We start from the raw sequence: 284427 nt of genomic DNA, 5'->3' as shown, positions 1-284427 counted from the left end.
TTAATCGAGATTAATCGCATTTTAATCGCATATAAATATTTGACCTGAGAACAGTGAGAAGTAATTTTTTTCACATGGATTTTTAGTATACCATTGAATAATGACTGAATACATAAGCTTAAGCAACAAAAATATTGTTTATTTTTGTTCAAGTCCAACAGACCAGTGCAATTATTGCCATTAAGTGTAGCAATAGCATATTTATAAATATAGTACATTTCATAAATCCAGGTAGCCTATAGGTAGGTAGACCTTCTGTAAACTAGAATACTTTGGTTTTTGAAGTAAAACACAATCCACGCTAGCTAGCACACTAGCCGCTAGCTGCTATATGTTTAGCATTGAGGTGATACTTGAGGCTGGATGTGCTGCTATGGTGATATGTGAATTCCTTGTTGCCTAGCAACACAACCAATGCTCTTATGGACGCTTCCATCCGTTGGTTTTTAGTAACTAAATGTCCCATCATCCACGGGGCCAACCAAAGGTCTCATCAGCTTCTTCCTTCATGTTCACTGTGGTTTGTTGTTGTCTCAACTCATCAACGCTAGTTGGTGCTCCAGTATAATCGGTCCTCCTGAAACTCATCCAGTGAGAAACGTTCCGCGGTGCAAAAATAAGTGCGATTAAAATGCGTCAATTTTTTTAACGCATTCATTTTTGTGTAATTAATTTATCTTAATTAACGCGTGAAAGTCCTGGCTCTAGTTTGTAAGTCTCATTGTTTCAATCAATGTAGTTCTTCCAAATATGAGACTTTTAGCTAAAATAAAGGTTTTGAATGCTGAAATATCATTTTTGACGATTTTTAATGTGCCCCTCTGATTAAACACTGGCCCCCACAGTTAAACTGGTCTAGAACCGCCACTGTTCACAGACTTCATGTCACCTGCATCAAGTGTTGCATTAACATAGTAAAAACTCTGAAACTTCAGCAAGAACTACAATAATTTCCCCACTGGGCTGCTAGACATTGTGTATATACAAATTAATATCACAAAAAGTAACTAAGAGAGATACTTTCAGAGATAACAAACTTTTTTGAAATCTCTTTAAGTCTTTATCAGGCGAAGAACCATATTTGGTAACTTCAGTGGATATATATATATATATATATATATATATATATATATATATATATATATAATATTAACTTTATTCACCTGAACCTCCAATGTAAAAATGAAAAATTTAGAAAAAAAATCTGCAAGAAACAGTCGTACAAACAGAGTTATTCTTCAATAACTTATACCAGGAGAACTTGACTATGTATATGTATGTATATGTATATTAGGGCCAAGTATGGATAAAAAAATTAATAATACAAACCTGGGGGGAGGTAATATTTTGAGAAAAAAATTGCAAATTTACTAGATTAAAGTGGCAAATCTACAGGAAAAAAAGTTGCAGATTGGGCGTTCCCGGTGGCACACCTGGTAGAGCGCGTACCACAGAGGCCCAGTCCTCGTGAGCGGGCGGCCCGGGTTCGAGTCCGGCTCGGAGCCCTTTCCCGCGTGTCTTCCCCTCTGTCTCCCCCTTTCACTCTCAATATCTCCCTCTCTCTCAATAAAGCTACAAAATGCCCAAAAAAATATCTTTAAAAAAAAAAAAAAAAAAAGTTGCAGATTTAAGAGATTTAAAGTGGCAAATCTGCGAGAAAAACGTTTTTTTCCACTTTTTTCTCATAAATCTGCACATTTTTTTTCTCCTATTTGCTATTTGCCACTTTAATCTTGTAAACTTTTTTCTCTAAATATGACCCCCCTTCCCCAGGTCAGTATGTTTTTTTTATACACATTCTGGCTGTATGTAATATCCTCCAACATTCTCTAGGGTTGAAATTTGGAATTTGCAAGTATTTCAATGAGTGCCCTATTAAGGGTTAAAGTGGCAAATCTATGAGAAAAAAATGTGCAGATTTATGAGATTTAAAGTGGTGAATCTGCAAGAAAAAAGTAGTTTTTTCCCATAAAATTTTGACTTTTTTTGCGCAGATTTGCCACTTTAAATCTCATAACCCTTAATAGGGCACTCATTGAAATACTTGCAAATTCCAAATTTCAACCCTAGAGAATATTCGAGGATATTACATACGGCCAGAATGTGTAAAAAAAAAAAACACATAGGGACCCGGGGGAGGGGGGTAATATTTTGAGAAAAACTTTATAAGATTAAAGTGGCAAATCTATGCGAAAAAAATTTGCAGATTTATGAGATTTAAAGTGGTGAATCTGGGAGAAAAAAGTTGCTTTTTTCCCACTTTTTTCCTCGTAAATCTGCGACTTTTTTCGCGCAGATTTGCCACTTCAAATCTAGTAAATTTGCAGCTGTTTTCTCGAAATATTACCTGAAGTTACCACATATAGTTCTTTGCCTAATAAAGGGTTAAACACTGGCCCCCACAGTAAAACTGGTCTAGAACCGCCACTGTTGGCTCCATGAGAATCACCCAGTAGAACCACTGTTTGTTAGAGTTTGAGGAGGTGGTGCAGTACGAAACGCCCACTTTTCTCTCTGGCAGCATCTTTTTTTTTCCAGCCCGAGTGGAGAAGTTGTGTGTGCATGCTTCCCGGTGCGCGTGCACGTGTGAGCACTTGTGTGAATCCATATTTCATGCTGAGGGGGAGTTGACTGGGCAGGAGCTGAAACAGAGAGAGGAGAACCTGGCCGCTGCCCCAGAGAGCTGCCCACTCCTCCACCTCCCCTTCTTCTCCTCGTTCTTCCTCCTCCCGGGAACATCGACGACTCACTCTTTCCCCTCTGACTCAGTTCTTCTCTCCGTCTCCCCGAGCCAAAGCCTCACTATGGTTTTTCTTAATAAGGCACCAGGCAGTGTAATAATAATAATACGTTACAAGCATTAGTTGTGGTAACCTCCGTGATGTCAGAACCTTCAATGGCTCTTTTGTGCTTTTCAGAGCTGAATGAACAGTGAAGAAAAGAACAGTACAGAAAACATGGAATAACTGACATATTGGGGTCTGCCTCATAGACTCTAATAGGAAAAATAACTGTATCCTCACATGCCTTACTGTGCTGGATACCATTTGCTCTCATTAACCCTTAATAGGACACTCATTGAAATACTTGCAAATTCTAAATTTCAACCCTAGAAAATATTGGAGGATATAACATACAGCCAGAATGTGTAAAAAAACATACGGACCTGGGGGAGGGGGGTAATATTTTGAGAAAAAAGTTTATAAGATTAAAGTGGCAAATCTACAGGAAAAAAATTCGCAGATTTATGAGATTTAGAGTGGTTAGTCCCCATTTTTTTCTCATAAATTTGTGTCTTTTTAATCTCGTAAACTTTTTTCTCAAAATATTACCCCCCTCCCCCGGTTCCGTATGTTTTTTTTTTTACACATTCTGGCTGTATGTAATATCCTCCAATATTCTCTAGGGTTGAAATTTAGAATTTGCAAGTATTTCAATGAGTGTCCTATTAAGGGTTAAAAAAAAGAAGAAAAAAATGTCAGATTTATGAGATTTAAAGTGGTGAATCTGTGAGAAAAAAGTAGCTTTTTCCAACTTTTTTCTCGTAAATCTCCAACTTTTTTCTTGTAGATTTGCCACTTTAATCTAGTAAATTTGCAATAAATATTTTAATTTTTATTCATACTTAATATGTCCTAATATGCCGTCATAGTCAAGTTCTCCTCGTACAAGCTATTGAAGAATAACTCTGTTTGTACGACTGTTTCTTGCTGATTTTTTTTCAAAATTTTTCATTTTTACATTGGAGGTTCAGGTGAATAAAGTGAATATTATTATATTTTTATCATACTAATTGGTCAGATGTCATGGTGTCACTGTCTGTGACGTAGCCTGATCTTTGCTGATTAGCTGGAAGAAATCCATGTGGTTCTACGACCAAACAGAGGAGAAGTTACCAAATATAGTTCTTTGCCCGATAAAGGGTTAATAGCATACTCTATTGCATGTAAACAGAACTTAATGGGAACACATTAACATTGTTTTTGTAGTGAATATTTGGTCAGAGTCAGCTTATACAAATATTCTCATCTTCAATCTGAATTTGAGTCGTAAAAAGTGACGAACACTTCTCTCAACTCTGTGCACACAGAACATAATGAGGTCTGGTTTTGATTTAGCTACATTTTAACTTTCCATACGCATCAATACGTTGAAGCATTATTTTAATGTGAGCAGTGTGACCTCTCTATAAGGACAGGGCTGAGTAATCACGCAGCAGCTGGATCCAGCTGTTGTTTGCCAGGAAATGGCACCAATTCAACATCTAACTGCTTTTATTAACAACAGCTACAGCATAACCTTGTTCTCCATTTCTATAAATTCTGTGTCAAAAGCACAAGATTCACTGTGTAAATCAACCAGCTTTGGAGGTTTGGAAGCAGCTTACTTTAACATTTAACTGTGTCCCCGTGTGTCCAGTTGTTTAACTACAATCTGGTTTTAATCTTTTCATCTGAATCGCATCAAGTGTTGCGTTAACATAGTAAAAACTCTGAAACTTCAGCAAGAACTACAATAATTTCCCCACTGGGATGCTAGACATTGTGTATATCCAAATTAATATCACAAAAAGTAACTTAGAGAGATACTTTCAGAGATAACATGAACAACTTATGGAAATCTCCTGTTGGTCTTGGTTATGTAGCTTTAGGCTAACTCCTTTAGCCTTTAGCTTTATATTGTCTACCTAATTAACAAGTCTTTTGCTAACATTAGCTAATATAAGAAGTGACTACGGTATATACAATGCAAATTATCAGTGGCACAATAGAGAGCAAACCAAATTATGCATTTTTGTAGGCTAACCCAGAAGTAGCATCTCCATGGGGTCTATTTAGAATTCGTCTATGGGATTTTTGCATTAGATTTTGGATCATTGCAGAAAATAAGCTCACGTTTCTAATGCTTACGTGTTCTATTCAGCAGAATAATCTTCACAAATGAACACCACTTTTATTATGTTTGAAGCGCTAATGTAGCCGACAGAAGTAAAAAGCTAACGTTTCGCTATAGAGGACTACACCGCGGTTGCAAGACCAACAAGCTAGCCAACGGTTTTGACAAGCTAGTGAATTCGTAGCCTAATAAATTGTTTATTAACATTGCAAGAGTTCTGAAAATCATAACTAGAGGCTGGTGGGCGACTTGTGGGAGAGCTCCCGTCCGTGTCCGGCGTGAAGATGTTTCATTTTCCCGACAACCACTGGAGTCTCATTTAGCCACTTGTTAGCAACCATGTAAAAAATAAAAAATAAATCAATATTGGCGTCTAAAACCATGTTAAATGTCTAGATATCAGCTATTAAATTAAACTCGTATGGGCTATTTTTGTTGTTAGCATTATATTTGTCCAAACAAATGTACCTTTAGTTGTACCAGGCATTGAAATGAACAAGAAATTGAGGAAAACAAGGTGGTCTAATCATTTTTTCCATGACTGTATATATATAAGTAATTTTTTAGGTTCAGACACTTTCAGGCTAACATCAAGTATTATGTTTGGCATGGACTCATGGGAGCTTCAGTTGTTTAACACTGATAAAAACATATATCTTTCTTTAAGAAACATAGTGTTAAAAGGTTATTATGGAATACAGCAGTGGAGATCCATTTATTTCAGAGTACGAACAAAACACAAGTAATGAGAAAAAACAAATGTTCCAACGTTCTATGGGATTATGTGTCCGTGTTGTGGGTCTTGTTTGGTGAAATGGTGTCAGAGCCTGTTACAGTGTTCTTTATGTGTTTGTTTTTAATGGAAAGAGTTTTAATGGCGTCTCATTAACGGTCCTGTTGTTTTCCAGGGCGAGGCTGGCAGGGCCGGGGCTCCTGGCTACAGAGGAGACGAAGGACCACCTGGACCAGAGGTGAGTCCAACACACACACACACACACACACACACACACGGATTATTCATTATTGTACATATACCTAAAGGCCTACAGGCTGTCTGAGCTCCTGCAGTGATACAGAGTTTAAATAGCAGATATCACTCGTAGAGGGACGGGTCAAACACATTTTTTAAAGGTTTTTTTTACATTTTCTATGGGTTTTTCACGTTTTTATGTTTTCTACACGTTTTTTACTGTTTTTTTTTAGTTTTTAAAGGTTTTTTTTTTAACGTTTTCTATGGGTTTTTTATGTTTTCTACACATTTTTCACAGTTTTTTATTTTTAAAGGTTTTTTTTTTTTCGTTTTCTATGGGTTTTTCACGTTTTTATGTTTTCTACATGTTTTTTACAGTTTTTTTGTAGTTTTTAAAAAAAAATTTACGTTTCCTATGGGTTTTTCACGTTTTTATGTTTTCTACACTTTTTTACTGGGGTTTTTTTTAGTTTTTAAAGGGTTTTTTTTACGTTTTCTACAGATTTTTCTTTATTCTTTTTTTTACGTTTTTCACATTTTCTATGGGGTTTTCACGTTTTTATGTTTTCTACACGTTTTTTACTGTGTTTTTTTAGTTTTTAAAGGGTTTTTTTTTACATTTTCTATGGTTTTTTTATGTTTTCTACAGATTTTTTAAAATTATTTTTTCATTTTTTACGTTTTTCACGTTTTCTATGGGTTTTCACGTTTTTATGTTTTTTACACATTTTTTACAGGGTTTTTTTTTAGTTTCTAAAGGTTTTTTATGTTTTCTACAGATTTTTTTTTTAGTTTTTTTTTTTAAACCTTTTTATTAACGTTTTTTATGTGTTTTTTTTTTACTTCTGCGGCTCACGTCACCCTCCTTCACCTACTACTTCACCTCCTCAACACATATTTACTCAACCATGGTCTAATAGGATCCTGCTTGAATCTGCCAAAGTTGGAGCAGTTCTGGTGTTTTATTTTCACATGGGACGTCTTTGTACTAGTGTTTTTACACGACCTCTCCTTGCATGTTGCAAGCGGGCGGGGCCGAGTTGGTAAAAGGTGACGTCACACACTGTGGTGAACCAATCAGGATAATAACGTATGAATCAGAACGTGATGACAGTTGTTGGTTGTTTGGTCTCTGGTCATTAAATGGGATCAAACATCGGCCACTCCTCTGAAGCAGATTGGCTTTTTGGAAGCGTGGCAGCAATAAACACTCAATAAAAATATCATTTAATTCATTATTCATGAGTAAAGATTTTTTAATGTTACAGAGTGTTACGGCATACCCACACTCTAAAAAAGGTGTTTAGTCTAAAAACCAGATAAAAACAGTAAATCTGAGGGAAATGATCTTGCTGCATGGACAGATAATTTACCTCGACAGTATTTCTTGAATTAAGATTATTAAATCTAGAAATAAGCATGTTGAACACTTAAAATAAAGAAATAAGAAATTAACTCAAGATTTGTTATCAACAAGATAAATTAAAGCTGCAATCAGCGATGAACTGGCCCAAGCAGAGTTATTTGTTTCTTAGCATGATTTAAAAAAAAAAAAAAATTGTGTCTTTTTTAGGTGATTTTATATCTTTTGTGTGTTTTTTTAATGTCTTTTTTGGTCATTTTGTATCTTTAGTTTCTTTTTTGGTCATTGCATGTCTTTTTGTGTCTTTTTTTGGTCATTTTGTGTCTTTTTTGGTCATTTTGTGTCTTTTTTTGGTAATTTTGTGTCTTTTTTTGGTCATTTTGTGTCTTTTTTTGTGTCTTTTTACATCTTCTTTTGGTCACAAAATGACCAAAAAAGACAAAAAAAAAATGTACAAAAGAGATAAAAAATTAAGCAGCAATGAACCTTTAGATTTAGAAGCGTTAGATAACTTATCTTGTTTTAAGAGTTAATTTCTTATTTTAAGTGTTCAACATGCTTATTTCTAGATTCAACAATCTTAATTTAAGAAATCTTGTCAAGGTAAATTATCTGTCCATGCAGCAAGATCATTTCCCTCAGATTTACTGTTTTATCTGGTTTTTAGACTAAACACCTTTTTTTACAGTGTAAAGATGTGTTTTTAAATGCTGTTGGTGCATATTAGAGCATTAACATCTGATATTACAGAGATATAACGAAGAGTTGAAGCTATATTTAACATTTGAACGGCTGCAGCAGAAGAGCTCCAGCTCCAACTTTACAGCTCCAACTGTAACTGATTTCACTCCAAAGTCCATAAAAATGTGCAGTTTACTGTATCAGCTGCAATCAAAAGACCCTTTATGACCACTAAACATGTATATTACACACATTATCACACAATCCAAGCAATCAGATAACAATAATCTGTAACAGATTGCAATAAATCACTGTTGTGTAAAACGTTTAAGGAAAAAAAAGTAATTCTGCTGACTGTTTTTGTTCACACACTCACACAACATCCAAATGTTTTCAACACACACACACACACACATGGCATGTTACATTTCATATGTTTCTGATCGTATCATTCCTTTCATCTCCAAGGGACCCAAAGGACCGAGAGGAATCAAAGGAGCTCCAGGAGACCGAGGCCAGATGGGGGAGAGGGTGAGAGAGAGACACATGTGTGCCATCCATCATTTCTGCAGGCGTATGTGTGTGTGTGTGTGTGTGTGTGTGTGTGTGTGTGTGTGGAGGATCTTTAACTGTACTTCTTTTCATTCTTTTCTTTCAGGGAGAAGATGGTGCACCAGGAAATGGGACTGCAGGTTGTCCTGGTTTCCAGGTGAGTTATTATAGTAGTTGTATTTAAAACATTGTGCTCCATTTAAATGTGTATATTCTGAACTTTTTTGTCTCTTTTAGGGTTATCCTGGGCCCCGCGGAGACTCTGGTGAGCCTGTAAGTTATCTTTGATATTTCTATTTTAACTTTAATTAGAAATCAAAAGAAAAAAAAACTTCTTTAAACCTCTGAAGTCCAGGAGGTTTTGGTTCAAATTTGTCAGCTTCCTCTGGATTAATTTCTGTCTCTGTTCAGCATCTTTCAGTCTGTCCTTACATCACATGCATGGCTCCTTTTTCTCCACACAAACTTGGCTATCAGTCAGATTTTTATTTAATTTTAATTAACAAAGTATAAAGCTGCCAGGAACCCAAAATACAAACAAAAGACACAGGTTTCTATGGAAATGTACCTTTTTTTTAACCATTCATATACACAAAAACAGCAGAAAAAATAATAAATAATAAAACTACAAAACAGTCTATTTGCATGTAAATTAAAAATGGTAATAGTTTTCATTGTAGAAAGAAAATTCTCATTTTAAAAATGGTCTAGAAACATAAATGTCACACTGTGAAAGCTCCTATGATTGAACTTTAACTGGCTTTCTCAGCTTGTCTACATAAAATACATAAATAAAGTTATTACTGTAAATAAACATGTATTTTCAATAAATAGATGGACTCCAGAGGGTTAAAGGTATAGCACTCCTGTAGCAATTACAACGACATATAATGTAATGTAAAAATCAGATTATGGAAAAATTGTTATTAGAGTTATTTTGTTATCAATAGGAAGCTTTAAACTACTTTACATTTTCTCATCAATGTAAAAACCACTTGTCCTGCTCCTGCGCCTCCTTCTCCTCTCTGATGTTTGCTGTGTGGCCTTCAGGGTGGCAAGGGAACCCCTGGACCCAAAGGAGACGACGGAGACGCCGGAGATCCAGGACCTGATGTGAGTCTGGCTCCGATTCCTTTTCTTGATCTCATTTTATCTTTGCTCCATCCCTTCTTGGCAGCGAGCGCTGACAGGATGTGAGTCACATGTCTGCTTCTATGGGTTTACATTTACATATTTCTTTTTGTTTGTCTCTTTTCAACACTTAGATTACAAAGTATTACATTACTTTTTTTATTTGCATTTCTGTCTTTCATTTAGGTTTTCTGCATTAGAACCCTCACATACTTTACTCCTCTTTTTCTGAGTCAATCCATCTCGATCTTACACTCTCCTTCTGTTCTGCAGCTGGAAAGGCTTTCTCAACTAGATCTGAACATGTGTGTGTGTGTGTGTGTGTGTGTGTGTGTGTGTGTGTGTGTGTGTGTGTGTCTTTGGGGAGGAGAGTTTTGAGCTGATGCAGCTGTGTATATGTCGTTGTCAAGGATACCAGGAAATGAGCAGGAACGATGAAGGGACTGCATCACTCTTTTGGTGTGTGTGTGTGTTCTTGTTCTTCCTACATAGTGAGGACCGGAACACGTTTTTAACCAACAGAGTGAGGACATTTTTGCAAAGTGAGGACATTTCGGCCGGTCCTCACTTCTTTGAAGGCTTTTTTTTTTAGATTTCAGACTTTGTTTTAAGGGTTAAAGGTTACATGATAATGGTAATTAACTGAAAACAGTATTGTGTGGTTACAAAACTAACTACAATTATAGTAAAAATTAAACTAAAACTAAAGCATTTCAAAAAAATAAATACTAAACTAAAACTAGCAAACTCACCCTAAAAACTCATTAGAATTAACTGGATTTGAAAACAAAAATTCACAACAAAATTAAAAGTAAAACTAATGAAAAATCCAAAACTATTATAACCTTGGCAGGGCTTTCACTGTTCCAATGAAGGTCCTCACAAAGATAGAAGTACAAGAATGTGTGTGTGTGTGTGTGTGTGTGTGCGTGCCTGTTTTAACACTTTAACCCCCAGTTTAACTTGGTGGTGTTTACATTGAAATGACTACATTTCCGTGGCCGTGTTTCATGTTTCATGTTTGACGGCATAAACATTTCTCCACATGTTTGTACTTTCTCTCGTCATCCGTGTGTCGGTGACCCTGACCTCTGTTGTTAAGAGGAGTCACACTTTATAAGCTGTGGATTTACAGTGTCAGATCAGTTTACCACTCATCAGGACCCTGTGGAGCAGGATTAGATGCAGTATAAGTCACCGGGTCGCCCCACTCTTTACCTTCTGCAGTGACAGCAGCAGACAGGAAACATTTCATAGCCTCGTAACTGATTCTACAGCTAAAGAACCGTGAAATTACATTTTACCAACTAACTTGTGTAATCAAGTCTATAGTTTATACCAGGGGTCTCAAACTCAAATTACCTGGGGGCCACTGGAGGCAGTATCAAAATGACCAAAAGAAGACACAAAATGACTAAATGGCGGATATCACACTCGTAGGTGGACGCGTTGAACAAATGGTCGACTGTCACCCCGGCGAACAGGCCTCGTGTCCTGTGTGACAACAAAAGTTAATGTAACTTTGTTTTTGTTTTTCACCTTTTTTTAACTTTTTAAATTTTCTGTTTTTATACATCTTTAAAGTTTTTTATGTTTTTCAATTTTTTTTTAATGTTTTTTACGTAACTTCCGCGGCTCATGTCACCCTCGTAACTACTTCACTTCAAGCATTTATGTACATTTATTTACTGTTAAAGCTGTCTTTTATAACGCCTTACTGAGAAGTTTTTTTACGTTTCTGTTTTTTAAATTTTTTTTACGTTTTTTTTATGTTTTTTACATAACTTCCACATCGCAAAACACCCTCTCACCCTCCCACCCTAATTACTTCACTTCCAGAATTTACATACATTTATTTACTATTTAATCATTACGCTTACCAAGAAGGTTTTTTATTTTATTTTAAGTTTTCTATGTATTTTTACATTTTTTACGCTTTTTAGGTTTTCTTACTTTTTTAAAACGTTTTTTTACGGGTTGTTTTACGTTTTTTACGTTTTTTACGTTGTCTTTCATAACGCCTTACCATGAAGTTTTTTGAGCTGAACATAGGTCAGTGGTTTTGTCTCCTAAATTCACAGAAACTGCAGCCTTTTCTACAACCGCGACCTGAACCTGTATGTTTAATGACGTGTGCGCGAGCCAAACCACCATATGTGTCATTATTGATGGTATTGACAAACGGTCTATTCTGACGTTTAGGTTGGAGATCTTGTTGGACTAAAATATGCAGTATATGCAATATGAGGAGCTGAAGTTGTTTTTTATGCTCTCATCAAAGCCACCAGACTCCTTGTACATGGGAGTTGCAGGTCTATAACTGCCTCGGTCAGTTAGTTTGTTTGTTTTACTGTGTGACTTGTTTCAAAGACTTACATTACACATTACATTCATTACATCATATCTTGTTTAATTCATGCAAAAAGTGCCCAGATGAAGAAAAAACAACTTTTTTTTCTTGCTTGGAGCAGTAATCTCTAGATCCAGATTAGCTGTTTCCGCCTGTTGTCAGTATTTATGTTAAATTAAGATAACCTGGCTTGACATGAGATTCATATCAATCCTCTCATCTCACTCTGAGCATAAAAGTGAATTAGCATACGTCCCAAAAATGCCTTTCAGAAATTATTCCTAATCTTCCCCCTGCTGCTGTCCCACTGGTCACTCCATGTCCTTTATAAAAAGAAAAAAAATACATAATCAGATCATCTCATTGGAAAAAATGAATCCACGACATTCCACTTATCCCCAGCAGCATTCATGCAACTCTTTTTTTCTCTTTTCAATAGTCCGTTATATCCGTTTCTCTGAACAGTCACTTGTTTGTTTCCACTCGTTTTACACTCACTGTGTTGGACAGTACAGCAGGAAAAAAAACCATGAGACATCCAACTGGCAAACAAGATTTTTTTTTAGACAATCTGATGCCACTGGATTGCATTGTGAGCAGGATTTCTAATTTAAGTAGTTTGAATATTTTCACACTGTGCAGGCTTGCACATTGTTGTAATTGGCCTTCACTGGCCAGAGGGCACAGCAAGGTGCAGACGGGGGTGTGCCAGAGAAGATAAAGGTGGAGACAGACCTTTTGACTTTTTAACTTTTTAGCGATCACACTTTGGAATGATAATATACACGTATTCGGTCATGACAGACAGTCACATCTGGCTATGTGCTCAGATAAATATGACTCAGGGTCAAGACGTATGTGTGTGTATAATGTAACTGTGGATGATACGGTCCATGTTCTCTACGTAAGAGTGTTTGAAGTTGAGAATGTGAAGTAATTGGATCCGCGTGTGTGTGTACCCACTCAATCCTGACACCAACTACGCATTTATGTGTGTGTGTGTGTGTGTGTGTGTGTGTGTAATAGCCAGGTGGTTGACATTACCTTCTCTCTCTGCCTCTCTTTCTCTTTATATCTGTCCACTGTAAGTAGATGGTTGTATAGCAGCAGTGCAGATCAGCTGGTTTTGAGTCAGCCAACTCAGATCAAAGAGCAAAAATTGATTTATTGGGATGATTTGTGCACACATTGCTTCTCATTTCTGGTCTGGCATGTTGAGCTTCAAATAACTGATACGTCAGTACTTGTAGATGCAATTAGAGTGGTACATATGTGTTGTCACTGTCACCACAATTTGCTACTGTATCTATATATCTATAGACACACTTTTTTCTGCTCAGGGTACCTCAAGGCTCCTTACCAGGACCTTTACTTTTCTCACTGTTTATGTTCCAGTTTTGGTAAAAATCCTCAAAGGATTTCATGTTAATGTCTGTTTGTATACTGATGACACCCAGATTTACATTTCTATTGCACCAGCGGTTCACATTATCTGAGAGAACTCTCTTTCTCTTTATATCTGTCCACTGTAAGGAGATGGTTGTTTAGCTGCAGTGCAGATCAGCTGGTTTTGAGTCAGCCAACTCAGATCAAAGAGCAAAAATTAATTTATTGGGATGATTTGTGCACACATCGCATCTCATTTCTGGTCTGGCATGTTGAGCTTCAAATAAGTATTCATGTGACTGCTGATCAAAATGTATTTGGAGAAGAGAAGAGATAAATTAATTAATTAATAGGGTACCTCAAAGCTCCGTATCAGGACCTTTACTTTTCTCACTGTTTATGTCCCAGTTTTGGTAAAAATCCTCAAAGAGTTTCATCTTAATGTCTGTTTGTATGCTGATGACACCCAGATTTACATTTCTATTGCACCAGTGGTCCATATTGATTATTCATGTTTCAGAATCAGAATCAGAAGCCTTCATTGTCATTGCACAGGGTAGTACAACGAAATTTGGCATCAAGAGATGAAGAGAAAGAAATACAGCACAATGTGAGGGGAGGAAAAGAGGAAAAAACTAAAATAACCTCAGCAACATAAGCATAATACACAATACACAACACATTTCCCAACATGAACAGGCTAATGACATGTCACAGGGGGGGGGGGGAGCATAGTCAGGCAGCCAACCATTTCTAAACAAAATTCTGGCCATATCTTACACAATGAACCTTTGAATCAGCTACTCCCCTTAAATCTCCAAGTGTTTTGGAAGCCATTTTGAAAGCTGTTTAATGACTTCATTATGCATGCCACCCACTCTCAATTTGCAATTTTGCATCAGTTTGAACTCCTCTGCAGCTGTCCCCAGTCCTCCTCAAACAAGATGCCCACATTTCTTTAAAGTGTGCAACAGTATCTGTGGGAACCTAAAGATGGGATGATTTTCCCTTAATTGATTTACAATGTTTACGCTCTTTATTCTCCACACTTCCACAGTGTAATCTCCCAGCGATCAGCAGCAGGTCAGAGTGCAGCAGCTGCAGGGCTTTGGCTGCTCTCTCTGCCTGCAGCTGGGCTGGTGTGGTAGATAGAGAGCCAGACAGGACCGGACCTGGCCTCAATTAAGACTTGAAATGGATTCAGAGACTTTATCTCTGACTGACTCGACCCTTTGAAAGTGTTTTGACATATCGATTCCACTGCTAAAAAGGGATATGTTTTAAGACATGACATATGCTTAAAGATTTTCCAGTTAGGCCCTTATATAGTCGAATATTCACTGAACACTTTTCAAGGCCCTTGAATGCAGTTAATTTGAAATTTTGCAACACTGTATCTCACTCAGAAATGTAGTATATTAGTACCAGTGGTGGGAAAAGTATTCAGATCCTTTACTTTAGTAAAAGTGCAAATATCAAACTGTAAAATTACTCCACTGCAAGTAAAAAGTCCTGCATACAAAACTTACTGAAGTAAAAGTACAAAAGCATCAGCATCAAAATGTACTTAAAGCATCAAAAGTAAAAGTACTCATTATGCAGAATGGACCCATTCAGATATATCGTCTAAATATATTATTAGATTATTTGTCATAATGTATTTATGTAAGCAGCATTTTAATTTTGTAAAGGTATGGCTCCTTAACTATACTGTTATGAGGTTTAATTTATAAAAATGCATATTCATCTTAAATTGATCATGTTTTTTTATGTTAAATCTCGGCCTGAAAAGTAACTAAAGCTGTCAGCTAAATGTAGTGGAGTAAAAAGTCCAATATTTGCCTCAAATTGTAGTGAAATAGAAGTATAAAGTTACATAAAATGGAAATACTCAAGTAAAGTATACCTCAAAAGTACAGTACTTGAGTAAATGTACTTAGTTACATCCCACCACTGATTAGTACCACTGCATATAAGTAACATCAGTTGAATGAGGAGAAAAACTGATAAATTACAAGATTAAAAGTCGTACATTTATTAGAAAAAGAACACATGTTCTCTGAAGAATCAGAAAATATACAATGTCCCTAACGCCGTTGTAGTATGAGGATAAACTTGTGTAAAGTTTCCCAAAAGGGAAGTACTGATGTATCAGTAGTTGTAGTTGGCAATCAGCATGTTACGTCTGTGTTGTCACTGTCATCAGAATTTGCTACTGTATCTATATATCTATAGAAACACCTTTTTCTGGTCGGGGTACCTCAAGGCTCCGTATCAGGACCTTTACTTTTCTCACTGTTTATGTTACAGTTTTGGTAAAAATCCCCAAAGAATTTCATGTAAATGTCTGTTTCTATGCTGATGACACCCAGATTTACATTTATATTGCACCACATTATCTGAGAGAACCATTTGTACTCGGTTTTTATTCAGACTGTACTACTGTGCTGTTTTCTTCTCAGGGCAAGTTTAAAAGATCAATATATGTATGGACCTCTTTTTCAATCTTATTTGTCTCTCTCTCTTTTACTGTTTCTTTTTTAAAGTTTTTAAAGGGTTTTTTTTTGTTTCCCATGGTTTTTAAAAAAAGTTTTTTGTATTTTTTTACGCTTTTAAAGTAACTTCCACGGCTCACGTCACCATCATAACTACTTCACGTCTGACATTAACATACATTTATTTACTGTTTAAACTGTTTTTTATAACGCCTTACCAAGGTTTTTTTAAGTTTTCAGGTTTTCCTTTTACTGTTTTATTTTAATTTTTTTTTACATTTTTTACCTTTTTATACCTATTATAACTATAACTATATATAAGAGTTGCCGTCCTCCCAAAAAGTACATTTCTGAAAAAAGCATGATATATATTCAAAATTATTGTAAAAAAATATTGTTTAATATAAACAATCAGTATATGTATGGACCTCTTTCTCAATCTTATTTGTGTCTCTTTACAGAACAACCAACCAGGACCTGCAGGAGCTAAAGGGGCCAAAGGTCACCGAGGACCCGAGGGCAACCCGGTAAGAATACCGTGTGTGTGTGTGTGTGTGTGTGTGTGTGTGTGTGTGTGTGTGTGTGTGTGTGTGTTGTAGGTGTGTGTGTAAGCAAGTTGAGACAGTGGAGGTCTGCTGTCCACGCGTCTAAAGCAGACCCTCCCTCCTAATCACTCTCCTACTCTCACTTTCAGACATAGTTTTGGGGTCGTTTCACTGTTTTCTGTAAACAGTGAAGAGTTCTAGTGAAACCTAAGATTAGACCAGCTATTTAACTTCTAATTAACATATTTACCAAGACACTGATTTCAAAGTCAGTGAGATTAAAGAAAAAAGTTCAAGAAAAACAACTATGTAATTGTTTTCGAAATTGCATTAATTAAAAGAATAATTCTGGTCATATTCAAAACTTGTGTGAATAAATCTCTTGAAAACATCAAAACCAATCATTTCCGGAACAAACCCAGCGTTGTCTGTGGTTGTTAACCTCAAGGCCATTTGTTCTTGATGAACTCTTGAAAAAGCGTTTGTGAAAGTATGCTTTGATTTCAAAAAGAAAAAGAAAAGAAAAAAGGAAAAAAAAGCAGCCAGACACTTTCATGTTCGGAAATAAACTGTTTCTTACTCTTTCTTAGCCTGATACACACATTACATGATGCACTGTTTTCCCAAGAAGTTTTCAGATCCTTTACTTCAGTAAAAGTACTAATACCACACTGTGAAATTACTCCACTACAGTAAAAGTCCTGCATTCAAAACTGAAGTAAAAGTACAAAAGTATCAGCATCAAAATGTACTTAAAGTATCAAAAGTAAAAGTACTTGTTATGCAGAACAGCCACACTCAGATTGTTTTATATATTAAATATATTATCAGATTATTTGTATTGATGCAGCAAGTTGGGGCTCATTTTAATTACTTAATATACTGTTATGATGTTTATTTAAAAATAAAGATAAAGAAGTCTAATCACTTTATATTGATCATGTTTTTTACGTTAAATCTCGACCTGTAAAGTAACTAAAGCTGTTAGCTAAATGTAGTGGAGTAAAAAGAACAATATTTGCCTCAAAATGTAGTGAAGTAGAAGTATAAATATATATATAAATATAATAAATATGCCTTTTTTATTTTAAATATAGAAATACACAATATCATCAGACCTTTAGTGGAATTATGCAAATAAGACCAAAGCGACGCCCTGTGTATTGCTGTGTGTTTCCCTCTCTGTGGGCAACAGTTGCTACTTCTCCCAAACACACCCAGTAACTGACTCAGGTTCACTAATCTACATGAAACTCTACACAACACCAAACCGCATGCAAAGACGTAAAAGAATGCATCGTTTGGCTCTCAGCGTGTTGGAAAGACTGAGAGAGAGATTTCCTTTTCAACCACTGGATCTAAATATAACACTGTGTGTGAAGACATGTTCTCCAAACTCTAACCTTTCACACTTTCCTTACACTCCTCCCTTTTTTTACTCTTTCTCCTTTCAACCTCTCCTCTGCTTTCTGTCTCTGCTGCATATTTCTGTCCCAGCAGTTTGCGTCATGTATTCACGGGACAGTTTCTCTTGTCTACAATTAAAAACCGTCTCTTCTTTCTTTCTTTCTTTCTTTCCTTCTTTCCTTTTTTCTTTCTCTCTCTTGTGTGTCTGTGGCTGGCGTCTTTGTCACAGAGAAGAATGCTCTTAAACAGAGTTTAATGTCTGTTAAAACAAACCAGATGGTTTTTTCCTGCAGCCGAGTGTAAAAAACAAACTGCTGTGGCAGTGAGCTGTGAGCAGGATTCGCATGTTGTTGCAGAAAGATAGCAGCGCACACAAATGTGTGGGTGTGGATGTGGCTTCGGTGACTGAGAGATTCTGGTTTGCAGTCCAAGGAGTGACGTTTTTTCCAAAGAAACACTGTTTTTTTTTTTTGTTTTGTTTTAATTCCAGTGAAAATAAAAAGAGTCTTACAGAACTTGCTCTGTCATCTTGAAGTCAGACCAGATCGACTCCGTCTGGCCAGTTTTTTTTTTTTTTAATCTGATAAACAAATCTATCAGTGGGATGAATCCTTCAGTCCTCCTGTCTTCCTTTCTCACTCCTTCTCTCTTTTCTCTGCAGGGACCTTCTGGGCCTCCAGGACCACCAGGAACTGATGTGAGTATTAAAAAAAAGAACTTAATGGGAAACCCTCGCCCTCGTTTTGGCCCCAGGACAGGTCGGCTAAGCACCACAGACTTAATTCCCCCTCGAGGCTGAGCTAGTTTTCACTCTCCAACTGATACTGTATGTTCAGTCCAAAGCCACACATTCAATTTCCTGAACACAACCACCCGCTGCCTTACACCGACTGGGGGACAAAGCTCACCAATGAGCTGATTTCTACTCAATTAGTTATTACAATACAATACAATAAATCTTTATTATCCACCATGGTGGAAATTTGCCTTCGGCTCACCGTAAAGATACAGAATTTCATTAAAAACATCCAGCAGTTGAGAATGCAGTTAAAACATAGAATAAAAGAAGAAAAAGACAATAAAGAGCAGTTAAAATGTATTTTTCTACTCATGCCTTAACTCAGGGATGGGCAACTTAAATGCTGCAGGGGGCCACAATGTTTCATGTTCACTACCACAGGGCCACATATAGGAGCGTGCACTTCACCAGATATGATGAAACTGCAATTTTAAATATGTTTACAGTGCAGTAACTTAACATATTTCATGCTCAAATGCATGTTTAACAGTATAAATAGGAATACAAAAGGTTTGAAGCAAATAAAAAATAACCACTTACTGGGATTTCTTTTTTTTTTCAGTGCAAGAACAGCAGACCAACATTAATTACAAGAAGTAATTTTGTGCATTTTTACACTGCACTTTTAAGATTTCATGCTCAAATGCATGTAGTTGTACTGAGGGCCACTTCAAGAGAGGGTGAGGGCCGTATGTGGCCCCCGGGCCTCCAGTTGCCCATCCCTGCCTTAACCCAAATATGTTTTATTTAAGCATTTTGTTTAAATGAACTGTAGTGTAAACAACAACCAACATATTAACATAAAAGAAGTTTGTACATGAAATTCCCAGTGCAGCGAGACAAATTGACTGACTTGAAGATGACTCAATGAAGGACCCAAAAACATCTCTCCTCCTTTCATCACCCTCAATATCCTGCTGGGAAATTTGTAGTCCGTCAGGATTTTCTGAGACTATGATGGGGGACCAAACAAAGTCCAGGGTCCAGGGGCATGCTCCCCCGGAGAACATTTTTGCCCTAAAAGCCAAAATGTGGTGCCTGTCACACATTCTAATGCCACTATTCCATCTTAATCATTGCATATTTTAATGAATTATTGTAAAGGATAATAAGGGTTCTTATATGTTTTATTTAAGGCGTCATATTTTGACAGTCTTTTTGCAAATTATGTGGTGGATTCTGCTAACACATCCATGTGCTCTTATTTTGAAAGCTACATGTGTTTTCTTTTATTTTGAAAGCGGGTCTAACACGTTCTTACTGTTACACCTTATGGTGCGTTATATTAACACTGAAAATTGGAACTTGGAGCTCGGAACAACGTTGAAAATTCTGACATTCGTGTGGACCTTGAACGCACCATTAGCAGCCAGACTCTCTATGTGCTGCAATGTAAATAATCTAACTAACGGAACATTAATCTCTGTTTTACTGGCAATGTTTGCCGTTGAAAATGGGGGGGACGGATCGGGATCACTAGTGCCATCTGTGCGCATGCTTTAAGTAAAATATCACCATTGTCATGTTTTTATTTTTTGTTCTGGAGCAGCTTGAAACAGTCTTCTCAGCGTTATGTAATGTGATTTAACTGTAACATGTTCTCCTCCTCTCTCTTCAGGAATGTGAGATTCTGGATATCATCATGAAGCTCTGCTGTAAGTAACAATCCTGCACACTTCAACTCACAGAACTGGAGCCACATGTACTCCACGTTAAACACTTTGCCCTTTTCAACTCACAGCCTGATTGCCTACGTATGTAATTGAAACCTGAAGGCTGTGAGGGTTACAGGTTAGGGTTTTGTTTTTCCCTGTGCAGTTAATTAACTTTGAGTTGTTTTTTTCTCCCCATCCTCTCCTAATTTGCACCACTGCACAGCTTGTTGTGGTAAGTTTGTGCTCAGTATAAAAGGCATCGTGATAATTGGTTCTCATGCTCCGTGGCTGTTGTGATAAATGTGGTTTTTGCTTGTTTGTGTCTCCAGAGTGTAAGTGTGCAGCTCTGGACCTGGCCTTCATCGTGGACAGCTCAGAGAGTATCGGCATCACCAACTTTGATCTTAGCAAAGACTTTATCATCACAGTCATAGACAGACTCATCAAAGACCAGCAGCTCAAGGTAACATCCTATAAATGTGTCTTATACCTGCCAACCCGACCATCTAGAACAGGGGTGGTCAACCTGTGGCTCCAGAGCCTCATGTGGCTCTTTAGGCGGCCTGCAGGGGCTCCCCGTGGCTGAGACAAAAATAATTAAAAATTTAATTTATCAATGGTGTAGACCAAAACTGATTGTATTCTTCAATTGTAAAATTGTATAGCCTTTTTACAGCATATTTAAAAAATGTTGACATTTAAGTCAACTAAAATGTGCTTCATAGCTTACGAAAGTCTCCGGCCCGGCGCCTTATCCTTTAAGTTTTGCCAACTTTGAGTTTAGTTTTGAGTTCCCCGAGATAGACTAGTTTTCAAAATCATATTAATAAATGCTCAGTATGACTATTAATAATGTTGGTAGGCTAATTTAGACTTATTAGGCTGTTTAATTTTCATTTTAGGCTCAATATAAGGTTTGCGGCTCCATTCCGCAATTTTCTCTTTTTTTTTGGCCAACAGTGGCTCTTTAGTTAGTAAAGGTTGCCCACCCATGATCTATAACATTAACGATCAATTAATCGATCCATTGCTATGGATAAAAACATGCATACATGGGCAAAATAATAGATATACAGTCATGGAAAAATTATCAGACCACCTTGTTTTCTTCAATTTCTTGTTCATTTTAATGCCTGGTACAACTAAAGGTTCATTTGTTTGGACAAATATAATGATAACAACAAAAATAGCTGATAAGAGTTTAATTTAAGAGCTGATATCTAGACATTTTACATGTTTTTTTGAGAATGATGTTGGTTATTATCAATAAACTTGTGTAAAGTTTCCCAAAAGGGAAGTACTGACGTATCAGTACTTGTAGTTGGAAATTAGCATGTTAAGTCTGTGTTATCACTGTCACCACAATTTGCTACTGTATCTATATATCTATAGACACACTTTTTTCTTGTCGGGGTACCTCAAGGCTCCGTATCAGGACCTTTACTTTTCTCACTGTTTATGTTCCAGTTTTGGTAAAATACCCAAATAATTCCATGTTAATGTCTGTTTCTATGCTGATGACACCCGGATTTACATTTCTATTGCACCAGGGGTCCACATTGGACAGAAATGTCTAGATATCAGCTCTTAAATTAAACTCTTATCATCTATTTTTGTTGTTATCATTATATTTGTCCAAACAAATGTAGCTTTAGTTGTACCAGGCATTAAAATGAACAAGAAATTGAGGAAAACAAGGGTGATCTATACGTTTTTTCCATGACTGCATATACAGTACTATGCAAAACGGCTATTTTGATAACACACGCTTTTATTTTGAAAGGATGGAAATAGACTTCCTGTCGATCGTAAAACTAAATCAGTGAGATTAAACTGTAAAGATAACGTGAAGGAGTTCAATGTTTTATGCTTTAATCCCGAAGAGGCATTAGGTTAGTTTTCACAGTAATCTTCATATTTAAATGTGTTTTGTGTTTAAATAAGTTTTGGATCAAATTAAACTCAGTAATTCCTGCTAGCAAGGTTTGACACAGTAAGCTAGTTTTACTCAAATTAATCCTCTTGTATTTCTGTGTGTTTTATAATTGTTATTGCAACTTTCAGTTTGTAAACTGTAGCTTTATCCAACTTAATTCTCAGCTTATTGGCTTATTGACGTACTGACACACAGTCAGAGATAAAATTAAAATTAAAAAATACACAGATCGATTAAAAATTCCACGTGATCGACCAAATTCTTAACGACCATTAATCCATCACCAATCTTTTTTTCCCCATCCCCAGTTTTGACGTTATAATCCACTTTGTTTCAGACTCCTGTAGGATCAACCTGCATTTGACCTTTGTGGCTTGTGTTGTTTATTCAAAATGACCCCAAAAATGTTGTGAAAACTGTTTTGTTGTGAAATTCAGCCTTGAGAACAGCCCTCGAAATAGAAAGTGTGAATGAAAAAGAGATTGTCTTGGGGTTTTGGAACTTACTTTTATGTGTCTCCAATGACTCTCCTCTTCCAGTTTGGATATAATTAGTCAGGATGGGTGGGACGCAGAAATGTTGACAGAGGAAAACACATGCCTGCAGACATAACACACACACACACACACACACACACACACACACACACACACACACACACACACACACACACACAGTCCCAAACACACGGTCACTATGCAATGCTTTTCTTTCCAGTTTGCAACCAATGACTCCGGCCTGAGTGTGGTCCAGTACAGTGGATCCAAAGCCCAAGAAGTTGTCCGACTAGGCAGCGGCAACATTGGTAGCCTCACCGAGTTTAAACAGTGAGTTTCCTCTCTGTGACTGTGTTCAGTATGGTGATGATTCATTGTCACCATTGCTGCTCAGGTTTGATTTTATTGGCTCAGATTCTGGTTACATACTCATACTGGAATGTAGCTAAGTACATTTACTCAAGTACTGTATTTAAATACAATTTTGAGGTAATTTTATGTAACTTTATACTTCTACTTGAGGCAATTATTGTACTTTTTACTCCACTACATTTAACTGAAAGCTTTAGTTACTTTTCAGGTCGAGATTTAACATAAAACGCATGATTAATCTAACATGAATAGACATTTTTTGTTTGATTTAACCTGATAACAGAATATTAAGTAGTTAGAATCAGTCCTACCTTTACAGAATTAGAATGCTGTTTATATAAAGGCATCAATACAAATAATCTAATAATATATTGAGAGTACATAAAACAATCTAAGTGGGTTCATTCTGCATAACAAGTACTTTTACTTTTGATACTTTATAAGTACATTTTGATGCTGATACTTTTGTACTTTAACTTCAGTAAGTTTTGAATGCAGGACTTTTACTTGTAGTGGAGTAATTTCACAGTGTGGTATAAGTACATTTACTTACTTGCTCAAATTTCAAATTACAATTCAGATTCAGTTTTTCAATGCAATGATTCAAATTGAACAATACAAAATCAAAATATGTGATTAAAATTCTGTTTTTTTAATGCAATTATTCAAGTTAAGCAATTCAAATTCAAATATAAATAATTCAAATTCAGTTTCTGGTGCCACATATTTCAGCCCATAAACGTGTTGCTTTTCTAATGTGGCTGTTTCCTGTGGACGTATACTGGTTATATTTCTTGGCCAACAACTGCTTCACACTCTGTTTAAACACTAAATAATATCCAGCTACTTCTTGGACAGATAGATTACAAGCTTGCTGTCTTACTCCAGCATGGATTTATCTCTGCCATGCTCCAGTCTCTGTTGTTAGAATACATATCAGTCCTTCCCTGTACTGTAATCTAGTCTGATTGGTTCTCTGTGTGCTCGTTCAGGGCGGTGAGAGACCTGAGGTGGCTGGCTGAAGCCACGTACACCGGAGAGGCTCTAGAGTTTGCTCTGGACAAGTCAATCAAACTGATGACACACGAGAACAAAGTGGTGATCGTTCTCACAGACGGACGCTCCGACATCGACAGGGACAAGGTTCCCCTCAACGTTCTCTGTGGTAAAGGCCTCCGGGTGAGTCCAGTTAACACCTGTAGACCCTTTAAATGAAATAGTGCTCTGCAAAAAAACAGATAAAACAGTAAATCTGAGGGAAATGATCTTGCTGCATGGACAGATAATTTACCTTGACAAGATTCCTTAAATTTATATTGTTAAATCTAGAAATAAGCATGTTGAACGCTTAAAATAAAGAAATAAGAAATTAACTCAAGACTTGTTATCTTGATCTCTTGTTAGCAAGATAAATTGAAGCTGCCAGCAGTGATGAACTGGCCCGAGCAGAGTGACCTGATGATTATTAGTTTCTTACCAAGATAAAAAAAAGAACCTTTTGTCTTTTTTAGTTTTTTGTGTTTTTTTGTCTTTTTGTGGTTTTTTGTGTCTTTTTTTGGTCTTTTTGTGTCTTTTTTTTTGGTGATTTTACATCTTTTTTGTCTTCTTTTGTATCTTCTTTTGGTCACAAAATGACTAAAAAAGACAAAAAAGACACAAAAGAGATTTAAAAAAATTAAAGCTGCAAGCAGCGATGAACTGGCCCGACAATTATTTGTTTCTTACAAAGATTTTAAAAAAACTTTTTGTGTCTTTTTTAGGTGTTTTTTTTTGTCTTTTTGTGTCTTTTTTTGGGTGATTTTACATCTTTTGTGTCTTTTTTTTTTTTTGGTGATTTTTTGAATTTTTATGTCTTTTTTGGTCATTTTGCATCTTTTGTTTCTTTTTTGGTCATTTCATATCTTTTTGTGTCTTTTTTTTGGTCTTTTTGTTTCTTTTTTTGTGTCTTTTTACATCTTCTTTTGGTCACAAAATGACCAAAAAAGACAAAAAAATGTACAAAAGAGAGAAAAATTAAAGCGATGAACTGGCCCGAGCAGAGTGCACTGCAAATGATTTGTTTCTTACCAAGATAAAAAAAAACTTTAGAAGAACTTTTAGAAGCGTTGGATAATTTATCTTGTTTTAAGAGTTAATTTCTTATTTTAAGCGTTCAACATGCTTATTTCTAGATTTAATCATCTTAATTTAAGAAATCTTGTCAAGGTAAATTATTTGTCCATGCAGCAAGATCATTTCCCTCAGATTTACTGTTTTATCTGGTTTTAGACTAAACACCTTTTTTACAGTGTGTAGAAACGTCTAGACTAAAACCCTCTCTTCCCGTCTGCAGGTGGGCGGTCTGGGAGTGAAGGACTACTCGGGCCGTGTTCCCAACCAGGAGCAGCTCGGTGAACTGGTTTGTAAGAGTGACCCTAAACCAGGCTTTTCTTTCATCCTGGACAATGCTGCCGAGCTGCTGGATGACACTTTCCTGCAGAACCTCACGTCCAGAATCTGTCTCGGTAAACATGCACACATAAGTACAAACGTTGCTTAATTTCCCTCCAGTGAATCATTAGTATGAGCTCCAGATAAACTGACTCCTAACTCTCCTAACTGTCATTTTCTCTTTCAGAAAAGAGGTGCCCAGACTACAAATGTGCCAGTAAGTCTGTTTTTCTTTCTTAAATAATAGTAGTTTTACATGTAGTTTTACATGTAGGTTTACAGAATAGTAAAGAATACTAACTACTATGTAATACACTCAGCTATATAGTATTATATTATATATAAGATCTAGCTTTAAGTAATGGATATTAAATGTAAAGATGAAATAATCCTAAATGGATATATGTGGAAATTATTACTGTTAATTTACTATTAAAAATATAGAATAATATGTTAGTAAGGTGTATTAACTACTACGTAATGAATATAGCTATAATGTGTTAAACTATGTAGGAAATCTATCTTTAATTAATGGATATTAAACATAAAGTTGTAGAATAAAATTCTAAAATAGAATCATGTAGAATGTATTAAAGATCCTGATTTTGAAGCTTCACTATCTTTTATATTCTTGGTTTTATTTTTGATTTTCTTTTGGGTTTTTTGCTTCACTATTCCCATTGTTAATTCTTTAAGTTTGTTTTAATTTAAGTTGTATATTATGTGTTGAACCCCAGGAAGAATATCTGCAGCTAATGGGGATACAAATAAATCAATAAACAATAAACATGTAGTCAGACCACCGTTTGCTGTTTTACATGTTTACATTATTATACTGCAAGTTTAAAATATTTTTGAAATAATCTGATATGATTAAGATATAAATGAAATGAAAAGTAAATGAGAAGTGAAACAATCTTGGAACTGGATTGTTTTTCTCAATATGAAGGCAGATAAACTTAAAGAAAACTAAGTTGTCATCAAGGTTATTAGAGTTAACGAAGACTAACGAAATAACGAAAACTAGAATTGAAAAAACATTTTTCTTGACTGAAATAAAAATAAAAACGAGAGTCACGGGACATTTACATTTAGTCATTTAGCAGACGCTTTTATCCAAAGCGACTTACAGGAAGAGTAAAAGCAAACAATCAAGGTAAAGTGCAGTAAGAGCTATTAGTGCATCAATAAGTGGTAGAGAGGATTCTTTAAGGAGGAGAATTATGGTGTGGTGCTAGGAAAGAAGATGCTCTCTGAAGAGTTTTTTAAAGGTAGAGAAAAAATAAAAATAAAAAATCAACTCCTGAAGACCCAGCTCTTCAGGAAACAGGAAGCAGTTATTGATCAGATGTTTTCTGTGTGTTTCAGTCTCTTTCACTGAAAGCGCCGATGTCCTGATGATGATGGACAGCTCGGCCAGCGTCGGCCAGAAGAACTTCGACACCAGCAAAACCTTCGTCCGCAACGTGGCCGAGCGTTTGCTGACCGGCGAGAGGAAGCGTGGCGTCAACGTGCGGGTGGGTCTGGCCCAGTACAGCCGCAGCGCCCGCATGGAGCAGGCGCTCACCAACAACCTGACGCTGCTGCTGCACCACACGGAGGAGGCCGCCTTCCAGAACGACGGCACCAACGTGCTGGAGGCCATGGACTTCGCCATCAAGAACCTACGAGGCCGCGGAGACGCGTCGGGAGGCAAGAGGAAGCTGGTTCTGTTCTCCGACGGCCGCTCCCAGGCCGTCACCAGGGCGCTGCTGGAGACGCGCGTCCGCGAGGTGGCGGACGCCGGCATCGAGCTCTTCGTCATCTCCGTCGGCAGCCAAGTCAACGAGGCCAACCTGCGCACGCTGGTGAGCCGGGGCCGGCCCGACGACATCACCTACGGCCAGCGCCACCTCTTCCGTCTCCCGGACTACGCCTCGCTGCTCCGCGGCGTCTTCCACCAAACCGTCTCCCGCAGGGTGTCCCTGTCCACGCCCTGAGGGACGCCAACAGGACCAACACGCTTTAGATTTTTAGTCCCAATATGAATATTCACTCTTTTACCATACACTGTGTTAAAAAAAATGTCACCAAATGACAAATGACTGTCTGGCAGAAAAAAATGTAAATGTCTTGATGAAATCGCCCCGAGACATTTTTACCCTGAATCACGCCTGTAGAACCTGATTTTGAAATTCCCGATAATTTAATAAAAATCTGCACTTGAGTCCATTGAAAATGTGATAAAACCTGATAATGTAATAACTTCCCGATAATGTAATAAAGTATAACATTAATGGAAGGTTTTTGATCAAATCAAAGATGGCGGAAAATCCAATATGGCCGAAAAAACCCATTGAGGATGCATTGAGCTGGGATTGGCCCAAGGGTTCCAGTGATACGGGTCAAAAGTTAATAAACATTCAACTTTGACCTGTTGGTTAATGTTACACTTTATTACATTATCAGGTTTTATTACATTTTCAATGGACTCAAGTGCAGATTTTTATTACATTATCGGGAATTTTTTACATTATCAGGTTCTACAACGCCTCCGAGGCAGATTATCTCAGGCTGTGTACATTTTCCACCTCTGGAAATAATCCGTCTAATGATCCTCTTATGCTGGGATCATTAAGAGAACCCTAGTGATGGTGCTAACTAAACAATATCAGAGTCTGAGAGCTCTTTGTGACAGTACGCAACTGGAAGCAACTGCTGCCTGGAGGCAAAGTTCAGGGTAAAAAAGTCCCACATGGAGCGAGGTAGCTCCGGTCCTGGAGAGCCATCAGCAACGGCCACAACTAAATAAATCTCTAGCTTTTAAATGCATCGAGCTGATCTGAACTCAGGTATCCTGCATCACTTTCAGCTAGTCTGGACCCCAAAACTCTGCTGTGTGTCTCTCCAGGACCGGAGCTCCCGACATTAGAAGGACTTGTGTGTGTAGAGTTTAATGTGGACTAATTCTTGTAGCTCTTACCACTCTTTCAAGTGGTGTCGGATTTGTGGTGTCACGATTTTTACAATGTAAGCGAACCGACCAACCAACCGCAGCCGTTGATTGAAAACATACAAATTCTTTGCTGAATGTTTGTTGAACCTAAATGATTGTTAACCTGAAAGGCTGTTGCATGATTGGCCAGTCAACTTTATTTACGGTTTTGCCCAAATAAAGCACATTTAAAAGGTCAGTCGGAATAATTATTACCTGACTCTGTGAAAACTCACACCCGACATTACTTGAAAGCTCTTTTAGATCACCAGACGGACAGAGAAACAGGACATGACATCAGGCAGAGTCCCAAACAATCCACCATCCCTTCACCTGGTAGTAATGAGGACGCCACAGCTGGACCCCACATGTGTGTGTGTACGTGTGTGTGTGTGTGTGTGTGTGTGTGTCCATCAATCACATGTATGTGTATGGAGGTGATTTTTTATGTGTAGCCTTGGGTGATTGTTCCATAAACAGTTGTGCTGGGGTCACTGGTTCAAATGACAGAATGACAGAAACCTGTTCTGCCTCTGTCAAACACACACACACACACACACACACACACACACACACATTCTTGTACTTCTATCTTTGTGAGGACCCTCCAAATCTCAAAGGACCGGCTGAAATGTCCTCACTTTGCAAAAATGTCCTCACTCTGTTGGTTAAAAACGTGTTCCGGTCCTCACTATGTAGGAAGTACAAGAATACACACACACACACACACACACATTCTTGTACTTCTATCGTTGTGAGGACCCTCATTGGAATGGTGAATTCCCTTGCAAAGGTTATAATCATTTTGGATTTTTCATTAGTTTTAGCCTTAATTTTTACTAGTTTTAGTTTTTTATGGGGTATTTGTTGGGTGAGAGATTAAAAGAGGACACAGGAAAATTTGCCTTTATTTCCTTTGTCTTATCCATCTTCATTATGTATGAAAAAAGTTGACAAAGACGAAAACGAAGGACATTTTCACTGTAATTTTAGTTAGTTTTGTAACCACACTATACAGTTTCAGTGAGTTAATTATCTTTTTTTAAACATAAACCTAATTGTAACGTGAACCTTTAAAACAAAGTCTGAAATCTCAAAGGACCGGCCGAAATGTCCTCACTTTGCAAAAATGTCCTCACTCTGTTGGTTCAAAAACGTGTTCCGGTCCTCACTATGTGGGAAGAACAAGAACATACATACACACACACCTCCGTGCTTCAGTGAGGTAGGAAAACATCTGTCATGGTTGAAGACTGGAAAAGAAACTTAATGGGACTCTTGCTGTAAAAACCCCTCACACCCACAGAACGCAGCCTGTTTGTTGCCTCATCTGTCCTTTTTCACACTTTCAGTTTGTTGTCCTCAGTGGCCCAGAGTCACTGTGCTGTTGTTGTTATTATCTGTGGTGCTATTAGTCTCAGTGTATCAGCCTCTACCCATGTTGTTAAAGAAGATAATTTTACCTGAGGATACAAGACCTCAGTCGTGTTGTAAGAGCTCCTTCAATAAAAGAAGCTACACCGAAACGTCTCTGCTCTCTTTTGTACTTTTCTCCGCAAAAACACAAGTAGTACAGTACACAACGACCAAAGAAATGGATGATTTAATTTGTTAATAGATCAAATCTCAATGGAAAAAATGTCAGCACCAATTACTCACAACATATTAACAAAACTTGGTCTACATTTATTTAGAAATTCACCTCTACAAACGCCTGATCCCAAGTCCACAGAACTTTACAATACACCTGTTTTTCTCCCTGAATAATATAGCACTTATATATATATATATATATATATATATATATATATATATATATATATATATATATATATATATATATATATATATATATACAAAGTACATGCACACTTACACACTCACACACACACAAACCATCAGAAATCAATGTTAACAACACCTGGTGTTGTAAATATCTACTTTTTATTTTGATTATTTTTTACCTTATTTTCTGTTTAAGTTGTTTGACCTTTTCTTGTTCTGTAAATAAAAATAAAATTGTCCTCCAAAAGTTGGGGGTGGGCGGCCAAAAAAAAGAAAAAGAAAAAAAGAAATGGATAATTAAGCATGACTTTAATGTGATTTTAGCCCAATAGCATCTTTTTCTGTAGTACCACTTGTGGCTGGAGAGGCTTTATTTAGTGAGTCACTGCAACGTCCAGTCTTTTCTATAATATAATTTTCTATAACAGAGGAAAAAGAAGAAGACGCAGCTACACCGTTAACAGTTCAGCAGTCGGCAGTAGTTTAGGCTGTTTACACGACAACTCTCTAAACGACTAAATATTTGATTTTTATTTTATCAACACTTGTGAGTGCTTTGGGATGCGGGAGGGGCCGCCGGCAGCACCCGCTGCTTGTTAAGAAGAATAAGAACAAGTGTCAAAAAGTCTCCAATAACACCAGATAAAGGTGCTGGACATGTCGCTAGTTGCTTTTATGAAAAAGAGTCTCTAGAGCAGGGGTCTCAAACTCAAATTACCTGGGGGTCGCTGGAGGCAGTATCAGAATGACCAAAAAAAGACACAAAATTACAAAAAAAAAAAAAAGCCACAAAATGATTTTAAAAAAGACACAAAATTACCAAAAAAGACACAAAATTATTCAAAAAAACACAAAATTATTTAAAAAAGACACAAAATTACCAAAAAAAGACACAAAATTACAAAAAAGACACAAAATTACAAAAAAAGACACAAAATTACAAAAAAGACACAAAATTACAAAAAAGACACAAAATTATTTAAAAAAGACACAAAATTACAAAAAAGACACAGAATTACTAAAAAAAGACACAAAATTATTTTTTATGAAAAGACACAAAATTACCAAAAAAGACACAAAATTATTCAACAAAACACAAAATTATTTTTTTAAAAGACACAAAATTACTAAAAGAGACACAAAATTACAAAAAAAGACACAAAATTACAAAAAAGACACAAAATTATTTAAAAAAGACACAAAATTACTAAAAAAGACACAAATTATTTTTTACGAAAAGACACAAAATTACCCAAAAAGACACAAAATGATTTAAAAAACACACAAAATTACCAAAAAACAGTAAATAAAGGGACCTTCCACACACAACACGGTAAAGTGTCATTCATATAAAACTCACATTAAACTTTCATATCAAGGTGGGGGCCACAAAATATCGTCATGAGGGCCACAATTGGCCCGCGGGCCACAAGTTTGAGACCCATGATCTATAGGGTCTGAATAGTCGCTAAATATAGTGAAAAAGTCTCTAAGTTCTCACATTCGGACTCTGTTGGTTAGCCGCTACAGAAGAACCTGTATGGGAACAGAGACAGAGGGGAACTAACTGGTGGGCGGAGCCAAAACACTCAGCTGCTTCCCAACAGGTACTCAGTGGAAACACCTTTAGTGATGTTGGAGAGGCAGCCTGATAACATTCCCGACCTAGCTTAACAGGTCGCATCGCACAAACCCCACAGCCAGTTGTTGGATCACACTGAGATCTGAACAACTGATCAGCTGGACTAAAGCTATGCAAGAAAGTTCTGCAGCAGGCTCTGACATGCAGGACAGTTTGAATGTAGGTCTTAATCTTAGTTTGAAAGGTTCACTGTACATTTTTGAAGACATTACAAGTTATTTGCATCTCTAACTGTAAACAATCTTAAACTGTGTCATCGCTCCATTTAGTGAATCCTCCATTACTTGCGCTAAGTAAAATACTGCCACCTTTATTTGAAGAATGTGGTCAGTAAATACGAATTGCACCTTTAATCCAGAAATATATTATTTCTAAGGTACTCAGTACTATGGGAGCACATTGCATTCACTGGATATAAAAAAATTAGACACCTCGCTATTACGAGAAAAGATCTTGTAATTACGAGATCCTGATCTTATAATAACAAGATCAGGTGTCTATTTAATTTTTATCCAGTGAATGCAATGTGCTCCCATTTGCAAAACCTCATTTTACTTGCCTCAAGTGATCGTTACTGTTAGTGTGGCTCCGTCTAGTTTTACTTAAAACGCACACTTCAATTATAGAGCGTGAGGATGTAGTTGACGCGTGTCTTAAGCCGAAAAAATCCCACAGTTTCTTTCTTATGGTTTATTGAAAACCTTTCGTTTGAGCATTACAAACAATAAACTGCAGCAATCCAAAATAATAATAATTATGAGCACGGTCAAAAACTAGTGTGCTCTCCTCGTCTCCATAATCCTAATTAAAAACAAAGTAAGCAATTATGACGTGACACACGTCTCAGCCAATAAGAAGAGTGCAATTCCTACGAACCAATAGGCATTCCTACAACCTTAATAAAGAACTATGAACTATGAACTACTAATCTGAATTATTTATCAGCTTTTCCACAATATACAAAATGGCTCTAACAGTTACCTCTACTGCTCAACATCAGCATGTAAGCACTAACATCACTAGCATGCAAGTTGCTTCCCCGTGCTTAAGTACAAAGGAGCAAAACAAAAAAAAACAGCAGTGTAATTGATATGGCATATAATATTTGGGGGTGTGTTTACAACCTGTCATACAACGCTGTCATCTAGTGATGTCATCATGTCCCCTTAGCAATTAGCTCAGTGAGTAAAAATATGATAATGACCACTAATAAAGACCTAGGCTGTCAAATAAACCTGATTTATTCTTTAATTACTAGATGAAGTATAGTGACAGTTTACGCAGCAGACTCCTTTAAATACAAGTCCAGAGTCAAACCTACTGTATCAACAAGTATCTGCCTGCTAACGTGCCCCTGAGCAACACAGCCTGACCTCTGACCTCCCTGTTGAAGTGGGGCATGAGAAGTTAGAATTCCTCCTTCAGGGGCCAGTTATGAGTCAGTATAAACATCTTTTTTGCTGCATCGTTCACTTCAGATGTAAAAAATAATAATAAACAGTACATGGAAATGCTACATTTTCTTCTCCTCCATTTGTATTTGTATTTATTTATTTGCACCATAGGAAAGGACAAATACAAAAAACAGAAATGAAACAAGAATAGTAAATGCGGGAGAGGTTAAAAAACACTATATGGGTTTATATAAAGCACCTTCCCAAGAAATATACAAAAAAGTCCAAGAGAAAGCAACAACAAATAACAACAAAAAAGAAAGCAATAAAAACATGGGTGTGTATAATGGTAAAATAATAGTATTTGAGTGTATGAGCATGAATAAGAGATAATGATCCAATGACAACTAGACTGGAAAAGAAACTATTAGGAGTTTTGATTTAACAGGTAAGCTTTCAGTCTTAAAAAAAGACACAAAATGACTAAAAAAAAGACACAATATGAGAAGACAGAATAACAAAAAAACCCACAGAAGACATAAAAATGACAAAAAATGACACAAAATTACCAAGAAAAAGACACAAAATAACTGAAAAAGACACAACAGACACAAAATGACCAAAGAAGACACATAAAAGACGCAAATGAACAAAAAAGACAAAATGACAAAAAAAAAGACACAAAATAACCAAAAAAGACACAACAACAGACACCAAGGACCAAAAAAGACATGAAAAGGATTCAAAGATGGACAAAATAGCCCTTTAAGACTCCATAGAGTTAAAATGATTGAGGGATGAAGATAATTAAACTAGATGAATATGATCATTCCTGCTGTATGGAACCTCTGTAAGCAAAATAAAACTGAATGTGTAGCAGATGAAGTTTATCAGTGTGTCTTGTGTTGTAAGAACGGACCTGAGCGTTAACTGTAACGTCTCAATGACACACATGTTTCATATTAAACCTTCACACTCAGTCTGCAGCAGGATTTCACTGGAACTGTCTCTGTTTGAATTACTTTTTTTCCTCCGGTCCTGATCTGGAGCCATTGAACCGTTTTTGATCTTTTTCGCTGTGTGCATTCTTCTCAGTCTGCATTGCACTAAACGTGTTTGCACGATTTGCTACATCTCTTCCTGTATCTTAGTAATTTATGAAGATCTGGAGCCAGAACTGAACCTATCAGAGCATTCCACAGTCCCTGCTTGTGTGTGTTTGTGTGTTTGTTTGTGCATGTGCATGGGTGTGCCCTCTTGCACCGTGATGCATATTTCTGCATGATTTACAGCAGGAGTGCATGTATATGGATGTGATTTTTGCATATGTGGCTCTGTGTTTATGCATGTGTGTGTGTGTGTGTGTGTGTGTGTGTGTGTGTGTGAGTGTGTGGGGACTGTTCCTCAGAAATGTATCTTGGCTCCTCTGAAGTTTTCCTGAGACCTAATTTCCTCCCTCCTGTTTTCTGAAGCCCGAGCGATTGAAGGTCTCACTCCCATCTTACTCTCAGACCTCAGCACAACCTTTTTCCACCGAAATTCACTGCTAGTGACATAACTTTTGCACATGGACTTGACCATACGTGTTCATGAAATGTGTGTGTGTGTGTGTGTGTGATGCACTGGGGTAACGAGTCCCAGCTGCCTTGTCTGAACAGAAATCACATCTGGAGGAAAGAACGACAAGAGAGAGAAAGAAGCAAAGGGAAAAAGGGGGAGTACATGTTAGCTTATCATACTAAATGCAATATCCTGTTTGTTTTATGCTTAAATATAGCATTTCAGATTCAGGAGCTGCACTGGAAAACATCTGTCTGAGCTGTCTCCCTCCCATAAATACACAATAGACAGTCATATGAGTGCATGCTGCAGATAGAAAGAGCATGCATCAGATCTGTGCAAATGCATGCATGTGCTTTGCTTTTATGTTTTTATTGTCGTCTTGTCTTTTGTTTTTGTGCACATCTGCATGTGACGTTAATCGTTCTTTGTGTCTTTTCCGTGGAACATTGAGAGAAAAGTTGTAGCGAGAATCGAGCTGTTTGTGATTCTGGAAGTGATTATACAGAAATCCCCTCAGACTGAATTACTCTTTCAGTCCATGTGAAAGAAATGAAGAAAAAAATTAAAGAGTGAAAGAGAGAGAGAGAGTGTGTGTGTGAGAAAGAGAAAAGGGGGAACAGTGAGAGGCAGAGAGTGGTTTACTCTTATTTGGGAGGGAGGTCATTCCTATTCTATGAGTCACACTTTTAAGAGAGACCAGAACCCCCCCTCTCCATCACACACACACACACACACACAGCTTCACTCTTCTCTTTTTAAGGAAAAACTCTTCCCGGGCCAAGAAGACAGAGAGAACAGCTTCAGAGAGTAATAACTCTGGTCAGCAGCTGCCCTTCTCCTCCTCCCTCTCTCTCTCTCTCTCTCTCTCTTTCTCTCTTTCTCTTTTTCTCTGCTGTCTCACCTCCAGCCACCTCCTCACTGATCACAGCCCACTGTACCTTCAGGTGCCCGTAGGAAAAATGAGTTGCTCTTGTGCTGTTGAATCTCGCCTCTTGAGATCAGTTTGAGCTTCTCATATTCGTTTCATTCTGTGATCGTTTGTTTCTGAATTACATCTCTTAAAGGACCCTTAGGAGCAAGAGATCAGCTAAAAAAAGAGACAAGAATGTCCAAACAAAGGAGAATTCTCCATCAAAATAACCAAAATGGTTTTCTCAACTCAACCTCCTTTGTCCTAGTGATGTCTTGTCTCTTTTTAGCTTATTTCTTGCTCCTAAAGGTCCCTTAGGGGAAGTAATTCAGAAACAAATGATCACAGAATGAAACGAATATGAGAAGCTCAAACTGATCTCAAGAGAATGTGGTGTGTATACAAATACATTATGTTTCTATTAAGCTCCTCCCTAGAACATCCACCGTCCAATTCTACGTTAGCGATCCTAATTAGCCCTGTACAGCATTCAGGTCTTTTTCTAGCGCTTAGACCAGGGATGGGCAACTTAAATGCTGCAGGGGGCCACAATTTTCCAAAGAGAAAAAATGTCGTAATGGAGCCACAGACCTTATTTTCAACCTTAAAATGAAATTACTAACTAAATTAGCCTACTAACATTACTAATAGTGATGAGCATTTATTAATATGATTTTGTCAGAATGCAGCAACGCAAAACTCAACTTGAAATTGGCAAAATTTTTTAGTTTAAGGCGCCAGGCCGTAGACTTGTTGAATAAAATGCTGAAACATTTTTATTTCCAAAACACTATCATGCTCAATAAAGAATTGTAAATGTTTCAAATGTGAACAAAGGTGTCAAATCTAACATATAAGAGGGTTCCATCCAGTTCTATCATTTGATACTAAATCTATTTGAGCTTGTCTCCAGTTTTACTTGGTATATCATCATCAAACTGAAACTGGCCTCATGGAGTTTACAGCCAGAACTTTAGAGGTAAATTTACAGTAGGGCTCCACGCTGCTTTGTTTTCTAGTCTGGATGGAGGCAACAAGTCTGGATTATTTTGTGTCTTTTTTGGTCCTTTTGAGTCTTTTTTTTAGTCATTTTGTGTATTTTTGTGTCTTTGGTATTTTTTTTTGTCATTCTGTCTTCTCATTTAGTCTTTTTTTGTCATTTTGTGTCTTTTTTGGTCTTTTTGTTTCATTTTTTAGTCATTTTGTGTCTTTTTTTAGTAATTATGTGTCTTTTTTAGTCTTTTTTGTGTATCTTTTGTTTTGTCTTTTTTTAGTTATTTTGTGTCTTTCTGTGTGGGTTTTTTGTGTGTGGTCATTCTCTCTTCTCATTTTGTGTCTATTTTGGTCTTTTTGTGTCTTTTTTTGGTCATTTTGTGTCTTTTTTTGGTCATTTTAGAGGTAAATTTACAGTAGGGCTCCACGCTGCTTTGTTTTCTAGTCTGGATGGAGTCAACAAGTCTGGATTATTTGGAGCTTTTGGAGACTACACGGGGTTAAAAGGACGTCTGCTGACCATATTGTGTTTTACTAAACACGATTGTTATGAAGTGTTGAATCTGTTTGGAACAAAGAAACCTCTTGTTGTAGTTCTGTTCTGGTAGGTAGGGCTGAGTAGCTTTTTGTTTGGGAACCTTTCTCCTGTTTTGTGTTAGGGAGCCAGATCCTTGTGTTTCCTTTGATCCTTTTTATTAGTGGTTAGGTAAGTTAAAAGTTATTTTGTTTGTTGTTTTGGCCGTGCTCACCCTGACGAGAAACTACCTGTTGTGTTAAAAATAAATTTGTGTTGGACTGCAACTCTGGTCACATTCTTCTCTGGGAGTTGGAAAACAGGAGAGCATTTTATGTTGCGTTCAGGTTACCACCTAGGCCAGGACGTCACATAAACAATATATTCACTTACCCTGCTGGACAAGAACATTTTTGCCCCTGCATAAGTTTTCCATCAATTTTAATGTCCTCTTCCTTCACAATTATCTGTCCATGCAGCAAGATAATTTCCCTCAGATTTAATGTTTTTATCTTGTTTTTAGACTCCCTTTTTTTGCAGTGAAGAAGCAATTTGTCTGAAATCAAACAATGATATTAGCAGCTATTCAAGGACACATTGTAAACGGTAAACCATCAATTGAAAGGCAATTGAAGACTTTCAAATGCAAATTATATTCATTTCTGTCTCCTTCGCTCTTATATTTCAGAACTTTTATTCCAGATATTTTGCTGTTAATTCCTTAGAAATATCTGACTGACCTTGTTTATGTAAGTTCATGAAGCTGGCTTTTGAACGTAACTTAAGTTTTTTATGTAACTTGCGGTCACGTTTGCCAGATTTCCATTCAAATGTATCACAAATTTTAACCAAATTTAGAACCAATCGCAAATGAAAATGCTAATGAATGCTAATGTTTTTTTTAATCTGCTACTATTACGCAACCATTAGGAGTTGGCTCACAAAAAACAATTGTGTTTGTTTCATCATTCCTCGCCCTTGCACTCTCTTGTTAAAAAATGTTATCAGGCCTGAAATGAGGCCACTAAAGACCTCACCAGAAGGACAGCGGCCAGCTAACCCTTCAGTTAGCGGCTAAAGGCTAATACATAGTCCGCAAGAACAGAGATCTGTTTTCTCTCCCAGGGCTGCAAGAACAGATGACGTTATTTTGTTCTTGCAAATTCTGCAAGTTCTTGACACATCATCTGGGCAGAACTTTGTTCTTGTGTGGTGTCCAAGAATGATTCTTCAGAAATTTGAATTTAAATGAGACATGTGTTGCAGTGGGAGGATCCTGCGACGACTTCCCAGGAACTCTGCTGTGGAGTTTCTGGTGAAGTATGAAATATCCTGGCCAGAAAGAACCTTTTTTCTTGTTGTTGCACCTCAAGAACAAGCAAAAACAAACTCCAGGCGACAGGCCGTTGGCCAGCAGCAGCTCTGGGTCAAACTAGTAACAAGTTGTGTGAGGTTGGGGGGGTTCAGCATTAACATTAGCCGTGTTTCCTTTAGGGGGAAGAGTGGCTGCTGGGAAAGTCTCAGGCCACGCCCTCTCTAATGTCCGCTCACTCTGCGTGTCTCCACTACAAAAAGGCCTCCAGAGGGATTGAGAGACTCTGGAGGTGACGTTTGGTTTTCAATCGTCGAGACGGATTAAACACGGGAGACTCAACTATGGCTGCTAACTGTGCACAACTTCAGCAGTTGATCATAAACAAAGCAGCATGGCTAATTATGCACAGCGTCTTCACTGATCATAAACATCGTGATGGTGAATTAACCAGCATCACTAACTGTGCACAGAGTGTCTGGTGCTTGTTGTAAACAAACAGAGATCGCTAAGTGAGCACCTCCTGCAGCAGCAGCACATACACACTGTACTGCTACAGAGCTAACTGTTAGCCTGTTAGCAACTTGCAGACTGGACGCTAAGGGGATAACATCCCCTCTGGCTCTGCAGCTGGGAGAGACTGCTGCAGGAGGACTGGGCCGCTTCATCCTGTTCTTACTCTTCTTAACGAGCCGCCGGCCCCCTCAGCTCATTAAGAAGAGCCGAAAAGCTGACAATTATAGCAAAAAGTGGCTAAGTTGGCAACACTGCTTTGCCGGCTTTTACAAATGGCGCCTGTTGTTGTGGCGTCGAGTACTACGTCACATCCTGCTTAGCGTTCTATCCAATCAGCAACCAGGATTTTTTCAGGGGAGAAAAAAGACCCTGCTCTTCTACAGGGACGAAAAAAGTCCAGACAAAAGTCCGCTCCGGACGGCTCGTATTCAAATTAGGGGCGTTGCGGCGAGTTTACTTAAGTAAAGGATCTGAATACTTCTTCCACCACTGTTGGAAACACACTTTCTGTTTCCAATGGCAACCGTAAAAAACATTTTTGCAGTCGTCTTTGAAATTACTGCACTGTTTTAGGCGCATAAATAGATGGATGAAAACACACCAAGACATGATGGCTGCAAAATCATGCCAGTAGTCGAACAGTTACCAAAAGGGGACAGGACTTAGCGAAGGGTCAAGTCCGATCAAAAAAATGCCCTTTAGCGGAAATCTGGATCAGGCGGCAACCTCCGGGTCAGAGCAGGGAGGCAAACCAGGAAGTGCCTTAAGCTGCATTCTACCGAAAATTCCAGCAGGGGGTGCTAAGTTTGGCTGCAAAAAAATCTGTCCATTAATTTCAATGCAAAATTTGAAAACTTCTCACTTGATTTATTACCTCAGAATGTTTTTTAAGCAACACTATGGTCTCAATCACTCGTAAAAATCTTCTTCAAGACAATCTGATGTTAATAGTGTAAATAATGGCCCCATTTAGAAGAAAATAGAAGATAAAGAATCGTATGATTTGGGGCGGGGCTACCTTTGATTGACAGGTGGCTAACAAGGCGAGCCGTCATCAGGAGAGAAGCAGAGCGTATCCACGGCAACGTGTCAATAAAGTTATATATAACGTTATATAGATATAAAAAAAGGACATTTAGCGGTTTGGTCTCATAACTTTGACCCTTTCACTGTATTTTCACTTAATTACAGTTTATTTGAACGTTTTGTTCATTAAATGTTTTGTTCAGTGTTTGGTTGGACTAACAGACACTCCAAGGAGTCGCTGCTCAGTTTTCTGAGGTCAGTAACCAACATTTAAACTAACATCCCAGTTAATGCTCCAGTTAATGCTAACATGAGTCAGTCAGGTTGAGGTGTAGAGAGGCTGTAGTCAGTGATCAGATCCCTCTCCTCCTCCACAGTCCAGATATTAGTCTGCTCCCCGTATCGGAAACAAGATGGAGATGAGTGTAACGCTGAACTGATGCTTCCAACGGGCCACGAACCAACTGGTGACGTCACCGTGACTACGTCTATTATTTATATACAGTCTGTGTTTCCATCCTCCGGTCGTCCACATCAGCACCTGCCGTACTCAGCTGAACCTTCATCTCCGTCTCCCAGTCGATTGCCTCTCTTGTAGCGGATGTGGACTTGGATGTAAAAGCGTGTTCCCTGACATCGCCTCCCGTGTCCTGATCTGGATAACACATTAGTGGCAGTGATGCTGCTTAATGCATTGGCAGCTCTGCAGGCCACATTAGAGAAATCGAGCAAATTGAACACTCATTGTGTGTCGTACACAAGTGTTTCTGTGAACGCATGTGATGATCAGCAAGCAGCAATGAAATGACAAAACATGCTTTACAATCAGAGTGTAAAGTGTGTGTGCAGATGTGTACATACATGGTAAATCCTGTCTAACAGAGAGACCTCCCACCTCGTCCGCCAGCACTAACACGTTCAAATAGGCCAACAGGCGGCTGAAGCACCTACATGCATATAAACATGGAGAGCAGACTCATGGACAGTCTGTTAGTGTTTATATCGAGTATAAACTCCACTCACTCGGCCTACTAATTGCAAGCAGACCACCAGACACAAGTGAGGTCCATGTGTGTGTGTGTGTGTGTGTGTGTGTGTGTGCGTGTGTTCTTGTACTTCCTACAAAGTGAGGACCGGAACACGTTTTTAACCAACAGAGTGAGGACATTTTTGCAAAGTGAGGACATTTCGGCCGGTCCTCACTTCTTTAAAGGCTTTTTTGAGATTTCAGACTTTATTTTAAGGGTTAAAGGTTACATGATAATGATAATTACCTGAAACTGTATTGTGTGGTTACAAAACTAACTAAAATTGTAGTGAAAATGTCCTTCGTTTTGGTCTTTGTCAACTTTTTTCATACATAATGAAGATGGATCAGACAAAGGAAATAAAGGCAAAATTTACTGTGACCTCTTTTAATCTCCCACCCAACAAATACCCCATTACAAAAAACTACAACTAGTAAAAACTAAACTAAAACTAAAGCATTTCAAAAAAATAAAGACTAAAATAAAACTAGCAAACTCACTCTAAAAACTCATTAGAATTAACTGAATTTGAAAAAAAAAAAATTCACAACAAAATTAATACTAAAACTAATTAAAAATCCAAAACTATTAGAACCTTGCAAGGGAATTCACTCTTACAATGAGGGCCCTCACAAATATAGAAGTACAAGAATGTGTGTGTGTGTGTGTTAAGTCTACCCTTTATCCTGCTCTATTTCAAACTGACTCACCACATGTATGAGATTAACTGTGAAGAACCTTAAATGCTCTCAGGGACATGAAAGCTCAGAGTCCCCGGGGGCCCCCATGTGTTCCGCTGAGGGCCACAGATAAAAACAAATCTTTTAAAAAATTGTTATATCTTCTGATACTGAACTGGCACTACAATGTTTGAGGACTTTAAGGGGGGGTTAAGAACTCCAGCTGCGCTTTGGCGTCCTTTCTCACTGGTTCATGGCAGTAATAGCCCCACTATTATGGATAACTGTACACGCGTGCGCGCTCACACGGGTTCCTGCGGAGCCATGGCGCCTCCAAGCGGACAGCGGCGGGCACTGGGGCGCGTCGTGCGCGCCCTGGGAGGAGGGATCAGAGCTGGTGGCTGGGGCTGGACCGGGACAGGAGAGCGAACGGACGGCTCTTCTGCGGGAAGTAAACGCGCATCCAGGGGCTTTATTTCCCATTTTCTACCTCCCGTATCTTCCTTTTCTTTCTCGGTTTTCCCTCGTGCTGAGATGAGGAGCTAATCAACAGAGGAACAGCTACTCGAGAAGTTTTCAAGTTGGTGGAAAGAGTTCGGGTAAGAGGCGCTTTTACGCACAACAATGTGCCAAATCTCTCTCTCTCTCTCCCTCTCTGTCTCCTTCTTTCCCTTGTGTGTTTTCCCTCTCGGTCTCTTTGCAATTCTTCCAACTTGTTCTCATCAACAGGAATTTTTCTCTCCCAGTCAAACCAAAGTGCTGCGCGAACAAACTTTTAGTAAACGCAACTCCTTCAAAATGCAAAAATTACTCTCCCAAGACAGAAACAAAAGTAGAACATGGACTCTATCAGTCGTGTTTTATGCTCTGCATGTTTTTGCATGACATGTACCTGTGCAGTCAGTGGTGAAAGGTGAAGCGGACTCCCACTCACTCCCCTGGCCTGGACAGTGGGAGAGGAGTGGGAACATCTGCAGGAGCGACTCCTCCGCAGCTGTCAGTCCGCCAGAGGGAGCCACAGCGGCGGGCACTCTGCTGCCTGGGGGCCTACAACCACCTGCATGGAAATATTATATTTTCTTAGTGCAAATTGAGTTTAAAAAGCTGCAGGATTGGGATGATTGTTCTGCAAAATGCATACTTTTTTATTGTCTTGTAGGTAATTATTCAGAGGCAAATTGTTCTGTTTGTGATTCAGCATTTACTGACTTTTTTTTTTTAGATGTTTCTCTTTTTTGTCACTTGTGATGGTGCAGATTTGACAGTGTAAATATGCTGCATCAGCTGGCTGATAGTTTTAGTTAGTGGTCAACTCTTTCTGTCTGAGATCTGAAGAGTTGATGTGAAGGACACCAGCGGCCTGTTTCATAAAGTGAATTTAACAAATAAGCAAGACTTTATCAGGTTTATTTGACTCATTTTCTGTCTAATTGGTTGAAAAAAGCACATGGTTAAAGTTAAGTTACTATGGCAACTAAACCAGCAGGCCCTAGTCCAACTGTTGCTACCAGCAGCTGGGTGTTAACTGGATTTGAGAGAATCTTTTGCATCAGCTGTCCAGAGGCCTTCCCTCATTATTAATCATGCAAAGTGTCCTGGTCCCAGACTCTCAGGGCCCCTCGGGGCCTCAGACCAACTGTTACCAGTTACCTCATTAATAATATGTTCTTCTGGAATATGATCACCTGATATAATAAGGTCCTTAAGGCAGGTCATGCATGATGATATGATTGATCTAAATGTTCCTGTATAAATGTGAGAATCAGCCGTCCAGGCCCCCTGTTGGTTCATCCAGACATGACATCCAGGGGAAACCTCTGGCGGGCAGCAGACTGAGGCCTTGAGAAATCTGGTGGTTTAAAACCAAAATGTGAGTCTTATGTTCATTTTATGCAGCGGTGGAAGAAGAATTCAGATATCTTACTTGAGTACTAATACCACTTCACAGTAAAAGTCATTAAAAACCAACTTAAGTAAAAGTACAAAAGTATCAACATCAAAATGTTCTTAACCCTCTGTGGGCCCACTGTGGACATTATCAGCCATATTTGTCATTTTTCACTTTGGTTTTGGCCGTGATACTACAAATGGCATGATTTTTGGAAGAAGGTTTTTTTTCTTGATATATTTTGTAATTCAAATTTAATTTTTTCTAATGGGTCTATAATAATACACTGTGTACAAATGTACAACCCTTTCAGGCCCTTAGGGCTGAAAATGTCCACTGTAAAAAAAAAAAATGACATAGAAACAGATTAATATTTTTTTCCACTTTTTCCCATATAAACCTCTTCTGCCCTAATCAAAATAACCAAACGTTTAAATATTTTGAGGATTTTAACCCTTTAAATGCCAGTTTAATTATATGATTTCACTGTTTTTCAAAGAAAGGGGTTTAACATTTTAAATCTGACACTTCACAAAATCTAAAAATGCATCAAAAACCATTTTGTTCTTAATCTTTGACATATCCATTAGTGTGATAAAAAACCAATGCCCGAGCCAAAAATCATTTATCATATGGAAAATAACTAGAATTTTGTGTTTTTCCCCCCCATAAATAAACACCAGTGACATCATGCAATCAAACTGGCATTTAAAGGGTTGAAATGGCAAAAATGTTTAAACATTTGGTAGTTTTGAGCAGGATGGAAGTTTTTTAAGAGGTTTATGCAGAAAAAAATATTAATCTGTAAAGTTTAGTGGGCCCAGAGCGTTAAAGCATCAAAAGCAAAAGTACTCATTATGAATAATGGACCCACTCAGATTGTTTTATATATTCTAAATATATTCTAAGATTATTATTTTTGATGCATTTATGTACGCAGTGTTTTAATTTTCTCAAGGTAAGGCTCATTTTAACTACTTAATATACTTTATGAGGTTTCATTTATAAAAATGTCTCATCACTTTAAATGTATCATGTTTTTTATGTTAAATGTTTATGAAGTATAAACATAAAATTTGAATACTCAAGTAAAGTACAAGTACCTCGGAATTGTACTTAAGTAGAGTACTTGAATAAATGTACTTAGTTATTCCATGTTATCACCCCAATCATATTCAGGTTTTTTTGTATGTTTGTCTTTACTTGAAAGGATGTTTGGATGAGACAGTTAGTTCCATTTTTGCCTTGGATTTGGACCTGCACTTATATAGACCAACACTTATGTAGCTTTATGTAGCTTTGCGACCACTCAAAGTGCTTTACACTACAGACTGACTCATTCACCCTTTCACACACACATTCATACCGGTGGCAGAGGTTACCACCTGCCACCATTGGGAATTCATTCACAGACCGATGAACGCACCAATTTGGGGTTCAGTATCTTGCTCAAGGATACTTCGACATGTAGGCTGCGACGGTCAGGGATCGAACCACCAACCCTTCGGTTGGGGGCAACCCGCCCCCCGAATTGCTTGTTTCATTTGGTGAAACTGTGAGTCCTTCAAGTACTCAGATATATATCTATATATATCTATATTAGTGATGTCCAAATGAAGCTTCATGGACCATTTTATATATTTTCTGAGCAACATGGTCTCACAGAAATCCGTGAAATAGCCACGGATTTCGCTTAACTCAAAATCCGTGGAATAGCCACGGAATCACTCAAATTTCTGTGAAACTGACACGGATTTCGTTACAATGCAAGTTAATGACAGTCATATCCCGTGGCTATTCCAACATACAAAGTGATTATGTACATTCACTGAGTGAATATTTAGAAAATAAAACATATATTTCTCGCTACAAATGTGATCAAAATCCATTTTTATGCAGAAACTAAGTCAAAATATTGATTTTTCACTAAAAATGAGAGAACTGTCCGCCATGTTTTTTGTTCTGACCGCCGGGACCTTGAAAGTCACGTGACTTGGAACAAACCAAATTGTAGCGAAATCCGTGTCAGTTTCACGGAAATTTGAGCGATTCCGTGGCTATTCCACGGATTTTGAGGTAAGCGAAATCCATGGCTATTTCACGGATTTCTGTGAGACCAGGTTGTTTCTGAGCCCGATAGATGGCGCTCTCTTTCCCAACAAAGGGTTGAAAGCAAACTAAATCAGCCTTTCTTGAGCCTTTTCTTTAAACCAAGAACGCCATCTAGTGGGGTCAACAGATACAACTAATGGTTCATGAAGCTTCATTTGGACATCACTACTCTCTCTATATAGATATCGATATATTTGTATATATGTATATTTGGTGGATCTGACTGAACTTCCACTGGTTACAGCTGAACTCTGGCAGCATGTTAAGACTTGTGTCCAGATTTCTGCATGAATAATCCATAAATAATGAGGCAAACGTCTGTGTTCAGATCAGTCACTTCCAGATTCTGTCATTTCCATTTCTACTGCTAAACACAAGAAAACAAGAGCCATCAACTCAAAGTTATTAGTAGTTAACGAAAACTATAACTACTATAACTATAATTGAAAAAACATTTTCGTAAACTGAAATGAAATAAAAACGATAACTAACTGAAACTGTATTGTGTGGTTACAAAACAAACTAAAACTAACTAAAATTATAGTGAAAATGTCCTTCGTTTTTGTCTTACTAAACTAAAACTAATAAAAACTAAACTAAAACTAAGCATTTCCAAAAAAATAAAAACTAATTAAAACTATCAAACTCACTCTAAAAACTAACTGAATTTGAAAACAAAATCACAACAAAATTAAAACTAAAACTAATGAAAAATCCCAAACTATTATAACCTTGCTTCAACTAATGAGATGAGATTATATAACTCTGGCGGCCATCTTGCTCCCAGAGCAGCAGCCAGCAGACTGCAGCTCCTCGTGAATCACACTAAACTGATACCAGCTGCAGGAAAGATTCAGAAGTTATTTTGCAAAATGACTTCGGCAATCAAGAAACTTGCAGCACAACAAACGATAAGAGGAATGATTTTTTCTAATAATTATGTGTCTTTTTGGTCATTTTGTGTCTTTTTTCAGTCATTTTGTGTCTTGTTTGGTCATTTTGTGTCTTTTTCTAATAATTTTGTGTCTTATTTGGTCATTTTGTGTCTTTTTAAAGTAATTTTCTGTCTTTTTTTGGCCATTTTGTGTCGTTTTTAAATAATTTTGCGTCTTTTTAAAATAATTTTGTGTGTTTTTCTTATAATTTTGTGTCTTTTTTAAGCCATTTTGTGTTTTTTCAGTCATTTTGTGTCTTTTTTTAGTAATTTTGTGTCTTTTTTAAGCCATTTTGTGTTTTTTCTGTAATTTAGTATCTTTTTTTTTGTAATTTTGTGTCTTTTTTTGGTCATTTTGATACTGCCTCCAGCGGCCCCCAGGTAATTTGAGTTTGAGACCCCTGATTCAGGCTGTAAATATGCACTTTCCATAGTTTTTCCTCTATTTTATGTCTTTTCCTTCTCTTTTCAGATTTGATTGAGAGCTAAGATGAGAAATAAAGCAGCAGGTTGTGTGTTTTGTGTGTCAGACAGGAGCAGAGGAAGATGCTGAGGTTAAAGGTCGCCGCGCTCTGTCTTCTCTTCGGAGTCCTGACTCACGGCCAGAAGCAGTGCAACAGTGAGTAACTAGTACAGTCATGGAAGCGATTATTACACCATTTATTCAATTTCTTGTTTATTTTAATACCTGGTACAACTAAAGGTACATTAGTTTAGACAAATATAATGATAACAACAAAAAAAGCTGATAAGAGTTTAATTTAAGAGCTGATATCCACACTGTAAAAAAATCGCTGTGAAATCTACAGTTATTTACTGTATTATTCACAGTTCATCACTGTGTTTGATTTCTACATTATAGTTCTGTATAATTTACAATAAAAATCAGTCATTGTGACAAAATCACAGTATTTAAAACATTACTGTGGAAAAAAACTCAGTAGACAGTATGAAAAGTAAAGTAGACGACTGTATTTTTCCATTATTATCATAATTTTGATCAGAATCAGTCCTATACAAATGCTGTTTAAATAATTAACTTAAAGTAAGGTTTTTCATACAAAACACAGTATGGAAATCAATTGTAAAACAGTAAATATATTAATATTATTTCCTTTAATGTATAGAGTAATTACTTGCAATTACTAGTTATTTCTATAAAAAAAATAATGAAATAATTATCAAATTAACAGGATTGTTTACTGTGCCGTATTGCCAGATACAGTACCATTAAAAATCACAATGTTTAACTGTTTTTATTATTATTACAGTAAACTAATCAGTAATGTAAACACAACTAAAAAATCAGTGTTTAATTGTTTTTTATTTTACAGTAAAGAAAACAGTACTGTAAATAAAACTAAAATCACAGTATTTAATTGTTTTTATTTTACAGTATAAAAACAGTACTGTAAATAAAAATACAGTAGTTCTACTGTAAATAATAATTACAGTAAGTTACTTTGCCAATAAGTTACTGTAAAAAAATCACAGATAATTCTTTACAGTGAAGCCATTTTCCATGGTTTTCGTGATAATAACCAAAATTATGATCAATAAAACCATGTTAAATGTCTAGATATCAGCTCTTAAATTAAACTCTTATCCGCTTTTTTTTGTTGTTATCATTATATTTGTCCAAACAAATGAACCTTTAGTTGTACCAGGCATTAAAATGAACAAGGAACCAGAAGAAAACAAGGTGGCCTAATCATTTTTTTCCATGGCTTTGTGAAAAATTGTGATCTTGCTGATTGAAATGCATTGTAATTGACATGTGTTTCTTTGTGTTTCCTTCCAGAGAAGAATGAATGTCCCATAGACTTGTACTTCACCATCGACACATCAGAGACCATCGCCCTGCAGGAGCCTCCCCTCGGAGCGCTGGTGGAGAGCATCAAGGTCCATTATCTGCACTATTTTCACCTCAATACAGAATAATTGCCTTTTTTTAACAACTTTTTTATTGCTTTTAAAGAAAAATAAATACAGCAGTCCAATAAAAGTGAAAGGTACATTGCAATCCAATTTAAATAAAATAAAATAAAGTAAAGTAAAGTAAAGTAAAGTAAAGTAAAGTAAAGTAAAATAATTTTAAGTAAAGTAAAGTAAAGTAAAGTAAAATAAAATAAAATAACATAAAATAAAATAAAATAAAATAAAGTAAAGTAAAGTAAAGTAAAGTAACGTAAAGTAAAGTAACGTAATGTAACGTAACGTAACGTAACGTAACGTAAAATAAAATAAAATAAAACAAAATAACATAAAATAAAATAAAATAAAATAAAGTAAAGTAAAGTAAAGTAAAATAACGTTAAGTTAAGTAAAGTAAAGTAACGTAACGTAACGTAAAGTAAAGTAAAGTAAAGTAAAGTAAAATAAAATAAAATAAAATAAAATAACGTAAAGTAAAGTAAAGTAAAATAAAATAAAATAAAATAACGTAAAGTAAAGTAAAGTAACGTAATGTAACGTAACGTAACGTAAAGTAACGTAACGTAACGTAACGTAACGTAAAGTAAAGTAAAGTAAAATAAAATAAAATAAAATAACGTAAAGTAAAGTAAAGTAAAATAACGTAAAGTGAAGTAACGTAACGTAACGTAACGTAACGTAACGTAACGTAACATAACGTAACGTAAAGTAAAATAAAATAAAATAAAATAAAATAAAATAAAATAAAATAAAATAAAATACAAATAAGGGACCAGGAGGTGAATCCCAACACCCCCAACTTGGATCTCTATAAAACTCCTACAGGACATGAGAGACCATGTTTTAACAAGAAAGGCAAATAAAAATATTGATTACAGCAATTCCTTGATCTTATCTGCCATTGTTTGCCTGCTACAATAGAATCAGCTGCAGCGCCGTGCATCTCACCACTGAAAGCTCCACATTTATTATGTTAATTTATGTGTTAATCCAATGGGGCTTGGTAACTGTATGTGAAGGTACCAGCATCTTTTTGGCAGCAGTGATGCCTGTTAGGAGAATAATAAGTCTTTTCCAGCATGTTATACACTGAGCTAAAACAAGTACAAGGGCGTGCAATGTAATAAATAATATTTAAAAAAAAATAAATGACCACTGAAAATGGTACAAAGTTATTGATGAGTTAGTTAGTTTGTCTTGCACATATTAATTGTTTTGCACGTGTCCGTTTTATTGCACATTTGAATTCATTTATCCTGTGTGGGTGTTGAGAGTTCTAACATGAAGAAATATATCAGTTTTAAAATGATTGCATGTTTATAAATTAAACCACAGAACAGTGTATTCAGTAGTTAAATGAGTCCGACCATGACATCATTAATAAATGCATCAATATTAATAATCTAAAAATATATTTGGAAAATATAAAGAATCTGAGATGGGCCATTCTGCATAATGAATACTTTTACTTTTGATACTTTAAGTCAGTAACTTTAAGTTACTTTTGACAGAAAAAAAAATTAATTACTTAAAAAAGACACAAAATGACCAAAAAAAGACACAAAATGACAAAAAAAAAGACAAAAAAGGCCAAAAAAGACATAAAATAACAGAAAAAACTAAATTACTTAAAAAAGACACAAAATGACAGAAAAAACACTAAATCACTTAAAAAAGACACAAAATTACCACAAAAAAAAGACACAAAATTACCTAAAAAAGTAATTAAAGGGACCTTCCACACACAACACGGTAAAGTGCCATTCATATAAAACTCACATTAAACTTTCATATCAAGGTGGGGGCCACAAAATATCGTCATGAGGGCCACAATTGGCCCGCAGGCCGCGAGTTTGAGACCCCTGGTTTAAGTACATTTTGATGCTGATATGTTTGTACTTTTACTTCAGTATTTTGAATGCAGGACTTTTACTGTAGTGGAGTAATTTCACAGTGTGGTATTAGTACTTTTACTGCAGTAAAGGATCTGAATGCTTGTTGTTATATAAGGTGTTGTGTGTCTTGTTGTAGTATAAGGTGTTGTGTGTCTTGTTGTAGTATAAGGTGTTGTGTGTCTTGTTGTCGTAGAGATTCGTTGAGTTGTTTGCGAACCGTCTGGAAGACGCTGAGATCAACGGAGTGGTTCGGGTCAACTGGAACCTCGGAGGACTTCACTTCTCCCAGAGACAGGAAGTGTTCAGCCGCATCGGACCCAAGAATGACTTCATCACTGTGAGTAACACACATACACACTAAAGACACAAACAGGCCACAAACAATCAAATTAAAGATACATACAGAACTAGAGGAAATGCATAACTTTTAGCCTACAGATGCTGGTTAAAGCTGCAGCCAGTTAGCTTAGCTTAGCTTAACTTAGCACTGGATATGGAAACAGCTGAATCTCAACTAACCACTCAACTCTATTCTCACTCAACTCTCATTTGTACAATTGACAATTAGCCGTTTTTATGGGTGGTTACGTGCCAGACTATTTCCTGGTATCTCTGCTGGTCACCTGGCAACTGGTCCCAAGTAATAGTCCGGCAGGTAACCCCCATAAAGCAAGGAACTGCTGTTTTTATACACAGCCAGGCTAGTTTTTGTGTTAGCTAAGCCAGCCATGTCCAAACTATTCCAGAAAGGGCCCTGTGGCTGCAGGTTTTCCTTCCAACCAGACAGAAACACAACAGACACGAGTCATTTAATCAGCTGATCTCAGGGATCAAACAGCTGATCAGTAGAGTCAGGTGTGTCCTTGATTGGCAGCATGGATCTTTCTGGAATAGTTTGGACATGCCGATGCTAAGCTAACTGACAGTATATCAGTTCTCATCTGACTCTCCACCAGTGGAACGAATAAACAGGCGTTTTGTCCGGTTTTGTCACTGAGTACTTGTTGGAAAGCGACTGAGTGTTTTGGCTCCGCCCACTAGTTAGTTCCCCTCTGTTCCCATACAGCTACTTCTGTAGCGGCTAACCAACGGAGTTAATGTGACAACAGACAACACGACACGGCTAGCAGTGTTGCCAACTTATGGACTTTGTCTCTATTCAGACCCCCATAGCGACTCTTTTAAAAAAAAACGACTAACGACAAATCTATCGACTTTTCCTGGTGTTTTTACTTCTTAATGAGCAGCAGGCGCCGTCCCAAAGCACTCACAAGCGGCCCAGTCCTCCTGCAGCAGTCTCTCACAGCTGCAGTCAGAGCAGGAGATGTTAACCGAGACGTTTATTTTGGCTAGCAACAAACAAAAACAAAATGTTGGTTACTGAGCTCAGAAAACTGAGCAGCGACTCCTTGGAGTGTCTGTTAGTCCAACCAAATGCTGAACAAGACATTTAATGAACCAAACGTTCAAACAAACTGTCATTAAGTGAAAATACAGTGAAAGGGTCAAAGTTATGAGACCAAACCGCTAAACATCCTTTTTTATATCTATATAACGTGATATATAACTTTATTGACACGTTGTCGTGGATACGCATTGTTCTGGTTCTCTCCTGATGACGGCTCGCCTTGTCAGTGACCTGTCAATCAAAGGTAGCCCCGCCCCAAATCATATGATTCTTTATCTTCTATTTTCTTCTAAATGGGGCCATTATTTACACTATTAACATCAAATTGTCTTGAAGAAGATTTTTTTACCAGTGATTGAGACCATAGTGTTGTCCTGAAAAACATTCTGAGGTAATAAATCAAGTGAGAAGTTTTCTCATTTTGCATTGAAATTAATGGACAAAAATGCTAATGCAGCCAAACTTAGCGCCCCCCGCTGGAATTTTCAGTAGAATGCAGCTTAAGGCACTTCCTGGTTTGCCTCCCTGCTCAGACTAGGAAGTTGCCGCCTAGTTTTGGGTCCTGGCGGTTGCCTACTTCTCTGATTGGTCATCCAGCCTAAACAAGTCCCGCCCCTTTTGTTTCCAGGGCCTCAGGGCGATCCGTTACCTGGGTAAGGGCACCTACATCGACTGCGCCCTCACCAACATGACGCACGAGATGAGGGCGCAACACTCCTCGCCAGACGCTCTCCGATTCGCCGTGGTCATCACCGATGGACACGTGACCGGGAACCCTTGCGGGGGCATCAAAGTGGCGGCGGAGAGAGCTCGCGATGAGGGCATCAGGATGTTCGTGGTGGCGGCGTCCAGGAACCTGGAGGAGACGGGGCTGAGGGAGATCGCCAACTCTCCGGCGTCCGTCTACCGCAGGGAGTTCATGGCGGTGGACCTGAGCTCAGGAAGAGCCGTGATACACGAGGCCACCATCGACCGCATCATCAGTACCATGGTAACACACACACACACACACACACACACACACACAGATAAATGATCAAAGCCTCGTCTCCTAACTCACTGTTCCTTTTGTCTTTACAGAAACATTTGGCCTTCGTAGAGGTAAGAACACACACACACACACACACACACACACACACACACACACACAGGTGATGGTTGTAAAGTTTTATGTTTCACACTTTCCCGCTCTGACTGTTTTTGTTTGGTTTCTCTGTGATTCAGTGTTATAAAGTGGCCTGTCTGGAGACGCCAGGACCACCCGGTCCCAAAGGACACAGAGGACAGAAAGTAGGCTACACAAACACACACACACACACACACGCACGCACGCACTCACACACTCATACATACACATACACAAACACACTCACTCCCACACACTCTCTATCACACACACACAAACAAATTCACACACACTCACTCTCTTATACACACTCACACACTCTCACACACACACTCACACACACTTAGTCTCTCTCTCACACACACACACACACACACACACACACACACACTCTCTCATACTTACTCTCACACACTCACATACACACATAAATATATATACAGATGCATCTCGTTTATTGTTTATTTATGTCAGTAATTCAACATCAAAAAGGTGAAATAACACATTATATAGATCCATTACACATAGACTAATTATAATGATTATGGCTTACATTTAATGAAGACCTAAAAGTCAGCGTCTCAAAAAATTGTAATATTACAAAAGATTAATTTTAAAAAGTATGTTTAATATGTAAATGTTGGCCTCTGAACAGTCTGTCATCTATATGACTCAATACTTGGTTGACTTGAACTACTGGAAATGGACTTTACATCATATTCTGATTTATTGAGATGAATCTGTATCTAGTATTTGTGCTCTCGTCACTTTCATCCTCACTAATTTTTGTTCTCTGCAGGGAGCTAAAGGAGACAACGGAGACCCGGGCTCTAAGGGAGAGAGAGGTCGCCCCGGAGACCCCGGTATCGAGGGTCCCATCGGTCAGCCCGGTACCAAAGTAAGACGGATTCATCACCAAACAATACACTATGACACAAAATGTTTTTGTCTATTTTGTAATAAACTATTTTTCTTTTCCATTGTTTCCTCTCTGTAGGGAGATCCAGGTTTTAAAGGCGAGAAGGTGAGTCGGCTCAAGTTTATCAATTCAAGTCTTTGAATTAATTCCTAGGTTATTAGATAAAAAATGTATTCATAATCTGTAAATGAACACTGAAGCACAGATTGATTGTACATGAAATGACTGCTGCTCTTCTGTCTGCCCACAGGGAGAGATTGGAACTCAGGGGAAAAAGGTAGGACTTTTTTTTTATCCCCGTTTATGATTTATTACCTAACCAACCTATTAATCAGAATTAATTTAGTAAAGGTATTGTTCTTTCTCCTCTAATTGTCTCTTCTCTTTGTTACCAGGGCGTCGGTGGCCTCGCAGGACGCAACGGAAAAGACGGACAGAAGGTCGGTGCAAAGACTTTTCAAACTCTTCTTCGGAGCATTACTAAAATACTGGATGTCTGATTCTGACGTGGTGCTTTGTTTTCTTCTTCTCAGGGTAAAATTGGACGGATTGGTGCTCCTGGCTGCAAAGGAGACCCAGGAGACAGAGTAAGAGCTCAACATGATTTAAAATGATCAGTAATCCATGTTGTGTTGTGTTATGGCCTGTTGATGGTGTGTCTGATGCTCTGCAGGGTCCTGATGGTCACCCCGGAGACGTTGGTGAACGTGGTTTTCCTGGAACTAACGGAGAAAAGGTACGTGGTGTTCACTCAAAACAAAATCCGTAAACCATCCAACCTGAGGTTAAACTCTGTACCTGACTCTCTGTGTGCTTGTATTCTATCTTCAGGGGGACCCCGGTCGCCCTGGGAGACCTGGTCCATCTGGCCCGTCCGGAGACGGTGGACCCAAGGTAAACCGGAGAAAGCTGCTTTGTGCTGCAACATGAAGTCTGATATGTTAAATGGTTTGAGGATTGTTGGAGTTGAAAGAATAAACTCTGGTGCTTCTTCCACAGGGAGAGAGAGGAAGTCCTGGATCTCCTGGAGTCCCTGGATTGAAAGGAAGCCCAGTAAGACTCACTGCCACAGACATATGACTATTTATTATCATCCATTCATCTACCTGCACTGCTGCTTTACTGTACATTCTTTACTGTATATATTTATATAACATATTCATTCACTATACATATCCTTTAGCAGATTCAATTCATACCTGCACCTATATTTAACACTCTGTTTATATATAAATACCTTGCACTTTACTACTCTGCACTTCTGGTTAGATGCTAAACTGCATTTCGTTGTCCTAGTACTTGTTTAATGACAATAAAGTTGAATCTAAGAAATACAATTACACCCACTTTTATTATGTGCATCGTGTATCTAAAACCTCTCCTAAACTGGACACAGAATATGTCGACATTAAGCTCTTTAATTTTTCGACAGCAAGTCTTGTGTTTTATGATATACACAATGAGAAAAGGTTTTAGAAGAGTTAGCTTTTGGGTGAGAAAAGGGCTATTTCAGTCTGGACAGAGGGCTGAAACACAGAGAAAAATAAAATAAAAATAAGTGTGTCTGCTCTTATATCTCATCTTTTTGTTGTAGTTTTACATCTCTTAGTAGTCATTTTGTCTCACAGTAGTCATTTTATATCATTTCTTAGTTATTTTGTAGGTCTTACTAGTCAATTTTTTCTCTCCGTAGTCCTTTTGTAGGTCTTCCTCATGTATTTAGTATCACTTTGTAGTCATTTTCTCTCTTAGCAGTCATTTTATAGGTCTTCATAGTCATTTTGTTGGTCTTAGTAGTCATTTTGTCTCTCAGTAGTCACTAAGCCATTTTGTATCAATTAGTAGTCTTTTTTTCTCTTAGTTTTGTTTCAATAAGAGGTCATTTTGTAGGTCTTACTTGTCATTTTGTCATCAGCCTGTTTGGTAATACTTCCTGTGTTTTTTAGGGAACTGCTGGACTTGGAGGACCAAGAGGAGAGCCGGTGAGAACATCTGATTCAAACATAATGTTCCTCTCCATCGTCCACCTGCTTTAACTCTGTGGTGATGGTCTAAGTGTTGTTGTGTTGTAGGGGAGAAGAGGAGACTACGGGCCAAAGGGAGGCCAAGGGCCAGACGGAGTCAAGGGAGACAAGGTACCAGATTAAATGTGAAATATAACCTCTGACCTCGGCTCAGACGATGTGTTACATTGAGATAAATCCTTCCACCACCAGGAGACTCAACTCTGGTTTTATTTCAGGGTGAAATGGGGCCCGAGGGCTTGAGAGGACTTCCAGGTGAATCAGGAAACAAAGGAACAAAGGTGAGAAGAGCAGAATAATCTTTGTCATCTGTATAGGTTCCTATGAACACCAACTCTTTCATCTGTCCTCTATTGCTGCACCTGTCGTCACCTTTCTCTCCTCTGGACAGGGAGACAACGGGCTGCCGGGCCCCAGGGGCCCCCCGGGGCTATCAGGAGAGGCTGGGAAGAATGTAGGTTCAGGCTCTCATTTATCTGCATCATGTGAAAAAGATTCATTACCTTATCTAGTTTACATCAGCATTGTTTCCATCATAGGGAACCAGAGGAGATCCAGGTGATGCTGGACCAAGAGGAGAACCTGGAACAGCCGGACCAAAGGTACACGTCTCTACATGGGTCTAGTCTTCAGAGGAGGCTCCAGTCACATGACTTGGACTCGAGTCAGACTCGAGTCATGAATTTGAAGACTTTTGACTCGACTTGACAATGTGTAAAGAGACTTGCAACTCAACTTGGACTTAATAACTTGAAAAGACTTGTTACTTACCCCAAAGATTAAAATGTATGTGAATGTTTCATGTGTGTGTGCGTGTGTGTGTGTGTGTGTGTGTGTGTGTCTGTCTGTCTCTGTCTGTGTGTGTCTGACGTGTGCTGTCGGGACAACATCCAATCAAATTCAATCCATGTTAATTTGATCCAACAGCATCCATCCAATCAAATTGCAGGTCAACCAATGAAGAAGAACTTTATCTTAAAACCAGATAAATTAAAGCTGCCAGCAGTGATGAACTGGCCCGAGCAGAGTGACCTGATGATTATTTGTTTCTTACCAAGATAAAATAAAAACTTTAGATTTAGAAGTGTTAGATAATTTACCTTGTTTTAAGAGTTAATTTCTTATTTTAAGTGTTCAACATGCTTATTTCTAGATTTAATAATCTTAATTTAAGAAATCTTGTCAAGGTAAATTATCTGTCCATGCAACAAGATCATTTCCCTCAGATTTACTGTTTTATCTGGTTTTTAGACACTTTTTTGCAGTGCGTCTTGACTCGGGACTTGAGGGCAAAGATTTTAGACTGACTTGTGACTTGCAAAACAATGACTCAGTCCCACCTCTGGTGATCTTTGGACTGTTTTCAGGTGTCCAGCGTCAGTTTGTCTTCACTGTTTCTATGTTTCTCTCTGCAGGGAGACCATGGGAGACCTGGCTTCACCTATCCTGGTCCCAGAGGATCATCGGTACGTACACATGCTCTCAGTCTCTTCGTCTCTTCCGTTTGCTTCCTGCAGTGACGCACTCAGCTCATAAAACTTTCCTCCGCTGCTCTGCAGGGAGATCGAGGAGAGAAGGGGAACCGAGGGCCTCGAGGCAGCAGAGGAGACTGTGGTCAGAAGGGAGATCCAGGAGACAAAGGAACTCCAGGAGACGCAGTGAGTAACTTAAACCTCTGAAGTCCAGGAGATTTTGGTTCAAATTTGTCGACTTCCTATTCCTATTCATTTCTGTCTCTGTTTAGCATCTTCCAGTCTGTCTTTACATCACATGCATGGCTCCTTTTTCTCCACACAAACTGGGCTATCAGTCAGATTTTTCATTTTATTTTAATTAACAAAGTATAAAGCTGCCAGGAACCCAAAATACAAACAAAAGACACAGGTTTCTATGCAAATGTACTTTTTTTTAATACCATTTATACACACAGTCTATTTGCATGTAAATTAAAAATAGTAATAGTTTTCATTGTACAAAGAAAATTCACATTTTAAGAATGATCTAGAAACAACTTGTGTACATATCATATATAAGTAAAGTTATTACTGTAAATAAAGTAAGTAAGTAAATAAAGTAAGTAAGTAAGTAAGTAAGTATACAAACTTATGATAGTTGGATGTTTGCTGTTACTGCAGAAGACAGACTCTAGTGTTGGTACATTATGCACATTTTTCTGCTTCCACCAGGGTGAGCCAGGGTCTCAGGGCGAGCCGGGTCTGAGAGGACCAAGAGGAGACGGGGGACGTGATGTAAGTATACAAAAACACACGGAAGATGATGTTTTTATATGATTACTTGTTAGCGATTAGCTGCTAACTATCCTGAACTGGTGAAAAGCTGAGAGTCAGGATGTGATTTTCTGTGTTCTGTTCCTCCACAGGGAGATCCTGGTCCTGAGGGAGACCCCGGCCTCACCGTAAGAACATTTATCTAACCACTGCTTTATCACTGGCACATATAAGAGATAAGAGGCTTAATGGAGGTAATGATATGATGTGTTTTTCCTGCAGGAATGTGATGTCATGAACTACATCAGGGAGACATGTGGCTGCTGTGGTGAGTTTACCACTTGGTGTTATCTGTTATATTTCTCTATTGAGACAAGTTGGAATGAAAATAGGGTTGTGTTGAAATGGTTGACCTAGATTAGTGCCCCCGCGACCCGGCCCCGGATAATTGGGGGGAAATGGATGGATGAATGGATAGATTAGTGAAAACTCCCGCGGAACTTGCTGCCAGATCGCCTAAAATGAAGTCAACCAACTCACAAGAATTTTGCAGATTAAGGTTACCATCGAGCCTTGAAACTGGTTTAGTTAATACATGAAACAAACCGAAATGTCATATTTCCATTGAGTTTCTAAATCTTTACTTGAGATTAAACTGGCACTCTTTTAAATGTTATTCTTAGGTTTCTTTTTTTCGACAAAGGAAAGTAGGAGATGTTTTTTACCTTACATGTTTCGACTGACAACTTCAGACGCCATGGTCGCTGTGACGTGTCTTTAGCGGAGTTCCTCATAGGGCGTGGTCAATCTGACAGACCTGTCAGTTCTGTCAGATTGACCACGCCCCCCGCCGCCCGCTGGTCCTTGCAGGAGAGACACGTCACAGCAACCAGCTGACGCCTCTGACGAAGACCTTGCTAGAAGTAAAACTCTTTGAAATGTTTTTTCTTGTTGCGCCCTCTTCTTCTGCAATGGTATAATGTTTCCTGAATTGGTGCGTATTGCTTATCTCAATAAACACACATAATAACTGCATATTGGTAGTGGATGGGAACAATCACTCATTGGCATTTTCTTTATTGTAATACGGTTAATATTTGTGATACATTTGGATGCATACCTGGCTGTTTTGTTTCCATTCGTGATCTGAAGAAGCTCTGATAGGTTGTCAGATTCTTACTAATACATTGTGCATCAAATGGTGGCAGTGTCACTTTTGTAGCCATCTCACCCACATGTGTCCTTGTCAAAGGAGGACACAGGGCTTCAGGAGTAGTTTCTTATGGCTTTACTCAAAGATTTAAGGCAGCATAGACGTATCCACATATCTGAATATACCTTTCCTGGCAGCTAACTTCCTGCCAGGTAACACACACTTTGATTCCCAAGAGCTCCCTCTACGGTATTACCAAATGTTAACAATCTGAGGATCTACGATGTGTGTTTTGTCCACAGACTGTGAGAAACGCTGCGGCCCCGTGGACATCGTGTTTGTGATTGACAGCTCAGAGTCAGTGGGTCTGTCTAACTTCACTCTGGAGAAGAACTTCGTCATCAACACCATCAACAGACTGGGTTCCCTCGCCAAAGACCCCAAATCAGACACAGGTAGGCACGCAAATGTTCATGCACATGTTCTCTTCTTAAATGACAGCAGAATTAGTCTGTGCAGTGTCAACAACTTCACAAAATGGAAACTGCAAACTCGGCATAAACAGGATTGTTTGTGTTCCCAGGCACCAGAGTGGGCGTGGTCCAGTACAGTCACAGTGGAACCTTCCAGGCCATCAAGCTGGACGACCCCAAGATCGACTCCCTGACTGCTTTCAAGGTTCAAACATAAACACATGTGCTTTGAAGTGTATTTTAGGGCATACACAGCATTTTTCTTGTGTCTGTGTTGTCCAGATGATTATAATTAATCAGATCAGATGTGCTGTCTGCACATGTGAGGCAGATGGGAGAAAACACATCAATGAGTCAATCCATTCTGGACACTGTAGTCAATCCAACAACACGCTGTCCTGCTGCCTTACATGTCCATTAGATTGCCAAATCTGTATTAATCCACAGCTGAAAATAGTCCCCAGCAAATGCATTATTCACCTCTGTGGAGGTGGACAATTTTAACATTCAAAAATAGGAACTCTTCCATTGACTTAATGTTGGAGATAGTGTGTAAACACTTATCCTTTTTATAGATTTGTAACTGGTGTGTGAGGACCTAATTGCAGTAACCCAAACCACAGGATCGTTTAGAAAAGAGTCTTTAATCTCTTCTTGAATGGTCTTTACAGCAAACAAGCAACAAGCTCGTATAATGTCTGCAAGTTGATTCAATCCAGCAGTACAGCAGCAGGACGCCACACCGGCGGGCAAACACCAGGAAGAGTTAAGACGGAGATTGTGGTCGGAGACAGAAAGCTGAATAGTTTACCGGGAGAATGACGGGGCAGGTTAGTCAGTGGCAGGCAGGGTCGGCAACAGGAGATCAGTCCAAAGGAAAATGCTGGAGAGTCTTGCATGGAGGCTAAGAACAATCTGCAATCTTTATTCACAAAACCTGCTCAAGTCTTCAAAATGAAGAACTTTGTAAAAATAATAGAAGTGTTGCAGTACTGATCACGTGTCATGTAGTACCTCACTGTGCTTACACTTACTCACATTCTGACTTCACTATTCAGGATGCAGTGAAACGTTTGGAGTGGATTGCCGGAGGAACATGGACTCCATCCGCTCTGCAGTACGCCTACGAGAACCTGATCCGAGACAGCCGCCGAGCCAAAGCCAACGTCACTGTAGTCGTCATCACCGACGGACGCTTCGACCCCAGAGATAACGACGCGCTGCTCACCTCCCTCTGCGGGTACCTGCCACCGGGGCTCTATTTTCAGATTTAGAGCTTTTGGAGAAGAAAAATTGTCCATCTCATTGATTGTGTTTGTTTGTGTGAACAGGCATGAAGGCGTGGACGTGAGCGCCATCGGTATCGGAGACATGTTCGACCAGCTGGAGGAGAACGAGAGTCTGAAGAGCATCGCCTGCCAGAAGGACGGACGAGTGATGGGCATGAGGCGCTTTGCAGACCTGGTGGCCGAGGAGTTCATCGACAAGATTGAAACCGTGCTCTGCCCAGGTACGCGCCTTACAGAAGCACACATTACTTGAGGAACAATTAATTTGTTAATGATATGTAGCTATTTAATTGTTGTTTTTCCCTGTCCTTATATTGTAATCATTTTTACATTCATCTAGTGAATTTTAACCTTTTTTTGTTTAGTCCTTTTTCTCTAACATATGTCTTTATCTTTATTTTAGATCCTATCATCATTTGCCCTGATCTGCCCTGTAAAACAGGTACGATTTTAAAATATTATGTGTCACTTAATGCCGCCTTTCGTACGTTTTTCAGCAATTAGGCTTGGATGACCAGCACTATCAAGGCGTCAATATGCTTCAAATTAAATGACAAATTGTCTTAACATGATCTGGAAAAAATTATTTCAGGGGGTCATTGTGGAGCAATTTTCGTATCTTTCTAGACCAATGATTCTTCTGTTTACATTCTAAACAAACTCTCCTGTCACTTTCTGTGTCTTCAATGCAGGCCTGAAAAGTGAAGCCTGTACAAAAGTGCCTTAAACTTTCATTCTTTCTAATGACCACCTTTTCTGCAAAAAGAAGTCAGATTGTATAGAATTAATTAGAAAACCACCCTACTTCTCACCTGGTTTACTATCTCAGTAAACATTTTCCTGAATTCTAAATCATCCTAAATCATCCTAAAAGTCCTCAATCCTCTTCAGCACAGCCTGATGTTCATTTGTTCATCAAACTATGGTCCCATTCAAAGTAAAATAGACAATGAAACAGAATATGCTGAGAATGACAAGTCGCGCTGACTTTTTGGGGGGCCTTGCTGCCTTTTTTCATCATTTTTGTGTGTTTATGGTTCATGAAAGTTAATTCTAACATTTTGGGTGCTTAAAACATTTTGTTCAGCGTTCGGTTGTACTAAAAAAACCTCAAAGGAGCCACCTGTTCATTTTGAATTAGAGATACACCATGCTAACTAAGCTAGCTAGCTGGTGCTAGCGTTAGCTGGTGCTAGCATTAGCTGGTAACTAAGTGTCCTTCCCCTCAGCTTCACCTTCTTGTTCAAATATGGTCACTTCAGGCTCAAAAACACCAAGCTGGCGACCGAAAAAATGCCAAACTGAAGGCTTGACAGCGACAGTCCACAAGCTAAAGAGTGGCTTCACAGTGACTATGTCCACTTCTTTTGTACATGGTTCCACCAAGTGTTAGTGAGACTGACCTGCAACTCTCATATATCTATAACAGCAGGCTTTTTGACTTCCAGTGTGGCCAATCAGAACAAGTATGATCAGTTTGGCCTTCAGACGAGTCTGGACAGAGCTTGGTACCTCCTAGTTTATTTGAAGCATACTGACGCCCTCAAGCTATGTTAGAGATTAGACATGTTGTGGCTTAAATTTAGGTCAATTTGTTTTTCACACTGTGGTATCATTTCACCTCCCTTGCGATGATGCAATTTGTTTATGTTGCTGTAAAACCAGCACACAAGACCAGTGGTGGAATGTAACTAAAGTACTGTACTTAAGTATAATTTTGAGGTACTTTTAGTTTACTTTAGTATTTCCACATTTGTAACGTTATACTTCTACTTTACTTCTACGTTTTAGAGGCAAATATTGTACCTCTTACTCCAATACATTGAGCTGACAGCTTTAGTTACTTTACAGGTCAAGATTTTACATAAAAACATGAACAGTTTGAAATGATTATGCATGTTTTTAAATGAAACCACATAAAAGTATGTTAAATAATTCCACTGCTTACATAAATGCATCAATAAAAATAATCCAATAACATATTTAGAATATATAAAACAAACTGAGTGGGTCCATTCGGCATAACGAGTACATGACAATTTAATAATTTCCAGTACGTTTTACCTTTTTTCCCCCATTTTCCATATATATATATATATATATATATATATATGTATATGGAGTGGTGAAAAGTAACTAAATACATTTACTCAAGTACTGTACTTAAGTACAATTTTGAGGTACTTGTACTTTACTTGAGTATTTCCATTTTATGTAACTTTATACTTCATTACATTTAGCTGATAGTTACTTTTCAGGTCAATAGTTAACAAGAAAATCATGATACATTTTAAATGATTACACATGTTTATAAATTAAACCACATAAAAGTATATTAAGTAGTTAAAATGAGCCCTATCTTAAAAACAGTACTTCCATAAATTCATCAAAAATAATAATCTAAAAATACATATAGAGTACTTTTACTTTTGATACTTTAAGTACATTTTGATGCTGATACTTTTGTACTTTTACTTCAGTAAGTTCTGAATGCAGGACTTTAACTTGTAGTGGAGTAATTTCACAGTGTGGTAGTAGTACTTTAGCTTCAGTGGGGGATCTGAATACTTCTTCCACCACTGCACAAGACTTGAAAACTTGAATTGGAAGTTTGAAGCAGTTAGCGCAGCTCGTTGTAGCTCCGTCATCTTTGTTGGCTGTGTTGATGCGTCGTGTCTGTGGGACTCCGCCCACAATGTTATTCCGCCCGCTTGTTTCAGGAGGGGGCGTCGCTGCGGGGCAAGCCCCTCCCCCTTGGAAGCCACTGTCCGAGGAAGGCAGCCCCTCATTGGTCCCCACCTCTTTGGAGGGTGTGTCCAACCTGCTGACCGGCCTGAGCGAGCAGCAGTACGGGGTTGGCGTGGCAACCATGGCGTACACCGCCCAGAGAGCCAAACTCGCCCATGGAGACGACAGGCAGCAGTGGACCCAGCTGTTCATCGACTCCTTCAAATATGTCTACGGAGACATTATGGGAGACCCAGAGAAAGCCTTAGGACTCTGCTAATGCTAATATGCTAACCATGCTACCTCGCCATTATGGACGCCAATAACTCATAAGCTTACTGCTGGACATAGAATAGATTTTATTAAAACTGTGGGCATTTTTATATAACTATGGGTGCAATATACACCTGGGCTGATGCAAAAGGATTGCATGATATGAAGCTGGCCCTGTTCTTACATTTCAGAGCAGTCTTATGTCTGTATATGATGGGTCAAAATTGAAAATGTGATGCTTCGTCTATTCATAGAATATATCTGAGTTATTTTATACATACGTGGAGCTTTGTCTCAGAAAAGTACGTCTGTTAGGAATATGATACATATCATTTCTTCCGCCTGAGTGGAGGAGTGTTTTCCATTAATGGAAATGGAAACCGGATGTCGTTCATTTGTTGGAGGCAGATTGGTTCAGTAGAGCCATTCATGCTGCTCCTGTATAATAAACAGTGGCTCTTTGATGAAGCCTCATTTCCACTGTGAATCACGAGCCTCGCTGAATCACCAATTACATTTTTTTTTTGCTGTTTTGCACATATCCATGGTTACGGCCTTTACTTTTTTTTATTGTGCTCTGTGAATGAGTCATGTTGGTGAAAAGGCCGTGACATGTTGGAAATATCTGGTTTTATACATGTTACTGTATATGAGTCAGACGTTGTTGGTGTATGTAGATGTTTGATTACGTGACTTGGCACTGACAAAGAAGGAACCATTGTATGTTTTGCCCTTGATTGGTGCATGTTTTTTCTGCATGTGGCTTGGCTTGTAGGATGACTAGAGGAAAACGACCACAGAGCAGCTTTTACCAAATGTTTTGGTATCATGTTAGCTTTGTCACTGAAACTTGCTGATGTAAGCTATGTTTTATTGTTTATAAATGTATTTTTATGCCATCTCAAGAGAATAAAATCATAGAGCAAACAAAAAAAAAGTGCTTTCTTGATGAGATCACTGTGAGAGCTAGACTACAAACCGGCATGTATGGAAAGTACACTATGTTTCAGTAAAATTCTGCTCTTTTTCCAGCTGCAGCTCACTGAGCACCATCTCTGATTTAACCCTTTATAGGGCACTCATTGAAATACTTGCAAATTCCAAATTTCAACCCTAGAGGATATTAGAGGATATTACATACAGCCAGAATGTGTAAAAAAAAAACAAACATACAGACCTGGGGGAGGGGGGTAATATTTTGAGAAAAAAGTTTACTAGATTAAAGTGGCAAATCTACGAGAAAAAAATGTGCAGATTTATGAGATTTAAAGTGGTGAATCTGTGAGAAAACAGTTGATTTTTTCCCCACTTTTTTCTCGTAAATCTGCGACTTTTTTTGCGCAGATTTGCCACTTTAAATCTCTTAAATCTGCAACTTTTTTTTCTTGTCTATTTGCCACTCATTTTTACATTGGAGGTCCAGTTCAATAAAGTTAATATTATTATATTATTATCATACTGATTGGTAGCCTGATCTTTGCTGATTAGCTGGAAGAAATCCATTTGGTTCTACGACCAAACAGAGAGACATGTGGACCTCATTTAGATATCCACTGAAGTTACCAAATATAGTTCTTCGCCTGATAAAGGGTTAAAGCTTTTTCTATGTGTGTGTGTGTGTTCCAGAGCCTGCAGTGGCTAGCTGTGTCCAGCGGCCAGTGGACGTGGTGTTCATGCTGGACGGTTCTGAGAGGATGGGGCTGGAGGACCACCGCAGGGCCAAAGAGTTCATCGAGAACGTGGCCCGCCGCCTCACGCTGGCCAACGGGCCCAACGACGAGAGGAACGCCCGCCTGGCTCTGCTGCAGTACGGCAGCCCCACAGAACAGACGGTGGAGTTCGCGCTCACACACAACCTGACGGTGATCTCTGATTCGTTGGCGAGGGTGAAGTACATGGACTCCTCCTCTGCTCTGGGCAGCGCTATCATCCATGCTGTCAACAATGTGGTGATGCCAAAGGTATTAACACAAACACAAACACTTGAAGATTCAGATTCAGATTCCCTTTATTGTCATTGCACAGATTAGCAAGTACTAGGACAACGAAATTAGCCATCCACCCGTCCAAAGCGTATAAAACACACATACAATATGAAAGGACAGGAAGATAGAGATGGAACCGGTTGCGCTCATGTTTTTTGGAGGCCTTGCTCCCTGTTTCTTATTGTTTTTGTGTGCTCATGTTCCATAACAATTTGGACGGCTAAAAATGTTTTGAGATTTCAGTTGTCCAAAAAAACACTCAAAGGTGCCAGCTGTTTATTTTGAATTGTAGATACGCCATGCTAACTAAGCTAGCTAGCGGGTGCTAGCGTTAGCCCTCAGCTTTAGCTTCTCGTTCAAATATGAAAAAGGCTCAAAAACACCATGCTGGCGACCGAAAAAATGCCAAACTGAAGGCTTCTGACATTCCTGGTCAGCCACAGACACCGCACACCGCACACCCCCAGTCATCCACGGGCACGCTCCTCGTGCACTGACACGGCTTAGTCACGTACTTTGTACAGTTACAATCACAATTTTCAATAAAAATAGAACATATGCAAACAAAAACACAATATGTACCTGGTAACACAAAGGGGACATTCCTGGTCAGCCACAGACACCGCACAGCGCACACACCCAGTCATCCTATTCACATATTGACAACAGCTAATTAGCGACCTAGCATGCTAAGCTAACTAGCATGATCTAAGCACTTTCTGCACATTGGATTGAATAAGCATTTATGACATGAGTGTAAATAGTGTCACTACATTACACGGGAGCATATATGCATTATCACATCAACATTTTATGAAAATTTAATATAATTACAATAAATAATAAAAATATGTTTATGACTGGGTGCGATTCAACCCACCACGGGCACGCTCCTCGTGGTGGTATTGGTTGATTAAATCATGGCAAGTGGAATCACCCAATAACTCTGTTACATTGGCAAGAAAGCAAAAAAAAAGAGTGTATTGTTTTAACGTTCCATGTTGTGTTTGTAGCAGGGAGCCCGCACGGCTCGTCGCAACGCTGAGCTGGCCTTCGTGTTCATCACCGACGGCATCACCTCCAGCGAGCAGCTGGAGGAGGGCGTGTCCGCCATGAGGCGGGCGGAGGGCGTTCCCACGGTGCTCGCCGTGGGGACGGACACAGACGAAGACGTCCTGCGGAAGGTGTCGCTAGGGGACATGTCGGCCATCTTCAGAGGAGCCGACTACGCCATGTTGAACAAACCCGCTTTCTTTGAGCGCTTCATCCGCTGGATATGCTAGTGAGGAACTGTAACGCTCTGCACCATAGAATTAGACCCCAGAGAGTGAAAGAAGGGCCTTCAGCGCACACGTAAAAACACACAGAGTCGTCAAAAACAAACCTCTGTGTGATCATTATCATTACTGGATGTAAGGCACTGAGGCGGCTACATATCCTGTTGTTTTTTCTTGTTGTTTTGGGTGGAAATTGAATTACAAAAGCCAAAACAATCCACGTAGGACAAGATGACACACTCACACAAACACGTAGGCATGCAATATAATTAGTAAATTGACTGTTTATTCATTCTAAATCTATGGGCAGCACTTCCAACCAAAGACACTCATAAGTATCCCAGAAGAGAGGTGTATGATTATTGAATGTGTACGAAATTAATTGTACGCTTTTTTGTTTTTATTTCGTCTTGATTTTTAGTTTTCAGTCTCTCTCTCTCTCTCTCTCTCTCTCTCTCTCTCTCTCTCTCTCTCTCTTACACACACACTCTTTTCTCACAAAGTCAGTATTTACATTAAAGGTGCTAAAATAGAAATAAAGGACAAAGCCATCTGAATGATTCTGATACTTTTTTTTTTTTTTTTTTTACATAATGTTATGCTGTAATTCCTGTAGTTTGTCCAGGGGATAAAAAACATGTCGACATATCTTCTCCAGGGAAAACCTCACCATACGTTCCCCACACACAGCCCCTGTGAATAACACACACACACAGACACACACACACACACACACACACACATATGCTGTAGTTAATTACACACATTGACAGACAAACATGGAAGAACCAAATCTGTAAACATGAAGTCCAAATAAAGCCTAATGTGGTGACCCCAACACTGTCTTTTGTGTTTGCAAGATACATAAATGTTTGATGTGTTGATATATGATATATATATATATTTTTGTTCATGCACAATGTCTCATTAAATCACTGCAACCTCAGCATGAAAGAAGTGTATACACTCAACATACACAAAACATTTCAAACTTTTGGAATGTAATATTTATCCCCTGATAATAATGAAAACAATGTGCTCCCACATTCATAACATCCAATGTAAAAGTGAATCTGGCTCCCTCTGCTGTACAAACAAACAAAAGACAGCTAATTTAGTTTAGTTATTAGTTATTTCACAGATTCAGGTCGACACAATTTAATACATCATGTCAACTAATAAATTATCATATAATATCATAGGCAAAGCTAGTATTATGCCAGTAGTATGTGGTAACGAAATAGAAATTAAAATTTCCATAATTCCATAAAATAATCCATATATTATATTATGTATATTATTCTGAAATGAAGCATTCTGTTTAATAATTTTCTATACATATTTGTATGTTGCAACCAAGAAACAATTTGAGAGTAAGTAAATATAACAATAATAATAATAATACATGTTTATACAGTGATTTTCATTGTAACCAAAGACACTAGAAAAACAAATTTTTGTTTTATTTTTACAAGTTTTTTCATTCATTTTTGCATTTTTTGTTGTGTTTGCATATAATAAGTAATAATAATAACAAATATAATAATAATAATAATAATAATAGTAATAATAATAATACATGTTTATGTAGTGATTTTCATTGTAACCAAAGACGATAGAAAAACACATTTTTATTTTACTTTTACAAGTTTTTCATTCGTTTTTGCATTTTGTTGTTGCGTATAATGTTGGTTGTACAGGAGTTTTGAGCGACACAATACGTCATTACGTTGCGTGCAGGCAGTTCTATTGACACTGTGGTAGTGTCAGTATATTATCAGTCTATGGGGACTGTTTTATCAGGTTTACTTCATATTCAATAATATTTAATATTCTATCAGTGAACATCCAAACCCGGCGGTCCGGAGGTTTGGCCGCTCGAGGACACCGTAGTTTGAACTCACTAGTAACGTGACTGAAACATCCATAGAGATCTATGAAAACATCTCCAAACCTGCTCCAAACCAGCCAGAAACTACAATCACTGACAAACGGTAAGTTCTCTACTTCAAGATAAATGCAAGCTCCATGCAGACTCTACCATGGAAATGCGTTAAGATAGAAGCAAGAATACGTAAATGATACGTATTAAGTGGAAAATGGAGGTTGTTTAAACAAAAATAGGAAAATTGCTCAAAGTTCAAAGTTCTCCTTATGTAACCCTGTAACACTGGGCTGCTGCAGCCTTTAATGACTAAAGAGACATTGTTGGCCAAAAAAAGAGAAAAATATCATAATGCATAATTTGAGCCTTACTATGAAGATGAAACAGCCTACTAAGTCTAAATGAACCGACCCATAATACTAATAAGTCATAATGTACTGAATATATTTAAGCTGAATAGCAAAATATCTTTCAATTACCATTTGAGAATGCACTATTTAAATCTGTGAGTAGGGAATGGACTGTATGAATGTAATAATGAATGCAATACTTGTGAATTTAATAACTTATTTGAATAATTTCTGATCATTTTTAAATGATGTCTACAATGTTTCATTGTTTCTACATTATCATTGTGAAGTGATTTATTTTTGGACCCCAGGAAGACTAGCTCGTCCCATTTTGGTGACAGCTAATGGGGATCATTTTAACAATAAAAAATAAACAATAATGAGCATTTATTAGTATGGTTTTGTCAGGCTGGACACCAAAAATATCTCAGGAGATTTGAAATTGAAGGAAAAACTCAAAACTAGGCTTGATGTTTGCAAAAATGTAAAGGTTAAGATGCCGAGCCGTAGACTTTATTACTCTATGGTGCACATTTTAGTTGATTAAAATATAAGAATAACATCAAATGTAATGCTGTATATAAGCAACACATTTTTTAATTCAAATAGCTTTGGGCCTACACCAACAATCAATGAAAATTAAAATGTAAAGAGAATAGAAAATAAATTTCATTTGGTATATATTTTTTTTCTACCCCTGTGATAGGCATATGTTTCTCTCTATTTGAAAAAATATATATGTAAGATACTATTTCATGTTTGTTGTCATTAGGACAGGCTCACTGTCAGTATTGTGTGAGTCGAATCATGCAGGAGAATTTAATTGCACCCAGTCAGTAACCCAGTTTAGTTTTCATCAGATCGCCTCATGCAAACTGTTATTTGTGATGCTTTTATTTTGCCTCTTCTACTCATAGACTGTATAAAATATATGTATATGTATGTATATGTATATAAGATGTTCTACTGCCACAAGCCTCGGTCAGCCTCCACTTGTTGTCGTGGTGCAGGTATTTACCATAGGTATCTATGGTAAATACCATAAACCAGCCATAGACCATACAGTCTCTGGTATTTACGAGGCGTTAAGATAAGAACGTGTTAAACGGCCCTTCAGAATAAAAGCACCCAAAAAGGGTGAGTCATTTATGAAAACACACACACACACACACACACATATGTATATGTATATATATATATATATATATAGATCAATGTTCAAAGATCAAGCCTGACATCGTTCCCCCTGAAACTCTTCTTTTTACCTCTATTTCCATGTTGTTTTCAAAGATCCACACATTGCATAAAAAACATTATTTATATTAAATGGTATGACTCTGTAAAACAGAGAAAAGAGCCATTTGAATTCAATCAGTCTCATAAAGTTACTAAACTATCGATGTGGAACTCTGACATAATAATTAAGTTAATAATTATCACCAAATTACCATATTAATATTGAGCAATGGTTGAAGGAATTTGGAATTCTTTTCATAGAAGTGGTTGGCATATCACTCGTAGATGTACAACATTAAATGGACAGCATGTATATTCCAAAAAGTTATTCCTAAAAATTAAAGCAAAACAACAAAATGTCTAATCTAACAAAATAATTACATAATGTGTGTGTGTGTGTGTGTGTGTGTCCCAGTGTGCCAGTATGGAGGGAGAGCCCCTCTCCTCCCTGTGTTCTCCTGCTCTGGTGGTGGATGTGGACGTTGTGAAGAGAAACGCCCAGAGGATGATCCAACGCTGTCACAGTTTAGGAGTCCAGCTAAGACCACACATGAAGACCCATAAAACCATGTATGAAGACACACACACACACACACTCTCATACTATTCATTCATACAGATGTGTCCTATAGTGATACGGTGTGTGTGTGTGTGTGTCCAGTGAGTGTGCTGACATCATGACAGCTGGATCACGGAGGTGCATCGTAGTTTCCACCCTGGCGGAGGCCCGTTTCTATGCCGACCACGGGTTTGATGACATCCTGTATGCGTACTCTCTTCCCTTTGATAAGGTCCTCTCAACACACACACACACACACACACACACACACACACACAAACACACAAATACACACACACACAAATACACACACACACACACACACACACACACAAATACACACACACACACACACACACACACACAAATATACACACACACACAAATACACACACACACACACACACACACACAAAAGACTACTTCTGTATACGCACGATTTAATTCAGTTATACTTGAAAAGTAATACAATTAATAACTCCTAACGATGCTCTAAACACTAACACACTACCTTGTGTGTGTGTGTGTGTGTGTGTGTGTTGGTAGGTGGAGCGTTGTGCAGCTCTCTCTGAGCGTCTGGATCTCTTCCAGGTCTTACTGGACCATCCTGATGCTCTGGATCAGCTCAAAAACAGACCGCTGAGAGACGGCCGGCTGTGGCACGTCTGGCTCAAACTGGACTGTGGCAACGGGAGAGGTAACCACCCCACGACCAGAGACTGTATATTAATAATAGACACCGAGACAAACCTAGTTGGTTTGTGTCTCGTTGGAAGCATCTCAGCGTTACACTTGTCGCCATTTTGTTTCCGATATGGGGAGCAGACCATATCTGGACCAGGCGGCAACCTCCGGGTCTGAGCAGGGAGGGAAACCAGGTGCCTTAAGCTGCATTCTACCGAAAATTCCACCAGGGGGCGCTAAATCTCCTTTTTTATATCTATATAACATTATATATAACTTTATTGACACGTTGCCGTGGATACGCATTGTTCTGCTTCTCTCCTGATGACGGCTCGCCTTGTTAGTGACCTGTCAATCAAAGGTAGCCCCGCCCCAAATCATACGATTCTTTATCTTCTATTTTCTTCTAAATGGGGCCATTATTTACACTATTAACATCAGATTGTCTTGAAGAAGATTTTTTACTAGTGATTGAGACCATAATGTTGTCCTGAAAAACATTCTGAGGTAATAAATCAAGTGACAAGTTTTCTCATTTTGCATTGAAATGAATGGACAAAAATGTTTTTGCAGCCAAACTTAGCGCCCCCTGCTGGAGTTTTCGGTAGAATGCAGCTTAAGGCACCTGGTTTCCCTCCCTGCTCAGACCACTGATGTTCTGTTTTCTCTTTCTGCAGCTGGCGTCCTGCACTCAGAGCCTGAGGCGCTCCGATTGGCTCAGGCCATCAGCGGGTCGGAGGGCGTGGAGCTGACGGGAGTGTACGCTCACTGTGGGAACAGCTACAACTGCAGAGGAGTGGAGCAAATCCAGGCTGTCGCTACGGAAACCACTCAGCTGACTCTGCAGTTTATGGAGAAGTACGGCAACACAACTAGAGGCCAGTCAGAGTTTAATCAGTGCAGATTTAAGTTGTATTATCTAGAAATTTAAATGACACGATTTAAGCTTCAGTGTTATCACTCTGTAAACGTCTCTGTGTGTTGCTGGGCAGACTGAAGGCTGTTGGTATCAGCTGTAAGTCCAGCATCGGCTCCACTCCGTCCTGCAGTCACCCAGTCAGAGACATGGCCCAGCTCAGTGAGGTGCATCCTGGGAACTACGGCTTCTACGGTGTGTTGGAATTGCATCACTGCTCCACTTCGTTTGTGGTGATTTTTAATTCAATCAATGAATCAATCACATTTTATTCAAAATGCTTTACAGATTGCAAAAACAGCAATTTAGAATATTTAAGAAAAGGACATGGAGACAAATGCACACTGAGTAATAAAATGAGTAGGTAAAAAAAAAAAAAAAAAAAAAAAGTGGGGTAAGAAGTATTCAGATCCTTTACTTAAGTAAAAGTACTAATACACACTGTGAAATTACTCCACTTCAAGTAAAAGTCCTGCATTCAAAACTTACTGAAGTAAAAGTACAAAAGTATCAGCATCAAAATGTACTTAAAGTATCAAAAGTAAAAGTACTCTATGTGACATGATAACTTGTCTCTGTAGCAGCTGAAAATGTCCTGGAGAATAATTCCAGGTTAGGAGAGGAACCCTGGTAGTGCTTCATAAACTAATAGAAGAATCAATACGAAAACTAACTGAAATTAGCGTATTAAAAATAAGAGATTAGACATTGAGCAGTGATGCTGCTGTGTGTGTTGTAGACGTGCAGCAGTCTGTGATTGGTTCCTGCAGCGTGGAGGACGTGGCTGTGAGGGTTTTGACCAGAGTCATCGGTCATTGTCCTCACAGGAACCAGCTGCTGGTGGACTGTGGCTGGGCCGCTCTCAGGTACACTCACCACTGTGTTCACCATCATTAGTGGTTTCATAATGTACCTACATGTCATTCTTATTGACCTATGATGCTCTCATTAACCATGTTTTACTACCCACTACAGTACTGATTATTTTATATCATTATTGCAGCTGTTTACTATTTTCATATTTTCTTTGAACCCATTTTTTTGCCTACTGTTTTCAGTCTGGATGGAGCTGGGAAACTTCCCACTGGATATGCTGTGATTGAAGGACACCCAAACCTCAAGTAAAGCTTTCTACTAGTCAACTTCATCAACCAGTAGCTTTATTTTTTGACTCCACTAGATGGCGGCCTTGGCTTTAAAAGAAAAAGGCTCTAGCAATGGTTATTGAGATATGTATGTGTATATATATTACATTACATTACATGTAATATATATACACATACATATCTCAATATACATATATATATGTGTGTGTGTGTATATATATACATACACACACACACATATATATATGTATATATATATACATATATATATATGTATGTATGTTTGCCTTACTTTGGAAATTAGCCAGCATTAAATAAAAAGGATCAAGTTATGCAATTAAAGTTATTAAGAACAGATATTAGGTAAATGTAATAATCAACAGTGATTGCTTTGGGTATAAATTATTTACATACAATTCATTTTACACAGTTGTAATTTTAGAAACAATTTAGATGTCATGATAAAGAATCAGAATCAGAAAGGTTTTTATTGGCATTGCATAGAAGTACAGTGAAATTTAAAAAGAGCAGCTCTTGTTTAAGTGCAAACAGATAACAATAGTTTATTATTATTATAGAATAGAATAGAATATCTTCATTTGTCATTATGCAATGCATAACGATATTATATACTCAGTGCAGGAGTATACAAATATGTACTATGTAAAAACACATAGTATAAAACATATATAGAACAGATAAAAGGGATAAAAAAACATTGAGAATTAAAAACAAACAATAAATAGTGCATACATCAAGTCCACATACATACACAATTATACAATTATTGGTTTAGGTACCTTAAAAACTGCTTGAATGTTTAACTCTTATAAAGCTGTATAGACCTGCTAGTGACGACACTAAACTAAAGTGAGACTAAAGTCCTGATGATGTTTTTTTCCTCCTCAGGTTGTTGTCGATGACCCAGGAGCACGGCAGAGTGGAGCCCATCTCCGGACCGCTGGACTACAGCAGATATCCTCTGGGCTCACTGCTCAAACTCATCCCCTACCACGTGAGTACGGATTAGTGTGGAGGGAAGTGATTCTCGCCCATAAATTATTAGATTACAATTTGAACTGTTTTCAAAATGGAAAAGAGGAGGAAGTCATGTAAGATAATAAAGCAGGTGTTGGTGTGTGTGTCTGTCTGACACTGTCAAAATAACAAGAACAAAAGTCAAAATAATGAGAAAAAAGTAGAAGTCATGAGAAAAAAGTTAAAATGAGAAAAAAAAGTGGAAATCATGAAAAAAGTCAAAATAACAAAAAAAAGCCAAAATTAGAGAAAAAGTCAAAGTCACAAGAAAAAAGTTAAAATGAGAAAAAAAATCGAAATCATGAAAAAAGTCCAAATAAAAAGAAAAATGTCAAAATGAGAAAAAAAGTGGAAATCATGAAAAAAAGTCAAAATGAGAAAAAAAGTCAAAATAACAAGAAAAAAGTCAAAATGAGAAAAAAAGTCAAAATAACAAGAAAAAAGTCAAAATGAGAAAAAAGTAAAAATCATGAATAAAAGTCAAAATCAGAAAAAAGTCAAAATAACAAGAAAAAAGTCAAAATAACAAGAAAAAGCCAAAATGAGGAAAAAAGTCAAAATCCTGAAACAAAAGTAAAAATTAGAAAAAAAGTGGGAATCATGAAAAAAAGTGCAAATCATGAGAAAAAAAAAAAGTTGAAATCAAAAAAGTCAAAATGAGAAAAAAAGTCAAAATGAGAAGATAAAGTCGAAGTCACAAGAAAAAAGTCAAAATGATTAAAAAAAATTGAAATCATGAAAAAAAGTCAAAATGAGAAAAAAGTCTAAATCATGAAAAAAAGTCTAAATCATAAAAAAGTCAAAATAACTAGAAAAAACTAAAATGAGAAAAAAATTTAAATCATGAAAAGAAAGTCGATGCTGTGTCACTTCTCCTCTTGTTTCACCCTGTTTTCTGTTTATTGTTGACAGTCGTGTGCCACAGCGGCGATGCATCCTGTCTACCACGTTCACTCTGGAGGTCGTCTGCTGGGGACGTGGACGCCGACACGCGGCTGGTGAACCACCAACAACATTTAAGTGAAGAGATATTCCAAACACCCGGATTAAATAACGTATCATACTTTTTGTATTCCCCCAATTGTTCTGTGTTGTCTCCTCATCATTTCAGTAATGCTGCCTCGTTGTTGTTGTTTTTTTCAAATCAGTCAAATATTATTTTGTATTTCTACTCTATTACAGTTTGTAGGTAATTATTGTACTTTTTTTAGCCCGTTACATTTATTTGACAGCTTAAGTTACTTTGCCGATTTTGATTTTTAAATACAAAATATGAATCCAAATTATAATCTGATATAATAATATAGGTTAAACCACCAAGCAGTATATAGAATAATTAAATTTAGCTCCACCTTTACCAGCCACATCATTAAAGTATTCTACTGTATTGATTGATACATCAATAATTATAATATAATTCAGTTATATAATGCATATTCTGAGATTGGACCATTGTCCACAATGTGTACCTACTTTAAGTATATTTTGATGCTAAAACCTCAGTATATTGACTTAAGTATTTTTGATACAGTAGTATTGCTTGTGTTGTAGCTGCATTATTAAATGATCATAATACACTTTTATGAACTTTAACTGTGCAGTGACTTCCACAGAATCTTTGGAATACTGGTGGTTAATTTCTTCTGACTAAATAAAATGATTGTTCTCACTAATAATACCTTGCATATGTGTCTTTAACATTTCTGAAATGGCAAGTCATAATGATAATAGGAATAAAAATATGTAATAATTTAATCATAACAGTAAGGCATAAGATAAAATAGAATTTTAATAATCCCAAAGGACATTTCTGTGCCAGAACATGAGGATAATAACAATAGAGTCATAGGTTATATAAGGAGTAATACTAACAATATATAGCCTGCAATGTATAATGGATATATATATATATATATATATATATATATACACACACATATATATATATATATATATATATATATATACACACACATATATATATATATATATATATATATATATATAAAAATACATATACATATACATACATATTCAATAAAAAATATCTGTCTCATGTTGCCTTTCTTTATATATACAGAAAGGCAACATGAGACAGATATTTATATTGAAAATAAATACATATATGTTAATGTTATGTGTTATTATAGTTATCATTACAATTAAACGTTAAATGTTAACTTAAAAGTTATTCTTGAGTATGCAGGAACATAACTACAACTCTGAGGTTTATAACAAACCAAACCGTTTGAAAATCGGTTTAAAATTAAGCAAATATATGGTTATTTAAATGCTACATGCACCTTAATAACCTTTTTATCTCTAACATTATTTTTATCTGTTGTCCATGTCTGTTTCTAACTTGTCTTTGTAAAGCACTTTGTAACATGCATTTTGTGCTCTATAAATAAAAATTATTATTATTATTATTATTTATCCCTAGGGAAGGTTCCCTCAGGGAATTGCACAATGTTAAATAGAGATATACACAGTATAGTATAAGTGGTATATGACACATATAATATAGAATGTGTGAGTGTGTGTGAGCCATCTAGTGGTTTATATCATAGACTGTATAAAATATTATATTATATACACTACTGGTCAAAAGTTTTAGAACACACCAACTTTTGCAGAATTTAATTGAAAATGATGCAGTTTAATGTCTCAGTGTACTCTGAAATTAATGCACATTTAATGCACATTTAAAATTCTTGATTGAGCATGATAGTGTTTTGAAAATAAAAAGAAAAAAGATAAAAAAAAGAAATTAGAAAAAAAGATTCAAAATCACATTTTATGTTGGACTAAAGGACTAAAAAAAGACACAAAATGACTAAAAAAAGACACAAAATGACTTACAAAGACATGAAAAGAATTCAAAAATGGACAAAATAGCCCAAGACTCCATAGAGTTAAGTTGTTAACCCATTTCTTGTTCCCTGAAAAAGGCCTACTTGTATAATTCTGAAATGTACATTATTTTCCAGTTTTGGTTAAGCTTACCTTTTTTTATTTACCTCTGGCAGTTCACCACTTACCTTTGGACCCTTTCAAGCTGTTCATTTGACTTGAACTGCTTGAATTTCAATAAAAAACTGGAAAAATTGGGCTGTTCTAAAACTTTTGACCGGTAGTGTATATATCTATGTGTGAGCGGACCACAGTGCGAATTGCATCTTGGGAAAGGTGGTTTTTACTGAATCAAGCGTTCTGATTGGACACCACATGTCACGTGGTTTAAAAACTTCATCAGGATGGCGCGGAAAGTCAGCACGCCGCTCCGCTCTGCTCCCGGGTTATAAACGGGTTGTTTACATTCTCTTCAGGCAGCTTTGACTCTTTATACGGTGAGTTACTGCAGTTTAGACACGTCTGGTTACTTTAACACTTTATATTTAACGGGAAAAACGTGAGAAACCGCTGTTAACTGTAGCTGACAGTCCACAGGGAGACGAGACAGCTAGCTGTTATCATCATCATATATATATATATATATATATATATATATATATATATATATATATATATATATATTGGCTGGAGCCAAAATAAACTAAACTTAAAGCTGTAAATAGTCTGTTTGTGTTTATAAGACCTGCTCAGTGGTTAACTTTAGGTTAGCTCCTGTCTCTCTATGTTCTATTTACCTCCCTTATATATTGTTTTTATTTTTCTACCTGTTTATATTGTAAATTGTACTTAATTATACATTATTGCACCATTGTTTTCTTCAATTTTTTGTTCATTTTAATGCCTGGTACAACTAAAGGTACATTTATTTGAACAAATATAATGATTACAATAAAAATAGCTGATAAGAGTTTAATTTAAGAGCTGATACCTAGACATTTAACATGTTTTTTTATCTATCTATCTATCTATCTATCTATCTATCTATCTATCTATCTATCTATCTATCTATCTATCTATCTATCTATCTATCTATCTATCTGTCTATCTATCTATCTATCTGTCTATAAAGGAAATCTTAACCTTCAGTCATCATGAGTGTGTTGGAGGTGAAGTTCATCGGTGATGGAGATGCTCTGGATCACATTGTGGACAAACAGGAAGGTAAATGTGTAACACTTTTCTTCTCCTGTTAACATATTTAGCTTAATTAGCAACCAGACTGTTTAGCAGCAGCTAAACAGCTTCTTTAGACCTTCTGTATTTTTTCTATATTATATGTGTCATATACCACTTATACTATACTGTGTATATCTCTGCATATATTTAAATATATTTGTCCATTGATGTTCATACTACTACAGGCAACAACTTATTTAGCCTGTTTAACATTGTGCAATTTCCTGCCGGATAAATAAAGTATCTTTCTATCTTTCTATCTGTCTATCTATCTATCTATCTATCTATCTATCTATCTATCTATCTATCTATCTATCTATCTATCTATCATTTTGAGTTGAATTACTCACATAAATAAACGTTTCTATGATATTCTAATTTATTGAGATGCACCTGTATATTAGTATTTTGTTCTATATTATATATGTCATATACCACTTCTACTATACTGTGTACATCCCTGCATATATTTAAATATATGTATTAATTCATGTTCATACCAGTACATGCAATAACTTATTTAACCTATTTAACTAAAATCTGTTTTATCCAATGTGCAATATATGTAAAATACAAAGTACTTTCAGGAAAATAAACAAACACAAAATATATATATTAATAATAAATGCCAAATAGCAGAAATGTATGTATAGAATGTATGTATATGTCTTATTTTTTATATTCTTATTCTATCTTCTATATCTATGTGTCTGTATCTTGAGCTACTGTGACAACTAAACTTCCCCACTGCAGAATAAATAAAGTCATATCTTATCTTCGCTAACTACTCTGTCTTAATAACTCCCTGTGTGTGACTGACAGATGTGCAGAGCAGCAGTGGGGCTGTTCAGAAGATGGTAAAGTTTAAGAGTCCAGCTGGAAGACGAGCCAGAGAGGAACCAGAACCTGAAGAGGACGAGAACGGAGTCCTTGATGAGCAGCACTACGTCCAAGCTCTAGGGACAGACAAAGCTTTAGGTGAGACAGGCAGCTGTCATCTTACAAGATCTATTGTGTGCAGTATCACAAAGTGCTTTCCAGAAAAAAGAAAGAGGAACATAAGAGAATGAAAACACAATGAAACATACAATTATAAAATAACATGTACAATGCATGTTGGTCATCCAAATGCCTGTCTAAAAAGATATCTGGTCTTAAGGTGATTTTTGAAAGAGTCCACAGAAATAGCACACTGTAGGGGGGGGAGGCAGAGAGTTCAAAAGTTTGGGTGTCACATATTCAAATGATGGATCACCAGGTGTTTTCAGACAGAAGATGTAGAGTTTGACCAAAGAGACCGAGCTGACAGATATGGGTGAAGTAGTTCAATAATATAAAGGGGAGCCTGACTGTGCAAGGCTCTTTATGTGAGAGTCAGAAGTTTAAACTGAATCCTGCAGCAACAGGAAACCAGTGAAGAGACTTCAGGACAGGGCTGATTTGAGACTGTTTATTTGAACTAGTGAGCAATCTTCCAACGGCATTCTGAATCGACTGAAGGCGGTCAAGAGCGGACATACTTAGTGAGGAAAAAAAGTGAGTTACAGAAATCAATATGAGATGAGATAAATGCATGTATGAGCATCTCAAGTTCAGCTTCTGAAACCATAGACCTCAGTACACCTTGCCCATGATCTCTAGATTTTATTTCAACATTGGGGAATCAGTTTCAATCAGTGTCCATCTATTTATGGTGGAAATGTCTTAAACATTGAGGAGGATGTGGCTCATTTACATCAATGACAGTAAACTGAGTTTATGCTGTATATTAAAATGTGTTTTCAGAACTGGCCAGCGCTTTTAATCAACACACCTTCCTCTGCTTCCCCCTTGGTTACACCCTGAATTAGCACAAGCTCTGTGTTTATTGCTGCCAACAAATAAACAGATCATCATGTGGTTCCATGTTGGTGATATATTCTTATTCTTGATGTTCCAGAGGATGAGGAGGGGATGTACCGCGTGGCTGGATCCTCCATCTTCACCTTCCAGAAAGCCAAACGTGGACACAGCATGGCCCAGACCGGTGAGCTCCTCCTCCTCTATGAACCCTATAAACACTCTGATTATTAACTGCAGGTTATAACACACGTTGTCTTTGTGTTTTTACAAACAGCCAGTGAGTTGGCTCGGACTCCCGGGAAAAGCGTGACCTTTGAACCCTCGACTCCCACCCGAACAGGCCGCAGTGAGTTCAGCGTACGCTGCTTTTTCTGTGTGTTTCCATTATTTCCGGTGCCTTCTGACATTAAACTAGATGTCTTGTTTTTGTCTCTGAACAGACAACAGAGGGGACAGCAGGACGCCTCAGAGGGTGAGACTCTTTTATACACGTCACATCCAGAAACCTCTGATGATGATGTTACCGTGTTTCTCAGTGATGTTGTTTTCTCAGTGCGTCCTCTTTTTGTCTGACAGAACAAGAAGGTTCAGTTTGTCTCTACGACTCCCCACAGGCTGAGAAAGAGAATAACAAGTGAGTGTAATGTGTTCTGTTGTTGACGCCAAACGCAAAACACATTTCTTGTGCTACAAAATCTATCTATCTATCTATCTATCTATCTATCTATCTATCCATCTATCCATCTATCCATCTATCCACCTATCCATCTATCCACCTATCCATCCATCCATCCATCCATCCATCCACCCATATCTCAATAATCATTATAATTAGAAGAAATTAAATAAATTGACATGAAATCAAAAAGACATGAAATCAAAATCAATGCAAAGACCCGGTATGGATACAAATTTGACCTAGGTCTTATGCTATGCAAAATTTCTGTCATTCACAGACAAATTTGTGCCTGTCAGTATTGAAATTCTCCAGATTGATTCAAACTCTATTCAGAAAAAAAGGTTTTTATTTTCATCTTGTGGACAGACGAGACTTTTCATAAATCAGCATCATGATTGAGTTATTGCAGCATAGTTTTGTTTCAGTTATTGCAATTAAATCATAGGAAAATCTGTTTATTTTGGATTCATTCAGCCCATCTGTGATTTGATAAATATGTAGTGAATATTTATTAGAGGTGGGGTGAAAAATGGATATAGCATTGTATCGCGAAGTTTGATAAAAATGCTGCAGTTGTTGTCGTCCTGAAGTTGGTTCCCATTTGAGAAATTCTAGCACTGATCCTGGCCAACACGTCATCAAACTGGCTGCTGATCGCTCTGGAAGCAGCAGATGCACAAATCACCTATAATGTTGGTTAAAGTGACGTGAATAAACACAAGTGATCCCATAGTCAAACTAGCAGACAGCAAAAAAGACAATAGCTTTGAGTTTGGTGTGAACAAAGCAGTAGGTTATTATATTTTTTTCCAATAGCTGAGAGATGTGAAGTGTGACTGTATCTGAGCTGTTTGATGCTTTCAGCTCCCAGCATCCGGTCCGACAGCGACAGTGAGCTGTCGTCCTCTGACTCCGGGGAGGATCTGGACCCAGACGGGACGGAGGAAGAGCAGAAAGTAAAAAAAGAAGACAAGGAGAACTTGAAGAGTCTCAGAACGCCCAGTAAAACTTCCTCTGCAGCTCTCTATAAGACTCCAGCCAAGAAGAGCAGGTCCTCCTCTGAAGCCCCCAACCAGCCCAGCATGGTGGAGGAGTACTTTGAGGCCCACGGCAGCTCAAAGGTCTTAACATCAGACCGAACCCTGGAGCGCCTACACACCCCCAAGCTGGACAGGGTCAGTATATCACAGCCATTATTCTACATGTGGTCAGTGAGCTCCTGCATTGTTGATTTACATCCTTCTTTTGTGTTTGCAGGAGACGCTGGTGCAGCTTTTAGGAGGGAAACCGTCGTGCTGCTCCAAAGAGATCCAGCAGCTCCACAACAAACACAGAAAGCACTTTAGCAAATGGATGTTACAGTTACAGTGAGTCTGCACCTTTTTATTTTCTACTTTTTTATACAGTCATGGAAAAAAATTATTAGAACCTTGTTTTCTTCAATTTCTTGTCCATTTTAATGCCTTTTTTTGTTTGGACAAATATAATGATAACAGCAAAAATATCTCATAAGAGTTTAATTAAGGAGCTGATATGTAGACATTTAACATGGTCATTAATGATAATAACCAAAATCTTTATCAAGAAAACCATGGAAAATGTCTAGACATCAGCTATTTGTCCAAACAAATGTACCTTTAGTTGTACCAGGCATTAAAATGAACAAGATATTAGAGAAAACAAGGGTGGTCTAATCATTTTTTCCATGACTGTACATGTATATATATATTATTATATATAATGTTTGAAGGTTGGTATCAGACAGCTTGTGTCTCTGTGTCTGTGCAGGTTGGGCTTCAGTGTCCTGGTCTACGGTTTGGGCAGCAAAAAATCTCTGCTGGAGGATTTCCGAGTGTCTCACCTGGATCAGGAAGTTCACCTGGTGGTCAACGGATTCTTCCCTTCCATCACTCTTAAATCAGTCAGTACACACAGAAAGCTCTATTCATTATAAAAGGGCTTCATTAGGCCTGTTTCCACTGAGTACTTGTTGGAAAGCAGAGTGTTTTGGCTCCGCCCACTAGTTAGTCCCCCTCTGTTCCCATACAGGTGCTTCAGTATCGGCTAACCAACGGAGTTAATGTGACAACAGACCGACACGGCTAGCAGTGTTGCCAACTTACCTACTTTGTTGCTATATTTAGCAACTATTCAGACCCTCTAGAGACTCTTTTTCAAAAAGGTGACTAGCGACAAATCTAGCAACCTTTTCTGGTGTTATTGGAGACTTTTGGAGACTCGTTCCTACTCTTCTTAACGAGTAGCAGACGCCGTCCCAAAGCACTCACAAGCGGCCCAGTCCTCCTGCAGCAGTCTCTCCCAGCTGCAGTCAGAGCAGGAGATGTTAACCCCTCAGCGTCCAGTCTGCACCAGTCTGAAAATGAATCACGCATGTGCAAAATCTGGTTTGCACATGCAATCTAGTCTAGTCAGTAGTGGAAAGTACCTACCTGGGTACTTTCTGAGCCGCTAACCAGTGAAGTTAGGCACTTCTTATGCAGAAGCTTGGGTAATTTAGAAATGGTGTCATTGCATAGTTTGTCCAGCAGAGGGCACTCTGCACAGAATTATAGACAGAACGTTGATCTCAGCGAAGTCACTGCAACTAAATACAGCTGGCCTCAAGAAAAGTAACAATGTATATTGGAACATAAAACGGCAAACTTAACAAACTACCTAACACATTCTGCCGATATGTAATAACATAAATGGTGGTGTAACGCTAACATTGCATGTATATATACTATATACACAGCAGTATTGGATTTTTTACTCCGTATGGGCATCCATATTAAGGGGGCGGTCTAACGGCACCATAAATTACATTTCTATGACCACAATGACAAAAAATCTCTTTCAACTCTAATATTATGCTAAACGACTTATTAACTTACTAACATGACAGTCAGAACAGTGTTGGTAGTTTATTTTGAGACAATTTATTTTATGCTGAAGACTCATTACAGTATCAATTATGTATTAATCCACTGCTGAAAATAGTCCCCAATTAATGCACTTTTTCCTCCTAAATTAGTAGCATTTTCTATAAACTGGTGTCCTGCTGTTTTAGGAAATGATTTGGTCTCATTTAAAAGTAGACATGTATGTTTATGCATTGGTTTTGGTCTTTTCATGGGATTTGTTTCCAGCTTTGTGGTTCAAAGAGAAACACTTTTTATTATTGATCAAGATTAGTCTTGAGCATCATTGATAAAGATTATTTTTTTCTTCTAACCTTATCGTACGATGCTTTCTTTGCAGATCTTAAACGCTCTGACATGTGAGGTTCTAGAGCACCAGGGAAGTTTCCGGACCCCTTCAGACCAAATCCAGTTCATCGCTCAGACCCTTAAAGACGGTGAGTGTGTCTGTCAGTTATCTCAGTCTTCATCTTGTGTTTGAATTCAGCTTCATAATGAATGCATGTCCTCTCAGATCCAGATCTCCATGTGTACCTGATCATCCACAATATCGACGGACCGATGCTGCGAGGAGAAAAGACCCAGAGTGCACTGGGGCAGCTGGCGTCCCTGCCCAACCTGCACCTTGTGGCTTCTTTAGACCACATCAACGCTCCACTGGGTGAGTGGTTATAGGTGTGTACTGCACTGTCAGTTATACTGAAATACCCACTAAAGCTGAGTCTTCCTCCTGTGTTTCCAGTGTGGGACCAGTTTAAGCAGAGCCAGTTTAACTGGCTGTGGTGGGAGTGTGTGACCTTCCAGCACTATGCGGAGGAGACGTCGTATGAAAACTCTCTGCTGGTGCAGCAGACCGGCGCTCTGGCTCTGTCCTCCCTCACACACGTGCTACGCAGCTTGACACCCAATGCAAGGTACCACACACACCTGGATACAATCAGCCTTTCTGCATCATGAGGGTTGTTTCCATTACAGTTCAATACCCGGAATGAGGCGGGTCTCACTTGCTGAAACGCCCCTAATTTGAATACGAGCCGTCTGGAGCGGATTTTTGACGGGACTTTTTTCGTCCCTGTAGAAGAGCAGGGTCTTTTTTCTCCCCTGAAAAAAGCCTGGTTGCTGATTGGATAGAACGCTAAGCAGGATGTGACGTAGTACTCGACGCCACAACAACACGCAACATTTGTAAAAGCCGGCGAAGCAGTGTTGCCAACTTAGCAACTTTGTTGCTATAATTAGCAACTTTTCGGCTCTTCTTAACGAGCCGAGGGGGCCGGACGAGTCAGAACGAGCCAAAGCGGCACATTCCTCCTGCAGCAGTCTCTCCCAGCTGCAGAGCCAGAGGGGATGCTAACCCATTAGCGTCCAGTCTGCAAGTTGCTAACAGGCTAGTTAGCTCTGTAGCAGTACAGTGTGTATGTGCTAACAGGCTAACAGTTAGCTCTGTAGCAGTACAGTGTGTATGTGCTAACAGGTTAACAGTTAGCTCTGTAGCAGTACTGTGTGTATGTGCTAACAGGCTAACAGTTAGCTCTGTAGCAGTACAGTGTGTCTGTGCTAACAGGCTAACAGTTAGCTCTGTAGCAGTAGGTGCAGGAGGTGTTCACTTAGTGATCTCTGTTTGCTTACACCAAGCACCGGACACTCTGTGCACAGTTAGCGATGCCGTTAATTCACCATCACTATGTTTATGATCAGCGGAGACGCTGTGCATAATTAGCCATGCTGCTTTGTTTATGATCAGCTGCTGACTTTGTGCACAGTTAGTGACAGCGGCCACAGTTGCGTCTCCCGTGTTTAATCCGTAGCGACGATCTAAAACCAAACGTCACCTCCAGAGTCTCTAAATCCCTCTGGGGGCTTTTTGTAATGGAGACACTGGAGACTTTTGACTTTTGTTTAACTCTGAGTTATTAAGTTATAATGAAGTGCTTGAGTTTTTCATGTGTCTGTGTTCTTTCTTTTTGCAGAGGAATCTTTGAACTGTTGGTGAAATTTCAGCTGGAAAACAAAGATAACCCTTCATATACAGGTGCACACACACAAAACCTCTAAATGCTGTACACATTTTCCTAAAGAAAATATGAATATGTGTGCTTATTAACGATTGTAATGATTTCTTATGACTGCTTGCAGGATTGTCATTCCAAGATTTCTACCAACGCTGTCGAGAGGCGTTCTTGGTAAACTCTGACCTCACACTGAGGACTCAGCTGACTGAGTTCAGAGACCACAAACTGATCCGGACCCGCAAGGTGGAGATCTGTTTCACTTAAGAGTTCCCTACTTATTATACTTATTCTACCCAGGGCTGGCTCTAGGCATAGGCGACATAGACCGCCATCTGCTGCTAATAATAATTTTCGATGCCCATTGTCGCCCTCCCTTCGTGTTCTGTCTTGAAAATAATAAATATTAACAAAATAAAGAAACAGATAAACAATGACATTTTGTCACTTGTGGTGCTGAGTCACGTGACGTGTGGTCATTGCCTTGCCCCCCTTTAGACGGTCAGACCGCTTTAGGGTCAGGTCACGTCAAGTGGCAGACACGTTATGTTTTGATAAATCTTGCAAGATTAAACGGCCGTCAAAGCTCTCCGGTGCGCAGTATCGAAAGAGAAGAAAAGAGGAGGAGGAGAAGAAGTCCCAATCTTTTTTTAAATGCCTTTTTGACGTTTCATTTGTATTAGCTTGCTAGCTAGGTTGAAATAAAGCAATGCTAGCTTAACACAGTTAAGCACATTTTTAGCACATTTAGGTTTGCACTTTCATTGTCTCTCTTGTCTCTAACTTTGTTAGCGTCTCCAGCTGTGCTTCTTTGCGAATTGACTTGGAAGTTAATAATTCTATAGACAGACAGTTGTATTATATAGCCTGGTTGGCACCATGGGCAAACAGAAACAGGAGTTCCCCCCTCCGTGAAACAGCAAGCGGAGCTGTTCAACATCAATGGATCTCGCCTAAAGCAGTGGTTCCCAACCTTTTTCTTGAGGGACCCACATTTTTACCATTGTAAACTTTGGCGACCCCCCCATTGTCCATTGCTTCTATGAAGCCGAACTCAATGTGACTTTCATGGTACCCTCTCTCTTTCTTTTGGAGATATTCAGCATTTTTGTCTCCCTGACGCTTCGCCATTTTTCCATTAGGTCTGTGTTTCTGTTGTTAGGTGAGGTTACCGCTAGGTGAGGTTACCTCTAGCTGTCGTTACCACTAGGTGAGGTTACCTCTAGGTGAGGTTACCACTAGGTGAGGTTACCGCTAGGTGAGGTTACCTCTAGGTGAGGTTACCGCTAGGTGAGGTTACCTGTGTATACTGCAGGAGGGATGTTACACATGTCCTTATTCTCGCGATATAGCCTTTATTTTTAAACTTTTCTATAGTGATTTTTCTATTTAAATAAATGAATAAACATTTAATGTAGCCCTTATTTCGTTTTTTTTTGGCCCACTAATGAATTAAATGCTGACTCATCAATATATAACACATTAGATTTATTACATCCCTTAAAATCAAGAGGGCTTCGCGACCCCCCGTGGATCTTTGGCGCCCCCCTGGGGGGGTCGGGCCCCCCCTGTTGGGAACCACTGGCCTAGGGCACCAAATGGGTTAGAGCCAGACCTGATTCTACTGAGTGCTGTAACTCTGCAGACTCCAGTGTCTCTTCCTTTAACTTGTTGTCATGTGTCTCCAGGGTGCAGATGGAGTGGAGTACCTTATTGTTGCCGTGGACGCGAGCACTTTGATGGATTTCCTGGAGAACGAAGACGGCGACTGAGAAGAGAAGAACTGCATCACTTATATTCAGCACCAAATAGATTTTCTGATTGAACCACTCACTGATAAAAAGGCCCAGTTACATCATAGACACAAGCCAGCTTTCAGGCTCAGCACAGTTTAAATTATTGGTTTGAATTAATGAATTATTGGTGAAATGTTTGTCAGAAAAGCCTCATTGTAGCACTGTAACATACACATCTTGTGTTTCAATGTGATCACGTTTTCATCCACTATCTGTGTCATTAAAGTCAACACTTAATAAGTTATTGCAAGTTGTTCTCTTTAATTACAGAAATAGATTTACAGTTAGCAAAACGTACATTCTTCTGTTGTCACAAGGCAGCGAGCATGCTGATGTAAAGCCTGAGGAGGTGGTTCAGCACCTCCACATGTAAAAACTGTGACAGAAAGGAGAAAAGGTCAGTGAAACATCACGTGCCATGCATGTTACAGTCAGAAGGTGTCAGCTTTTGGTTAAATATGGAAGAGGGGGAAAGGTTTGGCCCTGAGTGCATGCTGGGAAATGTTTCAGTGTTGGATGTCGGCAGTTTTGTGTGTCTGCAGTGAGTCTGTCATGGTTTCAGAGTCCAGTGTGAAAGTCTGGAGTCTGTTCTGAGTCGCTGTGTGAACAATGTGAAGCTCTCCTTCATTCAGATCCTTCAGCAGCAGCAGAACGGCTTCCAGGCTGTGAGTCTGGAACCACAAGTTCTCCATTAGTGGCTGAGAACAACAAATATATGTCTTAAGTATTTACAGTCATGGAAAAAATGATTAGACCACCCTTGTTTTCTTCAGTTTCTTGTTCATTTTAATGTCTGGTACAACTAAAGGTACATTTGTTTGGACAAATATAATGATAACAACAACAATAGCTGATAAGAGTTTAATTTAAGAGCTGACATCTAGACATTTAACATGGTTTTATTGATGATGATTTTGGTTATCAAGAATGTTTTCATGACTCTAGATGTAAAAAAAAAAAAAAAAAAAAAGACAAAATGACCAAAAATAGATGTAAAAATGAACTACAAAAAAGACACAAAATCATCAAAAAGACACAAAATGACCAAAAATAGATGTAAAAATGACTAAAAAAGACACAAAATAACCAAAAATAGATGTAAAAATAATCAAAAAAGACAAAATAATAAAAAATAGATGTAAAAATAATCAAAAAAGACACAAAATGACCAAAAATAGATGTAAAAAAATGACCAAAAATACAGTCATGGAAAAAGTATTCGACCACTCTAGACATTTTCCATGGTTTTCTTGATCATAACCAAAATCATTATCAATAAAACCATGTTAAATGTCTTGATATCAGCTCTTAAATTAAACTCTCATCAGCTATTTTTGTTGTTATCATTATATTTGTCCAAACAAATGTACCTTTAGTTGTACCAGACATTAAATGAAGAAGAAACTGAAGAAAAAGGGTTTAATAATGTTTTTCCATGACTGTATTTCAACCATTTTTAATTCTGGGGAGTCATGTTTAAAGACAAAGGTTACCTTGTTCATTGCTGGTCTGTTTTCTCTCATTGAAGAAGAAGAATGAGGGAACTTGTCTCTGGAGGAGGCTTTCATCCCCGACTCTTCCCTGATTTTACAACAACAAAAAAACATGAAGGGAAATGTGTTTTTACCTTGACAAACTGTTTCCAGTCAGTGCAGGTTCTAGTGTTCTGAGTGTTTGTCAGTCTTACCTGTTCTCCTCCATGTTGTCGTTGAGAGGCTGGTTCTCTGTCTCTCCGTCTGGACGTCCGTTGGTAGGAAGCTGCTGTTGGAGGCTGCCTGGAGGTGTGGAGACCTCCTCACCCTCCACCAGAGCCAGAGCCAGCTCATCCTCCGTCACCACTACAAACACAAATATGAAACATCATTTGAGGGCGTCATCGGACGCAGAAACAGCAACTGGAGCAACTAGAGGGGAACCAACGGCCCTTTGGCTGAGCTGAGCTGAACTATTTGGATATTTGGAAAATGACCAGAGGAAACCAACGTGAGCTTGCACGTCAGAAGAATGCCAAAAAACTCAATGATAGTGGGAATGGAAAGAAGGTGGGCTGTCTGCTGAGGGATGCTGAGATAATGCAACAGGAGCAGAAAAAGTCTGATGGAGGGGGAAAAGAAGACACCAAGTCCAACTAAAGAATGAAGCCGGAGACAAAATGCAGCTCAGTGCTTCAGGAACATCCCATGTTCAGCATTCTTCCTGATATTTATGAGAATGGTTCTGTCATTATTGCCTCAAGAATCCAGGATCCTACATTCTCCCCTATGGTGAATGACATTGCTTATTGGATTTGTTATTTTTAGCAAATACAAACGGTTGTCCCACATTGGTGCTGCATGCAGGAGCATCATTGGTGTTTAATCATGGTTTAACCACGCATGAGACTCTGCTCTTGTTTTTAGTGTTTTATGGTTTGCTTTTATTTATTGTTTTTTTAAATTGTCTTTTAAAAAGCAATGAATCTATTTATTTTTGTGTTTTTTTCCTGTTTTATGTATTTTATTGTCTCTTGTTCTGTTTGTTTATGTACAGCACTTTGTTGCGGCTGTTGTTGTTTTAAAGTGCTTTACAAATAAAGTTGAGTGTCAGCAGCAGGAGACACATGAACAATTCTTCACACAAAGCATATACACAACACGGGTGCTAATTATTTCTACTACAGTCACACACACACTCACCTTGGTTGTCGAGCTTCTGCAGGCGGGGCAGGCAGCGCAGCACGGTGAGGCGGTACTGACTAGAACCGGCTCCACAACAAGGGTTCTCAGCCAACCAGAGCACTCGGAGACGAGTCAGGGGACGCAGGTGAGACAGCTCAGAGAGGGACGGGATGCTGTTCCTCCTCAGGTAGAGCTCACACAGAGACAGACAGCCGGACAGAGGGGACAGAGACGAGATGCTGTTCACACTATAGAGAGGGACACAGAAGAGACTTTACTGTCTTCAGTTATACACATATAGGCACACTGAACTAAACTCCAATGCAACGGACTCACAGTGCACTGTTAAAAAGGTGTTTAGTCTAAAAACCAGATCAAACAGTAAATCTGAGGGAAATGATCTTGCTGCATGGACCATGCAATTTCTTATTTTAAGTGTTCAACATGCTTATTTCTAGATTTAACAATCTTAATTTAATAAATCTTGACAAGGTAAATTATCTGTCCATGCAGCAAGATCATTTCCCTCAGATTTACTGTTTTATCTGGTTTTTAGACTAAACACCTTTTTTGCAGTGTGATTGCACTCTGTAATATAAGATAAATAAAGTATAGATATAAAACTGGAAAAATAGTATATTTAATATGTATTTAACCCTCTTTCCACTTTAATTTACTCCCCTTTCAGGCCCTTAAGGCTAAAATAAATGTCCACTACCAAAAAAACACGGAAAAAAACCCACAAATTCAGATTATTTTCTACTTTTTTCTGCATAAACCTCTTAAACAACTTCTGCAATGCTCAAAACTACTACTAACTACCACCTTGGAAACCTTGTGTTTGCAAAAATTGTGCTGTATAAATAAAGTGGATTGTATTGGATGTGTGTGTGTGAATGTGTCAGAGAGTTCAGCAGTCCAACCTCAGTATCAGCACCTCAATGTTGGCTATTTGAGAGAAGATAGAAATCTGGAAAGACAGAGACACATCTTATTACAGACATACATGCATAGAACTTAAACTAAAACAATCAACATCAAAAAGAAAATCAAAGTCAATCTGAGGATGAAAAGTGATTCAAAGCAAATATATCAATGAGTGAATACTCACATCAGTCAGGTTGCATCCCCTGCAAACATTAAATGTAACGAAACGTCACCACAAATGATGCAGATATTACATTACATTAACACAAGCTGTGATCTCTCACTATCAGCATCAGCAAGCAATAACTAACAGAATTACTAGTGAACTAAAATATATATAACATAACATAAGATAACATAGAAACACTCACCAGCAGTTCAGTTTCTTCACGCTGTCCAGGTCGGAGGCCTTAGCTTTGGCCAGAACCTGTTTCCGTGTTAACTTCATAGCAGATAAACTATCTTTGCTGCCAGGAGAAATATTTTAATACATTATATGTTTATAAACAACAACAAAGGCCGCATTATGACAAGAGGACAAACATTTCATCTCAGCAGCAGGGATAGCGTCTCCACCACATCAATGCGCATGCGCGTATCCAAGGAGGCGTCCTTAGTTACAACCATTTCCGGTATTAGTATTGCGAACGTAAAAAAATCATTTTTTATTAAAAAAAAAGAAGAAAATATATATATAATTATACTTGTCAAAAGCCAGTGGTAATTTTTACACAATTTATAGTAGTAGTAGTTTTATTTAAACGTTAAACGTTTGCGTTCTGTGAAAACTCAAAGTCCCACAATGCACCAGTGACCGACTGGGTAAATCGCGCCTGCGCGGTAAGCAATCCCTCTTTGGACCTACGTCTCCACTGAAACGATGGTGAGCCCAGAATGTCCCCTTCCAAATCCGCGTCAATCTAACAATTCCTGCGCTCTAAATGCTTTAGTCACATATTTGGAAGCTCTGTGATATCCTTGTTTGTCAGACCTATATATTATTTGTGTCGATGTAGTGATGGTTTCAACAGATAAAGCGATGTTTTCATGTCCTAGTGAGACAGAAATGGCTGCCACTAATGCTACACTCAAACACCGGGCGGGCTAGTCGTGTTAGCCTGCTGACCTTCGTGTATCCTGTATTGTACGTAAAGTTAGAGGAGCCGCATTTATTGTCAAGTAAAGAGAAGTGCTTCGTGTCTGAATTTATAGTCCGCAGACTTGGTTACTTATGGTTGAACTGGTTCCAGTTAGCTAGGCGGCTAGCTTGGTAGAAGGAAGCTAGGCTAGGCTAACAGGTTACAACACTGTGACAGGCGCTCTTTCTTCTTCTGCAGGTTACTCACTTTAACCATGTAAACACGAGTTTTAACGAGGATTTAGAACTTGTAGTGAGATGACACGATGCACATTAGCTTCCTTTATATTTATTCTCACAGCCTGGTTGGCTCTGGGAACAAGCTTATCTAGAAATATTAGGATATCCTGTGAGCTCAGGTTGGGTCTAATCACTTCCCCCTGTAGTGACAATACTGCTGAAAGGTTGAGAGGTAGTATGTAGGATATAATTTATCCTTTATTTATTTCTGGAGGAATCATTGAGGGCAACCCCTCATTTACAATGATGTCAGAGTACAGAGAAAAACATTAAAAACAGTTATAGTGAAAGGCAGTTATTGGTTATCATAGTTTAAACTGGCCCATAGTTATAATTGTTGAGTTTGAGTGAATGTTGTCAGATGTTCCAGGTAGATGCAGCAGAAAAACCGAAAGCAGTTTTTCCAAATTCAGTATTTGTCCGAGGAACATTGAGCATTAATCACTAGAGCGTGTTGGATAATTACTGTGTGACCAGTTTAATAGTATTATTAGCCATTGTATCAGATATAACCTGCATTATTAATGTTTAATATTGTATCTCGTGTGTTCACAGGCCAAGCGTACCAAGAAGGTGGGGATCGTTGGTAAATATGGCACGCGTTATGGCGCGTCGCTGAGGAAGATGGTAAAGAAGATTGAAATCTCCCAGCACGCCAAGTACACCTGCTCTTTCTGTGGAAAGGTAAGAGACACTCAGAAACCCTGTGAAGTTTCTCTACTAGGGTGAATGAACCCTGGTGATGACTACAGCTTCTTAGATGTGAATGTTTGGATATTGTTTTATGGAGAACGTGAGAAGATGTTTTGTAACTTTACTGAATGTCTGTTGACAGACCAAGATGAAGAGGAGGGCTGTTGGTATCTGGCACTGTGGGTCATGCAGGAAGACCGTGGCTGGAGGCGCTTGGACTTACAAGTAGGTTTCTGTTCTATCAATCTGTCGATTATATAAACGATTAGTTGTTTGGTCAATAAGATGTATAAAAATCTCAATCAGTGTTTCCAAACCACAAGATGACGTCCTCAAATCTCTTGTTTTGTCCACAAACCAAAGAGATATTCAGTTTATTGTCATAAAGGAACAAAGAAACCAGAAATATTCACAATGAAGAAGCTGAAATCAGAGAATTTGGACTTATTGTCTTCAAGAAACTGCTCAAACAATTATTCGATTATCAAAATGGTTGACGATTAATTTAATAATCGATTATTGTTCGATTAATAGAAAAATTGTTGCAGCTCTACTCATCTATTAGCTATTTTGGTTTGAAGGCTGCATTTTGTGTTGCTGCACCACCAACAATCTTACTTCGGTAACTCTACCTGCTGCTGAGGCCATGTCTGGGTTTTGTTGCCTCATTTGACAGTTAATGGTCAGAACACAGAAGGAAGTGTATCCATGGAAACAGTAACCATACAGTTTATCACCTGTAGAGTTTGATCTACTTATTGTTTTGATATTTTGCGAATCTTTCTCTTTCAGTGATGTTAAATCTAATGACTCTGTGACTATTCTGTTGACTTAACACAACAGATAAGATGCTTCCTGTTTAAAGATGGTCAAAGTATCTGTAGGATATGTTTGCAGAGCTTATGACTAATATTGATTTACAGCATGGTAACTTTCCAGTTTTGTAAATGCAAAAGATGATCCAGCAGCTAAATTGTACATTTGTTTTTTCAAATTTTGTTTGGAACAATTATTGTTGGATAGTTTGTCAAATCAGAAGTAAAAAGGTTTAATGTGGGTGAGAAATGTAAAAATGCAGAATGCATCAAATTCACAATTTTACTTTCAAGCATTTGAACATAAGTATTTGCAAATCATGCCATTTTGCCCTGTTTCAGACAACGCCCTGACCTTTTTTGGAATCTGAGTTGTATGAAAAATAATCACTTGTTGTTTCCTATCTACCACAAGATGCCTAAAATTCCTCCTTTTAATATTGAACTGAATAATATGTCAATGATTGTTAAAGGTGTTCCACAGGGTTTGTAAATTCAAAGCTGACTAAAGGGCCTTAAGAGTAGAAAAACTTAAAAAGAAGAAAGCTTTGCATGTCTATGTGAATCACCAAGGTGTTAAATATTTGAAAAACCAAAGCCACAATTTAAATAAAGGGGCTTCACAGGCAAATTTTATTTCCTTTTAAATTGACAATAATTTAAAATCACATGCATAAGTAATGAATGTATTTGTAATGGAGCAATAACAAGGTTTCCCCAGCAGTTGCTTTAGATTTCTACATTAAGGAGAGAATAGTTTAAAAACATGGGTCAGGAATCTGTCACTTGGGGGTTTTTTAAATCAAAATGCATACACAAAGTAGAATTAATGTGTTTCTGTTTTGTCTTTCAGCACAACTTCTGCTGTCACAGTCAAGTCCGCCATCAGGAGGCTGAAGGAGTTGAAGGACCAGTAAACCAGTTCACTGGAAGATTCGGGACTTTTTGTATAATTTAACCGATCTGGACATGGCCTCAACATCCACAAATAAATCAGTCTGGAGCGGAATCTTTGTCTCTTTGTTTCTCTTATTATGTAGAAGTGCAATCAAACTGTATGGGCTGTTAAAGTTACCTCAACAGAGTCATAACAGAGTAGCAGAGTCCCTTAGTAGAGTTCTAGAGCTGCAGGAGGCTGTGAACCTGTTCAGACCTGCTGCTGCTACACAGGTTGTGGGTGCCAAGGTTATAATAGTTTTGGATTTTTCATTAGTTTTAGTTTTAATTTCATTGTGAATTTCTGTTTTCAAAATTCAGTTAGTTTTAATGAGTTTTTAGAGTGAGAGTTTAGAGAGGTTTAGTTTTTATTAGTTATTATTTCCATCTCAGCTCCAATAAGTTTTATTAAGTCATAAAACCAGATAGATGAAATAGATTTCTTATCAACTAAAAAGGAATGAAGGAATTTTCACTATAATTTTAGTTTTTGTAACCACAAAATACAGTTTTATTTTAAGCTTGTTTTTATTTTTATTTCAGTTAACGAAAATGTTTTTTAATTCTAGTTTGTGTTATGTCATGAGTTTTTGTTAACTATTATAACCTTGGTGGGAGGGATTAGGCAATTTATAAAGTTGCATCAAACAGTTTTGTCCTATTAATTTCCATTTAATGATGCAACATAAAAGTTTGTCCTGTCCTGCAACTTGTTGGCAGTAAACATCTGAACTGTAAAGGAAAGTGATGTGAATAATCCACAGACTCGTTCTGATACTGAAGGTAGAAACAGGCTGATTATCACCTGAGGACCATCAGGTTAAAGCCTCAAAGCTTCAAATCAATTCCTCTGCTACAGTCAACTTTTTGTTTCAATTCATAAGAAATCAGAAAATACTGCTGATTAGGGCTGGGCGATATAGGCCTACAGTCATATCCTGATATATTTAGGATGAATATCAATATATGATATATTTTTATCACATAGTGAGCAAATGTTCAGTCAAAGACAAATATGACATGTCACAATTAGTTTTATTGAAACCGTTTATTTAAGTGAACATAAATACAGTATAAAACCTTTTTTTAAATCAAAGCTCCATAAAGTGCACATTTAAATAAAAAAAATAGCCTATGAATTAAAATAGGCCTTCTCTTTTCATCTTTTTCTGAAGTAAATATATATGAGAAAAGAATAACGAACATTACAAAAGAACTAAATATGACAAACCTTAGTAAGGGCAGCATTTATATATAAAAGAAAAAAATAGAACTATGTTTATCTGTGATATGGTCTAATTCTATATCATATTTAAAAAATATATAGCGATATCTGTTTTTGGTCATTTTGTGTCTTTTTTAGTCCAACAAAAAATGTGATTTTGAATCTTTATTTTACTTTCAAAACTCTATCATGCTCAATAAAAAATGTTAAATGTTGCAAATGTGACCAAAGGTGTCAAATATAACATATGGGATGGTTACATCCAGTTCTATATTTTTATACTAAATATATTTGACCAGACTAGGGACATTTTCAGCCATATTTGTCTTTTAAAATAAGACAATTTGGCTGTGATGCTGCAAATGACACGATTTTTGGAAGAAAGTATTCTTTCTTGATATATCTGAAATTAAAATTTTTCTAATATGTCTATAATACACTGTGTACAAATTTACTCCCCCTTTAGGCCCTTGGGGCTGAAAATGTCCACCTGCAAAAAATGCTATAAAAACTTTACAGATTCATATTTTTTCTACTTTTTTTCTGCATAAACCTCTTAAACAACTTTCGCCCTGCTCAGAACTACCAAACATTCAAAGGTTTTGAGAATTTTAACTCTTTAAATGTCAGTTTGATTACATGATGTCACTGTTTTTCAAAGAAAAAACACAAAAATTGAGTTCTTGTCCACGTAATAAATATTTTTTGGCTGGTGCATTTGTTTTTAACATAGCCTTGGATGTGTCTAAGATTAAGAACAAAATAGATTTTGATGCATTTTTGGTAGTTTTGAGCAGAGCGGAAGTTGTTTAAAGAGGTTTATGCAGAAAAAATAGAATCAATAGAGAAAATATTATTTGTCCAGAAGATTAAATTCCTTAAGAGGCAGCAGAGTGACATCAAAGACAAGAAGTTCAGTGAGCGTCCAGCAGGGGGCGGGGCTTCATCCTGTCTCTCTCTGGTCGGGTCAGACAGAAACAAACATGGCGGCATCCAGTGTGTTCAGACCGGGCTTGTTCAACCACAAAGTAGCGATAGTGACGGGAGGAGGGACCGGGATCGGGAGAGCCATCTCTGCGGAGCTGCTGCAGCTCGGTGAGTCACCATGACAACAAGAGCGTTTAATAAAACAATAGAACAGAGAGCAGCAGGTAATATATGACAACAAGACACAGGTGAACTTTGACACACAAGTGTTGACATGACTTTAGCTCTCTGTCAGACCAGAACCAGGACCAGAACCAGGACCAGGACCAGGACCTGACTCAAACATCTCTCACATTATCTGACAGCTCGCTGAATTTAGAGCGACACCTGTATTCAGACAGTTTCCCTTCTGATTTCACTAACTTGAGAGTTATTTCACCCTGTGGGGCTGAATAAATAAACAGACTGACTTACTTACTGACTTACTGAGTTACTTACTGACTGACTTACTTACTTACTGACTGACTGGCTGGCTTGCTAACTTACTTTATTTATTTATCCCAAGCTGGTAAATGACAGTGTAGCAGCAGCATTACACACAGAGACAATAATAACACAATGAAATAAATATTTGTCTTTTAAAGACAAATATTTTTTGGTAATTTTGTGTATTTTTTTTAATAATTTTGTGTATTTTTTAGTAATGTGTAATTTTTGGGTCATTTTGTGTCTTTTTTAAGTAATTGAGTATATTTTTTTCATTCATTTTGTGTCTTTTTTGGTCATTTTGTGTCTTTTTTAAATAATTTTGTGTCTTTTTTTAAAATAATTTTGTGTCTTTTTTAGTAATGTTGTGTATTTTTTGGGTCATTTTGTGTCTTTTTTAAGTAATTTAGTGTTTTTTTCAGTCATTTTTTGTCTTTTTTTGGTCATTTTGATACTGCCTCCAGCGGCTCCCAGGTAATTAGAGTTTGAGACCCCTGCTGTAGACGGTTTAAAGTGGACATACTGAGTGAGGAGAAAAGTGAGTTACAGTAGTCGAGTGACTTAAATCACATAAAGATGACTAAAGCTGCACCTTAAAGTGAGCAGAAAACAGTAAACAGAGGTGTACATTTTCTCTTCATGGTTGAACTGTTTTGTCTTCAGGTTGTAATGTGGTGATCTCCAGTAGGAAAGCTGAGCGGCTGCAGGCAGCAGCGGAGGAGATGAGGGAGGAGATCCCCGCCTCCAGCCCCGCCACCATCACTCCTCTCACATGTAACATCCGCAACGAGGACGAGGTCAGAACACACTGTCTTCAGCCTCTCAGGGTGCTAGAGCTAGATGATGTCAGGGCCTCATCACCTGTTCTTTACTGCAGGTAAAGACTCTCGTGTCATCAGTCCTGCAGCGCTACGGCAGGATCGACTTCCTGGTCAACAATGGCGGAGGTCAGTTCAGCAGCCCGGTAGAAAACATGTCCTCTAAAGGCTGGAAGGCTGTGGTGGACACCAACCTGACTGGGACCTTCCACTGCTGCCAGCAGGGTAAGACTCACCAACAGAGTCCCAGGGGGTCTGTTAAAGGTCCCATATTAGTCTGTTTCCACTACCGGGCAATACCCGGAATGAGGCGGGTCTCACTTGCCAAAACGTCCCTAATTTGAATACGAGCCGTCCAGAGCGGTCTTTTGTCTGGACTTTTTTTGTCCCTGTAGAAGAGCAGGGTCTTTATTCTCCCCTGTAAACAGTCTGGTTACTGATTGGATAGAACGCTAAGCAGGATGTGACGTAGTACTCTACACAACACGCACCATTTGTAAAAGCTGGCGAAGCAGTGTTGTCAACTTAGCGACTTTGTTGCTATAATTAGCGACTTTTCAGACCCCCTTAGCGACTATTTTTGGCTGTGGCTCAGTTGGTAGAGCAGTCGCCCACCGATCGAAGGGTTGGTGGTTCGATCCCCAACCATGGCAGCCTAAATGTCGAAGTATCCTTGAGCAAGATACTGAACCCCAAATTGCTCCTGATGCTGCGTTCATCGGTGTGTGAATGAATTCCCAATGGTGGCAGGTGGCACCGTTTAGGGTAGCCTCTGCCACCAGTATGACCGGCTGTAAAAAATGCCTGTAAAACCTCTGGGCGATTTTAAAATAACCCCCTAAAACCTGAAGTTTTTCTGGAAATTCAACAGAAGTGTCAACTACTAAATAATAGATTTTTCAGCCTTTGTAGCAGATAGAAATGAAATTCAAAAAGTATCTGAGAGCTTATACCCGTGGCTTTCATGAGAAGTTGAGTTTATTTGTCCAATTTGTTTTATTTTAAATCAACATGTTGCATTGCAACACTCCTACATGTATTCTGATGCATTTCATTGGCCAAGAGCCCGAAAATAGGTGGAAAAAACTACAAATACTACAAAACGACGTATCTGCTTTCCCTGCTTTAATGGTAGAATAACGCAACAGCGCCCCCGATTTTAATGGTAGAAATGCGATAATGCTTTCCTGCCTTAAATGGGTTAAATATAAGTATAATATTTCCTCTTTAAAGATCTACTGTAACTGTGTTTCTGTTCTATCTACAGTCTACTCTGCCTGGATGAAACAACACGGTGGAGTGATCATCAACATCATAGCTGACATGTGGAAAGGTTTCCCCGGCATGGCGTGAGCAGCAACGCACACCAAACACACACTTGGGTTTAAAACTCTCACACTCTTATTATCTTGTTGTTTGTGTTGATAAACTGTGTGTGTGTGTTGTCCCTGGCAGCCACACAGGAGCAGCCAGGGCAGCGGTGGACAACCTGACCAAGAGTCTGGCGGTGGAGTGGGCGTCTGCAGGGGTCCGGGTCAACGCTGTCGCTCCTGTAGGTCCACGCTGCTGCTGCAGAATAAATGCATGCATGTTATTATGACTTCATTTAAAGTCTGTGCTTCTGTTTGGTCACAGGGAACAATCTTCTCCAAAACGGCGATGGAGAACTACAAGGAGCTGGGACCACACATCTTCAAGATGTCTGCTCCCTTTAGTCCTGCTAAGAGGCTCGGAGTCCCAGAGGAGGTGTGGAGCTCCAGTCATTAATGTTGATGGATTTGTTTATTTAGGAAAATCTCCTGTTACTGTGTCAAACACGTCAAAGAACACGTCAAAATTCCTGGTAGTGTCTTTTTATCGACAGACATGAAATACACTGCCTCCAAACAGTGGGAGAACCATTTGTCAGATCTTAAGAACTGATAAAAAGGGTCCCGACTCCAATACAGTCCTGAGTTCTCTCTCTCTCTCTCTGTGTCGGGGCGTATTTAACCCTTCTGCAAACCAGAATTTGTGCATGGTGCACGTATAATCACCAAGGTTATTATAGTTAACTAAAACTAGCTGTCAGCTAAATGTAGTGGAGTAAAAAGTACAATATTTGCCTCAAAATTTAGTGGAGTAGAAGTATAAAGTTACATAAAAAGGAACCTAAAGTACCTCAAAATTGAACTTAAGTACAGTACTTTTCACCACTCCAAAATACCATCATAAGCTACAGTCTAAAGAAAAAAAAAATCTCTTTTTGGTATAGATCCTCGTGAATATACTTTTCAATCAAAATGAAAGTAATTATGCAAAAAATGATCATTCCCTCCAATATCATGAATAATTTCTCAAATGCAACATCAGTCAAACCAATCGCAGTTTAATATTTTAATTCATTTTTAAGCCTGTTTCTTTAGTTTTCTGAGTCAGTATGTTCCGACATGTTGGCACGCTGCAAATTATGATAAAAAAATTGCAAAAATAAAATAAAAACTTTAGATTTAGAAGTGTTAGATAATTGATCTTGTTTTAAGAGTTAATTTATTATTTTAAGTGTTCAACATGCTTATTTCTAGATTTAATCATCTTAATTTAAGAAATCTTGTCAAGGTAAATTATCTGTCCATGCAGCAAGATCATTTCCCTCAGATTTACTGTTTGATCTGGTTTTTAGAGAGTATGTGCTGTGTGTAAATGTTCTCTGTTTCTCTGTCTGGTGTTCAGATCTCCTCCGCGGTGTGTTTCCTGCTCTCTCCTGCTGCCTCCTACGTCTCTGGAGCCACTCTGAGGGTCGACGCAGGACAGAGTCTCTACCACTCCATGTGGGAGATCCCCGGTACGTTCATCCACACTTCAACCATCATAATATACTAGAATATGCTACACAGCGTACTACACCGCCCTACAAAGTCTAACTGCACTAACTATGTAAACCAAGGGTCTCAAACTCAAATTACCTGGGGGCCGCTGGAGGCAGTATCAAAATGACCAAAAAGACACAAAATTACTTAAAAAAAGACAAAAAATTACCCAAAAAAGACACAAAATGACTGAAAAAACACAAAATTAATTAAAAAGAGACACAAAATGACTGAAAAAACACAAACTTACTTAAAAAAAGACACAAAATGACCAAAAAAAGAAAAAATATTTTTAAAAAGTCACAAAATTACTAAAAAAAAAAGACAAAATCACAATAAAAAAACTAAATTACTTTTTAAAAAAAGACACAAAATGATTGAAAAAACACTAAATTGCTTAAAAAAGACACACAATTATTAGAAAAAGACATAAGATGACCAAAAAAAGACACAAAATTACAAAAAAAAAAGACTAAAAATCACAATAAATAACTAAATTACTTTAAAAAAAGACACAAAATGACCAAAATAAGTAAATAAAGGGACCTTCCACACACAACATGGTAAAGTGCCATTCATATAAAACTCACATTAAACTTTCATATCAAGGTGGGGGCCACAAAATATCATCACGAGGGCCACAATTGGCCCGCGGGCCGCGAGTTTGAGACCCATGATGCAAAGGGTCAAACTGAGAAAAACTTCTTTAAAGTTTTTTAACTGACCAGCCAAATTGATTATAGGTAGATAAGTGATATGACACTTATTTCTACATGTACTGATGATGTAATTTTTATGGTAAAAAATCATGACGATTTATTTGACCTTTGACCCCAAAAGTGTAGTCACTGCACTCTGGTTTTGCATGTTGGTTTAACAATGTTGTTGTCTTCTTTCAGCTTTTATATTTAGTTTTCAGTGAATAAACATAATACAAGTATATTACTGTATTATGTGTTTAACAACTCTATTCAAAGATTTGTCTATTTTAGAATTTATATTATAAAGTAATGTTATATTTTATATTTTAGTCTTGTATAATTTTGTATCACTGTTTTACTTGACAACAATCTAGATAATAATTTCCCTATAACTTCTATTATTCTTGTCTTCACTATTCAACATAATGAAGAAATTCAAGGCTAAACTGTATCACAGTAAAAAGATGTGAGTGAACTTACTAGTGCTTTGGTTTTAGGTTTAAATATTTATATGTATCCAAATCAGACGGTGGTAAGTACAATTACTGCGGCCTGCTTTGGTTTTGAGCTGGATTTATCAAAATTTAAATCTAAAACTTTATCACAAAATAAAACAGACATCAAGGAGTTCATTTTTAACTATAACTCAATTTCAACCCAAAATGTAGTTTCTACAGTTAGACTTTGTAGGACAGAATACAGTAAACTCATTTCTTGTGTGTTTTGTGTGTGTTTCCAGACCACAGCGCCTGGCCTGAAGCTCCAGAGGGACAGAACCTGGACGCTCTGAAGGATCTCCTCAACCCGAAGAGCAAACTCTGATGCTCTTTTGTGGCTCATACAGATGCATCTCAATAAATTAGATCAGGGATGGGCAACTTAAATGCTGCAGGGGGCCACAATGTTTCATGTTCACTACCACAGGGCCACATATAGGAGCGTACACTTCACCAGATATGATGAAACTGCTATTTTAAATATGTTTACAGTGCAGTAACTTAACATATTTCATGCTCAAATGCATGTATAACAGTATAAATAGGAATACAAAAGGTTTAAAGCAAATAAAAAATAACCACTTACTGTGATTTATTTTTTTTAGTGCAACAACAGCAGACCAACATTAATTACAAGAAGTAATTTTGTGCATTTTTACACTGAACTTTTAAGATTTCATGCTCAAATGCATGTAGTTGTACTGAGGGCCACTTCAAGTGAGGGTGAGGGCCGTATGTGGCCCCCGGGCCTCCAGTTGCCCATCCCTGCATTAGAATATCATAGAAAAGTTTATTTGTGTCAGTAATTCAATTAAAAAAGTGGAAATAACACATTATATGTAGATCCATTACACACAAAATGAAACATTTCATGTCTTCATTTATTTAATTTCTTCTAATTATAATGATTATGGCTTACATTTAATGAAGACCTAAAAGTCAGTGTCTCAAAAAAAAATAATATTATAAAAGACCAATTTTAAAAAGATTGTTTAATATGTAAATGTTGTCCTCTGAACAGTATGTCATCTATATGACTCAATACTTGGTTGACTTGAACTACTGGAAATGGACTTTTCATCATATTCTGATTTATTGAGATGAATCTGTACACACTCATTGATCAACAGGACATTAATCTGAACAGAGATCACACTGTCACAGAAATGATGCACCACAGTGACTTGTTATATCACGGCGTGATTTATTATTGCAGCTCTTGTACATAATTGTTTGTAATTAATAGCAACATGATTAACGAATTAGTTTCTGTTTAATGTGTGTAAAATATTTCCTTCCAATGCCTTTGTAGGTTAGGTTTTTTCTAAATCGCAAATCTGTTTCAACAAAAAGACAGAAACAACAAAAGGAAAATGAAAGGCAATGATACATTTATGTCTTTGATGAAATTGTTCAGTTTTAGCGTCTCTGGACTGTGCTCCGACTGATGAGATGATAAATCAACCCTTTGGTCATGTAATTCTTTCTAAGTCTAACATTTGTGATGTAATGATCATGCAGAGAACAGATGCCTTACATTAAATGCCTTTGATACACAGTTGTGATATTCATTAATGTTCATATTTTGTTTTGTCTAAAGGGGAAACAGATAAGTATATGTGTTAATGAAATAAAAATACTTTTGCTGATTTAAAAAAAAAAATCATGTGTATCTGTGGACCATTAACACATTCTGCCAGCAGTTAGATGGTTGAAATGAAGTATTTACATTGTGATGGAATCTACTCATCCCTATGAGATCTTGAACAGAAATTAATATTTAGAGTAAATGTACTGATTAATACAAATTGTGTATTATTAACCCTATAAAGCCAAGTGTATCATATTTGATACACATGTTGTTGAGACCTCTACATCATTAGAGTGATATATTTTTTTCCTGAAAAACCTGATGTATACATGTGTTGGAGATTAAAAACAAACTGAGCAACAAATTGCACAAAAATACCAGGTTTAGCAAAAATGATACAGGTTCATTGCTGGGTGAAAACTTCATATCATCATATCATCAGATAATGCATATTTGAATATTTGAATATTTGAATTAAATGTTAAAAGGAAAGTCTTAATAGGATAAAAATGTTCGGTTTTATGTTTTTGTTAGTTCAAGAAAAACAAACTGAGCAACAAATTGTACAAAAAGACCTGATGTATCAAATATGATACAAATTAGAATTCATATATGCAAATTGATTTATTTTTTTTGTCAGCAGGTTCAATAAATACTCAAGTTTTAAAAAAATATAATTTTCTGGCAATTATTTCATGGTTCAGGCTTTATAGGGTTAAAGTTGTTATTTATTCAGGATGATCTGAAACACCAGAAGACTTTGAAAAGATTTGGAAAAGACTCCAGAAAACTATCGTGTCACACCTGCTCACATCTAAAGACATCTAGTGTTTAGAGTTTTTAGTCCCAGTCCAATCTTGCAGGAAACTATTTACAGACTACAACTAGATTCTTTTAGCAGTTTTTTTCCCACCATGCAACTTTTTCTACCATCACGCTCTTAGTAGAAACTAACTAAATGGAGGAGAAGCAGCTTTTGAATCCAGTTGCTCTAGTGCAGGGATTCCCAAAGTGTGGTGCATGGACCCCTGGGGGTGCGTGAGCTGCTTCTAGGGTGTGCGCGAGATGAGAAATGTAATGGCGGTCTGATAATTACACAATTACATTTTTTTTCCTCCAAGCAATAAAGACGTGTAAATAAACATTTCCTTTGTAAAATGATCAATCAAAATTAAATGAAAAATCAAAAACTGAAATATTAATTCATAAATGCAGGCTATTCAATTTTGCGTCATTTTTTGGTCATTTTTGCATCTATTTTTTGGTTGTTTGGTCATTTTTACATATATTTTTGATGAATTTGTGTCTATTTTGATAATTTTGTGTCATTTTTGCATCTATTTTTGGTTGTTTTGTGTCTTTTTCGGTAATTTTTACTTGTATTTTTGGTCAATTTCAAAATGCACTTCATCCTAAAATGAAGCGTAGAAGAAGTTATCTTCTTCCATTTTTCCAACCTGTGTTATGAGGACGGGTTGTTTAGCTCCACGCTCATTTAAACCATTTTTGTTCAACGCAGCTCAAAAGATATATAATATATAAATAAACATTTTCCCCAGCTTATGTGCTTTCTGCCTCTGATCCTGAGCCTGTCATCATCCTCTTTGCTCTTAAAAGTGGAAGCTTGCACATTACTTTTCTGTGTTTCAGATTAATTCCAATGTGAGAGCTCATTGTTGTTATGGTGATTATTTTATTATATGTGTGTTCTGGTCATTTGAGCATGATTAAACATGCCGCCTTTAATATGGCTATTAAAAAGCTTATTGCATTTTGTTTCATTTGAAGGTGTGGGGGATTGGGGGTGCGTCAACCCGGTTGGGACATAGAAGGGGGTGCGTGGCTAAAAAAGTTTGGGAACCGCTGCTCTAGTGTGTCTCAATCATAGACTGTATAAAGGTCTCAATACTAGTTGGGACTGTTTGTCTTGAACTACTGGAAATGGACTTTTCCATCATATTCTAATTTATTGAGATGCACCTGTATATAGTATATAAATTTGCACATAAGGGAAACATCAAAACGCGCTCTCCTTTAAACCAGCTATTCTCAACCTTGGGGTCGGGACCCCAATTGGGGTCGCGAGATGATTTCTGGGGGTCGCCAAATCATTTTGGAAGTCAGCTCTGTCTCCACTGTGTTAAAGTGTTCATGTGTTAATGTGTTTTAGTCTTTTTTGGTCATTTAATGTCTTTTTCTGGTCATTTTGTGTCTTTTTTTGGTAATTTCATGTCTTTCTTTGGTCATTTTGTGTCTTTTTTTTGGTCATTTCATGTCTTTCTTTGGTCATTTTGTGTCTTTTTTTGGTCATTTCATGTCTTTCTTTGGTCATTTTGTGTCTTTTTTTGGTCATTTCATGTCTTTCTTTGGTAATTTTGTGTCTTTTTTTGGTCATTTTGTGTCTTTTTTGGTAATTTTGTTCCATTATTTGGTCATTTTGTGTCTGTTTTGGTCAATTTGTGTCTTTTTGTGGTCATTTTTTGCCATTTTGTGTCAATTTGAGTCCTTTTTTGCTTCATTTTATGTAATTTTTTGGTCATTCTGTGTCTGTTTTTGATCATTTTGTGGTCAATTTGATTCTTTTTGGGGTAATTTTGTGTCTTTTCTGACAAATCCCAAAGTATCAAGTTGTTACTTTCCAAGGAGTCTCTGGCTTGAAGCTGACTGTTACACACTCAGGAGGTCAGAATGGACCTTTAAACTGATAGCAAAGGACTTAGATTAAAAGTAACAATAAAATATAAAGTGAGTGGGGGTCGCGGACAACATGCATGTTAAATTACGGGTCGCGACCTATGGTCGCGACTCAAAAAGGTTGAGAATAGCTGCTTTAAAGCGACGTTTTGCTATTTTGTCCCTACCGAGGTGCCGTCCGTCATTTTGCCGTAAAACAACGTCAGCTGTCGCAACATTTCTTCCAGCAGCAGAGGTCACAACAAACCGCTCAGGTACACAGACTTTATTTACATTAAAATCTCACATTAATTCATTTATTCTCCGTCACAGTGGGTGATACATATCAAGGTGTAGACAGACTCACCTCTTAGAAGAAAAGCTGCTTTATCTAATGAGAGATGCTAGCTTGCTAACGTGATGCTAGCTCATGCTACACGCTGTTCTCTCTGTAATTTGACTTTATCGGTGTATTTAGATGCTTTATGTACAAAGGGACCGTTTATTTTAGCTTATTCAGCTAAGTAGTCAATTAGCCACTCAATGATAACCTGAGACTTTAAATGTTAAAAGAGTTATAACGTTTAACAGCAGTGAGCTTTAGCAGGGTTAAAGCTAGCAGGTCAGCCAACAGTTTGTTTGTTTGTTTGAGTATTTATTAGAAGCTAATGTATTTAACAACACTGCCTCTATATAAACACACATGATGATTGTGCAGAAAGCTAGCTTGGGCTGATTGTTTCAATAAAAACTGTGCAGTCATTATGTTTAGTGCAGATGCACTAAACCTTTGCACTAAATCTATGCACGACACATACTGTTGCTGCCATTATTACTATTATTACTATATACTGTAATATACTACTATTATTATTATACCGGCCTTACAGGCCTTATTTATTATTATTATTATTATTACTATTATTATTATATATTATATTACTTTACTTGTAATTACTCTATTTATATTTTTTCATTTTACTTTTATATTGTTTATTATCTACTATTACATATTATATTATATATATATATTATATACTGTACTAGTATTATTATTATTATATACCGTCTAGTCACTATAGCATTGTTGTCATCATGTCACCAGTTTAATTATTACCATCATCTTGCCAACCATCCTACCAACTGATGTTCTTCTTTTCTTAACTTCTTAAGTGTCCTTGTTCTGATCTAATCAGAATCTATTCTGATCTGTGTTTTTTTCTACTGTTGTTTTTATTTATGCTACCTCAGTATTTTATTCTATTGTATTTTATTGTACTTGAATACCGGACTGCTGTGACAACCGAATTTCCCTTCGGGGATGAATAAAGTAATCTATCTATCTATCTATCTATCTATCTATCTATCTATCTATCTATCTATTATCAGTGGAGGAAAGTACTGTTCTTAAGTACAATTTTGAGGTACTTGTACTTTACTTGAGTATTTTCGTTTTATGTAACTTTATACTTCTACTCAACCACATTTTCAGGTAAATATTGTACTGTTTACTCCTACATTTAGCTGACCGCTTTAGTTGCTTTTCAGGTCGAGATTCAACATAAAAAAACATGAAAAATTAGAGCGAATAGACTTTTAAAAATTATTTTTTATTAAATCTTATAACAATATATTAAGTATTTAAATGAACCCTGTATTTACAAAATCAAAACACTTCTTACATGAAAGCATCAATACAAATAATATAATATATTTAGAACATATAAAACAATCTTGAGTGGGTCCATTCTGCATAACAAGTACTTTTACTTTTGATACTTTAAGCACATTTTGATGTTGGTACTTTAACTTCAGTAAGTTTTGAATGCAGGATGTTTACTTGTGGAATAAGTTCAGTGTTGTATTAGTACTTTTACTAAAGTAAGGGATCTGAATACTTTTTCCATCACTGGTTATAACGTATGGGTGGTTGACGTGACGCTCAATTTTTGTGTTCCCAGTGACAAATATTACTAAAATTTGATAATATTTCATTAAAATTAATGTTTTAATATGCAGTTCATTCTTCTACATCTAATCCATCTGCAAACAATGAGTATCGTTCTTCAACTATGCAAATATTCTGATTTGAACATGACATTTGTCCACCGGTGCAACTGTCCTAGGTAGCATTACTTATCTTAAAACAACTGTAATTTAATGAAAAATTAATCTAAATACATTAAAATACTTGAATGCATGTCATACGAGTGTTTACTTAATGAATCTAGAGGATATAAGTGTTAAGGTCCCTATGTAGAGTTATTATGACACATTACATTTTGTCCTCCTGGAGCAACGCCATGATGTCGATATAAAACAGGCATTAATGTGACCACCCCATTACTGAGAGGGGTCCTTCAGAACCAGGAAGGACAGAAGACATCTCTGGAGCAGGTGGACTGCACACAAAATGACCAAAAAAAAGACACAAAATGACAAAAAAGACACAAAATTAACAAATTTTTTTTTTTTTAAAAAGGCACAAATTGACCACAAAATGATTTAAAAAAAGGCACAAAATGACCAAAAAAAGACACAAAATAACAAAAAAAGACACAAATTGACCAAAAAAAGGAAACAAAATTACCAAAAAAAGACAGATCACTTCTGTCTCAAATATTTTCATAATATTAATATTTCCATGCAGTGCTGGAACTGGTCGTCTTAAGGTAGTCCTTTGGTACAACGCAGTTTAAGTATTGATCTGAATATTTTTATCAATTTACATTGATTGATCATTGAAAATAATGTAAATTGATAAAAATATTAATAACTAATATGCCTTGGCTTATCTATCTTATCTGTCCAACATTCTCTGAATTAAATAATGACATTCTTTATTTTGTTGCACCGGTGGACACATTTTAGGACTACCACACCAAAAAGTTAATAATATGCTAAATATATGAAGAATTAGAAATGGACACATTCAGTTTTGAATTATTCACATATAAGGGAATATAATTGTATGTCATTTGACATATATTTTTTTAATTATTCTGTTTTTCACTTTTCACGTCAACCACCCGTATACATTTCTGCTGCGATGTTTCTGTTCTCCAAGGTATAGAAGGGTAGAAATAGAATATTAAAGAGAAGATGTTGAAGAGGTCAAATGTCGACTGGAATATAACAAATAACACATTGAATCCACTAAGACTGGAGTTAAATATTTCCACCTTGTACACTGAGCATTGGAATGTATTTGGGTGTAAAATGAAGTTGTGTATTGTTACTAATCATTTTTAATTGATGAACCTTTTGCACATAATACATTCACATGACAAAAACAAGCCACAGCTTCAGACAGTCAAACAAATTTGATGCCATTTCCAAGTTTACAATTTTATTTGAAACAAAACCGAACATAACAGTGAATTATGGGTAAATGTACATCTCATATTTTCACTTTGCGTTAACTCTAGAGCTGTGACAATAATTCGATGAATTGATTATTAAATTAATCGTCAACTATTTTGATAATCAAATAATTGGTTTGAGCAGTTTTTTTTAAAGTCAATAAGTCCAAATTCTCTGATTATGACAATAAACTGAATATCTCTTTGGTTTGTGGACAAAACAAGAGATTTGAGGACGTCATCTTGTGGTTTGAGAAACACTCATTGATATTTTTCAACATTTTATTGACCAAACAACTAATCGATTAATCGTTAGAATAATCAACAGATGAATCGATAATGAAAGTAATCGTTAGTTGGAGCCCTAGTTAACTCTCACGACTGCACATTTCTCAAATAATAAAATAAAGATGCTCTGAGATGCTAAATATGAGGTAATATAGAGTAAAAATATTTACTGCATCCATTCCATACCAGTTATTTTTAAGTAATTGCAAATATTAACTATGATTAATAATATATTTAAGGAAGAAGTTTTGTGTAAAACAGGGGTCTCAAACTCAAATTACCTGGGGGCCGCTGGAGGCAGTATCAAAATGACCCAAAAAAGACACAAAATTACAGAAAAAGACAAAATGACTGAAAAAACACTACATTACGTTAAAAAACTTACATTAAAAAGACACAAAATGACCCAAAAAAATACACAGTGACCAAAAAGACACAAAATGACAGAAAAAAACGAAATTACTTAAAAAAGACACACAATTACCAAAAAAGACACAATTATTAAAAAAGACAAAATTATTAAAAAAGACAAAATTATTTTAAAAAGACAAAATTACCCCAAAAAAGTAATTAAAGGGACCTTCCACACACAACACGGTAAAGTGCCATTCATATAAAACTCACATTAAACTTTCATATCAAGGTGGGGGCCACAAAATATCGTCACGAGGGCCGTAATTGGCCCGCGGGCCGCGAGTTTGAGACCCATGGTGTAAAACCTTTATAGTGTTTCAGTTATCTTCAAGTATTAATCAGTTATTGAATACAAATCACCCTGCAAGTGTATAAAGGAGACCTGAGCACCTCGGGGGGTATATATTAAATAAATAAAAATTAAATATTAAATATTAACTGTGATTAACTGTCTCAGGGTTTTGATTTGTGTTGTTGCGTGATAAAACTCTTTATAAGTTGGGACAAAATTTACCTCGATAGAATCTTCCAGTAAGCTGGAGGTGATCGTAGGGCTGGGCGATATATCAATATAAAAAATATATTGATATATACATTTTTTTTTGTGTATTTATTTTTATTGTTTTCATAACAGAAAAATATAAACATTATATATACAAATTAGAGATAGTTGGTGGAGCTACACAGAACAATACATGTTTGTTTTTTTAGTTTTTAGTTTTTGACATTAGACAAACAAAACAAGGCTATAACATAAATGGCACAGCAACAGAATAACACTAATTCAGTTTTTAGACATTAAATCAAGAAAAGATTGCCATATTTTAAAAAAGACATCCTCTTTAGTAGATATTATGTACCTGATTTTCTCCAAGTGTAATACATTTCCCAGCTCTATATTAATATATTTTTAAATGTGATATAGAATTAGACCATATATACACATGTATCGATACAGTTCAAAAAGTTTTTTTTCTTTCTTTTTGTATAAATGCTGCCCTTTCTATGGTTTTTCATATTTAGTTCATATTTAGTTCTTTTCTAATGTTTGTTATTCTTTTGATATAAATGTATTTATTTATTTTTGAAAAAGAGGGTGTTTGCTTGTTTCTATGTTTTATTGTTATTGTTATTATATTTTTCCTTTTTATGTGAAGCACTTTGTGTTACATTTCTCTTGTATGAAAAGTGCTCTACAAATAAAGTCTGATTGATTGATTGATTGAACATTTGCTCTCACTTTGCGATAAAAATATCGGGATATATATCGTATATGGATATTCAGCGTAAATATATGGGGATATGTCTTTTGGTCCATATTTCCCAGCCCTAGTGATGGTATTATAACGGTATGTATCTGTTCTCAGCATGGGAGGTGACCACGCCCCCCAGAAGGTGCAGATGCCCGACTGGCGGCAGTGGAAGATCGAGGGAACGCCACTAGAGATCACACAGAAGAGGCTGGCCGCCCGCGGCCTGAAGGACCCCTGGTTACGGTCAGTCTTTCTACTCACATGACATTTAGCTGATGTTTAACCCTCTGGAGTCCATCTACTTATTGAAAATACACGTTGTATTTACAGTAATAACTTTATTTATATATGATATGTAGACAAGCTGAGAAAGCCAGTTAAAGGTCAATCATAGGAGCTTTCACAGTGTGACATTAAAATGTGAATTTTCGGTAACACTTTACAATAACCATCATTTATAAACGGTAAACAGATAGTTTATTAATGTTTAATCATCATTTATAAACTGTTTATAGACCATTTAGAATGTTAAATACATAATTTATTAATGTTTAACTAACTTAATCATGTATAAATGGCAAATAGATGTATATTCATTTATAAACATGTCTATTAATGTAAGTTTATAGTTACTTTACTATTAACAAACAATTAAATTATAATTAATTGTTTATAAATAGTTTTAGTTGCACTCATTTTAATATTTTAACTCCATATTAAGTATGTTAATGATTTTGAAATGATTCGGTAACACTTTACAATAACCAACTAAGTGATGTTTATAGATGGTTTATAAACTAATTATTAACCATTTACAAAGTGCTATAAATGTTTTCAAACAATTTCTTAAAGGTATATGCATCATTTAGAAATCATTAACATACTTAATATGGTGTTAAAAATGTTATAATGAGTGCAACTAACACTATCAATAAACTATTAATTATAATTTAATTGTTTGTTAATGGTAAAGTAACTAGAAACTTGCATTAATATACCATCTATGTGTCATTTTTTAAAAGATTTAGATAGTTTAACATTAACAAATTATCTATTTACTGTTCTAAATGGCCTATATATGGTTTATAAATCTGTTTATCATTTATAAATGGTTATTGTAAAGTGTTACCGAATTTTCTTTCTACAATGAAAACTATTACTATTTTTAATTTATATGCAAATAGACTGTTTTGTAGTTTTATTATTTATTTTTTCTGCTGTTTTTGTGTGTATAAATAGTAAAAATTTCCATAGAAACCTGTGTCTTTTGTTTGTATTTTGGGTTCCTGGCAGCTTTATACTTTAATTAAAATAAAATGAAAAATCTGACTGATAGCCAAGTTTGTGTGGAGAAAAAGGAGCCATGCATGTGATGTAAGGACAGACTGAAAGATGCTGAACAGAGACAGAAATTAATGCAGAGGAAGTTGACAAATTTGCACTAAAGACACAAAACGACTAAAAAAAAGACACAAAATTACTACAAAAAGACACAAAATTACTAAAAAAAAAGAAACAAAATGACTAAAAAAGACACAAAATTACTAAAAAAACACACAAAAAGAAACAAAATGACTAAAAAAGACACAAAATTACTAAAAAAGACACAAAAAGAAACAAAATGACTAAAAAAAGACAGAAAATGACTAAAAAAGACAGAAAATGACCCAAAATGACAAAAAAAGACACAAAAAATACCAAAATTACAAAAAAAGACACAAAATGACTAAAAAAGACACAAAGTGACCAAAAAAAGACACAAAATGACTAAAACAGACACAAAAAGAAACAAAATGACAAAAAAGACATAAAAAATACCAAAATGACAAAAAAAGACACAAAATGACTAAAAAAGACACAAAGTGACCAAAAAAAGACACAAAATGACTAAAACAGACACAAAATTACTAAAAAAGACACAAAATGACCAAAAAAGACACGAAATGACTAAAAAAAACACAAAAAGAAACAAAATGACAAAAAAAGACACAAAATGAAAAATCTGACCGATAGCTAGTTTGTGTGTAGAAAAAGGAGCCATGCATGTGATGTAAGGACAGACTGACAGATGCTGAACAGAGACAGAAATTAATGCAGAGGAAGCTGACAAATTAGAACCTAAATCTCCTGGACTCCAGAGGTTTCAGTCATTGTTCTTCCTGTCTGACTCTCTGTCACTCTTTCTCTGCAGCAACGAGGCTTGGAGATTCCAAGGCAAATTCGCTAAACCTGTGACTCTCTCTGAGGTGCTGCTGAGAGGATTTAAGTGGGGCTTTGCTGCCTTTACTGTGGCTCTGGCTGTAGAGTACGTCATGTTCCCACCCAAGAAGGGCGGCCATTAATGCTCTTCACTGTCCCTCCAGCCCAGACCAGAATGGAATCTAACAATATTCTGTATTTTCTGTTAAATAAATGTTTTTGTTCTCCCCATGGCTTCCCATATTCTTCACACATTCTGTCACATCTTTAATCCGTACGCACATTAACTTTGCATTCATTTTTTAATGACAATCATGTTTTTAAATACAGTGGATGTACACTACTGGTCAAAAGTTTTAGAACACACCAACATTTCCAGAATTGAATTGAAAATTATGCAGTTTAATGTCTCAGTGTACTCTGAAATTAATGCACATTTGCGACATTTAAAATTCTTTATTGAGCATGATAGTGTTTTGAAAGTAAAAAAAAGATTAAAAATCACATTTTATGTTGGACTAAAGGACTAAAAAAAGACACAAAATGACTAAAAAAAGACACAAAATGACCAAAAAAAGACAAAATGACAAAAAAAAGACACCAAAAGACACAAAGTGACTAAAAAAAGACACCAAAAGACACGAAATGACTAAAAAAAGACACAAAATGACCAAAAAAAGACACAAAATGACTAAAAAAAGACACAAAATGACAAAAAAGACACCAAAAGACACAAAATGACTAAAAAAAGACACAAAATGACCAAAAAAAGACACAAAATGCCAAAAAAAGACACCAAAAGACACAAAATGACTAAAAAAAGACACAAAATGCAAAAAAAAAGACACCAAAAGACACAGAATGACTAAAAAAAGACACAAAATGACAAAAAAAGACACAAAATGACAAAAAAAAAGACACAAAATGACAAAAAAAGACACAAAATGACCAAAAAAAGACACAAAATGACTTACAAAGACATGAAAAGAATTCAAAAATGGACAAAATAGCCCAAGACTCCATAGAGTTAAGTTGTTAACCCATTTCTTGTTCCCTGAAAAAGGCCTACTTGCATAATTCTGAAATGTACATTATTTTTCAGTTTTGGTTAAGCTTACCTTTTTTTATTTACCTCTGGCAGTTCACCACTTACCTTTGGACCCTTTCAAGCTGTTCATTTGACTTGAACTGCTTGAATTTCAATAAAAAACTAAAAAAAAATTGGGCTGTTCTAAAACTTTTGACCGGTAGTGTATGTAATACAGTGTTATTGCTGGCTGAAGGTGTAAATGTAGCAGCAGGTTATTCCTGCTTCCTCTTCCTGCTCAGCTTCCTGAGGCATAGTTTCAAGCATTTTACTGTCACTATGATAAAAAGCAGCACTACAGTAACAAGTAGTGCTATTACATCCAGGCAGAAGTACTGGACCCAGTTGAGGTCATGGACAGCAGCTTTGAGATGTTTTGCCCCTTTGTGCCGCATCACAAATTCAGTCCAGTAGACTGAAAGGTCCAGTGGGTCGACTGGCCGGTCTTTATGGAGAGCTGACAGCTTCTGCACGTTCTCTTTATACCTGGATAGAAACAGATGGATGGCAGGAGTTAAACAGGGAAGTGGGGAAGATGGTATGAAAATATACACAATGCATTCACTTGAGGAAACAAACATGAACCATTAATGAGATAATTATCTCAGAATTCTAAGAAAACATATGAAACATGGGACATTTTTTGCCTGAAAATGCTATGAGATTTCAAAATTCTTCTGGAAAAAGTCATAACATTATTAAATGCCCCGAAACTCTCAGAATGGTCTTTTTATAGTCTGTTGATACATGTAGTAGAGTGGCTTTTCCAGAATTAACAGAAAAACACCATATTTTGAGATGTCCAAAATTTGAAAAAAAGTCATACTGTAGCATGGGTCTCAAACTTGTGGCCCGCGGGCCAATTGTGGCCCTCGTGACGATATTTTGTGGCCCCCACCTTGATATGAAAGTTTAATGTGAGTTTTTTATGAATGGCACTTTACCATGTTGTGTTTGGAAGGTCCCTTTAATTATTATTATTTTTTTGGTAATTCTGTCTTTTTTTGTCATTTTGTTCTTTTTTGGTAATTTTGTGTCTTTTTTTGGTAATTTTGTGTCATTTTGTGTCTTTTTTTGGTCATTTTGTTTCTTTTTTAAGTAATTTTGTGTATTTTTTGGGTCATTTTGTGTAGTTTTTTGTAATTTTGTGTCTTTTTTGTCCTTTTTTTTTTAGTAATTTTGCGTCTTTTTTGGTCATTTTGTGTCTTTTTTGGTAATTCTGTGTCTTTTTCGGTCATTTTGTTTCTTTTTTAAGTAATTTAGTTTTTTTCTGTCATTTTTGGTCATTTTATGTCTTTTTAAAGTAATTTAGTGTTTTTTTCAGTCATTTTGTGTCTTTTTTTTTTTTGTAATTTTGTGTCTTTTCTTGGTCATTTTGATACTGCCTCCAGCGGCACCCAGGTCATTTGAGTTTGAGACCCCTGTACTATAGCATGTCGAAATTTTTCATGAAAAAGTCATACAATTTTTAAATGTTCCGATACTTTCAAAATGGTCTTGTTATAGTCTGTTGATACATGTAGTAGGGTGGCTTTTCCAGAATTAACAAAAAAACACCATATTTTGAGATGTCCAAAATTTGAAAAAAGTCATACTATAGCATGTCGAAATATTTCGTGAAAAACGCATACAATTTTTAAATGCCCCAATACTCTCAAAATTGTTTTATTATAGTCTGATACATGTGGTAGGGTGGCTTTATATATTTTAAGTTGTTGCTGTTGACCCTCTGACCCCTCACCTGGTGTCATTGATGACCTCATTCAGTCCCTGAAGAAGGCTTTCTGTAGTGATCGAAAAAATATCCAGCACGACTCCAGCTCTTCTGCTCGCCAACCTCTCAGCGTTGTCGGGCTGGTCTCCTGAAAGTGGCACCATCACCATGGGAACGCCATGACACAGTCCCTCAAAGAGACCATGTGAGCCGGCATGAGTGATGAAGGCCCGAGCTCCAGGATGAGCTAACACACGACACACAACAAACATGTCAGATGTTGGTTTGTAACACATCTTCAGTCAGCTTCAGGACGTGTTGCAGTGGATTTACAGACCCAGCAGGTCGTTCTGAGGCACCCATTTCATCAGCTTCACATTTTCTGGGACATCCTCGGAAACCTGCCCGGTGTACCTCCATATTACCTGTCAAAAGAAGAGTCATTCATTGAATTGATGTATGATTTCTAATGCATTTCCATATATGTTTATAAATATTCCTGTACCTTCTGTGGAATCTGTCTAAAGGCTTCTAGAAAGACGGAGGTTGTCTCGTCTGGCAGATCTGACACCATGGAGCCCAGAGTGAACACGACAAACCCATGCTCTCCTGACAACCAGGACTCCAAATCCTGCAAGACATTTTAATTGCATTAGCTTCATTTGCCATGGAGCAAAACATAGGACCAAAGCAAAATACCACATATAAACAATGTACAAATAGCAAGCAATACATAGAGAGATTATATTGCATTCTTTTTGACATGCAGTAACATATTTATCTGTTAACTAGAGGTGTGACGATACTCTCAGCTCACGAGACGAGACGAGACACATTATTGGGTTCACGAGAACGAGACGAGATTTTAAGAGAACTACAATGACACAATATATGACTGGACCAACAGACTTTTATTTAACCAGGTTGCAACTCTTTACATGCATGATGTAAGCATGAGCTTTTAATAAACTTCTTCTTCCACAAATTGAAACTAAAATTTACGAAAGTTAAAATAATATAGATACATTTTTTTTTTTAAAACAGAGGGATTAATGAGACTCTGGAGGTGATTTATGGTTTTCAATCGTCGCATAATCGCTTCGCGACAGTTTCGACCGTAATCACATACACACACGGGAGACTCAACTGCACAACAACTGCCGCCGTCGCTAACTGCACAACATCAGCAGCTGATCAAAACAAAGCAGCATGGCTAATTATCATAAACATAGAGATCTTGAATTAACCCGCATAGCTAATTGAGTGTCTGGTGCTTGTTGTAAACAAACAGACATCGCTAAGTGAACACCTCCTGCAGCAGCAGCACATACACACTGTACTGCTACAGAGCTAACTGTTAGCCTGTTAGCACATACACACTGTACTGCTACAGAGCTAACTGTTAGCCTATTAGCACATACACACTGTACTGCTACAGAGCTAACTGTTAGCCTGTTAGCACATACACACTGTACTGCTACAGAGCTAACTGTTAGCCTGTTAGCACATACACACTGTACTGCTACAGAGCTAACTGTTAGCCTATTAGCACATACACACTGTACTGCTACAGAGCTAACTGTTAGCCTATTAGCCCATACACACTGTACTGCTACAGAGCTAACTGTTAGCCTATTAGCCCATACACACTGTACTGCTACAGAGCTAACTGTTAGCCTGTTAGCACATACACACTGTACTGCTACAGAGCTAACTGTTAGCCTATTAGCACATACACACTGTACTGCTACAGAGGTAACTGTTAGCCTATTAGCACATACACACTGTACTGCTACAGAGCTAACTGTTAGCCTGTTAGCACATACACACTGTACTGCTACAGAGCTAACTGTTAGCCTGTTAGCACATACACACTGTACTGCTACAGAGCTAACTGTTAGCCTATTAGCACATACACACTGTACTGCTACAGAGCTAACTGTTAGCCTATTAGCCCATACACACTGTACTGCTACAGAGCTAACTGTTAGCCTGTTAGCAGGATTGTGCCACTTGGATTGTTCTTACTCTTCTTAACGAGCCGTCGGCCCCTGCGACATCATTCTGGCTGCTTGCTGTTTCCCCTCATTCTCCTCTTCTTCTTTTCATTTTACTGCCCCACGGGTCACAAATAGAAGTTTGGATAACCCACAAATCTCACAAGGCTGATTTTTAGCGCGACGAGAAATATCGTCGAGTTTAATCTCGCAAGATCTCGTCACACCCCTACTGTTAACTGTAGTGCTGCCTTCTCCCAAAATGGTTTGAATTTGTTTGTTTGTCTCCTCGTAACTCACACCGGAGAGACTCAAACGTAATTGAGAAAATACAGAACTAAATGCCTTGCCATGAGCGCTAAACTATTCAAATATAAATAGTAGATAAAGGCCTAGAGAGTCTGGAATTTATTGATTTTGGTTCCTTCAAAGTGCTTGAATTTTACCTGTCTCCAGGTTTCCTTTTTGTTCTTTCTCACCATTCACTCTTATCAGTTTCAGTGGTGAGTTTATGGTCCATCTAGTTTGGGTTTCACTTTTTCCTCGTTGTTTAGTTTCATGAATTGGGAATTATATGTAATTATATTCATAGCATGTTATCTCTCTCAGTGACATGGCATGAAAAGGAAGTAAAAGTAAATCCAAATTACACAATTATTAATTTTTTAAAATCTTAATTGGAATCAGGCCTTACCTCAGGCAGAGGATGTCTCACATGGCAGTTGATTCCTCCAACTGGTATTACATTAGGCATGAGGGGGCGTGGGAACTCCACTGTGAAGTCCATCCTGATTGAACACAGTATCATTATATTAATCTGAAAATATGAGACAGATGATCTAAAATATGTTTTCTGACAGTGTGATTTAGTGCCATAAAATAACAGCAAGAGTAAAATTACCGTTACATTACATCCCTCTCTTGTTTATTAGTATGATGATGATATACGGTATGTGTGTGTAAAGACAATCATGTGTCATGTGTGTTCTTCTCCCAGATGTACATATAACCTTTGCACATGTTACCTTAGCAGCCAGATAGCGGAGTCAGACAGCACTTTAGCTACGCCCACCTCCTCTCCCAGGAACTGATAGGCTATTGTGTCAAAGTGCCAGTACATCAGTCGGCAAAACAGCGGCTCCCATAAAGCTACCTGTAGGTCAGAGGCACCAGAGCAACAAACAAATAAGATATAAAAAGTAAGGCGTAGGACAGGTGCTTGGCAAAATACTTTAATTTCAGTTGTATAAGTTACATTTTAACAGTGCTGAAACTGAAGTCATTCATGCTGCCATGCAGCAAGGTTATTATAGTTAACGAAAACTAACGAAATAACGAAAACTAGAATTGAAAAAACATTTTCGTTAACTGAAATAAAAATAAAAACTAGAGTTATAAAAAAAACTTTAACTAACTGAAACTGTATTTCGTGGTTACAAAACTAACTAAAATTATAGTGGAAATGTCCTTCGTTTTCGTTTTTGTCAACTTTTTTCATTCATATTTCAGTGTTTCTATTTGAACGTGCAACACATGGTGAATATGTTTACTGAGACTGGGATGTTTACACTAGAACCAAAATTCAAAACAGTTAATAACCTTATTGGGGCTGAGATGATAAATCAAAGGAAACAAAGGCAAAATGTATTATTACCTCTTTGAATCTGGCACCCAACACATAGCCCATTACAAAAGAACTAAAACTAACACTAAAACTCATAAAAACTAAACTAAAACTAAGCATTTTCAAAAACTAAAAACTAAACTAAAACTAGAAAACTCACCCTAAAAACTAACTAAAACTAACTGAATTTGAAAACAAAAATTCACAACAAAATTAAAACTAAAACTAATGAAAAATCCCAAACTATTATAACCTTGCCATGCAGTCCAAGTTTCACTGGGTCATCAAATGAATGTATAGTAAAGTAGGGAGACACACACTAAGGGGTTTTGTTACATTGCCATACTGGATGACATGGGGGTTAATAGTGGGGTCGTATTTGAGGGAAGGCATCCAAATTCCAACATCTCAGACCTTTTTCTTCAGAATTATGTGACAAAAAGTAAAATAAATGAGAAATATGGTTTACCTTAAAAAGTGGAGTGGAACTCATATTACACAATGAAGACCATCCTTAATGCATGCATCTGGTTATAAGTGCTCACCAACATGTTAACGACTCTCTCCTTGAAGCTCATTTTGTCCGTGTATCTGGTGAGGAAGCGGGGAACATATGAGGGCGGGGAGGGGCATCCTGCAGACTTCATATCCAAAGAACATGGAATTCCTCTCAGCAAATTTATCATGGGGATACCTGAAAATGATTAAGTGATGACTGGTGAGAAAAACATGCCAACTTATTAGAGCACAGATGTACAGAATGCCATTTAAGTCAGTATCAATGAAATAAATAAATACACAAATCAATGAATTTGTCTATAAAATAATACTTGTAATAAATAATCCCTGTCCTTTCTTAAGAGGCCGGGCCTGGATGCAACGGTCCAACCGGGAAGTCACCTTAATGAGTCCTTTCAATGAGGAAGGCAGTTTGTATGAAATCAGTCCTTAATGTAGTCCCCCAGTCCGAGCAGGTAGGCTTCACTTTGAGTGGCATAGTTAGTATGAAAGTCAATAGCATAGTCTGTCACTGACATGTTCCCTTGCTTGAGGCCAAGAAGTCCTCCAGAGGCGTACAGACCTACGAAGACCATCCCGAAGACTTTACGAAGCTTCATGGAAAAAGTCTGGAAGGACCACCAGCAGACAGGTAAGCGGCAGTCCAGTTAAAGTCAGCAAAACAGTTCAGAGTCTCTTTGGGTCTGAGGAGGACTCAGAAACCCAGGTGAAGCAAACCGAGCTGCCCCACAAATGAGTACAGCGAGAGCACATGTACAGTTCACTGATCGCGGCAGCCTCCTGGTGAGCAGACGGAAACAGACAGATCGCAAAGCCAGCCGGTAAGTAAGTACAGACAAACTCACTTAGCGTGGTTGAGTTAGGAAGATGCCAAACACTTGAAGAAACAGGCAGACAGAAACAAGGAGGAGCAGAAGTTAAATTTGTGGTCAGGGACAAAAGGCTTGTACGGGGGAATAAACAAAACAGGTAAGTCAAAGGCAGGCAGGGTCGGCAACAGGTCAGCATTCCAAGGATAAGCACTGGAAAGTCTTGCAAAATGTGTCAAACTTTCTGGTAATGACTGTGGGTGAGGCAGGAGCTTATAAACTGGGTTGTTTGGTAATCAGAGGCAAAGGGTGCACAGAGTAGAGTTGAGTTGGATTGATGAGGTGGGAGTGGGAGTGGCTGGCAGTTGGAGTGAAAAATGACTGGGAGACAGAGGGTGCAGGAAAGAGCACGAGGGTGTGGAGCTGAATTGTTTAGTGAAGTTGCTACAGGTGCTAATTGAAGGTCTGTCTCTGGAAAACATGATACATTAGCTTGAAAAATAGCAAAACGGAGCACTGAATTTGATGAATTTACTGTTCATCAGACCACAAATGAGACAAGAGTTAGCTAGCTAGCGAGGTTTAGGTTGTGAAGCAGGTTTGAGTAGCTTTTTTGTTTATATGTCTGTCTGTCTGTTATGAGGCTATTTTGTCAAAGCTTCACAACCGTGCAAGATTTACTCTTGAAAAGGGGGAAAAAAGTAGGGAAGGAGCCACTGGCCCCCCATTTAAGGCCCCTGGCCTGATTTGGCTCAACCAATCATAAGATGGTCTCAAGTTTTTGATGATTTATTGACTTAAATGACATTCCATACAGATAAACACAGACAATGACAAATACGGCTTAACTCACCTAATTTCCGAGATATTAATGCGCCTGTGGGCACCATGGGGTCTGTTAGAACAGCATCAAAGTTCTGCAGTGTGTAAAGGTTTAAAAGACAGATAGGAGAAAAGGAGAAATCTTCAACAGAATGCACTAATAAAACCTTGCCTATTATATAATGATAATAATACATTGGACTTATAAAGCACTTTTCAGAATACACAAAGACGCTTGACAAGGACGTCCCAGGACTCACCTGCTGGGCCAGATGTGAGATCAGACTGCCATTGAACAGTAGGCTCTCTGCTGTGGTGTGGATAAAACCTGTTATCGTCTGGATTTGTGTGATACGTTTCTTTATCTTCTCTGTGAACGACTGCGCAGATTTTCCCAGCACGTCCTTGTGTGTAGACATGACAGCATCAATATGAGCCTTGTCATAGGGAACAGGAAAGGTCACAGTTTCGTAGTGTTTCCCTGGACCCATCCGCAAGCTGATCTCTGGTATCACCACGGTGACCCGGTGTCCACGGCGACCCATTTCTTGGGCAATGGCCTTTAGTCCTATCCAGTGGCTCCCATCCATGGGCACCACCAGCAAGTTGCCCAAGAAACTCGGAGTGTCACTTGCAGGAATGGTGTTGGTGGCTTCAGCCTGCTCTTTCTTCACCTTTTTCTCTGGTCTAGAGTTGTCTGCCACAGAGTCCTCAGTCTTACCTGCAGCACCATTCACCTGCATTTCCATGTGCAGCAGCAGCAGCAGCACAAACACTGCTGCTTTCCACATTGTTGTCTTTCCTCTTTGTCTGCAGCTCACAGAATCCAACACGGAGAAAAAAGGTGAGGCACAGTGAGGAAAAACAACCTCAGGAAACACCCCCCTCTCACTGATGAATGCTCGTGATAAGTATTCCCGCCCTTTAGGCTCCTCTGTTTGGCTTGTTAGAATTCCTCTATGAATTAGCAGAGTTATGTGTGTTCAAAGTCCTCTCTTTAACAATAACAGTCCTCCTCAACTGGCAGTTGGAGCTCATTGACATGGGACATTGACTTGGTTAATGAGTGATTTTAATTATCTAGACAACAAATTACAGACAATCATAGCTGCAGCTGAGGGAAAGGGGCAAAGTTCAGTGGAGGAAGAGGCAGTGTTTTGTGGAGTGGACAGGGCATTCACACACAGATCATCTGTTTGTATAGTCATGCGGCTTCAGACCGGTGATGACCATCATGAATACCACAAACCAAAAAGCACTGACTGCACAATAAAGTTGTACCAAACCAAAAATGGTTGTTGCAGCTTGTTGCATTTCACAAAATGTACAACTTTTTATTAGAAATATTTTAAAATACACTTTACTTTTCATGGGAAATGGTTTTAAATGTCTGTCCCCTTTTGAGACAGTCCTCCCAAAAAAAACCCAACCCATGTGTCTGATTTTATGTTTTTAGTTTAGCGGCGCCCTCTAGTGGCAATTGTAGATATAGAGGACGCCAAGGAGGAAGGGATGTTGCTGTAGAGGAAAAGGTGGGAGTCAGGATATTGAGAATAAAGTACTACGAGGTTGAGGGAGGGTAGATGGATACAACAAACAGAGATGTTGACCCGGGAAAAAACAAAAAATGTTTGTGAAAGTTCTGTGAGAGTCTTGAAGTATTGTAATATGACACCTACACCAATCAAGCCTGTTTCTCTAGTTTTCTGAGTCGGTATGTACGGACATGTTGACAGTAGGTCGAGGGTGAGGATTGTCAACCAACAATTATTTTCTATTATTCTTCAGGGAGACATGCAGGAAAGGACGGAGTCGATGTAGAAAATACATTGAAACTGTTTTATTGTTTTTAAATTATTTTTACTTAACTTTCAATTAAATTGAAAAACTTCCTCCAGGATTTAATCTAAAAGCTTGTTGTCGACTTCAGTTTGGATGATGATAAAAATGTGGCAGAGAATCATGAAGTCTGCAGTTTTTATAAAGAAATGCAGCTTCAACCTCTGAGGCTTTGAAACGTCCAATATAGTAAATGTTTTATTTATAAGTTGAATAACTTCATTAAATAAAAAGTATATTTAAAGCCTTTTTATTTGTGGTAACTATTTAATAAATCATTCAGTTCAACAGTCAGTTAGTGCAGAATGTTTGTATGTTTAATACTACAGCAGCCCAAAAATGATTCAGTATGAGAAAACGTTTGGAATCAACTTGATTCAGTTGGAAAAAGGTCAGTGTATAAATACATAAACATCAGATTGTTCATATGAAACATCATAATTCAGATCAGACAACACTTTTCCATGGGCCCACACACTGTGTCATGACTGTTGGGGGAAAATATATTAAGTTCTCCTGGCTGAGCCTGCCTGACTCTCACTGATTTTAAATCCACCTCTGAAGCAGACATCTTATTTTTTTACTCTGACAGTAACAGAAACAAAGAGTGAACAGAGCTGCTGCTGTCAGTCCCAGTCCACAGTAGAGGAGCATCCTCCCACCACTCTCTGGTTGTGGTCCACTTCCTGTTGGAGGAGGATCTGTTCCCTGACTTGGTGTGTTTGGTGTCTCAGGTTGGGGCCGATCCCTCGCTGCTGCAAAGACAACAAACACATCTGACTCATTCATCTGAAAAAAAACATTTGACTGGAAAAGAAAGACAGAAGATAAAAAGGCGTTTGGTTGAAGCTTCAGGTTTGGTGGTGAAGGTCCACTCCAGTGTGATGTTCTGGTTCTCCTCTGCCTGATAGGAGCTCTGAGTCACATTCACTACAAATGTTCCTGCTGAGGAGACAGAGAGGGAAAGTGAGGAGCAGACAGACTGACAACTTTAAACTCCATTGAAACGTGTTTGTTTCTGTCGAGAGTTTCACTGATTCATTCAATAACTAATTAAAAATGAAATGAGGGAACACTGAATAGCTGCCATGCTGGCTGGAATGTGCCAGAAAGAGTTGAAGTTGCCTAGAAGGAAAAGTGCTGAGTCATGGTTAAGAACTGGTGATAAAACACAAGAAAGAGATCCCAAAAACAGACCAAGAGCAATAAACCAATCAGAAACAGAGAGAAAGTGATGGAGATCTAGTAATGAAATGTGATGAGTGATCAAAGTGATGACTAATACTTGGTTTTTACTGTTGACACAGAATTAATAATCATTATAATGCATGTGTGATGGTGATGATGATGTGTGAAATTTGACCTCCCTGTATAAAATGAGCTGCTGTGACCTCTAGGATAATCAGCCTCATGATACGTTACAATTAACAACTAGAGAACCAGGACTTTTAGAAGTATTGAAGGGTATTCCCCTTCACTTTCACTGTACTCTCGATCATCATCAGCAGCAGCCTGTTAAACATATAACAGACTATCTGTCACTGTGTTTATGGTTAAATCTCCTTAATATTTAGATGACTTATCATTCACTCATAATTATCAAATGAAATCATCGAGTCGTCATATTAAAACTGCTCTGTATCTTCTCAGGGGTGTTATATGTGTCTGAAACTTCTGTGGTATTCTCCTTCAAATTCACTGTGGTCTGCAGAGTGTGAAGTCCCTGTTGACACACACTCCTCCTCTTTCTCTCTCTGAGTTCAGTTTGTGGTTTCTAGTATGATTAAAAAACAGAAATGTTCTTTTAGCTACAACTGGTGTGGCTCCTCCACAGGGCCGGTTATTCCTACAGGCCACCAAGGCGGCTGCCTAGGGCGCCAAATTGGCAGGGGGCGCCAAATTGGCGCATTTGTACATTTTATTTATTTTCAGTCTTTACAATCAACAGATCTGTGTTTTCTCATTTATTTATTCTTATTTTCAATTCAGTTGTTGTTGGTAAAGTTCCAAAGTTTCTAAAAATTAAAATGTTGAGACCATTATATTGCCTGTATGTAGTTCATGTATCAAATATAAATGTACATTTAAATTTCATTTTTATGTTTATTTTTATTGCATTTGTATGTCTACATTTTATTTATTTTCAGTCTTTGCCATTCTTAATTTGATGAAGATCTGTGTTTTCTTATTTATTTATTTATTCGTATTTTGCGCAAAATCTCAATATCGCCTAGGGCAGCCAATGGGCTAGAACCGTGTAACATGTAAAGAACAAGATGAAGAGACAGAAAGAGTCAACAGCTTCAGTCTGATTAAAACAGTTTATGAATGTTACTAAAACACAAATCTTTTTATACAGTAACTAAAACTACAGCAGCCGTTTGTTGTGCAGCATGATGTTGATTTGAGACACTGCAGTTCACATTTACACTTCCTCTATTTAGACATTTCCTGTCACCAGTTGCAGTAAGAAACAGAAAAACTTCACCATATCAGCAGTTGTTTACAAGCTGGTGATAAAGGTGATAATCATGTCAGAAACTGGAACATCACCTCTATTATGACATTTTACTGATTTATATAGTTTCCATAGATGCTGTTCAAACCTGATTCATATTCGGCTTTAATGTTGAAATACTTTTTATTAAAACCTTATTTTTTAAAAGAAAAGTTTAACATTTACGGTAAATGTAACAGATAAAATGATACATACTACATCACACATCAGTCATAGGACAGGTTGAACAAACAGAATTAAAACAGGAACAAAACATTTCAGATTCACACATGAAGAACAGAAACAGAACCGTTTGATCATTTATACTGATTATAAACAAAAGCATCATTTCCAGTCAGTCACTACTGATCATTATTACTTTTTATTTTTAACAAAATTTAATTTATATATACAACAATTCTCAAAGTGGCTACAATAGTCATGGGGATAAGGAGGCTCGACAAATTGAACTACTTCAATGATTGAGTGTCTTTGAAATGATCTAATGCTAGCTATATGATCTGTGCTATCTAATGCTAAAATCTAATGCTATTTGACCTTTGACCTCTGAATGTTTTATTTATAAGCTGAAAAACTTTATTAAATACAAAGCATATTTAATGCATTTTTATTTGTGGGAACAATTTAAACAAATAATTCAATTCAGTCAGTTATTGCAACAGATTTCTTTTTTTTTTTTTAAATGAAACACTAAAGCAGCTCAATAATGATACAGAATTCATTAGAAGAAGATTGAAATCAACTTGATCCAGTTGGAAAAACATACATGAACATCTTAAATTGTTGATTTATAGAATTACATAAACGTTAGATTATTCACATGAAACACATTATAATTGAGATCAGACATGAAACAAACATTTAAAGTAAATGTTTCAGATGAAATGAGAGCAGAAGATCTTTGTGATCATCAGCTCCATTTAAAGGTCTGATGGTCTACAGTACACTGAGCAAAGATACAGTAGTGTGATTCTGACACTAGATGGCGCCAGTTTTCAACTGAGAAAGAGGAAATATGAAGCTGAGATGAACTGTGGACACAATAACCAGTTTTCAACAGACTTCAAGTTTAAGGTCAGACCTCAAAATATCCACCTCCTGTTACTTCCCATTAGATCATATCTTTAATATAAATGTGGTATAAAATATGAGACAAATCTAGACTCAGCTTGTATCCATTCTCCATGATCTGTGTTTGTTATTCTACATGACAGAGCAGCCTGTTAAACATATAACAGACTATCTGTGACTGTGTTTATGGTTAAATCTCCAGATTATTTAGATCGGCTATAAAACAAGTATTTTACTATTTGTTTTTATACATGAAGTTGTGGATACAATCCCTTTAAATATCAGACTTACCAGCGTCATGTTGTGATTATTCATAAAGCATATATGAACATGATGTTTACAACATAAAGAACCACTGAGACAGAATAAATGATCTAAGGTTGTATTATAACAAATATCCCCTCAGACACTGATGCAAATTTCACACACAAGAGCTCAAGTCAGACTCGATCCTGTGGATAAAACCTTGCTGAAAGTGCTCACCACTAGCCCACCGTGAAGCCCGATAAAATATGAGCGTTTAATCAAACTATATAGTCGATAAAAACACATTTAGCTTGAGGATTTAACGCAGGACACAGGGACGATACAGAATCCTGCAGAAAGATTCAAAATGTCCCTGAGCATTGATCCATGTCCCTGTAACTGCTGCTGAACTGTCTCCTCTGACTCCCTGACAGTGCTGGAAGAAGTATTCAGATTACTTTACTGCAGTAAAAGTCCTGCATTCAAAACTTACTGAAGTAAAAGTACAAAACTAAAAGTACCCATTATGCAGAATGGACCCACTCAGATTGTTTTATATATTCCAAATATATTATTGGATTATTATTGATGCATTTATGTAAGCAGCATTTTAATTTTCTTTGAATCAATTTAACTACTTATATTCTATTATGTAATTTGATTGATAACAAATGTCTAATCACTTTAAACCGATCATGTTTTTCATGTTTTGACCTGAAAGTAATAAAGCTGTCAGCTAAATGTAGTAAAAGTATAAAGTTACATTAAATAACAAGTGTCACATCCTTTTAATGTTTATTGACTCATCTGTGGCTCTCTTTGTAAAAATGCATGACTATATGGTTTGTTTACATTTTGGAAAAGCATCTGTAATTATTTTTATTTTTATTTTTAATGTTTCCACTGAGAATGAAAGTTTGAATGTGGTTACTGTGGTAGAGTGATGTTGCCCTGCAGTCCTCTCTGCTGTAATAACTTCATTTACACTGTTTATACAATCACTTGGTGTCTTGTTTTGTGTTGTTTCTACACTAGATAACATTAGTGAGATTAGTATCATAGAGGATGTAACAGCATCAACACTAGTGTGGTGTGCCCCTCCCACATTTACACCAGAGTGTCAGTCTGAACATCACTTAAGGCCACATTTCCTTGACAAAGGCCGAGCCGAGAAACGTTGAGGCTGTTCAAGTTTCCTTTAATTTCTCTCTACAGATCTGTGTGTGTGTGTGTGTGTGTGTGGGTGAGACCAAAATAATAATAATAATACATTTTATTTGGAGGCGCCTTTCTTGGCACTCAAGGACACCGTACAAAAAAGATAGAAAAGATTCAGCAATAAAATACAATAAAATACACAGAATTAATAACAATACAATACAAAAGATAGATTGGACAGGGTAATTGTGATCAGAGGGAATAAGCAGTTTTAAACAGATGTGTTTTGAGTTGTGATTTGAAATGGGGGAGTGAGTCAATGTTCCTGAGTTGGGGTGGTAGTGAGTTCCAGAGGCTGAATGCTCTGCTCCCCATGGTGGTGAGACGGGCGGAGGGGACAGACAGGTGTATTGAGGAAGAGGATCTGAGGGAGCGGGAGGGAGTGGGAACATGGAGGAGGTCGGACAGATATGGGGGGGCGAGGTTGTGGATAGCCTTGAAAGTTACCAGGAGGACTTTGTATTGAATGCGGAACTGAACTGGGAGCCAGTGGAGCTGTTGGAGGACAGGGGTGATGTGGTGGATAGAGGCGGTTCTGGTGATGATGCGGGCAGCTGAATTCTGGACCAGTTGGAGCTTATGGAGTGATTTGTGAGGGAGGCCAAAGAGGAGAGAGTTGCAGTAATCCAGACGGGAAGTGACGAGGCTGTGGACGAGGATGGCAGCAGAGTGGGGGGTAAGGGAGGGGCGGAGGCGATTGATGTTTCGTAGATGGAAGTAGGCAATGTTGTTGATATGGGACTGAAAGGATAATGTACTGTCCAGGATGACACCCAGACTCTTAACCTGGGGGGATGGTGAAACAGAGGAGTTGTCGATGTTGAGGGAAAAGCTGTCGGTTTTGGATAGAGTGGATTTTGTGCCAATGAGGAGAATCTCTGTTTTATTACTGTTTAGTTTAAGGAAGTTTGAGGTGAACCAGGTTCTTATTTCAGAGATGCAATCGGTGAGGGAGGTGGGTGGAAGAGAGGACGAGGGTTTAGTGGTGAGGTAGAGCTGGGTGTCATCGGCGTAGCAATGGAAGTGAATGTTAAATTTGCGGAAGATATTGCCGAGGGGAAGGAGGTAGATGATGAAGAGGAGGGGCCCCAGGACAGAGCCCTGGGGCACACCTGAGGTGACGGAGGAAGGGATGGATTTGAGCGACTTGAGTTGAATGAAGTTAGTGCGGCCAGAGAAGTATGAAGTGAACCAGTCCAGGGAGGTGTGGGTGATGCCAATGGAAGACTACAAACTAGAATTGCATATTGTGTAAAACGAATCAGAATTATTTCTGCGATGAATGACTAGATTTTAAAAAGTATATTTAAAGCCTTTTTATTTGTGGTAAAAAACAACAACAACAATTCATTCAGTTCAACAGTCAGTTCAGTGCAGAAAAAATGATGCAGAATTTATTAGAAAAATATTGAAATTAATTTGGTTCAGTCAGAAAAAAACCCATACATGAACATCATGAACAACAGATCATAATTCAGATCAGACATGAAACAGACATTTAAAGTAAATGTAGCAGATGAAATGAGAGCAGAAGATCTTTGTGATCATCAGCTCCATTTAAAGGTCTGATGGTGTAAATGATGAGAGCTGTAACCTGCAGACAGGTGAGACTTTCTAAAGCAGAGCAGCTCCCTTCAGTAAAGAGCTCCCTCTGCTGCTCCTCACCACTAATAACACTGCTTTTATATCAGTAATCATACAGTGAAACAATGATCATAAATAGCTGCCAGGTTTAACAAAAAAAATACATAAAACAGTAACGAAACATTTCAATTTAAATGACAGATTACTAAAATAACCTGAGTTGTAAACCTTAGTTCTTTGTTTTCATATAGTCGGCTTCTAAATGTTTGACTTGAAATGAATGTGAGTCAATATTAAAGTAAAGTAAACTAGAAATCTCCTGATACAAATCAAGAAGAATAAACAGTGAGTTTTAATATAATTCTGTTATAATTTCTCTTGTATGTCTGTGAAGCATCAAAGTTGTTGATGTGTTCTGACTTACAGTTCTATGACCTTTTCATTTTTGTTTTGTAAAGTTGTTGATTAAACTGTTTGCTCTACTTCAACTGGGGGACTGTAAATGCTATCAAATCCACCTCTGAAGCAGAAATCTTGTTTCTTACGCAGAAAGTAACAGAAACAAAGAGTGAACAGAGCTGCTGCTGTCAGTCCCAGTCCACAGTAGAGGCCGATCCTTCCTCGACTCTCTGGTTGTGGACTTGGTGTGTTTGGTGTCTCAGGTTGGGGCCGATCCCTCGCTGCTGCAAAGAAAACAAACACATCTGACTCATTCATGTCAAGAAAAAACATTACTAAAAAAATGACAAGAAGGAAATGTAAGAACTGTGGAAGTCCATAATCATTTTACTCAGGTTCTTATTAATCTGAAGAACGTTTTACTGGATCAACTTACCAGTGACGTTGAGTCGACATGTGCGAGAGCTTCCATCATAACCTGTATACACCTCACACACATAAAGTCCAGAGTCATTGATCCTGAGTCTGGACACGTGAAGTCTGAGTCGTCCTTCTCTGAGGACGTCTTTGTCAAACTGGACTCGTCCTGCAAACTGTTGATCCTGAGACTCTGAGACCTCAACACCTTCATGGAGATGAAACAGGAATAAAGGTCTGAGTTCAGCTAACAGCCGGCAGAAGATAAAAAGGCGTTTGGTTGAAGCTTCAGGTTTGGTGGTGAAGGTCCACTCCAGTGTGATGTTCTGGTTCTCCTCTGCCTGATAGGAGCTCTGAGTCACATTCACTACAAATGTTCCTGCTGAGGAGACACCAGAGACACAGGAGGTCAGGCTGAGGAGCAGCAGGATGCTGCAGATCATCTTCTCCCTGTGAGAGGAGACAGAGGTGAAGAGTCACACACACATGAGCTCAAAGTTCACACATTACAGGTGTTATGTGACACATATTTATCTGTTAAATTAGAATAATAGATCAGTGGTGAGATGTGTGCATGCAGGTAATGTGATGAAATGCAGGTGAATAAGATGAAAGTAACTAAGAAACTAAATATATCTCCTTTATTTAACCATGTAAAAAGTCTCACTGAGATAAAAAAAAAATCTATTTTCCAAGAGAGACCTGGCCAAGAAAGCAGCATAAAAAGTGACAAGTTACAACATTTAAAACACAGTTAACAAAAACAATTAAATACAATTACAGCCTCTACATGAGGTAGAGACTCATACGGAGCAGTCACACTGACCAAGGGAAATTATTTCTTTATCCTTTAGAATCAATTTAAATTCACCAATTGTGATCAACTCAGACAATTTAAATTCTTTTTGCAGATTGTTCCATGATAAAGGGGCGTAACTAAAAGCTTTCTGACCTAACTCAGTTCTCACTCTTGGCTCCAGCATCTGTACAATATTTTGTGAGCATAGACTATGTTTAGTTTGGTTTCGACACATGTATGAACACAGGTAAGAGGGAAGCAGCCCAAGAATACTTATTTCCCATTAGATAATATCTTTATAAAATGTTGTATAAAATATGAGACAAATCCAGACTCAGCTTGTATCCATTCTCCATGATCTGTGTTTGTTATTCTACATGACAGAGCAGCCTGTTAAACATATAACAGACTATCTGTGACTGTGTTTCTGGTTAAATCTCCAGATTATTATAATGCTCTGTAATTCTCATGCAGACAACACATCAGCAGTGTTGAGTAGAGAAATACTGAAAATCTTTACAGTCTGGATTCACGGTAAGAGTTTTCTGTGCATGACGTCAGAAGACAATGTAAACATACATTATAACATAAACATATATTACAAATACACGTTATTTGTTTACATTTCGGCATTATAAAAAAAAAGGAACCTTCATGTGGAATTAGATAAAGAAGAGGAAATGCTGCTGCATTACTCGTTACTGACTGTTACAATATGTCTACATTAATGTTAATAACATGTTCAACCATGTATCCTCATGTAGCATAAATGTGTTTATAAATCATCTGTGAGTCCACTGTTAGAGATGGAAACAAAGGATCAAACGTGTCCGTCGACAACCGAAAGTAAATATAACTTACGTTGCAATAATAATAAAAGTGCTACTTATGGTCTCAGACGTGTTGATCATATTTCGCTCTGAAAACTGCAGCGGCCTCTAGTTTATGATGACTGACAAAAACGAGGAGGTTCACTTTACAACGGCCCAATACGTCTCAGTTTGAGAAAACAGCTTCTTGTACAGAAACGATGCAAAATCACAAACTCAAACACAAGTCTAAACGAGGTACAAATTAAAAAACGTGCTGCAAAATGGAGAAACGATCTGCAAACCGAGAAACGATCTGCAAATGTCATCATGAATCATGCTCCAAACCTGCAGGGGGCCCTCAGCGTAACAGCTCAATAGAGAGACACACGGGATGGAGAGAGACAGAACAGCTGACTGAATCCCAACAGTGTATGAAGATACAGCGGGAACGGTAATGTGACTTTTACTTGATTTTATATATATGTATATATGTGTTTATATATGTTTGCATGTAGATTAGCCTGCTTGACATAAAACACCCGTTTTAATAATACATTAAAAAGCCCTCTTATCACAGTCTCCCATACCATACAACGCTGCACATTACGTGTTACAGTATGCTTGTTAATGACAGCAGTTAACTTGTAAGCAGTCATAGATTATCTCCATTGTGTGTCGGTGTGAGAGGTAGTGAAGAGTATTAATACTCACCTCAATAACGTTAGTTAGGCTATCACGTTTCTCATTTTTAGTTTTCTAGATTATACTGATCTATCTTCTTTTTTCCAGGCTATGTTTTGCCCTTGCTGTGGACAAGATCTGGGAACAATTTACATGTTCTGTGGCTCATGTGGCTCTAATGTGCAATTTTTGGCAGAATATGCAGACAACAGTAAGTGGACTCATATCCAGTTTGTTAATAACATTGATGTAGTTCACACCACGGTTCACACCACGTCTTTATGTAAAATGTATTATATTTGACTTTTAATGGCCTGTGTTGTGTAATAAAGTTACAGTGCAAGCTAACCAAATCTTGAGCTGAGTGTCATTGAGGTGCAGATAGTGAGTTTCACTGCCATATGGGTAGAAAATTAGCGTTTATGCAGGTTCTGATGTTAAAGGACGTCCATCGTCCATCAGAGGCAAAGTGTTATATTTCTAATAAAATTCAATCTCTGCCTTTATCCCACTTTATGTTTGGCAGGATCAGCATCAGATATCCCCACAAACGAGGATCTAATACAAGGATATTATTATCACGGCTACAGCAATGCAGAAATTTTGGATTTTTTGGCTTCAAAACACAATGTTCATATGAGCCTCCCTGAAGAGGAAGCTGAAAAGTATGTCTTTATCCAGGCAAAAAGACTACTCTCCTCTTGCCACCGTTCGTGCTGCCATACAGGAAGAGTTAAAGGGTCCAGGTCAACTCTATGGCTACCGTTCAATGTGGCAGACACTGCGCCTGAAGTACTCTCTGACTGTTAAGAGGGATGATGTTATGACCCTGATGAGAGAAACTGATCCACAAGGAATTCAACTTCGTGCAAGCAGAAAATTTGTAAAAAGAGTTTATTTTCAGCACTCAAGCTCAAACCCTGTGGACTGTAAGAGAGTATCAGTGTACATGATTTCCAATAATGGAGCCAAAAATAACAATGAGGTACTAACTAGTAAAACATCATACCTTTCCACTGCAGGGTAGTCTGTGTGGTCATCTGCATCAGACTCACTGTCAACAACTATAGGTGCATACACACTGGTGTACTTGCTGCAAGAAAATAATTCATAGACTCACCTATAAAATGCACAGTTGACTGTTTTTGTTTGTTTGCTTGTTTTACAAAGAATGACATGCCAATGATACCTGGATATAAGGTACATTCTTACACTACCCAGAAATTAAAAAAATGTGTTTGTTGGAGTTCTCGGGCTATTTTGACTTTGGGGGTGAGTTGGTAGCTGTTTAAAATGTAGAAAGACTGGTCTTTAGTAAGCTTTTTGTAATGTTGCAATCTAGCAATAAAAATGAATATTAATGAACAGTTGGATATTCCAAGAAAGAAAGTATGAAAAATATAAAGGGATTGCAGGAAATAGGCTAAATGTTAGCATAATATCTTCCATTTTTTAACTATTTATTATTTTCTTCATTGGACACATATTTACACACACTAACTAAACATGTTAAGGTTGTAACTGTCCACCAGCTTACCTATAACAGGTATTCAGATTCTGTTCCTGGGCAGTTGGTTGCTGTCCATCCTAATTAAAAAATATTTTTTTTAAGTTAATCAGTTAATTACTCAGAACTGTTACCTGCTTAGAACTAATGCACATCATAAATCAATCAATCAATACTATTGGGTATAATCTTTTTTTTTTTTAACTTACTTGATGAGATTCTGGTTGTTGGCATTTGGAGGGTCTAGGAATAACAAATAATGCATGAATTTCCCTGCTCCACTACTGATTACTTGTTTTGTTTATGAAGCATAAACATCACTTGACAAAGGCAATTTTTACCCCTGCAAAACTTTCTCCATTCTTGGTGTGCTCACACTATCTGGAATGTCCCAGACCTGCATACAAAACACAATATAAACACACATATAACAAGTTATATTAAATGCAATTTTCTAACTTAAAGGGTTAGTTCAACATTATGGCAAATTAGGTACATTACCTTCAGAGTAGGTACATCACCTTCAATTATCAGTGCCTGTTGTTTTGAGCGAACAGAATGGAGGTGCACAGTATGAGTCTGTCTGTCCTTCAAATGATCAAATACATAAACCAACAACCCCAAAATGCTCTCCTGGACAAGTTGTTACCTGTACACTCACCTAAAGCGCAAAGTGCAATAGTGCAACTTATTTGCTTCACGTGTCATAATTTTACATTATGCATTATTATTTCACAGTATGGTGAATATAAATGTCACTACTTGTCCACAAGAGCATTTTGGAGTATTTGGATTGCTTATTTGATGAGACGGACTCATCATGAAAATCATGAATCTGTTTACCTGCACTGGTGCTAGGTTGTGCAACATCAACTTGTGCATGAGTGGCAGGCGTGTCTTCTTTGACATGCTTTAAAAAAGTTATGTTTTTGCCACATGCACAGCAAAAGGCAGGGGAAGCTGTAAGCACAGATCCACAGAATGGACAGTACATCTGCAAAAGGAAAAAAAAAAAAAAGACAGGGTTTAGGTATGGGAGACTGTGATAAGAGGGCTTTTTAATGTATTATTAAAACGGGTGTTTTATGTCAAGCAGGCTAATCTACATGCAAACATATATAAACACATATATACATATATATAAAATCAAGTAAAAGTCACATTACCGTTCCCGCTGTATCTTCATACACTGTTGGGATTCAGTCAGCTGTTCTTTCTCTCTCCATCCCGTGTGTCTCTCTGTTGAGCTGTTACGCTGAGGGCCCCCTGCAGGTTTGGAGATCGTTTCTCCATTTGCAGCGCGTCTGATGATGATGATGCATTTGTCTTTGTTTTTTGCAGCACGTTTTTTAATTTGGACCACGTTCCTCGTTTTGTACCTCGTTTAGACTTGTGTTTGAGTTTGTGATTTTGCATCGTTTCTGTACTTGAAGCTGTTTTCTCAAACTGAGACGTATTGGGCCGTTGCCGTCCGTTTGAGTCTTGTCGGCCACCGTAGTATAAAAGGTGGAGTCAAATGTAGTGCTGGAGGAGTATGATTTACTCAGCCAATCTGGCAGCCGAGCCGATCTGGCATCTACACCCACTTTTCGCGTCTTCTGAGCAGAAACATGAACATGTTCTGACTGTGAGAAGTGAATTAAATGTTCTTCTGATAACTTTTTCCTCCGTGTTTAACTTTTGTTGGAAGGATTATGAACTCGGACCAGAGAACATGCAAACATCAACACAAGGTAATGTAATAATATATTTTGATGTACAGATTAATTATGTGACGATATTTAACAGATAATAATGTGTTTTATTCTGTCAGTAAAGAGACATTTCAACACTTGAATCAATCTGACAGCTTTTCTTTATGTTTCAACAACAACATGAGGAAGTTTTTGATGCTCATGTTCTGTTGCATGGAGCCTGTTATCATGGAGCCACAATGTGTTTTAAAAGTAGACTAACTGTTTTATTTGCAGTTAAATTCTCAGATGTTGATATAAATGCAGTTAAATGTGAATCAGCCTCATCTTTTATTTTTGTATAGAGTTCAACCAATCCTGTAGAATAAGCAGCTCACTGCAGTGTATAAAGTTTTTATATGTCTGAAAGAAACTAAACAAACAGGTTGAAGTTTATATTGTTTTTATAATCAGGATAATAACACAAAGAAGTGTTGTAACGACTCCACACAGACTGTTGTTACCTCTGAACTTGAGATCTGAACTTTAACTAATGAAACGTAGAAAGTCCTTCTGATTCACCTGCAGAGCTCAGTTTCTCCTTTTTCTTTGTCAGTTGAAAACTGGCGCCAACTAGTGTCAGAAACACACTCCTGTATCTTTGCTCAGTGTAATAAGTATTTGTCATATTTCCTCTGTCTCAGGTGTAATGTGTGAACTTTGAGCTCATGTGTGTGTGACTCTTCACCTCTGTCTCCTCTCACAGGGAGAAGATGATCTGCAGCATCCTGCTGCTCCTCAGCCTGACCTCCTGTGTCTCTGGTTAGTTGACTCCTTCACTTTAATATCCACAAAGAAGAAGAAAGTCTGTCTGCTCCTCACTTTCCCTCTCTGTCTCCTCAACAGGAACATTTGTAGTGAATGTGACTCAGAGCTCCTATCAGGCAGAGGAGAACCAGAACATCACACTGGAGTGGACCTTCACCACCAAACCTGAAGCTTCAACCAAACGATTTTTTATCTTCTGCCAGCTGTTAGCTGAACTCAGACCTTTATTCCTGTTCCATCTACATGAAGGTGTTGAGGTCTCAGAGTCTCAGGATCAACAGTTTGCAGGACGAGTCCAGTTTGACAAAGACGTCCTCAGAGAAGGACGACTCAGACTTCATGTGTCCAGACTCAGGATCAATGACTCTGGACTTTATGTGTGTGAGGTGTCCACAGGTTATGGTGGAAGCTCTCGTACATGTCGACTCAACGTTTCTGGTAAGTTGATCCAGTAAAACGTTCTTCAGATTAATAAGAACCTGAGTAAAATGATTATGGACTTCCACAGCACTTCTTGTGGTTTCTGGGAAATGTTGAACATAAGTCTGTCGTGGATGATGATTTTTATTCTTAAGTCAAATGTTTTTTTTTCAGATGAATGAGTCAGATGTGTTTGTTGTCTTTGCAGCAGCGAGGGATCGGCCCCAACCTGAGACACCAAACACACCAAGTCAGGGAACAGATCCTCCTCCAACAGGAAGTGGACCACAACCAGAGAGTCCAGTAATGATCGGCCTCTACTGTGGACTGGGACTGACAGCAGCAGCTCTGTTCACTCTTTGTTTCTGTTACTGTCGGAGTAAAAAACAAGATTTCTGCTTTAGATTTGATAGAAGTTATAGATCACCAGGTGAATTAGAGTTAACAGTTTCATCAAACAAGTAAATGTTTTACCACAGACACAGGAAATAATCGATAGAACATAGAAGTTTAACTCAAACTGAAATGTTTTGTTACTGTTTTATTTTTATTTGTTAACCTGCTTGTTTATTTATTTTTTATATATGTATTTATTATTATATACTGTCATTATTTCCCTGTATGTTTGCTAAAAGAAATTCAGTATCAAGAATTTATTATTAGTGGTGAGGAGCAGCAGAGGGGGATTTTCGTACAAGCTAATGGACGTTAACATTAGAGCGAGCTTGTTAGGTTACGTTACAAGGCTGTAAACATTGGCCGCGCTGTTTCTTACCTTGCTCTACGTTCACTTTACTAGTCCCAGCTTCACCGTCACCACCTTTTTAAAAAAAAATATTTATTCATAAAATCTTAGGCCTCCATTTTCTTCTTCTCTTTTCTTTCCGTTTCTGAGCACCGGACTTGTGTTTACCGGACATTTTGAGCGAACTTCAAATCAAACGGCAACATCAAAGTTTGATCAGTGGCCAAACCATTTTTGTGTTGGGGTGGGGGGGTTCTTGACCACTAGTTCAAGGACAATTAGGAAGAAAATAAATAAAAAGCTTTTAACTCAAATAAATATTACATATTTATATGTAATGTATTATATGTCCCGGGCCCCTACCCTGGGCCCGGGACAGCAGACCCGTTTGTCCCCCCCTATCGGCGGGCGTGGTTGAATCACTCACTTGTTTGGGAATGTGCTCAGCGAAAGTTAAACTACATCCTGCATCATTGTGTGATTTTGTAGTGCCCTCTGCCAGAAACTAGTTCTAAAATCTAAATGTTTTTAGTTTATTTAGGAGCTGCAGGAGGAGGAGAACAGGAAACAAAACAAAACAAAGCCCAAACAAAGCCTTTTTTCCATCAATTATTTATTTGTAATAAAGCCTTAACTTGACAGTAAGTCTCCTATTGGGTAAAGAAAGACAAGCTCCAAAATGGGAGCAAGCTTACTAAAACAAAGCAGGTTGGACCACAGCATGTTTAAAGGCAGATGGAACAATGCCTTCTGTGAGGGAACTATTTACAGTTGTTAAAATACTGGGTCAATAACTTCTTTAAGATATTTGGTTGGGATAAAATCAAGGCTGCACATGGTTGGCTTCATGTGGGATATAATATCACTTAAAACAGATAGTAAAACATATTAAAAACTATTAAAATAATTATTAATATCTCTGCTAAAATAGAGTACTGTCAGAAGGGGTGATTTGTTTCCTGATATCAGTGACTTTGTTATCAAAAAAGTCTAAAAACCTCTGACATGTCTCTTGTACTGGATCAGTAATATGACAAGGAGCGGGCGTGATGATTGAATTAAGAACCTTAAATAAAACTTTGGGGTTAGAATGATTCATTAAAATTAAATTTGAAAATAATGATGTTTTTGCTTCTTTAACTGCTTCATGTTAGTTTTTCCATAGCTTCTTTCCAAATCTCATAAAACACTTGCAAACCTGTCTTTTCCATTTCCGTTCCTTTCTTCTACAGTCCTTCTTTATTTCTTGGGTGGATTCATTTAACAGTAAACAAGTTAACGGTTGTCTGGCCATAAAGCAGGTGAGTAGGGACATGAACTGCCTGAGCGAGGTTAAAAGACTCCAAGGTGTCCATAAAATCTAAAAGAGTGGGACAACAGACATGAATGTCAAGATCACTTTAAACCACAATGTTATCGAATTTTGTCATAAAATCGGAAAGTAATTCAGAAGAGAATTCCTGAATAAAAACATTGTTTGGTCTGGGTGGTCGGTAGATGACTAAAAATAACACAGGGTCCCTAGAGTTAACAATAAAACCAAGATATTCAAATGAGGTAAAATCACAAAATAAAATGGGAGGGCATTTAAAAGTACTAGGGATGAGTTTCATTTTGTTTGTACATTATGTCGAAGCGATGTAGATGTGAGCAGCAAAGGCAAAGCAGCTATGGAGAGACATGCTAGCACTGACTAGCATCGAGCTAATTGGAGTACAACTCTGCTTAAAACTGGATCATACCAAACAAATATCTGCTTGCGTGTCCTATGTATGCAAAGTGTCCTCCTTTTTGATGTGAAGGAAATGGCCAAAAAAAAGGTGCGACCAGCTCCTTACAGAGCCAGAGAAGATAAAAGCAAAAAATGTCATTGTCACTGTTCTTCAAACCCAGACCATAATGGAATCTAATAATATTCTGTATTTTCTGTTTAACAAAAGTTTTTTGATCACCCCGTTACTTCAATTATTCTTCACACATTCTGTCACATCTTTAATCTGTAACCGCATTAACTTTGCATTCATATTTTAATGACAGTTATGTTTTCTCCCCTTTCCATACAGTGTTATTGCTGGCTGAAGGTGTAAATGTAGCAGCAGGTTATTCCTGCTTCCTCTTCCTGCTCAGTTTCCTGAGGCATAGTTTCAAGCATTTTACTGTCACTATGATAAAAAGCAGCACTACAGTAACAAGAAGTGCTATTACATCCAGGCAGAAGTACTGGACCCAGTTGAGGTCATGGACAGCAGCTTTGAGATGTTTTGCCCCTTTGTGCCGCATCACAAATTCAGTCCAGTACACTGAAAGGTCCAGTGGGTCGACTGGCCGGTCTTTATGGAGAGCTGACAGCTTCTGCACGTTCTCTTTATACCTGATAGAAACAGATGGATGGCAGGAGTTCAACAGGGAAGTGGGGAAGATGGTATGAAAATATACACAATGCATTCACTTGAGGAAACAAAAATGAACCATTAATGAGATAATTATCTCAGAATTCTCAGAAAACATATGAAACATGGGACATTTTTTGCTTGAAAATGCTATGAGATTTCGAAATTATTCAGGAATAAGTTAAACAATTTTTAAATGCCACGAAACTCTCAAAATGTTCTTATTATAGTCTGTTGATACATGTAGTAGGTGGCTTTTCCAGAAATAACCAAAAAACACCATATTTTACCGTGTCCAAAATTTGAAAAAAGTCATACTATAGCATGTCGAAAAATGTCAAAATATGGTCATTCTGTTGTTTGTCCGAAAATTTCTAAAAATTATTTAAAATCGATTGTTGATCATAGTAACAGTATAATACATCCAAAAAATATTATAAAAACAACAATTTTAGAATATGTCCTAAAAATGTGAAACAAGTCATACTATAGCATGTCGAAAATGTTCATGAAAAAGTCATAAAAAATTTAAATGCCCCAACACTCTCAGAATGTTCTTATTATAGTCTGTTTATACATGTAGTAGGGTGGCTTTTATAGAAATAACAAAAAAACACCATATTTTGAAATGTCCAAAATTTGAAAAAAAGTCATACTATAGCATGTCGAAATATTTTGTGAAAAAGTCATCACATTTTTAAATGCCCCAATACTCTCAAAATTGTTTTAAGTTAAATTGCTGTTGACCCTCTGACCCCTCACCTGGTGTCATTGATGACCTCATTCAGTCCCTGAAGAAGGCTTTCTGTAGTGATCGAAAAAATATCCAGCACGACTCCGGCTCTTCTGCTCGCCAACCTCGCCGCGTTGTCGGGCTGCTCGCCTAAAAGTGGCACCATCACCATGGGAACGCCATGACACAGTCCCTCAAAGAGACCATGTGAGCCGGCATGAGTGATGAAGGCCCGAGCTCCAGGATGAGCTAACACACGACACACAACAAACATGTCAGATGTTGGTTTGTAACACATCTTCAGTCAGCTTCAGGACGTGTTGCAGTGGATTTACAGACCCAGCAGGTCGTTCTGAGGCACCCATTTCATCAGCTTCACATTTTCTGGGACATCCTCGGAAACCTGCCCGGTGTACCTCCATATCACCTATCAAAAGAAGAGTCATTCATTGAATTGATGTATGATTTCTAATGCATTTCCATATATTTTTATATATATTCCTGTACCTTCTGTGGAATCTGTCTAAAGGCTTCAAGAAAGACGGAGGTCGTCTCCTCTGGCAGATCTGACACCATGGAGCCCAGAGTGAACACTACAAACCCATGCTCTCCTGACAACCAGGACTCCAGATCCTGCAAGAACACACACGCACATTCCCATAGACTTGAATTTGAATATATTCCATGAACAATCCTTGATTTTTAAAACACAATTGCACGGAGCACTATTGTTATACTGTGGATTTTTTCTTCTTCCTCTTCCGGACACAATTTCGTCCCGCTACTAGTCCTTGAAGAGTTGCAGGACAAATTATATATCAAAACGTGCGGTTTAATCGGGATCAGTCTGCTATCACTTTTCGCTACTGAATACAAATTTTTCACGACATAAAGTCATTGAAATTGAAGTGAATGGGAGGGCCGAAAAAAAATGAGCGAAAAAGAACAATAATTGGAGATTTTCAAACATCTACTTCTCCGGCATAATTTCACCTAGAGACTCCATTTAAACTTTAAACAGTAGACACAAGTCTTGTGTATCGGTGTATTATTACATGTTTCGATAGGTCATATCGTTTTTTATCAATCCCTTTTCAATGACCATGATCATTTTTGGAGAAATTCTGAGATTATAATGGGTGTGTATTGCACGGAATGTTCGTGTCACAGTGTGTGACATCATCGCCAGAGTGTAGAGGGAGAGAAAAAATTGTCAAAATATAAATTTGAAAAATGCACTCCAGGCCGCAAATTCCACTCTACAGAAATAAATCATACATTGAAACATAGGAAAATTTGTCTTCTCACTCACAATTATCTGGTAAAGCTGTCAGAGTTATAGTTTGGGCATAGGACGCACAGATGCGCCACCAACACGCACCAACAGCCTCAATGGCTCCCATATCAAAAACGCAGGAAGATTTCTGTAGAAAAGCATATTTACCAGTTTTTCAGATCGCTCTTACAAAGCCATTTCTTCATTTTTCTTCACAAAAAACATATGTAGCTGTTCAGGAAGAACTCAGGACGCTCAAAGTGAAGTCGGATCAATGATAGGTATTATGGTTTTGCCAAAAATTTCTGTTCGAGGCCAGAAATTCCAGTCTGTCCACCTCTGGCTGCTGTCACTGTGCCGGAACATTCTGTTAATTCCGTTGATTGCTCTGCTCTGATTGGTCGACCCCAAAGCCTTTGATCCTTTGATCCTCCACACACACACACACACACACACACACACACACACACACACACACACACACACACACACACACACACAGCAGATCCAACTGTTATAGATGTATTGAAGTATAGAGCTAAATGAAAGTTACCTCAGGCAGAGGATGTCTCACATTGCAGCTGATTCCACCAACTGGTATTACATTAGGCATGAGGGGGCGTGGGAAGTCCAGTGTGAAGTCAGTTCTGTTTAAACACAGAATCACAAAATGTATCCGAATGTGAGACAGATGATCAAAGATGTTTTCTGTCAGTGTGATTGAGTGGCATAAAATAACAGCAAGAGCAAAACTACCTTTACATGTTATGTGTATGTATGCGAGCTCAGTCAATGTTGATGTGTGTTCTTCTCTCAGATGTACATATACACAATCGCACATGTTACCTCGTCAGCCAGATAGCGGAGTCAGACAGCACTTCAGCCACGCCCACCTCCTCTCCCAGGAACTGATAGGCCATTGTGTCAAAGTGCCAGTACATCAGTCGGCAAACCAGCGGCTCCAGTAAAGCTACCTGTAGGTCAGCGGCATCAGAGCAATAAACTAATAAGATATAAAAAGTAAGGCGTAGGTGCTTGGCAGAATACTTTAATACCAGTTGTATAAGTTACATTTTAACAGTGCTGAAACTGAAGTAACTCATGCTGCCATGCAGTTCAAGTTTAACTGGGTCATCAAATGAATGTATAGTAAAGTAGGGAGACACACACTAAGGGGTTTTTTGTTACATTGCCATACTGGATGACATGGGTGGCTAATAGTGCGGTCATATTTGATGCATGCATGCATACTTAAAGCATGCATCTGATTATAAGTGCTCACCAAAGTGTTAACAGTTCTCTCCTTGAAGTTCATTTTGTCCGTGTATCTGGTGAAGTAGCGGGGAACATATGAGGGCGGGGAGGGGTAGCCTGTAGACTTCACATCCAAATTACACGGCATTGCAGTCATCCACATTATAGTGGGGATACCTGAAAATGGTTTAGTGATGACTGGTGAGAAAAATATACAGAATGCCATTTAATTAAATAAATAAATACACAAATCAATAAATATGCCTATGAATAATTACTGAAATAAATAAACATTTTTTTCATAATGACTCGTTCTTTTCCCAGCTCTTTTTATTTCCATTTCTCTTTTTAAATTAAAAGGGCATGGTTATCTCAGTTCGTAGCTTTTGCGACTTAAATTCTGCCAGTGCTAACCTCAGTGCCCCGACCTCTCAAAGGTTTAGAAAACTTTCCTTTGCTCCACTAAATTCACGTTGCTACAGAAGCTAACTAAGTGTCTGTCTCCGGGAAATTTGATAAAATAACTTGAAAAAGATGAATATGCAGTACTGACTTGAATTAATTTACTGTTAATCAGACCATAAATGAGACAAGAGTTAGCTAGCTAAGTAGCTCTAACTTGCTCTTACTTGTTAGCATTCACTAGCAAATTGCTTAATAATTCTACAGCAGCGGGAACTAAAACAGAAGCAGTTTTGAGTAGCTTGATTTATATGTCTGTCCGTCTGTCTGTTGTGAGGCTATTTTGTCATTACTCAGGAAAACAAATTACACTTCTTTGTAGGCCAACCAGGGAGTTAGCATCTCCATGGGGTCTATTTAGAATTCGTCTATGGGATTTTTGCATTGGATTTTGGATCATTGCAGAGAATAAGCTCTGTGGCAAACACACGTTTCTGATGCTGACGAATTGTGTTCAGTGGGATAATCTCTGCAAGTGAACACCACTATTATGTTGTTTGAAGAATGAATGCAGCCAAGTAAAAAGCTAACGTTATGCTATAAAGAACTACACAATGGTTGCATGACTTCAACACCACTACTGTTAGCTTCAGACGATCTCCAACAAGCTAACCAGCAGTTTGGAGAAGTTAGCAAAACTGTTGCCTAAAAAAAGTTTATTAACCTAATCCACAATCTACAAGAGTTTGCAAGAGCCCTGAAAAACAAAACTAGAGGCTGTAAGGTCTAATTTAGCCGCTTGTTAGCAACCGCCTTTTTAAGGACAAGTAAAAACTTCAAACAACAAAACATGATCATCTCATAAGCTTGTATAAACAATAGACTTTATTTCAGTTATCTAACCAAAAAGCTCATTGAGTTTGAGAGGTTAGACCAAACCGCTAAAAGGCTAACTTACCTATTGGATTAAGAACTCTTTCCTGTGTCACCCTATAGCCTCATGACTGTGCAAGATGCACTCTTGAAACTGACCAGGTGTGTAAGTTGAGATCAAAATGAAGGCTGGCTTGTAAGATTGTTGTGGTCCAACAAGAGCAGTGGAAATCTGGGGGTAGGAAGTAGGGAAGGAGCCATTGGCATCCAAACTTAAGGCCTCTGGCCTTATCCGGCTTCACAGCTTGTGTCAACCCATCATAAGATGGTTTAAAGTTATTGATGTAATACTGACTTAAATGGCATTCCATACAGGTAAACACAAACAATGACAGAGTGGCAGAACTCACCTAATTTCCGAGCTAATAATGAGCCTGTGGGCACCATGGGGACTGTCAGGACAGCATCAAAGTTCTGCAGCGTGGAAAGGTTTAAAGACAGATAAGACGAAAGGGTAAGTATTCAACAGGATGTACTAGTCCTATTACTTCACACACTCATGAATTGATTCTTTATTAGTGTTTTATTTGCACTCACCTGCTGTGCCAGATGTGAGACCAGACTGCCATTGAACAGTAGGCTCTCCGCTGTGTCGTGGATAATGCCTGTTATCCTCTGGATTTGTGTGAAACGGTTCCTTATCTTCTCTGTAAATGACAGTGCAGATTTTTTCAACATGTCCTTGTTTTTGGACATGACAGCATCAATATGAGCCTTGTCATAGGGAACAGGATAGGTCACAGTTTCGTAGTGTTTCCCTGGACCCATCCGCATGCTGATCTCTGGTATCACCACGGTGACCCGGTGTCCACGGCGACCCATTTCTTGGGCAATGGCCTTTATTCCTATCCAGTGGCTCCCATCCATGGGCACCACCAGCAAGTTGCCCAAGAAACTTGGAGTGTCACTTGCAGGAATGGTGTTGGTGGCTTCAGCCTGCTCTTTCTTCACCTTTTTCTCAGGTCTAGAGTTGTCTGCCACAGAGTCCTCAGTCTTACCTGCAGCACCATTCACCTGCATTTCCATGTGCAGCAGCACCAACAACACAAACACTGCTGCTTTCCACATTGTTGTCTTTCCTCTGTGTCTGCAGCTCACAGAATCCAACACGGAGAAAAAGTTGAGGCAAAGTGAGTAAAAAACAACCTAAGGAAACGCTCCCCTCTAAGTGCTTTGAATGCTCGTGGCAAGTATTCCCGCCCTTTAGGCTCCTCTGTTTGGCTTATTGAAATCCCTCTATGAATTATCAGAGTTATGTGTGTTCAAAGTCCTTGCTTTAACAAGAACAGTCGTCCATAGCTGGCAGTTGGAGCTCATTGACATGGGACTTTGACTTAGTTTACGAGTGATTTAATTAACTTTTTTTACAATACATTTTACTTTTGAGAGATGGTTTTGAATGTCTGACCCCTTTTGAGACAGTCCTCCCCCCGAAAAACCCAACCCATGTGTCTATTTTTATGTTTTTAGTTTAGCGGCGCCCTCTAGTGGCAATTGTAGATATAGAGGACGCCAAGGAGGAAGGGATGTTGCTGTAGAGGAAAAGGTGGGAGTCAGGATATTGAGAATAAAGTACTACGAGGTTTAGGGAGGGTAGATGGATACAACAAACATAGACTTTGACCTGGGAAAAAACAAAAAATGTTTGTGAAAGTTCTGTGAGTAGGCTTAGTCTTGAAGTATTGTAATATGACACCTACGCGTATCAAGCCTGTTTCTCTAGTTTTCTGAGTCGGAATATTCGGACATGTTGGCAGTAGGTCGAGCGTGAGGATTATCGACCAACAATTATTTTCCAGTAGTTTGATCACTAACTAGTTTGGGAATGTGCTCAGTGAAAGTTAAACATCAACTACATCCTGCATAATTGTGTGATTTTGAAGGGCCCTCTGCCAGAAACTAGTTCTAAAATCTAAATCTTTTTAGTTTATTTAGGACCTGCAGGAGGAGAAGAGAAAACAAAACAAAGCCTTTTTTACATCAATTATTTATTTGTGATAAAGCCTGAACTTGACAGTAAGTCTCCTATTGGGTAAAGAAGGACGTCCAAATTGGGAGCAAGCTAACTAACACTAAGCACACAGCAAAGACAGGGCAGGAGAGGCTCCGGGACAACTCTGTGAATGTCCTTGAGTTGCCCAGACAGAGCCTTGACTTGAACCCAATCAAACATCTCTGGAGAGACCTGAAAATGGCTGTCCACCTTGGTTCCCTATCCAACCTAACAGAGCTTGAGGGGATCTGCAGAGACAAATGGCAGAAAATCCCAAAATCCAGGTTTGCAAAGCTTGTCACATCATACCCAAGAAGACTCAATGCTGTAATAGCTGCCAAGGAGGCTTCAACTAAGTACTGAATAAAGGGTCCTTTTCAATTCGATATTTCAGTTTTTCCTTTTTAATAAAATTTCTTGGCAGCAATGAGGCTTGGACATACTCAGGCGGCTTCGCTCGTGCTGTAACTGTTGCTCTGTCTGTAGAGTACACCATGTTCCCACCCAGGAAGGGCGGACATTAATGCCCCTCATTGTCCTTCAAGCCCAGACCATAATGGAATATAATAATATTCTGTATTTTCTGTTAAACAAAGGTTTTTTGATCACCCCATTACTTCAATTATTCTTCACACATTCTGTCACATCTTTAATCCATAACCGCATTAACTTTGCATTCATATTTTAATGACAGTTATGTTTTTTATTGCTGGCTGAAGGTGTAAATGTAGCAGCAGGTTATTCCTGCTTCCTCTTCCTGCTCAGTTTCCTGAGGCATAGTTTCAAGCATTTTACTGTCACTATGATAAAAACCAGCACCACAGTAACAAGTAGTGCTATTACATCCAGGCAGAAGTACTGGACCCAGTTGAGGTCATGGACAGCAGCTTTGAGATGTTTTGCCCCTTTGTGCCGCATCACAAATTCAGTCCAGTACACTGAAAGGTCCAGTGGGTCGACTGGCCGGTCTTTATGGAGAGCTGACAGCTTCTGCACATTCTCTTTATACCTGATAGAAACAGATGGATGGCAGGAGTTAAACAGGGAAGTGGGGAAGATGGTATGAAAATATACACAATGCATTCTCTTGAGGAAACAAACATGAACCATTAATGAGATAATTATGTCAGAATTCTAAGAAAACATATGAAACATGGGACATTTTTTGCTTGAAAATGCTTTTGCTTGAAAATGATTTCGAAATTCTTCGGGAAAAAGTCATACAATATTTAAATGCTTCGAAACTCTCAAAATGGTCTTATTATAGTCTGTTGATACATGTAGTAAGGTGGCTTTTCCAGAATTAACAAAAAAACACCATATTTTGAGATGTTCAAAATTTGAAATTTGAAAAAATTCTGATGGTACCTGGAGGGGGTTGTTTGGGAGGAACGGCCTGCCCAATCTAAACCCGAGTGGTGTTTTGTTATTGGACTTGTGCGAGTCACGGATTGTCCATAATGAACATCATGTTCGAAAATAGAGTTGTTCATAAGTGTACTTGGTGGTGAGTTGGATCGGGTGGTGGGGGAGGCTGCTGGACAGACCTGGCAAACCCAAATGTGTAGTGAACTCACACCTCCTGTAGAATTTCTCCAGCATCCCGGGTGAGGTTGGGGACATGGAGTCCGAATGGGCCATGTTCAAAGCCTAAATTGTTGACGCGGCTGGTAGGAGCTGTGGCCTGAAGGCCATCAGTGCCTGTCGTGGCGGCAACCCAAGAACCCGCTGGTGGACACCAGCGGCGAGGGAGGCCGACGATTCTCAGCCTCCCCGGGAAAGTCTACTCCAGGGTGCTGGAAAGGCGGCTCTGGCCGATTGTCGAACCTCAGATTCAGGAAGAACAATGCGGCTTCCATACTGGCTGTGGAACAACGGACCAGCTCTTTACCCTTGCGAGACTTCTGGAGGGGTCACGGGAGTTTGCTCATCTCTTTGTGGTCTTGGAAAAGGCTTACGACCGTGTCCCTCGGGGAGTCTTGTGGGGGTACTCCGGGAATATGGGGTACCAGGCTCATTGCTACGAGATATATCCGGTCCCTATATAACCAAAGTGAGAGCTGTGATTGCATACTCGGCACAACGTCAAACACGTTCCATGCCTTCGCCAGGGTTGCCCCTTGTCTCCGATTCTGTTTGTGGTTTTCATGGACAGGATCTCAAGGCGCAGCCAGGGGAGGAAGGGGTGCGGTTTGGTGACCTTAGAATTGCATCTCTGCTTTTTGCAGATGATGTGGTTCTTTTGGCTTCATCAGACCAGGACCTCCAGCACTCACTGGCGTGGTTTGCACCCGACTGCCAAGCGGTTGGGATGAGAGTCAGCACCTCCAAGTCTGAGGCCATGGTTCTCTGCCGGAAAATGGTGGATTCCCTCCTCTGGGTCGGGAGAGAGGTACTGCCTCAAGCGAAGGAGTTCAAGTATCTCGTTCAAGTATCTCTTGTTCACGAGTGAGGGTAGAACGGAGCGTGAGATGGACAATCGGTTTGGTGCGGCGTCAGCAGTGATGCTGGTGTTGTACCGGACCATCGTGGTAAAGAAGGAGCTGAGTCTGACGGAAAAGCTCTCGATTTACCGCTCCATCTACGTTCCAACCCTCACCTATGGTCGTGAGTTTGGGTAGTGACCGAAAGAACAAGATCGCCGATACAATCGGCAGAAATTACCTTCCTCCTTAGAGTGGCTGGTCTCAGCCTTAGAGATAGGGGGAGGAGCTCAGACATCAGGAGGGAGCTCGGAGTAGAGCCGCTGCTCCTTCGCGTCGAAAGGAGTCAGCTGAGGTGGTTTGGGCATCTGGTAAGGATCCTCCCTGGCGCCTCCCGTTAGAGGAGTTCCGGCCAGATCCAACTGGTAGGAGGCCCAGGGGAAGACCCAGAACTCGCCTGGCCTGGGAACACCTCGGGGTCCCCCAGGAGGAGCTGGACGTTGTGGCTGGGGAGAGGGGCGCTTGGAATGCCCTGCTTAGCCTGCTGCCCCCACGAGCCGGCCCCAGATAAGCGGACGAGAATGGATGGATGGAAAAGTCATACTATAGCATGTCGAAATATTTCGTGAAAAACCCATAAAAATTTTAAATCCCCCAATACTCTCAAAATTGTTTTATTGTGGTCTTTTGATACGTGCAGTAGGGTGGCTTTTCCGAAAATAACAAATATATATATATATATATATATATATATATATCTGACCCCTCACCTGGTGTCATTGATGACCTCATTCAGTCCCTGAAGAAGGCTTTCTGTAGTGATCGAAAAAATATCCAGCACGACTCCGGCTCTTCTGCTCGCCAACCTCGCCGCGTTGTCGGGCTGGTCTCCTGAGATTGGCACCATCACCATGGGAACCCCATGACACAGTCCCTCAAAGAGACCATGTGAGCCGGCATGAGTGATGAAGGCCCGAGCTCCAGGATGAGCTAACACACAACACACAACAAACATGTCAGATGTTGGTTTGTAACACATCATCAGTCAGCTTCAGGACATGTTGCAGTGGATTTACAGACCCAGCAGGTCGTTCTGAGGCACCCATTTCATCAGCTTCACATTTTCTGGGACATCCTCGGAAACCTGCCCGGTGTACCTCCATATTACCTATCAAAAGAAGAGTCATTCATTGCTTTTTGAATATTCAATTGATGTATGATTTCAAATGCATTTCCATAGATGTTGATAAATATTCCTGTACCTTCTGTGGAATCTGTCTAAAGGCTTCAAGAAAGACGGAGGTCGTCTCCTCTGGCAGATCTGACACCATGGTGCCCAGAGTGAACACGACAAACCCATGCTCTCCTGACAACCAGGACTCCAAATCCTGAAAGAACACACACACTCCCATAGACTTGAATTTGAATTTACTCCTTGAAAAATCCTTGATTTTTAAAACACAATTGTTTCGTCTACAGTCACTCACATGGTCCAAAGCAAAAATCCTTTTATATTTAAAATGAAACAAGCCCATTGTCATATTTGTTTGTTGTCTCACCAGACACAGAGCAGATCCAACTGTTATTTATGTGTTGAAGTATAGAACTAAATGAAAGTTACCTCAGGCAGAGGATGTCTCACATTGCAGTTGATTCCACTAACTGGTATTATATTAGGCATGAGGGGGCGTGGGAAGTCCAGTGTGAAGTCAGTTCTGTTTAAACACAGAATCACAAAATGTATCTGAATATGAGACAGATGATCAAAGATGTTTACTGTCAGCGTGACTTAGTTGCATAAAATAACAGCAAGAGCAAAATGACTGTTACATGTTACGTGTATGTGAGCACAATTGAGGTTGATGTGTATGTTGTGATCGAACCACAGGTGAATCTTGTGTTCATTTGTAGACTTCAACATTTGTGGACTAAAATGCAAAAGCATTCTGAGTCATCTCACAAAATGGCATTTCCCTTCCATTTTGAGCTCTCTGATAAGGAACAACCAGAGATCTCCCCTCCATTTTGAATCCTTCCCAGGATCCTCAGCGTTTATGACCCTACAGATGAGTTAATTGGTCAAGAGACCGATGACACTGTAGGTGGTCTACTATAAGGAGCCAGTACGCCTTATCTTCTTCCTCTTTCTCCACTGCTCACCAACGCAGCAACTCCTCCATCTCCTTCAGGAGGGGACCCAGAGGCCTGGATTCACCAGCCTCCCTCCTCATTCCCTGCTGAGATCCTCTTCATCTCAGGTTTGAGGCCTGCTTCAGAAAATCTCCTTTGATATCCTTATAGGAATAGCATTTATGATAACGCCCTTTTATTTACATATTTGACGCCCTGTGCAAGGAATCATTTATTCACAAAAGAGGCATCCTGAATTCCCAACATGTACATATATACAATGGCACATGTTACCTCAGCAGCCAGATAGCGGAGTCAGACAGCACTTCAGCTACGCCCACCTCCTCTCCCAGGAACTGATAGGCTATTGTGTCAAAGTGCCAGTACATCAGTCGGCACATCAGCGGCTCCAGTAAAGCCACCTGTAGGTCAGAGGCATCAGAGCATCAAACAAATATGATATAAAAAGTAATGCATACTTAATGCATGCATCTGGTAATAAGTGCTCACCAAAGTGTTAACAACTCTCTCCTTGAAGTTCAATTTGTCCGTGTATCTGGTGAAGTAGCGGGGAACATATGAGGGCGGGGAGGGGCATCCTGCAGACGTCATATCCAAAGAACACGGCATTCCCCTCAGCAAATTTATAGTGGGGATACCTGAAAATGATTAAGTGATGACTGGTGAGAAAAATATATGGGATGCCATTTAATTAAATAAATAAATAAATACACAAATCAATAAATATGCCTATGAATAATCACTGAAATAAATAAACAATCAAATAGATTTGCCAAAGGAGTACATTTATTTATTTCAGGGGACTTTTATTTCATAATGGCTTGTTTATTTCCCAGCTCTTTTTATTTCCATTTCTCTTTTTAAATTAAAAGGGCATGGTTATCTCACACATTCAGACCAAACCAATTAGTTACTGCGTTGGGGAAGAGAGCAGACTCCAGCTATGGAGTTAGCATCTTCATGGGGTCTATTTAGAATTTGTCTATGGGATTTTTGCATTGGATTTTGGATTATTGCAGAAAATAAGCTCTGTGGCAAAAACATGTTTCTGATGCTGACGCGTTTTGTTCAGCAGTATATTCTTCACAAATAAACATCACTTTTATGATGTTTGAAGTGTTAATGCAGCTGACGAAAGTACAAGCTAACGTTATGCTATAGAGAACTACACCCCGGTCCGGTCCGTAAAAACTTCAGAATTCACAAGTAGGGGCATTTTAGAACTTTTTTGTATCGTACACCACACAAACAAGCGATCATCTCATAAGCTTGTATTAACAACAGACTTTATTTCAGTTATCTAACCAAAAACTCATTCAAAATCCTCATTGAGTTTGAGAGGTTACACCTCAAGGTGCTAAAATGCTAATTTACCTATTGGATTAAGAACTCTTTCCTGTGTCACCCTACAGCCTCATAACTGTGCAAGATGCACTCTTGAAACTAAACAGGTGTGTAAGTTGAGATCAAAATGCAGGCTGGCTTGTAAGATGGTTGTGGTCTATTCTGACTTAAATGGTAATTCTATACAGGTAAACACAAACAAACGATACCAGTGTGGCAGAACTCACCTAATTTCCGAGCTAATAATGAGCCTGTGGGGACCATGGGACCTGTTAGGACAGCATCAAAGTTCTGCAGTGTGGAAAGGTTTAAAAGACAGATAGGACAAAAGGGTAAATACACAAAAAAATGCACGAATAAAAACCTGTCCTACTACTTCTCACACTCATGAATTGATTCTTTAGAAGTCTTTGTATTTGCACTCACCTGCTGTGCCAGATGTGAGACCAGACTGCCATTGAACAGTAGGCTCTCCGCTGTGTCGTGGATAATGCCTGTTATCCTCTGGATTTGTGTGATACGTTTCCTTATCTTCTCTGTAAATGACAGTGCAGATTTTTTCAACATGTCCTTGTTTTTGGACATGACAGCATCAATATGAGCCTTGTCATAGGGAACAGGATAGGTCACTGTTTGGTAGTGTTTCCCTGGACCCATCCGCATGCTGATCTCTGGTATCACCACGGTGACCCGGTGTCCACGGCGACCCATTTCTTGGGCAATGGCCTTTATTCCTATCCAGTGGCTCCCATCCATGGGCACCACCAGCAAGTTACCCAAGAAACTCGGAGTGTCACTTGCAGGAATGGTGTTGGTGGCTTCAGCCTGCTCTTTCTTCACCTTTTTCTCAGGTCTAGAGTTGTCTGCCACAGATTCCTCGGCCTTACCTGCAGCACCATTCACCTGCATTTCCATGTGTAGCAGCAGCAGCACAAACACTGCTGCTTTCCACATTGTTATCTGTTATCTGAGTCTGCAGCTCACTGAATCCAACACAGAGAAAAAAGGTGAGGAAAAAACAACCTCAGTCAACGCCCCCCTCTCAGTGCCGTATGTTTAAACAATTCACTCCCTTCCGGTTTGGCTTGTTGAAATTCCTCTGTGAATTAGCAGAGTTGTGTGTGTTCAAAGTCCTCGTTGACCAAGTTAAAAAAACATACAATCCTCCACAGTTGCCAGTTGGAGCTCACTGACATGAGACCTTGACATGGTTCATGTGTGATTTAATTAACTGCTGTCTAGAGGGGCAAAGTTCAGTGGAGGAAATAGGGATTTCTGGCAAAAGAAAGAGAATAAAGTGCAATTTATGGAGTGGATGGGTCAAACAAACATTACACTTTATGTCACCTGTTTCACTTCGTTGGTTACGTCCATTTGTTTAACTTTTGCAATGCCTAACCATGTACTTTTCCACCCTAACTTTAGGCAAGTTTTGTTCTGTTTTTAAAAAAAAACACCTTTTAACCGGACCGCAATAAGTAACATGGGACAAAAAATCAGCTAGAACTATAGGCAAGACCCATAACAGGTTCTAAAAGCAACACTTATGGTCATGGTGTCTTCTTCAAATTAGTAGTAATTCCATTGCTTCAATCTCAATATAACACAAGTAATAATTAATTTGGACATTATTCCATAAATCCTAATGGTCCCAAACTCTACACAAACTATTTGAAATACTTTCCAATGTCACAAGAAAGTATATCAAGTACAGTAAAAAAAACCATTTACTTGCAAAGAAAAACACTTTCTTACAAAAAGCCTTGAGAAGTAGATTTTTGATCCAGTATGTTCAGACATGTTGGAAGTGGGTGAAGGGTGAGGATTAGCAACCAACTATTATTTTCTGGTAATTTGATCACTAACTCGTTTGGATTTGTGCACAGCTAAAGTGTAACATGAACCACCTCCTGCACTATTGTGTGATTCCGTGTCCTTATCTTATAGTAGGGCCTCCTATCACCTATAGGAAGTGACAAAATCACAAAGACAGACACCTAACAATAGGCTAAAGTGTAAAGTCTGTGTAGGAGAGGTGGTGAGCCCATTGTCTTGTAATCCATAAATTAACAGTAAATGATATGCACTTGTTTAACACATTTCTAGTCATATCCACCACTACACAAGAATAAACACAACCAGAGAAAAAAAAGGCTTTTATTTAGGTCACAGGTAAAGTTGTGCAGTGCTCCAATTTCTGGTCATTTTAAAAAATAAATTGTTTGGCAAAGTCCTTAATACAAAATTAGAACCCTGACCACTGATATCCATCTTTGGGGTATCTCCTGTTCCGACTCGTCTCACGAAGGAAAATTCTGATATTATTGCTTTTGCCTCGCTCACAGACGTATTCTATTACATAAGAAAAGCCCAAACGCTCGCCCTCCCTCTTCATGGATGACTGATTTAATGTCTTTTCTGTCTTTGGAAAAAGTTAAATATTCCTTGAGAGGCTCAGCAGCTCACCTCTCTGGAGCCCAACTGAGTCGATTTGATGCATCCAATTTTCATTTATTTTATCAGGGTTTTTCAATGAGCACACCTGTGTTTATCAGGGCTCCGGGGCAATCGCACTGAGCACTATTGTTGTACTGTGGATTTTTTCTTCTTCCTCTTTCGGACACAATTTCATCCCACTACTAGTCCTGCAACTCTTCAACAAATTATATATCAAAAAGCAGTTTGATCGGGATCGGTGTGCTATTACTTTTCTCTACGGAATATGAATTTTCCGCAACATAAGTCTTTGCATTGAAGTGAATGGGACGGCTGTAAAAAAATGAGTGAAAAAGAACAATAATTGGAGATTTTTTAAACGTCTACTTCTCCAACATAATTTCACCTAGAGATTCCATTTAAACTTTAAACAGTAGACACAAGTCTTGTGTATCGGTGTATTAATCCACGTTTCGATAGGTCATTAAGTTTTTTATCAATCCCTGTTCAATGACCATGATAATTTTTGGAGAAATTCTGAGATTATAATGGGTGTGTATTGCACGGAATGTTCGTGTCACAGTGTGTGACATCATCGCCAGAGTGTAGAGGGAGAGAAAAAATTGTCAAAAAATACATTTTAAAACTGCGCTCCAGGCCGCAAAGTCCACTTTACAGAGATAATTTATATATAGAAATGTAATTCACAGGATTGCTAAATCCTAGAAAGAAAAAGTTTGTACGAAATAGTTTTGAGTTTGTAAAGTCAACGGCAGACACTGCTATTTTTTTTAACACCCCCCTTTCAACTAATTGCTGAATTGCACAGCCTTAAGAGCTGCATATCACCAATGCTGGGTCTTGTTGGTTTTCTGAGAATCTACTGCACCTACTGGTACCTTGTTTACCATGTAGCAATAAAAAATATACTAAAAACCTGGATTAATCTGGTTAGTCACATTGGACTGCTATTATTTTGAACACTACTGTATGTAAAGAGGAGACTTGTGGGCACCTAGAGAGCCTGTTTTCAATTAGATGGCATGACGCCAGAGGCCACGATTGCTTTGAAAATCACCACGCAAAATATTGCGATACTTTGCCGTATCGATTCCCCCCCCCACCTCTACCAACTAAGCCAGAATACGGAGAACTTTTGAGTTCATATCAACATTTTATTTCTTAAACTACCGTTTACATACACTTCATGTCATCATCATACAAAAAGGCATACAATAGAACTTGAAACCATTGAATTTAGTCTCATGGATAAACAGCAATTACACAATTCAGGACAGTTCCAATAAGCCAAACAGACAGAAGTCAGCAAACAGGTGGAGGACAGAGAGCAGCATATTTACAAAAGCTGAAAAAATACATTTTCTTTAAATTTTAAGAGCCCCAGAATCTTCTGTACAGTACAAAACAAGTCAAATATCTAATCCAATGCTACTTTTATGTACCTGTTTTACATAGGAGCATTGAAAAACACCTTGAACATCAGCTTTATTGTTGAGGTTTAATATCAACAATTGTTGAAGCTTTGAGGGGAGCAACAAGTTGATAAACGCAGGAGTTTAATCTTCCAGGTTGTAGTTGGGGTTGACGACCAGAACGGATTCTTCTTCTGTGGTGGCGGACTCGGAGCCCTTCAGGCCGCCCTGAGACAGCTCGATGAGGATGTGATCCTGAGGAATGAGACGCTCAAAGGTTAGTTAAAGCGATCTTAAAGTGACGGCTGGTTTCAACCAGTGACATTTCTGAGCAACACATTGAGAACACACAGAGCTGAGTTCATGAGAGATAAAATAGTTTTTTGTAATACTGTGCATAAGGTGATATTAAGGGTGATATTGTGCGAGCTCATCCAAGAACTAATTCTCTGAAAAGAACAGTGCTTTATAGAGTAAAATGTGGAATGGATTACCACTTGATATCCGTCATGAAAAAGCAAAATACCCTTCAAAAAGAAATTAAAGATGTACTTTGTCAGTGGTTAATGTCAGGTGTTGGGTTTATTTATTGTTTTTTCGTTTATTTTGGTTGAAAGGACGCTACTTTTTATAGAAGCGATGTTTGCCTGGATTCATGATGTCCAGGATTACAATCAATGATACTGGTTAAAGCTGTGGTTTTTTTTTGGTATTTTATTTGTTTTCTGATCAAATGCACTATGAGCTGCACTTTGTAATGTACTTTGTGCTGCATTTTGTAATGTATTTTGTGCTGCATTTTGTAATGTACTGTGGGAGCGGGGAATATACTCGGCTCTAAAATTATGACCCGGGTTACTCAATGACAGGACTGGGTCATTTAAGGACAGTAGAGTTCAGAGTTCAGGGGAGGTATGAGGGGGGAGAAGCAGAATAAGGAGGGAGGACAGGATGTGGAGGCTTCAGCAGGCAACAGACACACACATAAAGTTTGAAAGGTCAGTGAGATGTTAAATCTCCAGATGTTCGGTTATTGGTGGTAACCAGGGCATCCCACAGACAAATTGACCAATTGCGTGAAAGAGCCCACCCATTGTACGGGGTTTCGCCAAAACCCGAGAAGAGATATGTAAGTTTGGAATCACTCTGTCTTGTGGGGCCATCGGGGTCACATTGCAGAGTCCAGCGCTGAGCATTGCATTTGGCTATATTCTTTCAATAAATGGTTGACTTTATTCATTTGTTCTGAGTGTTTTGTAAGACCAAGTTTAGGAAAAAGAACCCGGGTGAGAGTTGGAGGCTGTAAAAGCTTTACGCTCTAACAGTACTTTTGTGCTGCATTTTGTAATGTATTTTTACTGTTAAAGTTGTTGTAGGACTGTTGAGTATTACTTGTTGGAATGTGGAGCCCAGGAAGACTAGTGAACTGCCATGGCATAAGCTAATGGGGATCCTTTAATAAAACATAAAACAGTTTTTGCAGAGACTCACATAGTGCACCAGCCGGTGGAGGACCTTCTCGATCAGACCCTTCTTCTTGACCAGCTCCTCCTCCGAGTCGATCTCTGACTCGATCTCGCTCAGATACCAGTTCACCACGGCGCTTTTCTTCAGCTCCTGCTCCTCCTCGGCTGCAGCACAGACAGCAGTGTAAAGATTAGACTGAATAATAAAAAAAAAGTGTGGAAATTGGAGCTTTCTTTTGGTTATAAAGAGAGGCGTCTCTTACCTTCCTCTGCTTTGCGTAGATGCAGGACCAGCAGGTTGGAGATGCGTCTGTACTCGGTGAAGGAGAGGCGGAGCGACGGTTTGGGCTGGCTGCTGGGCTCCGTGTGGCCGTTCACACCGTTGGCGTGCCCGTTGGTTCCGTTGACGTGCCCGTTGACGCCCTCAGCGTGGCCGTTCATGCCGTTCACTCCGTTAGGGACGGCGTTTCCTGCAAAGATTACAGTTGCATTAGGCCGTTTTAAGATGGAGACGATCTGGACAAAAGTGGCAAAAGACGCAAAAGTGGCAAAAGACGCACAAGTGGCAAAACACGCACAAGTGGCAAAAGACGCAAAAGTGACAAAAGTGGCAAAAGACGCAAAAGTGACAAAAGTGGCAAAAGACGCAAAAGTGGCAAAAGACGCAAAAGTGGCAAAAGACGCAAAAGTGGCAAAAGACGCAAAAGTGACAAAAGTGGCAAAAGACGCAAAAGTGGCAAAAGACGCAAAAGTGAAAAAAGTGGCAAAAGACGCAAAAGTGGCAAAAGACGCAGAAGTGGCAAAAGAGACAAAAGTGGCAAAAGACGCAAAAGTGGCAAAAGACGCAAAAGTGGCAAAAGACGCAAAAGTGGCAAAAGACGCAAAAGTGGCAAAAGACGCGTTGCATTCTCACTTTTTATTCCACGTTTAGACGAGCGTCTATAGGGGGAAATCTGCTGCATACGGTGACGCAAAAGTCGGTGAAATTCTATGTAGTGTGCAGCAGGTGGCTAGGTGGTACTATGAAGCACGCATAGACACTTCTATTCTCTCCTACTTCTCTTCCTAGTAGCACGAAATAGAATAGAAATAGAAATAGATCCAGTCTGCAGGTCTCGTCTGTCACGTCTCTTCATTTATATGTTAATGTGCACTCTGTCAGTACCTTCCTCCTGCTGCTGCTCCTCTTCCTCCATGTCGTCGTCCTGCTCCAGGTTGACGTCGGGCGTCTCCACTCTGATGATGGATTTGTTCAGAAGACGGAAAGCTTCCTTCACATGTTTGGGCTGCACCTGAAGACAGAAAGAGAAAAGGTTAACATTGTGTCATTACGTGATCAAATTAATGTTTATTGATTTAAATGTACTTATTTTTTTACTTTAATATTTCTACATTTCCTTTGCATTTTTTCAGTTGAATCATATTTATATAAAAAAATCCACTGTTAAGACAATTAAAAAAAAAAGTTTAATAAATGCATGTTTCCCAACTAAATGAGTAATCATGATAAATATTAATAATCCCAGAAAAAAGAAAAACACATAAAATATGGATCATATCCAGTATAGGCCTATAACAACATACACATTGTTTGCTATCAAACTGTTAATGTGTTTTGTTTCTTTTGTTAATAAATGTTTTTTTGTTTAAATTGAGACTCATTTTTATCATGTAAATGGAGGGAGAAAATGCAATATCGGCTTCAAGAATCAGCCCAAAAAAAATCGGCAGCACATATCGGGGATTGGTTAAGACTGATGTTAAAATAACCGGCATCAGCCTTAAAAAACCCATATCGGTCGACCACTACACTGTATTTGACCTATATTAATATATGTCCCACTGCTTAAGAACTGAGTTGAAAATGACATAAATACATGATACATACATGCCAAAATGAACATATAAACCTATAATGATGGAGAGCATGTGGAAAAAATGTGGTGTTTTTGTCCAACATGTCCCGTTTCTTCTCAAACCTGGTCCTAACCCTCCTGACTACCTGTGTGACCTGGAACGTCACTGTGGTCAGTACTCACCTCGTCACAGCAGTGCATGCGGGCCATGCCCTCCGACAGGCGGATCATGCTCTCCAGCTGCCGCACCGTTATCCTCCAGGCAGACTTGGTCACGCCTCCAGAGCCGTCACGCTGCCGGAGACGCTTGTACTGCTCCACGATGAACTCCTCCGACTCACTGGAGATCTACGAGTAGGATATGAAACAGTTAATGAGGATCACAAGAGTACAAATGGTGAGGACACACACCGCGGGTGCAGAAAAATACACAAACACACACCTTGGGTTTGAACTGGCGAGCGAAGAGCAGGTATCTGCGGATCTCGTCCAGAGAGTACAGTCTGTCCACAGATTCCTCTCCGCGGGAGTGCAGGTCCACGATGCGCCTGGCGATGGCGTAGTCCGTCACCTAGGAGACGCAGGTCAACATGAGCATTAAAGCAGGTCAGAGAAAACATTAATCTGGCTCGTTACAGCAACAGATAAGAGGATGTTGGATTTGAATAAGAATAACCAACATTTATCCAGTGTTTTATTAATTAATTATGTACATTTTTTTTTAAAATACCTACAACCTCTCTTGTCCTCTCTACTCTGATCTGTGTAAACAGTCTACAGTTAAGATTTCATCTAATTGTCATGTGACTGTTGGTCTCAGCTAAGGCTGGGCGATATAAAAGATATCAATATTTTAAAATGTGATATGGAATTAGACCATATCGCATATAGTGATATAGATCGATAGGGTTTTTCATATCTAGTTATTTTGTAATGTTTGTTATTCTTTTCTCATATAAATATATTTATTTCAGAAAAAGATTTAAGATTTTTTCTATTTAAATGTGCACTTTATGGAGTGTTGATTTTTTTTTTAAAAAGGTACTCAATACAATATTGTTAAATAAACAGTTTCAATAAATCTACATGTGACATGTCATATTTGACTTTGACTGTACATTTGCTCTCACTTTGCGATAAAAATATCAGGATATATATTGTATATCAATATTCAGCCTAAATATATCGGGATATAACTGTTGGTCCGTATTGCCCAGCCCTAATCTCAGCAAAGTCATTCATGGCTGAGGAGTGCAGAATTTAATATTTTTTAAAGTTTAAAGTTGTTTAATGCAAACAGTTTATTTTCTGAGACTTTTTAAAAGAGACACATTGGTGAAACATCACCATTTTAGATTTGGATATTTTAGATTTGGTTATTTTTCCTGACAGAAGGGTTTGTCACATTTGTCAGAATGTGAAAAACTACTTATTTAGATAATTTTAGTATTTATGGTTTCTGGCTTTAATAAACTGTGTAATGTTAGTTATTTTTATTATAACAAGCCAGCAGATTCTGGGGCTCAGAGGGTTGAAACCCGTGCAGTAACAAATGCAGACTGCAGCGTGTTCACTGGTACCTCGTTACAGTCGTCCACCAGGATGAAGAAGAGGTCGAAGCGGCTCATGATGGGCGCCGTCAGGTTGACGTTCTGCTTCAGACTCTTGCTGCGGTCGTAGCGTCCGTTGACGGGGTTGGCTGCAGCCAGGATGGAGGTACGAGCGTTCAGAGTGGCCTGGAGGAGCAGAGCAAACATCTGGTTAAAATACTGCAGAGAGGACTGAAAAGTAGGGACGGGCGTTTGCGTTAAAGAAGCTTGAGTTGGCAGCTTCCTTCCAAACGATCAATTAATCACTATGTTTTTATTCATACTCCAGTATGTATAAAAACATGCATACATGGGTAAAATAAAAGGTATATATACCAGGAGGCAACCTCCGGGTCTGAGCAGGGAGGCAAACCAGGAAGTGCCTTAAGCTGCATTCTACCAAAAATTCCAGCAGGGGGTGCTAAGTTTGGCTGCAAAAACATTTTTGTCCATTCATTTCAATGCAAAATTTGAAAACTTCTCACTTGATTTATTACCTCAGAAATGTTTTTTAGGACAACACTATGGTCTCAATCACTAGTAAACAATCTTCTTCAAGACAATCTGATGTTAACAGTGTAAATAACGGCCCCATTTAGAAGAAAATAGAAGATAAAGAATCGTATGATTTGGGGCGGGGCTACCTTTGATTGACAGGTCACTAACAAGGCGAGCCGTCACCAGGAGAGAAGCAGAACAATGTGTATCCACGGCAACGTGTCAATAAAGTTATATATAACGTTATATAGATATAAAAAAGGACGTTTAGCGGTTTGGTCTCATAACTTTGAGCCTTTCACTGTATTTTCACTTAATGACAGTTTATTTGAACGTTTTGTTCATTAAATGTTTGGTTGGACTAACAGACACTCCAAGGAGTCGCTGCTCAGTTTTCTGAGGTCAGTAACAAACATTTAAACTAACATCCCAGTTAATGCTAACACGAGTCAGTCAGGTTGATAAAATTACAATTAAAAAATACACAGATAGATTAAAAATTCTACATGATCGACCAAATTATTAACGACCATTAATCGATCATTCATTGATTATTCCCATCCCTACTATAAGGACTCCTTTTTATTGGATTATAACAGTGAATCTTGATGATAAACTTCTTTATTAGTCGTTCAGGGTGTTGAGGTGTTGTGGTACCTTGACTCCAGCCTTGGTGATGCTGATGGTCTGCTGCTCCATGGCTTCATGGATGGCCACCTGGTCCTTCAAGTCCATCTTGTCAAACTCATCGATGCAGCAAACACCCTGCAGCAAAACACCGTCATTAAACCTCTGGAGTCCAGGAGATTTTGGTTCAAATTTGTCACCTTCCTCTGCATTAATTTCTGTCTCTGTTCAGCATCTTTCAGTCTGTCCTTACATCACATGCATGGCTCCTTTTTCTCCACAAAAACTTGGCTATCAGTCAGATTTTTCATTTTATTTTAATTAAAGTATAAAGCTGCCAGGAACCCAAAATACTTTTTATTTTTTTATTTTTACCATTTATACACACAAAAACAGCAGAAAAATAAATAATAAAACTACAAAACAGTCTATTTGCATGTAAATTAAAAATAGTAATAGTTTTCATTGTAGAAAGAAAATTCTCATTTTAAAAATGGTCTAGAAACATAAATGTCACACTGAAAGCTCCTATGATTAAACTTTAACTGGCTTTCTCAGCTCGTCTACATATCATATATAAATAAAGTTATTACTGTCAATAAAACGTGTATTTTCAATAAATAGATGGACTCCAGAGGGTTAAACCCCTGAACTCCTGTTATAAAGTCCTCCACCTCCTGTTTCTACTGACTGGTCAGACTCACGTTGTCAGCCAGCATCAGAGCTCCGGCCTCGATGACGAACTCGTGCGACTCTTCGTCTCGGACCACGGCGGCCGTCAGACCGGCGGCGCTGCTGGCTTTACCGCTGGTGTACACCGCCCTGGGACTGAACTCCTCCACATGTCTGACAACACACACACACACACATTCAAATAAACACTCAGAAACAAGAACTTACTACAGTCCTATACTTGATGGATTATCAGCAGTGTCTATCCTCGCAGTGTTACTACAATAGACAGTACAGGTACTTCTAAAAAAATTAGAATATCATGAAAAAGTTCAAGTTTTTTTGTCAATTATTTCAGAAAGTGAAACTCTTGGTAATTTTGTGTCTTTTTTGGTCATTTTGTGTCTTTTTTTGGTCATTTTGTGTCTTTTTTCTGGTCATTTTATGTATTTCCTTGGTATTTTGTGTTATTTTTGGTAATTTAATGTCTCTTTTTGGTCATTTTGTGTCTTTTTTTGTGTCATTTTATGTCCTTTTTGGTAATTTTATGTATTTCCTTAGCATTTTGTGTCATTTTTGGTAATTTTATGTGTCTTTTTGGTCATTTTGTGTCTTTTTTTGGTCATTTTCTATATCATATCAAGACATTTTCCATGGTTTTCTTGATAATAACCAAAATCATTATCAATAAAACCATGTTACATGTCTAGATATCAGCTCTTAAATTAAACTCTTATCAGCTATTTTTGTTGTTATCATTATATGTGTCCAAACAAATGTTCCTTTAGTTGAACCAGGCATTAAAATGAACAAGACATTGAAGAAAACAATGGTCTAGTAATTTGTTCCATGACTGTATATATATAGAACTATTTACAACCTGTCCTCTCCTCTCTGGTCTGTGTAAACAGCCTGCAGTGCAGCCAGATTTTCAAATTATTTTTTGTCAAATAAGCATTGAGAAAGCCAGAACTTTGATGGATGACCAGCCGTCTATCACCTACTTTAGGAACTGGCTCTTGGCGGTACTCGGGTCTCCGACGATGCAGACGTTGACGTCTCCTCTCAGCGACGTTCCCTCCATGGTCGTCTTGGGAACGCCTCCGAACAGCATCAGCAGTACGCCGCGCTTCACCTCGTCGTTGCCTGAAAATCACAGTCACACCCACAGTTTTAAATCACTTCAACGAGGCTCTCCTGGCTGGAGAAGGGGCTCCGGAGTGGGCGGGGCTCTACCGTGGATGGTGGGGAAGAGGCTGGTGCACAGGTTGTGGTACAGGTTCTTGTCCTGGCTCATCTCAAACACCTTCTCCCACTCCTTCTCCGTCATCTGGCTCTTGATGCTCTCTGCAGTCTGCTCCTCGTCACGCAGCTCCTTCCCGCCAAACTACAGGAAGAGAAAACACTCGGGAGTGAACACCAGGAGCCGGATTCACCAAGCATTAAGAAAATAAAAGCTTCTTAACCCATAACAACCCAGACGTGTTTGTCCTTAAAGGTAAATTATACCACAGACCAAGTGAACCACATAGAACACATTTATGATGTTTCTTTTTTTAAACACTACCCCTAAATGTCAAAGATCTGTGATGTGTCATATACATTACATTGGGCGTTTATGGTATTTATGTTTATGATATTTCTTATTTTAAAATTTAAAAAAAATACATTTTCTGCTTACAGAAACACAAATTTGCCTTTTTCTTTGCATCTCCACAACATTTATCAAAATTGTGACATTAATAGTGCTGTTTAAGTAACAAAATAAGAGTAAAATAATAAAAAATAAAAATAACCATGTGCCTTTTTGTTTGCATCTCCATAACATCAAAATTGTGACTTTAATTTGTTCAGGAAATATGGTCAGAACAAGTTAAACGTAAGACAGGAAACCTTATTAATGGATTAGGATTGATAAATAGGTTTAAATTCAGCCTCGGAACAAAAAATACGCTTTTTGAAATTAGCTACTTTTTCACATTTCTGTTTCCAGTCACAGCCACATTTTGGAGAAGTCACTTCCTGTCACAGTCACATGACCACCACACCAGGTGTTGAGTATGTGTCACTTAGTGATTTAATGAGATAATAGTCTAGTAGAAATTTCTTGAACCCAGAAATGTTGAGTACCCTAAAGTTTTATTGGAGAAATGTCATCTATAGGCCTAATGGATGGAATTTAACTTGGTTGCTAAAAGTTGCACTTTGGGCAATTTGCATAATTAGCATAATAAGCTAATAAAGTCAAGACACCACAGGTGAACAGGGTAAAAAAATTAAAGAATAGATATCACCATGAAACTTTTTCAGTTGATTACTTATGTTAAGATGAGAAAAAAATGTATTGCATGTTTTTTGTATTTTAATGTTTACATATGCAAATGAGGCCATATCTCATCAAATATGCGCTTATTTGCATACAGACAAAATCACAGCGTTTGATAAAGACATGCTCTGAGTTGAGTCTGAGTTGGTGAAAACCTTTGTGGAACCTGGTCAGGAGGCAGTATAAGAAATTAAGTGTCAATTTCTGGGTTTACTATTGGGCCTATGGGGATTATGACTAGACTATAATGTGAAGCATAAAGCTGAATATGGGAGGTTCTAGAAGATTTAAAGTGTTACACCGTCACTATGGGTTCTTATGGGTTAAGAAGACTTTAGTGAATCGGCCCCTGGTGTGTTTGGAGCTTTATTTGCTTCTGCAGGTTGAGTAATGTCTGATCATCATCCTGTGTCTCTTACTCGTGGGTTGGTGGGCGACACGTTGCAGGCCAGGAAGGCCAGCCTGTAGGAGAGCTCTCTGACCCCCAGAGCCTTCAGGCCCCTCAGACCCTCGGCCTCGAAGCCCGCCGGTCCTCCAGGGACCCGGGTGCTGGACTCTGCTCGCACACCTGCAGACGGGACAAAACAGTTTGAGTGTTTCTTAATGTCCTACGGACTGGTATATACAGCACAATCACAGCTAGGAGACAAAAGTTATGATAATGGAAACTACAAAAAAATGGAGGCTCCAAAAGCTACAAAAAGGTTTGTGCAAACGATTTATTTAGATTTTAAACGAGACACGTAGAATAAAGAAATTGATAAAATATCACTATTTCGTGCTTTGATTTGGTTATTTTACCCCGTCTCAGATAAACAGCTTCATGTGTTGATTAATAAAACATTTATTTCTCTCCCAGAGGCAGGTTTTGGGGTTGAGTGAATGAACTGGAGGCCATCAGACGTACCTGGAGTGTTGAGCTGAGAGACGTCCGGTACGACGATGAGGCTCCCGGTGAAGTCGCAGCGGTCTCCAGCCTGAGCCGTCTCCACCGCCTCGGCCCTCAGGACGATCTCCAGAGAACGGGGGATGGAACCACGAGGTAGCTCGGCCTGAGTCTCCTGGATACGCACCTGGACACAGAGACAGACATCACAGTCCTTCAGTCACGTCAAAAACACACTCATAGATACTGGCTTGGATCTATGAGTGTCTATGAGGGCTCCTACAGCTTTTCCACAGTCAAATTTAAGCACCTTCAAGATGCATTAATGACATTTATTAGAGGCGGTCAGTAATTCAGCCAATTGTCTGATTTAAGTATCCTTCTCACCTAAATTTCAGCAGTTTATTCAAAATCAAAAGCACTTTCAAAGCTTGAAAACATCATTTTAAATGTTCACTCATCGTTACCTTCTGGAAGTCGATGAACTTGGACTTGTGCGTGTCCAGGTGGAAGCGGGCGCGGTTGTTGCAGACGGGGTTCCTGCAGACGGTCGGGGGGGAATACTTGAACTGCTGAGGGACGTCTTTGATCAGAGCCTGGCAGTCCATGCACACGAAGGTCCCACTCACCTGCACACACACATTATTATTATTATTATTATTATTATTATTATTATTATAGAGGGATAATGTTTAAGCGTAAATGGATTTATCATCCTTTGTTACCAAGAAAATACATAAAATTACCAAAAAAAAAAGACACAAATGACCAAAAGAGTTAGGCCTCCTTTTGCATTAATTACTTCTCATTTTATACTGAGACACTGGAGTTTTGTGTTTTCATTATCTCTAAGCCAGAAACATCAAAATTACAAGAAAAACAGGCTTGATCTGTGTAATAAATCTATATAATGTATGAGTTTCGCTTTCTGAAATGACAGAAAACAAATATTAGACTATAGACAAAAAATATTCTGGGTGGTCTGGGTGCATGTGGTGGTCGCGGTGCATGTGGTGGTCTCGGTGCATGTGGTGGTCGCGGTGCATGTGTTGCCTGCAGGGTTTCTTACCAGTTCAGGGTGCACTGGGTGGGTCCTCACCACCTGACCGCTGATCCGGACCAGGGTGCCGATCCGCATCGACGACAGCTCGCGGATCCTGGATTCACACAAGAAAAAGGTTGATGTATTGATCTCACTTCATCCATTTAATCAGAAATACTTTCTAAAAACTACGGGGCGGCTGTGGCTCAGTTGGTAGAGCGGTCACCCACTGATCGGAGGGTTGGTGGTTCGATCCCTGACCATGGCAGCCTACATGTCAAAGTATCCTTGAGCAATATATCAGTGTGTGAATGAATTCCCAATGGTGGCAGGTGGCCCCGTTTAACCTCTGCCACCAGTATGAATGTGTGTGTGAACGGGTGAATGAGTCAGTCTGTAGTGTAAAGAGCTTTGAGTGGTCGCAAAGCAACTAAAAAAGTGATATATAAGTGCAGGTCCATTTACTATTTATTAACAATATAATATTCCAACAAAGCAGCCAGAGATGAAGTGAAGGTGTTGGTGCTGGTCTCACTTGTGTCTGGTGGGCAGATCCTCCAGCGCCACGTAGAACTCCTTGTTCAGAGGAACATTCCCGTGATCCCGAGCAAAGTTGCGCACCGCCCGACAGAGGAACGGGTAAACTCTGGAAACAAGAAGCTTCATGTTAGTCCACAGCTGCTGATGCACCTTATGGAGAGTTATGGTTATACTGGGCTTACACCAAAATACTTCCCCAGTCCCAGACTACAAACTGAAACCGAGTTTTACTGGAGTCACAATGCTCCCGTAAAATGTATAAATAAATGTATACATAAATAAGTAATAAATAATTGATGATTAATGTGTGATCAACTTAATGAAAGTTGATGGAGCTGATTCATATAATTATTCAATTAAACACATTATAATTAAATAGGACATAAATGTAAATCATGAATTCATTTCTAAATGTTCCTTTCCTTTATTCTTCCTTTTATCTATTTTACTGTAAAATAATCAACTTTTCATGTGATATAAACAGAAACCCTTCTTCAGCTTTGTGAGGAGCATTTTGTGGCGTCTTCTCTTCTTTTAGTTGTTGTTGTTGTTGTTGTTTTCAACACAAACCACTGAGTCACACACTAGAGCAGCTGGAGCCAAAAGCTGCTTCTCCTCCATTTAGTCAGTTTTTACTAAGAGCATGATGGAAAAACTGCTAAAAGAATCTAGTTGTAGTCTGTAAATAGTTTCCTGATAGATTGACAGTCTGTCTAAAACCTCAGTGTGAGACTAGAAACTCTAAACTCTAGATGTCTTTAGATGGGACCAGGTGTGACACCAGAGTTTTCTCCAAATCGTTCCAAAGTCTCCTGGTGTTTATGGAGCATTAAAGTGTCTCACCTGTAGTACTCCTCCTGGATGGTGGTGGCCAGCTCCTGGTTGAAGCCCTCCAGGTCTGTGAAGCTGACCAGCAGCGTGTTCCTCTCCGGGCGGATCAGCTCCTCGGCCTCCCGCACGTACTTCACCTCCCCGTCCCCGCTCTGGAACCTTACATATTAAAAAAACATTTTAAAAGATATTATCAAAACAAGACCGACTAATAGCATCACATCTTTATGGTTACTGATGAAGCAGATTTTTTTTTTTGGTGATAAATTTTTTATTGTTTTTTCCCCATTAAGTTTAACAACAAACAAGCAGGCGGGACGAGCATCAATTGGGCAATAATAGCAACAAAGAAGATAAAATGGTAGTGTAGCATAACAAACAAAATATAAATAAATAATCTAAATAAATAAGAATGGCAATACTGCCAACCAAACCAAAAATATTGAGTGTTGAAAAATAAGAAAAAGTATAAAAAAAAAAAAAAAAAAAAAAAAAAAGTAAAAAATAATAATAATAATGAAAAATAGATATATTTGTTTTCGCTTTCTGGGGTGGGGATTCTGTTCTGAGTGTTCCTGTATGTCTGTGTTTTATTGTGAAAAAACTTAATAAACAAAGTTAAAAAAAATAAATGAAAAATAGATAGACAACCCCCCTCCTGCCCCCCAAATTTCAAGGCTTTGTCTTCATGAAGTACACTGACGAACATACAAACACACATGTGAACACACATATACACATGGCAGTTCAGAGAGCAGATTGTTTTAAATGCTGCTCGTCCAGAGCCTGTTTCCGGTCGACAACAACACAATGGAGCCTGTTTCTGTCTCACTTCTCCTCCATCAAGTCTGGAATAACTTCTGGCTTTTAAATCGCACAGAACTATGTCATTCTCTACAATTGTTTTTATCTTTTGTTTTATGTCTTTTTGTAACTTGTCTTTGTAAATCACTTTGTAACATGCGTTTTGAAAAGTGCTCTATAAATACAAATTATTATTATTATAATACATCACAGGGCTGCTCTATGATGGAGAAAATCAAATATGATGCTATATTTGACTAAAAACTCATATTGCACGACAATACTGCAGGGTTAACATCAGTGCTTTCACTAAATATTCACACAATAACCAGCGGTGGAAGAAGTATTCACATCCATAACTGAAGTAAAAGTACTAATACACACTGTGAAAATACTCCACCACAGTAAAATTCCTGCATTCAAAACTTAAACTTAAACTGAAGTAAAAGTACAAAAGTATCAGCATCTAAATGTACTTTCTGTAGGTTTTCCGGCCGACAACAACACAATGAAGCCTGTTTGTGTCTCACTTACTCCTCTAAGAAAGCCTGGAATAACTTCTGGCATTTCTCCGCCAGCTCGTCCTTCACCATCTCTCCGACATTCTCGGCGGCTGCTGTGGCGACATCCATCCTGAAAAACACCGTCAAAGTGGAGAAAACAGCGAAAACCAGAGAGTTTCTGCTGTCTGACGGACGCTCAACACGCTGCAGGAGGACAGACGGCAGAGAGGCAGTTTCGCGCGAAAAGAGAGACACGTGACCTTTGGCGCGCCGCTTTCGACCAATCCGTGACGAGATGCAGACGTTCTCTAACTTGTAGCCAATCAGGAGGGAAACTGTCAAGTGACGTCAGGGGCCTGGTGCTCTTTTCGCGGCACGCTTCCTGCTTCAATGTAGTGGAGTAAAAAGTACAATATGTGCTCCTAAAATGTAGTGAAGTAGAAGTATAAAGTTACATATGTGGAAATATTCAAGTACATCGTTAAATTTCCCCACTGGTTTATATATTATATATATATATATATATATATATATATATATATATATACTATATATTCCCCATACTATATATATATATATATATATATATATATATATATATATATATATATATATATATATATATATATATATATATATATATATATATATATATAATACATGAATAAATGTAGGAAAATATAAATAAGTAAATGAATACATTTATAAATAAATAAATACATGTGGAAATGTAAAAAAATAAATGTGGAAATAGTTAAATAAATAAATGAAAATGTAGAAATAAATGAATAACTAAATACATAAATACCTCAATAAAGAATAAAATACACGTAAAATATATAAGTTACATTTATTTTTTTAAATGTATATATCTATATATCTTTTTTTAATCTATTTCTTTCTTTTCTTTCTTTCTTCTTATGTCATTTTTTCGTCCCTTATCCTCACAATACCTCTTGTGGCAAAGCTTTCTTTAATCCTATTAATTAACAGCCAAACATCACTTTTCTTTTTTTCTTTGCGTTATGACAATCATAAAAGCTGGTGTCTTATCTCTGAACTTCTGATTAATATCAACGTGTTTGAAGCAGTATTTCATGTGAACATGTGTGTTTCTGCAACTACGCTCACTTTTGACTCTCCCAAATTAAAAAAATCAACCTCTATGAATTTCACTTTTAACCATCAGAGTCTGTAATCCATATTAACAGATACACAAAATTGTTTATAATCGTTAAGATTTTAATCTGGAAAATGTTTATTTTTTATGGTTTTCAGCACTTTTTCTTACAAAATGTCCTTACCGCAACATTAAAATAACATTTTCCTTTTTGAATTTCTACAAAATTTTAAAACATTTAAATTTATTTTCATCAAGTTTTGTGCATCATTGTAAAAACTGATATAAAAAAAAAAAAATTAGGGGATTTCATTGTTTTCGCTATGCCATGGAAAATTTAGACAGTAAACTTAGATGTTGATTGTCTTCATGCACTAAAAATAAAATATCTGGCTTTTTATGCCATATATTGTAATTCTAATGTGGAAATCATCTCTACTCATGTGTCAATATATATTTTCACTAATACAAATCATAATAATAATAATAATAATAAAAATAAAACATTGTTGCGGTAATGACATCTTGCGTCGGTAGGGACACAATGTGAATGGCAAATGTTAATAATGTAACATTAAGAATAAGCTGCTGTAGAGACAAAACAAGATATTATCATGTCAAAGATAGTAGAGGTATTGCAGTTAAGACAGTCAAACTGATTTTCATGTGTCAAAACTATTATGGCCTAAATATACATTATATATATATATATACTACATTAAATATGTATATTTAATATAGTGCTGCAGTTCCCCACCGGGACCACTAGAGGGCAGAGAAACAGTTAGAAACATGTAGTGACTGAGAGTGACCACTAGAGGGCAGAGTGTTCATGAGGCAGAGAAACAGTTGTTGAATGTTTTCACAAGTCACAAGTAATGCTTCCTATACATCAGAAGACTGAAAAGATTTGGAAAAGACTCCTGGAAAACCACCTGCTCCCATCTAAAGACAAGAGTTTAGAGTTTCTAGTCTCACACTGAGATTTTAGTCAGACTGTCAATCTAGCAGGAAACTATTTACAGACTACAACTAGATTCTTTTAGCAGTTTTCCCATCATCTCTTAGTAAAAACTGACTAAATGGAGGAGAAGCAGCTTTTGGCTCCAGCTGCTCTAGTGTGTGACTCGGTGGTTTGTGTTGAAAACAACAACAACAACAACAACAAAAAGAGGAGAAGACGCCACAAAATGCCCCTCACAAAGCTGAAGAAGGGTTTCTGTTTTTATCACATGAAAAGTTGACGATTTTACAGTAAAAATAGATATAAGGAAGAATAAAGGAAAGGAACATTTAGAAATGAATTCATCATATACATTTATGTCCTATTTAATTATAATGTGTTTAATTGAATAATCATATTTATCAGCTCTATCAACTTTCATTTAGTCAATCATACATTAATCATCCATTATTTATTACTTATTCATGTATACATTTATTGATACATTTTAACTGGGTCTCCTTACTGTTCTCTTTACTAAGAAACAGCGCCCCCAAAAATCAAAATACTATGTGTGTGTGTGAGACAACATAACATTTCAGTTGTGTTTGTGTGAGGTTTTTACTATAGTGAGTGAATGTGTTTTATTTTATATGTGTATGTAAGTTATGTATGTTAATAATGGTAATAATGAGTTTATAAACTACATTACTATGTACATACATACATACATACATACATACATATATATATATATATATATATATATATATATATACATATATATATATATATATACATATATATATATGTGTGTATATATATATATATATATATATATATTATTGTTGTTATATAACTGAATATAGTAAATTAACATAGGGAGAAGGGATTTAATAAGCTTTGACTCCTTTTGAACACAAATAAGTGTTGAGTCTTGTTGTTGTTTCATTTTGTGTTGTTGTCTTGTATTTATTGTTGTTCGTTTGTTTTTAAATGTTCATCTTTTATTTTGTGTTCAAATAAATTCTCAATCAATCAATGGTAATTCTAAATGATGTCCCTGAAGGCCCCTCATAAATAATAGTGGGCCCAGATGGTTAAACAACCTATTCAGGGTTTATATAGTGCTAATAATCCTGATTGTGAGGCTCCAGTAAAGTGTTGTAGATAAAATAAATGGTGTCCAGCAGGGCTCCGTCCCAGGACCACCTGCAGCTCTGATCTCCACTCTATTATTCTATTAATGTCTATTTCTGCTCCCACATCATTCTCACGTCTCCACCTGCGGAGGTCAATACAAACACTCCCGGCAGCCTATTGGTTTCACCTGTCACATTGTGTGACTCCACCAGGAACACAGCAGGAAGTCATCCAACCCAGTCCTTCTCTCTTTATTTCCCCGCTGGTCTTGACCTCTGCTTTTCCCACGATTGTTCAGCTGCAGGAAGCTCAACTTGTCTGAATATGAGGGAACCGGACCATCTGTAGGCAAACACACACACACACACACACACACACACACACATACACACACACACACACATACATGCGTCACAAGAGGATCACAGCCATCAATTATTTTGAGTCGGCATTTTATATAATATCAACCTCCAGTGGTGGAATGTAACTAAGTACATTTACTCAAGTACTGTACTTAAGTATAATTTTGAGGTACTTGTACTTTACATGAGTATTTCCATTTTAAGTAACTTTATACTTCTACTCCTCTACATTTAGCTGACAGCTTTAGTTACTTTTCAGTGTGAGATTCAACATAAAAACATGATAAATGTAAAGTTTTATTTACATTTAAAACCCTTATATTAAGTATATTAAGTAGTTTAAATGAGCCCTTCCTTGAGAAACATGTAAATGCTGCTTACCTAAATGCATCAATAATAATAATAATCCTATAATACATTAAGAATATATAAAACAATCTGAGTGGGTTCATTCTGCATAACAAGTACTTTTACTTTTGATACTTTAAGCACATTTTGATGCTGATACTTTTGTACTTTTACTTCAGTAAGAGATCTAAATACTTCTTCCACTGTACAATGTGTGTGTTTGATCTGTACCTGACAGCTGTGTGTGTGTGTCTGTAGTTAGTTTTCACTTCAAGATTTAACATAAAAAAACATGATACATTTTAAGTGATTATCTATTTTTTATAAACTAGTGCAGAGCCCGCAGGAAGTATGTATTCATACATTACATGCCACACAACAACGTCTGCAACTCCATGAAACACTTACTGTTCATAAGGTACCACACCATCCAGCACATACACACTGAACCTTGATATTCACTGGAAACTATTAGAATATTATTGGAAAATCGAACTTTAAAACTCCTAAAGATAGGTGGACACACACACACACACAAATTAATAAATATGTAGAATATATATGCATGAAAACACACACAAGCCTACATGCATGCATATTCATAAGACCATCTATTTCATTGCACACATGCAGAAAATAACACACATATTACCTTCACAGATGCACACTGAGCCCCAAACACACACACACACACACATACACACACAGACACAGACACACACACACACACACACACACACACACACACACACACACACACACACACACACACACACACACACAGACACACACACAGACACAGACACACACACACACACACACACACAGACACACATACACACACACACGCACACACGCACACACACACACACACACACACACACACACACACAGACACACACACAGACACACACACACACAGACACACACACACACACACAGACACACACAGACACACATACACACACACACACACACACACACACACACACACACACACACACACACAGACACACACACAGACACACACACACACAGACACACACAGACACACATACACACACACGCACACACACACACACACACACACACACACACACACACACACACACACACACACACACACACACACAGACACACACACACACACACACACACACACACACACACACAGACACACAGACACACAGACACACACACACACACACACAGACACACACACACAGACACACAGACACACACACAGACACACACACACACACAGACAGTCACACACACACAGACACACACACACACACACACACACACACACACACACACACAGAAAAACATAAATGTGGAGAATCTTTATGCACAAGAACAATCATACATATTCACAAGGCACACATGCATTTTTGCATACACGCAACAGTCGTAACACACATTATAACGACACAAATGCACACTGGGACACACACACACAGACACACACACACACACACACACACACACACAGACGCTTCTTGCTTTTTTAGATTGATAGATGAAACCTCATAACAGTATATTAAGTCGTTAAAATCTGCCATATCTTGGGAAAATTAAAATGCTACTTAGATAGATGCATCAATAATAATAATAATACAATAATATATTTGGATTATATTTAACAATCTGAATGGGTCTATTATGCATAACGAGTACTTTTACTTTTGATACTTTAAGTACATTTTGATGCTGATACTTTTGTATTAAAACAAGCATTTTGTAAATGCTGCTTACCTAAATTCATCAATAATGATAATAATGTAATAATATATTTAGAATATATAAAACAATCTGAGTGGGTTCATTCTGCATAACGAGTACTTTTACTTTTGATACTTTAAGTACATTTTGATACTACTTATACTGTTGTGAGGGTTTTAAATTTAAATAAAACTTTAAATTGATCATGCTTTTATGTTAAATCTCACACTGAAAAGTAGCTAAAGCCGTCAGCTAAATGTAGAGGAGTAAAAAGTACAAAGTTACATAAAACGTAAATACTCAAGTAAAGTACCTCAAAGTACCTCAAAAGTATACTTAAGTAAAGTACTTGAGTACATGTACTTAGTTACTTCCCACCAGTGGTATTGTGGTGTAATAATTTGTGGGAACAGGTGAAAACAAAGATGGTGTGAACAAACAGATGCAGCAGCAGGATACGAAGGAGAAGAGTTTAAAAAGAGTCACTTCCTGCTGAGTGACTGTTCCCATGGTGACACATGGTCATTGTTTATGTGGTCGTCTCCCGAACACTGGACCTGGAATGAGACCGAGCCTGCAGGTTCTTACTGCTAGAACAGAGGTTACAGCGCTGACCATTTCCATTATTCTCTTTTATAAATCATTTGGAACGAACTCCATCTGATCTGCTGAGTCCTGATCAATCTTTAAGAAGAGACTGAAGACCTTTAACTCTTTACTGAACACACACCACAACTATCGCACTGACTGCTCTTGTGTCCTAAAAAATCACAGCCAGTGACACACAGCTGTTGGTTGTTTTGTTTTTATTTTTTATTTTATTTTTTCTTCTTTTTTTGCTGGGACAGTTAGATTGTATAAATTATATGTTGATTGTAATTCAATGATTGTAAATATTTCTTTCTTTTATTGTTATTAGTTTTTCTTTTCACTTTTTAAAAAAAATGAATAACAGAATTATAATAATTTATTGTAAATATTGCTTTCCTTATCTTGTTATCTTTTTTTCTGATGCTTGCTTTGGCAATATATACATTGTTACGTCATGCCAATAAAGCCAATTGAATTGAATTAATGGACTAGACCAGGGATGGGCAACTTAACCCATAAGAACCTATGGTGACACCCGTGTAACAAACACTTTAAATGTTCTATAATCTCCCATATTCAGCTTTAGGCTTCACATTAACTCATTAAATCCCTCAGCAAGACTGTGTGACTGTGACAAGAAGTGACTTCTCCTAAATATGTGTGTGACTGGAAACAGAAATGTTAAAAAGTAGCTAATTTCAAAAAGCTTATTTTTGTTTAAACCCATTTAACAATTCTAATTCTAATCTAAGTACATTTGACGAAATATAAACAAAAAATAATCCTATTCTATCCTGTCACAATTTTGATATATGTGGTGGAGATGCAAAGAAAAAAGAAAATTTGTGTTTCTGTAAGCAGAAAAGGTGTCTAGTTTTTAGTTTTCTAGTATTTTAAAATAAGAAATATCATAAACACAACTTCCATAAACGCCCAATGTAACATATATGTCATATCACAGATCTTTGACATTTAGGGGTAGTATTTTTTTATTAAAACATCATAAATGTGTTCTATATGGTCCACTTGGTCTGTGGTATATCCCCCATGATTTTCCTTTAAGGATAAATAGGTTCTGGGTTCTTATGGGTTAAATGCTGCAGGGGGCCTCAGTTTATCATGTTGACTACCACAGGGCCACATATAGGAGCGAACACTTAACCAGATATGATGAAACTGCAATTTTTTATATGTTTACAGTGCAGTAACTTAACATATTTCATGCTCTAATGCATGTTTAACAGTATAAATAGGAATACAAAAGGTTTAAAGCAAATAAAAAATAACCACTTACTGTGATTGTTTGTTTTTTCAGTGCAAGAACAGCAGACCAACATTAATTACAAGAAGTAATTTTGTGCATTTTTACACTGCACTTTTAAGATTTCATGCTCAAATGCATGTAGTTGTACTGAGGCCACTTCAAGTGAGGGTGCGGGCCGTATGTGGCCCCCGGGCCTCCAGTTGCCCATCCCTGGACTAGAACTGGACCAACAGCTCTTACTCTTACTATGTTTCTTGACTTCATCCTTGCTTGTGTTGTATTAACTCTCATTTGGACGTCGCTTTGGATAAAAGCTTCTGCTAAATGACATTGTAGAACTGTAAAGTAAAGGATCTGAATACTTCGTCCTCCACTGTTAGTTGGTAGCTAAACTTGCACTGTAAAAAAAATCTGTTTAATTTACGGTAAAATACCGGCAGCTGTGGTTGCCAGAATTTCACCGTAAAATTTCTCCATTTTCTACTGTAAATTTAAATGTAAAAATCAGCAAAAACTGTAATTTAGACTGAGTAGTGCCTTTATTTTTAGGGTGATTGTGTCCTTGTGACATTATGGTATTTCTCCATTAACTTTACATGAAAAAAATGTGTTTTCTACAGTCTAAAAGTTTTGCATTATTCCTTGATTTACGGTAATTACAAGCATCTACTACGGTGATATTACATTTTTGATTTTACGGCCTATTTCTGATGCAATTTGACAGTGTTTTACTGTAATTTCTACAAACATTTTTTACAGTGTGGCTTTCAGTCCATCAGATAGTAATAATTTCCCAGCTTCAAACAGGTCACTAATAACTAATAACCCTGATACCTTGGTCCTACCACTGCTGGAATATGGTCCCAGCAATACTCACCATATCACAAAATGCTTGAAATCTCAATAATATCATATCGTGACTCTAGTATGGGGATTAAATCATATCATGAGGGTGATTAGGCTGATTCCATCCTCTACTGTTATGATATTTGTATCATTCATAAGTGCTAACAAGGTCCTGACTGTTTATTTCTGCTCCTTCAGCTTGTTGTTAAACTGATTTATTCTGCTGCAGCTCCGAGCTGCTCGGGGTGTTTGATTGTTTTAGCTGCTTGTTTTTCCTAAAATGAGCCGCAGGAAGTCTTTCCTGTTTTCAATACACTATGAATAGAAGAGGATTGTGTTTCTGTGTGCGTGTGTGTTTGTAAAGGAGTGAAAGAGAGAGAGAGAATATAGGAAACACTAGTTTTTTTGTATCGAGTGTTGATGAAGTGAATCCACACATTTCTGAACACAAATTCACAATATACACTGTAAAAACATGAAGCTTACCAAGTATTTTCTTCTTATATCTGGTAATAGTATCTTAATTATCTGGGCTCTATGATCGTGCCGTCCTGATCAGATCACGTGAAGTTTAACAAAAAAACATTCAACATTGACATTCCCAGGTCATGTAAAACCAAACATATGATAATAAGATAAGATAATAATGATAATATGTCATTTTGTACATAGTTTGTTTTTGAAGAGTTGCAGCTAACAGGGAAAAAAAAACACGCTTATAAATATACATGTTTTTATGGGACTTTTTGTATATAGTTTTATTACAATTAAATTTTACTTTTTTATATGTTCATATATGCATCCTATGTTTACATTTTCAAGTTCCAAAACAGTTGATTGAGCATATTTGTGGTTTTTATTGTAGTAAATAGTATAATTTTTCAACTCAGATTTCATAATTTTTGTGTATTTTTGGGCTCAACATGTTGATAAAGTAGGTTAAATCGAAAAAAATTATTGTCAGATCATATAGGTGAAGAAAAAATGGATATCAAATATCGGTATAGTAAACATCTTTTATGTGGTACATGAAAGGCAAAATCAAAAGTATTCAAAAAGGGCCAAAATAGTCTCAGACCCCAGAGGGTTAAATATCTTGTTTTGAGCATAATTTACCTACTGACCATAGCTTTATGTGCTTATTTAATTATAAGTATTATTATCATGTGCTTATGTAATTATCTTATTGTTTAAATACTTGTTTTCAGGATTGACATTGTCAGCTTTTTCATGCTTTTCAAGCTGTTCAACTGTTGAATATGGAGAGTTTTTACCTAAAATATTGGCTCCAATTGAGAGTTTTACTTGCATGCAGTTTGAATGATATTTCAAAAGCATTTTCTATCCACCAAAACGTGCTCGTTTCAAGTATTGCTGGCTTATTTTAACGTTACTACTAGAGCTGCAACAATTATTCGATTAATCGAACAATAATAGATTATTAAATCAATCGTCAACTATTTTGATAATCCAATAATTGTTTTGAGCAGTTGTTTTTTTTAAAGACAATAAGTCCAAATTCTCTGATTTCAGCTTCTTCAATGTGAATATTTCTGGTTTCTTTGTTCCTTTATGACAATAAACTGAATATCTCTTTGGTTTGTGGACAAAACAAGAGATTTGAGGACGTCATCTTGTGGTTTGGGAAACACTGATTGATATTTTTATACATTTTATGTCTTTTTTTTGGTCATTTTGTGTCTTTTTTTAAATTATGTGTCTATTTTTTAGTCATTTTGTGTCTTTTATTAGTCATTTTGTGTCTTTTTTAAATCATTTTGTGTCTTTTTTGGTAATTTTGTCTCTTTTTGACTTCATTTTGTGGTTTGGGAAACACTGATTGATATTTTTCGACATTTTATTCACCAAACAACTAATCGATTAATTGTTTAAATAATCGACAGATGAAACAATCGATAATGAAAATAATCGTTAGTTGCAGCCCTAGTTACTACAGTGCTCAAAATAAGAATATTTGGATTTAATTCAAGACATCGTTGGTTTTTCCAGTTCCTAGATATATTTTTTACTTATTTAAAGAATTCTTACAAAGAAACATTCACGTACTGCACCAGTTGGCAAATAATTTGACTTATTTCAAGCATGTATTTGCTTAATTCTAGTCATTTATTTCCCATTTTTTTGTTTTTGCAGTATAATACAGCGATGTGGAAGCTGACTCTGACTCTCATTCTCTTGCTGTATTCTTCCTTTTAGTCCCATTCACAACTCTTCCTCCTCCTCCTCCTCCTCCTCCTCCTCCTCCTCCTCCTCCTCTCTGCTAAATAAAGGAAACAGGACACAGTAAACTTCCAGCTTCTGTTTCTCTCACTTCCCAGTGGAAGTAGGTGATGTGGGAAGCACTTTGTATGTGTGTGTGTGCATGGAAAACACTGTAAAACGTCCCTGCTGACCCCTCGGTGCCTCCGTCTCTCTCACGTAGAAGCAACAAACTGTTTATATCATCAACATAAATCTAGATGTGTGTTTCAGTGACACAAACAGACGTGTGACTCAGATACACCTGGACGTCTCACGTCACAGTTTCAGTTTTCGAAAACTAATTTTTCCTGTGTTCACGCTCCGGATCAGTGCTTTCAGATGGCATTGAGGCGGCTGAGTGATCGTGAGCCAATACAAAAGGGAGACTAGCTGATGATAATAAAGATTAGAAACACACGCCACAATGCCAGATAATTCCAACAGAATCTGAATCTGTAAACAACCAACTGTGCCCTCAAACAAACCGAACATAAAGAGAAACGGTCGCATTTTCACAAACAATGATTTAGACAGTTTTTTTGGCAGCTGAATGAGACCAAATAGACCAAATAGAGTTGATTCAGGCTCTGCCACCTTTCCTGTTCCTTTGCTTTTGTGTGTTTATCGTGATTAACCCTCTGGAGTCTCCAAAAGAGCCAAAGCATGGCTTCTTCATCACATCCAGACTAGGAAACAAAGCAGAGCAAAAAAAAAGACACAAAAAGACAAAAAAAAGACAAAATGACAAAAAAAAAGACAGAAAATGACCAAAAAAGACACAAAATGAGAAGACAGAATAACAAAAAAAACCCACAGAAGACACAAAATGACAAAAAAAGACACATAAAAGACACCAATGACCGAAAAAGACACAAAATGACAAAAAAAGACACAAAATAGCTAAAAAAGACAAAACAACAGGCACAAAATGACCAAAAGACACAAAAAAGACACCAATGACCAAAAAAAGACACAAAAAGACACATAAAAGACACCAAGGACCAGTTATGACAAAAAAAGACACAAAATAACTAAAAAAGACACAACAACAGACACAAAAAAGACACATAAAGACACAAAATGACCAAAAAGACACAAAATAAGAAGACAGAATAACAAAAAAAACCCACAGAAGACATAAAAATGACCAAAAAAGACACAAAATGACAAAAAAAAGACACAAAATAACTTACAAAGACACGAAAAGGATTAAAAAATGGACAAAATAGCCCTATAAGACTCCGTAGAGTTAAGCTGAAAAATGCTTTCATCTAAAACCTCCCCAGACTCTAAACTGTTTGTGTTATTTGTGTTGTTTAATGAAACTCTCTGTGGTGAAGGTGGCACTGACTCGCTGTGGTTGAGAGGTTCAAGTACCAGCCAGGAATTCACAGTTTCACTAAGGAAGCAAGAAACTCAGAGACATTTTCACAATTTTTGTATATTTTATTACAAACATTAACAACAGTGAACAACAAGCTCAGCAGCACCATGAATCTAAAAACAGTATTTACAGGAGGAGAAGACGAGTCGTGGGCCAGCAGACTGCTTCTGACTTAAACACACACATACATATTTACACAGTATACACACATTTATAGGCATGGAAAAACATTATTAGAGCACCTTTTTATTAAATTTCTTGTTTGTTTTAATGCCTGGTACAACTAAAGGTACATTTGTTTGGACAAATACGATATAATGATAACAACAAAAATAGCTGATAAGAGTTTAATTTAACCCTTTATCAGGCAAATAACTATATTTGGTAACTTCAGGTAATATTTCGAGAAAAAAGTTGCAAATTTACTAGATTAAAGTGGCAAATCTACAAGAAAAAAAGTCGCAGATTCACGAGAAAAAAGTGGGAAAATCTCCCAGATTCACCACTTTAACCCTTAATAGGGCACTCATTGAAATACCTGCAAATTCCAAATTTCAACCCTAGAGAATATTGGAGGATATTACATACTGCCAGAATGTGTAAACGAAAATAATATTTTGAGAAAAAAGTTTACGAGATTAAAGGGGCAAATCTACGAGAAAAAAATGCGCAGATTTATGAGATTCAAAGTGGTGAATCTGCAAGAAAAAAGTAGCTTTTTTCCCACTTTTTTCTCGTGAATCTGCGACTCTTTTCGCAACAGATTTGCCACTTTAAATCTCTTAAATCTGCGAATTTTTTTCTTGTAGATTTGCCACTTTAATCTAGTAAATTTGCAACTTTTTTCTCAAAATATTACCTGAAGTTACCAAATAGAGTTCTTTGCCTGATAAAGGGTTAAGAGCTGATATCTAAACATTTTCCATGGTTTTCTTGAAAATAACCAAAATTATTATCAAGAAAACCATGTTAAATGTCTATATATCAGCTATTAAATTAACTCTTATCAGCTGTTTTTGTTGTTATCATTATATTTGTCCAAACAAATGAACCTTTAGTTGAACCAGACATTAAAATGAACAAGAAATTGAAGAAAACAATGGTGGTCTAATCATTTTTTCCCCATGACTGAATATATATATGGGTCATTTCAGAATTGCGGGTACATTTCGCGTCTCCCAGGAAAACCTTTGATTATTTCCCCCTAAAAAAGTATTTACTGGATCTGTTTTAAATAATATTGCTAATTATATTGAATGTTCCCCAATAATAATGATTGGTGTGTATTTTAGGCACAATTTATATGTAAAATATTCATTAAATGATTCCTACCCACCAATTATTGGCTGTCTTCAGCTTGTGATTCACATGTTCATATTGAATTAACATAAAATAATTCATTAAAATTAGCAGTTTTTTTGTGCTAATTCTATAAATCCTTATACTTACAGTTGCACAGAGTATTTATTTTCTGTAATACATGGGATTTCAACATTAAAAATATATATTTTTTATCTGTCCCTATGATCCGGTCAACTCTGTTATCGCCGTTATAAAACCACATAAAAAACCCTACAGCATTCAAATAAAAACATGAGACCTGCACCCAGTGATGTCACTTCCTCTTGCAGAGAAGATTTGGAGGGAATTAATGAATGTTAAACTTTCTCTCTCATTAACTTGTACAAAATGTTGAGAATACACCAACAGTAGATTAATTAAATGTCAAATCTGTTACTAGGATATTCTAGTGAATCTGTCAGTCATTTTTTTAAAAACAATTATATGATGAAAATTCATAATATTATGGTTTTATTCATGACATGTGGTATCTGGTTTTAAGCTAGCATGTGGAGTTAAAGCACAAAATGGTGGAAAATGTCAACTCTGTTATTGTCAACTCTGTTACATGTGTCAACATTTCAATGATAACAGAGTTACTGTTTTTGGCCTTTTACACATAGTTTGTCAACTCTGTTATTCATGTCAACTCCATTTACATAGGCGTCAACTCTGTTTCTCACAGTTTTATTTAAAAAAATGTGAATTAAATATGTTTTATTGTTGACAAACTAACCAGAAGCTGTGTCATAATTAACATTCTCACTATACATGAAATTTTAAAGCGTTTCATTAATTTTTGGAGCAATATTTAGAGAAAATCCAAACTGTCTTGGCAACTTTCCAATTAAATGTGTCAATGATTTTACTCCTGAAAAAAGAATCTTTATCTTAGAAAATTTAAAGTTGAATTAGCTGATGTAAAGACAAAAGTTCTCTTAGGAAAGACATGGTTTTAAACTGTATTACATTTGAGTACTATACATATTTACCCCAATTTGTCTGCAACAGAGTTGACTGATTTTACTGTCATTACGATGATTTTCAGATTAAATATTTTAAATCTTACATGTTTAAGCTTGGCAAATGCTGGAAGTGTTAAATTTAAAGTATTCTCTATGGGAATTAAAAAGGTTTTATGGAAAAAAATGAAATAAAATTCTTAATTTTTCTAAACTTCAAATGTACCCGCAATTCTGAAATGGGCCATATATACAGCACAAGCAAACACTAGCTGGAGTGTAAACTGGAGGACTCGGACTCGGTGGTGGTGGAGGCCCCCGGACGTCTTCGGGGTAAAATCTTCAAACTGGAGGCTCGGCTCAGCGTGAGCGCTCTGCGGGCCGAACTCTTGAAGCCGGCGCCCAGGAAGGCGTACAGCAGCGGGTTGAGGCAGCAGTGAGCGAACGCCATGGGCTCGGCCACCGCCAGCCACACGCCCAGCACAACCTCCAGGCCGCAGCTGCGGGGCAACACCTCCAGGCGCAGCAGGGCGTCCACGGAGATGCCCGCCCCGTACGGCAGCCAGCACACGAAGAAGCAGAACACCAAGGCGATGGTGGTTCTGACGGCTCGCCGCTTCTGCCTCTGGCCCCCGAGAGGGCCCCGGGTCAGCCGGGTGACGATGACGCAGTAGCACACGAGGAGGACCAGCCCCGGGATCAGCAGGCCCACCAGGACCAGCTCCAGGTGGAACACCGCAACCCAGATGGGAGCGTTGTGAGCCGGGTAGAAGCGCTGGCACAGAGTGGCTCCCTCGCCTCCTTCTTGAGTCCGGGCAAAGACCAAATCAGGCACCGCCAGGAGGCCAGCAGGCAGCCAGGCTCCTGCAGGGAAAGGAGGAGGAGAAGAAGAAGAAATAAGGGACTGGTGGAGCCAGAAGTACAAGAAGAAGAGATGGCACCTGTCATAGTCAGCAGCCCGGACCACCCCCTTAACACTTAATAGGCCACTCATTGAAATACTTTCAAATTCCAAATTTCAACCCTAGAGAATATTGGAGGATATTACATACAGCCAGAATGTGTAAAAAAAACATACGGACCCGGGGGAGAAAAAAGTTTATGAGATTAAAGTGGCAAATCTACGAGAAAAAAATGTGCAGATTTATGAGATTTAAAGTGGTGAATCTGGGAGAAAAAAATGTTTTTTCCACTTTAAATCTCTTAAATCTGCAACTTTTTTTCTTGTAGATTTGTCACTTTAATCTAGTAAATTTGCAACTTTTTTCTCGAAATATTACCTCCCCTCCCCCAGGTTTGTATTTTTAAAAAAAATCATATTTGGCCCTAATATGCCGTCATAGTCAAGTTTTGTGTCTTTTTTTTGTAATTTTGTCTTTTTTTTAAATAATTTTGTGTCTTTTTTAATAATTGTGTCTTTTTTGGTCATTTTGTGTCTTTTTTGGGTCATTTTGTGTCTTTTTAAAAAAATAATTTTGTGTCTTTTGGGATCATTTTGTGTCTTTTTTAAGTAATTAATTTTTTTTTGTCATTTTGTGTCTTTTTTGGGTCATTTTGTGTCTTTTTTTAGTAATTTTGTGTCTTTTTTTTGTCATTTCGATACTGCCTCCAGCGGCCCCCAGGTAATTTGACTTTGAGACCCCTGACTTAGATGGTTATTGTGAAGTGTTACCAAAAAAATAAAAAATAAAATAAATAACTTTGTCTTTGGACACTCACCGACATAAACCAGCCTGTGTGCCAGCAGCTGTCTCAGCCCCCCGGTGTTGGTGTCGGTGGGCCGGACCACCGCCAGGTAGCGGTCCAGGCTGATGAAGGCCAGGATCAGCACGCTGCCGTACAGGTTCACCGTGTAGATGACGTGCACGCCCACGCAGGTCACCGCCCCGAAGCGCCAGTCCCCCAGAGCGGCGTCCACCGCCCAGAAGGGCAGCGCCAGCACGAAGAGCAGGTCAGCAGCAGAGAGGTGGAGGCGGTACCGGTCCGTCAGGCTGCACTTTGACCTGAGGAGAGAACCAGGGGGGCTTAATGGATCCATCACACTGAGACAAAGGGCTGTACAAGATCAAAACACTAAATAAAGATTTGATTGAACCTTTTCTGAGATATGTGGAGGAGAAATCAGAGCTGCATGACTCAAGTTAATTAGGACAACCACAGATTTCATTGTGTTTAGATGACAACCTGCTTAAATACTCTTCAGTATTTATGAACATTGTTCATTGCACCTTATTTGTTTCATAGCACCAACATTTTTATACTGCATATCCATATTTATTCTGCACTGGAATTCTATTCTACTCCTTAATACATACTCCTTCTTTAGACACTTTATTTTTTATTGTATTTTTTTTTATTGTATTTTTATATTTTATTGCTTGAAGTATCTATCTATCTATCTATCTATCTATCTATCTATCTATCTATCTATCTATCTATCTATCTATCTATCTATCTATCTATCTATCTATCTATCTAGTATTTACTGTACTTCTCCAATGTTTTTTGCTTGTTTTGTTTTTTTTCTCTGTAAAAGTCTCTCCTTTTTATGTTTATATATGTCCTCTTTTACAACATACTTAACTTATATTGTCTTAGATTTATTCATCTATTTATCATTATTATTATAATTATTATTATAATTTTTTATCTATCTATTTATTTATTTTTACTTTTTGGGGTGGGGATTCTGTTCTGAGTGTTCCTGTATGTCTGTGTTCTATTGTGAAAAAAACTTAATAAACAAAGTTTTAAAGAATAAATAAATTAAAAAAACCCACTAAATCTGTCTAAATCTTGTTTTAAGAGTAAATTTCTTATTTTAAGCGTTCAACATTATTTCTAGATTTAATAATCTTAAATTAAGAATCTCACTTTTAAAAAAGGACTACATTTTTTTTTAGCAAAACCTTTGGTTCCTCCTGTCTAGATGGTTTTTAGATTATGCATGCATGCATACATACATGTATGCATGCATAAAAAGGAAAGTTTTAGTCCTTTTTTAAAAACGAGATTCTTAAATTAAGATTATTAAATCTAGAAATTGCATGCATGCATGTATGTATGTTTACTTTTCTTCTGTTTTTCCTTTTTTAAAATCCTTTTTATAATTAGACTGTTATGCTTTTAACCTGTAGCACTTTGAGATTTCCTCTAATGTAAAATGCATTACAAATAAAATGTATTATCAATATTATTATTATTATTATCAATCTTGTCAAGGTAAATTATCTGTCCATGCAGCAAGATCATTTCACTCAGATTTACTGTTTTTATCTGGTTTTTAGACCTTTTTTTGCAGTTTAGTTTCTGGGTAAACATATCCTCCTAATAACTGTGTTGCCATGACAACCATCAGCTGGTCTCACCTGCGCTGGCAGCCCAGCACCACGACCACCAGGCCGTTCCCGGTGATGCCCAGCGTGAAGATGAGGGCGTAGACCACCGGCAGGAAGACCTGCTGGAGGTCGGCCCGCATCACCTGCTCCACGTCACACAGCTCCTGCAGGTCCCCCCCGAGGTCCCCAGACCCAGACCCGGACCCTGATCCTGTGTCATTGAAGTCGTAGTCGAAGACGATATGCTGCAGAGAGGAAGAGGAGCAAAACTGATCTTACACTGCAAAAAAACACCGCTCAAAAAGAAGAAAAAAAGTACAAAAATGAGGTGTATTTTGCTTAAAAATAGCTAAATTATCTGCCAATGGAACAAGAAAATTAGTCTTGTCAAGACTTTCCAAAACAAGTAAAAACATCTAATATTAACAAACCCACAAATACCTTAGAATTAGTTTATTCTAACTAATAACAAGTGATTTTTTAATTGTTGTTGTTAAATGTTTCATGTTAAATGTTTAAATATCAAGTGTCAGTTTACAGCTCTGAGCCAATGTAGTTAATTACATACACACTACACAACAATACACACTTCTATTGTTTCATTGATAATAAAACAATTGATTCCATCTGGCTGCTTGTTTTCAAGGGGCTCTGATTGGTCAGACTGCCGACACATAGCAACTAATCAGCCAATCAGAGCTCCAGCTGTAGTATTTTACCTTAAATCTGTTATAATATTGAAACTCTAAATGTTAAAGCAGAAAGGAAATGAATTGTGATGGAACTTGATAAATTATAAAACAAAATGTTCAGCATTTGCTACTTTACTCCCCCTCCCCCCCCCAAAAAATAAAAATAAATCATTAATATTAATATATTTTTTTTAAAATATATTTTTTCAGTATTTGCTAATTTACCCCCCTTCCCCCCCAAAAAATAAAATTATTAATATAAATATATATTCTGTTTTTTAAATATATATTTATTTCCAAACATTTAAAACATTTGTAATCAATATTTTTAGTTTTCGGGAAATATATATATATTTAAAATAAATAAATAAATAAAAAATAAAAAACTCCAATTTTTTTCTAAATTAATTCAAAGCCAGAATGAGGAGATGGATGTTTTGTAAAATTGAATCCTCTTTTTTTTGGTTTTTTAAATACTGCATTTTAAAACATTCATACAAAAAACTTAAATAAATAAAAATAAAATAAATATAAATTATTAATATAAATATTGTTTTTTTTAAATATATTTATTTCCAAACATTTAAACCATTTATTATGAATATTTTTAGGGAAATATATATATTTAAAATAAATAAATAAAACGTATATAAAATATTAAATAAATAAAATTATAATAAAAATATGATTTTTTTTCCAATTAAAAAAAAAAGAATTCAAAGGCTTACCTCATAGTAGGACATGGCTGAGTCAGTGGTGCTCCTTCCTCAGCAGAGTGCAGCTGGAGTTTCTCTCCTCCTGATATATATTTGCCTTCAGGCTCCTCCCCTCTCGCTGCAGCACATCTGGCTTCCTGCTGAAAGGTTTTTCCTGTTTTCGAGGTGTCAGGTGCTGATAGTGCTTCTATCACAGGAAGCTGAGCTGCTGCGTGGCCTGTTGGATTGTTTTGGCCCTGAGACCTCTGGCTGCAGATACCAGGCCCAGTGGCAGGAGGAAAGACTGCAGACAATGTGTAAAGTGTGACGGTGTCTCTGGGAACTCCACGCTCCGTTACAGCAGGACAAGCTGCAGTCTGAGCACCAGAATGTGCACATACTTGTTGTGTTTGCGTCACGATGTTATATGATGCATGTTTGCATCAACATGCATGAGAGGAGGAGCAGCGAGGTGTTGTTCTGGTGAATGTGAGCTGATTATCAGCTGTGTTCTGCTCTGATCTCTCCCTGTCAGTGAACCATGAGACTGTACAATAACAGCTAAACGTCTGTCTGTATGAAGTCAGTCATGATGGAGACTGGAGTCTTATCGGGTGTTAACTATAATAAATAATACATTAGAGCAATTGAAGCCTGGAAATCGTTTACGTCGTTTTGTAGTATTTGTATAAGCTCTCAAATATGTTTTTGAATTTCATTTCTATCTGCTACAGAGGCTGAAAAATCTATTATTTAGTAGAAGAGTTCACACTTTTTTTCCAGAATTTTTCCAGAATTTCCAGAAAATTAGAGGCTTATTTTAAAATCGCCCAGCGATTTTTCAGGCCTCAATGGGTTAAAAAAATATTTTTGTATGAATGTTTTAGAATGTAGTATTAAAAAATATATATATAAAGATAATTCAAGTTTACAAAACATCCATCTCCTCATTCTGGCTTTGAATTATTATTATTTTTTTAAATTGGAATTTTTTTATTTTATTTTATTTTATTTATTGATTTTGAAATTATACATATATTTCCCAAAAAATAAAAATTATTAAATATAAAAACATATATATATATAAATGTATATATAATTATATAAAATACATATAATTATATATAATTTATATATATAATTCTCAAAAAAATAAAATTATATATATATATACATATATAAACAAGCTTAATTTGGCAGTGTTTTATTTGGACCTATTGTCTCCTAAGTACATGTATAAATTTATTAATGAATTAGTTTCTTAGTGTTAAAATGGACCACTTTATATGTATGATTTATATTTATATTATATATTTATGATTTATTTATATTTATTTTCTTTTTTTCTTTTTGGGGGGGAGGGGAGTAAAGTAGCAAATACTGAACATTTTGTTTTGTAATTTATCAAGTTCCGTCATAATTAATTTCCTTTCTGCTTTAACATTAAGAGTTTCAATATTATTATCATACATGGCTTTCTGATTCTGATAACAGATTTAATGTAAAATACTACAGCTGGAGCTCTGATTGGCTGATGAGTTGCATTGTTTACACGTTTAACTTCAACCCATGTGAAAAAGAAAACTGTAAATAATAAAAGAAGCAACAATAAAAAATTGTGAAATGGAATATCATAGGCAGATGTATTAAATGGAATAAAAAAATGTTACATTTAAAATAATGCCATGTCATTAAGAAATTAGTGAAATTAATTCATTTTTAATAATAATTATGGTATTTCATTGTAATTGTTTTAAATGGGACTTGTTTTTTTGGGTTTCTACTAAAACACTTTGCTTTAATGCAAAAAAAAAAAAAAATTTTGCCATACTTTTTTTTGATGATATTCATCCAAGTAAAACTGGAGATATTGTCAAATATCTATCTAATATTTAGTATATTAGTGTCTTTTTGGTAATTTTGTGTCTTTTTTTAGTAATTTTGTGTCTTTTTTTGGGTCATTTTGTTTATTTTTTAAGTAATTTAGTTTTTTTCTGACATTTTGTGTGTTTTTTAATAATTTTGTGTCTTTCTTTGGTAATTCTGTGTATTTTTTGGTCATTTTGTGTCTTTTTTATACATAAAAACATATGTGGACATACTGTCCACCTAAATATGTTTGTCTACCATCTATGTCAAATGCTGTGTTTTAGTGTCTATATTTTTATCACAAAAAAAACTGGTCTGCTCTGATTGGTCCTGGACTGGACCGGCCCTGTTCATTCCTATGAAAGCTGGTCAGTGGTGCTTCACATCAAAAAGGTTTGACATTCTCAATAGAATGAGTATTTAGATACTTTAACAGTATTTAGATTTGCTTTATAACCAACAAATATATCACTTTTACGTTATGGGATTAAACTCTGTGCTGAGTCAGTCAGCAGACACATTTCCTGGTTTACCACTGATTTTAAATCCCATTAATCCATAAGTAAACAACAACAACAACAACAACCAACTCCCCCAAACAAAGTCTGTCAACCCTCCAAGACTCTCAGTTCCTTATCTCTCTCTCTTTTTCTCCTCCCTTCCTCTACATTCACAGCTATCAGAGCAAACATCTTGAAAATAACTTTGTTGTGCAAAAAGAGCTAAAACTCTGTGACAGCACTAACTGTTAGTAGTTTGACTCATGCTGCTGTTTATAGCAGATAGTCCTCTTATTACACCATTAACACAGGAAGAATACATTAAATTAATTAAAGGCTGCATTCAGTTTATCTCTACCAGGTGCAGAGCTACAATTGTTGTTAATAATTGCTCAGGTTGTGTGTAGAAAAGACTCACAACTATAGGTTGCACATAAATAATAACAATATTTGGAATGTGGAGGCGAAGACTGAATATAAATAGTTCACATCCTGTGATCACAACAAGGAACAGGACTGAGTTCTCGGAGAGTTGATTCCATCATTAAGTGGCGCCCCCATGTGGCCTTATAGAGGATGTACCAACACATCAATACACTACAACAGGGGCCTCAAAGTCTAATTACCTGGGGGCCGCTGGAGGCACTATCAAAATGATCAAAAAGAGACACAAAATTATTTAAAAAAAGACACAAAATGACAGAAAAAAAAAACAAATTACTTAAAAAAGAAACAAAATGTCCCAAAAAAGAAATAAAATGACCGAAAAAAAGACACAAAATGACCCCAAAAAGAAAATGACCCAAAATTACTAAAAAGAAGACACAAAATGACCTAAAAAAAGACACAAAATGACAAAAAAAGACTCAAAATGACCCCAAAAAGAAATAAAATGACCCAAAATTACTAAAAAGAAGACACAAAATGACCTAAAAAAAGACACAAAATGACCTAAAAAAAGACACAAAATGACAAAAAAACACATAAAATGACCCAAAAAAGTAATAAAATGACCCAAAAAAGACACAAAATTACTAAAAAGACACAAAATGACCGAAAAAAAGACAAAATTATTAAAAAAAAAAAGACACTAATATACTAAATATATTTGACAGTATCTCCAGTTTTACTTGGATGAATATCATCAAAAAAAATCTGGTAGAGATTCAAGCCAGAACTTTAGAGGGAAGCTGATGGAGAGACTCAATGTTGCTTCATTTTTATGTCTTTACGTCATGAAGAAGTCATGTGAAGGTGCTTTCATGGTCTCTAGAGGGTTAAAAGGTGCTCTATAAATAAAGTTATTATTATTATTATTATGATAAAGTATTATGTCTCGATTATATGCATGCATGCAAAAGAAGGTAGTTTGTAATAGCAGCAGCTCTGTTTACTGGTGATCTATGACAGGAAAACAGTAAAAACAGCGTTAATGTCAGAACATTTATTTACTTACAGATATCCAGTTTAATGAAACTTTAAATAAACGTTACGATGAAACTCAACAAACAATAAATAACGTGCAATAAAGTACTGCAAAGTACTGTGCAAATAAGGCAAATAAGGGCTGGATGGAGGAGTTCAGAACACAACAACAGCCACGAAAACAACAAACCAACAACCAAAAGAAAAAGAAACAAAGTTCCTTCATGAGCGGTTCTCCTTGACGATCATGCTGCTGTTGCCACGCAACTGGGCCAACAAGTCTCTGAACCCGCCCGTCTTCTTTTTGGGCGGGGCTGTTGTTGTCCCGGTGGTCTCCATGGCGACCGTGGAGGCAGAATCAACAGTCAGGTTGGTGTCTGCGGACTCACTGCCGCTCTCTAAACCAGGACCGGTCGGGTCAGGCTCGCTCCGGTTGGTGCCGTGAGTTTGACCGTTGCCGTGGATACGCTGCTGCTTCTTGACCAGAGCACCCTCAGAACTTTCTCTCCTCCTCCTCTTCTTCTTCCTTCCCTTTTTTCCCGCCACACTTACACGTTGTCTCAGGCTCCTAACAGACACACAACACACTCAGCTTCATTATTCATGTAAACCAGCATTCCCCTTCAGTTTACAGTCTTAACAGGAAAGGAATTATATATTTAAACCTAAAAGCATCAATCTTGTGCACTTTGAGAGCTAAACACAAACAGCAAACACAACATTTTCTAGTCGGGAGATACCGTCACATAGAATCTTTGCTGGGCAGTACAACTTTATATCGTGAAAAGTATAAATATACATTAAGTAGCTTGAAATGTGACTTTAGCAGCAAATTAGACTCTACAGCAGGGGTCTTAGACTCAAATTACCTGGGGGCCGCTGGAGGCAGTATCACAATGACCAAAAAAAGAGACAAAATTACAGAAAAAAACTAAATTACTTAAAAAAAGACACAAAATGACCAATACACAGAATTACCCAAAAGAGACACAAAATTACTAAAAAAGACACATAATTCTTAAAAAAAGACACAAAATTACCAAAAAAACCCACAGAATTACCCATAAAGACACAAAATTACTAAAAAAAGACACAAAATTCTTAAAAAAGACACAAAATTATCAAAAAAAGACAACATTATTTAAAAAAGACACAGAGTTCTTAAAAAAAGACACAAAATTACTAAAAAAAGACACATAATTCTTAAAAAAAGACACAAAAGTATCAAAAAAAGACAACATTTAAAAAAGACACAGAGTTCTTAAAAAAAGACACAAAATGACCAAAGAAAGACACAAAATTACAGAAAAAACTAAATTACTTAAAAAAGAAACAAAATTACAAAAAAACCCCCACAGAATTACCCAAAAAATACACAAAATTACTAAAAAAAAGACACAAAATTCTTAAAAAAGACGCAAAATTATCAAAAAAAGACAACATTATTTAAAAAAGACACAGAGTTCTTAAAAAAAAGACACAAAATTAAAAAAAAAAGACACATAATTCTTAAAAAAAAGACACAAAAGTATCAAAAAAGACAACATTACTTAAAACAGACACAGCATTCTTAAAAAAGACACAAAATGACCAAAGAAAGACACAAAATTACCAAAAAAAGTAATTAAAGCGACCTTCCACAAAACACGGTAAAGTGGCATTCATATAAAACTCCTTTAATAAAAAGACAAGATATAGACTTGTTCTATAGGAAAGGTCACCTTAAATGACTTCTGTTGTGATTTGGAGCTCTATAGAAAATAAAATTAACTTTATCGGGGGGGGGGCGCCCCCCTTATATAATAGTAGGAGAAACAGTGAGCAGAGCAGCAGAGTGAAGCAGAGGGAGGAGCTACCTGGTCAGGAAGGCGTGCTGCCTGCTGCAGCAGGCTGCTGCTGGTCGTCTCTCTGCTCCTCTAGCGGCTCTCAGTCGTTCTTTAACCACATCTAAACGCATCAACAGCTTCCTGACACAACAGAGAGGAGACGTTATAATGAGCTACAGTCACAATAACAGAATTTTGGTTTTAATATTTCTATTAGAAACATTTGTGAAGACATTTCTTGACATTTATACATTCAATCGCTTCATATTTCTACAGAATGGTACAGAAAAAGTCACAGAACTGATACAATGTATTTTTGTATTTGTATTTGGAGCTTTTATCTGTGTAGCCTCATGTTGAAAATCTTATTATTATAGCTGCTGTACTTTTGATACCACACACACACACACACACACACACACACACACACACACACACACACTCTTACCCGTTTGCCTGCTGCAGCCTGCGTGGTCTCCACTTCTTCCTGAGGACCCACTGGTCACAGGTCAGAGATTTAGGATCTGAAGAATATTATAATGAGCAGGTTGAGATCTGGACATGAGAACTGGCTTTGAAATAAGAAATTAACTCTTAAAACAAGTAGGGCTGTGCCATATCGTATCGTTCACGATAATATCGGTATATTTTTTTCATGGTTAAAAAAAATGCAAATCATGATATTGGCAACGTTCCTACTTCTTGATGTAGTTTTTAAAGTTGTTTTAATCACAAAAAGCTACTTACTCCCTGTCGCTAAGTACATGCAGCTTTCAAAATAAGAGCACAGTGTGTTAGGAGAATCCACCAAAGAGTTTACAAGAAGACTGTCAAAATAAGATGCCTTAAATAAAACATACAAGAACCTTTATTCTCCTTTAGAAAATGTCATTAAAATATGCCCCCAGAACCCCTAAATGGTTATTTTTATTATTTGCTCATACTCAAGAGTCAAGAGTACATTTTTTTTTTGTATTTGGCAACTGTTGAGATTTGCACTTCAAACTACATTTTAGATTTTTATTTATTCATACAGACTAAAAAAAAATCATATTTTCCATATATTTTTAAGTATTTGGTAATATCGTCAAGAATATCGTTATCGCAAAAATAGCCTGAAATATCGTGATATTCTTTTAGGGCCATATCGCCCAGCCCTAAAAACCAGATAAATTAAAGCCGCCAGCAGTGATGAACTGGCCCGAGCAGAGTGACCTGATGATTATTTATTTCTTACCAAGATAAAAAAAAACTTTAGATTTAGAAGCGTTGTATAATTGATCTTGTTTTAAGAGTTAATTTCTTATTTTAAGCGTTCAACATGCTTATTTCTAGATTTAATAATCTTAATGTAATAAATCTTGTCAAGGTAAATTATCTGTCCATGCAGCAAGATCATTTCCCTCAGATTTACTGTTTGATCTGGTTTTTAAACACCTTTTTTGCAGTAAATATTTGTCGACCATTAATTGATACAATATTTCCACTGGTAAAACGATGCTGTATGGATTGTTTCCCCAACCTCCATCATCTTGTGTTGCTGAAAGAAGTCAAGCTGAACTCACCGTTGTCCAAGAGTTTGTTTCTTAGTGGAGCTTTCATCCTCTTTGCCTTCTGGTAGAGAGTTTTACAGGCTGAACACAAACAGGAAGTCCTGGCTGCTTTCTGAGGAGAGAAGAAGAGTCGGAGGGAAGGACCAGAAGCTACGCTGCTAACAGAGCAGCAGTCTTCATCAGACTGGTCCAGACCTTCATCAGCCACCTCTACCAGCGCTCCTTCATCATCCTCCTCATTGACGTCTTTCTCATCGTTGATGATGTCGAGGACGTCTCGGCTGCTCCTCTCATAGGTATCTACGCTGCCTCCAGCTGTAGTCTTCCTCAGCCCTCTGCTCTGAGTCTTACTCTTCATCCTGCCCCGGGGAGCTGCTCCAGCTGGACTGGGACTCCTCTGGGTCCTCTCGGAGCCCTTTGATGGTCTAAATATGGCGTTTTTTTTCTTCATACAAAATTCAAATGACCTGAAACAGAGAGAAAAAGTGACTATCTGTGTAATCCTTTAGCATGAGATCATTAATATTAAGCTGCAAAGCTTTATATGATTTCACAATTTAACCCTTTGATGCACAACTGTTATAAAAATTAGGTTTATACAGTGTTTCAGATGTTTTAAATCCTACAATGAGTATGGGAGTCCCCATTTCTTACATGTCTTGTTTAAACTTCTCTGATATGACTTTATTGCTGGGGCTGGCAGGGTGAGGTAAGGTTCAGGGTAAAGTATCAATAAAGGAAGTCTAGAACAGAGTGAGGACTAGAGACAGGTCAGAGGACATTTAGATTGGGGATATCCTGATTACTGATTAAGGGAACAAAGGAAAACGTCTAGATGCACTGTCTGTTAACAATTTACAAGGGTTAGGACAGCCCATTATCAATAATAGTATAAGAACCAGCTGTTAGAGCTCCTCTGGGAGCCTTTTTCTCTGTAACCCCTCGCTGTGTGTTGCACTGTTAAACGCTCCTTCTTGTACAAGAATAATACATTCTAATTCAACTTTACTACTCCGAATCCAATCTTCTTTATTGAAGGGTCACTCTAAAAAATTCCTATAACAACAACATGAGTCTAAAGTAGGGTTGTCAAAAGTATTGATACTCAAAAAAGTATCGATACTAAAACGTTGTATCTGGACACGATACTCATTTTCAAAACTATCGATTAAAAATGTTATTTTCTCTCTTGAAGTCCCAGAATGAAGCAGAGAAAAGTCGACTTATCAAGCTTGCTTAATATTGTGCACAGCATACAAAATATTGTTCTAATTGTTATTGTTTATTGTATTTATTTATTTTTTGCACTACCTCAGACCTGAAGCTTGTTATCATAGTTGCAGTTTCTTTTTGCACAACTGTTTTTATTATAAATATTTAACCTGTGGTTCTGTTCATTTTTACATGTTGGATTTTTCTTAATATATTTTTCTTCTTTCTTAATAAAAATATTTCTGTTAAATTTTGAGGTCTTTGTTTTTATCCTGGTGGTATCGAAAAAAATGGTATCGAGTATCGAATATTTTCCGGTATCGAGTTGAAAATTTTAGTATCGTGACAACCCTAGACTAAAGTGACCCGACTAAGTTTTTATATTCTATATCTTTGCAATAAATTAATTTCATCATTCAGTACTGCAGGTTCTCCTCAAATAACTTGTTTTTGATCATCATTTGCCCTAATTTTTTTTAAATTTCTTATTTTTTGAATAAAAAACTTTTTTTATCACTACTCTTCTAATGCACAAGGTCATTTTTGACCCATGTTGTGCATTAGAAGGTGTTTATATGTTGTCACCAGTTTAAAACCTGACAAAGAAGACACAAATATTAACTATCCTATTTTATTAAATTGGTGTTTTTTTCCAATGGAAATTATTATTTGGTGGCTCTAATAAGTCTCAAATGTTAAAATATGTGATTTTCCAATGTAATCTGGTGGTTCTAACAACTCTTTTAAAGTTAAACCTTCAAAATAAGACAAACATAGTGACACATATACTCAAATAGTTAATTTAGTGAATCACTTTTTGTATCACTACGCTTCTAATGCACAAGGTCATTTTTGACCCATGTGTGTAAACTTGATGTAATAATACAAAAAATATTTTTCTTCATAAAATATGAAAGGAAAAATGGATATAATGATCTGTTGTAATAATAATAAAGATATTCAAACACACAGCAGCATGAAATAACATGGGAGGTGAATGTGGGTCATTTTTGACCCATGTTGTGCATTAGAAGGTGTTTATATGTTGAGCAAGTCTCCATCTGATCCTACCTGTAATATTCTACTCTTACAACCAATGAATGACTGGAAACCTCCAAACTATCTGCCTCATACTCGCTGTGAGTCTCAGGCCTAGAAAGACAGCAAAGCAACTCTGAATGACCAAACAAATCCAAGAATCCAAACAAATACAGCACAGATTGACAAATAAAAGTAAAGAATCTGAATATTTCTTCCACCTGTTTAAGGATGCTCATTCTGTAAAACACATGCTTGTTTTTTGTCATTTTTAGTGTGTTTTCTGTTTTTTGTGTGTGTGTTTTTGTGTTCAAAATGTTGATCCAGTAAGTCAAAATGACAAAATAATAAGCAGGTGAGGTTGTGTTGAAAAAAAATTGATACCAACATTTTTTAAGTCGTTTATACAGGCAGAATGAAAAATAGTCAAAACCCATCAAAATAGCCCCAAACTCACTCCAAAGGATTAATAAAGAAGTTGTGCTGAGAAAATACCAAATACCAAACATGGGTATAGTAAATATTATGTGGTATATCACAGCTATTCTCAACCTTGGGGTTGGGACCCCAATTGGGGTCGCGAGATGATTTCTGGGGGTCTCCAAATCATTTTGGAAGTCATCTCTGTCTCAAATTGTTAATGTGTTTTAGTCTTTTTTGGTCATTTAATGTCTTTTTCTGGTCATTTTGTGTCTTTTTGTGGTCATTTTGTGTCTTTTTTTGTCATTTTGTTCCATTATTTGGTCATTTTGTGTCTGTTTTGGTCAATTTGTGTGTTTTTGTGGTCATTTTTTGCCATTTGGTGTCAATTTGAGTCCTTTTTTGCTTCATTTTATGTAATTTTTTGATCATTCTGTGTCTGTTTTTGATCATTTTGAGTCATTTTGTGGTCAATTTGATTCTTTTTGGGGTAATTTTGTGTCTTTTCTGACAAATCCCAAAGTATCAAGTTGTTACTTTCCAAGGAGTCTCTGGCTTGAAGCTGACTGTTACACACTCAGGAGGTCAGAATGGACCTTTAAACCTTTAAACCTTTAAAAAAGTAACAATAAAATATAAAGTGAGTGGGGGTCGCGGACAACATGCATGTTAAATTGGGGGTCGCGACTCAAAAAGGTTGAGAACTACTGTTATATTAGACCCCAGAGGGTTAACTGCAGTAAAGGATCGGGATACTTCTTACGCCAGTGTATATATATATATATATATATATATATATATATATATATATATATATATATATATATATATATATATAAACACTGGCGTATATATATCTAGCAGCACTTACTGTATCGACATACTGGAGGAGCTCAGGTTGTTTTGTTGTTGTTTGAAACATTCTGGTGGAGCGCGGCAAAACTTCTTCTTCTTCTTCTTCTTTTTTTTCTTCTTCTTCTTCTTTGGTGTTTATTGGCAGTTGGCATCCTTTTCGTTGTATTTGCCGCCATCTGCTGGACTTAACTTCTTTCATACTTTCCTTCTGTTATATTCTTTGAATTAGTCCAGTTGTGGCAAGAAATCTCATCAGGATGTTATTTTCCTATTTTATTAAGTGTGTTATTTAATCTACTGTGCCCTATTCTTAGTCTATTTATAATTACTTGTTCTGTTCTATTAAGAAGCGCTTCTTCTTCTTCTTCTTCTTCTTCTTCTTCTTCTTCTTTTGAGTTTTATTGGCGGTTGTCCAACCAACGTCCAGGAGCATCACCGCCACCTCCTGGACTGGATGTGGAGCAGCAGATTGACAGGAAAATAAGGAGAGAAAATAATAATACTGATAAAAATAAAATAAAATAAAATAAAATAAAATAAAATAAAATAAAATAAAATAAAATAAAATAAAATCATTAAGATAAATACATGATTTAACAGGAAAAGGGGAAATAATAGTGTAAATAATAGCATATTACAATACAATTATAAATAATTAAATACATAACTAAATTCTCTCTATAAGTCCTGTTTCCCTCAGGTAACTAAATAGGGGCTTGTTTTCTTTGCATGACTTTTTCCCCAAGAAGACTTTCCAGGGTTTTACTGTGTTTCCTCTTTCTTTCTTTCTTTCTTTCTTTCTTCATCCACACATCCAAATGGAGAAAAACAAAACCACTTTTTTTAAATGTTTTTTAAAAAGACTCTTTGACTCGTTGAAACTAATGCAACACAAACATGCACTGTCTCTCCTTGTAGCGTATGATGATCTTAAAATATTCATAGACCCCTAATTGGTATATACAACAAAAATAGCTGACAAGAGTTTAATTTAAGAGCTGATATCTAGACATTTTCCATGTTTTTATTGATTATAACCACAATCATATATAATAATATAAAACGCTGCCCCTTCCTCTACTGAACTTTACTCCTTTCCCTCAGCTGCAGCTCTGATTGTGTGTTCTTTGATGTCTGGAAAGCAAATAAATCAGGCACACATTAACTAAGTCAAAGTCCCGCATCAAGGAGCTCCAACTGCTAGCTGTGCAGGACTGAAATTATTGTTCTTGTTAAAGCGAGGACTTCAACAAGCCAGACAGATATTCTGAAGGGCTGGAACAGTGTAGAGCTGCAGACACAAAGAGGAAAGACAACAATGTGGAAAGCAGCAGTGTTTGTGCTGCTGCTGCTGCACATGGAAATGCAGGTGAATGGTGCTGCAGGTAAGACCGAGGACTCTGTGGCAGACAACTCTAGACCAGAGAAAAAGGTGAAGAAAGAGCAGGCTGAAGCCACCAACACCATTCCTGCAACTCCGAGTTTCTTGGGCAACTTGCTGGTGGTGCCCATGGATGGGAGCCACTGGGTAGGACTAAAGGCCATTGCCCAAGAAATGGGTCGCCGTGGACACCGGGTCACCGTGGTGATACCAGAGATCAGCATGCGGATGGGTCCAGGGAAACACTACCAAACGGTGACCTATCCTGTTCCCTATGACAAGGCTTATATTGATAATGTCCTGTTCACACACAAGGACGTGATAGAAAAAACTTCACAGCCGTTCACAGAGAGGATTAGGAAACGTTTCACACAAATCCAGACGATTTCAAGCTTTCTCCGCATCACAGTAGAGAGCCTGCTGTTCAATGGCAGTCTGGTCTCACATCTGGCCCAGCAGGTGAGTGATTATACACTGTAAAAAAAATCAGTTTAAACCTCTGGAGTCCAGGAGATTTTGGTTCAAATTTGTCAACTTCCTATGCATTCATTCTGTTTCTGTTTAGCATCTTTCTGTCTTCTTTCTTCAGTCATCTTTCAGTTACATCACATGCATGGCTCCTTTTTCTCCACACAAACTTGGCTATCAGTCAGATTTTTCATTTTATTTTAATTAACAAAGTATAAAGCTGCCAGGAACCCAAAATACAAACAAAAGAGCGAGGTGTCTTTGGAAATGTACCTTTTTTTTTAATCAACTCATGAGCGTATGAAGTAATAGGACAGGTTTTTATTATTACATCCTGTTGAATATTTACCTTTTTCTCCTGTGTGTCCTTTGCACCGATCCACTGCAGAACTTTGATGCCGTCCTAACAGACCCCATGACGCCCACAGGCTCAATATTAGCTCGGAAATTAGGTGAGTTCTGCCACATTGTTATGCTTACAGTCATGGAAAAAACTAATTAGAGCACCCTTTTTCTTCAATTTCTTGTTCATTTTAATGCCTGGTACAACTAAAGGTACATTTGTTTGGACAAATATAATGATAACAACAAAAATAGCTGATAAGAGTTTAATTTAAGAGCTGATATCTAGACATTTAACATGGTTTTCTTGATAAAAACCAAAATCATGATCAAGGAAAACACGGAAAATGTCTAGATATCAGCTCTTAAATGAAACTCTTATCAAGGGTGGTCTAATAATTGTTTCAATGACTGTATTTTTGGTAATTTTGTGTCACTTTTTGGATCATTTTTACGTCTGTTTTTGGTAATTTTGTGTCTTTTTTGGTCATTTTTACGTCTGTTTTTGGTAATTTTGTGTCTTTTTTGGTCATTTAAATGGCATTCTGTATATCTATGCTCTAATAAGTCTGCATATTTTCTCACCAGTCATCACTTAAACATTTTCAGGTATCCCCACTATAAATTTGCTGAGGGGAATGCCGTGTTCTATGGATATGAAGTCTGCAGGCTGCCCCTCCCCGCCCTCATATGTTCCCCGCTACTTCACCGGCTTCACGGACAAAATGAGCTTCCAGGAGAGAACTGTTAACACTTTGGTGAGCACTTATAACTTCAGAGACGTTTGCCAAGCACCTACACCTTACTTTTGATATCTTATTAGTTTATTGCTCTGATGCCTCTGACCTACAGGTAGCTTTATTGGAGCCGCTGGTGTGCCGACTGATGTCCTGGCACTTTGACACAATGGCCTATCAGTTCCTGGGAGAGGAGGTTGGCGTAGCTGAAATACTGTCTGACTCCGCTATCTGGCTGATGAGGTAACATGTGCAGACATTATATATATGGATATCTGCAAGAAGAACACACATCAACCTTGATTGTCCTCACACACACTACAACTATACTATAACTATTGATGGGGACCTTTCATTCAAAGTCCATATCAAAAATTTGAAAACAGTTCAAATTGTAACCTAATAATTTATGGGTGAAAATCACTGTCCAGAGGCCAGCACACTCAAAATTTTCTAGTTTTATTCTTGCTGTTTTATGCCACTAAATCACATTGACAGAAAACATATCTTAGATCGTCTCTCTGATATTCAGATTAATATTGTGATATTGTGTTCAAACAGGATGGACTTTGCACTGGACTTCCCACTCCCCCTCATGCCTAATGTAATACCAGTTGGTGGAATCAACTGCAATGTGAGAAATCCTCTGCCTGAGGTAACTTTCATTTAGTTCTATACTTCAATACATAAATAACAGTTGGATCTGCTCTGTGTCTGGTGGGAGACACCGGTGGACAACAAACAAATATGACAATGGGCTGAGTGTCTGTAGGCGAAACAATTGTGTTTTTAAAATTAAGCTTTTTTAAAGTATATTCAAATTCAAGTCTGTGGGGGTGTGTCTCAGTGGCTCACTAGGAGAGCACATACCATTAAGGCCAAGTCCTCGCCATGGGGGATCTGGGTTTGAATCTGGGCCAAGGTCTAATGGCTCCATGTCTTCCGTTCTCTCTGTCACAATCAATAAAGCATGAAGGGGGCATGAAGAGGGGGCAGTCCACCGTTCTCCAGCAGAGAACCATGGCCTCAGACTTGGAGGTGCTGACTCTCATCCAAACAGCTTGGCAGTCGGCTGCAAACCACCCCAGTGAGTGCTGGAGGTCCTGGTCTGATGAAGCCAAAAGAACCACATCATCTGCAAAAAGCAGAGATGCAATTCTAAGGTCACCAAACCAGACCCCTTCCTCCCCCCGGCTGCGCCTTGAGATCCTGTGAAGATGAAGACCACGAACAGAATCGAAGACAAGGGGCAACCCTGGCGGAGGCCAACACCCACCGGGTACGTGTTTGACGTTGTGCCGAGTATACGGACACAGCTCTCACTTTGGTTATATAGGGACCGGATAGCTCGCAGCAACGAGCCCAGTACCCCATATTCCCGCAGTACCCCCCACAAGACTCCCTGAGGGACACATTCGTAAGCCTTCTCCAATTCCACAAAACACATGTAGACTGGATGAGCAAACTTCCATGACCCCTCCAGGAGTCTCGCAAGGGTAAAGAGCTGGTCCGTTGTTCCACGGCCAGGACGGAAGCCGCATTGTTCCTTCTGAATCTGAGGTTCGACAATCGGCCGGAGCCTCCTTTCCAGAACCCTGGAGTAGACTTTCCCGGGGAGGCTTCCAAACAGTAATTGGAACACACCCTCCAGTCCCCCTTTTTGAAAATAGGAACCACCACCCCGGTCTGCCACTCCACTGGCACTGTCCCAGACCTCCACGCAACATTGAAGAGGCGTGCCAACCATGACAGTCCAACAGTGTCCAGAGCCTTCAGCATCTCAGGGCGAATCTCATCCAACCCTGGTGCCTTGCCGCCTGGCGGTTTTCCAGAACCTCTTTGAGGCCGACCGAAAGTTCTCCTCCATGGCCTCCCCGAATTCCTCCCATACCCGAGTTTTTGCTGATTTTGACATCAGCCACAGCTGCAGCCCTTCTGGCCAAGACCGAAAGGCCTCCTTCTTCAGCTTGACGGCCTCCCTCACCACTGGTGTCCACCACTGGGTTCTTGGGTTCAGGCCACAGCTCCTACCAGCCGCATCAACAATTGAGGCTTTGAACAGGGCCCATTCGGACTCCATGTCCCCAGCCTCACCCGAGATACTGGAGAAATTCTTCCGGAGGTGTGAGTTGAAGACCCTGCAGACAGGGGCCTCCGCTAGACGTTCCCAGTTCACCCTCACTACACGTTTAGGGTTGCCAGGTCTGTCCAGAATCCTCCCCCACCACCTGATCCAACTCACCACCAGGTGGTGATCAGTTGACAGCTCTGCTTCTCTCTTCACCCGAGTGTCCAGAACATGCGGCCACAGATCTGATGATACGATAATGAAATCGATCATCGATCTTTGGCCTAGAGTGCTCTGGTACCAGGTACACTTATGAGCAACTCTATGTTCGAACATGGTGTTTGTTATGGACAATCCTTCACTAGCACAGAAGTCCAATAACAGAACACCACAACAACAAAATGTGAGTGTTGAAGTCTCGCAGAAGAACTATAGAGTCTCCAGGCGGTATCCCTTCCAGGACACCACCCAGAGACTCCAAGAAGGCCGGGTACTCCGAATCGCTGTTCGGTGCATAGGCACAGACAAAAGTCAGAGACCTCCCTGCGACTTGCAGCAAGGAGGCGACCCTCTCGTTCTTCGGGGAGAACTCCAACACAGCGGCGCTCAGCTGGGGGCTTGTGAGTATCCCCACACCCGCCCGGCGCCTCTCACCCTGGGCAACTCCAGAAAAGGAGAGTCCAGCCTCTCTCCAGGAGTTTGGTTCCAGAGCCGAGCTATGCGTGGAGGTGAGCCCAACTATCTCTAGTTGGTAATGCTCCACCCCCCGCACAAGCTCGGGCTCCTTCCCCGCCAGCGAGGTGACGTTCCACGTCACCTGAGCAGCTGGAGCCGGGGGTCAACACGCCCAGGTACCCGCCTTCGCCTGCTGCCCGACTCTCTACGCACCCGACCCTTACGCCTGACTCTGTGGATGGTGTGTATGTATTGAGATGCACCTTTATAGTAGCCACACATATTTATTTGAGCCAGAGTATAGAGAAGGGTGGTGTTATTATGGTTTCTGTGATCCTATTACCACACATGAAGAATCCTAATGTTGTAAAGAAACATTAAGATTTCAGAATATGAGTCCTCCATAAATGTGACTTGGTTAGACACATTCACAAACAGCTAAAGAATTATGTTTTATTTCTTTTCTGTGGCCAATTAAAGCCAGTAGAATTAAAATGGAAAATAGCAAAAGTGAGATAAATTAAAGACAGTAGTGTGTGTGTGTGTGTGTTCTTGTAGGATTTGGAGTCCTGGTTGTCAGGAGAGCATGGGTTTGTCGTGTTCACTCTGGGCACCATGGTGTCAGATCTGCCAGAGGAGACAACCTCCGTCTTTCTAGAAGCCTTTAGACAGATTCCACAGAAGGTACAGGAATATTTATCAACATATATGGAAATGCATTTGAAATCAGACAACAATTCAACAAATGACTCTTCTTTTGACAGGTAATATGGAGGTACACCGGGCAGGTTTCCGAGGATGTCCCAGAAAATGTGAAGCTGATGAAATGGGTGCCTCAGAACGACCTGCTGGGTCTGTAAATCCACTGCAACACGTCCTGAAGCTGACTGAAGATGTGTTACAAACCAACATCTGACATGTTTGTTGTGTGTCATGTGTTAGCTCATCCTGGAGCTCGGGCCTTCATCACTCATGCCGGCTCACACAGTCTCTTTGAGGGACTGTGTCATGGCGTTCCCATGGTGATGGTGCCACTTTCAGCCGAGCAGCCCGACAACGCGGCGAGGTTGGTGAGGAAAGGAGCCGGAATCGTGCTGGATATTTATTTTATCACTGCAGAAAGCCTTCTTCAGGGACTGAATGAGGTCATCAATAACACCAGGTGAGTGGTCAAATATCAAAATATCACAACAGAGTCTGGCTGCAGACCTGCACTGTCAGGACCGGAAGTTGATTCGAAGCCTTTCAAAATAAAAGCAAGCATACTGGAAGCACGTATTTTTCGTTCCCCGTGTTTATTTCTTGGGTCTTTATTTTATGTATACATTGTGAAAATGTTTATGTGTTTTGATGTGTTCAATTAAAAAGATAAAAAAAATGCATATCTTTCCAGTTCAACTGGATAAGGTGAAAAAACGCAAGAAAATATCAAGATAAAAACCAAACAAAAAAGACAGTCTGGCTCCAGACCTGCACTGTGAGGTCCGGAAGTTGATTTGAAGCCTTTCAAAATAAATGCGAGTCTACCGGAAGCACGCATTTTTCATTCCCCGACTTTTACTCCCCTCGTGGTCTCCACACTTCACGAAAACGAAAAACGAAAAATACGTGCTTCTGGTAGACTTACTTTTATTTTGAAAGGCTTCAAATCACTTTCCGTCTGCAACTTCCGGTCCTGACAGTGCAGATCTGGAGCCAGATCCCCCCTAAAAATAGTTTTGGAATCCGATTTTTACAGAAGCGTAATGCATTCAATTGAGAAAATGATTATATTCGTTCTTGTTTTTCTGAATTGAAGAGATACTTTTCTCATTGATTGAAAAACAACAGATTTTTCAATGAAAAAAATTCTGGTCTTGCTTTTCTGAATTAATACTTCTAATCAAATTCTTTCTTGATTTAATCACATACTTATATCATTAAATTAGATTTTTTTTGTGAATTATAAGAAAATTAATTAATAATAATAATATTTTTCGATGAAACCGTTCTCAGAATTCTAAGATAAATATTAAATTAATTGAGAAAAACAAGAGCAGTGTTGAAAAATGTCCCATGTTTTCCAAGTTTTCTTAGAATTCTGACATAATTATCTCATTAATGGTTCATGTTTGTTTCCTCAAGTGAATGCATTGTGTATATTTTCATACCATCTTCCCCACTTCCCTGTTGAACTCCTGCCATCCATCTGTTTCTATCAGGTATAAAGAGAACGTGCAGAAGCTGTCAGCTCTCCATAAAGACCGGCCAGTCGACCCACTGGACCTTTCAGTGTACTGGACTGAATTTGTGATGCGGCACAAAGGGGCAAAACATCTCAAAGCTGCTGTCCATGACCTCAACTGGGTCCAGTACTTCTGCCTGGATGTAATAGCACTACTTGTTACTGTAGTGCTGCTTTTTATCATAGTGACAGTAAAATTCTTGAAACTATGCCTCAGGAAGCTGAGCAGGAAGAGGAAGCAGGAATAGCCTGCTGCTACATTTACACCTTCAGCCAGCAATAACACTGTATGGAAAGGGGAAAAAAACATAACTGTCATTAAATATGAATGCAACTTAACTTAACTCTATTGAGTTTTGGGCTATTTTTTCCACTTTTTAATCATTTTTCATCCTGCCATTATACACCACTTTAAAAAATTTTTTAAATGCCATGTTGGTATAATTTTTTTCAGCACAATCTCACCTATATAACCTAATAATATATTTTTTTTATATACTGACTTACTGAATCAACATTTTGAACCCAAAAGAAACAAAGAAAAACAAACATAAAATGTTGATATGGAACTCACTTCCTCCTTACTTAGTCAACCTTTCTCGTTTATCATTTTAAAAAATATCTGAAAAACCTATTACTATTCAATAACCTATTATAATGCTTGTTCCATTGTTATGTTGTGCCTTTGTTTTGATTTTCTAGTTTCTTGTTCTGTATGATTCTATGTTCCTTGTTCTTTTTTTAATGTTATTTTAGGGAATCCCACTATTCAAGCCCCATGAGGGGTTTTTGGGCTTCCCTTGCATGCTTTTTTTAAAATTCAAATATATTTTTTCGGAATTTATAATTTGTATTATTGTTATTACGTTCTTCTTTTCTTTCTTTTAAAACTATGCCAAATAAATCAAATCAAATCAAATGTTGAATCTTTTTTTTTTAAACTTCCAAAACACTGTCATGCTCAATGAAGAATCTTAGACTTGTGGTTATGGATTAAAGATGTGACAGAATGTATGAAGAATCAGGGACATTTATTTAACAGAAAATATAGATTATTATTAGATTCCATACCATGGAAGACCACAGCTCCCAGTCTGTGGACACTTTTTTTAAGCCCTAAAAAACATCTTTATAACAGAGCTTTTGCTATTGTTTAAGTTTCATTAGCTGCCATCAGTGGTGGAAAGTAACTAAGTACATTGACTCATCTTACTAATTCAATTACATGTATATCTTTTTATTTATTTATTTTTTTTTACATTTTTCACATGTATTTATTCATTTATGAATGTATGTATTTATTTATGGATTTATATATATATATATATATATATATATATATATATATATATATTATTTATTTACTTATTTATTTACATAGATATTTATTCCTACATTTATTTATTTCTACATTTATTCACTTTTTATGTGTTTATTTATTCATATATATATTTTTTCTACAGTTATTTATTTATACATGTGCTTATTTATATAATTATTTATATATTTATTCCCACATTTATTTATTTATTTATTTCTACATGTATTCACTTTTGTATTTGTTTATTTATATATAAATTATATTATAAATTATACATATATATCCTACATTTATTCACTTTTGTATGTATTTATTTCTACTGATGTCATTTTTCGCCCCTCATCATAGTTTCCAGAAGTATTTTTTTTTATTATTATTTTATGTTTTATTTATAGAAGCGCTACATGATGTTGTCCACCAGGTGGCAGCAGTCAGATACGAGCGTAAAAGTCACTGCGCATGTGCGGTTTAACATTATTCAACCAACATGGCAGCGCTCTACGTGACAGTCAGGACGGCTCTGAAAGGTAAATACACACCTATTAACATTTAAAACATGCTGAATTTAAAACATGCTGCCTTCTACAGGGACATGACGCAGCTCTGACGTCACCAGACTGTGACGTAGACCTCCCCACAGAGAGAATATTGTGATATTATTGATTATTATTAGAGTTAAAGGTGTTTTGTTGGTGCCAGGTGCACCCCTCGGCTCTGTCCGGTGGCTCCTGGCCCAGAGGAGCAGCTCTGCCCCGGCTCTGGCTCACTGTCTGCGGCTACAGCTCTCCCCTGCTGCCGCCCTCAGCAGCTCCAGGACGGAGCCCCAGAGGAGCAGCACCAGGAGGCCCGGGGAGGAGCAGCAGGAGCAGGAGGAGGAGGAGGAAGGTCCTGAATACATCCCCAGGAGAAGGAAGGCCAAGAACCCCATGATGAAGATTGGTTATGCCTGGTGAGTCTCTTCACACTCCTCAACACCTTCAAAACAAACAACTAGGGAGGAGGTGGAGTTAACCCTTCAGAGTTTGGGGCTATTTTTTCGGTTTTGGCCTTTCTTTACCATGTCTTTACCATGACGTGTTGGTATCATTGTTTTCAGCACACCTCACCTGTATAACCTGATTATTATTGTTTTCATTTTGACTTACTGGATCAACATTTTAAACACAAAAAATACAAAAAACACACCAAAAACACACACAAAAACCACACAAAAATTACAAAAAAACACAAAAAAATTACACCTCCCCCTAAAAAAACCCCACACGTAAAACCACAAAAAACCCCACATAAAAACCCATGCAAATAAAACACAAAGAAATGACAAAAACCCACACAAAAACCGTAAACACAAAAGATTGCATTAAAAATTCTGAATGCACTCTGCAAAATTAGAAAAATCTCTGCAAAAAAAGTAAAATCATGTTACACTTGGTCGAGGTCTTTTTTTAATTTTTTTTACCTTTGCTGAAAAAGAGTTGACGCATTAAATTGGACATGGAAACTTGTGGAAAAGCCAAAACTTTAGAGTTGAGCTGACAGCAGGAAACATGCTGCTGAACGTTCCTACGTCGTGACGTCATGAAGAAGTCGAGCTCCGGTGATTTCGTGGTCTCCAGAGGGTTAACCAGTGAGCAAAAACACCTCCAGCCATGGAAAAAAATATTAGACCACCTTTGTTTTCTCCTGCTTTCTTGTTAATTTTAACGTCTGGTACAACTTATTGCCCCCTAAACATCAGAAGACTTTGAAAAGATTTGGAAAAGACTCCTGAGATTTTAGACGGACTGAGAATCTAGCAGGGAAACTATTTACAAGACTACAACTAGATTCTTTTAGCAGTTTTCCCATCATGCTCTAGTGTGTGACTCAGTGGTTTGTGCTAGTTTCAAGTATTGCTGCCTTATTTTAATGTTACTACAGTGCTCAAAATAAGTATATTTGGATTTTATTTATGACATTGTTGGTTTTTCCAGTGCTGATATTTTAGTTTAGTTTTTATGCACCAAATCTCTGGAACAAACTCCCAGAGAACTTGAGGTCTGCTGCAACTCTCAGCTCTTTTAAATCAAGTCTGAAGACTTTTCTGTTTCCATTTTAACCTGTAATTTTTATTCATTCGCTCTTAAATGTTTTATACATTCACTTTTTTTAAAATTCGCTTTTAAATGTCTTCTAATGTGTTTTATGTATTTTAATCTTGCCCATGTAAAGCACTTTGAATGTCCCTGTGTCCGAATTGTGCTATATAAATAAACTTGCCTTGCCTTGATATATTTTACTGCACCGGCAGATGATTTTACTTGTTTCATGCATGTATTTGCTTCATTCTAGTTATTTATTTCTTATTTTTTCTCAGTTTTTTTCAGTGTATGTTGAGTCCGCTGAGTAAACTAATGAACTTCCTCTCCTCCTGCAGGATGATCGGCCTCCCTACAGGCATCATCGGCTTCATCCTCACCAAGAGACAAGTGGACAAGAACCGACTGAAGCAGCTGAAGATCCGACAGAGGATGAAGACGTCCAACGAGGGAGAGTACGAAGGCAGCCGCTACCGACAGCACCAGGACGTTAAACTGGACCAGTGAGCTCCATGTTGGGCTGCACCACAGCACACAGACTGAACTTTATCAGCTCCACGTCTCCAGAAACCTCTTTCAGTTCGAAAAGAGGACGCTGCAGGAAACCTGGACAGGAACGAGTCTGACTGACTTTTGTTGCTCGTAATTAATGAACAAAGATGATCTGACTGTTCTCTGGAGAATGACCACATACAGTCATGGAAAAAATGATTAGACCAGCTTTGTTTTCTTCAATTTCTTGTTCATTTTAATGCCTGGTACAACTAAAGGTTCATTTGTTTGGACAAATATAATGATAACAACAAAAATAGCTGATAAGAGTTTAATTTAAGAGCTGATACTCTAGACATTTAACATGGTTTTATTGATCATGATTTTGGTTATTATCAAGAAAACCATGTTAAATGGGAGGCCGATCCTCCTGAGAGGAGATTTGATTATTTTTACTCAGTGGGCTGGACACACACTGCAAAAAAACAACTAGAATTAAGCAAATACATGCTTGAAACATGTAAAATCATCTGCCAGTACAGTAAGTAAAAGTTTCTTTGTAAGAATTGTTTCACTAAGGAAAATATCTCGGCACTGGAAAAACCAACGATGTCTTGAAATAAATCAAAATATACTGATTTTGAGCTCTGTAGTGACACTAAAATAAGCCAGTAATACTTGAAACGAGCATGTTTTGGTGGTAGAAAATGCTTTTGAAGTAGAATTCAAACTGAATGCAACTAGAACTCTCAATTGGAGCCAGTATTTTAGGTATATTTGTCTAAACAAATGAGCCTTTAGTTGTAACCGACATTAAAATGAACTGAATTGAAGAAAAAGGGTGCTCTAATAATTTTTTCCATGACTGTATTTATGAGCCCTGATGCTGATGTTCTATTATGTTATAAAAAAGAAATAAATGTATATTTATAAATCTGTGAATACATAAAACAAGAATCACTTGTCCAACTAACTGCACATGAAAAGCACATCAAAACTCACAAATACAAATGTTTATTTGATATTAAAAGGCAAATTCTGCTCATCATTGATATTTATATTTACAAAACCCAAAACACCGCAGAGCGTCTGTGCTGCACATTCAAAAGTCTGCCTTCGTTTGCAGTTTGGGCTGAAATATGAGCCACCAGAAACTGAATCTGAAATATTTATATTTGAATTGATTAACTTGAATAATTGCATTAAAAAAAACAGGTTCTGAATTGTAATTTGCGATTTAATTTATTTGTTTGGAACTGAACATTCAGTTCTCACAATTTAAATTCAATTTTCTGCAGGTAGTTGAGGCCAGAGCAATCGAGCGCAGAAAACAGATGTGCTGATTGGCAGAGAGGCGCTCTGTGTATCTGCACTCGATTGCTCTGGCCTCAACTACCTGCAGAAAATTGAATTTAAATTATACAATGCAATTTCAGATTATGTGATTCAAATTCAGTTTTTTAATGCAATTATTCAAGTTTAGCAATTAAAATTATAAAATTATTAATTATAAAAATAATAAATAATTTATTAGTTTGGAACTGAACATTCAGTTCTCACAAACCAAATTCAATTTTCTGCAGGTAGTTGAGGCCAGAGCAATCGAGCACAGAAACACAGAGCGCCTTTTTTCGCCAATCAGCACATTAGTTTTCTGCGCTCGATTGATCTGGCCTCAACTACCTGCAGAAAATTGAAATTGAATTTTGCGAACTGAATTTAAATTGTGAGAACTGAATGTTTCAGTTCCAAACTAATAAATTCAATTGCAAATTACAATTCAGATTCAGTTTTTCAACGCAATGATTCAAATTGAACAATACAAATTCAAAATTTTGTGATTAAAATTAAATTTTTTAATGGTAATAATTCAAATTCAAATATAAATAATTCAAATTCAGTTTCTGCTGGCACACATTTCAGCCCATGATGGGGTTATAATATATATATATATATATAGATCATATTATGATCTATGATGATCTGAATGTGAGGCAGAGGGCCAGCTGGGTGGAGTTGATCATTTTAGGACAAAAACCACATCATCTGGAACTCCTGAGCTTCAGAAATGCTCCAATAATTGTACAGGGTGGTATTTATTGATCGTGTTGTCCTGTCTGTAGATTCCCTCCCTGCTGGCTCTCAGGATCTGATCTGACTGTAACAGGATATATAAAGAGACATGTGTATGTAACAATACTATAAAAGCTTATGGAGTATAACCCTGTACTAAAATCTCAGAAACATCCTGAAGGCACTGTCGTGATGTAGAATGTATATAGTTACAGTATAGAAACATGAATATTAGTAACCATCAGCAAAGGTTTGTTAATATGAAGCCGAGACAGCAGATCTGTCACCAGGTGGGCGATCAATCACCAAAGTATCAATAAATATCCATACAGGTGACATTAGGATTAATAAATGTAACATGTTTTAGGCTCGTAAACACTCATTTCTGTACAGCGCATTTAGCTTATCAGAGATCACGTCACTTTTTATTTACCGTTCAGCCTGTTTTTGTCTCCTAATGTGTCTAGAATTAAAGGAGCACTATGCAGGAATTTGTTGCCAACTGTTTGTAAACACAACATTCGAACTTGGCCCCTCCTCCCCGAGAAAAATGATAAGACCACCCTTGTTTTCTCTAATGTCTTGTTCATTTTAATGTCTGGTACAACTAAAGGTACATTTGTTTGGACAAATATAATGATAACAACAAAAATAGCTCATAAAAGTTTAATTTAAGAGCTGATATCTGGACATTTAACATGATTTTTCTTAATAAAAACCAAAATCATTATCAATAAAACCATGTTAAATGTCTAGATATCAGCTCTTAAATTAAACTCTTATGATATATTTTTGTTGTTATCATTATATTTGTCTAAACAAATGTACCTTTAGTTGTACCAGCCATTAAAATGAACAAGAAATTGAAGAAAAAGAGTGGTCTACTTCTTCCCATGACTGTATTTTTGGTCATTTTGTGACTTTTTTGATCATTTTTACATCTATTTTTGGTCATTTGTGACTTTAGATCATTTTTACATCTATTTTTGGTCATTTTGTGTCTTCTTTGATAGGTTTTACATCTATTTTTGGTCATTTTGTGACTGTTTTGATCATTTTTACATCTATTTTTGTTCATTTTGTGTCTTCTTTGATGGACTTTACATCTATTTTTGGTCATTTTGTGACTTTTTTGATCATTTTTACATCTACAGTGGTATTAGTACTTTTACTGAAGTAAAGGATCTGAAAACTGTTTCCACCACTGGTTATGACCCTCTCGTAGTGTGTCTGTATCTATCAGCTGCCCTCTGCCTGGATTTTCTCTTTTATTTTCTGGGTTACACCCTTTTCAGCACTGGAAAAAACACAAACACAGCCAGCTGAAGCACCAAGGAGACACAACTTGTTCCAAAACATGCAAATCCAGGCATCGTTTGTTTCCCGTTGAGCCGTGGAGGAGAGGACAAGTTAGCATGTTTTGTTTACAAACATAAAGTGAAGATTCCTGCGTAGTACGCCTTTAAATTCAAAGCAATTTTGTAGCATTGCCGACCCGTCTACTGCACCTCAGAGCAACCAGAGAGAAGAGCCTCTGCAGTGGCACATTACAGGTGAACCTTTAGAATAAACAGACTGTTAAGAAGAACATCTACATGCAGAGAAAGATGTCGACACCGTCCGTCTTAACTTCAGGAGTGAATAAATGTTGCAGCTGACGGCCCAGTGTCTACAGGTATTTACTGTATTTATATTATAGTTCTAATATTGTTTTTAAACCACTGATGAGCTGCTTAATACAGATATAGACAAAATTCATATCAGAAAAAGTGCATTTTATTTGTGCAAAGGGATGAACCTTTGCACAAAATCTCAAATTCAGCCCTTAGAAAGTTTCTCCACCATGATGTTTTATAAATGTTTCCTGATTTTGACTGAAAACAAAGCAAAAGGGTTTTTTAAAAAAAGCGCGTGGAATGGTCTGGTAGGCGCTCGTCTGCACCCCGTCACCCCCCCAAGTTAGTGGTGCACCCTCGGGTGCACTCATTTGGTGGAAGCGCCGATAATCTGCAGCAGGAAGAGGAAGATCTGGACGATGTCGACGTAGATGGAGAGCGCTGCGAAGACGTACTCCTCCGGGCTGATGGAGTGTTTCCTGTTCCCGATCAGCAGCTGCGTGTGGTACGCCAGGAACTGCAGGACGAGAGAAAACACTCAGAATAACACGGAACAAGTGAACTAGGGTTGTCAAAAGTATCGATATTCCAAAAAGTATCGATATTCAAAAAAGTATCGATACTCAAACGTTGTATCCGGATACAATACTCATTTTCAAAAGTATCGATACCCCCCGACCTTTCGTTTCAAACTGACCTATTACTGATGTTATCGTGGCATTAATGTTGCCCATGCTATTATTAGCCATTAGCCGCAGCTAGCAATTAACCCTTAATAGGGTACTCACTGAAATACTTGCAAATTCCAAATTTCAACCCTAGAGAATATTGGAGGATATTACATACAGCCAGAATGTGTAAAAAAAAACATGCGGACCCGGGGAGGGGGGTAATATTTTGAGAAAAAAAGTTTACAAGATTAAAGTGGCAAATCTATGAGAAAAAATGTGCAGATTTATGAGATTTAAAGTGGTGAATCTGTGAGAAAAAGTTGTTTTTTCCCCACTTTTGACTCGTAAATCTGTGACTTTTTTCGAGCAGATTAGCCACTTTAAATCTCTTAAATCTGCACATTTTTTCTTGTAGATTTGCCACTTTAATCTATTCAATTTGCAACCCCAAGTATGCCCATATTACATTAATTGACACAGTGTCAGTATATAAGCATAGAGTTAATAAGTTTACATAACTGTTGGTGACTTAAAAATGTTATTTTCTCTCTTGAAGTCCCAGAATGAAGCAGAGAAAGTCGTCTTATCAATCTTGCCTAATATTGTGCCCAGCAAACAACCTCAAAATATTGTTTTAATTGTTATTAGGGCCCGAGCAGGCAACGACCTGCGAGGTCCCTATTGTATTTCGAATGTTTATTAGGGCCCGAGCAGGCAACGACCTGCGAGGTCCCTATTGTATTTCGAATGATTATTTATTTTTATTATTTTTATTATTCTTTGTCCCAAATGATCGCATATTTCACTGCCTGAACATACCCCAAAACTCATGAAACTTTAAATATAAGTCACACATGGTGAAAAATTTTATAATCTATTGTCATCCTGAATTTCCACCACTAGGTGGCGCTATAATAAAGGAAAGCGCGTTTAGGCAAATAACTCCCACATACTTTATCGCACATTCAAAAAACTTATATCCACGCGTTCACTGAGTCGTGCTGAATCTCGTGATATAAGCCACGCCCATTTTCGCCTCCCGGTTTTTTTCGCAAATTCGCGAAATGTCGCAAACCTACTTTTTCGAACTCCTCCTAGGTAATTTCATCGTTCTGCACCAAACTTTGCACACAGCATCTATGGACCCTCATAACAAAAAGTTATTAAAATAATTTTGATTACCCAAAGAATACTCAAGTTATTAAATAACAACTTCCTGCAGGTGGCGCTATTTTCAACACAAAACACAAAGTGTTGCATATCTCCACATTGGTGTGTCTGAATGACATGAAACTCAGGTTACTACTTCCCCATGAGCCCCTGAGGCTCGCTGCAAAATTTTGGCCGATGACCACTAGGTGGCGCTCTTTAAATTGAAGTAATTTATATCTCTACATCGGTTGGTCGGATTAACACCAAACTTGGTATACTTATTGTCAATGCCCTCTTGACAATAACCCTTGAAGGTTTTATTGATCGGCCCCTAGGTGGCGCTCTGGCGGCAGTTTAATTTTAAAAATGCCACTGTGCCCAGACCATAAGACTTAAGGCAATGAAATTCGTAGGGGTGGTATAGACTGGCCCCTGTAACGCACGCACCCTGACGGCAGCATGCCCCGACACGCGCGTACTGCGAGGGCCCGTTCAGTACTGTGCGCAGTCCTAGTTAGGGCCCGAGCAGGCAACGACCTGCGAGGTCCCTATTGTATTTCGAATGATTATTAGGGCCCGAGCAGGCAACGACCTGCGAGGTCCCTATTGTATTTCGAATGTTTATTTATTATTTTTATTAGGGCCCGAGCAGGCAACGACCTGCGAGGTCCCTATTGTATTTCGAATGTTTATTTATTATTTTTATTATTCTTTGTCCCAAATGATCGCATATTTCACTGCCTGAACATACCCCAAAACTCATGAAACTTTAAATATAAGTCACACCTGGTGAAAAATTTTATAATCTATTGTCATCCTGAATTTCCACCACTAGGTGGCGCTATAATAAAGGAAAGCGCGTTTAGGCTAATAACTCCCACATACTTTATCGCACATTCAAAAAACTTATATCAATGCGTTCACTGAGTCGTGCTGAATCTCGTGATATAAGCCACGCCCATTTTCGCCTGGAGTTTTTTTTCGCAAATTCGCGAAATGTCGCAAACCTACTTTTTCGAACTCCTCCTAGGCAATTTCATCGTTTTGCACCAACCTTTGCACACAGCATCTATGGACCCTCATGACAAAAAGTTATTAAAAGAATTTTGATTACCCAAATAATACTCAAGTTATTAAATAACAACTTCCTGCAGGTGGCGCTATTTTCAACACAAAACACAAAGTGTCGCATATCTCCACATTGGTGTGTCTGAATGACATGAAACTCAGGTTACTACTTCCCCATGAGCCCCTGAGGCTCTCTGCAAAATTTTGGCCGATGACCACTAGGTGGCGCATTTTAAATTGAATTATTGTATATCTCGACATTGGTTGGTCGGATTGAAACCAAACTTGGTATACTTATTGTCAATGCCCTCCTGAGGATAACCCTTGAAGGTTTTATTGATCGGCCCCTAGATGGCGCTCTGGCGGCAGTTTAATTTAATGAGTGTCACTGTGCCCAGACCATAAGACTTAAGGCAATGAAATTCATAGGGTTGGTATATACTGGTCCCGGTAACGCACAAACCCCGACGGCAGCATGCCCCGACACGCGTGTACTGCGAGGGCCCGTTCAGTACTGCGCGCAGTCCTAGTTATTATTATTTTTATTATTCTTCTTCCCAAATGATCGCATATTTCACTGCCTGAACATACCCCAAAACTCATGAAACTTTAAATATAAGTCACACATGGTGAAAAATTTTATAATCTATTGTCATTCTGAATTTCCACCACTAGGTGGCGCTATAATAAAGGACAGTGCGTTTTGGCTAATAACTCCCACATACTTTATCGCACATTCAAAAAACTTATATCCACGCGTTCACTGAGTTGTGCTGAATCTCGTGATATAGGCCACTCCCATTTTCGCCTACCGTTTTTTTTCGCAAATTCGCGAAATGTCGCAAACCTACTTTTTCGAACTCCTCCTAGACAATTTCATCGTTTTGCACCAAACTTTGCACACAGCATCTATGGACCCTCATAACAAAAAGTTATTAAAAGAATTTTGATTACCCAAAGAATACTCAAGTTATTAAATAACAACTTCCTGCAGGTGGCGCTATTATCAACACAAGTGTTGCATATCTCCACATTGGTGTGTCTGAATGACATGAAACTCAGGTTACTACTTCCCCATGAACCCCTGAGGCTCGCTGCAAAATTTTGGCCGATTACCACTAGGTGGCGCTCTTTAAATTGAAGTATTTTATATCTCTACATCGGTTGGTCGGATTAACACCAAACTTGGTATACTTATTGTCAATGCCCTCCTGAGGATAACCTTCGAAGGTTTTATTGATCGGCCCCTAGGTGGCGCTCTGGCGGCAGTTTATTTTAATAAGTGCCACTGTGCCTAGACCATAAGACTTAAGGCAATGAAATTCATAGGGGTGGTATAGACTGGCCCCTGTAACGCACACAACCCGACGGCAGCATGCCCCGACACGCGTGTACTGCGAGGGCCCCTTCAGTACTGCGCGCAGTCCTAGTTGTTTATTGTATTTATTTATTTTTTCCACTACCTCAGACCTGAAGCTTGTTATCATAGTTTCTTTTTGCACAACTGTCTTTTATTATAAATATTAAACCTGTGGTTCTGTTCATTTTTACATGTTGCATTTTTCTTGTTAATAAAAATATTTCTGTTAAATTTTGGGGTCTTTGCTTTTATCCTGGTGGTATCTAAGATGGTATCGAGTATCGAATATTTTCCTGAGTGTCGGTATCAAGTTGAACATTTTAGTATCGTGACAACCCTAAAGTGAACAAAACGTCTCAGAGAGTGAAAATTAATTTGGTACTCACCATGGTGAAAGCTATGGCTCCCATAGCTGCATAAAGCATGTGAAGCCACAACATCTGCAACAACAAACAGGCGTTAATTACAATGAGGGGAGCTTGGAAAGGTGTTTTTTTTTAAACCCATAAGAACCTATGGTGACACGCATGTAACAAACACTTTAAATCTTCTATAATCTCCATTATTCAGCTTTATGCTTCACATTAACTCATTAAATCCCAAAGCAAGACTGTTTGACGTGACTGGTGGCTCCTTTTGGATGATTGGATGAGGATTGGTAGATAAACTTGGTAGATTAACTCACATATTTGAATGAGAGCACGATGGTTGTGATGATGCCGGTGACAAACATGACGATCCCCAGAACACAGAAGAGACCCTGGCACTTAGTGAAGTCCACCTGGAGACAGAAAACACCAAAAAAAAAAAAAAAAAGCTGCATTAACACACACGTATGAATGGACAAACACACTGCAGCCATGTGATGCTGATAAGAACTCCCACACACACACACACACCAGGCGGCAACCTCCGGGTCTGAGCAGGGAGGCAAACCAGGAAGTTCCTTAAGCTGCATTCTTCTGAAAATTCCAGCAGGGGGCGCTAAGTTTGGCTGCAAAAGCATTTGGGTCCATTCATTTCAATGCAACATGAGAAAACTTCTCACTTGATTTATTCCCTCAGAAATGTTTTTTAGGACAACACTATGGTCTCAATCACTAGTAAAAAATCTTCTTCAAGACAATCTGATGTAAATAGTGTAAATAATGGCCCCATTTAGAAGAAAATAGAAGATAAAGAATCGTATGATTTGGGGTGGGGCTACCTTTGATTGACAGGTCACTAACAAGGCGAGCCGTCATCAGGAGAGAAGCAGAACAATGTGTATCCACGGCAACGTGTCAATAAAGTTATATATAATGTTATATAGATATAAAAAAGGACGTTTAGCGGTTTGGTCTCATAACTTTGAGCCTTTCACTGAATTTTCACTTAATGACGAAGGTTTTGTTACAGTCTATGACACACACACACACACACACACACACCTTTGTCTGGAAGCAGAAGACGGTGACGGCGATGCAGACGACGGCAGTGATCCCCAGAGCCATAAACACTGCTTTAGTATCATAGTAACTAAAGACAAAAAGACAAAGAGCCACAGTTAGTTGTGGTGATCAGACTGGATAGATGGATAGAAAGAAACTTTATTAATCCCTTGGGGAGGTTCCCTCAGGAAGTAGAGTTCAAGACACAATGAAAATACAGTATAAAATATGAAAGCAAGGAGATATTATACATAATATTATAAATACAAGGAAATATATACTATGAATATTACAACAGTACTTAATTAGTGCAAGTGTTTATGTACTGTTGTTATATTTGAGTGGATGTTTCTATAGAAGCAGGAGGACTGAAAGGCTCCTTTTACCTGGAGATGGATCCAGTCATGTAGGACAAAGCCAGGGTCTGTTAAAGGAAAATGTTATACAGTCATACCACAACATTGGAGAAAAAAGATGATACAACAGGCCTAAACTTCTGATTATAAGGGTTCAACAGATAAAATGCATGGTCCATTTAAAGGGGAACTTCTGTATTTCTCAACCCTGGATACTATTTTCTCATGTTTCTAGTTTAAATGACAATATTTTTCCAACTGGCGACAATTAGACAATGTCCAAATGTCTTTTGGAATCCAGTTTTGTGTCTGACAGCATTATAAAAAAGGACCATACAGAGAAAATAAAACATAATTCTTTAGCTCCCGGTCTGTTTGTGAATGTGTCTAACCAAGTCACATCTAGGGAGGACTCTTATTCTGAAATCTGAATGTTTCTTTACAACATGAGGATTCTTCATGTTTGGTAATAGCATCACATGGCTACTATACAGGTGAATCACAATACATTAGAATATGATGAAAAGTCCATTTCCAGTCGTTCAAGTCAAACAGCTCCAACCAAGTATTGAGTCATATAGATGGAAAAAACCTTTCAGAGGACAACATTTACATATCAAACATACTTTTTAAAGTTGGTCTTTTGTAATATTAACAATCTTTTTGAGACACTGAATTTTAGGTCTTCATTATATGTAAGTCATAATCATTATAATTAGAAGAAATTAAATAAAAGAAGACATGAAATGTTTTTAATTCTGTGTGTAATGGATCTATATAATGTGTTATTTCACCTTTTTTAATTGAATTACTGACATAAATAAACTTTTCTATGATATTATAATGTATTGAGATGCACCTGTACATCTCAGCGTGCAGATCGCCCACAATCCACGGAGTTTTGGTTAATTTCCTTTAATTGGGTCGGATTCAGGTCGGATTATGTTCACATACAGAGTTTGATTTAAACAGACTAAACTTTGGGTTGTGAAAAATCCCTTAGACACAAAAACGTGGGGAAACAGGAACATGTTGAAAAATACAGAAGTTCATAGAACATAATAACATATATTCTCTTGCCAAAGACACAAAAATGTGGAAATCAACTAGAAATGGCCACCTCAAAGCTAAATAATAACACTCCATGGTCCATTTATAACAACCCCCATTCAATAAAAAAAGTCTGGAAACATAAATAAAAACAGAATGCATGTGTATGTATGTATGTTTGTATAATTATGGTGTATAGGTAAATTATAATTATGTTCTGTAATACAAGACATGTTTAGACAAGGATTTTAACTTGTCATATTTAAGTTAAGTTTTACTTCTTCTCACTCCTTTTCGAATATGTATTCTAAGTCTCATGTTAAATGTTTTGTCTGACTCTTTATTTTATCTTGTTTTCATATTCGAAATAAACTTAAGTCAATCAATCAATCAATCAATCAATGTATGTATTAACACGTTTCCCAGTTTGAGCATAAGATATCTCCTCTTTGCACTTTATTGAGCTGATTGTAAGTCAGACAGGAGGTTTTTATGACTCTTCTCACAGCGTCCCAGCTCTTTTGGAGTCAGGGTTGTTATACGTGTTTTGCATTTTGTGGCCACAGCTGATAAAAACAGGAACAACAGATCAAAGATATCATGCAAATGAAGCCGTGATATCTTTGTTTATTATCAAAGTCAAGCTTCTAACTGAAATAATCCCAGCAGAGGCTGATGGAAACCTTCTCTGAGGAGACTACAGTGTTTAGTCTAAGAATAAGCTTGACTCTCGTCCAGGAAAATGACAGTAATTATGAGTCTCAGTTTCCTGACTCATAAAAGTCGACCACGAGTCATGTGACTTACAAAGACGGAGAGCAGGATGACGTTCCAGGGACACTTCCTCCTGCAGAAAGGAAAGTAGATTAAACACAGTGTGTTGTACAGATATTCTTAATGCAGGATGGAGGGAGTGAGCCTGCTGTATGTTGACTGGATGGTGGATTAGATTAGATTAGATTAAATTAGATTAGACTTTATTGATCCCAAGGCTGGGAAACTCACTTCACAACAGCAAAAACAGAAGCAAAAGGTGTAAATATATAAAAAGCTATGGTGAGTATATATATATATATATATATATATATAGCCTACATATATATGTATATATATGTATGTGTATATGTGTGCGTATATATGTGTATGTGTGTATGTACGTGTGTGTATGTATGTGTATGAAAGTGTGAAACAAACAAACAAACAAACAAATATTGTTGCCACTCACCGGGGGCCCTTACAGCAGACAAGCACCAAGTGGGTGATGAAATAAACAGCACTATGAGAATTAAAATTAAAATTAAAATTAAAATTAAAAGCAGAGATTCATATATCAATAATCACAAACTTTGGTTTAATTGTTATAAAACAGCATCACTTTAAAGGTGTTGATGACTCACTATGACGTCCAGTAGATCCACTGGTTCCTCTGCACGAAGAGCCGGACTGGTCTCCTGTGTGGAGCAGAGTTAACACACAGTGTCACACACTCGAGCATCTATAACAGGGGTCTCAAACTGAAATTACCTGGGGGCCGCTGTAGGCAGTATCAAAATGACCACAAAAAGACACAAAATGACAAAAAAAAGACACAAAAAGACACAAGAAAACACAAAATTACTAAAAAAGACACAAAATGACAGAAAAAAAATGAAATTACTTACAGAAGAAACAAAATGACCAAAAAAAGACACAAAATAATTAAAGAAAGACACAAAATTATAAAAAAAGACACAAAATTATAAAAAAAGACACAAAATAATAAAAAAAAGACACAAAATTACCAAAAAAAGTAATTAAAGGGACCTTCCACACACAACACGTTAAAGTGCCATTCATATAAACTCACATTAAACTTTCACAATCAATTAATCGCTATGTCTTGTGCATATTCCAATATGTATAAAAGCATGCATACATGTTTTGCTCCAATTAATCCTCTTGTATTTCTGTGTGTTTTATAATTGTTATTGCAACTTTCAGTTTGATAACTGTAGCTTTATCCAACTTCATTCTCAGCTCATTGGTTTAAAAATTCCATGTGGTCGACCAAATTCTTAACGACCATTAATCCATCATTAATTAATTATCCCCATCCCTGCTCCGTATACTCACACGAATGTGAAAATGGCCACGATGGCCGTGGTGACGAGGAGCTGAGACGCCAAAATCAAATACACCTGAAAAAAAACACACACACAGAGAAAAAGCAGCATGTAATCCGTCTCTTTGCTCTGTGACTCAGACGTGATAATAACAGGTGATAAAGTGAAGCTGATTCATGGCGGTTTGTGTGACAAAGTGTGTTGTACCTTCCTGATGAAGGCGTGCCGGATGCTCAGACTGTCCCAGCCACTGCCGCTCGCCGCAAACTCATCACCTGAGACATCAGCAGACAGAAACGTGAGCAGTGATACAGCAAACCACGGTTATTACAAAATAACAAAATAAGGAACTAGAACTGAAAAAACAGTTCTCGGGGAGCCTTCCTGTCCTGCCGGGACGTTCTCAGCTAGCTACATGATGGATGTGTTGGAGAGGTGGAGTGTCGTGTCCCTGGCGGCTCTTTCCATGGAGGATATTGAAGATCTCTATCTATTTGGAACCTTAATAACAGGGCTTTTGCTGATTGGACTAGGCTTTGCTCTGGTTTATCAAGATACACAGAAAACGGTGACAGCTGTCCAAAGCCCCATAAGGCTGCCCGTGATGATTGATATGATGGGCAGAGCTGTCGGCACTCAGACTGTGGTCACGAACCGCAATTTGGATAAAATCAAGGATCTACTGATGGCCCTGGAAAAGTGACTGGATCGATCCGGAGACCAGCATGGACATTATTATCAAGGGGATGAGTAGCAGAAAATTGCTGCCATTTTCGCCTACAGCCCAAATTCCAATCTTATCTGGCCTCCCCCAAACAGCCCCTGTTGAGCTCTGCAGCGAGACCCCCCCCTCCCAACCTCCCACAGACACCTGTTGACTGTCTGCTTCTGTCTGGAGGCCTTGGAAGGTTGTCTCCATAGCAACCGCTATGTTATCGCTTTTTCATTCTGGCGAGCTGAGAAGGGACTGATAGTTACTGGACAAAGGCCGGTCTCAGGCTTGCAGGTCTGGATGGCCGCTTGACTATGCTGCCCCCCCCTCCCCTGTGGCATGTCATAAGTCTGTTCATGTTGTGAAGTGCATTATGTATTATGCTTATGTTGCTTTATGTTATTTTTCCATTGTTTTTTCCTCCTTTCCTCCCCTCACGTTGCTCTGTATTTCTTTCTCTTCATCTCCGTCTTCCTGTCCTCTCCACCTCTGTCATATTGTTTGTGTGTTTTATACGTTCGGACGGGTTGATGGCAAATTTCGTTGTCCTAGTACTTGTTACCCTGTGCAATGACAATAAAGGCTTCTAATTCTTGATGTACTAAACAGCTGAACAACTTTCATGAAGGTCTCACCAAAAGAGCTGGCATTGTGTCCAGCATGATACATTTTATTTTGGCGGGGCACGGACTTACAGGCCAATTACAGGAAGCTCTGGCAGGTTACGGATAGAACCAGGAAAAGGAAAAGGAAAGGCTAAAAAGGGCATTCAGAGAGTGCAGACCTCTGCCAAGGCCGTGGCCTCTCTCACTCTGGAGAGGAGAACAAGAGTTTAATGAGGCCTGATGACTATTGTTTACAGTTGGAAAACACTCTTAAAAATTCCAACACTTTTTAATTATTTTCCGAGAGGATGAAAGAGAGCTTGTCTACAAACTGACCGACTGCAAGTTTAGGGAGACCACAGCTCAGGGTGATGACGATGTCATGTATTAGAGGTCGACCGAAACATAGGTCGCCCAATATATCGGGCCGATATTTGCATTTTTTACTTGTATCGGCATCGGCTGATACGTGCGTGTGTTCGCTGATCAATAAGTGCATTGAGCAGCCATGTGTTGAGATGCTGGAGGTCACGTGAAGCGAATGCATTAACCCTCCCTCCCTGGCAGAGAGTGTGTGTTCCTTTCTCTTTCTCACTGTCACTGCCTCTGGTGATTCCCACCACTAGTGAATTGGACTTTTTTTCTGCAATGAGGCACATTTGCATAGAAAGGGGCAATTTTGCTACAAATGTATGTATATTACCTAATTTGAATATGTGCAAATATAACCGGAACATGAGACACAATTAGCTTGGCAGCACGGTTAGCGGAGCAATTCACACTTTGTTTTTGCCTTAATTGTCTTTTATGATTAGTGGCCACAAAGCTGCACAATCCTTTCATGAATTGGCCCCTGAGTGTTATGTTTGGAGTACTGTGATGCATACAAGTGAAACCTTTAATTATAATGTCAGCATTCTGTCATTTTCTCAGCTCTGCCAGTTGCATGAAGCTTGTTTTTTATAACAAAATGCATCATCCTTCCAAGTTTTGTCACGAGTATCACAGCATCACAGCAGCACGTATATTTTAAAAAGGCCTATTATACAAAATGTGGAAGATACATCACTCATCCACTAATTCGCGAAGTTGGAGGGAGTTTGCATGGAAGAATCTGATCCGTTTTTTAATTACACTGAAAATTAAGAGTAAGCAACTGAACAGCCGCCAGAAATGACTGTATTCTGGGAAATGATAAGTAGAGTATTAAAGCAAATATTAGGGTATGGAGTGCCTAAGACTTGTTTAGTGCTTTATTTATGTAAATTCATAGAAGAGGTTGATATCACACATGATGAATAGCTGATCAAAGTGCTGCTGGTGGCAGGCAAGAAAGCCATCACTAGGAACCACCACCAACGAAGGATCAATGGATAACAATTGTGGAAGAAATCTTTTTAATGGAATATTTGACACATATATTGAGGCTGCAGGAAGCACAACTGGACAGGAAATTGGAAAAATGGACCCTACGCAGGACTCTAAACGCTGATACTGGACTGGAATAATAATTGAAAGATATGCCATTCTAAAAGACTGTAAGAATCGTGTCCCAAGGCAGCTTTGATGGTTGATTGGTTTGCTTGGATTTGTTTTAATAGTTGCAAAAATGTATCAATAAAAACTTAAGTGACAAAGAAAAAAGGCCTAATACTGTTGGAAGGAACCCAGTGATATGGTCAGCAGCTGTCTTACCAGAGCTCAGGATGTCTGACGGCATGGGAGTGGGCATGATGGGGGGCATGGGAGGGGGAGCGGGCCGGTTGTAGCCTTGTGGATGTCCTCCAGGCTGGCCGGGGTACGGGCCCTGGGGGTAGCCCGCTGGTTGGCCCGGGTAGGGGCCAGGAGGGTAGCCAGCCGGCTGGCCCGGGTACAGAGGGGCGTTGGGTCCACTGGGGTAGGGGGCAGAGGGCGGGCCTGGCTGGGGTCCACCATAGCCAGGGAAGCCGTATGCAGGCGGAGGGTAGTTCCCACCCTGAGGCGCATACATTGAGTCATCGTACCCTGGAGGGTAGTCTGACCTGGACATTTCACCTGCAGAGGGAAGAAGGTGAAGAAAATACAGTTCAGGTTCACATTTCTATGTACAGACGCTGATAACAGAGTAGAAACAGTAGAGAAAGGTCAAACATTCTGCCAGGCCTGATATTATCTAACTATTTTATCTTATAGGTGTGTTTCCACTGAGTACTTCTTGAATACTCTTTGGGAAGAGAGTGTTTTGGCTCCACCCACTAGTTAGTCCCCCTCGGTCTCTGTTCCCATAGAGGTACTCAAAGGTAGGAGAATTTATTCTTATTATAGAAATAAGGAGCTTTTAGCTTTCAGCCGTGCTGATACTGTGTGTTGCCTCCCCCACAGACGTACTGAAAACCAGAACCGAGGGAAAAGGAGACGGCAGAGTTCTGGATTGATGCCCTTTGTGTACACAGAGAGGCAACCACTAGAGAAAACACTCAGAAGGTGATCTAAAAGCAATAAGAACAGCAGACTAGGAAAATAAATTCTAATTAGTGTTATTAGTGGTTTGGATTGCTGTTTTACAATAGAAGAGTACAATGCGTCGATGGTCGGATATCGGGGTGAGTCGGCAGGGTCCCGACCCCACTTGGGGTCGCGAGATGATTTCTGGGGGTTGCCAAATCATTTTGGAAAAAATATAAATGCACAAAATGAACAACATGCATGTTAAATTGGGGGTCGCGACTCAAGAAGGTTGAAACCAATGATCTAGTTCACAAACTTGTTTTTAAGCGGGACCCAGAGCTGGGTCAGCGACCGGAAGTTGTTTTGTGTGATCACCTGATTGTTCTCAGTTCTACTGAAGAGGTTAACCTGGTTTGTGGTAAACCAGTGGTTTGTGACGGCCGGGTTGTAAATCTGCAGAGTCCTGCCCAGACGTGAGTTTGTGATTTTGTGACCAGCAATAAGAGGCTGAAGATCTGGAGAGAGGAGATTTTGTTGTGAGTTATCAAAACGAGAGAGCCGCAGTCGACCTTCCTAGAGCTCAGGCAGACAGACTGGTGGATCTCTTGTGATTTTGACTAGAAGAGTCTAATGTATACGTGGAAGTTACACAGGCGGTTTTCAGAGGCTGCAAGAATCTGGACAAAAACCAGAGTGGTTTTGTTGTGCCAATTAAAGTAAATCCTCTCCAGATATAAAGGGCAAAAATAACAAATATCATATTAATAAGGATACCTGTTAAGTAAGTACAGACCTCACGATCAAATTAGATGATTGACACAGATTAATTGGACAAGAGGTCAGAAGGGTGTAATTCAATAGTACACTCAAGAAATCCAATATGTTTTAGAGAAGAAAAGTCACACACACACTGGAAGTGTATGCACACACCTACAGGAAACACACACACACACAATACCACAGCACTCACAGAGAACAGTAGCGGCTAACCAACGGAGTTCTAATGAGACAACAGACCGACGCGGCAAGCAGTGTTGTCAACTTAGCGGCTTTGTCGCTATATTTAGCGACTATTCAGACCCTCTAGACTCTAGAGCATGGGTCTCAAACTCGTGGCCCGCGGGCCAATTGCAGCCCTCGTGATGATATTTTGTGGCCCCCACCTTGATATGAAAGTTTAATGTGAGTTTTATATGAATGGCACTTTACGCGTTGTGTGTGGAAGGTCCTTTTCATTACTTTTTTGGTAATTTTATGCCTTTTTTAGTCATTTTGTGTCTTTTTTTGGTCATTTTATGTCTTTTTAAAATAATTTTGTGTCTTTTTTTGTGTCATTTTGTGTCTTTTTTTGGTCATTTTGTGTCTTTTTTGTGTCATTTTGTGTCATTCTGATACTGCTTCCAGTGGCCCCCAGGTAATTTGAGTTTGAGACCCCTGCTCTAGAGACTCTTTTTCAAAAAAGCGACTAGCGGCAAATCTAGCGACTTTTTCTGGTGTTATTCGAGACTTTTGGAGACTCGCTCCTACTCTTCTTAACGAGTAGCAGGCGCCGTCCCAAAGCACTCACAAGTGGCCCAGTCCTCCTGCAGCGGTCTCTCCCAGCTGCAGTCAGAGCAGGAGATGTTAACCCCTCAGCGTCCAGTCTGCAAATGAATCACGCATGTGCAAAATCGCCACCTCAACCATATCCACTCAGCGTCGACTAGTTAGTAGCAGCTCAGAAAGTAGCCACCTGAGGCAGCTACTTTCTGAGCTGCTACCTGAGCCGCTAACTGGTGAAGTTGGGACCCATAGCGGCTCACTAGAGCGAAACGTATATGGAAACGCGCCTTATCACAGATACTGTATACGAGTTTCACTGTATGATCGTTGGGCCTTTAATGTTGCTCTAATCAATATGTTCATATTAACAATTCATGAAATGACTATGTGAAATGGGGCTTTGGTGATAAACCTACACACAGTTATTATCAGCCGACAGTCAGCTCTACAGAGCATCTTTTAGCTCATTTTTTTGTGTTATGTACGCGACTTCAACGTTCTGATTGTCTCACAGTGTAAATAAATAAATAATAATAAATAAATAAATAATACATTTTGGCTTCAGTAACCAAGATGAGCACACACTGGCTTTAGCCCTGTGTACTGAGCTGCTGTAGGTGTGTGTTGATATGTGTATTACACCATTTATATGAGTAAAAATCATATCTTTGAGTTTGACTAAAAGCATACGTTTGGGGTTGTATCAGGTTAAAGTGAACATGTGGTTCTGCTTAGAAATGTGGTTACCAAAACCCACCACGGGCTCAAAATCCACCACATGGGTCTCTGAGGGAAATCTCTAATAATAAACCACACACACACACACACACACACACACACACACACACACACACACACACTTGTACTTCTATCTCTGTGAGGACCCTCATTGGAACAGTGAATTCCCTTGCAAGGTTATAATAGTTTTGAATTTTCATTTGTTTTAATTGGGTTGTGAATTTTTGTTTTCAAATTCAGTTTTAATACATTTTTAGAGTTAGTTTGCTAGTTTTACTTTAGTCTTTATTAGTTTTAGTGTTAGTTGTAGTTTTTTGTAATGGGGTATTTGTTGGGTGGGAGATTAAAAGAGGTCACAGTAAATTTTGCCTTAATTTCCTTTGTCTTAATCATCTTCATTATTACACACACACACAGAGACACACACACACACACACACACACACACAGTGCTGTCACATGTGGCCAAACTATTCCATGTTCCTACAGTGAGTATAAAAGCAGCTGTGGTGTTTTTACAGGACACTTAAAAGTGCTTTAGCGACAAAAATTAACCAACTTTTACAACGTGAATCATTTAGATTTTAATTAAATTTTCTGCCTAAATGGATTTAAACATTCTGCAGATGATCCTTGACTTGTTACAACAGAATCAAAGCCGCCTCATAATAATTTAAAAAAAGACAGACGTGTGTTTGTAAGTAGGTTTCTTTTTGCTCCGTTGTTATTTATTCACTGGGGCTTTTTAGGGGAATACGCACAGTAAAGGAATTCAACAGCTGGCTCCACCTCATGCTGCCATTACATCACAGCAGAGCACCAAGCAACAGCAGCAAACACTGAGTGGAAAAAGTGTTTCAGAGGATCTGTAGGCAGACACTCCCAGAGCTGATCAGTGCAGGAGTCACTGAGAGCAAACCAGAGCTGGAGGTGTTTGAACAGCAGGGAGGAACTCCTCTGGATCACTTTAACCCTTCTGCCCTCCTCGGGCATTTTAGCCCATTTTTCTCTTTCTTTTTTTCTTCTGTTGATCATTTTGGCCTTTTTTTTTTTTTTTTACAGCTTGAGGCAGCTTGAGTTTTTGCAGGAACTTTTCTTTTTAGTAAATTTTTTGAAATCCATTGTCATTCATAGGGTTGTCACGATACTAAAATTTTCAACTCGATACCATTTTTGATACCACCAGGATAAAAACAAAGACCCCAAAATTTAACAAAAACATTTTTATCAACAAGAAAAATGCAACATGTAAAAATGAACAGAACCACAGGTTAAATATTTATAATAAAAAACAGTTGTGCAAAAGGAAACTGCAACTATGATAACAAGCTTCAGATACTCGATACTTTTGAAAATGAGTATTGTATCCGGATACAACATTTTAGTATCGATACTTTTTTGAGTATCGATACTTTTGACAACCCTAGTCATTAACCCTAATGCTACCTGTACACCAGAAGACTTTGAAAAGATTTGGAAAAGAAAACTCTGGTGTCCCACCTGCTCCCATCTAAAGACAAGAGTTTAGAGTTTCTAGTCTCACACTGAGGTTTTAGACAGACTGTCAATCTAGCAGGAAACTATTTACAGACTACAACTAGATTCTTTTAGCAGTTTTTCCATCATGCACTTAGTAAAAACTGACTAAATGGAGGAGAAGCAGCTTTTGGCTCCAGCTGCTCTAGTGTGTGACTCAGTGGTTTGTGTTGAAAACAACAACAACAACAACAAAAAGAGAAGACGCCACAAAATGCCCCTCACAAAGCTGAAGAAGGGTTTCTGTTTTTATCACATGAAAAAGTGACTATTTTACAGTAAAAATAGATATAAGAAGAATAAAGGAAAGGAACATTTAGAAATGAATTCATGATTTACATGTATGCCCTATTTCATTATAATCTGTTTAATTGAATAATTTAATTAATTTTCAAAATTTTATATGCCTGTTTATATATTCTATTTTATATATTTTTCCCCTATAAAATTAGCAATCAATTGAGCAAAAAAATTGATTTGATTGCATTAGTATTTTTTATGTAGTGCCAGATACTCCCTCTACCACACCACACCACACACACACACACACACACACACACACACACACACACACTAAAACTGCTATTAAATCAACATACATCAATATTTTTTTCAGATTTTTTTCCATAAATCTCTTAAACCACTTCAGACTTATTGAAAACTACTAGTAAATTTAAGGAGGGCATAAGGGTTAAATGACGTGTAGCGAGAAAAAGGTTCAAGCTGGTCTTCACCTTCATCATCACCATCATCATGGATCTGAGTCAGTGATGGACACTTTGTCTCCATTAGGATGTTTTCACATTGGTTTTAATCAGAATTTCCCACTCAAGATTTCTTTAGTTGATGAGTCTTTTTTTGAATGATTATTGCCAAGAAACTCATGAGCACATTTCTGGTAAACACAATATTTTCAGTGGTGCTGAGGTGAAGAAGCTCAGTTTCACAGAGCTGTCAATTAAAATGTGTGCATGTTGGTTAGAGGTGGGGATCATCAGAGGCCCCACGATACGATTTTATCCCCATACTTGAGTCACAATACGATATTATTGTGATTTTAAGAAATTTGCGATATGGTGAGTATTGATTGAGATACAATATATTGCTGCGATTTAAGTCTTTGAATTTAATTTTGTGGACACGAAATGCAGTTAATCAAGAAATAGATGGATGGATGGATGGATGGATGGATAGATGGATAGATAGATAGATAGATTAATAGATAGATAGATAGATAGATAGATGGATAGATGGATAGATGGATGGGTGGATGGATGGATGGATGGATAGATGGATAGATAGAACCAATACAATAAAATAGAATAAAGTGAATAACTAGTCATAATGTGCAAAATAAGAGTTCAAGAGTCAATAAAAATACAATATAAAATATAAAAACAAGGAACTATTATAAATACAAGGAAATATATACTAGAACTATAACATTGCTTAATTAGCGCAATTGTATACAGCAATTGTTTTGTCAAATCAGAGAAAATTCTCAGTCTCTTCATTTTATTTCAGTCTTTTTATTTCTCCACAATGAGTCAAAGCCACAGACTGACCAACTATTTTCATTGAGGTAGCATGACGCCTCTCACACAAACTGAAGCGTTATTTCAACAACTTCCTGACACAATATCCTGACGCACATGTTGCATATAGATTCCTTAGATCCTCTAGTTTCATATGATACTATATCTTCAGTATATTCCTAAATGTGAGCCGGCCTCCGTTGGAACTAAATAACTAAATATCGATACTTTGCGGCCATGAATCTATATAATATTGCCACGCAAAATAGTTGACTGAGAAGAAGCCATAGATTTAGTTTGATTGGCAGTTTCAAGTAGACAGTTGTGACCAAAGCAGAAGTAAAATATTTGACAGTCACCATGACAACGGTCAAAAGCAGGGAGACTAATGTAAAGTATTAAACCTTCACCAATATCAGATAAAAACTCCTTCCTGTTGTAAACTCAGCAGCAGCTTCTGTTAAATAACAACCTTCATCCGTCTCAACAAAAAGCTAAAGTTAGAAGCTAAAGTTAGAAGCTGTCGAACCGGTTCACTGAGTCATTCTCAGGTATTTTAAGATGACCTTATCCACCCAAACACTTCACATGACTTGGTTGATTTCTTGGCCACGGCTTCATATCACACAGGATGCTAAACTTGTTATATTCGTATACGTAAAAGTCTGCCAGACGTGTAATGAGATATCGGAAGAGTTGTAGTTTGTGTTAGAAAAAAATGTTAGTTTTGTCATTGGATGCTTGGCAATATTACATCGATTCATGGCCGCCAAGTATTAATATTTAGTGTTCTGAATATACTGAAGATCCTGGTATCATATATGAAACTATAAGATCTAATGAATCTAGAGGCACCATGTCAGGATATCATGTTGAAATAATGCTGCAAAGTTCGGCTTTTTTTTCTGTTTCATTCAGAAAAAAATTGAGAGCAGAGAAAAAGTTTGACATTATGTCAAATTTGTCATTATATTTTTTTGGTCATTTTGAGTATTTTTTGATCATTTTTACATCTATTTTTGGTCATTCTGTGTCTTTTTTGATTGTTTTTACATCTAATTATGGTCATTTTTATGTCTTTTTGATCATTTTTACATCTATTTTTGGTCATTTTGTAACTATTGTTGTTGTTATCTTTATATTTGTCCAAACAAATGTACCTTTTTCAATTTAATTCTATAGATTGTAGGTTGAATAGTAGAATAATTGAGAGAAATGTCTTGATTTATAATGATTGAATCATTAATAGGGTACCTCTAAATACATTTTAATTACTACTAAACGTTTCAAATAAAAGGCAATCATTAAATATTCCCTGTAAATTACTAAAAGAAATAGTTAGATGACAGAATTGACCGCACTTACAGTCATGGAAAAAATTATTAGAGTTTTGTGTGTGTTTTCTTCAGTTTCTTGTTCATTTTAATACCTGGTACAACTAAAGGTACAATTGTTTGGACAAATATAATGATAACAACAAAAATAGCTCATAAGAGTTTAATTTAAGAGCTGATATCTAGACATTTAACATGGTTTTACATGATAATAACCCAAATCATTATCAATAAAACCATGTTAAATGTCTAGATATCAGCTCTTAAATTAAACTCTTATAAGCTATTTTTGTTGTAATCATTATATTTGTCCAAACAAATGTACCTTTAGTTGTTCCAGGCATTAAAATGAACAATCCTTTTTCCCCCATGACTGTATTTTTAGTCATTTGTGTCTTTTTGATATTTTTTTACATCTATTTTTGGTCATTTTGTGTCTTTTTTGATCATTTTTACATCTATTTTTGGTCATTTTGTGTCTTTTTTTAAACTATTTTTGTTGTAATCTCAATATTTGTCCAAACAAACGTACCTTTTTAAAAATGAACCAAAATAAATAGTTCCACATTCCAGTTTTTAGCAGTGTGTCCTGAATAAGAGGACTATTCCTGGTTGGGCAGAGAGCAGAGCAGCAAACAAGCAGCCCAGTGTGTGTGTGTGTGTGTGTGTGTGTGTGTGTGTGTGTGTGTGTGTCAACCTAAACGACATGTTTGCAGTTTCCACATAGAAAAAAAAGTGCTCCATTACAGTTTTCCATTCCGAACTAAAGTCTAAAAACAGACAGCAGCACAAGTTTCTACAACAAGTTTCCCTAAAATAAACCTGAACACCGGAAGTTTGACTCGTTGTGTTTAGAGTTAGAGACACGTTAAAACATGTCCAACATGTCCTCCTCCCTGCACCAGACCTCAGCTCACTAACACTCTTTTCAGGTGATAGACGGTGGCAACACTGTCGCAAACACTAAACATGACGTCACAACACTCGCAGCAGATCAAACAGGATGTTGACTGTAATTCGGGCTCACTTTAAACCATAAAGACAAGATGAAAAGGTGATAAAATGAGCTCCACTTACCGAGAATGAGATGTGACCGATAGAGAACTATGTGCTGCTGTGATGATTCCCAGCGGAGGACTGGGAACACTGGGCGGCTGTCCGCTGGCGGCCACGCCCTCTCTGTCTGTTTACTATAATAATAATAATAATAATAAACCTCCACAGGACTGAAGAGACTCTGTAAAAAGCTTATTGATAATAATATAATAATAATAATAAGAACCTTTCTGTCTGTTCTCAGGTCTGTTCTGCTGTGTGATGAACAGAAACATTTCCTGGAACATGAAGAGCAGGGTGGAGTCCATCACACACACACACACACACATACACAGGGCGTGTGTGTGTGTGTGTGTGTGTGTGTGTATGTGTGTGTGTGTGGGTTTAGCTGACTCATTTTCAACAGGCTCTTCTCATGTTACTAAATAAAGTTGTATTACAACAACAAACATTAAAAGTTCAGCTCACTTTCATTCATGTTTTTATTGCTGATATAAATCTAATATTCTCCTTTTATCTGTTTTATTTATTTATAGAGAGACAGACAGACAGACAGACAGATAGATAGATAGATAGATAGATAGATAGATAGATAGATGGATTTAACATTTATATTTATATATGACATTTAGATTTAGCCATAATATTTAGATTTAGCATTTAGATTTAATATATTAACATTCATATTTCAAATTTATATTTATACTTGGATATAACATTAACTTTTATGCATAATATTTAGATTTAATATTTACATTTATATTTAATGTTTATATTTAGATGTAACATTTACATTTATTTTGAATATTTACATTTATATTTGGATATAACATTTACATTTATTTTTAATATTTACATTTATATTTAGATATAACATTTACATTTATTTTTAATATTTACATTTATATTTGGATATAACATTTCAATTAAGCACAATATTTACATTTAACATTTACATTCAGCATTTACGTTTAGCGTTTATTTAAAGATTTAACATTTAATAAATTAAACTTATTTCCCTCTTAAATGTGTGGAAAATTAGCTAAATGTGAAGAAAGTTAGCTAAATATTTGATTAATATCATATATATATTTCTACAATATTTATATTTTATGCTATTCTATAATTCTACTCTGCTGCATCTCAGTAATGCTTTAAATTAAGCTAATTAATATTGGTATCAATAATTGAATAGGAGACACCATTTTATTAAAGGCACTCAGTAGCTCCACGTTTAGTAGCAGCATTAAAGTGATGTAAACATGAATGCATCAATAATTATCATTAAAAATTATTAAGTATACGTCGGATTTTTGGTACTTTAATTTAGGACTTTGAATGCAGAACGAGTAGATTACTGCACTAAAGTACAAATGGAAAATTCTTGACCAAGTTGAGAATTTAAAATTAGTATAATCATATAGTTTTCTCATTTTAATATTAGCAAAACACTTCCATAAAAGACTAAATTACCTGGACGAGCTTAATATTAAAAAAATTAAAACTATATACATTTTAATCTTACATGTCAACTCATTAGTTTAACTAAGTACATGTTCCTCTTATGTATATATATACATATATATACCTTTATTTCAATTAAATTGTGATAAAAAAACATCACTGACAATGTGTATAATGATAGATGAATATGAATAAAGGACTTTACCTGCAGGATTATTTTTATTTATTATTATTATTATTATTTCAATTTTGTTTATTTTAAAATACTTGTGACTCTATACAACTAATATACAACACTATAATTTATCTTTTAAGGGAAGAATTGTGTTAATTTTTTTAAATTTAATGACACTTATCACACCATGTTGAGAAATATCATATATGTTACTATATATTGTTACATCAGTATAAAAAGATGCTTTTCTGTGATCTGCAACAAGGACTGTGACACAACACTTTCCAAATTTTTACTATTGTTTATTTTTCCTAAATGATTATAAAAATGTCAAAAAAGGATATTTGTGGCATCTGAAACATTTTATATTTCATGGGGCTTGTTTTATTTCCCTCCACAATATGAAGAGACATCAGATTCTCAGGATAACAAACATAATAAACACATTTATCCAAGCAGCAGGAGATTAAAAACACACACACAACCAGTCGTTCACAGTAAAGCAGCCAGCAGTCTGATTTGGCACATGATCAGCGTAGTGCTCCATCCCGGGCAGCTCACACAAATTTGAGGACGAGTTTCTTGGTGAGGGTGTATTTGGGCTCTGGCATCTGTTTGTAGTTCAGATATTCTCCTTCGCTCACCTCCCGGTTCACACGAGTCAGCACGTCCAGGATATGATCCGTCTCAGAGCTGCACACAAAACAGGACACACACGTTACAACCAGGCGGCAAACTCCTGGTCTGAGCAGGGAGGCAAACCAGGAAGTGCCTTAAGCTGCATCATACCGAAAAATTCCAGCACAGGGCGCTAAGTTTGGCTGCAAAAACATTTGTGTCCATTCATTTCAATGCAAAATGAGAAAACTTCTCACTTGATTTATTAACTCAGAAATGGACAACACTATGGTCTCAATCACTAGTAAAAAATCTTCTTCAAGACAATCTGATGTTAACAGTGTAAATAATGGACCCATTTAGAAGAAAATAGAAGATAAAGAATCGTATGATTTGGGGCGGGGCTACCTTTGATTGACAGGTCACTAACAAGGAGAGCTGTCATCAGGAGAGAAGCAGAACAATGCGTATCCACGGCAACGTGTCAATAAAGTTATATATAACGTTATATAGAAATTAGGGCCGGGACTTTAACACGTTAATTAAGATTAATTAATTACAGAAAAATGAACGCGTTAAAAAATTGACGCATTTTAATCGCACTTATTTTTGCACCGCGGAACGTTTCTCACTGGATGAGTTTCAGGAGGACCGATTATACTGGAGCACCAACTAGCGTTGATGAGTTGAGACAACAACAAACCACAGTGAACATGAAGGAAGAAGCTGATGAGACCTTTGGTTGGCCCCGTGGATGATGGGACATTTAGTTACTAAAAACCAACGGATGGAAGCGTCCATAAGAGCATGGTTGTGTTGCTAGGCAACAAGGAATTCACATATCACCATAGCAGCACATCCAGCCTCAAGTATCACCTCAATGCTAAACATATAGCAGCTAGCGGCTAGCGTGTTAGCTAGCGTGGATTGTGTTTTACTTCAAAAACCAAAGTATTCTAGTTTACAGAAGGTCTACCTACCTATAGGCTACCTAGATTTATGAAATGTACTATATTTATAAATATGCTATTGCTACACTTAATGGCAAAAATTGCACTGGTCTGTTGGACTTGAACAAAAATAAACAATATTTTTGTTGCTTAAGCTTATGTAAGTCATTATTCAATGGTATACTAAAAATCCATGTGAAAAAAATGACTTCTCACTGTTCTCAGGTCAAATATTTATATGCGATTAAAATGCGATTAATTTCGATTAATTAATTACAAAGCCTCTAATTAATTAGATTATTTTTTTAATCGAGTCCCGGCCCTAAATATTATATATATAACATAATCAATTGATAAAATTAAGTTAATTTTGACAGCAAATATTTTTTTAGGGTGCAGAAATCCCTTTAACTGCTGCCCCATTTAAAGCAGCACATTACTGAGGTTCTCAGTTATCTGGTGTTTAACTTCAGATTGACCAGGAGGCGTCTCTCTCTCACCTTTCTGCTGATTTAATCAGCTGCCTGCAGAGCTCCTGGATGTAGATGGAGCCCATGGAGGTGTTTCGGAACGACTTGCACTGGGGCACGGTGGCCATGCCCAGCAGGAAGTCAGCGTCCCAGGGCACCGTCTTGCCTCGTACAGGACCAGCGTCTTCCTCCAGGCGGCTCTGTTTGTCTCCGCTCGCAGCACTTGGCAGCGGCGGACATGGGACGGATCCTCTCTGGTAGCCGCTACCCTGACAGGCCTGGATGAAGAAGAGTTTGGGCTTCCCTGCCAGGGTCGGAGCGCCCACGCTTTTAAAGGGCTGAGTCAGGTCCCGCAAGGAAACCTGCTTCTCATCCGTCCCAAAGACAGTTCCCTCTTCTCCATGGGAAAGCACACAAACCACCTAAGAACAGAGGCAGACAAAGAAAATCACCTTTAGTAAGGTTCTTATATTACAGGTGCATCTCAATACATTAGAATATCATAGAAAAGTTTATTTATGCGAGTAATTCAATTCAAAAAGTGGAAATAACACATTATAAAGATCCATTACACACAGAATGAAACATTTCATGTCTTAATTTATTTAATTTCTTCAAATTATAATGAAAACTATAATGATTGCCAACTGTCGCTAAGCGATTACGCAACGATCGAAAATACATCACCTCCAGACACAAAATGAACGAAAAAAAAAGAAATTACCTAAAAAAGACACAAAATTACAAAAAAAGACACAAAATGACAGAAAAAACTAAATTACTTAAAAAAGACACAAAATGACCAAAAAAAAGACAGAATTACCAGAAAAAGACACAAAATTATTTAAAAAAGACACAAAATGACCCAAAAGATACAAAATGACCAAAAAAGACACACAATTATTTAAAAAAGACACAAAATGACCAAAAAAAGTAAATAAAGGGACCTTCCACACACAACACGGTAAAGTGCCATTCATATAAAACTCACATTAAACTTTCATATAATTTAACTCTAATCGATGTGTTTACTGGTGGATTAGCCTATAGCGATACATTACACTGCCATTTTCTGACCAAAGTACGTTTATGCAGCTAAATTTGATCTAAACCAGTGTTAAATGATTCCTTTAACCCTTTATCAGGCAATCAGGTAATATTTCGAGAAAAACGTTGCAAATTTACTAGATTAAAGTGGCAAATCTACAAGAAAAAAAGTGGGAAAAAAATACTTTTTTCTCCCAGATTCACCACTTTAACACTTAATAGGGCACTCATTGAAATACCTGCAAATCAAAAATTTCAACCCTAGAGAATATTGGAGGACATTACATACTGCCATATGAAAATAATATTTTGAGAAAAAAGTTTACGAAATTAAAGTGGCAAATCTACCAGAAAAAAATGCGCACATTTATGAGATTTAAAGTGGTGAATCTGCGAGAAAAAGTAGCTTTTTCCCCCCTTTTTTTACTCGTAAATCTGCGATTTTTTTTGCACAGATTTGCCACTTTAAATCTCTTAAATCTGCGACTTTTTTTCTTGTAGATTTGCCACTTCAATCGAGTAAATTTGCAACTTTTTTCTCAAAATATTACCTGAAGTTACCAAATATAGTTCTTTGCCTGATAAAGGGTTAAAGAGTAAAAACAACAGGTGTATACTATCTATTGTTGCAGCTCTGAACTTGTTGCTCACCAAAGCGTCATCATTCAAAAAGTTCCTTTTGCCCAGCTCTCGTAGTTTAAGTCGCATTTCTTCTGCAGTCAAGTTTTTGTGAATCTCCACAGTGAAGCCGAGCCGGGTGAACGTTGTGTCCAGAACCTCTGTGACACAGAAAGAGAGACATGTGATGAAGATTAACTCTGAGACAGATGAATAAATCACACGGCTGTTCAAATATGAGGAAACATACTTGCATCCTCCTGAGTTCCTCTTCGAGTGCCCAGCATTGTTCCAGGGAATTCCTCGTTATTGATGACCACGCACAAACCACGTGGGTTATGATTCATGTCGTAGTAATCCTTCTAAAGGGCACAAACACAAACACACAGACAAATCAAGATGAACATGTTCAGTAATAAATGAATAAGGCACCATAGCACCTTTCCTACTAAATTCAACAGAGTTTTGGTTCTCCAGAAACGTTTTGTAAGGATCACATGACTCATCTTGACCTTCAGATGCTCACTGATATCTCTCCAATGTGTGTTTTTATCTATAAGGTATATTCAGATCATGAAAACTTTTCAGAGCAATTTAAGACTTATTTTAAATTTAATCCAACGCGTAAATCTTTAGATCTTCATCCTCCAAGATGTCTGACATGCAGAGGTCAATTAATTGTTGTAAATTATGGATAAAAACATTTTCCCATCTGGCAAAGAACTCCATTTCTATAAAATGTTTCAAAAGATGTCTAAAAGCCCATTTAACTGCTGTTTTAACATTCTAATTCACACCAAAATACTTTCATATCATGTTCATATTTTTGTTTTTATATCAAATTTTCAGGTGGAGGCTTTAAATAAGCCAATCTGGGGTTTCTGCCTCTCCCTGCACTTTACATTATTTGTTGTCTTTGTCATTTTATGTAATTCTAACTGTGCAAATAAATGAACCTAAACCTAATAAATAAGGTGTTTGGGTGAATGCTTACATCATCAGGAGAATGGAGAGGCCTTGGTTCTGCATCGGAGCAAAGACTATCTTCTCTTCTGTCTGAAGATTTTAAAAAAAAGAACAGCAAATACTTTTTTATCCCTTGTGTTCAATAAGATGATAATTGCAAATAGTGAATATGTATGTACAGCAGTGAGGGAGTGGAAGGTAGGGCTGCACGATTATGGCCAAAGTGATAATCACGATTATTTTGATCAATATTGTAATCTAATATTGCACTACTACTACAGAGCTAACTGTTAGCCTGTTAGCAATTTGCAGACTGGACACTAAAGGCCCCCACACACCGCCCCGACGGGACCCGACGGGACCCGACGCCGATGAGCTCCTGTCCGACATTTCTGTTGCCTCTTGTCGGACACAGTCGGGTGAAAAAAAGCAGTGAAACATGTCGCCATGACGACTGCCGACTACACAGCAGCCTGTACGTTCTGCGCTTGCGAGATGCAATAAGTCTCCCTAACAACTAGGGCCGGGACTTTAACCTTTAAAAAATTGACGCATTTTAAGCACTTATTTTTGCAGCGCGGAACGTTTCTCACTGGATGAGTTTCAGGCGGACCGATTATACTGGAGCACCAACTAGCGTTGATGAGTTGCGACAACAACAAACCACAGTGAACATGAAGGAAGAAGCTGATGAGACCTTTGGTTGGCCCCGTGGATGATGGGACATTTAGTTACTAAAAACCAACGGATGGAAGCGTCCATAAGAGCATGGTTGTGTTGCTAGGCAACAAGGAATTCACATATCACCATAGCAGCACATCCAGCCTCAAGTATCACCTCAATGCTAAACATATAGCAGCTAGCGGCTAGTGTGGTAGCTAGCGTGTTCTCAGGTCAAATATTTATATGCGATTAAAATGCAATTAATTTCGATTAATTAATTACAAAGCCTCTAATTAATTAGATAAATTTTTTTAATCGAGTCCCGGCCCTACTAACAACGGGTGGCGCTAGTCTCGTGACTGTAATCCAAAACATGAAAACAGGAAATGACGTAACGGAGAAACCATAGAAGTAACCTTGGAGAATAAAAACAAAGCACACACAGCATTAAGCTTGTAATTAGTTTTGAGAAGACATTTTGGAAAACAAAGCTTCGCTGCAAAATGGTCACTTGGGCTGAGCTGATGGTCGCGTTGTCTGCTCTCGGACTCGTTCTTGCCCGAAGACGTGCCATGTGTTTATGTTTACTCTCGTGACTTCCGCCCCTCCCACACACAGCCAGTCAGAGGACCCGACGAATCTACTCTCCCGACGGCCGACGCTCCCCGATTGAGCATGTCGAATCGGGCCGAGGAGACCCGACAGCTTCCGCGCTTCCCCGACGCAGATGAACACAACAAACAGACGCGTACCCGACGTCGTCCGACTGTCCCCGACGCCCGAGAGTCGGGCCGGTGTGTTCCTGGCTTAAGGGGTTAACATTCCCTCCGGCTCTGCAGCTGGGAGAGACTGCTGCAGGAGGACTGTGCGGCTTCGACTCGTTCTTATTCTTCTTAACGAGCCTCCGGCCCCCGCGGCTCGGTAAGAAGAATAAGAACGAGTCTCCAAAAGTCTCCAATAAGACCAGAAAAAGTCGCTAGATTTGTTGTCAGTCGCTTTTTTCGAAAAATAGTCTCTAATGGGGTCTGAAAAGTTGCTAAATATAGCAACAAAGTTGCTAAGTTGGCAACACTGCTTCGCCGGCTGAGCATGTTGTTATGGCGTCGAGTACTACGTCACATCCTGCTTAGCGTTCTATCCAATCAGCAACCAGGCTTTTTACAGGGGAGAAAAACGGCCCGCCCCCTGGTGGTTGGTGGACTACTGGTGTAGAAAGTGTTGATTAGATATTCAGGAGAGACGCATTTTAAAATGGAAATATCGCCGACGATCAGGTTCATTTAATCGTGGCGGCCAAAATCGTGATCACGATTAAAATTCCACTAATAGTGCAGCCTTGGTGGAAGGCCCAACATAAGGTGTAATAACTGAGTGGCTGTGTGTTGAAATAAACAGGAAGTCAGAGTGTAACACAGTAAAAGACTTACAGGTGGGCTGAGACATGGACACTTCCATAGGTTCGGCTGGCTGACGGGTGGTGTTGTTGTTGTTGGGTGTCTATGGGAAGAAAACAGAGCTCCAGTCCTCAGTAAACAGGTTCATTATAGGCTGAACTGTATACAAACACACATGATTATTATTTTTATAATATTATTATAATTAATAATGCACACACAGACCTGGTACATGGTGACTTGAGGAGTTGTTCTGGTTGGAGGCAGCTGGTTTCGCCCTGAAAAAGATACAATCATTTCATGAATTCCACACAAACAAACACAACACTTGAATGTGCGTTCATGTGTGTGTGTGTGTGTGTGTGTGTGTGTGTCTCATACTGTCCACGTAGTGATGAACGGTCGCCACCAGTTGTTGATCGAACTGCTGCAGCGTTGTAAGCAGCTCCTGGAGGTTTGTATCTGATAGTATACCAGTCTTTTCCATTTCAGCAAACACATCCAGGGCTGTCTGTAAATGAACAGGTGAGACTTGTTTCTGTCTGTGCAGAGACTGGAGATGTTTATCTAGAAATCACTCCTGGGCTTTCCCAGGCTCGTATTAAATTAATGTACGAATTTGTGATTTTTTTCAATAGGTTTAACGACTCTCCAGGCCCTCTTAGCGACTTTATTTTATTTTTTTAAAGCGACTACTAGCAACAACTTTAGTGACTTGTTCAGGCCATCGGAGAAAAAGTGAGAAGAAAAATACATTGTTGAAATGAATTCCACACACAATTATAACACACAATTGCCATTCTTGTAAATAGATCCTGATTCATAAATACATCAACATGCAATCACGTGCAATCATTTTGGTATGCTGGTTACAGTGGAGTAAAGTATTTACTACATGTTAGGGCTGGGCGATATATATCGGTATTAAAAAAATATATCAATATATTTCTAAATGTGAAATGGAATTAGACCATATCACATATATGGATATAGTTAAAAAAAGATTTTCTTTCTTTATATATAAATGCTGTCCTTACTAGGGTTTGTTATATTTAGTTATTTTGTAGTGTTTGTTATTCTTTTCTCATATAAATATGTTTATTTCAGAAAAAGATTGGCCTATTTTATTTCATAGGCTATTTTTATTTAAGATATTTTTTATTTACTTTATGAAGCTTGGACTTTAAAATAAGATACTCCTGTTGTTACACAGTATTTATGTTCACTTAAATAAACGGTTTCAATAAAACTATTTGCGACATGTCATATTTGACTTTGAACATTTGCTCTCACTTTGTGATAAAAATATCGGGATAAATATCGCAGTGTTTCCCCTACATTCATCCAGCAGCGTACATATCGCCCAGCCCTACTACATGTCATTATCTATTCTGTAACTGTGGGTATGAAAAGGTGAGTTCTTACATTGCAATTCTCAGTTTGTCTTCTGCCTAGTTTGTTGCTCAAAAGAAACTTCATCTTTTCAAGATTTTCCGTCGTCATGTCCTCATAGACTCTGTAGAGCATCACCCTGACACAAATGTCAGAGAGAGGAGAGCGACAGCAAAAAAACATTAGACAAAAAATAAAACTTTGGGTAATACAACTGTATAATACTCCTGACATCTCTCTCCATGTACCTGTATTCTGACAGCGGTGGGTTTGCGTCGGTCTCTTCTTGCCGGCTGCTGTCTGTCTCCAGGAGGTTTAGCAGATCTGCTCGACGGATAGTTTGGAGCAGCTGAACCAGGAAGGAATCGTTCTCCAGCAGACATTTTTCTTCCAGTCTCAGGAACAGACTTTTTGCATCCGCGATCTTTATGAGAACAACCAAGAAAAGCATGCAAACAAACTTTTGAGAAGACAAATGTAGAAAAGGGAGCAAGGTGCAACAGCTGAGAATGTTAGCGATGGGAGAAAAAGCTGTCCATGAGCCGTATTTTTTATATAAAAGCAGGGGTGGGTTGTTTGGAGGTAGAGAAATAAGTCACAACTAAGAAATAAGCACCCTTTGAATATTGCTGATCAAAGCTTTGCAAAAGTAATCTTATTTAACCATAATGCTTTTATTTTGGTGAATGTAGATTCTCTGTTGGATAACATACTGACTTTCAGAAGAAGAAGAATAAACTCACTTGTCCTTAATTAGTGATTGAGACATTTACATTTCGTCATTTCATTTAATCCAAAGCGATTTACAGGAAGAAAAAAGCAAACAATCAAGGTCTAGTGTGATAACAACTATTAGTGCATCAATAAGGTCTAGAGAGGATTCTTTAAGGAGGAGAGTTGTGGTGTGGTGCTAGGAGAGAAGATGCTCTCTGAAGGTCTTCAGGAGATTTTTAAAGGTAGAGAGGGACGCCCCTGCTCTGGTAGGAACTGGTAGTGGTTCCACCAACGGGGAACAAGAAATGCAAAGAGTCTGGATTGTCTTGAACGAACGGAGGAGAGCAACAGTCGTGAGGTAGCATATGTCTGAATCAGGGTGTTCAGGTATCTGGGTGCTAGCCTGGGTATACCCATACTGCCTTGTGCGCTCGATTTCATTTCGAACCTGCAGGCAGTCTGGAATCTATGGCCGTTTCTTAGCCCTGTTTTAGGGATCCAATCACAGAACGGGGAGGGACGGCGAGACGGTGACGCGTACTACTGGACAGACGAAGCTTGTAGTTTTGTAGTTTTCTTACAGATCCAACATGGCTGCAGCAGACGCAAAGCTCTCTTTGGATCTAGCTGTAGACAGTGTTCTAGATAGTTTAGAGCGACAGTTGATTTTTAAAGAAGAACAACGTTTGACTTTACACTCCTGTTTCACCACCAAAAAGGATGTTTTAGCCATGCTTCCGACAGGATTTTGCCGAAGCCTAATCTACCAACTAGCCCCGCTACCGCTCGCTGCTGTAACCACGGTGATCTGGCTACGAGCCGGGAGACAGCGGAGCCGCCCAGAGACCCACAGCAGCTCCTCTATTGACCATAAAATCAGTGGACGTGTGTGGCTGAATGACATGAGGGGGAATAAGGCGTAAAAATAAAGAATCTGGCAGAAAGCGAGAACTGGAGACACACACACACACACACACACACACACACACACACACACACACACACACACACACACACACACACACACACACACACTGCTGGTAGACTGTGAGCAGCCAGAGCCAGAACATGCTGCAGAAATTGAGCATTTTAGTCTCAAAGTAGAGATGGGCTAGTCTGGCCATGTAAACATCAATTACTGTTGCTCTACTACGTCATCTGGTATAACTGATACGATTGGCTAAGAGCTACCTACAGACGCTTATGATAGACATTTGTATCGCCCAATAAACGGCTCTGGAGGATCATAAACCACGCCTCCTCTACGGAAAAATGAATAGGTGGTCTCCAGACTAGATCTCATTTGTGATTAGTCTGGTGTTAGCCAGGCTAGCTGGGTGTAGTACCAGAGACAAGCACCATTGGAGATTTGAATTTGATGCTGCAACAGGTAGCCAGTGGAGCTCAAGGAGCAGCGGTGTGACATGTGACTTGTTTGGCTGGTTGTAGACCAGGCTCACCGCCGTGTTCTGGATCATCTGAAGCGGTTTTACTGTGCAGGCTAACAGCCCGTCAGGAGGGTTTACAGTAGTCAAGTTTAGAGATGACGACAGCTTGTGTCAAGAGTTGAGTGGTATGTTGAGGTAGGTAAGGTCTGATTTCAATCAGACCTTACCTACCTCAGACCAATACAAGACATTTTGCTCAGACATGTGGTTGAGACAAGTGCAAAGACAACAGTTGTGGTTCTCACCCCCTCCAGGCGTTTCCTGTTGATGACATCACGACATAAGAAGCAGAGAGCTTGGACCTCAGACGACTCCAGCTCCTCGTCTATGCGGGACAACTTCAGTCTGTCCATCACAGCCTCGTCCTCTCAGATCACTGCAGGAGGTTAGGGTTAGGGTTAGAGAGGCAGAAACAAGTCAGAAAATATGTAGAAATAGTGTCACATTGTCATGGAAACTAAACCAGGGCAAGTGGAGCTGCACAGAATAATCAATTAGTAACAACTATTTAATTAATGACTAAATATTTTGATAATCAATTAATCAGTTTGAATAATTAATTTGAAAATTTCCTATTTAAAAATTTGCATTTTTCTTCCTGTAAGTCGCTTTGGATGAAAGCTAAAATGACTAAATGTAAATGTGAACTAAAAGGCCACTTACATAAATGCATCGTTACAAATTAAAAAACTATCTGAGTGGGTCCATTCTGCATAACGAGTACTTTTACTTTTGATACTTTAAGTACATTTTGATGCTGATACATTTGTACTCTTACTTCAGTAAGTTTTGAATGCAGGACTTTTACTGTAGTGGAGTAATTTCACAGTGTGGTATTAGTACTTTTACTGCAGTAAGATCTGAATACTTTTTCCACAATCAAGTGACAACACCACGCATCCACTCCTTATTCTTTTTAAGTTTTCAAAATAGGGTTCATTTTTTCATTTATAAACATGTGTAATCATTTACATTTATTGTATTTTTTCTTGTTAAATCTTGACCTGAAAAGTAACTAAAGCTGCCAGCTAAATGTAGTGGAGTAAGAAAGCTTTTAGTTACGTCTCTTTATCTGGAACAAATTGGTGAATTTAAATCAATTCTAAAGGATAAAGAAATCAATTTCCCTTGTTTGTATTTAATTGTTTATGACAATTGTGTTTAAATATTGTAACTTGTCTCTTTTTATGCTGCTTTCTTGGCCAGGTCTCTCTTGGAAAAGAGATTTTTAAAAATCTCAACGAGACTTTTACCTGGTTAAATAAAGGATATATATATATATATATATATATATATATATATATCTATATATATATCATATATATGATTACGTCAATATTGAGCAGAACATATTCTTAAAACAACCATTTTTTTCTAAAGTTTTGACAAATTATGTAAAATTTGTTATATACCATAATGTTGCAATGTAAACGTGGATTGTATTTTTTTCTCATTTTAGTCCACTTTTATTTTCCTGTATATAGATATAGATATCAGTGTACATAAATGCAAAGTTTTTATAGCTTTCATGTTGGTAGATTTCTTAATAGACTTAATATTTTGTTTGGTTTCATTTTCAAAGAGAAGAAAGAGAGGTCTTTGATTAACGTAAAGACATTTATGGATATGCCGTTTGGCTAACTGTATTATGAGATTGATGATATAGTTTTATTTTTCTTTTGCAAAAGGAAAGTCAGTGAAACCAAACAGTATATTATGTTCAAAGCACAGGGACAAATGAGGTTCAATCGAAAAATAAATCTTGTGTGTGTACACACGTAACAATTTTGGTCATTTTGTGTATTTTTTAGTGATTTTGTGTCCTTTTTTTTTTAGTAATTTTGTGTCTTTTGTGTGTCTTATTTAGTTATTTTGTGTCTTTTTTGTGTCATTTTGTGACTTTTTTTGTGTCATTTTGTGACTTTTTTGTGTCTTTTTTAGTTATTTTTTGTTTTTTTTGGCATTATGTGTCTTCTGTGTTCTTTTGTCATTCTGTCTTCTCATTTTGTGTCTTTTTTGGTCATTTTGTGTCTTTTTTTTGTAATTTTGTGTTTTTTGTGTGTCTTTTTTTTAGTAATTTTGTGTCATTTTTGGTCATTTTGTGTTTTTTTTTGTTATTTTGCGTCTTTTTTAGTCATTATGTGTCTTCTATGGGTTTTTTTTGTCATTCTATCGTCTCATTTTGTGTCTTTTTTGGTCATTTTGTGTCATTTTTACCATAATGTTGCAATTTCACGTGGATTGTATTTTTTTTTCTCATTTTAATTCACTTTTGTTTTCCTGTGTTTGATATAGATATCAGATTTTAATGAAAAAAAATTACTGGTTACACCAACTGGCAATGGATTAGATCACGTCAATGACCTATATAAATATATGGGTCATTGACGTGATCTAATATAAGTATTTTTTTTGTCATTCTGTCTTGTATAAGTATGTAGTAGAGTAGAAGTAAGGCTACATCTGTGGAAATACTCAGTAAAGTACAGGTACCTCTAAATTGTACTTCAGTACAGTACTTGATTAAATGTACTGAGTTTCTTTCCACCACTGACTATTACCAGCATCACAGTAATCCTACAGTACAGGGTGGTCATAGTGGTGTTTTTATCACTTTAACCCTATAAAGCCAAATGTATCATATTTGTTACACAATAACTTATTTGAAAATTTGTCAGTTGTCATTTTATTGCATTTCATACATTATGCATTAAATAAAGCAACATACAGTCTTTTTCTCATTTAGGTAAACTAGGTAAAGGTTTAACTGACATAATTAGGTATATTAAGAGTAAAATTGAGATATCTCTCGAATAATTCAAAGAAATAAAAATGTTTTGGTGTGTATTTTTAGATGGCAAGAAAATTGAGCATTGATGATGTGTTGGAGATAAACAAACTGAGCAACAAATTGCACAAAAATAACAGATGTAGCAAAAATGAAATGCTGGTTCCACTGGTGGATCTGTCATTGCTGCATGAAAACGTCATATCAGCAGATGTTTGATGTTGTGTGATATGGAAAAAAAATATTTTGTATGTTTGAGGAAAATGTTAAAAGGAAAGTCAAAGTTTTAATTGGTTAAAAATATTTGGTTTTATATGCTTTTGTTAGTTCAAGAAAAACAAACTGTGAGCAACAAATTGCACAAAAAGACCCAATGTATCAAATATGATACAAATTAGAATTCATATATATATGCAAATTTATATATATTATTTTTATTTGTCAGCAGGTTTTTTTATTATTATTTAATTTTCTGGCAATTATTTCATGGTTCAGGCTTTATAGGGTTAAAGTGCTAAAGCTAACAGGGATCTGCTGCAGTGACGTCACGGAAATACCGGTTTGTTCGACTTCACAAAAATAAAGTTTTGATTAAGGTACACTATGTTATATGTATTATGCTGTACACTAATATTTGATACATGAACTACAAGCAAGGTAATGGTCTCAGAACATCAGTGCTGATTGTCTCCCTGTGTTTTCTTTCATTTTCTTATTTTCATTTCTTCACACACACACACACACACACACACACACACACACACACACACACACACACACACACCTTTCTGCGAGACAAATATTGTCTGGGTGCACATGGAAATTGAGAAACTCCCTGAAACAATTACGGGAAAATTAATCAGGTAATTTTCCAAGTATAAAAAAAATGCGCACAATCACCATTTGCTTTGTGTTATATCAGGGCACTTTAACAATATTGTGTTGTAAACTGAAGCAGTCATTTAAATAAGCTACATGAAATTTGCATTTATTATATGGTATTAAAATTTTGATTGTTATTGGAAGCCCAAAGACAATTCTGAAAACCATAATGACTGAAAGTAAAATAAAAGCTGTGGGTTGGGGCATGTTCATTTAATTCAATGATGGTTTTATTGCCCATGCTTTTTAAAAAAATGTTTCGTTAATCAATGTTGCGAAAAACAAAGATGTATGCTTAAAGCCCCCTACCAATTTGGCGCCCTAGGCAGCCGCCTTGGTGGCCTGTAGGAATAACCGGCCCTGGGAGTTCTTCCCATAGATACCTATGGTTCTTCCAGGCTCAGTTAGAAAACTTGTGTCCAACTTACGACGTCAAAAACTGACGTTACCGCCGTCAGGTCACGTCCACGGAGCGACACGACGTGTCTTAAATATTTCACTTTCACAAAATATGTTTTCACTGAGAAAAATGCACACATTACCTTTTTATTCGTCGCAAGTGTTTTATTCTGTGTTGCTCGTTCTGCCGCTGCTGCTGGTTTCACTTTCTGAGGAACTGAACGGATACTTTATTACAGAGCCACTTCCGCTCTAGACCTTCAAAATAAAAGCTTTGTTGAGCAACAATAAAAGCACTACTTTTTTGTTGTTGTTGAAACTTTATTAAAGCACCATGGTGTAATACAAGACAATACACCAACAGAACACCGCGGTCAAGTGAGCCGTCCCTATATAATAATAATAATAATAATAATAATAATAATAATAATAATAATAATAATAATAATAATATATAATGTAGTGTGCACATATTGTGATATTTACGGTAAATTCATGTAAACGGCTCCAAGCGAGCTGACATGAAGGATAAACACTTTACTGTCATTCTTTCTCACTTTTTTTTAGTATAAAACTCTTACTGGCAGAGAGGAAATTAAGTATTAACTTTACATTTACACACCACATGAAATAATCAAATTGCATTGTGCCAAAAATGTATGTTGTGTCGACATGCGGTTTTCAGTTTTCAGAACAAAGTGTTACACAACCAGGCCCAAAAACCAGATAAATATGGAAATAATATTAATTTTTTATAAAACTCCTTTAGATATAGACTGTAATGTAAAATATGACATTATATTAAAATGTATTAAAAATAAACTGACTGTTTCCAGTCACTATTTCCACTGCAGGTTCATTCTAGAGGACCTCAGGTATCTTCTCACACATTTACAGGACTTTTCACTGTTGAAATTCATAATAAAATGCACTTGAATATTTACTGTACAGTAAAATATTCAAGTGCATTTTATTATGAATTTCCACAGAAATTATTATTAATTAGTTACTGGAAAGAGACAGTTTGATTTTAATTAATTTTATCTAAAGGCGTTTTATAAAATAAAATCCACAATGAAGAGTTCTGTGAATATCATGCAATTAATCTTATTTCCATATTTATCTGGTATTTGGGCCTGGCTGTGTCACACTTTATTTTGAAAACAGAAAACCGCATGTCGACACATCAAATACATTTTCGCCTCGACCCTGTAATTTTTTTTTTTTTGTGGGTTTTTTTGTGAGAAGGCTGTTACAGGCCTTTCATTATGTAACATTTTTAAAAATTAGACTTTTATTTTGAAGACAGACTCGTTTTTTCTTTCTTCCAAACTTTATTGACAATAATACAAGTACAAACAAACAGGCATACTTTCACGTCTTAATCATCAAAAAAAAAAGGTTTGCCTAAGGTTTAAGAAAAAAAAGGAACTAACTAGGCCCTACACAAAGTCAAACATAAAGCTACAATAAAAAAAAAACTTTACTTTTACGTGTGCAATGTAAAAAACAAAAACAATCTTAAGTTAAAAGGACAAATTAGCAAACAGCTATAAAAAGGCTGTTTAACCATGTGAGACTGTGGGGAGTTTTCAGAGCGAGGGGGCTTTCATGCTCCGTTTTGGAGGAGGACGACAGGAAAAAGGGAGGAAATATTCTCTGGCGACCTGGAAGACGTCTTCTGGTTTCCTCAGCAGTAAAAACTGCAGGAAGTCAGAAACCAGAGCACGGATCTCTGGATGCTGCCTCAGGTAGGAGGCGTGGTCCGCCATCAGCTCCTCCTGCCCCGACCACACAGAAACACACTTTCTTATTCTGTTCTTATAATGGATTTATTGGGTAAAGTTATGATGGGATGTATACAGGTTAAGATGTATATGTGGTACTGTTGTAGCCTCTATACTGCCCCACAGAGTCTAACTGCAGTAACTACACAAAGGGTAAAACTGAGAAAAACTGCTTTAAAGTTTTTTAATGTTTTTTTAACTGAACAACCAAATTTGTTATATGTGTAGATATGTGATATGACACTTATTTCTACATGTATTGATGATGTCAGTTTTATGCTAAAAAAATCATGAGGATTTATTTGACCTTTGAACCCAAAAATTTAGTTAATGCACTCTGGTTTTGCTGTAAAAGGATCTCATAGTAATGTTGTTGTCTTCTTTCAGCTTTTATATTTTGTTTTCAGTGAATAAACATTTTCAAATAGAATTTGTTAAAAGTGTATTTAAAACTGTTTAACAAATTCAAAGATTTACGTATTTTAGACTTAATATCATAAAGTAATGTTATATTTTAGTCTTAACATAATTTTATCTCACTTTTTTACTTGATCACTATCTAGAATATAATTTCCCTTTTAAATAAATTTATAATTTATATTATTCTTGTCTTCACTATTCAACACAATGAAGAAATACAAGGCTACACAGTCAAAGTGAAGTTACTGCAGTCTGCTTTGGTTTTATGTTTAAATGTATATATATATATATATCCAAAGCAGACTGTGTAAAGTGAAGTTACTGTGGTCTGAGTTGGATTTTGTAGTTACTGCAATTTTTACATAATTATTTATCTGAAATAAAGCAAAATTCAAATCTTAAACTTTGTCACAAAATAAAACATCAAGGGGTTCATTTTTAGTTATAACTCAATTTCGACCAAAAATGTAATTACTGCAGTTAGACTTTGTAGGGCAGAATAATCAGTCTGAATAAATATATTTTTAACATTTGAGAACATTATTGGTTACCTTTCTGTCCAAGAACTTGGAGCGCATCTGCATGTCTTCTTCCAAAACCAGTGGGATCTTCTCAAACCCTGACACACACACACACACACACACACACACACACACACACACACACACACACACACACACACACACATAATTGACTCTGTTTCCTTGTAGAAACAGTTGTATGTGTGTCTGAGTGGTTACTGTAGTAGCTATATTTACTCTGCATTGTTCTTATCATTATTAAAACGTATACATGAGGCATCATTACAGGTTGATTTGGCTTGTTGGAAATGACAATGATTTTTAGTTTTTTTTCGGTCTACTCAAGCAAGTCACACTATACCATCACACCAAAAGATATAAAACAAACTTTCCACCTGTAAATAGCACTTATAGTTACCTTTTTCTACCTGTGATGGCAGCTTCAGGAGCGTCATGGTGACCGGAGATCCTACCTGAACTCTGCTCGCCAGATGCCTGATCACAGAACATAAACGGCTCAAGAAAATATTTATAACATTTATATTTTTTGAAGGCTAACGAAAAACTGCAAAACTGCAAAACAAGCATAAAATAAAATGAACTGTGAAGGCATAAAGGTATTGTCTCTAATTGTGTTTTTAAACCCAATATTGAAAGCAGGCATATGCATGTGTAAATGCTATATAAAGGTATAGTAATTCAAGGAGCTGCAATTACTAGAGTCGTAATAACCTACATGCAGTAGTTGTAGCCTGTTTGATCTGTTTGTAGCAGCTAAACAACAGAGTTCGAGACAACAGACCAACGCGGCAAACAGTGTTGTCAACTTAGCGACTTTTTTGATACATTTAGCGACAACTCAGACGTCTCTAGAGACTCTTTTTCAAAAATGCGACTAGTGACAAAACTAGCGACTTTTTCTGGTGTTATTGGAAACTTTTGGAGACTTGTTCCTACTCTCCCTCGCAGTCTCTCCCAGCTGCAGTCAGAGCAGGAGACGTTAACCCCTCAGCGTCCAGTTTGCACCAGTCTGAAAATGAATCACGTGTGCGCAAAATCGCCGATCAGCAGCCGCTACCTGAGACGCTAACCAGTGAAGTTTGGTGAATCTTGGGTGGATCCTCTCTCCCAAGCTACACCCATAGCGGCTCTCTAGAGGGAAACGTACTTAATGGAAATGCGCCTTTTGCTTACCCATCAGCCAGGAAGTAGCAGTGCCAGGTGGTGGGGCCGTCCTCCACAGAGTGAACAACCCTCTCCACTCCAAAGACCTCCACAGATTCTCCCCCAACCTCAAACTGCTTCAGGCCCAGCTCGCTCTGTCCACAGAGAAACAGATCATCAGAGTTCACTATTCAAAAGGAACATAGAATGACCAAGAAGTCTCAAATGCATAATTACTCACAAAAGTGGTGTGGATGATGTGTCGGCCCTTGTCCAGAGAGAGGAACGTCATGTGTTCTGGCACCTTCTGCCTCAGATTGAACAAACGCATCAGCAGAAGGCTGGATCCCTCCGTAACCAGCCCTCTGAGGACAGACATGGGGTAAGAAACACTCTCCTTTGTTGTCTCCTGTACACACACACACACACACACACACACACACACACACACACAGTACACCTTTCAGTTATTTCACAACAGCAGATTTAACCCTTAATAGGACACTCATTGAAATACTTGCAAATTCCAAATTTCAACCCTAGAGAATATTGGAGGATATTACATACAGCCAGAATGTGTAAAAAAAAACCCGGGGGAGGGGTTTAATATTTTGAGAAAAAAGTTTACGAGATTAAAGTGGCAAATCTGCGCGGAAAAAAAGTGCAGATTTATGAGATTTAAAGAGGTGAATCTGTGAGGAAAAAGTTGCTTTTTCCCACTTTTTTCTCGTAAATCTGCGACTTTTTTCGCGCAGATTTGCCACTTTAAATCTCTTAAATCTGCAACTTTTTTCTAGTAAATTTCCACCCTTCTCAGCTGGAAGAAATCCATGTGGTTCTACGACCAAACAGAGAGACATGGGGACCCAGTTAGATATCCACTGAAGTTACCAAATATAGTTCTTCACCTGATAAAGGGTTAATGGCATCATTAAAAGTTAATATGTGAATAAAACCACTTCGAACTGTTATCAGAAAGACATTTATAGATACAGATTGGCAGATTAGCATCTTTTTCACATAGAAATGCTCAAAACGGCTGGGTATGATTGTACTGTCATGTTGTTTTGTCACAGCTGATCCACTCCACAGCTTCTTCTCTCACCTCCCCTACAGTCGTCACTTTATCCATCAACATTTGTCCATCGTGCTGCACCATACGACACCTCTTGTCCAAACTGTGGCCCTCCAGCTGAGAAGAGATTTAACAAAAATACAAAATAAACACAGACAGATGTGACAAAAAGAATGAAAGTCAAGAAAGCATCACAGTTTTAGCTTCTGCGTCTGTTAACTCTATGGAGTTTTGGGCTATTTTGTCCATTTTTTAATTCTAAAAAAAAAAAAAATGTTTAAATGCCATGTTGGTATAATTTTTTTCAGCACAGCCTCGAGTGCAGATAAAATCAGTGGATGTGTGTGGCTGAATGACATGAGGGGGAATAAGGCGTAAAAATAAATAATCTTGCAGAAAGCGAGAACTGGAGAAGCAAAGCAGCAAGCAACTCTCTCTCTCTCTCTCTCTCTCTCACACACACACACACACACGCACACACACACGCACACGCACACACACACACACACACACACACACACCAACACTGCCGGTAGACTGTGAGCTGAAACTACGGAGCAGTTGCAACATGCTGCAGAAAAACGTTGCAGAAGCAGAATTGAGCATTTTAGTCTCAAAGTAGAGATGGGCTAGTCTGGCTATGTAAACATCCATTTCTGTCACTCTACATACGTCATCTGGTATAACTGATACGATTGGCTAAGAGCTACGTACATGATAGACATTCATAGCGCCCAATAAACGGTTCTGGGCGATCGTAAACCACGCCTCCTCTACGGAGAAATGAACGGCTGGTTTCTAGACTAATCTCATTCGTGATTAGTCTGGCGTTAGCCAGGCTACCTAGGCAGTGTATTCTGATGATTTATAATAAAGAAAACTAAAAGGAACTTCGACTTGGTTTTTAATCCACTTTTCCCTCTCCGAGGGGTAGTACATTTACACCACAACAGTATGGAAAGTTTGCAATGACCTACCTTGACGTACTCGTGGTAATCTTCCTCCAGCACCTCCAGGTCCGTGGTTAGGTAGGCTTATTGGGCAATAAGGGCAGGACAAAGGACGTGAAAATGATACAAATTGACAAAATAATAGCGATCCAGCTGTCTTTGCGTCCCCTTGCCTCTTCTCACCTGTGACTGTGGTCCCACAGGGGGAGTCCTCGATGGCCCCCTGGCTCTGAGCGTGCAGCAGCAGACAGGGCTGCTGGGCCCTCCAGGTAAACTCCAGCGTCACGCTGAACCTGCCCAGGTGTCTGCCGCCCTCTGACACGGTCACCAGAGAGTCTGAACACAGACACTTCAGCAGCTCTGCAGGCTCTGAGAGAAGAGGGTTAACCCCAGACACATTACAGTTTAACTGGAGCTTCTGGATAGAGCTGCAACAATTATTAGATTAATCAAACAATAATCGATTATAATCGTCAACTATTGTGATAATCGAATAATTGGTTGGAGCAGTTTTTTTATTTAATTCTATGGAGTCTTTTTGGGCTATTTTGTCCATTTTTGCATCCTTTTCATGCTGCCTGTATTCACCACTTAAACAGGTTTAAATGCCATTTTGGTTTGTTTTTTTCACCAATATGACCTGATAATAATTGATTTTTTATTCTGACTTACTGGATCAACATTTTGAACCAAAAAGAAACAAAGAAAAACCAACATAAATGTGATCTTGTGATTGTGTGTGATCCTCTCATCAACTCTGGTTTTTATTCTAGTGGGACTCGATTTTATTTGGGTCTTTTGTTTATTTTTTAGTCTTTTTTGTGTCTTTGTGTGCCTTTTGTTGTGTCTTTTTTAGTTATTTTGTGTCTTTTTTTAGTCATTTTGTGGTCATTTGTGTCTTTTTTTGTTATTTTGTGTCTTTTTTGTTATTTTGTGTCTTTTTTTAGTCATTTTGTGTATTTTTTAGTCATTTTGTGTCTTTTTTAGTTATTTTGTGTCTTTTTTAGTCATTTTGTGTCTTTTGTAGTTATTTTGTTTCTTTTTTTAGTCATTTTGTTTCTTTTTGTGGTCATTTTGTGTCTTTTTTTAGTGCTTTAGTCCAACATAAAACGTGATTTTGAATCTTTTTGTCTACTTTCAAAACACTATCATGCTCAATAAAGAATTTCAAATGTTGCAAATGTGAACAAAGGTGTCAAATATAACATATAAGAGGATTCCATCCAGTTCTATCATTTTATACTAAATATAGTTGAGCTCCAGTTTTACTGATATTGATTTTGGTTATTATCAATAAAATCTATATGTCTATGTCTAGACATCAGCTCTTAAATTAAACTCTAATCAGCTATTTTTGTTGTTATCATTATATTTGTCCAAACAAATTAACCTTTAGTTGTACCAGACATTAAAATGAACAAGAAACTGAAGAAAAAGGGTGGTCTAATAATTTTATCCATTACTGTAAATGAGCTTTTCTAGGTAGTAGGCTTCTATAACTATTGTTTTTGGGAAAATCTGCTTCTATGTCATTTATATGATTTTTTAGAGTACTACATAATCATATTTACAGCCATGGAAAAAATATTAGACCACCATTTTTTCCCTTAAATTTCTTGTTCATTTTAATGCCTAGTACAACTAAAGGTACATTTATTATCAATAAAACCATGGAAATGTCTAGATATCAGCTCTTAAATTAAACTCTTATGATATATTTTTGTTGTTATCATTATATCTGTCCAAACAAATGAACCTTTAGTTGTACCAGGCATTAAAATGAACAAGACATTGAAGAAAAAGGTGGTCTAATAATTTTATCCATGACTGTAAATGAGCTTTTATAGGTAGCTAGTAGGCTTCTATAATTATTGTTTTTGGGAAATTCTGCTTCTATGTCATTTGTGTGAGGGTCAATGACGTGATCTAACCCAGTGTCAGTTGGTGTAACCAGTAATTTTCTTCCCATAAAAATCTGATTATATACAGGAAAATAAATGTGAACTAAAATTAGAAAAAAGAAATACAATCCATGTTTACATTGCAACACTATGGTATATAACAAATTTTACATAATTTGTCAAAACTTTAGAAAAAAAATGGTTGTATTTAGAATATGTTTTGCTCAATATTGACGGAAATGTGTAAATGTAGAAATGTTTTTAAAAATACGTTTTTTAAAATGAAGTAATCATATGTTTAAGTCCACTAATATATAAAAATAATATAAAATACAATGTAGGTGGATGAAGTATTTAATATTTATCATTTTTTTTGTGGTTACACCATTTGACATCTTGCCAATCCTTATTTGTCATTGACCCGTGAATATTTTTTTAGACATTTATTGTGTAATATTATATATTATATCCCGTACGTATTTTCTCAACATTTTATTTCAACTTTATTCTCGTCATTTCGACTTTTTTCTCCAACTTCATAATGATGTATTTTTCCTCCTACTTGGCTCTTCTCCTCTTCAGTTCTCCGGTAACTCAATATGTGCCAAAACCAGGTGTTGTTTGCTCTCCCTGCCATGGTTATAATAGTTTTGGATTTTTCATTAGTTTTAGTTTTAATTTCGTTGTGAATTTTTGTTTTCAAATTCAGTTAGTTTTAGTTTTTAGAGTGAGTTTTCTAGTTTTAGTTTAGTTTTTATTTTTTGAAAATGCTTAGTTTTAGTTTAGTTTTTATTAGTTTTAGTGTTAGTTTTAGTTTTTTTGTAATGGGCTATGTGTTGGGTGCCAGATTCAAAGTGGTCATAATAAATGTTGCCTTTATTTCCTTTGGTTTATCATCTCAGCCCCAATAAGGTTATTAACTGTTTTGAATTGTGGTTCTAGTGTAAACATCCCAGTCTCAGTAAACATATTTACCACGTGTTGCATGTTCTAATAGAAACACTGAATTATGAATGAAAAAAAGTTGACAAAAACGACAACTAAGGACATTTCCACTATAATTTTAGTTAGTTTTAGTTAGTTTTGTAACCACACAATACAGTTTCAGTTAGTTATCGTTTTTTTAATAAATAAAAACTCTAGTTTTTATTTTTATTTCAGTTAACGAAAATGTTTTTTCAATTCTAGTTTTCGTTATTTCGTTAGTTTTCGTTAACTATAATAACCTTGCTCCCTGCGCAGTTTCGGTCTCCGACCAGAGTAAAATAATAATAATGGCAACTGACCGACGCTGGACATGAAGGCAGCAGCTCCGTCGGAGGCTTTCAGCTCCGTGAGTTCGAGTCCCTCTATCCCACCATGAACCTCGTCTCCCGGCGGGACTTCCATCTTTACCGCTGCTGAAACTGATTTAAGAGACCTTTGTTGCGAAAAAGACGTTGTATTTAATTGAATGTGACTTCTTCACGCTGCCTCTTTTTCCAATACATGAGAGAGGAGGCACGAATCTGAGTTGTCAGGGCAACGACGCCACAGTACCGTAAAGATGAATGTATATGCGCAATCGAATTCTCTTCAAAGCTCTTGTGCACAACAACAACAACAACAACAACAAAAACTAGAAAATTTCCTCTGGGGAAGTTCTGAAAGGGCCACGGGGGCTACTGCCGGTGTGTGTACACTATGATGAGATTCTTCAGAGATTTCAAACAATTAATACTCGTAATGTTATGATATTATATAATATACAAGGAGCACACCTACAACAAGCATTCCTTTTCAAGTATTTATTTATACAGCAACCTATGCCCTTCAACCTCAAAATGTGTGTGTGTGTGATTGAAATCACATAACAATACCTGTGTGTGTGCGCGTGCGTGTTTGAAGCATGTGTATCTTGAGGAGTGTGCGCACTTACGCGCGCGTGTATCTCTAACTGTAATCACATCAAAAATCAAAGGCAATCAGATCAAAGCAATCAACAGAATTAACTGTCACCAACTGCCAATGTTCCGTAATAGAGGTGGACAGACTGGAATTTCTGGCCTCGAACAGAAAGCATTTTTGGCGAAACCATAATACCTATCATTGATCCGACTTCACTTTGAGCAGTCTACATACGTTTTTTTTAAAAAAGAAAAATGAAAATATAGCTTTGTTAGAGCGATCTAAAAAAACTGTTACATCTCACTTTTTCAGAAATCTTGGTGCGTGTTGGTGGCGCATCTGTGCGTCCTACGCCCAAACTATAACTCTGACAGCTTTACCAGAGGATTGTGAGAGAGAAGACAAATTTTCCTACGTTTCTATGAATAAATTATTTCTGTAGAGTGGAATTTGCGGCCTGGAGCGCAGTTTTAAAATTTATTTTTTGACAATTTTTTCTCTCCCTCAACACTCTGGCGATGATGTCACACACTGTGACACGAACATTCCGTGCAATACACACCCATTATAATCTCAGAATTTCTCCAAAAATGATAATGGTCATTGAACAGGGATTGATAAAAAACTATATGACCTATCGAAACGTGGATTAATACACTGATACACAAGACTTGTGTCTACTGTTTAAAGTTTAAATGGAGTCTCTAGGTGAAATTATGCCGGAGAAGTAGACGTTTAAAAATCACCAATTATTGTTCTTTTTCGCTCATTTTTTTTCGGCCGTCCCATTCACTTCAATGCAAAATTTTGTCCATGTTCTTATAATAACCTTGTCAGTCGGTTGGCATCTGAAGATCTGAGGTTGTGGGTGGGGGAGTGTATTGGAGGAGATCTGTGAGGTACATTGGGGGGAGAAGGTAGAAGAAGGGAGAGTTCAATGAAAGAAAGAAGGGTAGAGTAGGATGTAGCAACCGACAATGGAGGTGTGTTAAATGTGGTGCTTGCCCTCCACCTGGTGGTGCAAGAGTGGTACTTTCTTACCTTTGGCTGTAGAGGAGCAATAGTAGAAATTAGTCACAGAGAGAGGTTTGTTATGGTTTTCATTGCTTTTTATTATATAGTCTGTGTTTTTTTTAATCCAGTATCTACAGCAAGGTTATAATAGTTTTGGATTTTTAATTAGTTTTAGTTTAATTTCGTTCGTTTGTTTTCAAATTCAGTTAGTTTTAATGAGTTTTTAGAGTGAGTTTGCCAGTTTTTATTAGTTTTCATTTTGTGGGAAATGCTTAGTTTTAGTTTAGTTTTTATTAGTTTTAGTGTTAGTTTTAGTTTTTTTGTAGTGGGGTATTTGTTGAGTGCGAGATTCAGAAAAGTCACAATAAATGTTCCTTTATTTCCTTTGTCTGATCCATTTTAGCCCCAATAAGTTTATTAAGTCATAAAACCAGATAGATGAAATAGATTTCATATCAACCAAAAAGGTTTATGTTGACAAAGTTGACAAAGACGAAAACAAAGGACATTTTCACTATAATTTTAGTTTAGTTTTGTAAGTTTAGTTTTGTAACCACAAAATACAGTTTCAGTTAGTTATCGTTTTCATAAAAACTTTATTCTAAAAAAAAAGTTTTTATTTTTAGCAAGCAAGAGAACTGTTGGCCTGATTTCTATCACAACTACAGTGGATGTTTATGGTCCCCAGAGGATGAATCCTCATATTTATACAAGTTTTAAGATCTCATTTCAACTGCTAATCAACAGAGAAATGTCTCATGAGCGTATGTGACAAAATATTAATATACAAGATATTTGAAGGTTTGAAAACAAAGAATAATTATATTAATGTCAAAGTCTATATAAATACATCCAAACACTGAGATCACTTTTAGATTTCACTTGGCAACAAACCTTTTCAAGCAATAAGGTTCATTCTGGCTTTATATTTTTGACCTTCAGGTCAACAGAAATATTTGAGTATTTACAATATTTGTCCTAAAGTGTATTTTGAGTTGTTCACTGTTTGTTGAATAATAACAATAATAATAATAATACAAATAATAATAATAACCATAATAATAATAATAATAATAATACATTTGATTTTTATAGCGCTTTTAAAAGGTACTAAAAGTCTCATAACATAACAGAATTGAGACACACACAAACACAAAATGCAGAAAAAAAAAAAAATCTAAACAAAGATGAGAGATTATGAGTTGGTCTCGAGGGTTGGGGCAGCAGTGGAGTCCCCCACGGAGCGTTGCTTGGTCCTGGTGACTTTTAATTCTTATTATGGGAATATTATCTCACTCATTCGGAGCACATTCTTGAGACACAAAACAACCAAAAAACACACAAAGTGACTATAAAGACACAAAATGACAACCTTATAATGTAAATGAAATCATGCACAACAATTGTTAAGTTAAAAAGGCTTATCAAAAATGATATGCTAAAAAGGTATAGGTTGCAAACTGGATGAGGACATTCTTGTAACTGCCTTCAGTGTTTTGTTTTGTTGTTGTTGTTTGTTTGTTTGTTTGTTTTCTTTGCAGGAGTAATAGCAATTCTCAGATCCAATTTGTTTGATGTACTATGGTTGACTGATAAGAAAATAAATAAATAAATAAATAAATAAATAAATAAATAAATAAAGATAATAATATTTATTTGCCATTAAGTGGCTATATATAGAGAAAAAATGTCTTATTTGAAGTGTTGAATACCAGGTGAGAGGCCTAGATAAGTATTTTTTCCTTCAGCCTACTATCTTTTTTTTCCGGACTAAAATTATATAAGGATATGCTTATTGAATATTAAGTTAACTGGTTCTTATATCTAACTTATTACTTAGACGGGGCAGATGCATGTGTATGTATAGGGCTATATATACTGTATGTGTGTAAATGTCTATATGTTTATGTACATCTGTTTAATGGTGCCTATGTGAGTATGTATATGTATATGCATCTAGTCTACGCTGTTGTAGTTTATGTTGTTGTTTCTTTTTTTTTCAGTTCGAAAAGAAGAATTCATAAAAAAAAAATTTAAAAAATGAATTTACTGACATAGTGAAAATGCTGCAGGACATACAGAGAGTATACAGACACATATCACATACAGAACTTACACTATTTCTTGAATTTTAGAACCACTTATTTCATCACACAACACTGTTACTATTATTATTCATGACATTGGACAGAGGAAGAAAAGTTAGGACACAAAATGGTCTCAAAGGGCCGGCCAAACAAACTGACTGAATTGTTTCACACTCAGTAAGTAAGGTCAAATAAGCAAGAGGTAAAAGAAAGAGTCCATTCCACCTGATTTGCTCTCCACATGGACAGTTGCAACCAAAGTCAAAACTACTCAAACCACAGCTGGATACCACAGCACTTCTTTGTTCTGTTGCCTTCAGATTCTGAATACAGATACAGAATCTGTTTATAGAGAAAAGAGTAATTTGTAAACACATTTTATTATCACATTAATAATACTGCAGGGCATACAGCATATAGAATACTTACAAAGATCAAATACATGAACCACACTTGTTATTTCCAAAATCTTACATTAAAAAAACAAATGAACAACCCAGATTCCCAAAAAAATTGTGACGTTGTCTTGAACCTCAATAAAACAGAATACATTCATTTGATCATCCTTTGTTAAATAGATTTAGTTGCAAACTGAGCAAAGAAAAATATTTCATCTTCAAACTGAAACTTAAAATGTTCAAATCTGAATTCAAAATGTAATACAATTAGTTTTTTTTTTTTTTTTTTGAGCTGGAATGCCCTGCTTAGCCTGCTGCCCCCACGACGCGGCCCGGACAAGCGACGAGAATGGATGGATGGATAGTTTTTATTCACCTTTTATAAGGGAATTGAAGGAGGGTGTAAAGTTCAAAACACGAAACATTCTCAAAGGGTCAAAGAAACAATCAAGCACTGAGTGAAATAAAGAAAACTCAATTGGACAGTGTGTAAAGTACATGAGTGATCACATTCTGATGACATTGTTGCATGTTAGCTGGTTATCCCTGCATGATGTCTATGCACATTTGATCAATGCCTAATCTGACTTTAAGTATTCAAATTGTTTCATCTTCTACCTTTTGTATCTGATCTTGACTTTGATCCCTGTACTTCTAATATGGACTATAAGTACATTCCTTTTCAGCTGTATTTGGACAATCTGAAAGTAAACTTCTTATTTCCATTTTCCAAGTGCATCAGCCTGCAAATCAAAATCTTCTCTTTTGGCAATATTTGCACTTGCATCTCCAATTGCATACGCAGGGATGAAGATGGCATTTTCCCATATTAGCCTGTTTAGTAAGACCTGAAATCTCTTTGGTTCATATCCATTGCCTGGGTTGCAGGTTTTAAATGCTTCTTGGGTGCGGTTGTCAGATTTTTGCACTCCAGCCAAAAGTTCTTTGTAGACTGTCTCTGGGTCACAGTTGAGACGAAAGACCATATCAGTTGGTGGGTGTCTTTCACGAAGATCAAACTCACCAGCTGTAATGTTTTTGATGCGGTAAAGGTGAAACTTCAAACTGTGTGCAAAGAATTGAGCCAGTACGTCATTGACTACTGTGATGTCGTCCTTCATCAGAAACATTTTGTTTTCTCCCAATTTGTCCAAAGAATGGCCATCAATTATTAACTGCTTCAGGTACCTTGGTTGAGAAAAACAGACAATAAAATCATACAAACTGAGAGAGTACACACATCCAATAGTGACAAACAGATGTTTTAGAGCCCATGTCTATGTATGTAACAGATACACACTGCAGTACGTACCTCTCTGACTCCTCTATCATCCTGCTGGGGTTGTTTGCAATGTAGGGTACCAGCCTCAGGTACTCGCTGACCGTGTGGACCTGTGGTGGGTAATAACCTCTCATGTTTTTAAGAAATAAACCTGGAATGGGCCCAGAGTCAGACACCCACTCTCCCCTGACCTGTCTGGCCAGAGTGTCAAACAGCACAGCCAGGGACAGGGCCACTACCCCCACCCCACCAAGAGTGACCTTCCCCTCCCGGCCAAAAGTGGTCCTCAGGCCCTGGGTGAAGTCCTCCAGCTGCTTGGGGCTCAGGGAGGACTGCACTGCCCTGTAGTGGTTCCTCAGGTGAAGTGAAGAGTTGATGGACACCATGTTGACAAAAAGAGGACTTGGGTTGTAGTCTGGGAAAGGACAGAAGACTCGAGCAACAGAAGCCAGGTGGGCTGCGTCCTCAGCAGGACACTGCAGGTTCCCCATCTTGATGATTAACTGACAACAACACTGTTAAAACAGATTTAACTAACACCAGTAGCTGTGTGTATATGACAAGCTGTCTCTGGACATTATTTATAGAGTCAGAGTGGAATCATGACATCAAGTCTCTCATTAATCATTAATTAGCTGTCCTTGCCAGTATGGGACAGCCTGTGTCTCTCTCTTACACTATGTTGATCTGTTATGTTTGATCTGTGAGTCAATCTTGCCAAAGCACAAGGACATGTGCATTGACACAGTGACTAACTGTCTAAAAGTTGCTTTTTCTTTACCATCCCAGTGTCGTGAAGAATAATAAAACTGACTGTCACCCCAGAGGAATCCCACAAAAGTCCTGTGACCCACAGGATTAATACCCTTTTCTTGTTCGTTGGGCTTGGAAAGGACAAGTAGAAGTGACTGTCTGCTCGCAAACATTTCACAACCAAAAACAGAACAAAGACTAATAGTCCAGAAGAAGGAATTGACACATATCTCTTTTCCAAAGATGTCCAATCAAGTTAAAGTTAGTCATGCTTTCTTGCTTGAAATCGATCAGTTTTTGCCTTTTGATCAGGATCACTTTTATTAACTTCACTGTCTGACCAGTGTTTGCGGATAAACAGCAAAAGTCCAGCATTTGTATGCAGAACCTTGTTGTAGTCAATAACTCTTCCCAACAGAGATAGGAACCAATTCCCTCAAATCATATCATAATACAGTCCACAGGAGCACTTACCAGAGGCAGGAGATCAAAACGTCCTCATAGCTTAACATAAAGGTTGCCATTTTAAACATGTTGACCTCTCGCCTAATTCCCTAAAGGCCACCTCAATTATCACCTGCTGGTACCAACTAAGACCCAGCTGCTGTAGCAGTAAACATTTCAGTTAGTTTAACACATTTGGCAGCATCTGCCTGAAGGGCTTGTTGTTTGTTTTTCTCTTAATTTCTCCAGGACTTCTATGTTTTTAATTTTTGGCTGTTCAATGGGCCCAAGGAGGAGGGCTCTTGGCCCTCCCTCTACCTGTTTTTTTAATTGACCATTGGCCAATAAGTCTACCAAAAACAAGGTTGTTCGGCCAAAAAGACCTGACGGGCCGATTGACAGCAGAAGGGGCCAAGGAGGAGGGGGCCTTGGCCTTCAGCCCTGTTCAACCTGTTTTATTGGCCATTGAGCAATCAGTCAACCAAATGTCATGAACCAGCTCATAGATCATGACAAACAAGGAGACCACACATGTTTTGAAGTTATAATAAAGTAATGTTTATTTTATTTACCAAAAGCAACACAAAGAAACTTAATTATGTGAGTCAGTAAATCAGTGGTGAGGTGTGTGCATGCATGCGACGTGATGAAATGCAGGTGTATAAGCCAAAGCAACCAACCAACCAAACAAAACCAACATAACCAGACCAACTCAACAAACCAAGGTGGAGGCTGTGGAGGAGAAGAGAGAGCGAGAACTGAGGCCTCAGCTCCTCTATGTAACCTCAGTAATTGAGAGTGGAGTCAGGTGTGCTCCTCCAGCCTCTGCAGACTGGAGTGGCATGTCCTGTGGCTCCTCCTACACAGGAAGAGAAATCCAGAATGGCACAACACCCAGAGGGGGAGGGGATCATCACACAAAAAAGAAATGAAAAATTAAGTTTTTTTTGTTTTGTTTTTAAATCATTCAGCCCAAAAGACCTGCCGGCCAGCCGGGTATTTGCCGGTATGCCAGGTGGAAAGTCCAGCCCTGGCTGATGCACTCACATACACTCACTGTATGAAATTGGACTGTGTGTGTGTTTTCTTTTGGATGTGTAGATGAACACAGTACATTAATTAATATTATTTATTTTCCGATCGGCTGGTCTTACTGGGGATTTCCACCGGGTGCGGAACAGCCGCGGAACGGCAGAGTAGCGAGCCAGCAGTTTACATGCGAGATAGCGAGAACACGTGATAATCCTGAACCTACGGGAGACCGTGAGATCCTGTAATAAACTGTGTATAAAGTAAACAACAACAACCAACAGCTTACTTTGCCTCTCCGACGTGGAAGATCTGTTGATCTGACCATCTATCCTTATAAAAACAATATGTTATGTCATAAATGATTGTATGCTGTTCCACTTCAACAATCAGTCTCTTGTAGTCCGTGTCTACGACCCTCTGTTTGATGGACTGATTGCTGATCTGGTGCCCTGGCCATTACATAATGTTGATGTGAATAAGTTTTAGGCTGCATGAACTACGTATTGTGTTTTATTTTGAAAGGGGGCGGAAGGGTATTATGTTGATTCTGAGTCAGACTTCCTGTCTGGTGCGATCTGCTCTGTTGAGATTTATGAGGTTTAACAGCGTCTCGCGGAGAAAATAGAAATGCTACGGAATGATCGCGCAGCAGAGCGGCAAGCCGTGGCTGAGACGTTGCTGAAACGTTCCGCGGCGCGCCCAGTGGAAATGCTCTCAGTGATTAGATTTGCAGCGATCAGCAACGGCGACTGCGGCGCAGCTGTAACACGCCCGGTGGAAATCAGGCTTTACTCTGGAGATTTAAATGTTGCTCTTTGTGTGCACTATTGCGTGACGCAATAGTGCACACAAAGGGCAAGAGAGAGACGCAATTTGCGTCTCTCTTATCTCTGAAGAAACACGTATGTTTGCGGTTAAATAAGCCGAGGCAGAAAAAAAGCACAAGCCCAGCCCAAGTATGCATCTGATTAGGAATTATTCAGTTCACAAGCAACACTTTAACTCTAGCACATCTATACTCTGTGTAAGGAGACAAATTGCATTCAGCTTCAAATTGTATGGGTGTGTTTGCATCGTAATATAATTTGCGTAATGGTGGGGCCTTAAATACATTATGTAACATTATATACCAATTTGCAAACAAACTGAGGTGAGGTTTTGCAGAAGTGACATCAAACATATAGTGAAGTACAAAGTGGAGAGGCATTGTGAATGAATGAAATATCAATTTTATGTAGTTAAGCTACGGGGTAATATTTTACTTCTGACATCTGTCCTTTTCTCTTTTCATTTTCTACTAATCTTTACACAGAATAGAAGGTCATGACATCAAATGTATATTTATTATTACAGTCAATGTTTATTGCAAGTGACACCCAGATAGGAAGCAGTAGTTTGAGTTACGACACTGTTAGTCACAGAGTATAAATTCATGAAATTTAACAGAGAGGAACAAAATATGAAATGGTCCCAAAGGGTTGAACAAAGATTAAACAAATATTTAAAAATAAAATAAAAAAAATACATCAGTTGTCAAACCTTTATAACTGATCCCATGTTGCATGGTTACTCTGCATGATGTCTATGTTATTAAGAGCTTGATCCATCATCATCTCTATATTTTTTAAACTATTCTAACCATTTTCAGAGTGCATCAGCCTTCAGATCAAAATCTTCTCTTTGAGCAATTAGCGAATCATGAAATACCACTGCATATGGCCTAAAGATGGCATCCATCCATACTAACTTGGCAACATCCTGCAGCACAGTCTTTTCTATATCCTCACTGTCTTTGATGCAGCTTTTGAAAGCTTCTTGGGTATGGTTGTCAGATTTTTGCACTTAAGCCAAAAATTCTTTGCCTGCTATCTCTGGATCGCAGTTGAAATTAAAGATCAGATCACCTTGTTGTCTTATCTCACTGATGTCAAGAGTCGTACCATTTTTGATGCGGGGAAGGTGAATTTTCAAGCTTTTTCCAAAATAGTATCCCAGTACCTGATTGACTAATGTGATGTCGTCCTCTATCAGAAAAGTTTTGTTTTCTCCCAATTTCTCCAAAGGTCGGCCATCGATTATTAACTGCTTCAGGTACCTTGGTGAGATAAACAGTACACACATTCAATAGTGACAAATGTATTTCACAGGGCACATGTACACAAACACACACTGCAGTATCTACCTCCTTAATTCCTTTTTCATCCTGCTGGGGTTGTTTGCAATGTAGGGTACCAGCCTCAGGTACTCGCTGACCGTGTGGACCTGTGGTGGGTAATAACCTCTCATGTTTTCAAGGAATAAACCTGGAATGGGCCCAGAGTCAGACACCCACTCTCCCCTGACCTGTCTGGCCAGAGTGTCAAACAGCACAGCCAGGGACAGGGCCACTACCCCCACCCCACCAAGAGTGACCTTCCCCTCCCGGCCAAAAGTGGTCCTCAGGCCCTGGGTGAAGTCCTCCAGCTGCTCGGGGGTCAGGGAGGACTGCACTGCCCTGTAGTGGTTCCTCAGGTGAAGTGAAGAGTTGATGGACACCATGTTGACAAAAAGAGGACTTGGGTTGTAGTCTTGGAAAGGACAGATGTCTCGAGCAACAGAAGCCAGGTGGGCAGCTGGACACTGCATGTTCCCCATTTTGATGATTAACTGAGAGTAATGTCTGTGAAGTTTCAACTAGACAACAGCTCCTGTGAGGGTCTGACAGACTCTCTCTGGACATCATTGACAAAGTGGAGTCATGACGTCAAGCCTGTAGTTAATTATTATTTAGCTGATGTCTCCAAAATGGGACAGTTTGTGTCTGTCTCTTGAAGTAATGTTTGATCTGTTACTCATCTCGCCAAAGCACATTGACATGTACTTGAAACACTAACTGGTTGAAAGTTGGAAAAAAACAAACAATCACAAAACTTCCCGCACTGAAAAAGAATGAGAGATTACCAGAATACACATATATATTGTCAGTGTTTTGTCATAGTTAAGGGGTGTGGTCAATGAGGGGGAAAACTGTCCGTCACCCAGCCTAAAAATTCTATGAGAGCCGGATCACCACCATGCTGACAGCATTGCTAAACAGTCAATCGGTGTTCTCATGAGATTTTAGTAGCATACTGTTGGAGATTGTCACATTAATGGTAATGGAGATATTAGAAGTTAAAATGTGAATGTCACAATGAAAATCACAGCTGAGCTCTGAACTAGTGTTCAGGAAACAAGAACAAGCAAATCAGTGAAGTACAAAGCAGAGAGGCCTTGTGAATAAATGGAATATCAATTATATGTAGTTAACCTGCAAGGTTTGCATTCAGATGAATTTAAACCATATATGGTCATTTGAACATGTTAAAACTAACTGTTGTGAAACCAAAATATAGACTAACAATGTTATTGACTCTTTTGTCATATCCGTCATTTTTCACTTTCTGAACACAGAATAGATGGTCATGACGTCAAATGTATATTTATTGAAACATTGTTAAATACTGCAGGGCATACAGTGTATACAGTACTTCCAAAGTTTTACAATCACTGATTATTCCAAGTGACACCAAGACAGAAACAAACAGAACAACACTACATCAGATGTCAAACCTTTATAACTCATCACTCTGACTCCTTTGTCACATGTTGCATGTTTACTCTGCAAGATGTCTATGTTATCAAAGGCTTGATCTATCATCACTTTTTACACTTTTTAAACTATTCTACCCATTTTCCGAGTGCATTAGCCTTCAGATCAAAATCTTCTCTTTGAGCAATCAGCAATTCCGGATCTACCATTGCAAATAGAGGCATAAATTTGGCATCCATCCATACTAACTTGGCAACATGCTGCAGCAAAGTCTTTTCTATATCCTCACTGTCTTTGATGCAGCTTTTGAAAGCTTCTTGGGTGCGGCTGTCAGATTTTTTCACTTCAGCCAAAAATTCTTTGCTTGCTATCTCTGGTTCACAGTTGAGATTAAAGATCAGATCATCTGGTTTTCTTATCTCACTGATGTCAAGAGTCGTACCATTTTTGATGTGGTGAAGGTGAGCTGTTATTCTTGAACCAAAAAAGAGTCCCAGTACCTGATTGAGTCGTGTGGTATCATCTTTTACTGGAAACGTTTTGTTTGCTCCCAATTTCTCCAAAGGTCGGCCATCGATTATTAACTGCTTCAGGTACCTTGGTGAGATAAACAGTACACACATTCAATAGTGATAAATGTATTTCATAGAGCACATGTACACAAATACACACTGCAGTACGTACCTCTCTGACTCCTCTATCATCCTGCTGGGGTTGTTTGCAATGTAGGGTACCAGCCTCAGGTACTCGCTGACCGTGTGGACCTGTGGTGGGTAATAACCTCTCATGTTTTTAAGAAATAAACCTGGAATGGGCCCAGAGTCAGACACCCACTCTCCCCTGACCTGTCTGGCCAGAGTGTCAAACAGCACAGCCAGGGACAGGGCCACTACCCCCACCCCACCAAGAGTGACCTTCCCCTCCCGGCCAAAAGTGGTCCTCAGGCCCTGGGTGAAGTCCTCCAGCTGCTTGGGGCTCAGGGAGGACTGCACTGCCCTGTAGTGGTTCCTCAGGTGAAGTAAAGAGTTGATGGACACCATGTTGAGAAAAACAGGACTTGGGTTGTAGTCTGGGAAAGGACAGAAGACTCGAGCAACAGAAGCCAGGTGGGCTGCGTCCTCAGCAGGACACTGCTGGTTCCCCATCTTGATGATTAACTGAGAGTAATCTCTGTGAAGCTTCAACTAGACAACAGCTCCTGTGAGGGTCTGACAGACTCTCTCTGGACATCACTGACAAAGTGGAGTCATGACGTCAAGCCTGTAGTTAATTATTATTTAGCTGATGTCTCCAAAATGGGACAGTTTGTGTCTGTCTCTTGAACTAATGTTTGATCTGTTACTCATCTCGCCAAAGCACATTGACATGTACTTGAAACACTAACTGGTTGAAAGTTGGAAAAAAACAAACAATCACAAAACTTCCCGCACTGAAAAAGAATGAGAGATTACCAGAATACACATATATATTGTCAGTGTTTTGTCATAGTTAAGGGGTGTGGTCAATGAGGGGGAAAACTGTCCGTCACCCAGCCTAAAAATTCTATGAGAGCCGGATCACCACCATGCTGACAGCATTGCTAAACAGTCAATCGGTGTTCTCATGAGATTTTAGTAGCATACTGTTGGAGATTGTCACATTAATGGTAATGGAGATATTAGAAGTTAAAATGTGAATGTCACAATGAAAATCACAGCTGAGCTCTGAACTAGTGTTCGGGAAACAAGAACAAGCAAATCAGTGAAGTACAAAGCAGAGAGGCCTTGTGAATAAATGGAATATCAATTATATGTAGTTAACCTGCAAGATTTGCATTCAGATGAATTTAAACTAAATATGGTCATTTGAACTCGTTAAAACTAACTGTTGTGAAACCAAAATATAGACTAACAATATTATTGACTCTTTTGTCACATCCGTCATTTTTCACTTTCTGAACACAGAATAGATGGTCATGACGTCAAATGTATATTTATTGAAACATTGTTAAATTCTGCAGGGCATACAGTGTATACAGTACTTCCAAAGTTTTACAATCACTGATTATTCCAAGTGACACCAAGACAGAAACAAACAGAACAACAATATATCAGATGTCAAACCTTTACAACTCATCACTCTGACTCCTTTGTCACATGTTGCATGGTTACTCTGCACAATGTCTATGTTATCAAAGGCTTGATCTATCATCACTTTTTACATTTTTTCAACTATTCTACCCATTTTCCGAGTGCATCAGCCTTCAGATCAAAATCTTCTCTTTGAGCAATCAGCAATTCCTGATGTACCATTGCAAATGCAGGCATAAAGATGGCATCTACCCATACTAACTTGGCAACATGCTCCAGCACAGTCTTTTCTATATCCTCACTGTCTTTGATGCAGCTTTTGAAAGCTTCTTGGGTGCGGCTGTCAGATTTTTTCACTTCAGCCAAAAATTCTTTGCCTGCTATCTCTGGTTCACAGTTGAGATTAAAGATCAGATCATCTGGTTGACCTCCACCATTGAAGTCAAGAGTCGTACCATTTTTGATGCGGTGAAGGTGAGTTGTTAAGCTTGTTCCAAAATGGTGTCCCAGTACCCGATTGACTTCTGTGGTGTCGTCTTTTACTGGAAACGTTTTGTTTTCTCCCAATTTCTCCAAAGGTTGGCAATCGATTATTAACTGCTTCAGGTACCTTGGTGAGATAAACAGTACACACATTCAATAGTGATAAATGTATTTCATAGAGCACATGTACACAAATACACACTGCAGTACGTACCTCTCTGACTCCTCTATCATCCTGCTGGGGTTGTTTGCAATGTAGGGTACCAGCCTCAGGTACTCGCTGACCGTGTGGACCTGTGGTGGGTAATAACCTCTCATGTTTTTAAGGAATAAACCTGGAATGGGCCCAGAGTCAGACACCCACTCTCCCCTGACCTGTCTGGCCAGAGTGTCAAACAGCACAGCCAGGGACAGGGCCACTACCCCCACCCCACCAAGAGTGACCTTCCCCTCCCGGCCAAAAGTGGTCCTCAGGCCCTGGGTGAAGTCCTCCAGCTGCTTGGGGCTCAGGGAGGACTGCACTGCCCTGTAGTGGTTCCTCAGGTGAAGTGAAGAGTTGATGGACACCATGTTGACAAAAAGAGGACTTGGGTTGTAGTCTGGGAAAGGACAGAAGACTCGAGCAACAGAAGCCAGGTGGGCTGCGTCCTCAGCAGGACACTGCTGGTTCCCCATCTTGATGATTAACTGAGAGTAATCTCTGTGAAGCTTCAACTAGACAACAGCTCCTGTGAGGGTCTGACAGGCTCTCTCTGGACATCATTAATAAAGTGGAGTCATGACGTCAAGCCTGTAGTTAATTATTATTTAGCTGATCTCTCCAAAATGGGACAATCTGTGTCTGTCTCTTGAACTAATGTTTGATCTGTTACTCATCTTGCCTCAACTTACTGAAAGTTGCAAAAAACAAAAACAAACACAAAACCTTCTGCACAGATAAAGATTGAGAGATTCATGTTCTGATAGAGAATAGACAGAAACTAGAAAGGTTCTACAGAAATGTTTAGTATGTTTGACTCTGGCCCATGACTCTCACCCATACAGTATTGACACTGCCAAGTAGTTTACAGTATATTACCTCTGCCATTGCTTAGGTATGTGACAGATCAAGCTTTCCACATGTGTGTTCATATGAGAGAACAAATGGTCTGCTAAAAAAATACCATTGACAGTTTGCTTAGAAATATTGTGAACGGATGTAAGAAATAAACTGCATTTCCTCCAGAAAATGTGGTGAGGATGCCGTCTGCTGAAAAGCTTGAAATGTATTATTGACAGTCAATGTAATTATACAATACAATACAGTTAAATAAATCACAGTCAGGTTTGTGTGTGTGTGTGTGTGTGTGTGTGTGTGTGTGTAATCATCCAAAGCTGCTCCTGTGCCATTTGACGCTACTGATTGAGAGAGAAAAAGAGAAAAACAGCTGAAAGTGCCTCTCGAACAGAAAGCATTACTGGCCAAACCGTAGTTCCTATCAGTGAACCGACTTCACTTTGAGCATCCTGAGTTCTTCCTGAACGTCTACATGTGTGTTATGTTCTAACATATTTTATGTTACTTTTTAATCATAAGACTTCAGTTTAGGCCATTGTGACTGGGTGCATAAAAGCCAGCATCAAGCCAGAGGCTCCTTGTTAGGTAACAACTAGGTATAGAGGACTTGATAATGTTGAGATGATGTCAGATATTGGAGGTGTTTGGGAGCATAATATAAACAGTATGAGTTGTATCCTTTTTAAAAGTATACCTAGAGGCTTACACGTGTACGTACACGTGCACCATGCATTGAGCTGTTTGCCGTCACAATTCTGGTTTGCAGAGAGGTTAAATACGCCCTGACACAGAAAAAGAGACAGATAACAAAGGACTGTATTGGAGATGGGACCCTTTTTTTAGCAGTCCTTAAAATCTGACAAATTGTTCTCCCGCTGTACCGAGGCAGTGTATTGATGTCTGATAATAAAGAAAACGAAAAGGAACATCGACGTGCTCTTTGATATTATTTTCCTCACTCAAAAGAGGTAGTAATTTCACTACAATGTGAAGAAAAATGAAGAGATTGTTTTTTGAAGAGCGATCAGTAGAAACTTGTACCTCTGCTTTCCTCCAGAAATGTTCCCGCCTTTTTAACATGGCGGTCTTTGAGGCTGAGGGTGCGTGTTGGTGGATCATCTGTGGTCCTACGCCCAAACTATAACTCTGACAGCTTTAGGAGACGAATGTGAGTGAGAAAGCTAATTTTCCTACGTTTCTATGAATAACTTATTTCTGTAGAGTGGTATCTGCCGCTTGAGCGCAGTTTCCAAATGTGTTTTTGACAAAATTTTCTCTCCCTCTACACTCTGGCTATGATATCATCTATTCTAGCCTCTCAATAGGCTAACATTTGGGGGGGGTTTTGGCGAGTTTTTGCTAAATAATTTGAAAACCGTTTGGCGGAACCCTTACGAAAGTCAAAGCACACTTGTCATGGTCAAGCCGGTCGATTTGATACCTTTTAAGTGTATGTGCGACCAAAACTCCAGGAGGAGTAGTCGACCGGAAAAACACGGAAGAAACAGAAGAATAAATAGGAAGAAGCCCGGTGGATAGTATATAGTGTGCTCTTACAAGCAAACTCAATAATAGTTCAAATGAATGCCTGGTAAGAAATCTATGGATGGCAAGAGCTCTATGGATGGGAATGTCTGTGTGTTGGCTAACCCACCACTTTGGCCACACTGAAATGTGTCAACAGCAACTGGATGGATTGCAATGAAATTTGGACAATATGCCAAGACAAGCGACAATCTCTGAACCTGAAAAGTGAAGCAATTGCGGAAAGTCTGACCATATGGAAGTTGAAAAATTCATTCATTCATTCATTCATTACCATTAACCGCTTATCTGCAATCGGGTCACGGGGGCTGGAGCCGATCCCAGCTGTCATTGGGCGAGATGCGGGGTACACCCTGGACAGGACACATAGAGACAGACGATCACACTCTCATTCACACCTACGGGCAATTTAGAGTCCCCAATTAAACCTAAGTGCATGTTTTTGGACTGTGGGAGGAAGCCGGAGTACCCGGTGGGAACCCACGCTGACACGGGGAGAACATGCAAACTCCACACAGAAGAGCCGCAGGCGGGAGGCGAACCGGCGACCCTCTAGCTGTGAGGCAAGAGCGCTAACCACTACACCACCGTGTAGCCCAAAGTTGGAAAAAAAAAAAAAAAAAAAAGTTGAAAAATAACCTTACTAATACTTTTTTCTTGATTTATAGATCTCAACAGCACGGTTCCCATTTATATTAGGATTTAGATTATTAGTCATGATGTCTCAACCATCCAAAGTAGACTTACCAAGAGAATGTGAGAAAAACATGTTTAATTTTAATGTCATGGTGAATCATGTTACTACACATCTACAACTTAACCCACGGCACTTACTCTTGCTATGTTTCTTGACTTCATCCTTGCTTGTGTTGTATTAACTCTCATTTGTATGCTGCTTTGGATAAAAGCGTCTGCTAAAAGACATTGTAGAATTGTACATGGCTGCAAGTCTGGTCTTAAACCAGCCCAGGAGAACACATGTCACTCCGCTCCTCATCTCTCTGCACTGGCTCCTGGTCGCAGCAGCATCAAATTCAAAGCCTTGTCTCTTGCCTACAAAATAGCAACAGGCACCACCCCTGCTTATCTGAACTCCTTTGTTCAGGTCCACAAACCCTCCCGCCCACTACACTCTTTCAGTGAAAGACGTCTGGTTCTTCCGCCGCTGAAGGGTTCTAAGTCTCAAACCAGACTCTTCTCCTCTGTAGTGCCCCGGTGTTGGAACGAAATTCCAAACTCCATCCGTTCTGATGAGTCCTTATCAATCTTTAAGAAGAGACTGAAGACCCAACTTTACTGAACACCCTCACTCCTGATCTACACTGATGACTACGATAAGTTTCGCACTGACAGCTCTCGCAACCTAAAAGCACTTGTGTCCTAATGGACTTAAACTTAACCCACAGCACTTACTCTTGCTATGTTTCTTGACTTCATCCTTGCTTGTGTTGTATTAACTCTCATTTGGATGTCGCTTTCGATAAAAGCTTCTGCTAAATGACATTGTAGAATTGTAGAGAGACGAGGGGGGAATAGGTCGGAGCTTGCGGAAGTATATTGTGTTTTTGTTTCGGCAGGGTTAAATTATCTCCTTTTTTAAACTCTTGCAGGCAATGTCTTAACCCTTTTTATTTGTTATACCTTTATCAATCCTGTATTTTATTGCACTTTATGCAATTTTATGTGAAGCACTTTGGGGCGGCTAAGCTGTCTGTACATGCTCTATAGAAGTAAGATTTGACTTGACTCTTTTGGAAGAAATCACAACGGAAATGATTCAATTAAAGCAGTGGTTCAACATAAAACTGTCACTAAATCTGAGCAAAACAAAGATTATGGTATTTGGAAAACATAAACTTAACTGTCAAGTACAAATAATTATTGATAAGGAATACATAGAAAGAGCATCAAAAAACATTTCTTATATTCATATTCTGGATGAAACATCATGATTCACTCTGTACTGCTAACTTAGTCACTTCCTGTGACTAACCACAGGGTGGCGCTCTCTGTCTGTGATAAAGTTCAGTTTGTATCACACAGCCATGTTGTTAGAGCTTATTTATGGCTGTGACTCCTTTCTAACACCGTAAAGATGATGCAATATGTTTTCACATTGAAAATGATCCAACTTTTCAGAATTATACCCTACGTAGTAGAAGAAAAATCTGTGAAAATAATATGAAATGTATCATGACTGTTCCATCAACATCTTAAAGGAACAGACTGACATTTGTCTCACAGTGTTATTCCATTTAAAGGGAAACTGACAAAGAATTTTCACAAAGTATTTGATCATAAAATAAGCTGCTGTTTGACTTATTTTCATTGAATTGAACTAAAAGAAACAACATAACATCAAATAAAAAATGGAGACGATACTTATAATTCTTTTCATTAATGCCACAACAGCTTTGAGGTATTAAAGAAAGTTAAATAAAAAAACAACAGTTAAAATATTAAAACAGATTGTACAGAAACTAAAATATTCATATTGAACACCAGCTTCAAACTGTTTTTAATTTAAAACTTAAAATATTAAGAACATTATATTTATTGATGTTTTACTTTTAATGTACTAAATAAAATTAGTTATTAGTAATAATTAAATTAGTATAAAAATAATTACAATGCACAAAAATGGTAACAGTAAGAGAAGACAAAAAACAAAACATATTAATTCAAATAATTAAAAGCAACTCCAAAAACATATATTGATGCAGATAATACTTCATGATACTTTTTATTAATTTTACAAAAGCTGTGATTTATCAAAGGTAAAAAAAAAGAATTCAATCGATCATATTCAAAATATTTTAAGTAAAAAAAAATTGTAAATATTTAAAGTTATCTGTGCAGAAATGTCCACTGCCAACATTTATTCTGGTGACTGAGCTGAAAATGTACTGAAAAATCAAACAGTTTTACTGCACACATAATTGTTTACAAAACATTTTGAAATGTCACAGATGTAAAATATAAAATAATGACAGCTGAATTCCATTTGGCTAGATCAGTTTCAGGGTCATTTTATTGTTCCTTTTGGCTCACTATCTCATAATCATGGTTTACTGGGACGCTTGAAAAGAACAGAGGGGGCCGCAGGGGCTGATGGGAGGTCTGAGGACCTGATAGAAACCACGTGTCTCCCGTCTGATCTCACAGCTCGTCTTTATTTGATGCAGTAAGTTAAAGTTTATAATAAACTTTCAGTGGGTGATCCACAAGGATCAGCACTGGGCCCTCTAATCATTTATCTGATATACAGTATTATTGATGTTTCACAACAGTGTCACAGTATAAATGTCAGACTCTACGCTGATGACACTGTTTAATATTAGTGTGAAGACACAGGAAAGTGAGCTGCTTTGAAGCAGCCTTATCTCTCCACCACAGGGGCTGATGGGAGGTCTGAGGACCTGTTAGAAACCACGTGGCCCTCGTCTGATCTCGCAGCTCCTCCTTGTTTGGCCTCAGCTGCATCAGAGCGCCACTTCTCCCCAGGTTCACCAGAGGGAACACCGCTGCACAAAATGCTTTTCCTCCCAGCTGCTGCTCTGTGCTGTCTGTGCTCAGGTGAGTGTTTCCAGCCAATCAGGAGCCAACAAACTCTACCTTTAACAAACACTGTCACACTCACCTTCATCTACCTGTCTGTCTCCACACAGCGCTGGCTGCCATGGCAAGACAGCTGCTTCAGGAGGATTTAACATGGAGGACAGTTGGTGAAAGAGTCTCCTTCAGCTGTCGAGGCACTAAACAGTGTTTTGGCAGTGTTGTAGTCTGGTTCCAGAAGAGAGACACAGAAACATTCACACTGATTCTGATGATGGACAGACATAATGGTATCATAGATAAAAGTTACAATCATCCTCAGGAAGATGATTTCTCAGCTGTGAATAACCAGAACGGCTGGGAGTTGCAGATCAAGAGTGTTAAACTAAATCATTCAGCCACCTACTACTGCTGCTGTTTGAAGCGTGCTCCCCACAGTGATAAAATATCCCTGCAGCCTGTACAAAAACCTCCAGATGAACAGATGTCAAACAGTGTCTGTGACAGGAAGAGAGCAGTACACCACAGCCCAGGTTCACATATTTCACCTCCATCTCAGCCAGAGTCACAAACACACTGAACTGAGGGATTTATT

The 284427-nt window shown here is 37.8% G+C and overlaps 22 protein-coding genes and 1 long non-coding RNA gene across 32 annotated transcripts in view; 10 read left to right on the top strand and 13 right to left on the bottom strand.

The window, feature by feature from the left end:
• The window catches only part of col6a1 (collagen, type VI, alpha 1), a 45555-nt gene extending 16200 nt beyond the window's left edge, over positions 1 to 29355 (top strand). The window contains exons 21-35 of the mRNA XM_059344725.1: positions 5805 to 5867; positions 8379 to 8441; positions 8569 to 8619; positions 8700 to 8735; positions 9513 to 9575; positions 16286 to 16351; positions 18438 to 18473; positions 20194 to 20230; positions 20454 to 20462; positions 20560 to 20693; positions 22884 to 22993; positions 24028 to 24214; positions 25368 to 25539; positions 25653 to 25682; positions 26834 to 29355. Coding sequence (XP_059200708.1) covers positions 5805 to 5867; positions 8379 to 8441; positions 8569 to 8619; positions 8700 to 8735; positions 9513 to 9575; positions 16286 to 16351; positions 18438 to 18473; positions 20194 to 20230; positions 20454 to 20462; positions 20560 to 20693; positions 22884 to 22993; positions 24028 to 24214; positions 25368 to 25539; positions 25653 to 25682; positions 26834 to 27444 — 1668 coding nt within the window. The 3' untranslated portion in view covers positions 27445 to 29355. The remainder of the gene's footprint in view (positions 1 to 5804; positions 5868 to 8378; positions 8442 to 8568; positions 8620 to 8699; positions 8736 to 9512; positions 9576 to 16285; positions 16352 to 18437; positions 18474 to 20193; positions 20231 to 20453; positions 20463 to 20559; positions 20694 to 22883; positions 22994 to 24027; positions 24215 to 25367; positions 25540 to 25652; positions 25683 to 26833) is intronic.
• LOC131980453 (cysteine/serine-rich nuclear protein 1-like) overlaps positions 1 to 87792 on the bottom strand; it is a 158968-nt gene extending 71176 nt beyond the window's left edge. The window contains exon 1 of the mRNA XM_059344701.1: positions 87739 to 87792. The gene's annotated coding sequence lies outside the window, so the exon portion shown is untranslated. The remainder of the gene's footprint in view (positions 1 to 87738) is intronic.
• Positions 42187 to 68394, top strand: col6a2 (collagen, type VI, alpha 2). Of its 4 annotated transcripts, none has more exons than XM_059344688.1 (32): positions 42198 to 42401; positions 47267 to 47355; positions 48538 to 48638; positions 50760 to 50903; positions 52603 to 52965; positions 53055 to 53075; positions 53199 to 53264; positions 53900 to 53998; positions 54098 to 54124; positions 54270 to 54296; positions 54415 to 54459; positions 54553 to 54606; positions 54693 to 54755; positions 54851 to 54913; positions 55019 to 55072; positions 55966 to 56001; positions 56092 to 56154; positions 56262 to 56324; positions 56435 to 56497; positions 56583 to 56645; positions 57459 to 57509; positions 57603 to 57701; positions 58230 to 58292; positions 58424 to 58459; positions 58554 to 58599; positions 59727 to 59879; positions 60008 to 60102; positions 60956 to 61137; positions 61229 to 61407; positions 61590 to 61628; positions 65813 to 66147; positions 67188 to 68394. In XM_059344688.1, the coding sequence occupies exons 2-32, from the start codon at positions 47283 to 47285 to the stop codon at positions 67452 to 67454; spliced, it is 3033 nt and encodes a 1010-aa protein (XP_059200671.1). In that variant the 5' UTR covers positions 42198 to 42401; positions 47267 to 47282; the 3' UTR covers positions 67455 to 68394. The 4 variants fall into 4 exon arrangements, with proteins under 4 accessions (XP_059200672.1, XP_059200671.1, XP_059200670.1 ...); XM_059344687.1 differs by having other exon boundaries at positions 42200 to 42401; positions 47271 to 47355; positions 67185 to 68394; XM_059344686.1 differs by having other exon boundaries at positions 42200 to 42401; positions 67185 to 68394.
• zgc:162816 (uncharacterized protein LOC571260 homolog) lies at positions 69262 to 76898 on the top strand. Its single transcript, XM_059344715.1, has 10 exons — positions 69262 to 69442; positions 71335 to 71489; positions 71581 to 71710; positions 72025 to 72175; positions 72840 to 73020; positions 73155 to 73273; positions 73818 to 73944; positions 74137 to 74199; positions 75094 to 75199; positions 76135 to 76898. The coding sequence occupies exons 2-10, from the start codon at positions 71344 to 71346 to the stop codon at positions 76222 to 76224; spliced, it is 1113 nt and encodes a 370-aa protein (XP_059200698.1). The 5' UTR covers positions 69262 to 69442; positions 71335 to 71343; the 3' UTR covers positions 76225 to 76898.
• On the top strand, positions 78393 to 88805 carry orc2 (origin recognition complex, subunit 2). The gene is made up of 16 exons (XM_059344702.1): positions 78393 to 78572; positions 79208 to 79299; positions 80137 to 80292; positions 81254 to 81340; positions 81431 to 81502; positions 81597 to 81628; positions 81733 to 81790; positions 82700 to 83010; positions 83093 to 83202; positions 83624 to 83756; positions 85097 to 85193; positions 85271 to 85417; positions 85499 to 85670; positions 86727 to 86788; positions 86893 to 87011; positions 88454 to 88805. The coding sequence occupies exons 2-16, from the start codon at positions 79230 to 79232 to the stop codon at positions 88535 to 88537; spliced, it is 1710 nt and encodes a 569-aa protein (XP_059200685.1). The 5' UTR covers positions 78393 to 78572; positions 79208 to 79229; the 3' UTR covers positions 88538 to 88805.
• Positions 88803 to 92732, bottom strand: cfap410 (cilia and flagella associated protein 410). Its single transcript, XM_059344720.1, has 7 exons — positions 92517 to 92732; positions 92330 to 92348; positions 92142 to 92188; positions 91237 to 91466; positions 90249 to 90399; positions 90055 to 90142; positions 88803 to 89232 (listed from the first exon to the last, which is right to left on the bottom strand). Exons 1-7 carry the CDS (start codon positions 92591 to 92593, stop codon positions 89068 to 89070), a joined length of 777 nt encoding a protein of 258 aa, XP_059200703.1. The 5' UTR covers positions 92594 to 92732; the 3' UTR covers positions 88803 to 89067.
• Positions 92733 to 92879: 147 nt separating this feature from the next.
• rpl37a (ribosomal protein L37a) lies at positions 92880 to 96040 on the top strand. The gene is made up of 4 exons (XM_059344723.1): positions 92880 to 93028; positions 94079 to 94207; positions 94359 to 94441; positions 95885 to 96040. The coding sequence occupies exons 1-4, from the start codon at positions 93026 to 93028 to the stop codon at positions 95946 to 95948; spliced, it is 279 nt and encodes a 92-aa protein (XP_059200706.1). The 5' UTR covers positions 92880 to 93025; the 3' UTR covers positions 95949 to 96040.
• A 2119-nt stretch (positions 96041 to 98159) lies between these two features.
• Positions 98160 to 105028, top strand: pecr (peroxisomal trans-2-enoyl-CoA reductase). The gene is made up of 8 exons (XM_059344716.1): positions 98160 to 98287; positions 99269 to 99402; positions 99483 to 99648; positions 100691 to 100772; positions 100879 to 100975; positions 101059 to 101169; positions 102136 to 102247; positions 103713 to 105028. The coding sequence occupies exons 1-8, from the start codon at positions 98176 to 98178 to the stop codon at positions 103793 to 103795; spliced, it is 897 nt and encodes a 298-aa protein (XP_059200699.1). The 5' UTR covers positions 98160 to 98175; the 3' UTR covers positions 103796 to 105028.
• A 2908-nt stretch (positions 105029 to 107936) lies between these two features.
• Positions 107937 to 115479, top strand: ndufb3 (NADH:ubiquinone oxidoreductase subunit B3). Its single transcript, XM_059344724.1, has 3 exons — positions 107937 to 108009; positions 113166 to 113294; positions 115243 to 115479. The coding sequence occupies exons 2-3, from the start codon at positions 113167 to 113169 to the stop codon at positions 115391 to 115393; spliced, it is 279 nt and encodes a 92-aa protein (XP_059200707.1). The 5' UTR covers positions 107937 to 108009; position 113166; the 3' UTR covers positions 115394 to 115479.
• Positions 115480 to 116425: 946 nt separating this feature from the next.
• LOC131980457 (UDP-glucuronosyltransferase-like) lies at positions 116426 to 124850 on the bottom strand. The gene is made up of 9 exons (XM_059344704.1): positions 124083 to 124850; positions 123854 to 123917; positions 122218 to 122366; positions 121074 to 121201; positions 120743 to 120836; positions 118557 to 118682; positions 118389 to 118476; positions 118079 to 118298; positions 116426 to 116823 (listed from the first exon to the last, which is right to left on the bottom strand). Exons 1-9 carry the CDS (start codon positions 124611 to 124613, stop codon positions 116553 to 116555), a joined length of 1671 nt encoding a protein of 556 aa, XP_059200687.1. The 5' UTR covers positions 124614 to 124850; the 3' UTR covers positions 116426 to 116552.
• A 12310-nt stretch (positions 124851 to 137160) lies between these two features.
• Positions 137161 to 138231, bottom strand: LOC131980480 (uncharacterized). The gene is made up of 4 exons (XR_009395228.1): positions 138080 to 138231; positions 137757 to 137907; positions 137415 to 137450; positions 137161 to 137310 (listed from the first exon to the last, which is right to left on the bottom strand). It is a non-coding gene; the product is annotated as an uncharacterized LOC131980480 (long non-coding RNA).
• A 3682-nt stretch (positions 138232 to 141913) lies between these two features.
• LOC131980456 (UDP-glucuronosyltransferase 1A1-like) lies at positions 141914 to 148700 on the bottom strand. The gene is made up of 9 exons (XM_059344703.1): positions 148105 to 148700; positions 147918 to 147981; positions 146261 to 146409; positions 145825 to 145952; positions 145532 to 145625; positions 144210 to 144335; positions 144042 to 144129; positions 143732 to 143951; positions 141914 to 142950 (listed from the first exon to the last, which is right to left on the bottom strand). Exons 1-9 carry the CDS (start codon positions 148633 to 148635, stop codon positions 142680 to 142682), a joined length of 1671 nt encoding a protein of 556 aa, XP_059200686.1. The 5' UTR covers positions 148636 to 148700; the 3' UTR covers positions 141914 to 142679.
• An 846-nt stretch (positions 148701 to 149546) lies between these two features.
• On the bottom strand, positions 149547 to 156627 carry LOC131980458 (UDP-glucuronosyltransferase 1A1-like). Its single transcript, XM_059344705.1, has 9 exons — positions 155905 to 156627; positions 155706 to 155769; positions 154624 to 154772; positions 154408 to 154535; positions 153605 to 153698; positions 153246 to 153371; positions 153064 to 153151; positions 152754 to 152973; positions 149547 to 150569 (listed from the first exon to the last, which is right to left on the bottom strand). Exons 1-9 carry the CDS (start codon positions 156430 to 156432, stop codon positions 150299 to 150301), a joined length of 1668 nt encoding a protein of 555 aa, XP_059200688.1. The 5' UTR covers positions 156433 to 156627; the 3' UTR covers positions 149547 to 150298.
• A 2441-nt stretch (positions 156628 to 159068) lies between these two features.
• Positions 159069 to 173235, bottom strand: mcm6 (minichromosome maintenance complex component 6). Of its 3 annotated transcripts, XM_059344691.1 has the most exons (18): positions 173019 to 173233; positions 171693 to 171839; positions 170845 to 170955; positions 170337 to 170424; positions 169735 to 169896; positions 169289 to 169454; positions 168801 to 168949; positions 167292 to 167442; positions 167060 to 167201; positions 166088 to 166229; positions 165414 to 165521; positions 164250 to 164405; positions 163112 to 163240; positions 162853 to 163017; positions 161979 to 162105; positions 161077 to 161283; positions 160839 to 160978; positions 159069 to 159602 (listed from the first exon to the last, which is right to left on the bottom strand). In XM_059344691.1, exons 1-18 carry the CDS (start codon positions 173114 to 173116, stop codon positions 159492 to 159494), a joined length of 2499 nt encoding a protein of 832 aa, XP_059200674.1. In that variant the 5' UTR covers positions 173117 to 173233; the 3' UTR covers positions 159069 to 159491. The 3 variants fall into 3 exon arrangements, with proteins under 3 accessions (XP_059200674.1, XP_059200676.1, XP_059200675.1); XM_059344693.1 differs by lacking the exons at positions 170337 to 170424; positions 170845 to 170955 and having other exon boundaries at positions 169735 to 169833; positions 171779 to 171839; positions 173019 to 173235; XM_059344692.1 differs by lacking the exons at positions 170337 to 170424; positions 170845 to 170955 and having other exon boundaries at positions 169735 to 169837; positions 171780 to 171839; positions 173019 to 173235.
• Positions 173236 to 187530: 14295 nt separating this feature from the next.
• On the bottom strand, positions 187531 to 190933 carry LOC131980486 (C-X-C chemokine receptor type 4-like). The gene is made up of 3 exons (XM_059344731.1): positions 190647 to 190933; positions 188998 to 189281; positions 187531 to 188142 (listed from the first exon to the last, which is right to left on the bottom strand). Exons 1-3 carry the CDS (start codon positions 190754 to 190756, stop codon positions 187547 to 187549), a joined length of 990 nt encoding a protein of 329 aa, XP_059200714.1. The 5' UTR covers positions 190757 to 190933; the 3' UTR covers positions 187531 to 187546.
• Positions 190934 to 195801: 4868 nt separating this feature from the next.
• On the bottom strand, positions 195802 to 202790 carry si:ch211-227n13.3 (uncharacterized). Of its 2 annotated transcripts, XM_059344853.1 has the most exons (6): positions 202718 to 202790; positions 201460 to 201540; positions 199189 to 199643; positions 198072 to 198147; positions 197654 to 197764; positions 195802 to 196365 (listed from the first exon to the last, which is right to left on the bottom strand). In XM_059344853.1, exons 1-6 carry the CDS (start codon positions 202726 to 202728, stop codon positions 196020 to 196022), a joined length of 1080 nt encoding a protein of 359 aa, XP_059200836.1. In that variant the 5' UTR covers positions 202729 to 202790; the 3' UTR covers positions 195802 to 196019. The 2 variants fall into 2 exon arrangements, with proteins under 2 accessions (XP_059200836.1, XP_059200837.1); XM_059344854.1 differs by lacking the exon at positions 201460 to 201540 and having other exon boundaries at positions 202718 to 202777.
• A 1066-nt stretch (positions 202791 to 203856) lies between these two features.
• LOC131980953 (UDP-glucuronosyltransferase-like) lies at positions 203857 to 211136 on the top strand. Its single transcript, XM_059345247.1, has 9 exons — positions 203857 to 204541; positions 204939 to 205002; positions 205502 to 205650; positions 205745 to 205872; positions 206191 to 206284; positions 208931 to 209056; positions 209137 to 209224; positions 209315 to 209534; positions 210574 to 211136. The coding sequence occupies exons 1-9, from the start codon at positions 204020 to 204022 to the stop codon at positions 210842 to 210844; spliced, it is 1662 nt and encodes a 553-aa protein (XP_059201230.1). The 5' UTR covers positions 203857 to 204019; the 3' UTR covers positions 210845 to 211136.
• A 1158-nt stretch (positions 211137 to 212294) lies between these two features.
• Positions 212295 to 215875, top strand: si:ch73-71c20.5 (DUF4748 domain-containing protein). Its single transcript, XM_059345405.1, has 3 exons — positions 212295 to 212444; positions 212617 to 212866; positions 214334 to 215875. The coding sequence occupies exons 1-3, from the start codon at positions 212405 to 212407 to the stop codon at positions 214500 to 214502; spliced, it is 459 nt and encodes a 152-aa protein (XP_059201388.1). The 5' UTR covers positions 212295 to 212404; the 3' UTR covers positions 214503 to 215875.
• A 1938-nt stretch (positions 215876 to 217813) lies between these two features.
• Positions 217814 to 239141, bottom strand: LOC131979760 (protein lifeguard 3-like). Its single transcript, XM_059343776.1, has 12 exons — positions 238871 to 239141; positions 230378 to 230716; positions 227573 to 227640; positions 227376 to 227440; positions 226661 to 226714; positions 226489 to 226539; positions 226071 to 226110; positions 224244 to 224281; positions 223858 to 223945; positions 223113 to 223208; positions 222814 to 222867; positions 217814 to 218693 (listed from the first exon to the last, which is right to left on the bottom strand). Exons 2-12 carry the CDS (start codon positions 230709 to 230711, stop codon positions 218544 to 218546), a joined length of 1038 nt encoding a protein of 345 aa, XP_059199759.1. The 5' UTR covers positions 230712 to 230716; positions 238871 to 239141; the 3' UTR covers positions 217814 to 218543.
• Positions 239142 to 240769: 1628 nt separating this feature from the next.
• On the bottom strand, positions 240770 to 255049 carry casp8 (caspase 8, apoptosis-related cysteine peptidase). Of its 2 annotated transcripts, none has more exons than XM_059345376.1 (12): positions 254981 to 255049; positions 251014 to 251156; positions 248855 to 249030; positions 248640 to 248745; positions 247596 to 247725; positions 247440 to 247492; positions 247248 to 247317; positions 245186 to 245247; positions 244442 to 244553; positions 244225 to 244352; positions 242557 to 242948; positions 240770 to 241181 (listed from the first exon to the last, which is right to left on the bottom strand). In XM_059345376.1, exons 2-12 carry the CDS (start codon positions 251119 to 251121, stop codon positions 241046 to 241048), a joined length of 1473 nt encoding a protein of 490 aa, XP_059201359.1. In that variant the 5' UTR covers positions 251122 to 251156; positions 254981 to 255049; the 3' UTR covers positions 240770 to 241045. The 2 variants fall into 2 exon arrangements, with proteins under 2 accessions (XP_059201359.1, XP_059201360.1); XM_059345377.1 differs by having other exon boundaries at positions 251014 to 251144; positions 254981 to 255038.
• A 1086-nt stretch (positions 255050 to 256135) lies between these two features.
• catip (ciliogenesis associated TTC17 interacting protein) lies at positions 256136 to 264451 on the bottom strand. 2 transcript variants are annotated; one of them, XM_059344952.1, is made up of 10 exons: positions 263942 to 264451; positions 260938 to 261123; positions 260782 to 260837; positions 259835 to 259921; positions 258971 to 259138; positions 258760 to 258884; positions 257984 to 258060; positions 257596 to 257663; positions 256559 to 256618; positions 256136 to 256518 (listed from the first exon to the last, which is right to left on the bottom strand). In XM_059344952.1, the coding sequence occupies exons 1-10, from the start codon at positions 264042 to 264044 to the stop codon at positions 256447 to 256449; spliced, it is 1002 nt and encodes a 333-aa protein (XP_059200935.1). In that variant the 5' UTR covers positions 264045 to 264451; the 3' UTR covers positions 256136 to 256446. The 2 variants fall into 2 exon arrangements, with proteins under 2 accessions (XP_059200935.1, XP_059200934.1); XM_059344951.1 differs by having other exon boundaries at positions 256136 to 256618.
• Positions 264452 to 267584: 3133 nt separating this feature from the next.
• Positions 267585 to 278422, bottom strand: LOC131980705 (uncharacterized). 2 transcript variants are annotated; one of them, XM_059344993.1, is made up of 4 exons: positions 277890 to 278422; positions 275808 to 277802; positions 269354 to 275720; positions 267585 to 269229 (listed from the first exon to the last, which is right to left on the bottom strand). In XM_059344993.1, the coding sequence occupies exons 1-2, from the start codon at positions 278348 to 278350 to the stop codon at positions 277334 to 277336; spliced, it is 930 nt and encodes a 309-aa protein (XP_059200976.1). In that variant the 5' UTR covers positions 278351 to 278422; the 3' UTR covers positions 267585 to 269229; positions 269354 to 275720; positions 275808 to 277333. The 2 variants fall into 2 exon arrangements, with proteins under 2 accessions (XP_059200976.1, XP_059200975.1); XM_059344992.1 differs by lacking the exons at positions 275808 to 277802; positions 277890 to 278422 and having other exon boundaries at positions 269354 to 269896.
• Positions 278423 to 283810: 5388 nt separating this feature from the next.
• The window catches only part of LOC131981083 (immunoglobulin lambda-1 light chain-like), a 5370-nt gene continuing 4753 nt past the window's right edge, over positions 283811 to 284427 (top strand). Inside the window, exons 1-2 of the mRNA XM_059345381.1 lie at positions 283811 to 283853; positions 283946 to 284257. Coding sequence (XP_059201364.1) covers positions 283811 to 283853; positions 283946 to 284257 — 355 coding nt within the window. The remainder of the gene's footprint in view (positions 283854 to 283945; positions 284258 to 284427) is intronic.

The sequence above is a fragment of the Centropristis striata genome, chromosome 11 (assembly GCF_030273125.1).
Source record: "Centropristis striata isolate RG_2023a ecotype Rhode Island chromosome 11, C.striata_1.0, whole genome shotgun sequence".
In the NCBI taxonomy this organism is placed as follows: domain Eukaryota; kingdom Metazoa; phylum Chordata; class Actinopteri; order Perciformes; family Serranidae; genus Centropristis; species Centropristis striata.
Note: the sequence above shows the minus strand (reverse complement) of the source record. Positions and strands in the feature narration are given on the sequence as shown.

What these genes read in the sequence shown, in the direction of transcription:
- pecr (XM_059344716.1), top strand. Translation starts at nt 98,176, where the DNA reads ATGGCGGCATCCAGTGTGTTCAGACCGGGCTTGTTCAACCACAAAGTA. An exon ending in ACATCCGCAACGAGGACGAG is followed by an intron (nt 99,403 to 99,482) that starts GTCAGAACACAC and finishes TCTTTACTGCAG; the next exon opens with GTAAAGACTCTCGTGTCATC. An exon ending in AAAGGTTTCCCCGGCATGGC is followed by an intron (nt 100,773 to 100,878) that starts GTGAGCAGCAAC and finishes TGTCCCTGGCAG; the next exon opens with CCACACAGGAGCAGCCAGGG.
- LOC131980705 (XM_059344992.1), bottom strand. Translation starts at nt 269,814, where the DNA reads ATGGGGAACCTGCAGTGTCCTGCTGAGGACGCAGCCCACCTGGCTTCT. An exon ending in ATGATAGAGGAGTCAGAGAG is followed by an intron (nt 269,230 to 269,353) that starts GTACGTACTGCA and finishes TTCTCAACCAAG; the next exon opens with GTACCTGAAGCAGTTAATAA.
- LOC131980486 (XM_059344731.1), bottom strand. Translation starts at nt 190,756, where the DNA reads ATGCGGGCCGACCTCCAGCAGGTCTTCCTGCCGGTGGTCTACGCCCTC. An exon ending in GTGCTGGGCTGCCAGCGCAG is followed by an intron (nt 189,282 to 190,646) that starts GTGAGACCAGCT and finishes TTCTCTCCTCAG; the next exon opens with GTCAAAGTGCAGCCTGACGG. An exon ending in ACACAGGCTGGTTTATGTCG is followed by an intron (nt 188,143 to 188,997) that starts GTGAGTGTCCAA and finishes CTTTCCCTGCAG; the next exon opens with GAGCCTGGCTGCCTGCTGGC.
- rpl37a (XM_059344723.1), top strand. An exon ending in CCTGCTCTTTCTGTGGAAAG is followed by an intron (nt 94,208 to 94,358) that starts GTAAGAGACACT and finishes GTCTGTTGACAG; the next exon opens with ACCAAGATGAAGAGGAGGGC. An exon ending in GGAGGCGCTTGGACTTACAA is followed by an intron (nt 94,442 to 95,884) that starts GTAGGTTTCTGT and finishes TTTGTCTTTCAG; the next exon opens with CACAACTTCTGCTGTCACAG.
- LOC131980953 (XM_059345247.1), top strand. Translation starts at nt 204,020, where the DNA reads ATGTGGAAAGCAGCAGTGTTTGTGCTGCTGCTGCTGCACATGGAAATG. An exon ending in AGAGAACTGTTAACACTTTG is followed by an intron (nt 205,651 to 205,744) that starts GTGAGCACTTAT and finishes TCTGACCTACAG; the next exon opens with GTAGCTTTATTGGAGCCGCT. An exon ending in TGAGAAATCCTCTGCCTGAG is followed by an intron (nt 206,285 to 208,930) that starts GTAACTTTCATT and finishes GTGTTCTTGTAG; the next exon opens with GATTTGGAGTCCTGGTTGTC.
- zgc:162816 (XM_059344715.1), top strand. Translation starts at nt 71,344, where the DNA reads ATGGAGGGAGAGCCCCTCTCCTCCCTGTGTTCTCCTGCTCTGGTGGTG. An exon ending in ACTCTCTTCCCTTTGATAAG is followed by an intron (nt 71,711 to 72,024) that starts GTCCTCTCAACA and finishes GTGTGTTGGTAG; the next exon opens with GTGGAGCGTTGTGCAGCTCT. An exon ending in GGACTGTGGCAACGGGAGAG is followed by an intron (nt 72,176 to 72,839) that starts GTAACCACCCCA and finishes CTCTTTCTGCAG; the next exon opens with CTGGCGTCCTGCACTCAGAG.
- casp8 (XM_059345376.1), bottom strand. Translation starts at nt 251,121, where the DNA reads ATGGACAGACTGAAGTTGTCCCGCATAGACGAGGAGCTGGAGTCGTCT. An exon ending in GTCCATGTCTCAGCCCACCT is followed by an intron (nt 245,248 to 247,247) that starts GTAAGTCTTTTA and finishes TAAAATCTTCAG; the next exon opens with ACAGAAGAGAAGATAGTCTT. An exon ending in AGGAACTCAGGAGGATGCAA is followed by an intron (nt 244,353 to 244,441) that starts GTATGTTTCCTC and finishes TCTGTGTCACAG; the next exon opens with AGGTTCTGGACACAACGTTC.
- catip (XM_059344951.1), bottom strand. Translation starts at nt 264,044, where the DNA reads ATGGAAGTCCCGCCGGGAGACGAGGTTCATGGTGGGATAGAGGGACTC. An exon ending in AAGTGACGACTGTAGGGGAG is followed by an intron (nt 259,139 to 259,834) that starts GTGAGAGAAGAA and finishes GTGTGTGTACAG; the next exon opens with GAGACAACAAAGGAGAGTGT. An exon ending in TGCTACTTCCTGGCTGATGG is followed by an intron (nt 258,061 to 258,759) that starts GTAAGCAAAAGG and finishes TTCTGTGATCAG; the next exon opens with GCATCTGGCGAGCAGAGTTC.
- col6a2 (XM_059344687.1), top strand. Translation starts at nt 47,283, where the DNA reads ATGCTGAGGTTAAAGGTCGCCGCGCTCTGTCTTCTCTTCGGAGTCCTG. An exon ending in AACATTTGGCCTTCGTAGAG is followed by an intron (nt 53,076 to 53,198) that starts GTAAGAACACAC and finishes TCTGTGATTCAG; the next exon opens with TGTTATAAAGTGGCCTGTCT. An exon ending in GAGGACCAAGAGGAGAGCCG is followed by an intron (nt 56,002 to 56,091) that starts GTGAGAACATCT and finishes GTTGTGTTGTAG; the next exon opens with GGGAGAAGAGGAGACTACGG.
- LOC131980457 (XM_059344704.1), bottom strand. Translation starts at nt 124,613, where the DNA reads ATGTGGAAAGCAGCAGTGTTTGTGCTGCTGCTGCTGCTGCACATGGAA. An exon ending in TTAGACAGATTCCACAGAAG is followed by an intron (nt 118,477 to 118,556) that starts GTACAGGAATAT and finishes TTCTTTTGACAG; the next exon opens with GTAATATGGAGGTACACCGG. An exon ending in GCCTCAGAACGACCTGCTGG is followed by an intron (nt 118,299 to 118,388) that starts GTCTGTAAATCC and finishes GTCGTGTGTTAG; the next exon opens with CTCATCCTGGAGCTCGGGCC.
- cfap410 (XM_059344720.1), bottom strand. Translation starts at nt 92,593, where the DNA reads ATGAAGTTAACACGGAAACAGGTTCTGGCCAAAGCTAAGGCCTCCGAC. An exon ending in GCAGAAGCTCGACAACCAAG is followed by an intron (nt 90,400 to 91,236) that starts GTGAGTGTGTGT and finishes TTGTGTTTGTAG; the next exon opens with TGGTGACGGAGGATGAGCTG. An exon ending in GACAACATGGAGGAGAACAG is followed by an intron (nt 90,143 to 90,248) that starts GTAAGACTGACA and finishes TTGTAAAATCAG; the next exon opens with GGAAGAGTCGGGGATGAAAG.
- orc2 (XM_059344702.1), top strand. Translation starts at nt 79,230, where the DNA reads ATGAGTGTGTTGGAGGTGAAGTTCATCGGTGATGGAGATGCTCTGGAT. An exon ending in ACACAGCATGGCCCAGACCG is followed by an intron (nt 81,341 to 81,430) that starts GTGAGCTCCTCC and finishes TTTTACAAACAG; the next exon opens with CCAGTGAGTTGGCTCGGACT. An exon ending in AGATAACCCTTCATATACAG is followed by an intron (nt 86,789 to 86,892) that starts GTGCACACACAC and finishes GACTGCTTGCAG; the next exon opens with GATTGTCATTCCAAGATTTC.
- LOC131979760 (XM_059343776.1), bottom strand. Translation starts at nt 230,711, where the DNA reads ATGTCCAGGTCAGACTACCCTCCAGGGTACGATGACTCAATGTATGCG. An exon ending in GTCAGACATCCTGAGCTCTG is followed by an intron (nt 227,641 to 230,377) that starts GTAAGACAGCTG and finishes CTGATGTCTCAG; the next exon opens with GTGATGAGTTTGCGGCGAGC. An exon ending in ATGACTGGATCCATCTCCAG is followed by an intron (nt 223,946 to 224,243) that starts GTAAAAGGAGCC and finishes TTTTGTCTTTAG; the next exon opens with TTACTATGATACTAAAGCAG.
- mcm6 (XM_059344691.1), bottom strand. Translation starts at nt 173,116, where the DNA reads ATGGATGTCGCCACAGCAGCCGCCGAGAATGTCGGAGAGATGGTGAAG. An exon ending in ATCCAGGAGGAGTACTACAG is followed by an intron (nt 170,956 to 171,692) that starts GTGAGACACTTT and finishes TCTTGTTTCCAG; the next exon opens with AGTTTACCCGTTCCTCTGTC. An exon ending in CTCGCCAGTTCAAACCCAAG is followed by an intron (nt 163,018 to 163,111) that starts GTGTGTGTTTGT and finishes TCCTACTCGTAG; the next exon opens with ATCTCCAGTGAGTCGGAGGA.
- si:ch73-71c20.5 (XM_059345405.1), top strand. Translation starts at nt 212,405, where the DNA reads ATGGCAGCGCTCTACGTGACAGTCAGGACGGCTCTGAAAG. An exon ending in AGTCAGGACGGCTCTGAAAG is followed by an intron (nt 212,445 to 212,616) that starts GTAAATACACAC and finishes TGTTGGTGCCAG; the next exon opens with GTGCACCCCTCGGCTCTGTC. An exon ending in ATGAAGATTGGTTATGCCTG is followed by an intron (nt 212,867 to 214,333) that starts GTGAGTCTCTTC and finishes CTCCTCCTGCAG; the next exon opens with GATGATCGGCCTCCCTACAG.
- LOC131980458 (XM_059344705.1), bottom strand. Translation starts at nt 156,432, where the DNA reads ATGTGGAAAGCAGCAGTGTTTGTGCTGCTGCTGCTACACATGGAAATG. An exon ending in TCTCACATCTGGCACAGCAG is followed by an intron (nt 155,770 to 155,904) that starts GTGAGTGCAAAT and finishes TCCACACTGCAG; the next exon opens with AACTTTGATGCTGTCCTAAC. An exon ending in TCCGCTATCTGGCTGCTGAG is followed by an intron (nt 153,699 to 154,407) that starts GTAACATGTGCC and finishes GTGTTTAAACAG; the next exon opens with AACTGACTTCACACTGGACT.
- LOC131980456 (XM_059344703.1), bottom strand. Translation starts at nt 148,635, where the DNA reads ATGTGGAAAGCAGCAGTGTTTGTGTTGTTGGTGCTGCTGCACATGGAA. An exon ending in TCTCACATCTGGCACAGCAG is followed by an intron (nt 147,982 to 148,104) that starts GTGAGTGCAAAT and finishes TCCACGCTGCAG; the next exon opens with AACTTTGATGCTGTCCTGAC. An exon ending in TGAGACATCCTCTGCCTGAG is followed by an intron (nt 144,336 to 145,531) that starts GTAACTTTCATT and finishes GTGTTCTTGCAG; the next exon opens with GATCTGGAGTCCTGGTTGTC.
- si:ch211-227n13.3 (XM_059344853.1), bottom strand. An exon ending in GTAAGAGTAGAATATTACAG is followed by an intron (nt 199,644 to 201,459) that starts GTAGGATCAGAT and finishes TCTCTGTTTCAG; the next exon opens with GTCATTTGAATTTTGTATGA. An exon ending in AGGCTGCAGCAGGCAAACGG is followed by an intron (nt 197,765 to 198,071) that starts GTAAGAGTGTGT and finishes CTGTTGTGTCAG; the next exon opens with GAAGCTGTTGATGCGTTTAG.
- ndufb3 (XM_059344724.1), top strand. Translation starts at nt 113,167, where the DNA reads ATGGGAGGTGACCACGCCCCCCAGAAGGTGCAGATGCCCGACTGGCGG. An exon ending in CTGAAGGACCCCTGGTTACG is followed by an intron (nt 113,295 to 115,242) that starts GTCAGTCTTTCT and finishes CTTTCTCTGCAG; the next exon opens with CAACGAGGCTTGGAGATTCC.